Raw genomic sequence first — 252,262 nt, 5'->3', positions numbered from 1 at the left:
GCGCGCGGCGCGCTCCCGTGTGCCGCAGCCTCTGGGATCGGGCCCATTTTGGCCCGTATTGGGGCCGCTGCAGAGCACAGGAGCACTCCTGCGCTCCGCAGTGCTCAAAACGGGCCCGATCCATGGCAAGCGGGCCCGTTTTCAGCAGCTGCGGAGCGCAGGAGCGCTCCTGCACCCAGCAGCTCCGCAAAACGGGCCAAAACGGCCCATTTCAGGCACGTTCTGCAGTGCCCGGGGCCGCACAATGACATCACCCCTGAAGTGATGTCATCGCACCTGTGGGGGTGCACGTGCGCGCACCACGCGTGCACACACACCCTCTCCCCAGAGATCAGTGCCAGGCCCCTGTCCCCCACCAGGAGATTGAGGGGGCCTGGCAACCCTAATTGAGGCCCAAACAGGCCTGATTCGGCACATTTGGGGCCCAAATCAGCCCGCTGCAAAGTGCAGGAGCGCTCTTAGAGCAGTGCAATGACATCAGTGATGTTGCACTGGCTCCAGGAGTACACCCAGGAGGCCTTGCCCACCATTGGCCAGGTAAGTGGTGGCAGGGTGGAGGTAGGAGTGGGATATCCCCCGCCCCCACTGGGAGAATGGGATCCCTACTAGATTCTCACTTCTAAATCTCCAGCAACTCCCCAACTCAGAGTTGGCAACCCTAGTCCCCATTGCTGCTATGGTTGCTAATACAGCGCAGTGCAACAGGATGCCACATGGCACATTTCCCCACTTTTCCCTGCCCCCAGTCTCCCCCAGCAATGTCCATCACCCCACTCCATGCAACCAGAGATTTGAGGGGTGTTAAATTGGCAACTGAATATTGTTGTAATGTTATAAGAATATGTATATCAGTTTCTCTGACTTCTCAGCTTCTGTTTTTTTAAGCAAGTCTCTAGACCATTTTGTTGCAACGATGTAAGATTAAAAGCATAGCACCGCAACAAAAGCGGCCAGAGCCCTTTTTTAGAAAATGAACATTGGGAAAATCACAGAACTTGAGAGACACGTTGTTATAACATTACAATGATATAACAATATTCAATTGCTGATTTAAAAAGCAAAAGCAGTCCCCCCAGCAGTGACTGGGAAAACTAGCTCTGACTGGAAAAAGCTAGACTTTCCTGCCCGCATGATAGACAGCCAGGCTTTGCAGCAAAGCAGGTTTGAGAAAAATTGGTGGGGGGGGGAGGGGGGGAGGGACTGGGGAAACCCAGGAGGTCACAAACGTACCATAATGCTGTGGAGAAGTAATGGGGGAAACCCAACAGCAGGAACTTCGGCCATATAACCTGTGTGGAAACAGTCTCTGTCTCTTCATCAGTATACTCTGAGCACAGGCAGAGCAGAATGATCTGCTCCTAAACTTTCAAGACAAGGAGAAAAACATCAGTACTGCTGCTACCACCATCTTAAATGAAATAATAAGAACAGGTTGTGTAGCAATACAGGGCTGGCATCAGGAGCAGATATAGGTAAGCAGCTGCCAAAGCCCTTTAGCCTTAGGGTAGCCTGTCAGAATGACTGATTGACTGATGGATTAGATTTCTAGCCTGTCCTCCCCACAAGCAGGCTCAGGGAGGGTCACAACAGTTCAGTCACACAAATACAAGAATATAAATATATAAGAACATAAAACAACAAAATAAATACATCATAAAATCCAGTATAAAATACAGAAAATTACAAAATATATTTTAAAAAATCCAAGATACAGCAATCAGCGTACAATCTAATAGTTACCCTCAGTCACTGTGGGTTAGACACAGAGATCTGCCAAGATTCCAACCTGCTGGAGTGATGGAGTCAAACAAACGATAGCAAGAAAGCCAGCAGGAAAGTTTGCCGTGCCTCAACCATCACCATAGGCCTGACAGTACATCCCCTTTTTACAAGACCAACAGAACTGTAACAAGTCCCGCAGGGCCAGAGTCTCTACAGAGAGTGTTCCACCAGGCCGGTGCCAAAGCCGAGAAGACTCTGGCCCTGGTCAAGTTCAGGCAAGCATCCTTGGGGCTGAGAATCACCAGCAGATTTTGGTCTGCTGAACACAGTGCCCTCTAGGGTCCTGCAGATATGTTGGTCCCAGTCCTCTAAGGGCTTTAAAAGTTAGAACCAAGACCTTGAACCTGATCTGGAATTCAACTGGGAGCCAATGCAGCTGGCGTAGCACAGGTTGTTATGTGTGCCTCAGTTGGAGCTCCTGTAAGGACACCTGCAGCTGCATTCTAGACCAGTTGCAGTTTCCAAATCAATCTCAAGGGCAGCTCTGCACAGAGTGAGTTATACTAGTCCAATCTGAAGGTGACCATTGCATGGATCACTGTTGCTAGATTGCAGGCAGAGAAATAGGGAGCAAATAGGGGACAAAAATAGAAAAATGCAGATCTGGCAACCACTGTGATCTGGGCCTCCAGAATCACACCCAGACTACTCACTGTTGGCATGGATGCCAATGACACCCCATCAAAGGCTGGGAGCCAAATTCCCAAACTCATCAGCCTGCAGCCCAGATGCAGGACCTCCGTCTTCATAAGGTTCAGTTTCAGATGACTCTGTTTAAGCCATACAGTCACAGCATCCAAAGCCCTAGCGAAGACCTCTGGGCCAGCATCTGGCCAGCTGTCCATCATCAGATACAACTGGGTGTCATCAGCATACTGATGACAACTCAGTCTATAACTTTGTGCCAACTGGGCAAGGGTCACATATAGATGTCAAATAATATTGAGGATAGAATTGCCCCCTGGGGGGGACACTGCATACTAAAGGGTAGCGAGGTGAAATATGCTCCGCTACCCTCTGTCCCTGACTGTGGAGAAAAGAGACTAGCCACTGTAAGGCAGTCCCATGTAACTCCACGTTGGTGAGGCAGTAGGTCAAAAAATCATAATTAACCGTATTGAATGCTGCCGTAAGATCCAGTAAGACTACCAGCGCCAACCCGCCTCAGTTCAGATGCCAATGAAGGTCATCTGTGAGGACAACCAATGCTGTCCCCATCTCATGGCCAGAGTGGAAACTAGACTGTAATGGATCCAGGACAGAGGAATCCTCCAGGAATACCTGCAGTTGCTCAGCCACCACTTGTCCAATCACCTTAAGTGGCCTCACCACTGCCTCTTTTAGCACTCCAGGAAAAATCCCAGAGTCCAAAGATGATAATATTTGCCAAAGGAACCCAAAGTCCATCACCACCGGCTTTCACCAGCCATGATGGCCAAGAGTCCAAGGAGCAGGAGGTGGGCCTCACAGCACACAGTACCCTGTCAATCTCGTCCTGGGAGAGTTGACTGAAATTATCTAACTCTGGACCAGAAGGTGGCCAAGGGGGCACCAGTTCATATACTGTATCAAATGTGGCTGGCAAGTCATGGTAGAGAGATTTTTCCCCCCTGCAAAATAGTTCCCCAAAGTCTCATAGCTTATAGCCGAATGAACATTTTGACAATCTCCCTGTGAAAGGAAGACTAAAAATCTAATTATTCTAAATAATTGCACCGGGTAAGAGTTTGCGGTTGCAATTGAAGCAGAGAACTCCTTCTTTGCTGCTTTCACTGCCACCTCATAGGCTTTCATAATATGGTTGCCAGTCCTCTGCTGAGGACAGGATCCCCTGCTCCCACCCTCCACCTCCTGCCCCTGCTTACCTGGTCGGTGGGGGGGAATGCACCTCCTAGGGCGTGCTCCTGGGCAGGGCAGTGCGCAAGATCTTGCCACAGTGACTCAATTTGGGCTGGATTCACCCAGAATTGGGCCCAATTTGGCTGGATCTGGCTCGAATTGGGCTGCTAATGGAGCACAGGAGTGCTCCTGTGCTCCACAGTGTCTGGATTCGGGCTGATTCTGGCCAGATTCCAGCCAAATCAGTCCACTGCAGAGTGCAGCAGCGCTCCCATGCTTCACAGTGGCCGGATTCGGGCCAATTCTGGCCCATTTCAGCCTGAATAAGCCCAGATTCAGGCTGGATCGGGTCTAATTTGGCCCGAATCGGGCCACAGCAACACTTCCGCGCTCCGCAGTGGATGGATTCGGGCAGATTTGGGCCTGAATTGGTCTGAATCTTGGCCAATTCCTCCCAAATTGGGCCCAAATTTTCCCCTGTTGAAGAAATAGGAACCCCTATTTGGGTCCCTATTGAAGAAAAAGCTGGGGTATAAATGAAGTAAGTATTTAAGTAAGTACATTTACACATTACATTTTTCTTATGAGCATGGGTTCTGGTCTCCCTCTCTGTAGGAGAAAGCTACTGAGTGTATTTTTCCCTTTCCTTTACTAATGAGATACTGTTTGCAGAGGCCCCAGATTATGTTCTCACGAAGTATAGTGTACCTCTGATCCCTGTACACTTAGCAAAGAGGCAAACTTACTATTAGCTCATCTAGCGGCTATGTCTTAAATATTCTTGCCACTCTTATTTTGGTGAACTTTTCCTTGTTGGGTTATTGCAGAAATGCTAATGGGTATGAAAAGATGCACCATAACTGCAGAAAGCAACTTAATTTACATTGCAATCCTATGCAGCCTTATTCCAATTTATCCATTGATTTCAATGAGCTTAAAGTGTGTTAACTCTGCATAAGATTGCTATGTTAATATATCATAACGGACAATATAATCAAAGTAGTGTTAACACTCTATGTCATTTCCTTACTGACTCACAATGTGTTCCTTATTTTGGAGCTCTAGCAGGGCATGTAGGATAAATACATGGCCTCAGTAGCGCTTTGGGCCTTTTGCTGAGATTTTATCTAACAAAGACAAGCATAGGGGGATGCATGTGAAATGATCAGGTTTGAATGCAGCGTGGAGGTGCTACTGAATAAAGAATCCGTTGATCTACAAACAGCAGCCTTTTCTTCTGTGCTGTCTGGTATCTAAGCCAACAGTTCCTCCCATCCCTTTCAGCTGCCCCTTGCCAAAAGAAGCACTGTATGAAATAACTCGCGATACACTGCAGCTTCCGGAGAATCTTCCCAGCTACACTGTAAGGAGGAAATTTATCATAAATACTCCAATCATCCCATTTGGCTTTATTCCCAAAGAGTTGTGTCCTATCTCCCTTCTCCCAGGCTCCATCACACAGGAGGGAACTTCACAACACTGAAGGAATTCATTTCGCTCTCTGAGTTATCTGCCAGACTTACCCCCTGAAAATAAAGAACACTAAGGGACAAACACCCTTTCAGTGCCCCCTGTAAAGGGGGCCATCCATCATCAAATCAGGGCCAGGAGGGGAGACAGCTTTATCAGGGCAAGATAAAGCTTGTCACAGTTGTATATCCTATCCATTTCCTTTCTTGGGTAAAACCTGAAACATTCCACCCACACTCAAAGCACCTGCTAATGTGAAATTGGCTTGGATGTGTTTCTATACAATGGGAGTTTTTTAAAAAAAATCTGTGGAGGCAGTGGAGTGTGAGGGGAAGAAATTCCAGTCTGTATATATGTGACTAGGAAGATCACTGAACAAAAGGCTTTCAAACTTTGCCACAAAAGCCTTTCCTCACCCATAGTACTGCTCTGTAGGACAGGTTTCTGTGCGCCTGAGAGAGAGAATGGAGTTAGGCACACTCAGGTTTGTCTCATTTCTTGCTCATGGGTTGCAAGCAGGGAGCCAAATGTTCAGCGAGCTGTTAGATGACTCTAACTGAATCTGGATGTGTCCATTAGTATGATCACACTGTTTCCTCACACAATGACATTTTCTTGCTGCTGCCACCACCATCATCTCTCCATTCGAAAAGGGGATATAGTATTATGCAAAATAAGAAAGAAAAAATTCAGTTTGAGATTTTTGGGCTGAGACCTGTTACTTGGTGTCCATTCATGAATCTAACTAATCTTGCACTCACTTCTTCTGACCACTTGTCAAACCAATGCTGCTGACTGTACAAGTACACAGTGCATTCTATCTGATGTCAGTAATTTAAAGGACGCACCTGTCTGTACAGGTGCCAAGAGTATGTATACAGTATAAATATGTAAGTATACAGCATAGTATACAGCATAGTAAAGAGTCTGAAAGGATGAACCAATTAAAAACAAATTTGAAGTATTACTGTGCCAGCAAATAAGTGTTTAGAACGGGAAATAGTAACTTGATTCACTAGTACAGTATCACGGCATTCTTTCTGTGATATTGTACTAGTACAATATCACAGTACAATACTAATACAATACAACATCATTCTTGCAATGACAATAACCAGTGTAAAGGCCAATTCACATGTTAGAAATTCTACATGTTCTTGGTCTTGACAATCAGATATGCATTCCATTCTTAGAACTTAATTCCCAGACATGCATAGGCCCAATTTGTATTGGATCTATGATGCATGGAAAGACGGGGCTTAAGCTTCCCCCCATGCTGTTTTCCTGACCTGTGTGTAGCCTCCAGTGGGGAAACAAGTAGCTCCTCAGGACAGTTTCCAGCAGGGAAAGGAGGGGGGGAGGCTTAAGCTTCCTTCCCTGCACACACCTGGGAATTTTGTTCCAATCACAGAATTCTCAAAGTGTGTCTAATTGACAGGACCCAGATAGACCACATGGGGGACAGGAGGACTTTGTTTTGTGTGAACTGGTCCTCTAAAATGACTTGTAAGACACATCACATGTAAAAAGTGAAAGCAAATGACCCTCTCCGAGAGAAGGTTTGGATATTAAAGCAAGGGCTGATTAGTGAATGCGTGCATACACGAGAAATCTAAAATCAAGAACTAAATGCAACAATTCTGACCCAGTTCTAAAGCTTTGAAGCACCACAATCAGAACGAGGCTGACAGAATGGTACTTTCTAGCCGCCAAACTCCCACTGAAGCCTGGTGGTGGTGGAGAGTGCCCACAAGTCATAGTTGACCCCTAGTGGGGTTTTCATGGCAAGAGACTAACAGAGGTGGTTTGCCATTGCCTGCCTCTGCAACCCTAGTCTTCGTTGGAGGTCCTCCTGAACCTCTCAAATTCTGCTCCAGCGAATCAAGGGATCGTCAAAAATAGCAATGAGGCAAAGATTTTGTCTGCAGTAAAAATTATTTCCTTCCACAAACAGAACACAAAAGTGCCACGCCACCAGCAGAAGAGCACCTATGCTTCCAACCCACAATGAACAAGTTTTAGGCAATGACACAGGACTGTGTGTGACTGCTGTGAAAGATTTCATGCCTTAAGCCTGCTTGGAAGCTTTTTCTTCTTTGCTGATGTCAGAGGGTTTCTTATGGTAACACTTTGGAAAGATAGGAGCAGTTTGCACGTCCTTAACAAGCACTCTTCAGTCTTTGTTATTACTACACATGTTTTAGAAGGCGCCTCAGAGTTCAAACTGGAACTTGGCCCTGACTTAAAGTAAGCCTTGCTCATGGTTTAACTCTCTTTACTACCATATGCTAAAGTTTTAATGACAACCAAAGCAGATCCAAACTTGGGAATTTTAATTCACATGGAAAACAGTCATGGGGGTGGGAGGAGGGAATAAGCACTGCACAGAGAGAGATATTCTTGAGAAGATATAACCTGTTTATGTTAAAATGTTTATTTTCTTTTATAGTTTTAAAGCAAAGGGCCAAAGTCCGATTTTTGTTCAATAAGAGCCAAAGTTAGAACAGCAGGCCTGAAAGGAGCAATTTCGGACAATTTTTTTCACATAAGCTAACATCTCATAGGTATTTGTCTTAAATTGAAGCATAATTTTTATTAGACCCAGAACCCCCTGCCCCAAATTCCCGTACAACAAAAGAATGATTTGTTCAGATCCTGATCCTCTGAAAGTGGCAGGAATTCTGCTAATTTGCAGCAACAGAACAGCTAAAGGTCTTGCTTTTGTCTACTCTTTCCTTTAAACCTGCTGCCAAAGTCAAAAGATTTCAGAAAATATAGTTCACACAGTCAGAAACAACTTTCTGGAAGGAGTTAATTCAGAAGTGCTGTCAGCTTTTCTCCTCTCACACATTCTATCCATATATCCCACATGTAGTTGGAATTGCTAGATCTCATTTCCACATACAAAAAATCTTGCTCTGTTTTCACTTACCTGTTAAAAAGCCCAAGCGGGTTCTGTTTTCTTGAGTTTCTCAGCTACCCACTGAAGAGAATATTGCTGCTCCCATGCTTCTAGTGCTCTTGCTAAATTCCTCACCACCCCCTTGAGGTATTTAATTTAACTTGGGCATTAGCGACATCCAAATGTTAAAAGATCTGAAGACATCTGTCCCTGGGATATACCAATCCTCCACAGAAAAGAAGGGGAGGAAATCTTGCCCACATCCTATAAAAAAACCTAAATGGAATTCTCTTTAATGACAATGTGAAATATGGCGTCAAAATTCCATGCAGTACGATCTTGATTCCATGTTCTTATTTTTTTATTATATACTAATTTTCCGCTCGGAGGGAACAGATTTCCTCTGGTCCCTATTTCCAGCCTAGATTGCTTCAGCCCTCGTGGTAGGAAAGAGTCACCCGCTGAACCAAATAACTTCTTCCAAACTACACAATACCGCCCCTCACCCCCACTGCTTCTCTGTTGTGAGACCCTGGGCGAACGTGTGAAAGAATGGAATCACAGAGAGGGCGTTTTTCCCCTTCAGATCAGTCCATAAGGAAAGTGTGCGCGGCAGCTGGCTATTAATGTCGTATTAGTGATGGATTAGCAGCTCTCTGCCCTCTAAGCCAAATGCACAATAGCAAACTAATGAGCTTGCGAGGTGGAGATCCCTGTGGGACAGGGTAAAAGCCGGAACGAGACGAAACAGGCCGGAACGGGCACTAAAGAAATGCCACTGCCACAAAAAACAGTGGAATGTGTTAGAGACACTCCAGAACAATATTTTAGAAATGAAAACTCTGGACTGGCACCCTTTAATTAACCCATTCCATGCCAAAAAGCTCCCGGAACAGCACAAAACAGCCTGGAACGGGCACTAAAGAAATGCCGGTGCTACAAAAAACAGTGGAATGTGTTAGAGACACTCCAGAACAATATTTTAGAAATGAAAACTCTGGACTGCCCCACTTTTATTAACCCGTTCCATGCCAAAAAGCTCCCGGAACAGCACAAAACAGCCCGGAACGGGCACTAAAAAAATGCCAGTGCCACAAAAAACAGTGGGATGTGTTAGAGACAATCCAGAACAATATTTTAGAAATGAAAACTCTGGACTGGCACCCTTTAATTAACCCATTCCATGCCAAAAAGCTCCCGGAACAGCACAAAGCAGCCCGGAACGGGCACTAAAGAAAGGCCAGTGGCACAAAAAACAATGGGATGTGTTAGAGACACTTCAGAACAATATTTTACAAATGAAAACTCTGGACTGGCACCCTTCAATTAACCCTTTCCATGCCAAAAAGCTCCCGGAACAGCACAAAACAGCCCAGAACGGGCACTAAAGAAACGCCAGTGCTACAAAAAACAGTGGGATGTGTTAGAGACACTCCAGAACAATATTTTAGAAATGAAAACTCTGGACTGCCCCGCTTTTATTAACCCGTTCCATGCCAAAAAGCTCCCAGAACAGCACAAAACAGCCCGGAATGGGCACTAAAGAAAGGCTAGTGCTACAAAAAACAGTGGGATGTGTTAGAGACACTCCAGAACAATATTTTAGAAATGAAAACTCTGGACTGGCACCCTTCAATTAATCCTTTCTATGCCAATATGCTCACGGAACAGCACAAAACAGACTGCAGTTTTCTGCAGACTCGGGACTGAAAGCACACTCAGACCACGTTTTTCGCTTCCCTCCACACCAACAATTATCTGTTGGTAGCCTGGGACTTAGCCTCAGGCGAAGAGGAGTTACCTGGCTGGATGCTCCAAGTAACAATAAAAAAATATGTCCTATTTTTTCAGTTATTTATTTGTTTACTTATTTGAAAAAAAATTAAGAGATGTCCGATTAATATATATAATAAACCAAAAAAAGAAATCCACTTTTAGGATTGCTTCCCATAGACCAATTTAGTTAGAGGGTCAAAATGAAGGTGAGTGCAAAAATGATCCAAAGGGTGTGTGTGTTGTACAGTGAACAGTGGATTAATGTGATCAAAATCAGTGATGCAGGGCCGGAGGCGGGGCGGGGGGCGTCGGGGGTCGCGGCTGCCCCCGGGGGGCCCCGGGGGTCGCGGCCCCGCCGGAGGCGGGGCGGGGGGCCCCGGGGGTCGCGGCTGCCCCCGGGGGGCCCTGGGGGTCGCGGCCCCGCCGGAGGCGGGGCGGGGGGCGTCGGGGGTTGCGGCTGCCCCCGGGGGGCCCCGGGGGTTGCGGCCCCGCCGGAGGCGGGGCGGGGGGCGTCGGGGGGAGCGGCCCCGCCGCGACCCCCGGGGGCCCCCCGGCCCGCCGGAGGCGGGGGCGGGGGGCGTCGGGGGGAGCGTCCCCGCCGCGACCCCCGGGGGCCCCCCGGCCCGCCGGAGGCGGGGCGGGGGGCGTCGGGGGGAGCGGCCCCGCCGCGACCCCCGGGGGCCTGGTCTTTGTCTTTGTCTTTGTCTTTGTCTTTGTCTTTGTCCCCTTCGCCTTCGCCTTCGCCTTCAGGGATGCAGGGATGCAGGGATTATTTTTGGCAACCTCTTTTACATGCAAAACTTAAAACTTTTGTGGTACAAAGTTGTGATGCTATAAAATGGTAAAAATTTCATAAAATTGTAATTTTACTAACAATCCAACTCAAATAAGTGTATAGATAATTCAAACAGTACAGCTTCTATAATCATATTAGGCACAAATATTAAACATAACTTTTAAACATTAATTAAAAAGTATTAAATACTCAGTAGAGATGGGTTGAAGCTTTTATCTTAAATCCTGAGCAGCTTGAAACTTTCAAGTGAGAACTGAAAACACATTTCTCTGTTTTAGAGAAACCATATGTCAGTACAAAATAAATGGGATGGATGTTTTTGTTGCACTCTCTCAACCAGGAGACAGACTCCTCCTAAGAGTTTAATGGCTTCTTTCATTAACAAACGCTAGTCTTTTTTATTAAGTGAGGTATCAAAATATAAATGTTTATTTAAATAAAACATAGAAAAATAGAACAGATGAACACAACCAGAATTAAGTTTCCTAACATTTCTTTTCTTCTTTTTTTTAAAAAAAATGTATTGGTGAGTTTAAGTTTTAAAATTTCCTAACATTTCTTAATGAAATCTAACTCAGTCAGATTAACGATGAAATGCATTCAAGTTACCGTAGCACATATTACAAGGGTAACTTTCCTGCCTAGATCTTCATGAGATTTCTTTTGGCCAAAACCTTGATCTGCTATTTGAATTACCATTTTTATATATTATCTTATGCAGTAATCAAAGATCTTTTCATATCATAACATAGATAAATATCAAACCAATCATAATTTAATTCTTTTTTACTATTTCCAATCATGTGACATTCTACCTAGCCAAAAGTACCACTATGCCCAGCTGCAAGATAAGAGATATGGATAGTAAAAATGACAGGAAAAGTTACATGACCAGATCATCCTTGGTTTCTGCTAACAATTACAGAACATTTATCTGATACTGTTCACTATTTGTAATTGGCTGTCAAAGATAAAGAAGCAACAGTTATACACCATACTAGAAAAAGAACTATACTGAAGTTCATACAGCGTTATTTAGAATGCATATGTTTCACGAAGTATGTGTTCTAAACCATAATCAGCAGTCTACTGGTTTGAATCCCACTACTGACATGAGCTCAGTAGGTGGCCTTGGGTCAGCCACTCCTCTCAGCCCCAGCTCCATTGTGGGGATAAGAATAATACTAACTTGTTCACTGCTCTGGGTGAGGCATTAATACGTGTAGAAGAGTGGTATATAAGCACAGTTATTATTATTGTTTATATTTCCATGACACCATCCCTTGACCTGTAAAATTAAGTATTTTGATAAGTATGAAAGTGATACAAAATATAAATGCATTGCATAATGTGTGAGTGTACATATACAAACTTTAAAAATTGTATTGGATAATAACGCAAAGCATGATTACTGAGAAAGCTGCTTTCACTGCTTTCAGTGTGGAGAGCTGCTTGTAGATCAAAACAACCTGACGAGCTGTCTTCATGCAGAGTCCACTTGATTCTCTTGGCTTTCAATTCTGCTTTCGTTCGGCATGGGTAAATCAATATGTCAGCAGTATACATTTGTATCACTCCTCTCTGAATGACCTTTTAAATTTTACTGCCTATCATGTCAAATCAATTAAAATTAACAATACAGTTACTAAGCTGCTAAGATCAATTAATGGCTCTTAGGCTTTATCTATTGATCTAGTGACATCTTCAAAACTCGCTGGTAACAGACTATACATACTTCTCTTCTATCCACAATATATACACAAGGATTGATTACATATTCTTATCTTCTAAATTATATATTTAAATGACATATTCTTATCTCCTAAATTAATTAGTCAAACTCTTTACATCAAGGATTCATGACAAGTTGTGGACAGACTATGCTTGGACAGAATGTACACTGAAAATAAATGACATCAAACAAATTGGAAACTAAATAAATCACTTTTATTTAACAAATAAATTTCTTCTGAAGTCTCTTTAGAAATTAAACAATAGAAACAAATAAACTGTGTGGCATTCCTCAAATCCACGTGTAGGATGCTATGGAAGTGGTACTTAGAGGGAAATTAATCTCCGTTGCCTCCTGTCATGAAGAGCAAAAAGAAAACATTAGAAATGAAATGATATCTAGAATAAGAAAACTAGAAGATGAACACAAAAAAGGCCACCCAATCTATGAACTTACTTGCTTGAAAATTAAAGGAAAAAACCTCCTCACATTCTATACAAGCTATTAAAGGCACCCAGGAAAAACTCAAACTAATTCTGTAAAATTAGCCGATGTATTTGCTGAATACTACCAAACCATTTGTACATCAGACAATCCTGACACTAATCATATTTTAAATTATTTATCATCACAGGAAATTATTTGGAAAAAAACTCACAAGAACATAAACAATATCTGGACCAACCAATCACAACAGAAGATGTTACAGTCACTATCAAATCCTTGAAAAAAATAATAAAGCTTCAGACAGGGATGGATTCCCTGCCAAATTTTTACAAAAAAATACATTCACCTACTTTCAACTCCACTAACTGCCACATGCAACTCTGTTATGATAGGAGGTAGCATCCCTCTATCTTGATCAGAGGCTAAAATAGTAGTTACTCCAAAAAAGGACAACGATATTACAAATACTAAATCTTCTCAACCAATACCCTTACTGAATCAAGACCAAAAGATCTTTACAAGCATATTTGCCAAAAGATTTTCTAAATTTAAATAACCAACTACATTCACCTTGACCAGACTGGCTTTATGCCAATAAGGAATCTTTTTGACAATACACGTAACACTTTAACTATAATTAAATTCTGTGAAGCATACAAAACCCCTGCATTACTTCTGGCCTTTGATATAGAGAAGGCATTTGGTTATGTGGAAATACCATATCTAAAACTTTTACTTCAAAAAATGGGTTTTGGTGACCAATTCTAAAATGCAATTAATGCTCTTTATCTTTCTCCAAAAACTACAGTTAGGACTAACAATGTACATTCGATAGATATCCATATAGCAAGGGGAACTAGACAAGGCTGTCCCCTTTCCCCATTTCTGTTTGCCATAACTATAGACAGGGCCGGTGCTACCATTAGACCAACTAGGCAGCCGCCTTGGGCACAAACCTCAAGAGGGGCATAGTTTTATACAGATTACTTTCTTGAAAAAAATGCAACTAAGAAAACCTATTGAGCACCCCCTAAATGGTCCTGTCCACAGACATCAAGCAGCTCAAAAGCTCACCGTAACTTCTTTCTTTCTTTCTTTCTTTCTTTCTTTCTTTCTTTCTTTCTTTCTTTCTTTCTTTCTTTCTTTCTTTCTTTCTTTCTTTCTTTCTTTCTTTCTTTCTTTCTTTCTTTCTTTCTTTCTTTATTTGATGTATACCCTGCCCTCCTCACAGATGGGCTAAGGGTGGCTAACAACATTAAAAAATACATTAAAATAACAGAAACATAAAGTCAATAATATTTTTTAAAAAATAATTAAAATAGTCCAGGAGCAGGCTATTTAAACAAATATTGGGAGTCCGTATACAGGCATGGCAGATGGCTGAGGGCAGCTCCGGAAGAAATGGTGGTCTTAGATGGAAGAAGAAGGACACTCGCTGGCACTCAGCCAAAGGCCCAGCAGAACATCTCCGTTTTACAAGCCCTGCAAAACTGTAACAGGTCCCACAGGGCCCAGATCTCCAGCGGGGAGAGCATTCCACCAGGCCAGGGCCAGGGCAGAAAAAGCCCTCGCTCTGGTTGAGGCCAGATGGATGTCCTTTGGGCCAGGGACCACCAGGAGTTGCTTGTCTGCAGAGCACAACACCCTGCAGGGGACGTAATGGAAGAGGCGGTCCCGCAGGTATGGAGGTCCCAGTTCTGGAAGGGCTTTAAATACCAAGGCTAACACCTTGAACCGGATCTGGAACTCCACTGGAAGCCAGTGCAGCTGGCACAGCACATGATGATTGTGCGCTTGGATGGGCGTTCTGGTAAGGATGCGTGCCGCTGCATTCTGGATCAGCTGTAACTGCCGGGTCAGGCCCAAGGGCAGTCCAGGATAGAGTGTGTTGCAGTAGTCTAGCCTGGAGGTGACCGTTGCATGGATTACTGTGGCCAGGTCCTGGGGTGAAAGATAGGGCGCCAGTTGCCTGCCCTGTCGAAGATGAAAAAAGGCAGACCTGGCAACAGTCATGACCTGGGCCTCCATTGAAAGTGTGGCATCCAAGGTCACACCCAGACTCCTCACCATCAGGGAAGGTTTCAATTGTACCCCATCGAGGGCTGGGAGCCGGTTCCCAGCTCGATTGCCCCATGATCCAGACACAGAACTTCTGTCTTCAGGGGATTCAATTTCAGGCGACTCTGATGTAACCATACCGTCACAGCCTCAAGACTCTTGACCAAGGAATCCAAAGCAAGATCAGACTGGCCATCTGTAATGATTCCAAGTAAATGTGTGCATGTATCTTTAAATGCTTGATGAGATAGGTGAAGAGTGGGGGGTGAAGGAGATGGATGAGTGAGTGATATGATTGGTTGAGGACTGAGAGGGTGGGTGGAGTGAATGCAGTTTGAGACTGAGAGTAGGGAGAAAATTTTTAGTCAGAAGAAAGCACGTTAGCTGTGTGCTGCCTGAATATGTTGAAGTATTTATGAGAGAAATATAACCTGTGTGGAACCTGAACTGAGCATGTTTGTGAAAGGACACTCAGTCAGGGAAAGAGGCCAGCTGTGTGAATGAGAATAAATGAAGTAACTTTAAGAACCAAGAACTACGTTTATGAAACCGATATGCTTCTTGACTAAATAAAAGTTTATTTTTGTTTTGTTATATCCCAGAGTGGCTGTCATTGCTATATCCCATTCCTATCTTCAGGGCCACATAGAACCACGAAGGAGCCTGACGCTTAGGAACATTACCAAAGGGAAAATTTAAATAAAATATCTTGGAATAAAATATTCCTGGTGGCAGCAGACTACCCAGAGGTTTAAGGGATAGATTAAAAGAAAAATCTACTCTAGAGAAAGTAAAGGTCATAACACCATCCATCAGCAGATAGAGCTGAGTGTCATCTGCATACCGGTGACAACCTAGCCCAAAGCTGCGGGCTAACCGGGCAAGGGGGCACATATAGATGTTAAATAGCATCGGGGAAAGAATCGCCCCCTGAGGGATGCCACATATCAAAGAATGGTAAGCAGACATCTGTTCCCCGAGTGCCACCCTCTGTCCTAGATTGTGAAAGAAGGAGTTCAGCCATTGCAGGGCTGTTCCACGAATCCCCACATCGGCAAGGCAATGGGTCAGAAGATTATGATTGACCATGTCAAATGCTGCTGTAAGATCTAAAAGTATCAGCAGTGCCGACCTACTCCGGTCCAGGTGTCGCCGCAGATCATCTGTGAGGGCAACCAGAGCTGTCTCTGTACCATGGCCAGGCCTGAAGCTGGACTGGAATGGATCCAGGATAGAGGCATCACCCAGGTATACCTGCAGCTGTTCCACTACCACCCTCTCAATTACCTTACCCAGGAACGGAATATTTGAAACTAGGAGATAACTGGCTGGATCAGCAGGATCCAGTGATGGTTTCTTTAATAAGGACCGCACCACTGCCTCTTTCCGTGAGTCTGGAAAAAAAACAGAACTCAGAGAAAGATTAATGATGTCAGCTAATGGTGCCCAAATCCCATCACCACCACTTTTCACCAGCCATGATGGGCATGGGTCCAGTGGGCACGTGGTAGGTTTCACAGCATGCAGGACCCTGCCCACCTCCTCCTGGGAGAGTGGCCTGAATTGATCTAATATCAACCCTGAGGACAACCATGGGGCCTTCAGTACACATACTGTATCAACTGTGGTGGACAGATCCCGGCGGAGTGACAAGATCTGATCCACAAAATAGTCTCCAAAAGCCTTACAGCTTATTACCGAATTTACATTTTTATTTGTCCCATGTGTGAGGGACTTTAAAGACCAAATCACTCTGGAAAGTTGTGCTGGGCGAGAACTAGTGGACGCAGTGGAAGCTGCATAGTAGTCTCTCTTTGCAGCTTTCAGTGCCATCTCATAGGCCTTCATAAACGTCCTATAAGATGTTCTTGTCACTTCATCATGGAGTCGCCACCACACCCGCTCTAGCCATCTCAGCTCCCATTTGATTTGTCGTAGCTCATCAGTATACCAAGGAGCAACTCTAGTTCGGGGGCGGAGAGAGCGACGGGGAGTGATCTCATCAATAGCTTCAGAGAAACAGGCATTCCAGTCCTCCATCAGCTCATCCAATGAGCCACCAGGGGGCATCGGATGCTGCAGAGCGTTCTGCGATTCAATTGGATCCATTTGACTCCACGGGCGAGCAAAAATCAGCTCATCGCCCAAGCAGGAGGGGGTCATGGTGCCCAGACAAGCCCCCAGGATGAGGTGGTCTGACCATGGCACAGCTATAGCTTCATCCAGATCCACCTGTATCCCGAACCCAAAGATCAAATCCAGTGTGTGTCCTGCTCGATGTGTGGGCATTGATACAAACTGGGAGAGTTCTAATGCTGCCATGGAGGCTATCATGTCCATGGCCTGTGAGGAGGTAGCATCATCGGCATGGACATTGATGTCCCCTAAGACCAGAAGCCTGGGTTACTCCAAGGCCCAGCCAGCCACCGCCTCTAACAGGCCAGGCACAGCTGGTGCGCTGGGCGATCGGTAGACTGATGGCTATACTCTCCTCGGCATCCCACACCAGGCCCACACAAACAATGCCAGCAATCTTTGGCAAGGGGAGCAGCCTGATGGAGAAAGACTCTCGAATGAGCACCACTACCCCAACAAGACATTTACCAATATGTAAAACAAGTATGAGAAACCTGTACCATAAATGTGTTGGAATATATGTGTGTTGCAAGGTCTGAGATTCAGTCATTATGGGGTTAATGTGTTTACCTACCATGCTATTGTTTAGATTGACCTGGAAGGGGAACCTGGCTTAAAGCCAATAATCTGCAAGCCCGGGAAACTTGAGAGTGTTTGTAAACTGTTATTGGTCAACAGGTCAGGTGATTTTCTTTCAGGGTCAAGAAGACAGAGGAAGAAGATTCTCCATTCAGTTATCCCAGCTCTTTGTTTGTAACCAGTAATGAGAATGTAGCTCCAGGCATGTGTTATTTTGTAGGCAATCCTGTTAACCTTTTTTCCTTTAGAAGTAAATGATTTTAAAAGCTAAACTCGTGTGCTGACTCTCTATTGATTCAAGATCCATTGCACCTCTGAAGAAAAGCTATTTTTTAATCTTTTCCCCCAACAAAGTGGACCAGTTGAAGTAATTATTAAGGTGAAAAAGATGTTAGCGATTCGTGTATATTGTTCTTTGAATAACAGCAGTATGGTATGGCTTTGGATAGGCAATATGAGATCATTAACTCTTGAAAAAGGCAAACCTTATGAGTTATATCATCCTGCTTTCAGATAATACTGCCAGTCACTGCTGCATCTCAAAATAGTCTAGGAGACTCAAAGTTATCTCAGAAGTCTCAGTCAACTTGAGAGGAATAATCCTTACTGAAACTACTCCTTTTTAGCTCTCCAGCGAGCCAGCTAAAAAGAAGAAAGCAAACAAACAAAGTAACTGCAGACAAAAGTATCTCCTTTTCAAGTACAACATAATTCTCTCTCTCATTGTCTCACAGCAAACATGAGAAGGGGGTGGGGGTAGAAGACACTCTGTTGTGACAGCCAGGAAAAAGGTGGGGAAATAGCTTCCAATGCTACAAAAAGAAACTTTTCAGCAACTTGAGGAAGCCAAGCAAGAAGTGAGAAGGAAAACAAAAGGGAAAAGGTGGGAAACTGCCTCCAGAGCTAAGAAAAAAACCCACTTCTTAGAGCAAACTGTATCCCAGCAACACCAAGAGAAGAGGCAGAGTGGAAAACACTAAAATCTTCACAGCTATTCTGCTGTGTCTGGAAAGAAATGGGCAGAAAGTCAGCTTCATGGCTGCAATAAAAGGGAGGAAAGTAGGGAAATTCTACTGTAGCAATGCGCAGAGCATACTTGCTGCAGAGGAACAAGTGCAGGGAAAAATACCTCTGCACTAGAACCTACAACTATATAGTCAAGCTTTTAAGGTTTCCTCAAAATCTGAAAATCCTTTAAAGAGTTATGATGACCTCGTCCAATCCTTAACGCCACTTTTGGTAGGTGCTCGAGAGGGAAAACTGGTCAAGACCAATTTGTCATCTAAAGCTTAGAAAGCTGTATTTGTGCTAAAAATGCTTTAATCTATGCCTATAAGCTAGCACTGAGAGCTGATGAAAAGACCAGACAGGATGCATATCGTTCTCTTTCATTTTTAAAAAAGAAAGATAAATCACTGGTTGCCCGCTGTAAGAAAGAACATACCAGAAAACTGTGGGCCAATATAATTGAAGCAGCTACGAGCAAAAACTCAGTGGTGTTCTGGAAACTAGTGTCAAACCACGCCTCCACAGCCGCCTCCCCCTTGGCTTCCTGTATCCCCCCAGATAAATGGACTTCTTTTTTCCAAAAAATGTATGATGATCCTATTCAACCCCCTCCTGCCCTAACAATAGAAAATCTGGCCAAATGCCCCCCAGTTCATGCCGAAGAGGTAAAAGCTTATATTAGCCAGTTAAAGAATGCAAAAGCCCCTAGGCTTGATGGAATATCTCCAGAATTACTAAAAACAAATAAGGACTGGTGGGCAACTTTCCTAGCCTCCCTATTTACTTATATTGATGAAACCGGCTACATCCCCAATGATTGGGGAAAGGCTATAGTAGTCCCCTTCCATAAGAAGGGAAAGAAGGAGGATCCATCCAATTATAGACCAATCAGCTTACTAAGCATTGTAAGCAAGTTGTCTACAAAACATCTGCTGGAGAAATTTTTAGACTGGCTAGAACAGGAAGATATAATTGCTGATGAGCAAGCTGGGTTTAGAGCTGGCAGGTCAACAATATATCACTGCCTAGTAATCCAACACCTTGTAGAGAAATACACTACAGGAGACCAAGCATCACTTTACTGGGGTGTGGCGTCGGAGCCTTCGGGTATGGACGCACATTGAAAGATCTCTGTCTCCTTCCTCCCTGTAAACCCCGGAAAACAGCTGATATCGCTTACCCTGCATTATATATTTGAGAAAGCAGACGCAGAGGGAAAAGAAGATCTATCCAAAATCGGCAAGAAATTTGCAGCAGCTCTTTTACAGCACAACTCAAACTATGCCTCAGGAACGCAGCAAGGCTGAGCTATCCAAAATGGCCGACAGGAAACTTGTTGAAACAAATGCAGCAGCAAAAACTAATAACCACTCCCTCGAGGCACAGTTCGCAAAATTTGAAGAAAACCTGCTCAAGCAAATGACGCTGCTCATCCAACCGCTATCTACACAATTAACAGAAATCAAATTAGAACTTCAAAAGACAAATCAAACAGCTGAAAGTGCTATGGAACTTAGTATCATGTCTCAAAGAGACGTAAGAGAAATATATAATAAACTAGAACAGCAGGAGGAAAGAATTCTTCACCTGGAAGTGTCAGCTCGTTACAGAAATCTCAAGCTCCGTGGGATTGAAGAGTCCCTTATAGAAAATGAAAATATAATCAGAACATTAACACCTTGGCTATCTAAGCTGCTGGGCATTAAGGAAGGCACAAACCAACTCATAACAAAAGCTTATCGCATCGGATCTTTAAGCCAGCAGAAAAAAAGAAATATGCCGAGAGATATCATTATTGAAGTACCAGATACTAACATCAGGAAGAAAATAATCAATGAAGCAAGATCCAAAGGCTTTCTATTATTCAATAACACCCAGATACAAGTATACAGTGACCTGCCTAATGAAGTTCTCTTAAAGAGAAAAGAACTTAAACCCACAACCGAGACTTTGAGGAGAGCGAAAGTACAATACAAATGGTGGAATTACACGAAACTACTGGTCTATCACAAAGGACATCGTCTTATTGCTTCGGACTACGACTCTGCAGCATCAATGTTAAATGAACTGAACCTAGAAGAACCGATGGAAACAAGCAAACCAAGTCAAAAAAGAAAATTTTCTCAGTCAACATCTTCATCCCCTCAGAAGGGAAGTAAAATTTCAATAAGAGACAATTGATTTAGACACTTAGCCACAATGCTAAAATTTAAGGGAAGCGTTATCATAATACTCTTTATTGAAGATTCAAAACGGGGTAAGAAAGGGAGGGGGGAGTTCGGTCCTTTCAATGTAACTCCTTTTTTAGTTAAGCCTGGTAAGTTTTGGTATATACCAAACTAGTGTGTGAATAGAACACACTAGCTAAAAGGGCTTTGGGGAACAAATCTATTATTTTTGTGCAGTTTGTAACAACTGGCCAGGGGATTTGTGGGAGGGAAAGGATTTGAAATAGATCTCCCATTATTGTGATCTTAGAGCTAATCAACCAAGAGTTCCATGGGAGGGAAAGATAAGATAACTAGGGAAAGGGGAAAGGGAAACATCAAGGGAGGGGGAGAAATTTCTAAAGCTCATTTGTATTGCTAATTCAGACTTAAAGGGCAAAGTTGGGTGGGTTAGGGAGGAGGAGGGAATAGAAAGGAAAAGAGAGGTGGGAAAGGAGGGGGGAAAGGGGGAAAATTAAACGAAATAAGTTGATTTATCTAAACAAAGGATATAAGAAAATAGAACAGAGTAAGGAGTTAGAGAAAAGGAGTGGACAGCTAGGGAAAATCAAACAAATCCTTCTATATTACATTCAAACTACTTAGTGTGAAACTACAACACTGCAAAAAAGAGGGAAAGAAAAGGGTAAGAGGTCAGTGGAAAGGAAATCAAACAATTTATTTTCAATAACTATTTGAAGTGTGAATAAAACACTTCACCAATAGAATCATTTCTCTTATTTTATTTTGGCCTATTTTTGTCTTAAAATAAACAAAAGAGAGAAAAGAGAAAGAGGCAAAGCTTAGAAACGTTCAAGGGTAATTGCTAAGTTATATAAAGCTGAATTCATTGTTCAAGTTAATAAAAATCTTCATAAGTTATAAACACAGAAAATCATTTAACTTTTACTTGTTTAAATTTACTTGATACCTGTACCAAAGAACACTCTAAAGATTATTTATAGATCCTATTGATATAGTCACTACTGCAGCAATCTGTGATCTCTTCAGACAAGGTTAGAAGGGAAAGTATATACACCAAGCTTAACAAGTCAAAATAAAACTTTTCAAGTGAACAGGAATTTACTAATCTATTAAAACCTTTAATACTAAGTATCCACAATTCATCTTAGCTACTAAAGATCCTTCATATAAAGCTAGCAAGTTCTTCTATAAATTGAATCCTACCAAACAGTACAAAACTACCACCTATAAATTAATTGCCATAATTGGAAGAAAATTGATTGGGGGGAGAAATACCACATCATCAATTAATTAAACCCTTATTCTCGATTTTATCAATCTACCTTGAGATAGTGCTATTACCAAATAATTAATTAAAATACATTTTAAAAAGAGGGGGGGAATTCATCTGAACAATTCATTAGATTCAATATGTCATCAAATATTAAAATCACCTCTTTTAATGTTCGTGGTCTAGGTAACCCCATTAAAAGAAAACGCATTTTGGCAAACTTAGCTAAAACAAGGTCAGACATCATCTTTCTTCAAGAAACACATCTCCACCCCATAAATAGTCAAAATCTAAAAGCAAGCTGGATACACCTTCAATACCATGCAAAAGGCACTTCTAAGGCGAGGGGAGTAGCTATCCTAATCTCTAGAACCATTTCTTTTCAACATCAAAGCACATTAAGTGATCCCAAAGGGAGATTCATTTTTGTAAAGGGCAAAATAGGATCACAAACTTACACCCTAGCTTCAATTTACGCCCCAAATTCAAATCAAATTGTGTTCTTGGAAGACAGTTTAAACAAATTGACTTCTTTTCAGGAAGGTGAACTGATCTTGGGAGGAGACCTGAACTACATAGTAAACCCAAAATTAGACAGATCCAAACCTAAAAACAAAAAATGTAAAAAAGAAACTTCAAATACTAAGCTAGCAAAGCTTCTAGACAATAACTTTCTAACAGACGTATGGAGACATTTACATGGTATAGAAAAGGATTTCACATACTATTCATCTAAATATAACATCTATACTAGAATAGATTACATTCTAATTTCCAATACAGCAATAAATAGGCTACTTTCCTCTGAAATAGGTAATATCACCATATCAGACCATGCCTGGACTAGTTGTACACTGATGGCCACCCAAGACACATTGAATCAAAAGCATTGGTCATTCAATAAATTACTCATTAACAACCAAATTGCTATCAAAGAAATTAGCAATAACATTGAGCTGGCTATAAAAGAAAACACAACAGATGATGTTAATTCATGCATCGTGTGGGATACAATTAAAGCAGTTACTAGGGGCCATATCATTTCTTTATCATCACAACTAAATAAGAAGAGAAATGTCATGAAACAGGAATTAATAGAAAACATCAAAGCACTAGAACTCAAGCACAAAAAAACTGGTAGCAAACAGACATATAAAAAGTTATTGATTCAGCGTAAATTATTAGAAACCTTAGAAACGAACAAAATTTTGAAAAATCTCCAATATGTTACTACTGGTATAACAATCCGAAATCATTGAGGTTACTATCATATAAAATAAAAGAAAAAAATCATCCAATATCATTAAACAGATATATGATAAAAATGGGAAACTACAATTCAAAACAAAAGAAATTCTTGATACTTTTGTCAATTATTATAAACAACTTTATTCATCTAAAATACCAAATGAAGAGAAAATTACACATTTCTTAAAATCACTCAAGAATTTAAAACAATTGGATGACGAACACCGTTTACTCTTAAACAGCCCCATCACACATCAAGAAATACTTGATGTTATTCAATCACTCAAAAATAACAAAACTCCAGGACCTGATGGCTACCCATCAGAATTTTATAAAAAGTTTGCCACACTAATTGCTACTCCACTAATGCATGCTTGCAACACAGTTTTAAATACCGGACAAATACCCCCATCATGGCTCACTGCAACGATCATAGTAATCCCTAAACCAGGTAAAGACTCAACTAAAACAACTTCTTACAGACCTATTTCATTACTAAATCAAGATTATAAAATTTTTACAGCTATACTAACTAAAAGGTTGAATTCATTTATTACACATTACATACACCAAGATCAATCAGGTTTCATTCCAAACAGAGATTTAACTAATAACATCTATAAGACACTCAACTTAATTTCACACAGTCAAAAAAAACAATTAGAATCAATATTTCTATCTTTGGACATAGAGAAAGCGTTTGATTCTTTAGAAATATCGTACTTAAAACAAGTTTTACACTGCATGGGATTTGGAGAGACATTCCTCAAAATAATAAATGCTATATACTCACAAGCAACTGCCCAAATAACAATTAACAATCATCTATCCCACAAAATATTAATCCAAAGAGGCACGAGACAAGGGTGCCCTCTCTCACCAATCTTATTTGCGTTGGCTATCGAACCGTTGGCTATAGCTATTAGGGAAGACCCCAAAATACAAGGAATTAACATAGAGAACAATCAATATAAATTAAGCCTTTTTGCCGATGACATGGTTGTATATATTACAAATCCCATAGATTCTCTATACCCACTCCAAAATAAACTACTGGAATTCGGCTCAATTTCGGGCCTTACAGTCAATCAATCCAAGTCACAGCTCTTTCCAATATTTCTCCACGCAAACACTGTTACACATATCAAACAATCTAGTCAGTACCACTGGAACCATAAGCAAATGTCATATTTAGGCATAACCATCCCTAATAACCTTAACCAATTGATGGAACTAAACCACATCAAAACAATCAACCAAATTAAAGCAGATCTACATAAATGGGGAAGGATTACACCCTCATGGTTAGAACGATACCACCTAATTAAGTCATTTGTACTTCCAAAATTACTCTTTTTTTTTAGGGCAATACCGTTAATAATTCCACAAAAGAAAATTAAATCATGGCAACAATTATTAAACCATGGTTGTTGGGGGTTTTCCGGGCTGTATTGCCGTGGTCTTGGCACTGTGACACTGAGAGATCTCTGTCTTTTGGTGCTACACCTCTGAAGATGCCAGCCACAGCTGCTGGCGAAACGTCAGGAACTACAATGCCAAGACCACGGCAATACAGCCCGGAAAACCCCCAACAACCATCGTTCTCCGGCCGTGAAAGCCTTCGACAATACATCAATTATTAAACCAATTCTTATGGGGGAAGAAACATCCAAGAATAGCCTTTAAAACTCTTAAGCTAAGAAAACAGCAAGGAGGCTTTAAATACCCTGATCTAGAACTCTATCAGACAGCCACCAGACTATTCAATACATTACAAATTTTAATTACAGCAAATAAGACTGACTGGATCGCAATCTTGGAGTCAGAACTTAAACATTGCAATATACAAAATATGTTTTGGAACACAAAAAAAGATCGACCCCACAAAATAAATAACCCTTTTCTAGAATCAATAATCAATACCTGGGATCGTACAAGATTCAAACTTATACCACAATTCTCAAGATTCTCTTCTTTTATAGAACAGCATTGGTTCCCTCCAGGGCAAACTAAAGCCTTTAAAAATATATGGCTCCAAGCAAATATGATCCGCATAATTGATATAACAACAAAAAAGGGAATCATAAACAAAATAGAATTAGAACAAAAAATAAAACACAAGATTCACTGGTTTACCTATTTTCAACTCTCAAACATGCTACAACAAATAAAAATACAAGAATTACTTAAAAAGAACGCAACCGATTTTGAACTCCTACTTGATACCAAATCACTCAAACAAAAGGGATTAATTTCTGAACTATACAACATCCTTTTATCTCTCAACCAAATTAAAACTCTAAAATGCCAAACAAATTGGCACTTAGATTGCAACATAGAGCTAACACCTGAACAATGGAGAGAAATATGGACTGCAAACATTCTAAAACCTAAGACAGTTACCTCCCAAATCCAAAATTACAAAATCATTCACAGATGGCACATAACACCAAGAAAACTCTCACTAATAACTAAAACAAATCCTCCGCTCTGCTGGAAAGAGTGTGGAAATATAGGAACGTTTAAACATTGCTGGTGGGAATGCCCCCGAATAGAACCTTTTTGGAATGATATATTATGTTATATAAAAGAAATAACGGGCTACAAAATCCCCCTTGATCCAAAGATCATATTCTTGAATGTATGGGATACTTTCGAAATTCCACAAATAAGAAAAGATCTAATTAGCAACCTTTTGGTTGTAGCTAAGAACTTGCTAGCTTTACATTGGAAATCAAAGACGGTTCCCACAGCAGAAAAATGGTTAGAAAAAATATGGGACCACTATATACAAGAAAAAATACATGACGAATTATACCAGAGTGAACACTATTTGAAAGAAACTGATTTTATTGCAAAATGGTTACCATTCATTGAATTCATTTCCAATACAAATCACTCTCCACCTAAGCATTTACTTTTTGTTACTCAGATTTGAAGCAACAACTATCAAATAATTGAAAAAAAATGCTAGTTGTCTTTGTTTTAACTATATTGGCATGACGTTTATTATCTAATTTCCTTATTCCTGTATAAAAACTAAAGCATTTCACAAATTTCACATCTATGCATATAATTGTATATAGTTCACTAAGACTTTGTTGTTGTTCTATTTTACTTCTGTACATTGTTTTTGTTTGTTTGTTTGTTTGGTTGGTTTTTTAAAAAAAATAAAAATAAATGTTAAAAAAAAAGAAAAAAAGCATCACTTTACTGGGCATTTGTTGATTTAAAAGCAGCTTTTGACATAGTCTCTAGAAATAGACTTTGGAGGAAACTGCAGGCCTCCTCTATTGATAGGCGACTGCTGTTCCTTTTTGGGGCTATGCACAACCAAACTGCCCTGAGTAAGGTGCAGCCGAATTGGGCATTTGACTGACCCCATTCAAACTTACAGGCAGGTGTGCCTTCTAGCCTCCTTTCTGTTTATCTTCTACATCAACAATTTGGTAAACCTTTTGAATGACCCTGGATTGCACCCTCCCAAATTAGCAAATAGGCACATTCACGTACTGCTCTATGCAGATGATGCTGTATTACTTTCTAGGACCCCCACAGGGCTGAAACGAGCCCTAAAAAAATTCTCCCAATTCTGTGATACTGAACACCTTCTAATTAATTACCAAAAAACTAAGATCCTGGCTTTTGGTAAAAATCCAAAGATCAGACAATGGGAGCTTCAGGGGCATCAGTTAGAACAAGTTACCAGCTTCAAATATTTGGGTGTAGTTTTGCAAGCCTCAGGTACCAAAACAACACATAGCAGCTTCATTGCTGATGTGGGAGAAAAAACAGCACACGGTATACTGAAATTCTATCGATCACAAGGGGGGCAGTATGTACCGGCTGCACTCAGATTGTTTAAAGCCAAACCATTGGCCCAATTAGTATACGGATCATTCTTGGGGCTGCCATCTTCCTCTTTCTCTCAGCTTGAGAGAGTGCACTCCAAATTCCTTAGAGCCCGATTACAAGTGCCCAAATGCATGCCTAACTCATGGGTTAGACTGGAAACAGGAATGTTAAGGGTAGAGGCCAGAATCGCCATCCTTTCCATTTTCAAATGGCTGTCAGGACATCTAAACCTGCAAGTTCTGCTCCTTCTGTTATTCCAAGACAAATTTCAATCTAATTGGCAAAAGGCGACTCTGAAATCCCTGGGAAAATTGGGTCTTTCCCCTCAAAGTTTGCTAGTCATGGGGTTAGACCAAGCAAAATGACTCATTAAGCAGAGAGTGACAGACATTGAAAGACAAACAGATTTACTTAGAGCACCAGGTTTTGTTTCTTCAGATACTACAAAATATATTGCCACTCCTGCAGCTTATTTTTACTTTCTTGAATCCAGTAACTCCAGAAGGGCATTTACTTTAGCTAGGAGTTCAACTCCACCCTCTGCCATTCTGGAAGGAAAGTTTAAAGCTGTCCCTTACTCTCTTAGGCTTTGCTCCTATCCCCTAAGAGAAACTGACTCAATGGAGCACATCTTCTTTACCTGCCCAAGTTACAGTAAAATTAGAGCAGAAACCATCAGTCCATTAGTAGAAAGATTACCTGGAAGTTCAAATAAAATCAAACTTGATTATCTTTTGTCTGATCGGAATCACCAGACAACACATCAAGCAGCAAGATTCTGTGGCCAGGTCTACAAGCAACGTAAATCGCATAAGGCAGACTGAATGTATTTTAACCTTTTAAACAACTAATTTATGATGATCTTATTTTTTTACTCTTATATTTATTCATCGTTCTTCTCCTGTATCCAATCTCGACTGTTTTTAAACTGATTTGCAAATGGTTTTATATGTACTAGTCGCAGACTATAATAATAAACGTGACTTGACTACCTCTGCACTAAGAATAGCAGAAATACCTGAACCTACTTCATGGGATGAATTATCCTAGCTACCACCAGAAGAAGCTGAGAAATGGAGAAAAGTGGAGGGTGTGGTGTCGGTGTTGAAGAGAATGATAGCACATTGAAAGAGCTCCGTCTCTCCCATGCCTGAAATTTAAAATTTATGTTGGAAGGGTAAAGTAAAAATATTTACCCTTCCAACATAAAGATACACTAAGAGATCCAAAAGGCAGATTCATATTTATTAAAGGCACTATAGAAAACCAAACTTACACATTTGGCTCAATTTATGCCCCAAACCAAGACAGCCTAATGAAATTCTAAAACAAAGTTCATTAGAATACACATGCATCACTTAGTATAATGTGCTCTAAACCATATTTTCATGACAAACCCACAGAAACAGCAGCAACATAATCTAAGAGTATAATGGAGAGCAACAAATAGAAACAGAAGGATTAAAAGTATCCTGCTCACTAGGTTGGAGGCAAGTTCTGATGACAACAGGGCCAACAACAAAGATTCTCAGGTCAAACTCCATGGTCAAGTAACAGATTCCAAAATCAAAGACTGTGACCCACCAAGGCTCAGGCAGCCAGAACCTAAGAGCTCACCAACAGCCAGGTCCAGAATACCACAATTGTGACTAGCTAATCCCATGCTAGCTGCGGCCTTATAAAGGGAGTTTCTCCTACAGGTGAGGCTGGGTTCATTAAGCTTCTTTCTCCAAGCTGGCTCATCTCTGCTACTCAGGAGGAGTAGATCAGATCCTGTACTGGCTCTCCTGACATTTCCTCAGCAGGGGGAAGGCCGTGGGCTGCCAGGCATGTGCTCCTGTGCTTGTTCCATGCCTCTGCCCTTACCCTCAGCCTTTGCTGCTCCTGGGGTTCTTTGGGAGACAGTGGCAGTTCTGGCAGCAGGCAGGTCCATGCTAAGGCCGCCTGGCTTGATGACACTGTGGTTGTCAACCCTCCTGGAGATCCCCACAAATTACAACTGATCTCCAAATGACAGGTTTTAACATTCTCTGACAGGTTTTAACATTCTCCGAAACATGGAGGCTCCATATGTCCTATTTTACCTAAATTGGAGACAATTTAGCTTGGAGAAAGAAGCTTAATGAACCCAGCCTCACCTGTAGGAGAAACTCCCTTTATAAGGCCGCAGCTAGCATGGGATTAGCTAGTCACAATTGTGGTATTCTGTACTTGGCTGTTGGTGAGCTCTTCGGTTCTGGCTGCCTGAGCCTTGGTGGGCCACAGTCTTTGATTTTGGAATCTGTTACTTGACCATGGAGTTTGACCTGAGAATCTTTGTTGTTGGCCCTGTTGTCGTCAGAACTTGCCTCCAACCTAGTGAGCAGAATACTTTTAATCCTCCTGTTTCTATTTGTTGCTCGCCATTATACTCTTAGATTATGTTGCTGCTGTTTCTGTGGGTTTGTCATGAAAATATGGTTTAGAGCAAATTACACTAAGTGATACATGTGTATTCTAATGAACTTTTTTTTAGAATTTCATTAGGCTGTCTTGGTTTGGGGCATAAATTGAGCCAAATGTGTAAGTTTGGTTTTCTATAGTGCCTTTAATAAATATGAATCTGCCTTTCGGATCTCTTAGCGTATCTTTACGTTGGAAGGGTAAATATTTTTACTTTACCTTTTCAACATAAATTTTAAATTTCAGGCATGGGAGAGACGGAGCTCTTTCAAAGTGCTATCATTCTCTTCAACACCGACACCACACCCTCCGCTTTTCTCCATTTCTCAGCTTCTTCTGGTGGTAGCTACGATATCTCACCCCATGAAGTAGGTTCAGGTATTTCTGCTGTTCTTAGTGCAGAGGTAGTCAAGTCAAGTTTATTATTACAGTCTGCGACCAGTACATATAAAACCATTTGCAAATCAGTTTAAAAGCAGTTGAGACTGGATACCGGGGAAGAACGATGAATAAATATAAGAGTAAAAAAATAAGATAATCATAAATTAGTTGTTTAAGCTGCCTTATGTGATTTACGTTGCTTGTAGACCTGGGCACAGAATCTTGCTACTTGACATGGTGTCTGGTGATTCCGATCAGACAAAAGATAATCAAGTTTGATTTTATTTGAACTTCCAGGGAATCTTTCTACTAATGGACTGATGGTTTCCGCTCTAATTTTACTATGACTTGGGCAGTTGAAGAAGATGTGCTCCATTGAGTCAATTTCTCTTAGGGGATAGGAGCAAAGCCTAAGAGAGTAAGGGACAGCTTTAAACTTTCCTTTCAGAACGGCAGAGGGTAGAGTTGAACTTCTAGCTAAAGCAAATGCCCTTCTGGAGTTACTGGATTCAAGAAAGTAAAAATAGGCTGCAGGAGCGGCAATATATTTAGTAGTATCTGAAGAAATAAAACCTGGTGCTCTAAGAAAATGTTTGTCTTTCAATGTCTGTCACTCTCTGCTTAATGAGTGATTTTGCTCGGTCTAACCCCATGACTAGCAAACTTTGAGGGGAAAGACCCAATTTTCCCAGGGATTTCAGAGTCGCCTTTTGCCAATTAGATTGTCTTGGAATAACAGAGGGAGCAGACCTTGCGGGTTTAGACGTCCTGACAGCCATTTGAAAATTGAAAGGATGGTGATTCTGGCCTCTACCCTTAACATTCTTGTTTCCAGTCTAACCCATGAGTTAGGCATGCATTTGGGCACTTGTAATAGAGCTCTAAGGAATTTGGAGTGCACTCTCTCAAGCTGAGAGAAAGAGGAGGATGGCAGCCCCAAGAATGATCCGTATACTAATTGGGCCAATGGTTTGGCTTTAAACAAACTGAGTGCAGCCGGTACATACTTCCCCCCTTGTGATCGATAGAATTTCAGTATACCGTGTGCTGTTTTTTCTCCCACATCAGCAATGAAGCTGCTATGTGTTGTTTTGGTACCTGAGGCTTGCAAAACTACACCCAAATATTTGAAGCTGGTAACTTGTTCTAACTGATGCCCCTGAAGCTCCCATCGTCTGATCTTTGGATTTTTACCGAAAGCCAGGATCTTAGTCTTTTGGTAATTAGTTAGAAGGTGTTCAGTATCACAGAATTGGGAGAATTTTTTTAGGGCTCGTTTCAGCCCTGTGGGGGTCCTAGAAAGTAATACAGCATCATCTGCATAGAGCAGTACGTGAATGTGCCTATTTGCTAATTTGGGAGGGTGCAATCCAGGGTCATTCAAAAGGTTTACCAAATTGTTGATGTAGAAGATAAACAGAAAGGAGGCTAGAAGGCACACCTGCCTGTAAGTTTGAATGGGGTCAGTCAAATGCCCAATTCGGCTGCACCTTACCCAGGGCAGTTTGCTTGGGCATAGCCCCCAAAAGGGACAGCAGTCGCCTATCAGTAGAGGAGGCCTGCAGTTTCCTCCAAAGTCTATTTCTAGAGACTGTGTCAAAAGCTGCTTTTAAATCAACAAATGCCCGGTAAAGTGATGCTTGCTCTCCTGTAGCGTATTTCTCTACAAGGTGTTGGATTACTAGGCAGTGATATATTGTTGACCTGCCAGCTCTAAACCCAGCTTGCTCATCAGCAATTATATCCTCCTGTTCTAGCCAGTGTAAAAATTTCTTCAGCAGATGTTTTGTAGACAACTTGCTTACAATGCTTAGTAAGCTGATTGGTCTATAATTGGATGGATCCTCCTTCTTATGGAAGGGGACTACTATAGCCTTTCCCCAATCATTGGGGATGTAGCCGGTTTCATCAATATAAGTAAATAGGGAGGCTAGGAAAGTTTCCCACCAGTCCTTATTTGTTTTTAGTAATTCTGGAGATATTCCATCAAACCCAGGGGCTTTTGCATTCTTTAACTGGCTAATATAAGCGTTTACCTCTTCGGCATGAACTGGGGGGCATTTGGCCAGATTTTCTATTGTTAGGGCAGGAGGGGGTTGAATAGGAGCATCATACGTTTTTTGGAAAAAAGAAGTCCATTTTTCTGGGGGGATAGAGGAAGCCAAGGGGGAGGCGGCTGTGGAGGCGCGGTTTGACACTAGTTTCCAGAACACCACTGAGTTTTTGCTCGTAGCTGCTTCAGTTATATTGGCCCACAGTTTTCTGGTATGTTCTTTCTTACAGCGGGCAACCAGTGATTTATACTTCTTTTTTAAAAATGAAAGAGAACGATATGCATCTTGTCTGGTCTTTTCATCAGCTCTCAGTGCTAGCTTATAGGCATAGATTAAAGCATTTTTAGCACAAATACAGCTTTGATTAAACCAAGGTTTTGATGACAAATTGGTCTTGACCAGTTTTCCCTCTCGAGCACCTACCAAAAGTGGTGTTAAGGATTGGACGAGGTCATCATAACTCTTTAAAGGATTTTCAGATTTTGAGGAAACCTTAAAAGCTTGGCTATATAGTTGTAGGTTCTAGTGCAGAGGTATTTTTCCCTGCACTTGTTCCTCTGCAGCAGGTATGCTATGCGCATTGCTACAGCAGAATTTCCCTACTTTCCTCCCTTTTATTGCAGCCATGAAGCTGACTTTCTGCCCATTTCTTTCCAGACACAGCAGAATAGCTGTGAAGATTTTAGTGTTTTCCACTCTGCCTCTTCTCTTGGTGTTGCTGGGATACAGTTTGCTCTAAGAAGTGGGGTTTTTTCTTAGCTCTGGAGGCAGTTTCCCCTTTTCCCTTTTGTTTTCCTTCTCACTTCTTGCTTGGTTTCCTCAAGTTGCTGAAAAGTTTCTTTTTCTAGCATTGGAAGCTATTTCCCCACCTTTTTCCTTGCTGGCACAACAGAGTGTCTTCTACTCCCACCCCCTTCTCATGTTTGCTGTGAGACAATGAGAGAGAGAATTGTGTTGTACTTGAAAAGGAGATACTTTTGTCTGCAGTTACTTAATTTGTTTGCTTTCTTCTTTTTAGCTGGCTCTCTGGAGAGCTAAAAAGGAGTATGGCTGTTGTGGGTTTTTGGTGCTACACCTCTGAAGATGCCAGCCACAGCTGCTGGCGAAACGTCAGGAACTACAATGCAAAGACCACGGCAATACAGCCCGGAAAACCCACAACAGCCATCGTTCTCCGGCCGTGAAAGCCTTCGACAATACATAAAAAGGAGTAGTTTCACTAAGGATTGTTCCTCTCAAGTTGACTGAGACTTCTGAGATAACTTTGAGTAATTGAGAGGGCGGTAGCAGAACAGCTGCAGGTATACCTGGGTGATGCCTTTATCCTGGATCCATTCCAGTCCAGCTTCAGGCCTGGCCATGGTACAGAGACGGCTCTGGTTGCCCTCACAGATGATCTGCGGCGACACCTGGACCGGAGTGTGTCGGCACTGCTGATACTTTTAGATCTTACAGCAGCATTTGACATGGTCAATCATAATCTTCTGACCCATTGCCTTGCTGATGTGGGGATTCATGGAACAGCCCTGCAATGGCTGAACTCCTTCCTTCACAATCTAGGACAGAGGGTGGCACTCAGGGAACAGATGTCTGCTTACCATTCTTTGGTATGTGGCATCCCTCAGGGGGCGATTCTTTCCCCGATGCTATTTAACATCTATATGTGCCCCCTTTCCCCGTTACCCCGCAGCTTTGGGCTAGGTTGTCACTGGTATGCGGATGACACTCAGCTCTATCTGCTGATGGATGGTGTTATGACCTTTACTTTCTTTAGGGTAGATTTTTCTTTTAATCTATCCCTTAAACCTCTGGGTAGTCTGCTGCCACCCGGAATATTTTATTCCAAGATATTTTATTTAAATTTTCCCTTTGGTAACGTTCCTAAGCGTCAGGCTCCTTCAACATATTCAGGCAGCACACAGCTAGCCTGCTTTCTTCTGACTAAAAATTTTCTGTCTACTCTCTGTCTCAAACTGCATTCACTCCACCCACCCTCTCAGTCCTCAACCAATCATATTGTCAGAAACTGTTTTAACCTAAGTAACGCCATATTTAATTGTGTAGTGTTTAGACTTCTTTCCCTCCAGGCAACACCTGCAAGGAGCCGATTCCATGGGAAAGGATCCTGTCTTATCTGCTGTTTCAACCTTGGCCAGCTCAGCGCACCTCTGAGAAGTTTTGCTGTATGAACTTGGGGGGGAGGCTGGGCTCCGGGAGTGTGAAATGTAACAACCTTTCCTCTATGATTCATTCCTAGCAACGCTTTGCTCGGCCAGGATCTCTAATCCTGGAATATGCACATCTGGGCTTGAATGCTGTCTTTCACAATAAACCTTTTGAAATCAAAAGACCTCGTCTTCTTGCAGAAAGGAGTGAAACAGACTGTCAAGTCTGGAATGTCATAGCCTGACACATATCACTCACTCATCCATCTCCTTCACCCCCCACTCTTCACCTATCTCATCAAGCATTTAAAGATACATGCACACATTTACTTGGAATCATTACAGATGGCCAATCCGATCTTGCTTTGGATTCCTTGGTCAAGGGTCTTGAGGCTGTGACGGTATGGTTACATCAGAGTCGCCTGAAATTGAATCCCCTGAAGACAGAGGTTCTGTGTCTGGATCATGGGGCAATCGAGCTGGGAACCGGCTCCCAGCTGTTGATGGGGTACAATTGAAACCTTCCCTGATGGTGAGGAGTCTGGGTGTGACCTTGCATGCTACACTTTCAATGGAGGCCCAGGTCATGACTGTTGCCAGGTCTGCCTTTTTTCATCTTCGACAGGGCAGGCAACTGGCGCCCTATCTTTCACCACAGGACCTGGCCACAGTAATCCATGCAACGGTTACCTCCAGGCTAGACTACTGCAACTCACTCTATCCTGGACTGCCCTTGGGCCTGACCCGGAAGTTACAGCTGATCCAGAATGCAGCGGCACGCATCCTTACCGGAACGCCCATCCAAGCGCACATTCATCATGTGCTGTGCCAGCTGCACTGGCTTCCAGTGGAGTTCCAGATCTGGTTCAAGGTGTTAACCTTGGTATTTAAAGCCCTTCATGGACTGGGACCTCCATACCTGCGGGACCGCCTCTTCCATTACGTCCCCTGCAGGGTGTTGTGCTCTGCAGACAAGCAACTCCTGGTGGTCCCTGGCCCAAAGGACATCCATCTGGCCTCAACCAGGGCGAGGGCTTTTTCTGCCCTGGCCCTGGCCTGGTGGAATGCTCTCCCGCTGGAGATCTGGGCCCTGTGGGACTTGTTACAGTTTTGCAGGGCTTGTAAAACGGAGATGTTCTGCTGGGCCTTTGGCTGAGTGCCAGCGAGTGTCCTTCTTCTTCAGTCTAAGACCACCATTTCTTCCGGAGCTGCCCTCAGCCATCTGCCATGCCTGTATACGGACTCCCAATATTTGTTTAAATAGCCTGCTCCTGGACTATTTTAATTATTTTTAAAAAAATATTATTGATTTTATGTTTCTGTGATTTTAATGTATTTTTTAATGTTGTTAGCCACCCTTAGCCCATCTGTGAGGAGGGCGGGGTATACATCAAATAAATAAATAAATAAAAAAGTTACGGTGAGCTTTTGAGCTGCTTGATGTCTGTGGACAGGACCATTTAGGGGGTGCTCAATAGGTTTTCTTAGTTGCATTTTTTTCAAGAAAGTAATCTGTTTAAAACTATGCCCCTCTTGAGGTCTGTGCCCAAGGCGGCTGCCTAGTTGGTCTAATGGTAGCATTGGCCCTGTCTATAGTTATGGCAAACAGAAATGGGGAAAGGGGACAGCCTTGTCTAGTTCCCCTTGCTATATGGATATCTATTGAATGTACATTGTTAGTCCCAACTGTAGCTTTTGGAGAAAGATAAAGAGCATTAATGGCATTTTAGAATTGGTCGCCAAAACCCATTTTTTGAAGTAAAAGTTTTAGATATGGTATTTCCACTTAATCAAATGCCTTCTCTATATCAAAGGCCAGAAGTAATGCAGGGGTTTTGTATGCTTCACAGAATTTAATTATAGTTAAAGTGTTACGTGTGTTGTCTGGTCAAGGTGAATGTAGTTGGTTATTTAAATTTAGACAATGTTTTGGCAAATATGCTTGTAAAGATCTTTTGGTCTTGATTCAGTAAGGGTATTGGTTGAGAAGATTTAGTATTTGTAATATGGTTGTCCTTTTTTGGAGTAACTACTATTTCAGCCTCTGACCAAGATAGAGGGATGCTACCTCCTAACATAACAGAGTTGCATGTGACAGTTAGTGGAGTTGAAAGTAGGTGAATGTATTTTTTTGTAAAAATTTGGCAGGGAATCCATCCCTGTCTGAAGCTTTCTTATTTTTTTCAAGGATTTGATAGTGACTGTAACATCTTCTGTTGTGACTGGTTGGTCCAGATATTGTTTATGTTCTTGTGAGGTTTTTTTCCAAATTTCCTGTGATGATAAATAATTTAAAATATGATTAGTGTCAGGATTGTCTGATGTACAAATGGTTTGGTAGTATTCAGCAAATACATCGGCTAATTTTACAGAATTAGTTTGAGTTTTTCCTGGGTGCCTTTAATAGCTTGTATAGAATGTGAGGAGGTTTTTTCCTCTAATTTTCATGCAAGCAAGTTTATAGATTGGGTGGCCTTTTTGTGTTCATCTTCTAGTTTTCTTATTCTAGATATCATTTCATTTCTAATGTTTTCTTTTTGCTCTTCATGACAGGAGGCAACGGAGATTAATTTCCCTCTAAGTATCACTTCCATAGCATCCTGCACGTGGATTTGAGGAATGCCACATAGTTTGTTTCTATTGTTTAATTTCTAAAGAGACTTCAGAAGAAATTTATTTGTTAAATAAAAGTGATTTATTTAGTTTCCAATTTGTTTGATGTCATTTATTCTCAGTGTACATTCTGTACAAGCATAGTCTGTCCACAACTTGTCACCAATCCTTGATGTAAGAGTTTGACTAATTAATTTAGGAGATAAGAATATGTCATTTAAATATGTAATTTAGAAGATAAGAATATGTAATCAATCCTTGTGTATATATTGTGGATAGAAGAGAAGTATGTATAGTCTGTTACCAGTGGGTTTTGAAGATGTCACTAGATCAATAGATAAAGCCTAAGAGCCATTAATTGATCTTAGCAGCTTAGTAACTGTATTGTTAATTTTAATTGCTTTGACACGATAGGCAGTAAAATTTAAAAGGTCATTCAGAGAGGAGTGATACAAATGTTTACTGCTGACACATTGATTTACCCATGCCGAACGAAAGCAGAATTGAAAGCCAAGAGAATCAAGTGGACTCTGCATGAAGACAGCTCGTCAGGTTGTTTTGATCTACAAGCAGCTCTCCACACTGAAAGCAGTGAAAGCAGCTTTCTCAGTAATCATGCTTTGAGGTATTATCCAATACAATTTTTAAAGTTTGTATATGTACACTCACACATTATGCAATGCATTTATATTTTGTATCACTTTCATATTGATCAAAATACTTAATTTCACACGTCAAGGGATGGCGTCATGGAAATATAAATAATAATAATAACTGTGCTTATATACCGCTCTTCTACACATATTAGTGCCTCACCCAGAGCAGTGAACAAGTTAGTGTTATTCTTATCCCCACAATGGAGCTGGGGCTGAGAGGAGTGGCTGACCCAAGGCCACCTACTGAGCTCATGTCAGTAGTGGGATTCAAACCAGTAGACTGCTGATTATGGTTTAGAACACATACTTAGTGAAACATATGCATTCTAAATAACGCTGTATGAACATCACTGTAGTTCTTTTTCTAGTATGGTGTATAACTGGTGCTTTATCTTTGACAGCCAATTACAAATAGTGAACAGTATCAGATACATGTTCTGTAATTGTTAGCAGAGACCAAGGATGATCTGGTCATGTAACTTTTCTTGTCATTTTTACTATCCATATCTCTTATCTTGCAGCTGGGCATAGTGGTACTTTTGGCTAGGTAGAATGTCACATGATTGGAAATAGTAAAGAATTAAATTATGATTGGTTTGATATTTATCTTTGTTATCATATGAAAAGATCTTAGATTTCTGCATAAGATAATATATAAAAATGGTAATCCAAATAGCAGATCAGGGTTTTGGCCAAAAGAAATTTCATGAAGATCTAGGCAGGAAACTTACCCTTGTAATATGTGCTACGGTAACTTGAATGCATTTCATCGTTAATCTGAATGAGTTAGATTTCATTAAGAAATGTTAGGAAACTTAATTCTTGTTGTGTTCATCTGTTATATTTTTCTATGTTTTATTTAAAAAAAAATTATATTTTGATACCTCACGTAATGAAAACGACTAGCATTTGTTAATGAAAGAAGCCATTAAACTCTTAGGAGGAGTCTGTCTCCTGGTTGGGAGAGTGCAACAAAAACATACATCCCGTTTATTTTGTACTGAAAAGCAGTTTCTCTAAAACAGAGAAACGTGTTTTCAGTTCTCACTTGAAGGTTTCAAGCTGCTCAGGATTTAAGATAAAACCTTCAACCCATCTCTTCCGAGTATTTAATACTTTTTACTTAATGTTTAAAAGTTATGTTTAATATTTCTGCCTAATATGATTATAGAAGCAAGACTGTTTGAATTATCTATAAACTTATTTGAGTTGGATTGTTAGTAAAATTACAATTTTATGAAATTTTTACCATTTTATAACATTACAACTTTGTACCAAAAAAGTTTTGCATGTAGAAGAGGTTGCCAAAAATAAAATTCCCCATCCCCATCCCCATCCCCATCCAAAGACAAAGACAAAGACAGCCGTGCCCCCGGGGGTCGCGGCTGCGCCGCTCCCCCCGACGCCCCCCGCCCCGCCTCAGTCATGTTATCTACCTACCTCTTTGTGGCTGCATGGCAGACAGATGTTTGGGATATAAACTTCCCTGTGTCCCAAATACCTGGTTCCAGGTCACAGCGTTAGCAAATATGAATGCTGTGCTGTCACAGGATGGCATTGTCAACGATATCAAAAGGCACTAAGAAGTACAGGAAAACAAACAAGGATGCAGTTTCCAAATAAGAGGATCAGTGTAGGGCACTCATCAGGGCAACAAATGATCTTAGTCTGCCATGATGAGGGCAACAATCAGACTGAAATGGATCATCTTTATGACATGGCAACGGGGGTGGCCAGGGTTGCCATAGAAGCCATGGAAAATGGTTCTTCACCATTGGTCCCATCCCTCTTCCATCAACACTGCCTCATCTGGAGGAGATCCAACAGATAATGGGCTAATATGCAAGTACAAGCCAGCAGCAGGAGGCAGCACCACAGTGAAGCCAAGGACTATTGCTGCCTGTCTCCCTCGGCTTGTCTTTGCCTCACTTGCCTCATCATTGGTCATCTGTGGCTGGTGTCTCTGATCAAGAGGGATCACTGATGGGGCAACTGAGGCAAAGGCAAGCCAAGTGAGGAGGATAGGCAGCAGCTGCAGCACCAGGCTTTTCTGCACCACTAGACCACTGGCTGATTCTTGCCTAGCCAGCCTTATTGGCCCTCCTGGCTGCCTGGGCACTGACGTGTGTGTGTGTTGTGTGCAGAGAAGTGGTACCCCAGACCACCATCCCATTGGAAATTTTCTCCTAGAGGCCATAATGGCAAACCTGATCTTGCTTAGAAGCCCTTTATCTGTTACATTCTAGAGTATGATATTTGCTGCTTCACCATCCTCAGCCTCCCCAGTCTTACAGTTGCTGACTCCTGCTTGTGCCAGCAGATTTAGGGGTAATATCAGAGGATGGTGTGGTTTAGGAAGGAAAGGAACCTCGGTGGCATATTATATCATAGAGTCCTCCCTCCAAAGCAGCTATTCCAGGGGAGTTGATCTCTCTTATCTGGAGATCAGCTGTAATTCCAGGAGAACTCCAGGCTCTATCTGGAGGTTGCAACCTTACCCAGTCTCCTTCTCTTCAAATCAGCTCTGCTGTTCCCTCCTGTATGCTTGAACCGTCTCTCCAAGCACCTGCTGACACTTTAGTCAAAACCCTCTTCAGATACCAATACTTCATGTAGCTTTCCAACCAAGCTGTCACGAATTTTTGCATCACTGATTTTGTTCACATTAATCCACTGTTCACTGTACAAACACACACACCCTTCGCATCATTTTTGCACTCACCTTCATTTTGACCCTCTAACTGAATTGGTCTATGGGAAGCAATCCTTAAAGTGGATTCCTTTTTTTGGTTTATTATATATATTAATCGGACATCTCTTAATTTTTTTTTCAAATAAATAAACAAATAAATAACTGAAAAAATAGGACATATTTTTTGATTGTTACTTGGAGCATCCAGCCAGGTAACTCCTCTTCGCCTGAGGCTAAGTCCCAGGCTACCAACAGATAATTGTTGGTGTGGAGGAAAGCGAAAAACATGGTCTGAGTGTGCTTTCAGTCCCGAGTCTGCAGAAAACTGCAGTCTGTTTTGTGCTGTTCCGTGAGCATATTGGCATAGAAAGGATTAATTGAAGGGTGCCAGTCCAGAGTTTTCATTTCTAAAATATTGTTCTGGAGTGTCTCTAACACATCCCACTGTTTTTTGTAGCACTGGCGTTTCTTTAGTGCCCGTTCCGGGCTGTTTTGTGCTGTTCCGGGAGCTTTTTGGCATGGAAAGGGTTAATTGAACGGTGCCAGTCCAGAGTTTTCCTTTCTAAAATATTGTTCTGGAGTGTCTCTAACACATCCCACTGTTTTTTGTGGCACTGGCCTTTCTTTAGTGCCCGTTCCGGGCTGTTTTGTGCTGTTCCGGAAGCTTTTTGGCATGGAACGGGTTAATAAAAGCGGGGCAGTCCAGAGTTTTCCTTTCTAAAATATTGTTGTGGAGTGTCTCTAACACATCCCACTGTTTTTTGTGGCACTGGCCTTTCTTTAGTGCCCGTTCCGGGCTGTTTTGTGCTGTTCCGGAAGCTTTTTGACATGGAACGGGTTAATAAAAGCGGGGCAGTCCAGAGTTTTCATTTCTAAAATATTGTTCTGGAGTGTCTCTAACACATTGTCAGGGTTAGAGTGTATGTATGTAACCAAAGAGACTCCATATTAATTCTTTCAGTATTCTAAGTGCTTTGTTCACAGGTGCCAAGATGTTCCCAGCAGCTATCTCACAGAAGAGGATTGTTTTGGCTATCGCTTTTCCAGCCTTGGGAAACTTTCGCTTTCTCAGCTTCAAAGGGATTGTTTTGAGAACTATGGGGGGAGGTTGGGTCTGCTGGGATCTGATACTTTGTACCTCATGCTTTGCCTGTACCAGCCTGGATATCATATCTAGGCCAGTGGACTATAATGAATACTTTCTTCAGTAAACTTTTTGAAAACAACGGACTCTTGTCTGATTGCAGAAGGTAGTCTGGAGTATAGACATTATCTAGCCACAGTTCTGACATTTTGTTACAAATCACACTTTTCCAATGCCTAAGCCGGAGCAGACGGATGCCAAAGCTGTTCCCGACAGGGACCCTTTGTTTGATCCATATGCCTCCCCCGGCTCTCAAGGACTGGAACCTCAAGGACCCGTTCCAAGGGGGACAGGTCCTCCGTTACTACGATTTATACTCTCGCACCCAGCAGAACGGATACCAGGCCCATCGCCGCAGCAGATCCGTTGATATCCTTGCCGACTCCGACGCAGTGGGGTGCGAGGCCAAGGGACGCGAGAGAAAGAAGGGCAAGTACAGTGTTCATGCTTCCCCCGATGGACGGCCGATGGAGTTTAGAAGTAATTGCAGAGCATTCCAGTAGCCAACCATGGTACTACTGGAACAGAGAAGCCGACCAGTCAGAGTGGGAAACGTCCCGCTGCGATGTATTAAGTTGGGACTATGCAGAAGTTACCCCGTGGACGGGGCAACAGGACCTGAGTGAACACACGTGGATACAATTACAAAGCCGAACCGTAGCGATTGACGCTGGAATTTCAGCGGTTACGGGATTAGCGAAAGGGATCTTGGCAGGGGGATCACAAGAAGAGCAAGGTGCAGGGGCCCAAGGCATGGGGGAAATAAGACCTTGGCCTGGGGCAGCCTGTGCGGAATCATATGCTGAATACGTGGAAACCTCGCAAGCCACCGAGGAACCACCTTATAAGTGTGCCGACACCGAAGCCACCGAAGGGAATTCGGGTTGTGTACAAATCTTAGAGGAAAGGCTGATGAGCATGGAAGAGAGTCTGGTCCATGCAGTCCACCTCCTGTCTGTACTTGTGGTTGTGGGTTCAGAAGAAAACCGTGAATTGCCAGCAGGCCTGCACAACATCAATCAGAGCCTGTCTAATTTACAAAAGTATGTCCCAAGGACTGAGGTTGGGGCACCAATTCAACCGCTTCCAGTAGAGGATATACCGCAGCAACCCGATGAACCACCGGATCCCACCCCGGAAATAAGTGAGGATACCTGTGCTGACCCAGATGTGGAAGAAGTAGAAGATGAAGTAGAAGAGGACGGAGACGATGGGGGATTGCCTTTAGAGGAACCTCTGACAACCCCGAGGGGTACACCGCAACGTCCACCAGGAGAAGCTCCTGGCATCACACCGCCAATTATTCCGCCAACAACGTCCCAGACGGGGGGGGGCAACCCTTTCTACCGAGATTGATGGCGCCGCTGCAAAGAGGCACCACTCCGCATCTAACTCCACTGCCGGGACCGATTGGAAGGGGAACCACTCCTCGGCCGCTACAAATGCCTGGGCCAAGAGGAACCCCCATCCCAAGGCAACCAATCCCAAGAGGCCTTCCTCCCCCATTATAGCCCGTGCTGCTACAACCAGTACCACTATTGCCTGCACCAAGAGGGACGCCCCCATCACCGCTACAACCTGCGCCGCTGTTGCCCGCACCACGAGAGACTCCCCCCGTCCAACCAATACCAATACAACCAGCACCGTTACAACCAGCGCCGATGTTGCCCGCACCGAGAGGACCCCCCCCACCGTTTCAACCCATCCCAAGAGGGCCCCCTCCGGTACAACAAGAGGCAGAGGGGCTTCTCGTAGAAATCCTCCCGAGAGAGGGTTAGAGTTAGAAGAAATTATGGACTATGATTCAACAGCTCTAACCGGGGAGGAAAATCCAGAGAGTCCTGCCTAGGGAAACGAAATGGATCTGTCGTAAAAGGACCCAAACAGCAGATCAAATATCAGTCAGTTCCTACTTTGGACAGACCTCATGGGTCCATACTCTTCATACCAGTAACATCGGTGAATCCAAATAGAAAAATGCATGTCCGCATTCAAGCTCTCATAGACTCGAGCTGCTCTAGAGACATTATTGCGCCGGCCCTAGTGAATGGATTAGTACTCCCCATTAAAGAGCTGGAAACTCCAGTCATTTTCGAACAAATGGATGGCACTAACATGAATCCTGTCACTACTGAAACCGTGCCAGTCATCACAGGCATGGGACAACATTGGGATACAAGATCATTCGTCATTAGTGCCACCGCCAAATATCCATTGATTCTGGGAAGCAGATGGTTGTGGGATCACAACCCCTACATAGACTGGGCAGTTGGAAGTATCACTTTTTCCCATGATACTTGTAAAAATCACCGTTGGAATCAAAATTGGGGTAACAACCCTACCCTCAGTGAGCAAGCCCTTCTAACTCAAGAAGAAATCAACCAAATACCCAAACAGTACAGGGCTTACACCCAAGCTTTCACTGAAGAAGAAGCCAACTCTTTACCTCCCCACAGGAGGACAGACTGTGCCGTGGAGATATTACCGGGTGCGTCTTTGCCCAAAGGCAGACTGTATCCCATGAGCCCTAACGAAAGGGAGGAACTCCGTAAATTCATTGACACCAATCTTCAAAGAGGATTTGTCCGGCCCGCTAACAGCCCGCATGCTGCTCCAGTACTTTTCGTTAAGAAGAAGGATGGGGGACTAAGACTTTGCACAGACTTTAGGGGACTAAACACAGTATCCTCCAGTAACGCCTACCCCATCCCACTCATCCGAGATTTACTCAACGTCGTGGCGCAAGGTAAGATCTTTACAAAATTGGATTTAAAAGATGCTTACTTCCACATTCGTATCAGAGCAGGCGATGAATGGAAAACCGCTTTTAATACGCCCCTCGGCCAGTATGAGTATTTGGTTATGCCGTTTGGCCTGGCCGGGGCCCCTTCGGTTTTCATGTCCATGATCAATGAAGTATTGCATGAATTCTTATACAAAGGAGTAGTAGTGTACCTAGATGATGTCTTAATTTATTCAGAATCGAAAGAAGAACATGTAGAGCTCGTAAAGAGAGTTCTGACTACTCTAATGTGTAACAAGTTACCCATTAAACGGTCTAAATGTGAATTTCACAAAACAGAACTCACTTATCTGGGATACTGTATCTCTAAAGACGGTCTGAAAATGGACCCGGGCAAAGTACAAGCCATACAAAACTGGCAAACACCCACTACCCGTAAAGAACTACAATCCTTCTTGGGCTTTGCCAACTTCTACAGAGAATTTATAGCGAACTTTGCCCAAATAACACTCCCCCTAACCGAACTGTTAAAAAACAAAGACAAGGGGGACCAAGCCAAAAAACCAAGTGCCAAATTGTCCTGGACGCCAGAGTTCCAAGCGACGTGCAATCACCTTAAAACTCAGTTCGTTTCTGAACCCGTCCTACAACACCCCGATGAAAATCGCCCCTTCGTAGTACAGGTTGATGCCAGCGACACTGCGATTGGAGGCATCCTCTTGCAGAGGGGGGAGGACGGTAAACTTAAGCCCTGTGCCTTTCTATCTCGGAAATTTTCTGAAGCTGAAAGAAATTGGAATGTTTGGGAGAAGGAGGCTTTCGCTGTAAAAGCAGCACTCGCCGCCTGGCGGCACTGGCTGGAAGGAGCCCATCATCCTTTTGAAGTGTGGACAGACCACAAAAATTTAGAAGCCTTACGTAGGGGTGTGCAAGCCAAACTTTTTCGGCTTTCTTGTTTCGGCTTTACCCGAAACAAGAATCTATTTCGGATAATGCCGAAAGCCGAAACGGCTAGCCGTTTCGGCTTTCGGCTTTGTTTCGGCTTTCGGCTTTTTCAATGGGAAAATGCCTCCGTCTTCCCGGATGCCTGGGGGAGGCATTTTCCCACCGAATCATCCCAAAATTGGTGGGGACCTTCCTCTAACCCCTCTCTAACAACCCCCCAAGATTCAGACCGATTGGACTTTAAAGTGTTTTTGACACAAATTGTGTTTTTGTGATTCTCTGATGTTAAGTGAGTTTTGTTATTTTTCTGTGTGGGGGACTGCTGGTGTAATGTGTCATAATGCTTTGCCTACTTGTACTTTGAAAGGGAGAAAATAATTTTTAAAAAACTTTATTTTGTGTTGTTCGTGTTTTATTCTTTGTTGTGCAGTTGGTTCCCATCATAGGGAACAATGGGGCTGGCTGGCCAGCCATCTCTGTAGATGATGGGGGAATTTGAGGGAGGGTGTCTGTGGTTCAGGTGCTCTTTCACAGGGACCAGCTGGCACTCAGAAGTGTGCCCACCATTGTGGCACCCCTGGGCTGTGCAAAATTGCCCAGGGAAAGAGAGTTTAGAAGTTCCCAGCATAGGGAACAAAGGGAGAGGGCTGGCCTTTGCCAGCCTGTTCCTGGGGTTATGGTGGGTGTGGGGCTGCTGGGGGTGGATTTGGGTCTGTGAGGGGCTAATGTGGGGATTTGGGCCTGTGTGTGGCAGCTGGGGGGGAATTGGGTTTGTGTGGGGCTGTAAGGGGTGGACTTTGGGGGCTGAGAGCACCTACTTGGGGAGGCCATGAAATGGCCCCCCCAAGTGGGAGCAGGCTGAGCCTTGGTGGGGGGTGGGAGGAAGGGTGGGAGAAGGGCCCCAGAGGGTTGGGGGGTATTTTGCATGCAAAATGCCACCACTGGCAAGACAAGCCTCCCCCAGGTGGAATTGGTGGAGAAAAGAGCACCTACTTGGGGAGGCCATGAAATGCCCCCCCAAGTGGGAGCAGAATGAGCCTTGGTGGGGGGTGGGAGTAGAGGTGGGAGAAGGGCCCCAGAGGGTTGGGGGGCATTTTGCATGCAAAATGCCACCCCTGGCAAAGGAAGCCTGCCTCTTCATTTTTTCCCATAGGAAATAATGAAGAAGATTAGCAGCAGCAAGCTAAAAAGACGCTCACTTTTCCCTTACTTAGGCGAGGATAGGGGGACCTGGTTTGGGGGGCCATAACATGGACCCCCAAAGTCCAATCGGTCTGAAACGTGGGGGTTGTTAGAGAGGGGTTAGAGGAAGGTTCCCACCAATTTTGGGATGATTCGGTGGGAAAATGCCTCCCCCAGGCGTCCGGGAAGACGGAGGCATTTTCCCATTGAAAAAAGCCGAAACAACCCGAAAAACCTGAAACGTTTCGGGTTATTTTGTTTCTTTCTTTTTTTTTTTTTTTTTCATAACTACAAAACACTACACCAGACTATCACAAGGAAAGGGGAGAGGGAAAGGACAAAGGGGGGTGGAAAAAGAAAAAGGGGGGGGAATGAACTACAAACACTAAACACTACACTTCAATGTTTCCCTTCATACTGTCATAATACAAAAATAGCTCCATAGAATAATGATGGAGTGGTTAATCATACAGAAAATAAACATTTCAAATTCTGATTAAACTTTCCTCCCCCTTCTAGGTCCCGGACGCAATTCTCTCTGTGCAACTGCTGTTGCGATGCTCTCCTCCTCCCCCCCCCTCCGGCTCCTCCTTTTCTTCGTTCTTGGTGCAGCAGAGTTCTGGGTTTTTATTCTCAAAATCCTTTAGTTGATCTTCTGATAATATCTTATAGGCCTGATCTTTATATCTGAACCATATTCCTTCCGGGAATAACCATTTGTACTTTATTCCATGGTCCCTCAGAAGAGCTGCAAACTTTTTATATTTAAAACGCCGTTTCCGGACTAGAAATGGAACGTCCTTCAAAATCTTGACTTTCAAACCCATAAAGTCCAAATCCGCATTGTATGAGTTATATAGGATGGTGTCCCGAATCTTTTTAGTTGAAAAGTCAATAATGATCTCACGAGGCAACTGTCGCTTTGTTGCATATTTTGAAGAAGCCCGACGGACCTCCAAAATGGCGCTTTTAACCTCTTCTTATTTTGTTTCTGATAACCCGAAACATTTCGGCTTTCCCCGAAACATTTCGGGTAACCCAAAAAAAGCCGAAAGACATTTCTTTCGGCTTTCTTTCGGCATTCGGAAAGCCGAAATGCACATCCCTAGCCTTACGCAGTCCCAGAAGACTAAATGCTAAACAACTGCGTTGGGCGGAATATTTCTCTAAATTCAATTTCACGTTAAATTTTTTGCCTGGCAAAACTAACTTCCTTGCCGATGCTCTATCGCGCATGCCCCAACACAAGAGAAAGAGGGAGGAGACGATAGACACCGTCTTTTCGCCTACGCAATTAGGGGGAGTGGTGACAACGCGCAGTCGCGCAGCCCAACCTCCCCAACCCGACCAAGGGTGGAGACTAAAATTGAAAGCTGAAGTGGAAAAGGAAGGGGGGAACGTACCCAAAAATAAATTACACCAATCTGAACAAGGAGAATGGCTGTGGGGAGATCGCTTCTATGTACCCAGCAACTTAAGGAAGGAAGTATTACAACGCTGTCACGACGTCCCTACGGCTGGACACTATGGGTACTTGAAAACGCTCCATTTAGTACAACAGCAATTTTGGTGGCCGGGCATGCGCAAAGACATTTCTCAATATGTAGCATGGGAAACAGTATCCATGGATTTTATTACCGACCTACCCCCCTCCAAGGGTCACAACTGTATTTTAGTCGTAGTGGATTTATTCTCCAAACAAGCTAATTTTATACCTTGCACCACTATACCTTCGGCTCGAAAACTGGCAGATATTTTTCTAAAACACATTGTAAAACTACATTCTTTTCCATCAAAGGTCATTCATAACAATACACGTGTACCAGCATGGATATCATATCTAGGCCAGTGGACTATAATGAATACTTTCTTCAGTAAACTTTTTGAAAACGACGGACTCTTGTCTGATTGCAGAAGGTAGTCTGGAGTATAGACATTATCTAGCCACAGTTCTGACACACATCCCACTGTTTTTTGTGGCACTGGCGTTTCTTTAGTGCCCGTTCCGGGCTGTTTTGTGCTGTTCTGGGAGCTTTTTGGCATGGAACGGGTTAATAAAAGTGTGCCAGTCAAGAGTTTTCATTTCTAAAATATTGTTCTGGAGTGTCTCTAACACATCCCACTGTTTTTTGTAGCACTGGTATTTCTTTAGTGCCCATTCCGGGCTGTTTTGTGCTGTTCCGGAAGCTTTTTGGCATGGAACGGGTTAATAAAAGCGGGGCAGTCCAGAGTTTTCATTTCTAAAATATTGTTCTGGAGTGTCTCTAACACATTCCACTGTTTTTTGTAGCACCGGCATTTCTTTAGTGCCCGTTCCAGGCTGTTTTGTCCTGTTCCAGGAGCTTTTTGGCATGGAATGGGTTAATTAAAGGGTGCCAGTCCAGAGTTTTCATTTCTAAAATATTGTTCGGGAGTGTCTCTAACACATTCCCCTCTTTTTTGTGGCACTGGCATTTCTTTAGTGCCCGTTCCGGCCTGTTCCGTCTCGTTCCGGCTTTTACCCTGTCCCGATCCCTGTACCTATTTGCTTCTTGGTACCCAAGAAAGAATATAAGAATATAGTAGCTTTAGACCGTGATAATCAAACAAAATTGTAGATTATTACTCTGTGACTTCAAGATTCTTTAATATGTGTTTCTCTGGAAACCTCTTCTGGTGAGGGATGGAGAATGTCAGCAAACTACCTCTAATGATCTCACAGCCCTGATTTAAATGTGATACTGGTGAGCTCAGTAGCCCATGCAAGTATTGTATTGGCATACCATTTTTTTTATGGCAAACTGTTGTCAGCCCTGTTCACATGTTACAGTGAACACAAGTACATCCTGCTAGTACATACATACATCTGTTTGTAAGAAAGAGTCGATACACTTTCACTTTACAAATGAATCCAAGGACTGATACCTGGATAAATGTGCAGTTTCAGTCACACGATTATGTTGAATAACATGAGAATTATTCAACGCACATATAAAGAAAAATCATGGGTGCACTGTTCTTGGATTGAATGCACATTCACTGTAATATAATCAGGCTCTATGTGAAGATATTCTCCATGTGGGGGGGGGGGTGTTCAAAAGTTATCATGGGATGCTGTTTTTCAAATTATTTATCTCACATGGTATTTTGTTTCTATGCAGGGTAGATACTGTATATAAATCTATTTCTGCAAAAACAAGGGTCAAAAGGAGTCTCTTGGCACTATAAAGACTTTACTGATGTGTTGAGGCATAAGCTTTCATGGGCTACAGCCTGCTTCATCAGATCCATGAAGTGAAAGCTGATTCAGTAGAAGCACATATATGGAGTGTGGGGAAGGAGAGAAGAGAGGAAAAATGTGAACAGTTAAAAGGCTATATATTTCAGGAGTTTGGGACATTGCATAACTCAAAAGTAAACAAATTAGCAGTCAACATTCACAACAGCTGTAACTGGTGTTAATCAAGATTATTTACAAATTCATGTAATACTTTTTTTATTAAAACCAACCAAATTGACACAAAACCATGTACAAGCTATAAATACAGATGATAAGATATAGCACACTTTCTTAGATGTTGTGGTCCAGACATAATGTAAAACCCTGTGATTAGTGAACCAACTTCAGATCATGGTTTCAGATTCTACTTTGAAGTACTATATATACTGCACTGACCTGCTGTATTTGTACACAATAACCATCTTGTTCTGATGGTATATATGTCAGGTTGGCTTACACAACAGTACAGAATGAGTCCAGAACTGCATTTATCACATCGACAGCTGCAAATTTGTCTGTGTACGTAATGCTTACTTTTGCCTTTAAAACACACAGAGCCATGTGTAATTTGTATAAACATGGTAACAGACCACTGAAAAACACCCCATAAATGGTGAAAAGTGGGAACCTCACACTGTCACACAACCAATTTTAATTAGCATGGAAGAGTCTTCCAGACTCTTTGCTCTCAAATTCAGGGCTCAGTATCCCCAGTCCCAATATAAAATGAGAAAGAACTATTGGCAGCTTGCTGACCCTGCTACAATTTGCATTCTTGAGCAAATGGGCCCCAGATGTCCACGTGGTACTGGACTTAAGTGAATAAAAAGTCCCTCACCTTGAAGAAGAAACAGTTGTTGCTTCTACAGGGGGTGAATGAAAGATAGCCTACTTCCCCTTTCTCCAGTGAGCCATGCTGTAAATCAGGGTCCCAAAACTTTTTAGCCTGTGGGCAGTTTGTAATTCTGAGTCAAGGTGGTAGTTGCAACCAAAAATGGCTGCCACAGGAGGTGGAGCCCACCACAAAATGTCAGGGAGTAATGTTATGCATAACTCTAACAGAAATTCTTCACATTTTAGGCAGGAGTTCTATTTAACAGAATTCCTTTTTAAATTAAACTATTGTTTAAAAATATTTTCTTGCTTACACACAGCTCACCTTCAGTCACACAATGAAGATCCTTGTGCTGTGCCGGCAGCTCCCACAAAACCAGACACTGGCCCCGCCCCTTCCCCTCTCCCTTCCTCCAGCTGCAGGGCACCACAGCTGACCTGGAGAAATGACTAGCCAGCCCGGGTCCCCAGCCAGCCTCTTGTAGCTGTGCTGTGCTGCCTAGAAGTGGCTGGCCACTCACCTGGCCTCCTCTGTGGTGCTGGTTGGGAGTGGCTGGCTGGCTGGCCACCCAGCCTCCTTCATGGCGCTTCCTGGGAGTGGGGCGGCATGATGACATCACTCTGAAAATGACGTCATCACACTGGGGGTGGGAGCATACACGTTTGGCGCACATGCTGCTTTTTTAAAAAGGTGAGTGCCACTCCTCTTTCCTCAGGGTCTGGTATTTCTCTGGATCCCATCTGGCAACCCTAAGTAGGGCTTTGGGCCATTGGAGATCTGATTGGCTGTGCTGATTAAAAAAACATTGCTCAGACTCTGCCAATGTATTTGTCCCATATGATATTGAAATGTCCTCATTATAAATTTTAAATTTTAATTTTAAATAAATTATACATTTTATCACAAATTATGGATTGCCCCTATTTTAACTAAATTACCTTCCACTGCATTAAAAGATAATATAGTTCCCTATCTGTTGGTGAGTAGAGAGAGATCCAAGGACTACGTTGGTTGTAGTCAAGTATCTCTCCATCATATTTTCCTTAAAGAAATAAAGACTCCTTATCCAGTGCTCAAGATCATTGCATCAAAGGAGCTCAAAAGGAAAGAAAGAAATATCCTCTTCCTCCACTATTTCCTTTTTCCTTCCCTGGAGGCCCCTGTATCCTCTCCCCTTTTCCTGCTTCTTTCCCTCCTCCTCACCTACCAGCCAACCTACTTTTATCTGCCCATCTTCAGCTTTCCCTCCTTCTCTCTCCTGGAAGCTTCTACTCAGGAAAACTGACTAAGTTGCACAATGCCCACTGTAGTATTCTCTCGTTAATTATTTCATTGGATTTCTATTCCACCCTCCTCGCAAGCTGGCTCAGGGCGGATTACATCATTTAAAACACAATACAGTAATAAATATACAAATTAACCATAAAAACAATATAAAAACATTATAAGATCTTAACAATAGTAATAATAATCAGAATAGCAGCAACTATTGCTATACATTTCAGATGCTGTTAAGCTGTTAAAAAGCAGAGTGGGGGAACATTTGATGAAGAGGGTTAAAACATTCATTCATGTCCTGTCCCCATATAATTTTCTTAACTAACAATACTTTATTAATAATTATGAATTTAAGAAGTACATTGTTTTTTCCCGCTTGCTATCCTGAAGGTCTCTATCTGATAACCACTCCCACCCCTCTCTCTTTGGGTGTTTCTTCCCACCCATCTCTTAAAGGAACCTTATCCTCACAACTGCCCTTTTCTTTGAATCAAATAGAACAAACTAGTTTTTATACCTAATAACAACAAAGCATGGGGTGGGGGGAGGACTATGTACAAAGAAACATGATTTTTTTTAAAAAAGAAATTTCAGCAGTATTATATCAGTCTCTGCAGTGCTTCGTGCTATCTTGAGGATCTTCTTAGAACTTGTACACCCTGTGCAGGACTGTGAGGCTGTTGCTCTATAGAAAGATCACATTGTTCCACTTGTGGCGTCCCTGAATCTTTCACAGAATGGAGCGGCCTTGTGTCACAGTTCCCCTCATTTCTTGGGATGAGTTGCAGATGACCAGGCCAGGCTCAGTTGTGTGGTGGGGATAGGGTTGCCAAGTCCACCGACCCCCACCCGCACCCCAGGCAGGATGTCAGAAGCCCAGCACCTACCTTTTTGCTTTCCCCTCATGCACGCGCACTCCTCGCCCGTGTGATGATGTTACTTCTGGGAAGTGATATCATTGCACAGGGCACGTGCCACCCAGGGAGTGCTCCTGCACTCCTCAGGGGGCTGAATTGGGCCGAATTTGGCCTGATTTGGGCCCCAATCAGACCGCTGTGGAGCACAGGAGTTCTCCCATGCTCCGCAGTGACCAGATTTGGCCCGATTCCAATTGAATCTGGCCCAGATTGTGCCGCTGTGGTGCCAAGAAGTATGCCACGCTGCCCAGGAGAACACTGCGCTGCCCGGGAGCACACCCCGGGAGGCGAGTTCCCCCCCACTGGTAAGTGGGGGCGGGGTGTGGAGGGTGGGAGCAGGGGATTCCCCTCCCCCAGTGGGGGACTGGCAACCCTAGGTGGGAAACCTGCAAGGACTTGTAGGGAACAACTCATTTTCATTCTGTATCCCCTTCTCCGCACTATTTCCTCTTTCCCTCCTCCAGGCAGCCCCTATAGTCTCACCTTTCTCTGTTTCCTTCTCTCTTTCCCAGCCACCTACCAGCATACCTTTTATCTGGTGATGGTGGTTGAAAGTGCTGTCAAGATATAGCAAACTTTTGGTGACCCCTGCTAGGTTTTGAGGCAAGTGACTAACAGAAGTAGTTTGCCATTACCTGCCTCTGCATAGCAACTCTGGTCTTACTTAGTGGTTTCCCATCCAATTACTAACCAACGACTTAGCTTCTGAGATCTGACAAGATTGAGCTATCTTGTGCTACGCAGGTCAGGGTAGCTCAAAAGCAGGGCTTTTTTTCAGCTGGAACGCAGTGGAATGGAGTTCCAGAACCTCTTGAAAATGGTCACATGGCTGGTGGCCTCGCCTCCTGATCTCCAGGGCAATCTAAACTGGAGATCAGGGGGTGGGGCCACCAGCCATGTGACCATTTTCTCCGAGGGCAACCCATTGAGTTCCACCACCTCTTTTCCCAGAAAAAAAGCCCTGCTCATAAAGTTGCCGGCTCCCCCTGCCAGTGGGGGTGGGGGATCCTTCGCTCTCAACCTCCTCCCCCTGCGATCACTCACTTGGCCAGCGAGGGAAAAGGCATGGGAACAGGCCTCACAGGGCATGCTCCTGGCATGGTACAACATCACTCCAAGGAGTGACATCATCACGCAGGCCCCAGGATTGCTTCCGGGCTTTGTACCAGTCCAATTTGGTCTGCAGTGTGAAGCACTCTTGGGGCATGCACAATGATATCACTCCCAGAAGTGACATCATCACTGTTGTGGGCCAATCAGGACATAGCAGTGTTGCGGGCAGCTCAGGAGAAGAAGACTCCTCAGGAGAAGAGGAGCCCTAGGTAGCCAGCCATGAACTCAGGATCATCAAGACCCACAGTCTGGAGTTATAATAATATAATAATAACTTTCAATTTATATACCGCTCTTCTGGACAACTAAATGCCCACTCAGAGTGGTTTACAAAGTATGCTATTATTATCCTCATGACAATCACCCTGTGAGGTGGTGGGGCTGAGAGAGCTCTGGGGAGCTGTGACTAACCTAAGGTCACCCAGCAGGCTTCAAGTGGAGGAGTGGGGAATCAAACCCGGTTCTCCAGATTAGAATCCTGCGCTCTTAACCACTACACCAAACTGGCTCTCAGTTGAGGCAGAGCCACTGATGCCCTCCAGACCTGAGGCAACAGGTGAACCCCAGTTGGTCATTCCTAGCCCCCCAGCATCACTCACACCCTTGGAGCACCAGAGATGAAGGCACAGAGCAAGCCTGCAGGAGAGACAGCAATTGCGCACCTCCTGGCCCAATGCCAGCTGCTTGCTGATTGCAATGATAAGTAGCCCCAGGATCATGCCCAAGCAACTGGCTGCAAGCCCAGCCCTCTGGTACCTAGCTATAAAACCTAGCCAAGTGAGACCATCAAGTGTGGAAGTAAAAGGTAGTTGCTCTGTTGACTTGTGCATCAGATCCTGCCTTGTTTCCTGTGATTTCATGGATGGGCCCTGACCCTGCTCTTGCCTAACCCTGGAACTTGCCTACGGGTGACTCTTGACATGCCTGATCTTGCTTTTCAGACTGACCCTTGGACTGGAGTCTGGGCTTTCAGCCTAGGACTGGACTTTAACTATGCTGCTGGAACCAGCCTTCCTGTCTGCCTCCTCCACTCTCTGGGAACATGGCCTGTGCCACCCAAGCCTGGAATATGACAATCATGCTGTACTAGGAGTGTGTGCACACACAGTGTGAGCGCAAAGACATCAAAAATGTAAGTGCTGTTACCCCTCCTGTTGGGAGGGTAAGTAGACCTGACAACCCTAGTAGCTCCCCCTCTCCATATTCAGCTATATTTATTACTTCATTTTTACCCCACTTTTCTCCACAATGGGACCCAAAAGCAACTTACATAATTCTCCTCTCATCCATTTTATCCCAACATTCCCATGTGCTAAGAATGTGTAACTGGCCCAAGGCCGCCCAATAAGCTTCCACAGCAGAGTGGTGATTCAAAATTAGGCCTCACAGATCCTAGTCTGAAACTGTAACCACTAGTATGCACTGGCTTTCACGGGTGGCTGCTGCTGAACAGCAGCAAGCAGCAGCCAGGCCTGGGTGAGTCACACATGTCAGATGGAATAGGGATGCCACCCTCTTGTTCCCTGCTGCCACTCCAAGCCGAAGTGGGGTAGAAACCCAATGGTATTGTGTATGCCTTTATGTCACTTCCAGGGAAAGTGAGTTGCTCTAGGTAAACCAGTGATTCCTAGTGCTACCTGTCATCACTTTTTGTTTTCCCTAGAAGTGATCCCCTATAGTGCTACCCCTCCCCACATCCCTGCCCTCAACCTGGCAATCCTAATGGTGGTTGCAAATTGCCCAGTGGTATCTTCACTAACCTTAGCCTAAACTACCCTGAGAGGTAAGTTAGGCTGAGAGTGTGTGATGGAATCAAAATCACCCAGTGAGCTTCTATAGCAAAATTGTAATTCGAACCTGGTTCTCCCATATCCTACTCTGAAACTCTATTACATTACTCTGGCTTTAGTGGTGGGGGTAGGGCTGCTGTTGAACAGTAGCAAGGAGCTAGGTCTGAGTGATGCATGCAAGTCATGTGGTATCAAGTTGTCTGATGGTTGCTTCTGGGCCTAGCCCAATGAGACCGCCTTCAAAGGCCAAAATAGCCCTGGAAATGGCCCTGCCTCCTACTCCTGCATTTTACTGACAGAAGCCAAATCTGGCATGCAGACTAAACAGCTATAGTCACCTAGCAACAGCCCCTGAGGGCATTTGTTTAAAGCTACAGGAGCTCATTTTATCATTTTTTTAAAATCACCCAATGTATTTTTTTTAGATTTCAGATTTTTCTGCAAACCTATGGCATTTTTCAGGAGTGTAAGAAATTGTCTTGTCCATTCATGACTGGATTTAAGTATCCAGAGATCAGAGCCACTAGGCTATTAGTATATAAGATTTGGTGCACACAACTTGTATATATAATGAGAAAATAAATATACTTGAAGTGTATGTTTTCCTAGAAGAGTTGCTGGCCTGATTAATTCTTCAGTATCACAAGAATGTAGCCATTTGGGATAAGTTTGAAATGTTGGGGCTATTAATCAAACTACAAAATTCTAAAGGAGAACTTAAAGCTTAATCCTTTCTTTTAGCCCCTTCTGCATCAGGGACATAATTCCTCACTTTCCCTGAAGTCAAGCTGAAAGGCATGGAACTGGCTTGTACGCGGCTGTTCGGACCTCTCATCAGAGCAGCGATGAATCACTGGCAAAGCTCTCTTCCTCCTTCTCTGTTGCCCCCAATTATCCATTTCTCCACCACGGGATAAAAAGAGAATCTAAAATTCTATTATTCCTGATATCCAGATATTTAGCCCGCTATACAATATTCCCACCAGTACAAAAGCAAAAAGAATGAAAAGGGAACTTCCCCCTGCCTGCTTTCAAACCATCAATTGATTGATTCTGCTCTTGACTTATTTGTTTTTTAAAAGGGGGGAAAGAGGAGAGGTGGGGGGAATGGAAAGGAGGGGAGAGGGAGTGGCTGACTAGATGAGAGTAGCCAATCACAATGTAGTGGGCTGGCAGGGGGTAGGAGGGTGGGGAAAGGGTGGAACACCAAAAACGGAATAAAGAGTATGCATGGGGAAACAGCCTACCACAAAGCGGATTTTTTAAAAAATCGGGGTATAACTGTTCCCAGGAAAGCCAAGGAAAAGCTGCATAGTGGCTGGAGTGATTACTCATCATAGCAAATCTGGTGCAGACGGTCATGCAAAAAACGCTGCAGTATGAGAAATGAACTGGTGAAATAGACCTATGCAGCCTCGGCTCTTTGTCACATGCTGGTCAGATGTTTTGGGCTACCAAGAGCAATCATGAAATGATCTCATAGCAGAACAGAAGATTTTTTAAAATCTGGCATAACCCTTAATGCCCCTTGTCCCTCTGTCTTCCTTGCCATGAACTATAACATACAGCACCAAGGGAGGTGAAGATCCATAAACTTACTTTCATATTCTCCTTATTCTGAAGCTGTGCAAGACCCCAGGAGACCTCAGATCTGTGGACAGGTCCTGCTTATTTTGAAGAAGTACTAGAGATGAAGTGGTGGCATGGATCTAGGAGAAACAAGAATTTGTGGAACAGACCTAGGTATAAAACCACTGCCAGCATAGGACTATAGGCAACCAAGCATGCATGTGCCAAAGTTCAGATCCAGACAGGAATGGGATGATGGATTGATGGGGCAGACCCACAGAAGAGACAACATAGACCCAGAGACAGCTGCAGACTCCAAATCTGAACTCAGGAATCCATTCAGAGATAAGCTGCAATAAAGGAATAGACAGGCTGAAGGGCAGTCAAGCAGACAGGGAAGTTAACAGACTGTTAAGGGAGCCAGTGGACAGGGAGACTGCAAAAGGAACAGGGCTCTCTGGCAGGCAGAAATACCAGGGGCAAAGCAGGGGAGTCACACAAAACAGGCGGGAATATAGCTTTTTGTCAGGCCTGACTTAGAAATATTATAACATGGCCAGGCCAGGAGGAACCAGTGCATTGAGTGGGAGGGTTGGAGCAGTGCTGGTGCCTAGAAGTGCAGTCCTTAGCCTTCTTTCTCTGCTCAAGTGGCTCCTGTGAACAGACCAGGAGCGTCACAGCTCACCCTGACACCAGTGGGCCAACGCTGATCTTCCAGATGCTGATATATAAGGGGAAAGGCATATCTCCTCAATGGAAAGGGCTAGAGACGTATTTTTTGTAAAATGAAAGCTGGGAATTCAGAGGATCTGCTGCATCTATCTTATCTATCGATATGAAAATAATTACTTTAAAAAGAGATAGAAAACAAAACCAGGAGAGGGGAAATGAAGGTGGAGTGGGGTGGAGTGGTTCAATGATGATCTCCAATAACTGAAAAGTGAGTTGGAGGTGGGGGTGAGCGGGCAGGACGAACAAAACTGAAAGAAACGTTACACACAGAGAAAAAATCAGCTAAAAACCCAGAAAAGGTTAGGGGTAAAAGTGGCCTCAAAAGAACTAGAAAAAATCCAGGTGGAAACAAAAAAAACTGAAGTGAAAACTAAAGGCAAAGAAATGTGTGCGGAAATCAGGGGATAAATCAAAGCAATATGGGGCTAGAACCAAAGGAAAACCCCCATGGGTAAAACCCATATCACTATTAATCATCTAAAGCATAAAGATGGGAGAAAACATGAAACAACAAACTTCCATAATAGAAAACGTTTACTGGATAGGTTTTTCCATCTGGAAGCCTGCTAAAGTCTCCCCCCCCCGCCCCGCCCTGGTTCTGTCAGAAAGTGGCAAGCTCCAAACACTGAGAACTTTCCACCACATGCTGAATTCTTCCTCCTGCTCAGCTCTGCACCCTTGAAAAGGAGCTGCACCCTGGGGCTTCCTTTTGCCAAGCGAGATCTTGCCATCAAGGGGAGAGCTTTTTCTCTGGCTCAGTCCTACCCCATGTTTTGTTGGTAACTGGTTGGGTCTTTGTTTCTCCTGTATTGCATTGTTCTGTATTTGTTAACTGCCTTGAGTGTTCTTTTTGAACAGAAAGGTGGTATATAAGTAAAGAAATTTTAAAAATTCTGCATCACTCAGATTCCAGTAAATCAAGGACAGAAGACCACTCATAGCAAGCAGGCAGGATTTAATGTCAAGCACTTGCTGTCCTCCCTAGCACAGGTGGTGAGGTGGCAGGTTAAGGCTGGGTTGCCCTGTCTGTGTACCCCCTGGGAAAATGCTTTCTTAGGTGCCCACAAATGCATGAGATGAATCAGAGATGGAGTCTGGGCTCCTGCTAAGTTGACCACATCCTCTTCTAGAGAGTGGCAGAATAGGTAGTACAAAAGTTATCTCATGCCATCTTGCACTGGTTAAGTCACACTTTGCAAATTACTTATCTGGAGACCAGTCTGCCATGTAATATTTTCTAACTCTCCTACATTCCTTCTAGAGTGATGGAGATGGAGGAATGAAGAAACTGGTATCCTGAATGAAAGGTGAGTTTTAAGGGTTTTCTTTTTATCACTTCTGGCAAAAAATGTAGTTTCCTCTGCTTATGCATTAAGATTTGAATAATAATATCATAAAACCTATTCTTATGATGAATGGTGAATGGCAGGAAAGTGCTGTGCCCATTGGGTGCAACAGAAATCATACGCTGAGTTATTTTTATTATTTAAAGAACACATTTAGGGAGCTGGCTTGGGGACTTTGGGATACTGGATTGATGTTGCTTAAGTACTTGTACTATATATCTGGGAGACTGCTTCTGTCCCCGTAATTACAGATAATTTGGAAATAAACATATTCTCTAAAGGAACTTCATACTGGAAAAGCTACTCCAAAGATCTTCTCTCTCACAAAAGCCAGAAAATCTTCCATCATATTGCCGCCTCTCCAACTGGTGTACCATGTGCTGTGGGAAGCTGCTGTTACGGGGCAACCATATATATCTGGTGGCTCTGAATGGATTCCTGATAGTTGAGTGTTTCCTGTTCAGTTTCAAAGCACAATTATATCACAATTCCTTAGGTGACTTTCAGTTATTATATCCTGAGGCTGTGGCCATAATGCACTCTGTGAACTCGACATGAGCACTGGCTTCATGATTTAAGTGGAAGAGATGAGACTGTACTGGGGGACTGACACAGTTGCAGAACAATATGCAAGCTTCAGTGTTTTCCACATGGGTACAGGCTTGGGTAGTTTCCCCATTGCTGCTGTGGCTGCTGATACAGTTCAGTGGAAACAGGGTTTCCCCATAGTTCCCCTCCCTAGACCTAGGCTTGCCAACTTCCAGGTGAGGTCTAGAGTTCTCTCAGAATTGTAACTGATTTCCAGACAACAGAGATCAGTGCCCCTGGAGAAAATGGCAGCTTCAGAAGGCAGACTCTATGGTATACCATAGCCTTTAGGTAAAACCCTTCCTTAAATTCTCCCTCCACTGTCATTGCCCCTGAATTTCCAGGAATTTTCCAAGGCAAGAGTTGACTATCATACCTAGTCCCCCTGCAGAGTTCCCCCACACACCACTAGACTGTTTTCATGTTTTTAAATTGACAATTGAATATTGTTATATAATTGGCAATTGAATATTATATAAGAGCCCCGTGGCGCAGAGTGGTAAGCTGCAGTACTGCAGCCCAAGCTCTGCTCACGACCTGAGTTCAATCCTGGCAGAAGCCGAGTTCAAGTAGCTGGCTCAAGTTGACTCAGCCTTCCATCCTTCCAAGGTCGGTAAAATGAGTACCCAGTTTCCTGGGGGTAAAGTGTAGATGACTGGGGAAGGCAATGGCAAACCACCCCATCATGATGTGACACCCCCCCCATGGGTCAGTAATGACTCAGTGCTTGCACAGAGGACTACCTTTACCTTTACCTATATCACCACCAGGGGAGCTTTTTTGTAAACAGCAACTGAATATTGTTATAACACTCTGTATATCAGGTTCCAGTAGCGCCCTAAAGGCCAACTATAATTCCAGGGTATGAGGTCTCCAGAGTCAAAGCTCCCTTCATTAGATACAAGGAGAAAACTACTTCTTGTATCTAACAAAGGGAGCTTTGACTCTTGAAAGCTCATACTCTGGAAATCTATAGGTGCTACTGGACCTGAATCCTGCTCTCAAGGCAAGGGATGTTCCCTAAACATTATTAAAAAGCAGGAATCTATACGAGTTATTTCTCATGGCGCCAGGAGGTGGCACCCTATACTAATATTTCTGTCTCCTAACAGTGCATTTTTGGTGCTGCTTTAATATTACATTACACTTCTTTCTAAAAGTTCATGAAGGGAAGTGGCCGCAGAAACGTCTGAAAAATCTGTGGTTTGATCAATGCAAATCTAAAGATTTTAACACACCCACATTGTGGACCCACTAAAGCTATAATTTCTAATGCTCACAGACATGCCAAGTTTTATTTCTTATACGCTGAAACAACTATTTATGCTCAAGTCCTGCCATTCTAATTCCCAGTATTCTCAGCCTGCAAATATGCTTCAGCAAATCAGTTATTTCTTGCTCTTCAGGATGCAATCTGACAGCCCTATACAGTAGAGGGGACAATTGTGCAACTCTGCATCTTAACTGAAACCACCGCAAGTCCCACCTCCACCCTAAAGGACCCCACATATAGAACCCATAAAGGAGGGTTATACATGCAGGAAAACAGGGTCATGCGTACAGGGCCATAGTAAAGGAGGCCAGTGAGTGCATTGCCTCATCTGGAGTCCAGATTTTGCCCACCTACTTTTTTTTAAAGCCCTTTAATGTGTATATTTCCAAGCAAAGATTCAGAAGGAGGTGGTGTTAGGGTGCCACTGAAATGAACTAAAGATCTGCCTTCTTAAAGTTTAGAAAAACACTTGCCTTTTGAATTGATCTTAGCATAGAAAAGCTGCCATAAGAGTCTGCAATTTAGGGGAAGGCACAGCATCTACTTATCATGCAGAAAGTCTCGGGTTCAATGTTAAAAGGATCAGGTACTAGGTGATGTAAAATACTTCTACATAAGAACCTGGAGAGCCACTACCAGCATGAGCAGACAATATGGACCTTGATGAACCAAAGATCTGATTCAGCATAAGGAAGCTTCCCATGTGTGAATTCTAGGAGAAAAGCTGTGGTTCATTTTCAAAACAGCAGTATGTCTGACTTTTTCTGCTGGCCCTGGGACTTAGCCTGTTTGTCACACACACACTTTCTGGCAGGAGGTTTGGGCAGGTGAAGAGATGAAAGGGTTCAGAATCAGGCTTCAGAAGAGAGAAAAATCTCAGGAGATTCAAACACATGGACACATCTGCAACAATGTTTTCTCACTGTAAAGACCATCCACATACTACAGAGATAGCACTCCTATTCCATGCAAACAAGGGAAAATGCAACAAAAGACAGCAATTATGCCACAGTTGAAGCACCCTCTGTTTAAGAAGAGTCTAGTGTTCTGTATCTGGCTCTGAATCTACCTGCCAGTTTATCTATCTGGCTATCATAATTTGGGACTTCCATGATGATAATTCCAGATGTGCAGCCATCTTCTGCAGCAGCAAAATAAAACACGCACCCAGTGACTCCTGAAAGACTATAAACACTTCTTTCTGCATAAGCTTTCATGAATCGGAGCTGACTTTATTCCTTCGTCCAATTAAGGGAGCTCTGATCCCCGAAAGCTTATGCTGGAATACATTTTGTTAGACCTGAAGATGCTACTAGTTTTACGACTGAGGTGTACGATCATACAAATCTGTTTGTGCATCTTAGCACTCTGTAGATTGTAGAAAAGGGTGAGTATTGTTGAAGTTACTGTTTGATTGAGATACTCCTCCTTGACCTTGAGCTACACCTGGATCCCGTGGAACCGACCCACCCCACTCCACAAATGCTGTTTCGTTGCCACCGACAGAAAGATGTACAGCCCAGAGCCCCTAATACAGCGCCTTTTCTTGGCCGTAAGTCCCCCTGGAATCCTTGGGCCCCGCTTCCGAGAAAAACGCGCTCCGAACTGGGCTCGACGGGGACGCGATCCCTCCCTGCCGTCGCCGGGGCTAGTCCCCAGCGGAGACGCGACGGAGCCCCTTCCTTCCCCGCCCTCCGTCGGCCCGCAGCGCACGGGGGAACGGCGCCGTCCTCCTCCTCCTCTGTGCCGCCGGCACGGCCCAGGCCCGCCGGTCTCCAGCGCCGCGCCCCGCCGCGCCCGTTAACTGCGGTCCTTCCTGAAAACCAAACGTTGTACTCCAGTTTGTTCACTCTTAAGCATCTCTGCTTTTCTGTGGGAATATTTAACATCCGAGCAGATCGGGAGATCCCCTGGGAAAGCTCCCTGTTGCTTCTCGGCCCTTGAGCTGCGGGGCGGGAGAAAGAAGGGGCAGCGTTTCCCGCACGGAAATGGCTTGCGGGCCCGAAATGTGCCCGAAGCATAAAATGCTGTGAAATGTTTGGGATTTTCCCTTCACGTATTGGTTCATATAATGTTTTTCGCTACACCTGCAGAGCACTAAATATGGGGGCAATAAGTGTATGGGGTTTTTCTTTTAATATAGCTTTATGGTATAAGAATGGGTGATGATTTCTTTGTGAAATATGCATTTTGTCGGATGTTGTCTAAAGTGCATCAGTTTATTTGAGTCTATTCTCTAAAACTTTCCTTTGCATTTGCTGTCCTTGGTTGCGTTGGGTAACTGAGATCTAGTGTTGGAGTAAGGAGGTCCTCCTTATTGCGCTTCTGTGGGAATCCCCTCACAATAAGAATGTGATTATTAGAAATTTTCACTTCTCAGAATTATGTCTTTCTGCCTATGTCTCACTTCTATTTTAAACTGGGTTTTATTTTCTGTTAAAGAATCAGTTTCCCTGCTTGCTCTGTTTATTTTAGGCTGTAATTCCATACTGAACTTAAATGGAACCTACTTCCAGGAAAATGTTTATAGATTGACTGGGTTCAGTATTATTTGATTAAAAAATTGTCTTTATTTCCTCTAAGATTTGTATTTTGTATTTCTGATTCTTGAAGATAATGTTAATTTAAAAGAAAGCCCCCCCCCAAGTTACTGTTTACCAAGACCTTTTTTTTAAATGCTATCTGTGCACTCACATAGACAGGAGGGAGTGCTTGTCTATAGGATTCTTCTAAAGTTACAAAGTACCTATTTAAAATTAAACAGAAGTCTTGCAGCACCTTAAAGATTAACACAATTTATTTTAGCATTTGCTTTTCTGAGTCAAAATTCACATTTAGTTGCATTAGGAAATGATTACAATATGCTTAGACTGGAGTAACTCTGTTTAGGATTGCACTGAAAAATTTGTCAGAATAAACTTTGCTACTTTTAAGGTACCACTGGACTTCAGTTTAATTTTGCTGCAACAGATTAACAGGGCTGCCCTTGTGAAAGTGCTTGTTTACCTGCTATAAAAGAGATGATGATTGTTTCAGGTGGGTAGCCAATGTTGGTCTGCAGTAGATCAGCAGGATTTAAGTCCAGGGCATCTTAAAGACCAACAAGATCTTCAGGGTATAATCTTCTGCAAATTAAAGCTCCATTCATTAGATACAGGTCATTATGATTATCACTTGTACCGGAGGGGCATCTGTAGCTGATTTTCCAATTTACTTTTTTTTGTACTTGGGAACTATAACCTTAACATCATCTGGTTTTCCTAATTTCCAGTTTCCCTTAACTTAATCTTGAGAAGTGATTCTAGATGTAAACATTCATTCGAAACCCAAAAAACCTTCCATTAATTTCTAGTAAATGATATAATTTTTTAAAATTGACATTTTTTCTTATTATTGTCAGTTTTCAACTGAACCCATACATTTCTGACATTTCTTATGTTTCTGTTTATTTTTTGTCTCCTTTCCCCCTGTCCAATTTTTGTAGTCATTTGCTATAATGCTGTTTATTTTTTGGCTACACTTCAAGAGATTCATAATGATTTCATTACACTGTTTTGTATTTTATTTATTATTTTATTTTCAATTGGTTTTGCTTGATTTCATCCTGTTGCATATTCAGCAAACAGCTAGCAGTGCTGGGATTTCAGGCTAAATACTCCATGGTGGTGTTACATTAGAGTTCTCTCATAAGTACATTTTGTTGGGATTTTGAAAATACCACCTGTTCTTATGTAGTAGATCATGTAGTATTGCCACATCTAAGGGTTTGATCTGAAGCTTCAGGGTTTTAGTCACTTTCAGGCTCTCTGGGGAAAAGAGTTAAACCTCTGGGCAAGGAGCCAAAGCAAGAGCACAGGCTGTTTTTCTATAGGGCTGATTTGCACCCTTTCTCTCCATGGTGAAATGGCTGAAAAATAACAAATTGAACTTGAACCCAGACAAGACTGAAGTGATGCTTGTTGGGAAGGCAGGGATCTTGAAAGACATTGTACTCCCCACTTTCAATAGAGTTTATCTGATCCTTGCAGACTCGGTTAAGAGCCTAGGGGTTGTACTGGATCCAGCGCTACTACTAGAGAAACAAGTTAAGGCAACTGCAAAAGATGCTTACTGCAATCTCACTCTAGCCTGGAAAATGGCTTCTTACCTCGACATGGCCGACCTGGCCACCTGGATCCATGTTATGGTAACATCAAAACTTGACTATTGTAATGCACTATACATTGGTCTCCCATCTAAGTTAACTAGTAGGTTCCAATTGGTCCAAAATGCTGCAGCTTGACTGTTGGTAGGAGCGAGCAGGAGCATGACCATCACTCCCATCCTATAGTCACTTCACTACCTATCTGTTACTGTGCTCAATTCAAGGTATTGGTTATTACATACAAAGCTCTTCACGACCGTGGTCTGGCATACCTACGAGAATGCCTCCCTCCCTATGTCCCTCCACAGCAGCTTTGCTCATCTGAACAGGGTCTCTTGCAGGTGTCAGCCTGCACATGGGTAAAATCAACAGCAGCCTGTACACGGGCTTTCTCTGTGGTGGCCCCTACCTTGTGGAACAGTCTGCCTGAGAAGGTTAGGAGAGCCTCCACTCTCCTGGCTTTCTGCAAACAAAGCAAAACCAAATTATTCAAAAAGGCTTTTTACTCAAATAGGAAGGCAGTATTGTAGGGAGGGGGTCTCAGATGCTTCGCTAATGAGTTAGGGATCAGAGACTTCACCGCTATGTTGCCTTACATATTATCTGTTGCTTTTAAATTTGTACTCCTATATACTACCTGTGCTTCATGTTGTCTAATGTCAGTCCTAGAATTGATTATGTTCTGTTTCAGCAATTCTCCGACTCTGTATTGGATCCTTGCTAATGCTATATCTTTGTAAACTATTTATTTATCCTATGGCATTGTCTATGGAAATGTCCTTGACACTGTATGGAAATGTCTTTGATACTGATTGTACTAATCACACACAATGTAATCCGCCTTGAGTCTCAGTGAGAAAAGAAGACTATAAATGACATAAATAAATAAATAAATAAATTCAGAATTTGTACCCCTCTCTTTCCCCAGCATCCCCGGCATTAGTGACAAACTACACATGTAATTTGACACACAAGCCCTTTTTTGGCCTTAAAGTAGCCATGAGATTGGGGCCACAGCACTTGGGAAGGAAAATTTAACTTTTCCTCTCCTGTTGTTTCCCCGTTGAAAATCCTCTGCCCAACAAACACTGCTTTAGGTCTAGTATGGATGAAAGGCAGGCATAAAAGCTGTGTGACTTTTTTCCTACTAGGGCTAAAATGGAAGGAGCATTTTTGATCTGGAAAATGATGTGGGGAGAAAAAGAAAGCCTCCTTCTCTAGCAAAGATCCCAATCTAGCAAACTGTGACAATAGATTGTTATAACACTATGGCACAATAGATATTACACGTTTAAAAAAAAAAAATGAAAAAGCCACCCAGTGGTGTGGAGGAATAATAATAACTGCGCTTATATACAGCTCTTCTTGATAAGACTACTGCCCCACTCAGAGTGATGAACAAAGTCAAAGGTGTTATCCTCACTATACAGCTGGGGAGCTGGGGCTGAGAGGCTTACCCAAGGGCACCTGCTGAACTCATGGCAGTAGTGGGATTTGAACCAGCAGAGTGCTGTCTTACAAACCAACCACTTAATCATATACTTCAGCCGCAAGTGATGAATCTTGTCTTGAATGGAAAAAAAGATACCTATAATGGGATGGTATTTTTAATTAGCACAAAAAGTTACCTGCATTACTGTGACTGAAATACAGTAAAATGGCAACAAAATTATGTTGATATTAATATGATAGATGATAGTTTGGATTGTTGATATTTTATTGTATTATGTCTCACGTTTTTGTTTTGGAGGTGTGCCGCATGATGACTATATATTTTTAAAATTCTATGTTACTTGATTTTCTGTTTTTATAATTAAGTTTCTTACACCTTGAGGCCAAGACAAATAACCTTGACCTGAACTAATTAGCTGTAACTTTGAGCTTTTGCAAGCTCCTAAAATCACGATGCATAAAATGAAACTAATGATGAAAACTTCACAGTTGCTGCAGAAAAATTTGCCAAGATGTTTTGTGTCACAACTTTGTAGAATATATAGGCATACACTAAATGCAATTCTCATGGTCTTCAAATCCTACTCGGTCACAGTGCAGGCCTGCCCATAAGAACTGAATACAGATGGTAGCGTGTTTTGCTAGATAATGTTATGACACAGGCATGGTTTCCTGTGATGGACATATTCATCTTATTATTTTGTTATTTGCATATTGTTGTTAACGTAGCCCACCCCCTCCGCAAAACCTGCTTGACCAGAAACAAACATGAGGTAAAAGAAATGAGCATGTACACCACAGAAAAAAACACACCTTCAAATCCTTTTTTTAAAAAACTGCCTATCTCCAACTCTGGTAAGGTTTCAAAAACTACAGGAAATGTTAATGCCACAGTTCTAATTACCACAATAATACTTTACATCAAAGTTTCCACTTAAGTGTACATTTAAATGTTTAATAGTTCGATTTATGTAATTTCTATTTTGCTTATGAAAGCCCTTGAATTTGCAGAATATCTTTTTCATTCTCAGTTTTGCAAACTGTGACCCTTTTTCATTCATTCTTCAGAATTTATATGACATTCCTTCAAACTGATTTAATTTCAATGATTTTTTTTCTCTGTTTCTTTTTTGTTTGTTTGTATCACTGTCTTACGATGATATATTTAGCTTCTGATACAACTGCAGCATTATCCTTTATGATATGAACTGGTATAAGTCTACCACTACCCTTAGCACAGAAGACCAATATTTTTCTGGGCTCCACCCTTGCTTTTTGGAGGTGGAGAGGTGGAAAGGGAGATCTTTAAAGGGAGACATTGTTTATGACGTCCTAAGAATACTTTCTGAGAATTAGATCCAGAGGAGTCAGCTGTATTAGTCTGTAGTAGCAAAATTGTAAAGAGTCCAGTAGCACCTTTAAGACTAACCAACTTTACTATAGCTTATGCTACAATAAAGTTGATGCTACAGTAAAGTTGATTTCTCAGGGAATTATCCCCATTGAATAGATCTGAGTAGGATTCTGAGTAGACTTGCTTAGGATTGCTGTTTTGGCTTCTCTTCACGATCAGCTTCCTGGTTTTTCTGGGCTGAGCTGTCCTACTTTCTTTTGGATTGCTCTCTCGTGCCTTCTTGTCTGCTCCCTCATACACTCTAGCTCTTTAAATTAATCCCTTTATTCTTACCATGAGTTAATAAGAGAATACATAATTGACATAGAACAGGACTTGCACTACTATAATATGAACAAACACATTCATTTTTAAGCTGTTGGTATAGTTTGTTTCCCAATGAGTAGTGAGCCCAATATTTTCCATCTGTTGAAATCTTTCTCCTCAAATGTGTCATATCCTTATAGGGAAAAGAGTTTAGGCCACGGCTCAGTGATATTTTCATTGCCCTTTGATGAATATGATGTAGAACTTGGACCTTAGAAGACCAAATCCCACCTCAGTCACTGACTCACTAGGTGGCTTTGGGCAAACTCTTCCTTGGAGTATAATTGGGAATAATATCAACCTACCTTACAGGATTGTGGTGAGGATAAATGGAAATCAAGGTTGTAAAGCACTCTGTGCACTAAAAATGTCATAAAATTTTAATAAATATATATTTCATTAGGCTTTATTGCATTTTCTAAAATGTTTCCTTGGATACTGGATTTTACAACTGCAGGTTCCACGATCAGTCACCAGCTACTTTCCTCTTTAAAGCTATAATTCATCTCACCCTGTTTACACTATTTGTAAACTGAATACACACTGCTGTTGGTTCCTCCTCTGTCCCTTGTCAATAAAATTATACAGATCAAGAGTCAGGGTAGTCTACAGATGGAAAGTTAGTCTTGATCTTAGATTCATGTCCCACCTTTGCCATAGCTGAACTGATAGTAACTTGCCTTCAGATGTGAAATTTTGACCAGGGACTTTTGTTCATACCTCATGGTTGTTGTCACTACACTACACCAAATTAACCGCATGAAACATGTGAAGGCAGAAAGAAGAGAAATAACCTCTTGAAACACAGGCATGTCCATAAGATCTGTACACATATAGGCAGCTCTAACTACAACCCCAAATTCGACATGAAGGTTCTTCTTTTAAGTGTGTAGAAAAGTTTCCTGTTTTGAGTAAGGATTAAAAATCAGACCATACACAAATGCTCAGAGTTTTATATGTAAAATTTTAATCAAAATTAAGACAGCTTACTGTAAGAAATACACTAAGTAACCAAAATAGTTAGAAACGCTAATTTTGGTACAGCTTCATAACAGCAATGAATCAGGTTTAAATTATACATGTATCTTTAATTAAACGTATACTTGTCTTTTTGCTTGCTTTGCATTTTTCTTCAAAGAATATTTGTTATACATTTGTTGATATCTTAGAAAGATTATATCCTGCCTTTTCAAAAGTTCAAACATCTACTAACATTATATAACATCCACAATTAAAAGACAGATTAAAAACTACATAATAACTTGTTAATAGTTTTCTTTCTATTACTAGTTTCCATTAAGCGATCAAGAAGTATTAATAAAACTTGCAAAAGCTACTTGAGGTCTAAATAGGGGAGGGAGCAGATGGGAAGGAATATGTAACTGGACATATAAAGGAAAAGCATTCACTTTTCAGTACTGCATATGACCAAGGATAAGTCACTCACATACAAATCTGGATTTACTTCTACCTAAGCTAGCTGCAATATCTTTATCACTCCTTAAATATGTTCAGTTAGTCATAGTAATTATGCAGCAAAAGTCAATTGGCAATATGTGTAACAAAGTTAAGTTTATGTGTGTATATGTGCATAATTAAATCTGTTATATTGATATTATTGTAACTGATATTAGATAGTCAGAGATTTTAAACTCATTGCTCAAACTAATTCCATACAAGTGTCCCTCCCCTGCTTTCTATAACTAGTACAGCTCAGAAAACCTACTAGATAATGTCTGCACTCTAGACCAATATCAGACATCTGGCAGAGGTTTGTACATCTGTTCCTGTGCCTTTCACATCTTCCAACCGATTGGAGGTGACTGAAGTAAACTTCTTCTTGTTGGCAAACAGGAGACTTGACTCTGTAGAAGAAAAAGCCAGGGCTGAGTTTTGCATTGTACCACCTTTGTTGCAAAAACTAGTGCAGTACTTCAGGGCCTGCTGTCGAAAATGCTGATCCATAAAGACATAGATGATAGGGTTAATGCAGCTATTTGTGAAGGCCAGGCAAGCACTGGTGGTGAGTCCCCACCTGAGAGCAGTCTGTTCAGGGCAAGAAAGATACATGTTCTGGGACACAGCAAAAATGAGGAATGCACTGAAGGTGTTGAAGGGTAGCCAAAAACAGATGAATGCTCCAATGATAGCAAAGATGATTTTAAGGGCATTGTTTCTCCTCTTGCCTTGGCTGACATGACCACGAAGCTTGGAGAAGATAGAGCAGTAGCAGAACAAGATAACTCCCAAGGGAAGGAGAAAGGTCAATATGAGCAAGACCAGACTAAAAGTGGTGGAAGGCGTTTCATCCTGGCACAAAGACTTGCTGGTGTATTTCATAGGGATCAACTTTCTGTAAACCAGAGATGGAATTCCCACCAGAAGGGAGATCATCCAGATGCAACCACAGCTCATGCTTATGGTCTTCTTGGTTCCCATGGATCTGGAATCCCAGTGCTTCATTATCACAAGGAAGCGTTCCACACTCATACCCATCAGGAACAGAATGCTAGAGCAGCGGTTCACAGAGATGGTATAACTACTGAGCTTGCATATCACTTCACCAAAGCACCAGTAACCAAGAGCAACTGACACAGCCCAAAAAGGCAAAGTACATACAAAGACTAGGTCAGCCACAGCCAAGTTGAGGACAAACGTGTCCACGAGCCTCTTGCTGCCCTGTTTTCGTGCCATCAGCAGGATCACGTACAAGTTTCCAAAGAAGCCAGTGAAGAAAGTAATGAAGTTCATGGTGGGTATAAAGATATGAGCATATGGCAGGTCTTCCAACAGGCATATATCATCAGAGCCAACAGTAGAATAGTCTGCTGTGAATGAGTCAATGCTTGTGCTCCAGTTTGCAATCATTGCTGATCCAAACTCCAAATGAGCAGGTCCCATTTCTATTGAAGATCCACCAAGAGGGTACGCAGATTAGCAGAAGAACATGCGTTTATAACAAACAGGTGATACTTAAATTGAGGAGTGGTTTTCTTGTTGTTCTGAAACTCTTTTTTAAACCCTGCGGTACTTCCTCTTGTTTTCATGAAGGGTTAAAGGGTGGTGCCAAGCAATAACTGCAGATACAAGATTAATCTAATTTTGGAAATGATTCAGAAACTGCATATTGACATTCTTGGTGATCATGGTGGACCCTGCAGCAACTGCTTTTCTTGGCACAGAATTGTTTGTTTGTTTAGGAACACATATCCCTAGTCAGAGATAAAAACACTAAGTTCAGTCCAGAAAAGACCAAAGTTCTGTTCATTGAGGATACAGTGGGATTCACTTTGTTCTGCATGGATCAAACTCCTCCTAAAGGATGAGATCTGTAACTTAAAGCTACTGTTAGGTCCAGCTGTGCAGATAAATGTGCAAGTGTCATTTTTGGACAGTGCAAGTGTCATTTTTGGACAGTGCACCAGCTATAGGCTTTCATGAAAAACATGATCAAGCTTCAGTTATTTCTTTTTGTAGCAACATCCAGGAATTGTTACTCAGGTGCATTATATAAAGTGCATCTATAAACTATCCAGAAATTTCAGCTCATCTAGAGGACAACAGTGAGGCTGCTAACTGGGTTTGAATAAGTGGGAATATTAAAAAAAAATCACTGTTTACTAGTTTGCTTCCAGGTATAATTGCTGACTTTGACCTATAATAGCCTAACAGTGCATTCCTAAGCAGAGCTACTCCAGTCTAAGCTAATTGAAATCAATGGATTTAAATCGGAGTAACTCTACTTAGGATTCTGCTGTGTATGGACTGAGACTGGAGAAGGATCATTGTCTGTCCTCCTGTAAAAATCTGCCCAAGGGCCTATTCAAGGTGCCTTCACCTTCTGCTGGTGACCCCAGAGGTAAGACCTTTCTAATAGTAGCTGTTCATCTGCAAAACTCCTTTAAGAGGTTGGGAAGGTTAGGCACTGTAATGATTTTAAGTGTGTGTGTGTGTGTGTGTGTTTAAATGTTTAGTGTGGTACAGATGAAGAATGGGGGTGAAAGAGAGGGATGAGTGAGTGATTGGTTGTTGACAGAGTGTGGGCAGAGTGAACTGCTGTTTTTAGTTACTGAGCAGAGAGAAAAGAGGTTTTTGGTTTAGACAGGCAAACTATGTGCAGCCTGAGGGTGTCTATGCATTTCTGAGAGAAATATTGATTCTGGTTTCGACAGGCAAACTGGGGCCATTTCCACAGGTCTTACCTGCCTGTGGAACATCGTGCAAAAGACCCAGAAGACAGCGTCTTCTCACACGAAATCGTGCCGGGAAGATGCAATTTTGTGCAAAACTCCCGGAAAACAGCGTCTTCCTGGTGCGATTTCGCGCGAGAAGACGCTGTCTTCCACGTCTTTTGTGTGATGTTCCACAGGCAGGTAAGTCATGTGGAAATGGCCTGTGTATGCACCTGAGAGAGAAAGTTTATGTATATCTGTGTGACTGAGCCTATGTAAAGAAACTTTAAGAACTGAGAACTATCTTTAAAACCATCAAGCTTAAGTAATAATGTGAAACTGATACACTTCTTGTAAAAAATAAGTTTATTTTGTTTTTTTCGCCCTCCCAGAGTACATGTTATTCCTATAACAACAACAACAACAACATTTGATTTATATACCGCCCTTCAGGACAACATCCACTCAGAGTGGTTTACAAAATATGTTATTATTATCCCCACAACAATCACCCTGTGAGGTGGGTAGGGCTGAGAGAGTTCCAGAGAGCTGTGACTAGCCCAAGGTCACCCAGCTGCTTCAAGTGGAGGAATGGGGAATCAAACCCAGTTCTCTAGATTAGAATCTCGCTGCTCTTACCACTACACAAAACTGTCCTTCACACCAAACTGGCTCCTATATCCCATTCCTTTCCTCAGGGCCACATAGTCCCATGAAGAAATCTGATGCTTGGACTCGTTATTAAAGGGGAAATTTAAATGAAATATTTTGGAATATAATTCCTGGTGGCAGCAATCTACCCAGAGGGTGCAAGAAGAGGGTTAAAGGCAAAATCTAACTGAAAAATAAAGAGGGTTGCAACAGGCACTGAGTAAAAACTGTTTTATTTGTGATAGAGGGACAGTTTACTAGTGCTGTCCCTATTGTTTGTTTATGATGTGTTTTATTCTTTTCATGTAATTTTGTAAGTATTGATATTTTAGCATTACTGTAAACCACCTGAGGACTCACAAGATGACGTATACATATTTTAAATTACTGCATGAAATTTTGTTTTCACAAAACAATAATGTGACACATATATAAGTGTCAGAGTTCATATCTATGCAAGATCGTGTTTGTCTCCATCTAAATTAGTCAAATAAGCTCTCAAAGACAAAGATGTTAAACTTATACTACTCTAATTTACAGTCTTCCAGAAAAATACCATTCTTCAACAATACCATCTCCCTTTATTCTTTACATTTAATGTTTCACTTACATATATGTTTTTGAGAAAGTTATGACTGCGTGGACAATCCTTGCAGCAGTTCTCCTCTGGCCAATGAGATTCTCAAGAAGGAGAGTGTATTTTTTAAACTGTGGCAAAGAATTCAATTAGGAGGCTTGCCTCAGTCAGCCTCCATTTTGCTCTAGCCTGGAGACTGAGAGACACTGCCTGCTCGCAGCTGCTGTCTGTGGGCTCTCTCTCCTGGCCTGCCTTGGACTGTGACTGATCATGCTGCCCAGTTAGTGGAGTGGATTCCTGGCTGCTGCCTGGTTTGAGAGTCATAGATTCACTGAGTGAAAGAAGGAATTTTGGCAGAAGCAGCTTTTTCTGCAGGGCTGGGGAAATCTGTGCCTACTGGAATGCCTTCTATTCACCCAGCTGTTAAGAACACAGCATCCTATCCTTCTTTGCATGTGGTCTATCATGCAAGAAAGCTGATAAAGAAGATGTCCTATAACACTGATTCTCAAGTAGGAGCAGAGTATGTTGAGGGCTCAACTATGAGTCTCTTTACATATGACATCTTACACAGGGAAAGTGAAAGATCTTACACTTGTTCTCCTATTGTGGATACACATGCACTGCTAAGGATGCAGAGTACGCTTGAATATAAGACCACACAGAAAGTAAGACTCTTGAGCGTCTCCATGTAAGATGTCTTGTATAGAGAAACTCTGTGTGTTCTGTGATTTATTTTCTCTCCTTCCTCCCTTTTTAGCAAGATGTGGCTATGGTAGCTGTGATTTAAAGAGAAAGATTTTCATGGGGTGGTGGTGGTTACACTTATGCAGTTTTCCCACCCCAAATTCCCACCCTCCAAGGTGTCTTTCTCCCTGCTGAGGGAAAGTAAGGAATTTCATATATTTTCCTCAGTGTTTTCTATCCATGAAGGTCTTCTCCTTTAAACTGCAACCTTAAATTGCAACCTCAAACAATTGCATTGTTTGTTTGCTTTTTTAAAAAAAAACCTTGGGGTAAATAATCACAAAACTTTTCCGCCTTCCCATTCCTCCAGCAGCCACCTCTCAGAACTGGAAATTGCTGTGCGTAGGAGTTGAGAAGAGACATGAGGACCAAGAGCCATGCAACAGCAATGAGGTGAAATAGTTTCAAAATAGGTTGGCGGAGACCTGTGCTCAAATCCATGGTAACCCCCATTAATCCAGGTGACTAATCTACCTCACAGGTTATTGTGGAGGGAAAACTATATATGCCGCCTCAGCTCATGGGAGGAAAGGTAGGATAAAAATGTGCCAAAACATGGGTGGCTGTAGTGAGAAGGGGAAAGCGGGTGAAATCGTCCCTCCCTACACTCATGTCAGTCGAGCCCCTGCTGGTGGCTCCTCTGCAATTCACAGTTCTGCACTTTGTCTTCTAAGGTTAGGGTATGGTAAAACTGTTTTCCCTGGATTACCTCTAAAATAATCTAAGAACGTTCTTGATTCAGATCTTCACTGAAATGTTATTTTTCAAGCCCTGGAGAGATAATGAAAACTTTTCATTTTTTTAGAAGGGTTGTTGTGGCATTTGAGATAGTTTCAGGTGGGTAGCCATGTTGGTCTGTGGTAGAAAATGAAGACTTGGGTCCAGTAGCACCTTAAAGACCAACTAGATTTCTAGGGCATGAGATTTTGAGAGTCAAGGCTCCCTTTGTCTCTGACTCTCAAAAGCTCATATCCTGGAAATCTAGTTAGTCTTTAAGCTGCTATTGGACCTGAATCTGTAGCATTTGGATTAATTGTGAACAAAATGAAAATGAAGAAAGGGCCATGACTGCTGGTATGCTATGACACACCAATTACCATTTAATTCTTTAGTGTATTAAAATGATACAAGTTTTGAGTCAGTGTTTTTGTTTTTGTTTTTTTAATATTTTTATTTCAATTATTAACAAAACTGTTTACAATATGAAATACAACATGGGTAAATTGTTAAAAACTATATAACAGAGAAAGGTAAAACATGGAAAGACAAATTCAAGTTGAATGATCTGATATATTTTGGATTATAGATTCAGGATTGTTTGGTATATTTTATTGGGAGGATATAGATTTTCTTTAGAAATGTATTCAAAAAAGGGGAACCATTTTTCCATAAAATTTGTTGTTTTGGGGAAATTTTCAGCTTGATAGATTCCATCATTGATTTGTTAAAATAAAAAATGATCCCATATTTTAGAATACCAACTGGTAATTGTCGGTACAGTATGTGATTTCCATTTTAAAGCAATTACATTTTTTGCTGCCATTAAGAAGATATTGATGAGGTCTCGTCTTGAGTCAGTGTAGAGAGAGAGTTTATGTATACTAGTCTGTGGTCAGTAACAGATCATAAAACTGATCTATGTAAGAGAAGCTTTTCAGTGTACACCCCCACCACCCGCACTCATACTTACCACATAGCTGCGGAATTCCACATCTCATAATGGCCCACTGATTGTGGGACTCTCATGCTGAGACTGTAAGGAACATGTGCCCTACTTCAGGACAGATCCTTTCTTCACTATTTCTGAACGGAAGGATTGGTTCACAACTGTTACCCAGTTAGGGGATCCAATATGCATAAACTATGAGCTAACGTGTAATCTAGTGCCAGTTCTTCTCCTTGTTTTCTTTTTTCCTCCTATGCATGGGGACACAAATCTACTCCTCTATTACAACTTTGTGGTCTTTGGAAAAGTGAATTTATCAACTGTCCCAAAACCATGTGAAATAAATGATAAATTATAATGAGAGACATAATCTTGACGTTTATCCTAATATATGCTGAAAACTGATTTAAGCAGTAACTGTATGAATGGGGTGAGCAAATAGGATCAGTTCATGAAGTGTAACTCAGGTCATGTCAACTGCTTCTTTGTGGTTACAACCAATAGTTCCAAATAAGGTAAACATCTTAGCCAGTCCCACCTTATCACTATCTTTGCCAGTTTGCCCAGCTTGATAAAGAATCAAAGGTTTTCTCAAATCTCTTGTTGCTTAGTTAAAGTATTGTGGTGGGTTTTTTTAACCTATCATCCTAAAAAGTGGCCTGGCAAGTTTCCAAAATTAAACAACAAAGAAGTTAGCTCTAATAGGTATAGGGGAGTGCTACACAAAAGAATGATTGGTTGGTGGTATTTAACAAAACAGAAAGAGAATTTTGTTGTTAAGTGCTATACTTTTAAACCTTTGCTTATACCCTTACAAAATCCTCCTAACCAAGCTGAGGCTGGCCATATTTCCCAAACAGTGGACTTAATGTATATTGACTTCTCTTTTGCAAGCCCTGTTTACATGAATGGGAACTGGACAAAATTTAGCCACACTTCGGTTCATGGCAGTTGACTACCATAGTTTACATGATCATTTTTTAAAAAGGGATATTTAGCAACAGTGGCTCCTGAAATGATGTGTAGTTTAACAGGCAAGGAAGCATCCTAAGATGAGGATTTCGTTCAGCACCAAGTAGCCTACATAAAGGTATAACTTCCTGATCTGAAAAAGCACACATTGATTGATGCAAGGCATATTTCATTTAACAATTAGAGCATGGATAGTAGTGACAATGGACTTTCATGGTAGGTGCATTCTCTAAGAGCCAGTATGGTCAGTGTGGTATTGTGGTTATAATGAGGGATATTTGTGTCCAAATTCCACACGCAGCTCACTAGTACTACCTGACCTTGGGATGCGGTTATTCTCAGCCAAATCTACTTAGCTGGGTTGGTATAAAGATAAAATGGAGGAGGGGAGCACAATGTATACTACCTGGGAGAAAAAATGTGAATGTGTATGAGAGACAAACTCAAAACTAAAACAGTATGACAAAGGATCAGTTACTTCAAAGCATGATATGTAATTCAGAACCCATCCATCACCACTACTGCTTGTTCTTCATTTCCTCTTAGGGTTACCACCAGATCACACTAGTGACAACAGAAGCCACAATTGACAGGATTCCCATCTCAGAGTACAGGGTAGTAGCTTATGGTCCCCAGTCCTTCCTGAGCTGATGATTCCTTTCTAGCCAATAATGCAGTTCTCACTCCTACTGTCTTCTTGGTTCCTTCTTCCGTGTCTCCACCACCAGTTGCTTCCTCAGATCCCTGCCTACTATGTCCTCTTTTTTTAGCATCTTTAAAACATCTCTGGGCTCCCAGTCTCTAATCTTCTTTTCCTTGACAAATTGATTGAGAAAGCAGTAGCAGACCAGCTCCAGGTCTTGCATAATTCCAGTGCTCATGGCCCCTTTTCAGTCTCCGTTCAGGCCAGGTGAAGGAGTGGAGTGTTTAGGAGAGGATGGGGGGGGAGGGGGGGCTGGAAGAGGGGACAAGGGTTGGAGGCAAGAAGCAGGGTGCAAGGATGCTCAACAGGTTGAGCAGGCCTGCGAGTGGTAGAGAGGGAGCAAGGGTGATGTATACCTCCCCTCCTTCCACAGAGCTGGATCCTGTGCTATCCCTGTCTATGCCAGGGAGCTGCAGGTCAGGCCCACTGGCACTCTGCGCAGCTGCTCCCATGCCAAAGCCTGACACACAATATGTCAAATCTAGATGCAATCCAATATCAAACAGCATTAAATGAACAATCAAGCAGCAGTATTTCTTCAAGTTAAATACAAACTTTAAACCTTTCCATGTCAATTACAAAAGAGAAAGGAGTAAAGCGGTGTCAGCATTTCAATGTCTCAGCATTTCAGCATACTCAGCATTCCAGAGACAGAGGTAAGTATCCACAAAGTGGGAGTGAAGCTAATGCAATCTTTTAAATATGTTCTTCTCCTGTTTTCTTTTTTAAGGTGCTGTTATTGGGGTGCAAAGACCCACGACTCGACAAGGAGGCAGCTAGTAACTTGTTTAGTTAATACTACCTCAGGAGTCATGCAACAATCACACCTAAGCTGCAAATAGATATTTAAGAATGAACAATTGTCTCTTATTATTAATAGGTATGTTAACACTAAATCACAACCACAAACCCTCAAAATAACCACCGTGAGACTCTCTGGTGGTACATCTCTCGTAACAGAAAATTGGCCACTGACACTAAATGCCCCTCAACAGATCAAATTTAACAACAATCTTAAAGGCACATTTCACCCTAACATTTAGAAAAACCTTAATCATACATTAAGAACTCCATAGGCAGAAATCTTAAAGAAACATCAACAATTAGTCATACATAGAAAACTCCATAGTAGAAATCTTTAAAAACATCAATAACAATTATGAACTACAAGATTGTGGGTCTTAAACAATATGATGAGAATTATAGAAAATAGGGAAGTGACAATTCTGCATTAAGCCCCGTGGGTTTAAGAGTCTTCAAATGATGGATCCAAAGACTCTTTACATGCAAGTTTTTTACGCATCTTCACCAGGTCCTTCTGTTGTGCCACATGTAAAACTGAGAAAGTAAACTCAGTTTCTTTCGAATGATGTTGGCAGAAATGTTCTGTTAACAGAGCCTCCACGACTTTATTGCGAATTCTTGACATGTGCTCCCATTCTAAAACCTTGCTCTCCTTGCATTCTCTGTAGTGACCCCCCCCCCGACCCTAGATAATGGCCTGCCTGAAGAGGTCAGGAAAGTTCCCACTCTCCTTGCTTTCTGCCAACTATGCAAAACTAGATTATTCAGGAGGGCTATTTTACTCAGGCAATAGGCCTGTACTGTGAGGAAATGGTTCCCAGAGATGCTTTGGTAAAGGGACAGGGACTGTAGACTATACTACTTCGTACTGTCTGTGAATATAAGCTTATTGGGCAGTTTCCATGTCATGTAACAGGTTACATCAAATTATGTTTTCCTTCAGCAATGTTTTATTGCTGTATTCCTGTGTTTGAATTGTAAGCTTATTTTTAAATTTCTGCCATGCATATCCTATTATATTACTTATTGAGTGTTCCAGATGTAGAATACATGGTCTTACATTATGCAATCCACCTTGAGTCTCACTGAGAAAGGCAGGGTATAAATCATAAATCATAAATCAAATCAAATCAAACTACAGGCAGGAAGGGGTATTGTGAGGTAAGAGTGTCTCTGTGAGGAGATATCTGTTTTCTGTCTTCTATTCTGTACCCAGTCTTTCTCATCCTAGTGTCTACTCATATGCATTTCCAAACCAAAGTTTGTCAGGGCAAACTTGTCTGGAACCCTATGGGTGGAAAAGTAAACTGGTGTGGGAAAGCAGCAGGGTTGAAGACTGCCACTTTTCTGCTTCAAACATTGACTCCCCAAACTGTTTTTTACTAGGCTTTTGTTACATACATATGCATGTAAAGTATGGATTAGCTGTCCATATCTTGACCAACCTTCCATCCCCTCCCCCCATAACATACAAGCCCCTTCTGGCCTTACAGTAGCCTCTTCTTGTCTCAGTTCTGTCTCCTCTGCCTGTTTCCCTAAGGCACATTCCCCACCTATTTTCCCTTCAGATCCCTGTTTTTCAGTCCACTGCTTACTCTGCACCCTGCCTTAATCTCCAGGTATCCTGTCTCAGGCTTTTCTTTCTCTCTTCAGTCAGCCTGCTCCTGTATACAGTTTTAATCCCAGCCCAACTGATAACTTTCCTTTCCCTCACAAAAATTGGACTATGAACTCCTTGGTCCCTTGAGTAAATGAAATCCCAACAGATGCAATCCAATATAGATTGGTTCACAAGCTGTGAGCAAACGAAGCTGCCAGCAGGATCAAATTTAGATCTGAATGGAGAGGTTTGTATGAAATCACCCAGTTCCCCTAATTTTGAAAATTATTCCACCAGTAAGAAAATATAGTCAGCTACTATACTCGTTTATGAATCTTTTAAATTTGTTTTATGTGTAAATTCTGCCACCTCTGAAAGATTTTGGATTGTGATCTTATCATCCCTTGACACAGTGATTTATGATGAAGGGGGGAAATAAATAAATAATTCACCCCTCCACCAGTGTTTTGGTAATTATACAACTGGTTACAGAATTACTTATCTTCTCAAAATGTATAGCTTTTTTCATTTTAGTACTACCATATGTCAGAGATAGTTTCTTACTTACATCTCCCTTCTCCAACATATATATCAATAGCAAGCTAATCGCTGAGATGTGCCGTACAAATTCCTAAAGTTTAGTTTATTTGATAAAATGAATAAATAACAAATATTCCTAAAGGGATGCCAGCACAAAAGTAGAGAACAGTTCTTATCTATTGGGGTAGATTCAGAATAAACTACCTTCTCATTTTGTTTTGGGTGATGTGGAGGCATTGGGAAGGATTGTATCTTTATTTTTTTTAAAATGTATCTCCTTTCTTTCCAAAACTGACAGTCAAGGTGATTTACAATTTTTAAAAGAGACGCTGCTCATTTATGATACATAACCAATAACAATTCATTGATAAAAAGCCATGGTAAGAAAAATCTCTGTAGATCTGGTCAAATTCCTTTTAAAACATTACTCCTTTCTTACCCTCCTTTTAGTTACGGAGTTGATACCATGGCATCTCTGACTTGTAGAGCAATCATATTTTCTTTTAAAATTCTTTGGCTTAAGTGGGAAGATCTGGCAAGCAAAACAAATTACAGACCATATGATCAAATGTAGGGTACCAAAAACCTCACACAGTTACTAAACATCATTACAAAGTCAGTTTGGCTTAACTCTATGGGCAGATGAATATAAATGCTCTCAAGCTTTGCTGAACCACCTAATAGCAGCATACATTGTAGAGAACTAATCCTATTGAGAGAGAAAAGTAAATTTGCAGGCAGAAGGGAACTGAACTGCTGCTAGTACCATAATTATACAATCAAGTATGCTACATACTGGGATGTTTTGTTTTCTGAGATCCCTTTTGTTTGTGTACTCTGAAGTAGTAGCTAGTTCAGCAGATCTTAAAAATGATTGTGGATATTCTTTGACCACTATTTGAACTCTGGTTAGCATTGCTATATGAATGGTTTTCTCGTGACTGGAGACCTGAAAGGCAGAGGAAGATCCATCGCTTTCATTTTACTAGCAAGAAATTGAGGCCAACAGAAAACATTGCTTCATATAATTTTATCTGTGTTTATTTTCATTTTATTTACTCCATTTATTTTTACCTTTCTCCCCAGTGGGACCCAAAGCAACTTACATTGTTCTCCTCTCCATTTGAATTGCACAACAACCCTGTGAGGTAGGTTAGATTGAGAAGTGTGACTGACCCAAGGAATATAAAAAGAACACATATATAACAAAAATGCTTCCTGGCTACCACACCATCCCTGCCAAAGCTAGCTTTAATAATAGGTTTATACTGCATGTACTCCTTCTCTAAGCCATTAGGAAAATGATCCTGAAGCTAGCATGAATTAACAACCGCAACTTTCATTTAAATCAAAATGGTGATGATAAGCTGGAACTGGATATGGGTTGAGATGCTCTCAAAAACAGCAGCATTTTCCTCATAAAAGTGCACTGTTGATTAGACAACATTTAAAGAGCCTCTAGGGCAGGTTCCAATCTGCCTTTCCATCCGTTATCCTTAATTCTTAATTGCCATGGCTGAATGACAGCCTGCATGCAGCATCTGTTTATTGAATTAATGTCCTTTTGCATCTGCATGCTGCCATTTCCCTGTGGTTAGCCTGAGCAGCAGCTCTGCTAGTTCAGCAGAGGGGGCAGTGGCCATCTCCATTGCGCTTGTCTTATTCATGTTTCCTCTGTATGTTCCTCTGCCAGGCAGCTATTCTGACAGAAGCTGCACTTGATGCTCAGCTCTCACATCTACATGATGCCTGTTTCTGGAGACAGTTTAATCTTTTTAAGGCTTTCTTTGACGAGGATGAATTCAGGCCTGTCTTCTTGCTCCCCATTCAGGACCTCTTGTTCATACTGCAAACAAAAGTGAAAGAGAAAATCAACTCCTGATCATCCATTTGCTCAGGAACAGAGATTCTACTGAAACATCAGCCACCCCAAATCTCCTACCCAAATTTCACACCATTCGCTTAAAACTGAAATTGTTAAAACTCCAGTACATCACAGACACTGGATCTGACAATAATTTTTAAGGCAGCTGAAGGTCCGTTACATTTCACTAATTCTTCCCCTTATTGATGGAGAAGCTGCCAGTTTCAGGGAACATATGATTATACGGATGCAACTTTTTAAAATTCAGATCTATAAGGAACTCAATAGGACAATTAACCAGAATGTCATCCCAGATCCATGCCTATCATTGTTAATGATTTTTTTTCAAGAATAAAATAAAAATGTGCAGCATAAAAATCTTATATTCTTCTTTGTGTCTGTTACTTGATTAGAAATGGCAAAGAAATTGAAAACAACAAGCCTTGTATTCAGTCCTGATACAAGATAGCATTGAATGGATGAAGCTCTGTGGGGAAGGTAGCTTTTCATTTATGATATATGAAAGATTACTCACAGTCCAATAAATTCACTGAAAAATGTTTCTTATTCTATGTTAAGGAAAATCTTGATATTGATCTGCTTCAACGGTGAGGTTTTTGGAGGCAGATTACTAGTTAACTGTAATTGTCAAGTGCCTAAAGGTTGTTTTCATTGGCTGTTGTGGGTTTTCCGGGCTGTATTGCTGTGGTCTTGGCATTGTAGTTCCTGACGTTTCGCCAGCAGCTGTGGCTGGCATCTTCAGAGGTGTAGCACCAAAAGACTGTAGCACTCTGTCTTTTGGTGCTACACCTCTGAAGATGCCAGCCACAGCTGCTGGCGAAACGTCAGGAACTACAATGCCAAGACCACGGCAATACAGCCCGGAAAACCCACAACAGCCATTGTTCTCCGGCCGTGAAAGCCTTCGACAATACATCGTTGTTTTCATTATTTAAAATTAAGACAATGGTTATAAACATAGTGTTTTATTTTGTCTGATTACTTTGCGATGCTTTAATATCTTTAGTATGTATGTATGTGTGTGCTGTCAAGTCACAACTGGCTTGGTGACTCCAATAAGGGGCTGTCAAGGCAAGTGAGAAGCAGAGGTGGTTTGCCATTGCCTTCCTCTGCACAGACTTCCCAGTGGTCCCCCATCCAAGTACCAGCCCTACCAGTTTCTGATATCTGATGAGTTCAAGCTACACCATGCCCCTTGCCTTTTCATTTAATGGTCTCTGTATAACCGTCTATCAAAAAGTCTTGACTTAAGTATTCCATTCTGTGTTTATATTTGTTAGAATCACACCCAGCAAGTCTCTTGTTAAATAGATAATGCTCTCCATGACAGCAACACCCCACCGTCCATACATCTTTAAGTTTTGTAGTAGTAAACTGCCCTGTGTTCTATAGTGGCCTAGAGTGAGTAACTTAAGCATCTAGATTGCCAGTAGGCATCACCTGTGTTTGTTGTTGTGTCTGCCTGTGCTCAAACTTTTAGCAAGCTACCCTTTTACTTAACAGCTGAGAGCCAAGCTACAAGTGACGCCTGACACAGGTTGGACACTAGTCAGCTTCCCTCAAGTTTTGATGGGAAATGTAGGCATCCTGGTCTTGCAGCTTGGCTGTCCGACTGCTGTCCAATGGACTTTTCAGCTGTCACTTGTCCAACATTCCACCAAGCTGCCTACATTTCCCATCAAAACTTGAGGGAAGCTGACAAGTGTCCAACCTGTGCTAGGTGTCACTTGTAGCTTGGCTCTGAGTCTGCTTTGCCTGCTATAGAGCTGCTGCAACAGTACAAGAGAAGAAAATTAAGAAGACAGTATCCTATAGCCCCTGAATACATTTGAGCCCTTTTATGGTCAAAGATTGTTGCTTCATCAATAAACCCTGTCAGCATACCCTGGCTAGGTTGATAAGAAACCATAGCACTGGCATACAGAACCTTAAGGATTTATTGTGTTAGCAATGAGTAGAACAGTGATGATACTGAGATCCAATAAAGAGTTGTATGGAGAGGAACTATGATTAAACATGTTTGGAAGAATTACTGACATGGAGACAGCCTTGACATGTAAAAAAAGAACATGCTGTCAAGTTGCAACCAACTCATGGTGACCCTATCCACAGGGCATTTCAAGCAACATACCAGTGAGGTGGTTTGCCATTGCCTTCCTCTGCATGGCAACCCCAGTCTTCCTTGGTAGTCTGCCATCCAAGTACTAACCGTGGCTGACCCTAATCAGCTCTTTTGAGCTTGGGCTAAGCTGGACTATTCAGGCTGTTAGCCTTGAAGTGCTGGGGCCTATTAGAAAGGAATATGGACCTACTATAGTCAGATGATAGCTATGCTACGAGATGGCTGAGATATTGTTGCGGCAGATCAGGAACAGACCTGGTCAAGTTTCTTCTGTCTTTTTCTTAGCTCTTCTTCCAGGTCTTTTAAGGGTGTATGTTTCTCTTCCTGTTGCTTCAGCTGCTTGAGTCTCCTGGTTTCTAATACTCTCTGAAGCTCAGGCTTGTGTTCTGGAAACAACCCCCTAAGACAGCACAAAATAAAATGAACACCTGTGTGACTATTCCTTTCTTGTTCCTTTCCCCCTCCTTTCCCCCCCCCTCCCAGTTTCTGCATCTACTGTTGGGAATTAGTGTGGTTCAATGGTTCAAATCTCCACTCTGTCATGAACAATCATCACAGGATTGTTGTGAGAATTTATAATTTTATTTACATTAATTCTGGTCTTGCCTTTCTCACCGAGATTCAAGGCAGACAACACAACGTAAATCAATGCAATCCATAGACTAGATACGTAATGAGTAATGCAATAGGACTAGGAATTGCAGAAATTTGAAAGGGAACTGCGATCCTAACAAAGCATAAGCATTAAATAGGACATGTTATGGTATTACAGCTGTAGAAAAACAGTGCGTTTTCCTGGGCCAATCTGTTATAATGTAGCCCCATTGCCTTCATAAAAATGCCCTCCTGAACAATTCTATTTTACATAGTTTGTGAAATGTCCAAACCGCAAGATTCTCTGCCCAGGTGGCAGGGGCTGGGCTGGGCTGTAAAACAGGGATGCTTCCATGGATAACCTTGTGTCTAATAAGAGTCATCCCTTCACAGCAGTCATCCCTTCATAGCAATCCCTGGATTACAGATCCACTCACTTCCTATGAGTGAAAAGCAATTCTCGGTGCATCTCCCGGTGGTGCTTGGATTCCTTCACTGGGTTTGGCAGTTTCTTGGGCTCAATGAGGCCTCTGTGGCTTCCAGATGCCTGGTAAGTGCCATGCTCAAAACTCCTGCCATTTCCATCTGGAACACAGTAACACAATAAAGGACATCTACCATAACGTTCAGTGTTTTACTGTAGCCAGAACATTTTTTACAATTCCTTGAGTTTTACAATTCCTTGACCCAGGACTCTTCCAATGATGAACGCAGGGGAGCTTTCTAAATTACTGTAGATGGGCTTTTCCACACACTCACCTTATTCCTAATTTTCTTAGCAGTCAATTCCCGAGCACTGGAATCAGTTTGGGGATGGTTCTTCTGCACGTCTACCCACCTTTGCATTTTTACAGTTGTGGAGTTGGTTTATTTTGTTCTGCACATGCCTTAAATAATCAGGATTTTCATGTAAGGGTGCTGGCATCATCAGTGGCATCACTGGTAATGTCACAGTACATACCCCCTTTTTATTTTTTGTGCATGCTTATATTGCCGTATTGATATACGGGCTGAATTTTTTTAAAAGCCTGAAAATGAACACATGGGGAAGTCTTTGCACGGGGAAGCCTAAAAAGGGAGCAGCTCCCCCACCCATACCTAGCCCCCTCCCCATGGTCCAAACTGGTGAGTCCCATCTGGGCTGACTCAGAGCTACGAGGTGGAGGCCAGCACCAGCAGGGCAAATTGACCTCTGCTGGGATGGAGTCTGGAGCAGCAGCAGCAATGTGCTTTTCAGACCGCACTGTTTTTTCTAGCATCAGAAGTGGCCACTCCCTCCTCCCTTGGGCCTTCAGGACTTTCGCATGTTTTTTTTAAAAAATCATTTTCATAGCACTATATCAACCTACCATAACAATTCAAGCAGCAAATTCTCTGAATTCCTAGATTTCAGTTTTTTAAAGTAAGTCTCTAGCCCCTTCCCTTCCAGAGATATAAGGGGAAAAAGCCATGCCTCTGTAATGGAATGCTCTAGAGACTTCTTTTTGTTTAAATATGTATTGCATGTATTGTTACATTGGTAAGCTGCTATAACACTATGAAAATTATGATTTAAAAGATAGAAAACAAAACAAGGAGAGAAAAAGAAGGGGGGGTTGATGATGATGGACACAAATAATTGAAGGGTGGGTTGGAGCTGGGTGAGAGGGGGCGAGACAAGCAAAACCAGAACATTACATAAGAGGAAAAAATCAACTCAGAATTGGCTTCTGGAAAAAGACTGGGGTAAAGATAGTCTAAAAAGAACTGGGGTGGGGGGCAGGGAATAAAACCAAAAAACCTGAAGCAAAAACAGAAGGCAAAAAAGTGTGCATAAATCAGGCAATAAATTGAAGCAGTATGGGGCCAAACCCCAATGTGATGTATGTATGCATGTGTGTGAGACCTCAAGAGTAGGGTTGCCAGATCTGGGTTGGGAAATTCCTGGAGATTTTGGGGGTGAAGCCTGGAGAGGGCAGGATTTGGAGAGGGGAGGGACTTCAGTGGGGTATAATGCCATCGATTCCACCCTCCAAAGCAGCCATTTTATCCAGGGGAACTGATCTCTGTCGCCTGGAGATTAGTTCTAATTCCAGGAGATCTCCAGCCACCACCTGGAGGCTGGCAATCCCACTCGAGCCCTCAAGTTCCCCCCCCCCCCAGGCCTGTATGAGACACTTAGCTCCTGCTGTGTGTGTTGGTTGCAGTCTTCCAGTGGTACTCTTAATCTCTGTAAGTGTTCCGTCCCAGTTGGAAGCAAAAAATCGATCTGTTACTGAAGCTACCAGAGTCTCTTGTGTGGTAAGCTTACCTATTAGATCATCTTTCAGTCCTAACAAGCAGGACTGAAGAAGGATCTAATAGGTAAGCTTACCATTATCCATCACAGAGGATACAATGGAGAAGGAATAGCTTTGATGTGCATATCTCTTTGTAAGGCTACCTAAGTACCACTAAACCCAAGGCAATCACTGTGCAGAGAGCCTTTGAATGATCTTCAATTTCTGAGATTTAGGACAGAGGATTTTTCACTGTAACTGCAAGAACTCTTCCTAATAACTCCACTACAGTTCATTATATTGTATAATTGTGCCCCCATGTGGTGAAATTCATGTCCGTACCCTTTTCTTCACCATATATTTATACAAGCATCAACTGTAGAAAAATTGCAGAGCATTCTAATCTTTTTTGGAAACCCGTACTAAATAATTATATAAAGCCATTTTCAATAGATGGTGAACAAACACTACATAAAGCATAGAGAGAGAGAAACTGGCATTACAGTGGATAGAGTTTGAGATCTGGACAATGGGTAGGAGTTCAAATACTCTCTCAGAGCCAAGCTACAAGTGACTTTTTTCACCTGGAGAACACTTGATTGTTCTCGCAAGTTTTCCTGGGAAGTGAAGTTCGAGTGTCCTTCCTCTCTCTGTTAGAATCGCTGCCTGAAGAGCTGGAGAAAGCTGGCGGCGGCAGCAGCTTTTGCAAATCATTTCTCCAGTCACAATCTTTCTCCCTGGGCATCTTGCTCCCTGGGCATCTTGCTCCCGGGGAGCTGTGCTGGAGAAAGCTGCCATGTCAGTGAAGCTCCAGCCACAGCAACAGCGGAAAAATCTGCTGCTGCTCCAACATGCCCTTCCCCTGCTCCTGAGCTGGAGAAAAACTGGAATGAGGGCAGCGATTCTAACAGAGAGGGGAAGGACACTCGGACTTCACTTCCCAGGAAAACTTGCAAGAACAATCAAGTGTTCTCTACATGAAAAAAGTCACTTGTAGCTTGGCTCTCTGTCAGGAATTTGTCGGATTACTGGGAAAACCTGAATACTGCATGCTCTCCCCACCTGAAGCATTCCTCTAACCACATTTTTAAGGAGGTGAATAACAGAGTGGTTATACTACTCTCACCAAAACTCTGCAACAAGACTATTCCCTCCACTGTCAATCATGCCATAACAGGTTTTCAGTGCTAGCACATTGTTTTCAGGGGACAATCTGGATGGTGTTGTAGAAAACCTCCCTGAATCCAGCAGATCCTTGCCAGCAGGGAGCACTGCGTACCCTCCCACAGGCCTCAGACTGAGAGAAGAGAATTTCCTTCTCCCTTGTTCTTCACCTCTCTCCCCACCCTGACCTTTCAACCTGAGGAGTAAGAGCCAATGTGTCTTCATCTGCCAATTTCCCTTTGCCTTGTGAAGGGCCTGGCTTATCCTACAGTTAGACTTTGAAGGCTCCAACCTCTGGAACTCCCAGGGGATCTGGGAAATTCCTATGGAATACTGCTGCTCCCCCCCCCCCCCTGCATCCCAGCTATGACTCACCTCCTTGTTTCTACACTTCTGTATCAAGGCTGCCTCCCAGTGGGATGTGGGATGTTAAAGGGCCAGTCTCAGTCAAGCAACAGAACAGCAGGTTTTGCCTTAAAAGGACCACATGCACTTTGGTGCATGGACACTGAGGGTGGGTCTCTGGGTCCCCTTACAGTCATGCTCAGGTCCTCAACAGGTGTTAAAAGGATATTCAAAATAGAACATGTACCTGGATGTCTTTCCTAGCATTTTTTTAGAGTAGCCTTGCCAGGTGTTTGCTTATAGTAGGCAAACTCCCAGCAATTTATACCTCTGCCCACTGATTGCCAGCTGATCAGCAGGAGGAGGCAGGATGGGTGAATGAGTGCACACGCGATCATGGCCCCAGCCGGGTGCTGATTCTTTAACACTCCACCCATTTGGGCCAAATGTTAAAGAATCGGCCCTAGCCCAATGCTGTCACCTCCAGTCATGCTTGAACTGCCATCATTGGCTGGGGATGCAATTGAGTGTGCACTGTTAATTTCTCCCTACCTCCCACCCATTGCCAAGGGGGACTTGGCAATGGTACTTTATAGAGAGATTTATTAATAAATAATCAAGGCCATAATCCTTCCCTGAAGTATACAACAGACATCTACTGCTTTGGACAATGAGAAAATCCTGTTACAGAGGAGAAGACAATTTCCAATTTCATCCCTCAGAAGATGAGCTTCCTTGATCTGTATTCCTGCAGTTTCTCTCCTCTTTTATAACCACTGACCCTGCTTTTTCTTAAAGTGTAGAATGTTCCTACCTGTATTCCATCTGCTCTTGTGGGTCCTATATTCACCCTAGAACAGATAAGTCTGAAATTAGGAAACACACAAGCATTTTAAGAAAACAATGGATAAACATAAAAGCCTAAATAAATTTATTTTATTTAATGTTACCAGGACACGCACTTCCACGGCAAGATCTTTTTTACCCAGAAAAGGCCAAAGCTGGTGAAAGGCACTAAGTCCAGCAGCACCCCCAAGCTATAAACCTGCTCCTTTAGGGGAAGTGCACCCCATCCAGAACAGAAGACACTTCAATTCCTGGGTTCATCCTTCTGCACTTCGATGTATTGTCGAAGGCTTTCACGGCCGGAGAATGATGGTTGTTTGTGGGTTTTCCGGGCTGCATTGCCATGGTCTTGGCATTGTAGTTCCTGGCGTTTCGCCAGCAGCTGTGGCTGGCATCTTCAGAGGTGTAGCACCAAAAGACAGAGATCTCTCAGTGTCACAGTGTGGAAAAGATGTTGGCAGGTCATTTGTATCTACTCAGGAGGGGTGGGGTTGAGCTGAGTCATCCTGTAAGAGTTTCCCAGGGTGTGGAATGCTAATGGCGGGAGGCTTCACTGTATCCTGAGGAGGTTCTTTTGCATATGGATTGGTGCTTGATGTGCTAATCTTCTCTGCAGGGCTATTGTCGAGTATAGAGTGTTTTGTTAGCCTGGTGTTTTTCAGAACTGGAAACCATGCTCTGTTCATTCTTAAGGTTTCTTCTTTCCTGTTGAAGTTTTGCTTATGCTTGTGAATTTCAATGGCTTCCCTGTGCAGTCTGACAAAGTAGTTGGAAGTGTTGTCCAGTATTTTGGTGTCCTGGAATAAGATACTGTGCCCTGTTTGAGTTAGGCTATGTTCAGCCACTGCTGATTTTTCAGGTTGTCCAAGTCTGTAGTGTCTTTCATGTTCTTTTATTCTTGTCTGGATGCTACGCTTTGTGGTCCCGATGTACAAGACAAGAATAAAAGAACATCCAGACAAGAATAAAATAAGAATAAAATAAGAGCATCCAGACAAGAATAAAAGAACATGAAAGACACTGCAAACTTGGACAACCTGAAAAACCAGCAGTGGCTGAACATAGCCTAACTCAAACAGGGCACAGTATCTTATTCCAGGACACCAAAATACTGGCACAGGTTTCCAGCAAGGGTGACCAAGGCCATTTCAGTCTTATAGCTGGGCCTGAAACCAGACTGGAAACGAGTCAAACAATCCACTTTGTCCAGGAATTGTATAAATGCCTTATGTTTAAACTGGTTGCCATAATTTAGAAAGGATGGAAGAAATGTAAGCAAAAGCAGCATTGGAATTAAACCTTCACTCCATCCAGCCTTACGCAGCAGTGGCTTCCCCAGTACCTGAAGTGAGACCAGCCTTAAAGAACTGTTGTCAGCTTCATCAGTTGCAGATTTGGTCTTATTTATTTACTTCATATATACCCTGCCTTTGTCCCCAATGGGGACCCAAAGCGGCTTACATCAGTCTAAAAAACAATGGTTTGTTAAAGCCATCCCACCAATATTGATTGGGAAAAAATGGTTAATAATTTAATGGTGTTTCTCGGTCTACACTCTCCCATTCAGCGAACCCCACCCCCATCCAGCAAAAGTGATATAGGTACATAAGCAGGTTTCTGTGTTCACAGCCCAAATGGAAACATGTGTTGAGATGCAGATGCACATTGCAATGCTAACCCAGGCCCTGCTGAAGTGGCTGTTTTGATGGAGATCTACATCTCTATTCATGTTAAAAGTGCTGTTTTTAACCTTTAAAGCCCTAAACAGCTTAGGTCCAAAGTACCTGAAGAACCACCTACTTTCATACCAAGTTCAAGGTTTATGAATCATGCCTTTCCTAAGATATGTTGTCAGAGGCAACATTTGTAGGGGTTAATGGGAAGGTTCTTAATTAATGCTCTCCCCCACCCCCAATGTTGTGCAACTCTGCCCCTAGAAGGTGACAGTGAAGCCATCTTTCCAGCCCTTCCTAGGGAAGTCAAACATGTTTTCTTTTTTATTCTTAAAAGTCTTTGAATGACAGCCAGTGTTTGTTCTTTGCATTCAACTTTTATTTTTGAATTAAGATTTGGTTATATTATATGAACTGTTATGATGGTTTTATGGTTCTTGAATTGCAAACCATCCTGGATTCCTTATGATGGTATAAAAGCAACTTGTAAAAATTAAATGAAATGTATTCTTTGGACCCTTTTTGTAGAGTGTGATCATGGTCATCAAATAAGGCAATATAAAATCTGACTCATCCTATTATCAGTATGTAGTCACCACATTTTCATTTTGCTATGTGATATGCAACAGGTGATGCCTCTTCAGGCACTTCAAAAGTTACAGGCCAACCTAGTTTTACTTCTGAAAGAACCCTGAGATTTCTAAGTATCTCACCAAATTATAATTGCCAAGATTTGGTGGGGATGCTATGGCTATTAGTGCACTACAGAAATATATTCATGTTGTCTCTGTCCTGACTACTGTTCAGGGATCAATGGATTAGTTAGGTAATTACTACAAGAAACATAAACTCTGATGCTTTTTACAGAACTGTGAATTTCTTTTTTCCTATGACAAGGCTGAGTTCAGGTGGTATGATATTTTTACAGAAATAATCTCATATGTGATACTGAAATGTGCGTTCCCATACGCCCTTAATCCATATACTGACTCATGGATAATCCCTGTGACCATATTTAGTATGCTGATTATCTGGGAAACATACTAGAGTAATTGACTCTGTAGTGCTCTCAGTTTTTCATATTGCCCTTATTTCTGTCACAAAATACGTCTGCCAACTGAACCTAGGTGCAGCACCAAGAAATAATGGTGTGCTTCCATACTATGGCAAGATGATAATGTAATGTTCAGCTTCTTGAGTCCCTATTTCCAACAAACTGATCCTGTTTCATTCTGCAAGATAAACATTTCTACTAACCCGACAACTGATAGGGGAACTCCACCACAAGCTACACAATTCCCCAATATCACATTCTTTCCCCACTTCCGTATTCTGTCCTGGCTGTTCACAAGATCATCTCAAAGAGATGAGGCTCTTCTGGATGCCTGTTTCTCTGTGCGGCTTCTAAAGATTAGGTTTTCCATCTCAGAGAAGATTTATTTTTTAATCCACTGCTGATTAGCCTAGCAGATAATTAGCCCATCATCTGCCAGGCTAAGGCTCTGTCTCTCATTGAAAGAAAACAATACAAGCATATTGTAATGATGTAGATATTAGCAGGTTCGAATTGTGCTGGTATGTGCGTGTGTGTGTATGTATGTGCATGCACTAAAAAAACATTGGAGGAGCTTTCATACATGAGTGCATTGAACTTCTACCCGGACACTAGGAGCCATGAAAAATGAATTCTGCTAGAAGCCTGCTTTTGAATCCAGTTTTAATAGCATGGACAAAGCTACCATTCATTTTTTCCAGCCCTTCTCTCCTGTAAAGTTGGAAACCAAGTACATTATCACTAACACATGTGCTTATAGGCCTAAATCTTAGGAAACACAAGAGAGACACTTATAAATTTAAGCCAACATTTAGGATGTAAGACAAAACTGGGAAGGGCTTTATACCCTCAGTCAGTAGTTTCAGCATTCATTCCTGTGAGAGGCATGAACTGCTCCCCTTCTTCATTTAGGAAGGTTGTTTACCAATAACCTGCTTATGTTATTTCAAAGTCAAAGCTGTTAAAGCCATCATCTCTAAGCCATGAAATTTAGAAACACAAATGCCACTTTAGTATGCATTTTCCTTTCCACCCAATCTCCCTCCTTTTATTGGATTTGAGATGTTAATTATTTTTTTCTGTGTACCAGAGGAAGGAAGGTAGGAACTGAGAAGACCACAGATCACCCTGCTTTAAGCTGTTGCGTGAAGGCTAAAAACAGAATTTCTGCAAGTCTTGGCTTAGGCTGTGGTTGGACAACTATGGAAAGGAAGGTAAAGGGGATAGGTTCAGTAGATCAATGTAAGAGTGAAAATGATGACTAGACGTAGCAGGATTAAGTATAATCTCCAAGTTTATCCCTGCAGGAGGTTGTTTTCACCTGTAGGTGTGGCATCTGAGACACCTACTTTTTGCTACCACAACCACCCTGTGCAGAAGAGATGTCACTGTGACCTGTGAGTTAATACTGAACTCCTAGATGACATCACATGAATCTGTTCCATGTGTATCATTACCCTTGTTGCACTCTGAGAAATACCCCACTAACACTCACCACTTTCTATTGTGGAGACGCCACAATCACAGTGACAGGGAACCCAAAATGGAAGGAAACTGCTGCCAAGGGAAAGAATAGCCTTGCTGACAGTGAGTCTTAAAAAATATTTATGTGCCCATGCTTTAGTATTCCAGTGAAAAACACACCGCCTCTAATGAAGTTTGTACAAACTATATATATCTCTTGCAGATTTCAAAATTTGGTACAGGCCAAAATTAATCTGGTATTACTTGTCATAACTGATTTCATGGGCACTATCTAATAATTCCTCACAAAACTTTTACAGTTAAATTCCACTAGCACTTCCTAATGATATCCCCAAATCAAAAGTGCTAACTTGAAAGAAGACATCTGGTTCCCCTATAAGAACTACACATTCAATGCTCATAATAATGATCAACTAAAAAGATCCCAACTGATTTGTAACACTGATAGTACTTAACTTGGAATATTTAGCATTTGGTTAAATCCTGGATTTTCCATTTGCAATAGCATTTCATACTAAAATATGGCTAAATCATTCGTCATTCATGTTACAACATCCCATTCATCATCTTAGCCCAACTAATATAAAATAATACTGAGTCCAATAAATCCAGATAAAAAGGTCTTATAGTACTCCACAGAAAACCTAAGGGTCAAGTAACCAGAGTTTCCAGAGACAGAAAATGCGTAATTGCGGCACAGCCATCAGAAGCATTTCTTAATCAAGAGATTGCCATAGATCTTACAGACTTGGGAGCTGTGCCTGACTGATCAAAGAGACCACATTGCAATGTCAGAATAGCAGCTTCTCAGGCATGATGCATCCAAGCTTTGATCCCTTTCTAGCAGATCATCAACAAGAAAGCTACTCACCCGTTTTGACTGGGAGATCCCCATGACCCTGAATCCAGAGGAAGCTGCTTACTCTTTTTTCCTCTATAGCAGTAAAATTTTCTCTCTGAAATACTTACAGGACAGCAGGTGAGCTAGAGAAGATTAGCACCAATAACTGGTTTCTTTTAGAAAGCACAGGCTTCTATGTACCAAACCCCACTATGTTTTTTTTTCTTTGCAGAGACAGTAATGTGATTGGGGATGGACACTGCTTCTTTTAGCAGGCTCTTTACAAAACCTGTTAAAGCCCTTAGAATAATCCAGGAAGTGTCATGTGACATGTTCCTTTAAAACCCCTGGACTGATTAATCAGAGAATGTCACTTTCCAAGTCTGGAGCTCTGACACAATGCTTAGGGTGACAGTTTCAGCAAAGCTTGAAGGGTTTGTGTGTGTGTGTTATGTGCCATCAAGTCTCTTCTGACTTATGGCAACCCTATAAATGAAAGACCTCCAAAATATCCTATCATCTTATTTCATTTTGGATTGTCTCATCATAGGGTTTTCGAGGTAAGAGATTATCACAAGTGGTTTGCTATTGCCTTCTTTTCCACAGTTAGCTGAAGTGTCACTGCCATTGTCTGTGAGAGGTCTTCTGCGAGTGACACCTTCCACTACTACTAATAGGCTTCAAGAACTCCTCCACTCCCATCACCATTGGAATGGTAAATTCTCTTCTGCAGAAGTGACCCCTGATTCTTAAGTCTGGTGAAGGATTTAATTATACATTTTGTGATTACAAAACAAAACTCTTGGCTGCCATCCTTAATGTGCATACAATTTGCAAAACCTTAAACTGCATATTTATATCATAAAATTTTCAGCATGTGGAAAAAGCAAGCAATTTACTGTTCAATTTACAAAAAAAATAGTTGAAACCCTCTCAAAATAGCACTGCTAGTTTTGTTTTTCAGAGAGAGAGAGAGAGAGAGAGAGAGAGAGAGAGAGAGAGAGAGAGAGAGAGAGAGAGAGAATCCTTGCAAAACATAGTGGATCAAAAATTTGAATACTGTCCTAAAGAGTCTAGTCCAATGATATTCACTCGATAGCTCAGGAGCCACCTGTGGCTCTCTGAATGCCACCTGTGGTTCTTCTGAAGATTGTTCCTCAATGTGGCATCCGTGGCAAGGCCATTGTCCAGTGGAACTTGTCGTTTGCACCTTGAAACAGCTACCACTGGAGGGACTGGAGGATGCATCATCTGTGAGCCCCCCACCTCAAAGGTGCGAGCCTAGTGAAGGGATGGAAGGGTCTATCATTTCCCACAACCCCCACTCTCTTTGTACTCTTCACTCTCATCCCAGCATCTGGGCAGCTGACAGGAGAACAAACTGGCCACAATAGGGTGGTGGTAGTTTTACTCCCCTTTCTCCACAGCCAGCTTGTTCTCCCTGGGCTTCTTGCTGGTCTCACCCTCTTACCTGAGCTGCTGTACCACATGCTGCGGATAGAGTGAGAAGGAGGCTGACAGTACAGATTTGACAGTGGTGGGGATAATCCTATATACTCAAAAGCACATCAATATAGCTTACATTTTTGTCTGTGTGTTTCGGGTGTTGCACAGGGTACACAATAGTCATATGGCTCTTTTGGTTGATGGTAAGTGCAAATGTGGCTCTCTGTGAACTTTCAAGTGAGTACCACTGGTCTAATCCAAAGTACATGTATGGCTGTTCCTGTAGGGACTTTCAAACCTTTTTTTGGAAACATTTGAACTCTGTCCTGGGTGCCATCATATATCATTATAACTTCGCATGATATTTTTACCTTTAAGAGCAAATCAGGATAGGTGGGTTTTGGTATGTGTATGACAAAAAATTGCCCTTTAAATCTAAGTGAGGAGGAAGACTGCACATCCTCAGAGGGAAGGCTACAGTGAGCTGACTTAAGATAAACTTTCTAACAAGCATACATAACTAATAGAAAACTGGACTCCAAACAATCTGGAAAATAAAAGGAAAGTTACAACAGGAAGTAGGGGTAAGCTGATATACTCAACTACAGTCATTTGAAAGTTGCTGTTTGTAATGCAGTGGACAGATCATAGGACTGTAATGCAAGACTGCAACATTAGGCATACATAAAATTTACAACCTGATCATATGTATGTTTAACTGGAAGTTCTATTGAGTCTGGTAGGCCTTGCACCCAGATCTCTGTGCAAAGGATTGCAGCCTTACTTGCAAGAGTTCCACTGAAATTATATGGAACTACTTCTGAGGAAGCATGTTAAGAATCAAGTTATAATAGGCCTTTGAATATCTTCCAGTGTTTTGCCATTCCTCCACTAGGTGAACTCTCCAATCTGCTCAGCAGTCCATCAGCAACCAGCATTTTGCTATTTTTCATTATCTAGTCAAGATATTTTGCATGGAATACTAAATGGAAATGGCAAACAACTGGAAGCAGGTGGCTTTCATCAAGTGATAATAATGGAAAGCATTGCTTTCTGCTTTTCCAGCTGTTGCTCACACCTTTGTGCACCCTCTATTGTCTTTGTCCTTGCCCTTTAGTTCCTATAATAAGGGTGCGGTGTCGCGTGCTCTTTTCTTGACAGGAGAAAGCCCAGCTAAACCTATCTTGCCTCTGATAGGATATCTTGAGTCAAACAAGTACAACACAAGACATTTGTTTACGAGTCTGTCCTGTGCCCACCCCAGACAAAAACAGAGTTGAGAGTTCCATGTTGAAACGTAATTTCTCTGCGCACGGGGCTAACCTGAAGCAGGAAGGGCTTAAGAATGTAGTACGTTTTGCAAAACCAAAACAAACAAAACATAGAGCCACGATTAATTAAATTACCTAAAATTAACAGACGTATTCAAATAAACAAAAAAGACATTCAAACACAAACGCTTCACTAATTGCATATTATTAACGTACTCTGTATGGAAGCTGATAAAACATTTTCAATACGAATACACATTAGGGAATAATCTGTGTTCGACTAGTGCTGCCTGAACCAATTGTACCGCTTCCCTAGGAAACAAGGCATCATAGAGAGTATTTGTCGTCAGAACTTGATTGGTGCTGTCTAGTAGTTCCGGTGCCGCGCTGGCCTTTGCTTCGTTCTGGGAGATGCGGTGAGGGCGGCTGGACTGTGCCTTGTGGGCCGCCGTCATGGCCAACGGTGAGTTGGGAGCTGCCTGGAGTTGTTAGTACCTTCGTGCTGGCAGTTTTCGGGCTCTCTGCGCATTGTTCTTCGGAGAGCCTATTAAATACCCCCTTCTTTGCTCTGGAGCGGATTGGCTCCCCCAGAGGGTCTGTGTGGAGCCTTCCCAGAGCCCCTTCCTTCACCCCCGAGACAGGTGGCGAAGCTGGTAGTGGCCTTGCTTCCGCGGTGACTCTCTTTTTTCGCTTCTTGCAGTGTATTCTTTGGACGGGCTGCTGGTGTTTGGCCTGCTCTTCGTGTGCACCTGCGCCTACTTCCGGAAAGTCCCTCGGCTGAAAACCTGGCTGCTGTCGGAGAAGAGGGGGGTCTGGGGGGTATTTTATAAAGGTACGAGCCTTGCATTAAAGCAGGTGCAAATTGAGCGTTGGCCAAAGGTCTTCCGAGAATGGCAGGAGAGAACGAAGTTCAGAGATTTCCGAGGTCATGGGAATACTTATAAGAACGGGAGGTAAAGCTGGGAACTGTGTTATGGTATTCCTACCTGGAAGTGTTTTCCAGTTTGAAATGTTGTGGCATGTGAAATTGCCCTGAGTCTTGGGAGGACTGGATTGGGTTAATTAATCTGCTATGTCTCCCCAATGTGATTTTGGGGTATATCACTTCAGCCTCTTAAAGGGCATCAGAGACCCTTGCAATTTATGGTTTGGGGTGTGACCAACCTTGCATATGATGCTATTCTGTCTGAACCCACTGTGTCTTTATAGTTCTTTCTGAACTTCTCTACAAGCCTAAGATAATGATGATAGCGCTAGAGTTATTTTCACTTACTGGATTGTGTAAACTAAATTGAGACATCCCATCTTACAAACTACTAAAAAAATTCTAATTTCTCTGTAGCTCCCCATTCCTTGAATTTGAACTCAAATTAGAAGTAGGAGTTAAAAAGCTGTTATCACAGACTGATTTACAGTGTGTGTAAATAAGCCCTTGAGCTTTCCTCTTAATTCTTAATTCTTGAATTGTTACTTTGGATATGAGTATGTCAAGAGATTTAGTTCTGCTCTGTTTGCAGAACTTTGGAAATAAAAGCACTCTTGCACATTGTTTGGGGTCTGGTCACTACTTACCAGTGGTAGAGGAACAAAAAACAAATGCTGGGATTCTTGTATTTGGTTACTTGTTTTTGTTTCTGATTGTTAGTCTGTAAATTCCTAATATTTTACTGTAGAAGTCAGATATAAGATTCAGAGACTGTGTCAAGCACTTTAGGTGTTTCCAGTATTGTTCATGGCATCTCAGACACATTACATTAATGTGTTTAGATAATTGACTTTTGAGTCAATTATCTTTAGTCCTGGACTTTAAAATACAGCAAAAAGAGTGCCTAATAACTTTTGGTTCTCATGTTGCTTTTCTAAATGTTAAGAACAGATGTCATATATTGCAATAAAAGTTTCTAAATTTTGTTAGTATTTATTGAGGTGTTTATTTTGTCAAACAGATGGAATTTATATTTTTCAGTGAACAATTATAAGTATGGCATGAGCTTGATGGACAATTAGAACTGCCAACTTACTTGCATTTTGTGTCATGGTTTCATGTCTGTAACAATAAAGCAGTAAGTCAGGTGTTTTACTTTTTAGTTACAAAAATTGTGAATCTGCATGAATGTGTTCTGTATCATCTGTTACAAGTAATCTCTTTTTCCCTTACAGCGGCAGTGATTGGTACCAGACTCCATGCAGCAGTGGCAATATCCTGCATTGTCATGGCTTTTTATGTTCTCTTCATAAAATGAATCCCAGGATCTTGGATGGACACTGTTTGAACGAAAATGCTAAAAAAGGCATATATATTTTGCTTCAGAGGACAAAATCTCTTAGAGAAACTAACACAGCATCTTGCACAGATGTCAAGAGGAAAATTCCCTGTGACCAAGCTTTGTTTGAGACCAAGGGAGTGGCTTTTCTAATGGCAACTATCCTCTGTGCTTCTAGTAGTGCTCAAACATTATCAACAAAGATTGTTTCAGTGCAGATTATTAAAATCAATATTATAGTCTGCACAAAGAAAATGTCACAAGTTTGTGTGTCACTAATCTAAATCAGTAAGGAAATTGTGTCAAATAGAAACAGATAAAGTTTTCCAGGGAATGGCCCAGTGTGGAAGGGGGAAGGGTTAATGTTCCTGGTCCGTTAAAGGGAATTGTTTTGAATTCCAAAAATGTAATATGAGCGTCAAAGGAAGACAGAATTACTTTTGTTAACAGTTCTTTGATTAATGCACTTTTGAGACTTGGAGCTAAAACTATCCTAAGATTAGTGACTAGGTGTAGTATATGAGCTAGTGGCATTATGAAAGCTCTCTGCACAGTTCAGAGAAGGGCAAATGTGCTATTTATTCATGAAAAAAGAGATCTGAAATATAAGAAAACAAATTCTATTAGGTGATATATTCCTGTGCCCCTTCAAATATTTATCGTAACTTCTTAAAATGGTTAAGAAGAGAAGCTGCACATTCTGTGTAGCTAAGCTAATCAGTAAGAATTGTTGTTTTGAACATAGCCACAGTTGTTGGATGCTTACATGTTGGAAAAAGCAGTAGGGACGTGTGTTACACAAGTTAAAATTTTAAAGATCATAACTTGTATATTTTGGGCAGTGTAAAAACTTTAAAGATAACAATTCATGTTTGTTTTCTGTATTACTTTTAATGATCCACTTCTTCCCCACCCCTCAGCTTCTCCTTTTCCTCTGAATTTTAATCGTAGGAACTAATCTCCTACAGTAGGAGAAGTATGTTTAAGTTGTACATTTACAATGTTGAAAATGCTTGAAAGGTCTAAGATTACAGACGATTGCAGCATTGAGATCTAATTTATTTTCTTCTGTTGTATGTATGATACCAGTTAGATTGAAAAGACTGTCAATTCCCACCCCCTAGTTTTTAATCTTTTATTACAGGCAAGTACTGTCATCAATCACATGTCTATAAATCAGAAACAAATATACTGGAGCCCTGACCTGGCCTGTAGGTATTCCAGTAATATATGTCTGAATAAATTTGCTTTATTTTTCTTTCCAATGCCCCATATTTAGTAAGTTACAGGACTCTCCTGCTGACAGCTTAAGATTTACAATGAATTTTGTGTGTGAGATATTGCAAAGTGTGGTGTCCAGAGACTATTCAGCTCCTATTCTGGAAGATACCTGAATTAATTAGTTTTCCTATTTATTTCAGAGTAGGTTTCAAAATATATAGCAATTATTTCACAGCAACACAAATAAATGAATCTTTAACAACCTTCCACATTACAACCCCAAAACATTTTTACTTCAACAAGTATTATATATAACATTTTCTAATAATGCTGGTAAATTTTCTGATTTCTCAACCGAAACAAAATTAGCTTAAGTCTTTGGGATAAAAATTTGGAATTTCTGTCCTCATACAGATGACTAGTCAAAGGCTCTGACTGGATACTTGTAAGATTTTCAGTAGGTACAGTTCAATTAGTACAGGGCATGGGGAAACCATTTCTAATATAACTTCTATCTTCTCTTGCTCTTTTAGTGCTATAATTCTTGTTTGAGTGCGTGTGTGTGCCGTCAAGTGACTTCTTATGGCAACCCTATGAATAAATGCCCTCCAAAATGTCCTACCATTGACAGCCTGGTTCAGGTCTTTCCATAGCTTCCTTTATTGAGTAAATCCATCTCAGGTTGTTTGATTCTTATTTTATTTATAGTCTGCTTTTCTCACTGAGAAGGAAGGTTGATTGCATAGTTAGGTCTTCCTTTTCCCCCATTGCCTTTCACTACCATTATTGTTTTTTCAAGTGAATCTTGTCTTCTCGTGATGTGACCAAAGTACAACAGCCTCAGTTTTGTCATTTTAGCTTCTGGGGAGAATTCAGGCTTGATTTGATCTAGAGCTCCCTTATTTGTCTTTTTGGCTGTCCATGGTATCCATAAAATTCTCCTCCAGCACCACTGATTTCAAATGAATCAGTTTTCTTGTCAGCTTTCTTCATTGTCCAACTTCCATACACAGTAATGTGGAATACCATAGTATGTATTCTCTTGATCTTGGTCCCCAGGGATACATCCTTACCCTTAAGGATCTTTTCTAGTTATTTCATGACTGCCCTTCCAAGTCGCATTCTCTTTCTCATTGCTTGGTTGCAGTCTCCTTTTTGGTTGATTATTGTGTCAAGAAATAGGAATTTCTTCATTGCTATCTTTAAAATTGTGTAATTCTTCAGTAGTCATTACTTTTGTCTTCTTGATGTTCAGCTGTAATCCTGCTTTGGCACTTTCTCCTTTAACTTTCAGCAGTAGGTCGTTATTTTCTGCCAGTGATGTGATGTCATCTGTATATTTCAAATTGTTCATGTTCCTTCCACCAATTTTCATTCCAGCTTCTTCTAAATATAACCCAGCTTTTCTTATGGTATGCTCTACATATAGGTTGAACAGATCAGGAGATAATATACATTCTTGTCTGACACCTTTGACAATTGTATGACACCTTTGTCTGACACCTGTTTCCCCACATTGTATCCTAACATTAGCCTCTTGTCCAGAGTACAGGTTGTGCATCAACATAATCAGATGTTGTGGTACACTCATTTCTTTTAAAAGCACCTATATTAATTCTTTTGAGAGGCTTGGAATTCAAAGGAAAGTCTGAGAGCTTAGTTAAGTATCCAGGGGAAAGAGTAAAGATTTATTATTATCATAAAGGAATTAGAAGGTACAGAACAATTAGAATGAAGAAAACAGGTAATTGCTTAAGAGGAGTGTTACTGTCCATGACAAAATAAGTGAAAAAATTCCTAGCAGCTTGGTTATTGTCTTTGGTATAAAGAAATTATTGGAATTTAGAAAATGGCTATCAACCATTAACCCATTTGCTTTTTACATTCCTCAGATAACATCACATGCAGCAATTTGCTATGGTCAATAGCTCTGTTTAATTTATATTTTTCAGTTATAACATCTTTGTCCCCAGTGGGCCCAGAGGAGCTTACATGTTTCCAGCTTATCCTCACAACAACTTTGTGAGGTAGGGAAGGCTGAGAGTGTGACTGGTCCAAGGTCACATAGTAAGTTTTCATGGCAGAGTGGGGATGTGAACCTTGGTCTCTCAGATTCTAGTGTGACATTCTGCTACACCACACTGACTCTTTTCAGTTGAAAAGCTCGGAACCTATTCTGTTCAGTACCAAAAGTGTCAGTTTAGTTTAATATTACAGATATTCTAAATTTATCTTAGAACAAAAATATGTAAAAAGAAATAATGGAAAATGCTGTTAAGATAACTGATTTAGGTGGCTGTTTTAGATGATGATGTACTACTGATTTTAATGCCTGTGTAGACAGGTCACTATTTTAGAGAACAAAATTCTGTGAGAACGGTGGTGAAAAGCCATGTGGGTTAATGACATCTAGTTCTACTGAGCTTGTATCCGTGTTTTGGAGAAGAGAACTAGGCAGGCAGAAGGTGGGAGAGTATTGTAAATATTGTATCTGACAAAGGGAGGAGTTCTGACTCTGGAAAGCTCATACCCTGGAAATCTAGTTGGTCTTTAAAGTGCTTCTGGACCCGAATTTTGCTTTTCTACTACAGACCAACACGTCTACCCACCTGCAACTATTGCCACTGTTAAGTAGTGCTTAAAATGCTGTAGTGGAAAGTACACCTCTAGTCACTTCCTGCTGTTTGGTTTACCAGCAGGTAAGACGCACACACATACAAAGTCCCTGGTTGTAGCGAAAATAAATGGAATTAAATTGCCTCCGGCGCTTGCACTGCACTGCGGGAAGTCCTGTTTTACACACAACAGTCCCAGGTTCAGAATTCGGAGACTGGTGCCGGGAAAGAAAGATAAGAACAGAGCTCACCCTGATTCCCTTCCATATGACGTTGGCACTCCTCCCCCGCTTCTTTTTTAAGCGCCTCCACTAAGCCAGAAGCGGCAGAGGGCCTTTCTGTCTCCTGGAGGAGGGAGAGGCTGGGGTGGTTCCCACAATGCAACGCGGAAGTAGAAAATGGGGGCGTGTCTGCCTCCACTAAGCCGGAAGTGGCAGAGGACCTTTCTGTCTCCTGGAGGAACGAGAGGCTAGGGTGGTTCCCACAATGCAAGGCGTGGAAGTAGAAAAAGGGGGCGTATCTGACTCATATTCGAGTGTGTGTGGCGGGGGGAGAGTGATGGTGGCTCGGGAGGAGGGTGTGGGGCCGGGTGTGTGGATCCTGCGTGTGCTGAAGTGCGTGTGCGTGGGTGACTGAGAGAGAGAGAGAGAACGGTGTGGCCCCCCCCCCCCCCTCGCGTGCGGCGCTTTTTCTTACACATTGATCTTATTTGATCGGGCCGGGAGGTCGCCGCTCCCTCGGCCTGAAATGAGAAGAGGCCTTTGCTGTGAAGCCTTCGGGCGCTGTACAGCGAAACGGGTTGCAGGCGGCGCTGAGCCGGAGATGATGAATTGATCAGATAGATGAGGCCGAATGGAGGCGGGGCTGCTCCTACCTCTCGGCCGGTGCGTACTGAGGCGATTCTGATCCGGTCTAGGCAATGCAGCGCCCGTCCCAGTCCGCTTATCGGCTGTAAATGAACGGGTCCTCACCCACCGCTCTCAGCGCCTTCCCTGGCAGGCGGCAGTTTCGCCCTTTTATTTTAATGGGCGAAAGCCTCGTTTGCTGCTGCCCTACGGCCCTGCCTGTTCCAGAGCCGACCCCGCGGTGGAGGCGCTTAGGAGTCTGGCGGCCCCTGGCTTTGCCTTGCTGATCTGGGCGGGGCGTGGCGTAGCTGGCAGGGGGCACGAGTGGACATGGCATTCTGCCTGCCCGCCCAGTGAATCCTGGGGATCATCAAGGAACAGTAGAATAAGACCCAAGTTTTGCCCTGCCGGTGCAGACAGCTTGAGGGATCGCCAGGAGGAGCGCAGCGGTGCTTCCCTGTCGCTGATGCTCTAGGCACAGTGCTGCTGGCACAGGGGAGCAGGGTCCTTGATCTTGTCCCCATCGAGTGAGAAGAAGTGTCTGTTTCAGGGGCCATTTGGCCTTCCAGCAGTGTCATAGTGTGGTCTACCGCCTCCTGGGGCAGCAGGTGGCAAAGCACGCGTGTGCTCTAGTCCTGCTTCATGACTCACTTCAGTGACGTTATGGCACAGGGGCGCCCCCAACCTTACTCCGGCCTGCCTTCCCATTCGCCTCCCCACTGCCAACCAAGGGACAGTACGGGCAGGCGAGCAGCGAGGCAGCCCGTTTCCCCACTTGCCTCCCTGCTTCCCCGCCTGCCGCACCACCAGGAAGCTGGGCAGTGCCTGTAAAGGGGTGAGAAGGTAAGCCCACTTTAAGGAGGCAGCCCATTTCCCGCCTGCCACGCCACTGGTGTGCCCGGCAGTGCCGGCTAGGGGGTAGAAAGGCAAGCAAGGAGGCGTGCTGCCTCCCTGCTTCCCCACTGCTGGGGCGCCCGGCAGTGCCAGCAAAGGGGTGAGGAGGCAGCCTGCTTCCCTGCTTGGCTTCCCGCTGCCTGCCCCACTAGTGGGACGCCTGGCGGCTCTGACAAAGAGACAGGAAGGCGAGCAGCAAGGCAGCCTGCTTCCCCACTTGCCTCCCCGCTTCCCCACCTGTCACACCACCGGGGCGCCTGGCAGTGCCGGTGAAGGGGTGGCCCACCTCCCCGCGTTCCTGCCTGCCACACCACTGGGGCACCTGGCAGCATGTGGGAAGGGGCAGCCCACTTCCCTGCCTGTCACGCCACCGGGGCGCCCAGTAGTACCGGTGAGGGGGAGAGAAGGAAAGCAAGGAGGCAGTCCGCCTCCCCCCCCACACCACCAGGGTGTCCGGCAGTGCCAGTGAAGGGGCAAAAAGGCAAGCGAGGAGGCAGCCTGCTTCCCTGCCCGCCTCCCCACCTGTGGCACCGCCCAGAGCGCCCGGCCCACTGGGCGCTGAGGCAAGTGGCAGCAGCAAAGGGGTGCTCTTGGGGGGGCATAGACCAGGTGCCCCCTCAAAATTTTGCGCCTGGGACAGCTGCCCCCCTCACCCCCTGCACGCTACGCCTCTGCTGCCTTCCAGTCCAGCCTTGCCTGCAGAAATTGGCTTATTTCTATTGGTATGTAGCCAGAGCTATAGTTCCATCTTAAATGCTGGAATTTACTATTTATAGCCCATTCTAAAACTTCATTCTCTTGCGTGTAGGAACGAGTTTCATGATGTTTCATGATGAAAGCAGCAAAACTAGACCAGCCACAAAATATAAGAGTAAAGTGGGTAGCTTGTTCCAATCTTAAAAGCTACACCAACAGAAAGTCTGCTCATAGTCAATGTGAGTTTTTTGCATACATGGGAGATTTTCCAGGTATGCAAAAAAAAAACCCTTCCAATTGGCCTGAGTGTGTCCTAGGAAGCAGATTGGTAAGAGGGAGGGGTGGATTGGAGAATTGGCCTGCTCAGCTTCCTGAGAGATTACAGAATCCTGGAAAGGAAGGTGTTTTGAGTGGAATATCCCAACAGTTGATCTCCATCCTCTATAATTCCCCACTCCAGCTATTTCAGTGTCATGATACCTTTTTACGATATTACTGCAACACAGACTGCTGTTGTAACAATTCAAAATGTCTCCCAGCCTCTTTCCCAAATCTGAAAGTTCCTTCTCCCTGCCATGGTTTGCGGTGATCCTGTGCGTCAAAGGAAGGATGATAAGCCTCACACTCCATTAGGATGTTTTGATGCTTAAGTAGATAAATACTGTTTTTAATATAGGGTCTGCGATTTGGGGGCAGTTCTTTGACCTGAAAGCTCGTGCTAAAGTTCAGTGCTTGCATTTTCTTTATCAGGGGCTCACTTTAAACATTTATACACACTGATAATAAAATGAGTGCATCTGACTGTGTGCATTTTCCTAACAAGAACAAAACTAGCTAGTTTTGGATGTCTAGGTTTACTGAGAATCACTTCCACACCTGATAGCTTTAACAGCTTTTGAACTTCGCTGCCACTAAACATGAGGGAGCGCACACACACACATTAACAGTTTGTTGTCAAAGGAAAATAGCTTGGAGAAGCTCACTGAAATAGCTGAGAACCTCTTTTGGGCTCTGGCTCATGAAAATCTTTGAAACACTATAAGAGGTTTTGTTCTGGCTGCAATATACATGATTTCCATTCTGGAATCTACTTTAAAAGGTAGTGGAATCAGACTGTTCAGCAAGCATAGTTGTTGAATCACAGTGTTCAAATTATCTTGGTTCTGTACTGAGGTTTAAAAGCTTACTGTTTTTTATCTTTAAAAGAAAATACAATTTTAAATAGCACACCTAATCTTTGATTCACAGTTAATGTCTGCTTCTTCAAATGCTTTCTGTAATAGAATTTTTCATTACCATAAGAAGAAAGAAAAGCAGGCACATGAAGAAACAATAGGAGGTGGAGACATGGAACACGAAAGGAATAGAGTAGGATGTGCATTGTGCAAATCCTCATGTGCTTAAGGATAGGCAGGTTTGTATACTGTTGGCAGGAAGGAATCCTGTGGGCGAGAGAGGAACTGAAGGAGGTTTAGAATTGCTATATACACCCTGATGCAAATTCTGCTAGTTACAGCATTTGCTCTCACTGCAGCATTGTGATGGAAGAGTTAAAGTAGCGAGTGCTCTGAAGCTGAATTTCATATTGATTTGAACTGACCAGACTTTTTGGCACTAGGCTTCTTAAAATTTGTTCTAATCTGTGACACAGTCATTGTGTCTGCTAAAGCCTTTTTAATTGCTCTGGCCCTTGATCCATTATTTTTCACTTGCATATCTTGCACTCAGTTCCCTGGTTGGCTGGGAGGGGGGAGAAGACAATGAACTCAGTGTACTTAAGTGATTCTGGGCATTTTGTTCTTTGTCCTTGAAGAATTCTAGTTAAATATTGGGCAAATGTTATGAAAGGTTATTCAGAGAATCTGCCAGTCTGTTATCTTCAAGTTTTAGCGCAAAAAGAAATATCCTGGATTCTTTGTAATAGACTAATGATTTCCAGTGTGTGTGTGTTTCTTTAAATGCTTGGTGTGGTACAGATGAAGAGTGGGTGTGAAAGGGGTGAGTGAGATGATTGGTTGATGACGGAGTGTGGGTGGAGTTGAGAAGTGTTACTAGAGTGAAATCTAATTGGACAGTAGCAGTGCTCTAGGGGCGGAGTTAATTGCTGTTTTTAGTTAGTGAGGGGAGAAAAAGGCATTCTGGTTTGGACAGGCAAGCTGTGTGCAACCTGAGAGTGTCTATATATTTCTGAGAGAGAACATTGATTCTGGTTTAGACATGCAACCTGTGTGGAAGCCTGAACTGTGTAAGAGAACATTCGTTCTGTCCAAAACAGGCAAACTGTGTGCGCCTGAGAGTGAAAGTCTGTATACCTGAGTGAGACATTGATCTATCTGAAGCAGGCAAAGTGTGCGCTTGAAAGTTGTATCTGTGTCTGAGCCTATGTAAGGAAACTAAGAACTGATAACTATCTTTGAAACCATGAAGCTTAAAGAATACTGTGAAACCGACACGCTTCTTGTAAAAATAAATGTTTATTTTGTTTTTGTTTTTCATCCTAGAGTATATGTTACTCCTATATCCCATTTCTATCCTCAGGGCCACATAGTCCCACAAAGGCCCTGATGCTTGGGCATGTTATTAAAGGGGAAATTTAAATTAAATACTTTGGAATATAATTCCTGGTGGCAGCAATCTACCCAGAGGATGTAAGAAGAAGAAGAGAGTTAAAGGAAAAATCTAAGGACAGAAAGGAGGTTGTGACATAGACATTTGTTGTTTACTATGAGTTAGGAGGTGTGTTAAGGTAAGCCATACAAATCTGTTAAAACCCAGTGCTTGTCAGGCTAGAACAGGGATAATACCTTATTTTGATGGAGATGTATGTTTTAAAGGAATCAGAAACATATATAGCAATTCTTTTGTCTGTGTGACTTGTTTGAAGTGATGTGAGCAGTGTCTGCAGTGAGCTACTCTCCAAAGAGAGGAGACTGGCTGGCTACGTAACAGGAGTTCTGTCGCCTACTTCACATAGATCTTCTTGATGCTTGGACCAAACAGGTTTCAACTTGTCCAGTGTTCATTTTGAACTAATTGGTTATCCTATGATTAGATGGCCTGAAAAACCTTGAGGTACTTTGTGTTGCTTTTTATATGATACTGGTTTATACTGGTTTGTTTTTTCTTGAAACGTGACTGCAGCACCATACACTCAGATCCCCATTTGCTATGCCATTACAAAAATTTAGAAAGCACAGAACAATTATACGGTCATTGAGTTGGATTCCAAGGAAAATTCCCTTATGCTACAATAAACATGTTAGTCTTTAAGACGCCACAATATATTGTGCTGTCATAAGTAAGTGTCTTGAATGGGAGAGCCACTACACAACACCTTGGGCTAACATCTTATATTTCTGTATCACCTTCCTCCAAGCTAAGTTATAAACATTTGCTTATTATGCCACCTAGGGAACGTATTAAGTGAAACAATATTTTGCTTTTTTATTCATTGTAACTTTTATGTTCTTTGTATATGTTAAATAATAAACTTACAGTCTAGTTTGAATGAACCTGTATGTTTTCACGTGGAGAAATTATTCTAGGCTTATCTTAGCTCACAAGAATGCCTGTATCGTTTTTGCCAACATAAGAAAAAGCAATAACCTTTTGGGAGCGCTAGTTACATCTTTCCACCAAACTAGTTTGCATTCTTAAATAAGCTTTCCTGGGATTAAGCCTTACTGAATAACATGGGATTTACAGACCAGTTTAGGATTACTTCTATAGCAACTGACTACACCATCCTACATAGATTTATACTCGTCTAAGCCCATTTACCTCAAGGAATTTACAAGAGTATAACTATGCATAGGATGGTATTGTAACTCTGTACTGGTCCATAGTTCTGTAAGTGGTTGCAGAACTCCAATTTATAATAGGTTTCATAGCGGATTTAGTCCCAGTAATAAAACCTGAATCATCCCCGCATCCTTCTGGCAACTATTGCACATTACCAAGTGACCCTTGGGCTGCCAAGATAAAGAAAGAGGTAGACATTCTCCAGTGGACCCAGGAATATGACACTGCCTAACTAGTAGTTATGAATGGCTACTGTTGCTGCTTGCTCCTACGTATTTGCTGTGAAGTTCTTGATGACTAAAGCAAAGTTGAGATTTGTACAGTGAATTTCCATTTTTAAAGCACAAGTTCCAGCATGGCCAACAAAAGCAAGATAAAAGTTGTTCATTCAAGTAGCCTTACCAGGGATGTCTAAATAAATTGCATTTCTGTAACTGAGCTTTAAGAGAGACAACTCAGAGTGGGTTTAAACTTCTCCTGCTGTTTAGCTAGAGGGACTTGTATCAAAGGCTCGGAAGCCAGGTTAATGATGTAATAATGACAATAAAACAATTGTTAGTTCTAAAAAAGAGCTTAACAGCCCATGCTCTGCAGTGATCTTGCTCTAAGGCAAACTGTTTCAGAAGGGGTGTGTGTGTATCTATACGCACACACACAAGATCTATATACAGAGGAGGGATCTTGGCTCAACACTGAAGCCGCCCCCCCAAGTGGCCTATGGCCTCCCTGCTGACAACATTTGTTGTGTTTTGAATATTATCTTGGTCTCAAAATGGTTTCCAGCCCACAGCTCTCCCCCTACTTCCCAGTTGAGTTGAAGGAATGAAATACACTTCCCTGTTTTGATGGCAAACCACAAGAACAGGTTTTTCAGGATATTACTGAAAATAATCATAGAAAGTATACAAAGGTGTTCTGAAAAGACAGGGTGGACATGTTGTTCTGAAGAAAATAAAAATGTGGGGTTTATTAGGTAATTTACTGTGGATAGAATTATTCCAGATTAGAGTGGTTTGGGTAAGATTAGAGTTTCATTTAAATAGAAATAAATGATTCAATCCAAAATGTGTATTTCAGAATTCTACCACTCAATTCCATAACTAATTCTATGAATGTATTAGGCTTGGTAAATTTAAGGTTTGGCTCAAAGACAAGACACAGGGTGTACCTTTCAACACTAAGGTAAAGTATCCCATTGTAAAGATAACAGGAAAGAATGTTTGCAATCTAACTAGAGCTCAGTGTAGCTGGAGGGTTTAATTAAGAATCTAAAAGCAAAGCAGACAGTAAAGAATTAACTCAGCTGCAAATTAATACAAGCTAAAGGACGGAAGCAGGATGGCCTTGCAAAACTTTTAGTGATAGAAGATCCCACCATTCTCTTTACGGGAGTATCCACTGTTGGTGGCTGCAGTGTGAGGACTCTCTAGGAAAAAAGTAAAGAGTGTCAACTTTTACTAAGTATTGAGAAGTGTCCTAGTAAGAGTCCAAGCAGCATCAAACAGACGAATCTCTTGCAATATACAAAATTGAGAAATGCCCACTGAAATGTTAAGGAAAATAACACAGATAATGCAACTGTAAGTGAATACATAAAACCTACATTAAAGCTCCATAACGGCTAGGAAAATGTTCCATTTAGGCAATAAGAATAGAATGGGTATGTACTAGGCAGAAAACTATGGAATCTAGGTTGATCTGCTGCTAAACTTTTAAAAGATTTTTTAAAAAGCTGGCTCATTTTAACTACATATAACTGGCCTTCAGCACTGATTTTTAAGAACCACCAAATATCTTCCAAACTTGCAGTTTGTTATGTGTGAGCTGCCACATTCATTTCAGTAGGATGCTTCAGTTGTAAAAGCTAAGTAAATATACTAGCTGTAAAGAAACAAAACATCACCCTGTTATTAACCTATTTACTTATAGTAGATAAGCTTAGGCTAGAAGAGGTGTGATTACATTCTCTTGAAAGAAGGCCTGCTATTAAAAATAGTTAGAAAGCACTAATCTGGAGGAGTCAGGTGTTTAAGAAATTGAATTGCCCAAAGGTGTATGTGTGTATGGGGGGTTATACTAATATCCTAATCAGGGATACATGGCTACCAGTTGCACTTACCAATAGCTCCCTCAGTGCTGTGGATTGACTCTTTTATTGGGTTGACCCAGTGTCTCACAGAGATGCCCTTGGAAGCGTGAGGCTGAATTGGAGGCATAATGCGTTCTTTCACAGACTCTAAACCCTTCAAAGCTCTGTAGGCCTCAAAGACAAGCGGAAGGATATGCATTAACATGTAAGAAAATATGAATTCTTGGGCAAGACAATCTTCTATACTAATAGTCATGTGGCAGCTAGGTTTCTGTCAGTAAAAGATGTGGTGGTGGTGGTGGTGGTGGTGGTGTGTTTCCAGGGCAGTTCTGGCCTTTGAGGGAGGATTCACTGAGGCCAGGCCCAGAAGCAACCACCAGATGACTTGATACCACATGACTTGCCCACTCCTGGCAGCCTGCAACTGTTCAACAGCAGGCCTCCCCCGAAGCCAGTATAGTGTACTGGTTAGAATTTCAGAGTAGGATGTAAGACTCAGGTTCGAATCACCACTCCTTTGTAGAAGCTCACCAGGTAACTCTGATCCAGTCGCACACAGCCTAACCTACCTCTCAGAGTGGTTGTGAGGATAATATGGAGGCAAGGATAATGATGTAAGCTATTTTTGGTCCCCACTGGGGAGAAAGGCAGTATATAAATGAATTAAGAAATATAGGTGAAGATGGGGGGAAGATGAAAGGAAAGTTGTTTAGTGGGTTGAAAGGAGAGTTGGATGTAGGGAAAGGTGAGCACATGGAGGCTGCCAGGAGGATGGAAAGAGGAAATAGTGTGGGGAAGATGCTACAGGGAAAAGTGAAATGCCGCCCAAGTCCTTGTAGGTTCCCCAACATGCAACTGGGCCAAAGGGGAGAGGCTGCTGGGGGGGAAGGGGGAAAGGTGAAGGTGGGGACAGACAAAGGAGGGTGGGAAAGAGAAATAGAGGCAGGAAGAGGAGGAGAGGCTATAGGATGCAGGGAAGGGAAAGAGGACTTGGTGGGGGAGGGGAAAATGAGATGCCCCCCCCATAAGTTCTTGCAAGTCCCCACTTGTCATTCCCTGTTTTTCTGTGCATGAGGGCTGAAACACTTTAGTCTCTCTTATTTTCCCCAGTGGGGCTAATGGCAACTTTAGGTGAGACAGTGATGTAGATCAGGAAGAAGTTGTGGGGGGGAGGCCTAAACACCCTTATCTCCTAGTGGCTATTCCACTCTAATTTGCACCCCTGAATCTGCTTTTAAGTAAAAAGAAAAACCTGTTCACGGTTCTCCCTTATCACATCTGTTTTGGCTCTGTGTGGGTTTTCTTAGTGCCTGTAAGTGTTTAAGTGACCTCAAATGCACAGCTTGGCTGATTGTGAAAAGTTGAGAGATGGTACGGTATGGGTATATGTACCCAGTAAAACGATAGTCTAATGTTCAAAAAGTAAACACTACAATGAAAATTAGGAGGGTAATTTAATCAGGATTACATTTGTACTTTGAATTTCCACTTGTGCTGAAATGGATGCAAGTTGATGTGTAGTTGCATGACATATAGGCTGATCTGCTTCCACCCTTCATCTTTTTAGTACCATCTGTCCCAGCACAAGATTCATGGTGGTCAGATGCAATGTTTATCCACAGGTTTACTGAGCATATTTAAACAACTATAAACTTGCCTCATTTTAACTTTGACAAGAACAGCAAGGAAAGTACTACTGCGGAGATGGCTTTAATGGTTTTGTGAGTGTTGTTTAGTATAGGCACAATGTCCTGTTTACTAGTTTGGTCTAATGGTACAGGGATCCCAACATGGTGCCCATGGGTTCTATGATGCCTGCCAATGTACTCCTAGAATCTGGTTACTTCTTCCCTAAAGCAAAAGGCCAATTCTGGCTTCCCTCCACCTCACTGAAGCAAGAGGTGCATTAGCAGACCCCAGGAGGCAAAACCTTTGAGTTTGCAGAGAACATCCATTTGGAAATAGATGCCCTCATCATAGAAGTATGGCTGGCTTACAAACACCCAACATTCTTGGATTCTATGATGCCTACTACCCTTTCTCAAAATTCCAAAAGTACACACAGGATCAAGAAGTTGGAAGACCCCATTCAGTGCCATCCTAAGCACAGCTAGCCTTTCTAAGCCCATTTCAGGGGCATTTTGGGCTGCAGGAAGAGAAGAGAGGCAAGTAAGTCATACTCGGTAAGTGGAAATCCTGTTCATGGAAACGCTCTAGTGGATTCAAGCCAGTGTTTGGTGTTGTGGAACCTGTATGTGCAAAAAGCAATGAAATTTGGGGGGGGGGGATCTTCAGTGAGGGGAGGGAAACTGAATTAAATTGCCCCCTTTTTCTTCCTCTGCTCTTGGAGTGCTGCTTATGGAGGAGGGAGGCAGTTTCCAGATTCCTCCCAGCAGCACCTCTATCCCTTAGGGTTGTTTGTCCATTCAGGTTCTTCCAACCCTAGGCATCCTCTTTCCAGCAGTCAAGAAGAGCTGCTGAGTGAAAGGGAACATGCAGAAAATCTGGGTTTGCAAGCACTTGCCACTGATGATTAATTGTACTCATCTCAATATCATTTGCTGAGAAAACATGTTAGGGTAATGGCTGCTCCCAAGGTTATGGCCATGTGAGAAACTGAATTACATGCCACTAGTGGCCTCATGATGTAGCTTCAGGAGTTGTACTCTTTTGGTACACTGGTGGAGAACACAAATCCTGGAGAAAGCTACATTGCTTGCTGAAATACGGCAACTGAAAGGATTAAGCTTACCCATGGTCATCAAAAATGGTCTCTTTGTGGAGGACTACCTTGCTCTTGTCTTTAAGCAAGTCTTTATGGTGATTATACAAGGAACTGAGGTTAAAATCCAGGCTGTCTCTGGAAACCTAGACAAATGGTTTAAAGAGGAAACAAAAACATCTCTTTTGGCATTTAAACTAACAATCATCTGCCATCAGTAAACAACAGAACTTACAAGTGATTAGAAAACAGTCCACGTGAAAGCAAAACTGACAACACAAAAACAAAGGCCCACCAATTTCCACTGAGGGTGATCAGTGGCATGTTTTCAACATGCAGGTGTTTGGGATGTGTTTTAAAGGAAAGAGGATGGTAGATGGCATCTCATTTATATTTTTACCTCAGGCTCTGTGTACCAGACTTCCCTTCTGGTGCTTGCTAGGGTAGGTGTGGCATGCAGTCGATTCCAGGGGTCTCGCTGTTGGGCCAGATGGGTGGGCAGAGTATAGGAAGCTTTCTGGACCAAGAAAAAAAAAGCATAAACGGCTTAAAGTAGTGACTGTCAGCCCTTGAAATCTTTTGACTCTGCCCACGTGTGAGTGAGGAATTAAACAGGGTTAACATACCTGTAACTTATGTTCATCGAGTTCTTCTGTGCTGACACACATGGGACTGCGCAGGCGCAGGCCAGCCGCCGGAGAATTTTCTAGAGCTTCCATGGCTCCGAAGGGGCCGTTTGTCGCGCGCCTCAGCGACCGTTTTCCCGCCCAAACGGTCACGTGATCCTCCAGCGACCAACGGCCCCTTCCCTCAGTTCTCCCTTGCCGCCGCTTGACCAACACACTTCAGCCATAACACCTTAAAAACACCAATTTCCGTTACAGCCATCACATTATCGTGCATTGGAGTTCACAGCGGGGTAGGAGGGAGGGTTGTGTGTCAGCACAGAAGAACTCGATGAACATAAGTTACAGGTATGTTAACCCTGTTTTCATCTTCGTTCTTCTGTGCCTCCACACATGGGAGTGTACCAAGCTTCACACAATAAGGAAGGCGGGGGTGAAGTCCAACACAATTTTATTAAGCAAACAAGAACAACAATAAATAGATATGCATATATACATCTATGTAAAAATACTGTGTAAGGACACATAAATACTCAATATTTACATATATACACACCCCCAGGTACATATATACACTTTCACTCAAGGGTACCCAGCAGGTACGCCAAGAAAGTCATTCCAAAACTCCCTCAGGAAAAAAGGGAGTGTAAGACAGCCTTGGCCACAGATACATCCTGCTCCGCATTGACATCAACGGCGTAATGCCTGACAAAGGTGTCTGCAGAGGACCATGTGGCTGCTTTACAAATGTTAACCAGGGGCACCCCCCTGAGGAGTGCCGAAGAGGATGCTTGGGACCGCGTGGAATGGGCTCTGACATGAAGCGGGCAAGCCACCCCTGCCAGGGAATAGGCCTTGCTAATGGCCGTCACAATCCACCTAGACAGGGTCTGTGAGGAAGCCCTGTTACCCTTGTCCTTGGCCCCAAAACATACAAACAGGTGAGGACTGGAGCGGAATCCCTTCGTCCTATCCAGGTAATAGGCTAGGGCCCTCTTCAAGTCTAGGGAATGGAGGGCTTTTTCCCCCTTAGAGGAGGGTTGAGGAAAGAATGCAGGCAGTGAGATATCCTGCGAGAGGTGGAAGGCGGACACCACCTTGGGCAGGAACCCGAGGCAGGGACGCAGGACCACCTTGTTGGGATGAAACACAAGAAAGGGAGGGTCAGACCGCAGTGCAGACAGCTCACTGACCCTCATGGCCGACGTGACGGCCACCAAGAATGCTACCTTGTAGGATAGCATATCCAAGGGGCATGTAGCCATAGGTTCAAATGGAGGCAACATGAGACGTGAGAGTACCAAGGACAGTGACCACTGAGGCACTGGCGCCGACACAGGTGGGTAAAGATTGTACATGCCCTTAAGGAACTGGCGGGATTGTGGGTGAGAAAACACCGTAGCACCCTCAATTCGGGTGTGAGCAGCTGATATCGCTGCCAGGTGGACCTTGAGGGAGGAAACCTTCAAGCCCATACCACGCAAGTGGCACAAATACTCGAATACAACCCCCAAGGGACTGCTGTCAGGCACCACTCCTTTAGCAAGTGCCCAAAGCTCAAACCTACGCCACTTGGCCGCATAAGCGCGCCTAGTGGATGGCCGACGAGCATTCAGGAGGACCCTCTGTACCTCGTCAGTAAAGCCTACAGGGGAGGAACGATCCGCCAAGCCGTTAGGTGCAGCTTCCTGGGATCGTGGTGGACTAGGCTCCCGTTTAAGAGAAGGTCTTGCCGAGGGGGCAGGCACACATATGTCCGTTGGGACATCCGCAGGAGCTTCGGGAACCAAACCTGCCGTGGCCAGAAGGGGGCCACCAGGATGCAGTCCGTCCCGTCCTCCTCTATCTTGCACAGGACCCTGGGAATCAAGGGGAACGGAGGAAACATGTAGTGCAAGCCCTGCGTCCACGTAAACTGGAAGGCATCCCCAATAGAGAGGGGGTCGCTCCCTGCCCTGGAACAGAACGTGTGGGCCTTGGTGGTCGCCGCAGTGGCGAACACGTCTATCACTGGATGACCCCACATCTGGAAGATCGGCCCAATGCACTCTACGTTCAGTTCCCACTCGTGGTCCAGCAAAGGGACCCTGCTGAGGGCATCTGCCCGGGCATTGTCTGACCCAGCCACGTGTATAGCACGGAGCGACACGCCGTTCTTGATAGCCCACTGCCAAGTGAGTGTGGCTTCCCGGCACAGGGCCATGGACACTGTGCCCCCCTGCTGATTCACGTAGTACATGGCAGTCGTGTTGTCCGTCTGCACCAAGACCTGACGATTTCTCAGCAGTGCTGTAAGAGACACAAGTGCGAAACGAATGGCCCTTAGTTCAAGCACATTGATATGGAGGGTCTTTTCCCTGTCAGACCAGACATCCTGCACAGACACATCACCACAGTAAGCCCCCCATCCCAACAGAGAGGCATCAGTGGTAACCGTGATGTCATGGTGTTGATACCCAAAAGGGGTCCCTTTAAACAAGTTGTCATCAGACAGCCACCAGTCCAAGGAGGAGAGGATGACCCTCGGGATAGAGAATTTGAGGGACGGAGGGTGCAGCAGAGCATCGTACCTCCGCACAAACCAGTTCTGGAGAGGGCGCATACGCAGCCTAGCGAAAGGCACCACAGAGGTGGCCGCTGCCATATGCCCTAGTAAGCACTGGATAGTGCGCACAGACTGGAATCGGTTCCTTTTAAACATGGACACTAGACCCCTTAGGGACCGAGCCCTCTCCAAGGGGAGCAGGGCCTTACCCTCCACAGAGTCTAACAGTGCACCAATGTAGGACACCTTGCAATTGGGCACCAGCTTGGATTTCTCCAAGTTCACCAGGAGCCCCAGGCGTTGGCAAGTGCTAAGTACCAAGCCAATGTCCTGCACCAGCCTAGACTCTGATTCAGCCACGATGAGCCAGTCATCAAGGTACGGAAAGATGGTACAGCCTTCTTCCCGTAGGAAGGAAACCACAGGGGCCACACATTTAGTGAACACTCGTGGGGCAGTGGACAGGCCAAAGGGGAGCACCTTATACCGGAAAACCCTTTGCCGGTAAACAAAGCTCAGGTATTTTCTGTGCTCCTTCCTTATGCCCACGTGAAAGTATGCGTCCTTTAAGTCAAGAACCGCAAACCAGTCTCCCTGTTTCAGCAAGGCGATCACAGCCGCCAACGTAACCATTTCGAATTTGGTCACCTTGAGGAAGGCATTAAGGCCCCTCAGATCTAAAATGGGACGTAAGCCCCCATCCTTCTTAGGGACCAGGAAGAACCTAGAGAAGAACCCCCTTACAGAGTCCTCATAGGGCAATTCTTCCACAGCACCCTTGGCCAAGAGCGACACGATCTCCGCATCCAGCTCGGCCATAGTGTTATTGACAGCTGTCAGGGGTGAACTGCATCTAGGCAGCTCAACAAACTCCAGCCCGTATCCCAGTTCAACAATCGTTAAGACCCATGAGTCAGATGTTATTGACTCCCACTCAGAGAGGAGTGGACTCAGTCTGTCCGAAAAGTTCGGGGATACGGCTGGCGTGACCCATCAGTACTGCCTCCCGGTGCCCTGCTGATCTTTCTGCTGGGCCGGTTGTTGTGCCGGACGAGGCTTGAAGGGCCGACGCCTCCTCTGCTGTTGTGCGGGAGGGTAAGGCCGCTGCTGGTATGCAGGATACTGCTGGTAGCCCGGCCGCTGATGTTGGTATCTGCCCTGGTAGTGGTAAGGGCCGGACCGGGGAGCGTACCGTGGCCTGGAGGAGGGCTTGTCCGCTGGAGCCAGACCCAAGGACCGCGCCGTCTGCCTGTCCTCTTTTTTCTTCTTCAGGGTCTCGTCGGTGGACTTGGAGAACAGCGAGTCCCCTTCAAAGGGCATGCTCTCCACCCTGGAACGCACCTCTTGGGACAGGGCCGTCGACCGCAACCAAGAGTGGCGCCTGAGGACCACCGCCGACGCCATCCCCCGAGCAGCAGTATCGGCAGCGTGGCTCCCGGCATTCATTTGCTGTTTAGACAGCCGGACAGCCTCTGTCTGCAACAGGGAGACGACAGCCTTCTGCTCAGGTGGAAGGTCTCGAGTGTAGGATGCCAACTTCTCCCAGAGGTACAATTGGTACCCTGCCATGATGGTCTGGTAGTTGGCGATCCTCAGACCCAGCGAAGCGACGATGTACTGGCGCCTGCCCATGGCATCCAGCTTCTTGCCCTCTTTATCGGCAGGCACCGAGGAGTGACCCGACCGTCGGGGGTTGAATTCCTCCGTGACCAAGGAGGAGGGTGGAGGGTGTTTCACCAGTGCCGGCCAGGTACCCTGCTTGATCTTGTAGAGCTGCTCAATCCTCTTGGATGTTGGAGGCTGATCACAGGGCACCTGCCATACCTTCTCCACGATTTCCTCAATACCCTCGAGCATTGGAAACCCAACGTACGCCGGATTATCCCCGTAAATACGTTTGAGGAGCTTGTCCTTGGTCTTCGGGGCTGCTGAAGAGATGTCCATCTCGAGAGCCTTGGCCATCCTTGCCATCTGGTCGGCGTAGATGCGGAGGTCCTCGAATGGGGAGTCCGCAGATGGCACTAGCTCCTCAGCTGGCGATGGTTCGGACCAGGACTCCGACTGGTAGCCGCCAAAGCTCTCCACATCCTCCTCATCGGAACCGAGCTGGGATTCCGGAACCTGGAGCGGAGGGGGAGCCCACGCCGACCTCGATGTCGAAGGCCTCGGTTCCGACACGGAGAAGCCCGCAGGTGCCCCCTCCCATTGGCAACGGTATGGCGAGGGGAGGTAGGAAGCCTGTCGATGCCAGGACGCAGTGGACCGGACTGATCGGACACTGTCCCCGGAACCACGCCGGTCACGACCGACCGGAGGTGGAGACGGACGGACAGGCGACGGACGGCTCCGACGAGGAGACGGGCTCGGTTCCAGCCTCGGCGACCGAAGGGGAAGCGATGGTCGGCTCCGACGGCGCGGGCTCGGCTCCGGCCCCGACGAGAATTCCGCGGGCACCGCCTCGAAGGCCATCGGATCCGGCACTGGCACGGAGATGTCTTCTGGCTCCGGGGAGCCCAGATGAGGGGAAGGCGTGTGAGGAAGCACGATGACCTCCTCCTGAGGAGCGGGACGCGGCGACCGGTGGTGCTTGGTCTTCTTCTTCTTCTTCGCTGGTTCCGAAGAAGACCTCGGAACCGACGCGCTCCCCGCCTTCGAAGGGGACCTCGGCTTCGACCTCTTAGGCTTCATCGGAACCGATCCGGCCGTCGGTTCCGACCGGGGACTCGGTACCAGGATCCTCGGTTCCGACGTAGGTCTCGGATCCGACCTGGTAGATGACGCGCTACGGGGCGGCCGCACCGGTCCCTGCGCTGGAGAGGCCGCTCTCGACGCCGAGGTACTCGGGGGACGCGGTTTCGACCCCGACCTCGCGGAGGCCACTGAGCCAGCTCTTGAATGCCGTTCGGCAGAGGGGCTAGGGCCGGCCTTGGGGGAGGGCAACGGAGCGCCTCCGGACATGACCTTCCGCCACAGGGAGGAGTTCAGTCGGGCCTTGCGCTCCTGCCGGGCCTTGCTGGTGAAGCCCTGGCAAATCTTACAGGCCGACACATTATGGGTCTCCCCCAAACAAAACAGGCACAGTTCATGGCCATCGGTCTTGGCCATTTTAGTGTGGCATTGGAGGCAATGCTTGAAGAGAGCCTTTGAGGCCATCTTCAGGGGCACGCGAAAGGAAGGTCAAAAACAGTCCGAGTCAAATTACCGAGTCCACAACAAAGTCCAAAACGAGATCCGAAGAATAGTCGAGGTCACGAAGTCCGAAGTCAAAAGCCAAGCAATCAGTCAGAATAAAGCACGAAGCACAAAAAAGCACAGAGCAACGAAGCTCACGTTCTCTCCAAGCGGCGGCAAGAAGAGAACTGAGGGAAGGGGCCGTTGGTCGCTGGAGGATCACGTGACCGTTTGGGCGGGAAAACGGTCGCTGAGGCGCGCGACAAACGGCCCCTTCGGAGCCATGGAAGCTCTAGAAAATTCTCCGGCGGCTGGCCTGCGCCTGCGCAGTCCCATGTGTGGAGGCACAGAAGAACGAAGATGAACTTGGCCTTCCCTGGTCACCTGTCTAGCCTGGCTTATCTCCCTGCACTCCTAGTATCTCTGGATCTCTCTCAGTAGGGCTGTCACCAGCAAGTCTATGGTCCTCAGCCTACAGACTTGCAAATTGACTTCCTCTGCTGCATTGTTGTTTAAACGCTCTGCTCAGCAGTTAGATCTCCCGCACCTCCTTTAGGTTGCTGGGAGGGAATGAACACAGTTAACTGCTACCCCTCCTCTCTCTCATCCCTTTTAATTTTCATGGATTGAACAGGGGCTTTAACAGAGATCAGAAAAACAGCATTCAAAATGTTAAGAAATTTAATGAGAAAATGAAAAGAGCACACATCATAGGTAAACACGAAAGAAGAAACAAAGAAAAAAGTCAATAAAACAATAGTCCTCTGATCCTAACTCTCACATGCTCTCAATTCAAGGTTTTGGCTATCAGATACAATGCTCTTCATGGTCTTGGTCCAGCGTATCGATGGGACTGACACTCCCTATGTTCTGCCACAGCAGCTTCGCTCATCTGAACAGGACCTTCTGCAGGTGCCACCTTGCAGATGGGCAAAATCAACAGCTGCTTGTAAATGTGCTTTCTCTGTGGTAGCCCCCACACTATGGAAGGGTCTACCTGAAGAGGTCAGGAAAGCTCCTATTCACCCGGCTTTCCACAACAATTCAAAACTGAATTATTCAAGAGGGCTTTTTATTCAGATAGAAGGGCTGAATTGTAAGAAAGTGGTCTCGAAGAAGGATAAGTAAAGGGATAGGGACTATAGACGTTACTACTATATACTGTCAATTGCTCTAAGTATGATCCTACTGGATAGTTTCTATGTTGTTTAATATGTCAGTCTTAGAATTGCTTGTGTTCTGTTTTGCATTTTTTCAACTCTGTATAAGATTTATTTATTTATTTTATATTTCAATTTATATACCGCCCATCCTCAGGGGCTCTGGGCGGTGAACAAGTTAAAATCAATAAAAACAAGAAAACAACAATACTAAAATCAACATACAAAACAATAATGAAATAAATTAACCAAGTGCAATGGTGGGGAGAATCCCCACCCCACCCCAAAGGTGGGAGGCCGACATGGCACCGCCCCCTTCAACCACCGAACGCCTGGCGGAACAGCTCTGTTTTACAGGCCCGGCGGAACGATAATATGTCCCGCTGGGCCCAGGTCTCCATTGACAGAGTGTTCCACCAGGCTGGGGCCAGGACTGAAAAGGCCCTGGCCCTGGTTGAAGCGAGGCGGGCTTCCTTAGGGCCGGGGACCACCAGTAAATATTTATCCGCTGATCGAAGCAGTCTCCGGGGAACATACAGGGAGAGGTGGTCCCGAAGTTTCCTGGTAGTTTGAAAATTTGAATTTACATACACAATTACATTGTTTATTGAAATGTCTTTGAAATTGACTGTACCGACTCACCCTGTGTAATCCGTCTTGAGTCTCAGTGAGACAGGCGGATTATAAATATTATAAATAAATAAATAAATGTTGGGAAATTGGGTTAGGCTATTGATTCTTGGAGTTATAAACATTTAGAGATCATACATTATCTTATTTCAGTGGTTTGGCGATTCCTCCTTTGTGGTCTGAGCAACATGTGCTCAAGATGGAGTCCAGGAAAAATGGTGAGTTTAATTAATCCCTCATAATGAATGGCTAAAATATGGCTGTTCCTTCCTTGTGTCGTTTTTTAAAATATAATTTTCTCCTTCTGCCCCTCCCTTTGCAGATCCTCTTTCTTTCCCTGTTCCAAAAGGAAGGTTTGTCCTTTCCTTTTGGTGCCTGGAGCTCTGTAGCTAAGGTGTGCCCTGGCTACTGCACTTCTGGCTAGAGCCATTTGCGTCTCTGGATAGCTTTGTGCTTGGCATTTGAATCGTGTCTATTACTCTTTGTAATAGGGTATGAGCTGTAGCTGAAAAAGTGAGCTGTGACTCACAAAAGCTCATACCCTACCACATTTTTTTTTAGTCTTATAGGTGCTTTTGGACTCTTCCTCTTTTCTACTTCTAAAATGTTGTGCATCTGAAGAGACAAATCCAAAGGATTAAAAATGTTCTACAAATCTTTGAGAGTACCTCTGCATCAACCCAAATTCTAATCCCAAAAGATCCCAAGTAAATTATTTCCCACTCTCCTTGAGACAGAGACTTGTCTACTTTTCTGATATTATGCTGCACACTGTACATTGATGGAGCTCTACAAATACAAAATTAAATAGAGGGTAGGGAAGTATCCTCATTGTTGCATGAAAGATGATTCCCCCCCCCCCCAGGTTACAGTAGAGGAGAAGGGCAGGCCTGTTCATGCAGCTAGGCTATTGCTTCTGCCCAATCCCCTTCTTTTACACCTTCTAAAATAATACTCTCTTCCATCCTCTTCTACAGACATTTTCTTTCTGGACCCTGAGAACAAGGACGAGCCTCTCCTCCTGCCCTTTGAGGATCCTTCTACAGCCAACTCCCTAGAAGAGAGACTGGACATCATAATAGTAGAGTGGAATTTATGGGAACAACTGTCCATTAGAGCAGCAGGAGACGAGGAGAGCTGTGGCACTGAAGAGCCCTCCTAGTGAAACAGTGTCCCTTGGTCCACCTTACCTGGCAATTCCTGGGCTGGCCAGTGCAGGTGTCTTCACTTTCATAATGGGGAAATGGGAAGGGGTCCCTGGTAGGCGGCATATTCCAGCCCTGGGAGACCCGAGCGGGAAAGCAGAAGTGGCGGCGGCGGCAAAAGCAGACCCGCCGGTTCTGACGCCGCGTGTCGCCTTTGTTTAGGATTTCGCAGAGGTTGCTAGGCGACGGTCCCGTTCGGTTTCAGGAGGTTGCCGCTGATCTTCTGCGCGCCCACTAATGGTCGGAAATGATACTAAGGAAAGCGGCGGAAGAAGAAGAACCCGGGGGCTGGAGGAATAAGGCCCGCGGCAAACAGGGCGGAGAGACCGGCCTCGTGTCTGGTCGGGGAGATACGTAAGGGCGGCGAAACTCCAAGGCCTTTCTGTTCCCCTCCGTTTGAAATAAGAAACTTTCCAAGTTTTTTTTAAGGACTGAATTTTTTTCATGGGTATCTTTGTGACAGTTTCGGTATTCTGAATAGTTTGATGCATTCTGTTCAAAACAACATTTTTTTTCCTATTTATAAATAGAGATTTTAAGATAAGCTTCCAATCGAGAGTCCTTGATTAAATTTAGGACAAGTGAGCGAGTTAAAAGTATTGCAAAGAAATTCTAGTGGAAATTGGACCTGGTGCCTGTATTTCCTATATAAGCTATTACGCTGTGGGACGTGGCCATTTGTCCAGTTAATTCAAAAAGAACACCCGGGCCAATCTGAGAGCAAGATCCGGGTCCGATAGCACCAACTAGATTAAAGACCAATCTGTTTGCCGAACTCGAGTCGCCAAAGCCTGGACTGACGGAAGAAAGCGGCCTCCAGGCGTTGCCGGCGCAAGCAGCCGCGCCCGTCATGAAACGCTCCCAGGCCAAGCTCGCAAAAGACGAGCCGCAGGAGTCACTGGCGGGTTGATGTGCGGATTAAATCTCGGGGCAAATGTGCGCTCAACACGACGGTCCCTTTCAAGGGCCACCAGTTCCTCCGCTGCCAGCGCCGGGGGCAGCCGCAGCCGCGTGGGGTTCAGCGGGCTCCGGCTCCTCCGCCGGCGCGCGAGCAGCGGGCTTCACAGGCTGCGACGTTCACCCCGAGCCACTGCCGGCGCGGCTTGAGCAAGCGCCAGGCCCTTCGGCGAGGCGTCCGGCCCTGCCGTGGAACGAGCGCGCGCCGAGCAAACGGCCTCCCGGCCGCATCTTTTGAGGCTCAGGTGCGCCTCAGCCGGAGGGCGGCTCGGCTCGGCAGCGGCGGTCGCTAGGCAGCGAGGGGCGGGCGGGGCAGCCCTGGCGGGGGCGGGGCCAGACGGGGCGGGCGAGGCTCCGCATCCCGCTGCCGGAGAGCCCCGCGGTCGCACCTGAGCCGGCGGCTGCCCCAGACGGCCGGCGCGGCGCCTTGTCCTAGTGCCTTGCAGCTGCTCCACGCGATGGCCGGCACGGGCGGGCTCCATCCCTCCCCGGGTGCAGCTGGGCTCGGGCGGAGGCGCCCGCCGCTCCTGCTGCTCGCTCTGTGGTTACTGGTTTGGCCAGGCGCTGCTAGCCCGGGAGAGGACCTCCACGCCTGCAAAGAGGTAACGGGGTCGGGCGGCATCCTCCCGTCGAGGGAAGGGCAGAGGGCGCCGGGGAATCGGGTGAGGGGGACCCGCTTTAACAACGTCATCCCAATGCCGTTGCCTGCGGAGGTTCATTTGCTCATCAAACTCCACCCCAAAGTGACAGCTGGGATGCTTGTAGAGCAGAAGACACTTTGGAGCCCCCTGGTTTGGTTTTTGAGGTACATGAAATGCAGAATATCTGGGGAGTTTTTTTTTTAATTAAGGCGCACGCAAAAATACACATGCCTGACTTCTACTCTGGTGCCTTGGTGCCACTCATTATGTTAAACTGCAGGAACAGGAAGCCATGTCTTATGAACAAAAGCAATCCTGCTCATTTGGTGGGCATTGTGAAACCGGTTCGATGGGGTAAAAGCAGACTTGGCGCCATCACTCCCCAACTTGCAAGGGGGTGGAAGAGCAATCATGGCTTAGGCATGGAGCAGAATTCTCTAAATTTCTTGGGCCAGAAGGGGGGGTATGGACATGGTCATTTTCACTAGTCTGTTGCCCTGATTTATGTATACACTGGTATATATGCTATCCAAAGATGGAAAACAATGGCTGTTGTTGGTGTTTTATAGTAAGAAATTCTAGAGGGATACCCTGGTAGCAAAAATAACTGTCTTGTAGCACCATAAGGTATGAACAAATTTGTTGTGACCTAAGTTTTATGCCATTGAAGTAGTTATGCCACAGGAGTCTTTGTTTTCGTATTGGCTTGTAGCCTCAGCTGTGTGTGTAGCTTCTAAAGTCCCCCAAGTCCCTACATCATCAGCGCTACCACCTGTCTTGGTTTTTCACCAAGGATGATGGTAGGGACACGTCTTCCAGTGCAGAAGAGAGGGCCTGTTTGTCTTTTAATTGGAGGAGCAGGCCAATATTTTGCCACTGTAATAATTTGCATTCTTACATTCTGCTCCCGTTAATTGTTGCCTGCAGTCTGCCTTAAGAAAGTGCCTCCCTGAGTGTGTGTATTTTTTCTGTTTAACATGGCATATTATCTCTGAGTCAGATGCCAGTATCTTTTGGATAGATCAACAAGGAATGACTTAAAGTTCTCCTAAGTGTATGTGGTTTTTCTCCCTCCCTTCTTTATTTAAACAAATGGAATTGGGTACAAACAAAAAACAAGCATAGCAGAAGAAAACAGAGAAGATATTCGGTACAAGGGGGTTAATGTACTTTTGATGTCTGCTTTTTTTTCTGAATTTAATACTGTGCAACATTTCTGAATTTAACACATAATCCATAAGTACTTCTCTTTTGCAGTTATCAGATTCCCTACAGTCTTATAACTTTCAAATAGGCTTTATTGTGGGTATGTTCTCTTTTTTCCTTTCACTGTGCTGTTCCTGCTTAAACATCAACCGGAGGACACACGATACCATTTGGATGTTTTTTACTGTGGTTTGTGGTTGTGTATACATCTATCGGAGCACAAACATGATAATGAAGATGTGCTACTGAGGCTGAGAGTTATATTCACATGGTTGATAGCAATGCAGAGCCCAGATACATCCCCATGTCAAAGGGAACAACCTCCTGTACTGTTTTAATTTGTGAATGGATGTAGAGAGGATGTGATCACACACTTTGAGGGCTTGCAGTGTGTTGCTGGATTACGTGGTTTTGGCCATGCAGTGTGTTGCTGGATTGAATGGCTCAGTTTTGGGGGCTCATCCTCAGGGTCTCAGGGCAACAGCCATCCCACACACTTGATAGCTTCTTCTGTGCATGCTTGCTTGTGACAACTACTGCACATGTAAGATGGAAATTGGGTGATAATAGTCAAAGTAACAGCTCATCTACAACTGATGCTTAGTGCATAGCAAATTTTCATTTACTTAATTTTTATGGTGAGTAGTCCATCTTTTCAAAGCCACATGATTGTGACTATATATATTTACATATGCCATCTGGTACAATTTGTAGTTGTGTGTTGTTAAATTAATACTGTTATTGAATGTGACACCCCTAGATCGCACCCCTTGACATCTCCAGCCCTCCTCAAATGAGTCTCAGGATTTGACATGCTGGGGGCCTGGCAACCCCCCTGCCGCAGCACTGTGCTCTTTAGAGCGTACTTTTTCTCTGTTTGTGCAAATATGCCTTTAGGCTGGATTGTAGCACACTGACATCTGAATCAGGCACACTTCTAGGTATGCTTACCTAGAAACAAGTCCTTTTAGTTTCATTAGAATTTATTTTCAAGTAAGTGTGTACACTTAGAATGGCAGTATTCCTCGAAAGTGTGTTTATTGATTGATTTGAGGAGTCATCATAACCTACTTTTCAAGGGAAAAAAATCTTTCCCAAGCAAGAACAGAAAACATAAACAATAAAACAGTGGTCATAGCGTTAAATGCTAATAATCTTACATGGCGTTAACAAAGACAACCAATTCTAATGGGTTAATAAGCCTGCATCACATTCTTCCAGACCTTAAAACCACTCACCATTTGAATCTTATTTAGATAGTTATCCCCTGCTTTTTTCCCCAAATGGGTACCCCAAATGGGTTACAACATTATTCTCCCTGTTGTCATCACCACAGCCCAGTGTGGCGGATTAAGTTGAGGAAGAGTTACTTGCCCAAGGTCACCCTACAAGCTTCCTTGGCAAAAAGTGAATTTACACCTTGGTCTCCTAAGGCCTTTTTTGCACAGGCAAATTTTGCTGTAGTTGTCCCCATACCTCTTGGAGTTTTCTTCTGAATTCTGGAAGATTAACTCCCCCTTCAGATTTCAATGTGGCATTTCAAGGGTTCTCTTCTGAGTTTTCTCCCCACACAGAAAAAGCGCAGGCAGAAAATTACCGCATTGAAATCTGAAGGGGAAGTTAATAGTCCAAAATTCAGAAGAAAACCAGGAGAAATATGGAGCCAAACATGGCAAAAATCTCCTGTTCAAAAAAGGGCCTGATCTGTAGTCGAACTGCTACACCATGCTGGCTCTCACATGTATTTCACCTGACTGTGGATTTAAAACTCACAGTTAAAAGTTGGTTTCAATGGGTCTCTGTTGAATATGCTTGTTCACTAAGGGTCACTAGCCTGATACGAGACAGCACCAGCTGCAAGTTGTCTGAAGCTGATCTCAGTGAGCAGGGAGGAATACAGTATATGAAAAAACACTACACTGAAATCTGTTGCCAGTATATTTGTTTAGGATCAGGGTATGCGAGGACAGACTATACATTCATAAATAGTATGTGGCTCATTCCCATTGGAAGTAAGTCCCAAGCAGGTCAGCTGAACTTGCTTCATTGTTGAATGTGCTTAGGCTTACAGCCAAACTGGGACGAATTTGGCAATAACACTGTGTACTAGGGCTGTCAACCACTGAAAGATATTTTTGTTGATTGTCTGCTTCTTAATTATTAAATAAAAAAAGAGTCATCTGGACGAACCTTTAGGTCAGGCCTTCATAAGACAGCCAGGTATTGTGGGTCTGCTGGATGTGTGACAATCTCTTCTTTTTTGCAGTCTTTTTTTTTTTGCAGTCCTAAGAAGGCAACAAACAAAGTGTGTCAAGATCCTGATATGTTGCTGTATCTACAGCTAGTGGGCTGTGCTCAGCCTTGTAGGTCACCAGTTGCAGTGCAGTCATGAATTAGGAGGATGAGTTATTACCAGTTTCAACCTTTTCCACTTAATTATTTTAGGCATGTTTTGACTGTGTTGCCTGCCCCATGCCTGAAGTAGAATCTGCATGCTTCACTGTTTCTGGTTTTAATGTATCAGTGCTGTGGAGGAGACAAGGAAGGGGATAATGAATGCATTCAAGGGCAGTGTGTCATGTCAGGTTTTGGGTTATCAGCAAAGTTAGTTCTGTGTGTTGATGTCATGAAACAGCAGGATGTGTTCTCCCATTACATTACATTTGCATTACACGCAAACTTTGCCATTGAATTTCAGCAGATAAGCTTCTCAACCAGCCAATCCTGAATGTTTGCACCTCTGCAGATAGACTAAGAGTGAGGGGCAAGGTATTGATCAGAAATTTCTATTGGGTAGAGTGGGCTGAAAGAGACACTTCTGGAACATAAGGAATAGAAGAACTTCTTAATCATCATGACTGAAAGGCCTTCTACATTTCTGAGAAATACATGCAGGTCATGGTAGTAAATCAGTTCTTCCCCAATGCTATAGAATATAGCCAAATAGATATCAGTTACAAAATGATGACCTATAGATAGATTTCTGTTCTGGCATCCTGGCTCAAATGAAATTGCATTCTGTGGGGTGAATTCCTTGACTGCTTCCATTTTGGGTTGAATATCAATATTGACAGTATAGTTCTTGTAGAGGCTATTCATTTTAACGTGTGTCTGGCTTCTTTGGTTACCCCAAACAAGTAGAAGCAGCTTCCCTCTCCCCTCCCTGCTCCCACATAGCAAATGCCAACCCTGCTCGCTTGACATTTTTAATAACATTACAAATAAGTGCCCAAGTGCCCAACAACCATCTATGGAAACTGGGAATATGTTGATTTCTGTGTGAGGTAGAATATTGCTTACATGCTTTTCCTTATCTGTCAATACAGTAAAAGGGCTAGAGGCTTTAAAAAACGTAATAGGGGATCATTTATAGAAAGAGCTTGGAATATCCCTGATAGTTGCCCCCCCCACCACTACAATGCCTTGGGTAATTTGGGAATTATCATTAAGAAACACCGATTTCACACTTCATTTCAATCATCACATATAATTCCATGTTCCGCCACCAAGATGCTTAAGTAGTGCCTTTTCATGTGCTGCAGAGGTGGCTCTTTCAAATCTTATCCACCAGATGAATGGTCATTTCTGGCAAATAAATCATCCCCAATTCTCCCAATAAGATGTTGGAGAGCTAAATTAGGATGATGCTCAGTCTTCTCCATCTCTCTTGTTCAATTGGAACAGTAAGAACATAGCTGTATTCTGATTAATTTATGCCGATGCAGTGTTATTCCTGTTTTTATCTTAAAATAATTGGTTGATGCTAATTCTTAGGACTTTTTTACAGCTAATTTTGGGCTTGGTGCTCTTGATATGTGAGATCAGACAAACAAGCAAGCAATCATAGACCCTTTTTTCACTGCTTCTTAAAGTCAAAGTTTCCTACAGAGAGAGATGCTTTATTTATTTATTTATTTCACTTATAATCCTCCTTTCTCATTGAGACTCAAGACAGATTACATAGCGTGAGATTAGTACAGTCAATATCAAGAACATTTCAATAAACAATGCCGTAGAATATATAAATTAAAATTTGCAAAAAAAAAAAAAATCAGCAAAAATCCAAGATGGAGTTGGAGAAATGCTGAAACAGCATAAGCAATTTTAAGACTGACATTAAACAATATTTAACTGGCGCTCTATGCAGGAGGGAGGTGTGTCTACTTATGAGGAGTCTGTTTTTGATGGCTAGATGGATGCTTGCTCTCAAGGAGCTCTTGGTGCTTGCTTCCCTTTGATCTGCAGCTGGGGGCCATTTGGTGATGCAGGCCTTATTGCCCACCTCACCACCTGTTTCACAGGTACTGCTGGCTATTTAACTGGGGCTTCATGTAGGAGGCGCAACCCTTTGGCATGAGCTGAAGGGCGAGAGCACAAGGGCTCTTGGCCCATGGCTCTTAGTCTGGGGTGCAACCATCAACTACACAAGTTGGTGTACACAAGAGAATAGGAAGAACATCGCTATATTATGAACTGTTCCTGAGATGGTTGCAACTTGATTTTGACACTGTTTGCTTAAATATACCATGATTGTAGCCCTGGTCTGTTGCCTGAATTGAGACCACCAGTATGTTTGATACACTAGTATGTGGTTGTAGAGTCCTGTGCTAAGCTTCTTACTACTTACTTGCTTGGTGAAAATATCTGACAAATTTGCTTTTCAAGTGCAGTTGAGAGCTAGTAAAAATGGGAGTAAGACTTACCAAAGGCTCCCAACATCAAGCAGTAACGCTCACTACTTATCCAACCTCTCTAGTATTTCCCCTTCTGATAATGAGGCCACTTCCCCCACAACTCCCGCTACACTAATACTATGCAATAGCAGATCTGTTAGGAACAAGGTTGCATGCATTGCTGGGATGTTGCAGGACGAGAAAATTGATGTGGCTTGCCTAACAGAGACTTGGCTGCAGGAAAATGACAGTGTGTGTCTTTCCCAACTAACTCCCCCTGGCTATGCAGCCCTACACCAACCTTGCTTTGGCAGCCCAGGCGGAGGAGTTGCTATTATTCTTTGCGAGTCCTTCAGCTTCCGCAGATCTCCAGTACAAGCTATGGCTGGTATTGACTGCATGTTCCTGTCTCTGGGAATTACAGATAGACTGGGTGTCCTGCTTGTTTACAGACCACCCAGCTCCCCCATAAGGACCCTTTCTAAGTTGGCAGAACTGCTATCAGGCATGATGTTGGAGACACCTAGACTTATTGTTCTGGGAGACTTCAACATTTATGCTGAGTGTTTCAAGTCAGGTCCAGCTCAGGAATTTATAGCTTCCCTGGCAACCCTGGGCCTCTCTCAAATAGTGTCAGGCCCTATACAAGAAAGAGGAAACACACTAGACTTAATATTTTGCGCTGAGCCTTTAAGAGAAAACCTTGTTCCAGCATTGGAGGTTCGGCCTGAACCATGGTCAGATCATCATCTGCTGAAGACAAAAGTGAATATGGCCCCAACACCCCACAAAATGGGGGGTCCAGTTAAAATGATTTGCTCACAAAGGCTCATAGACCCTTCCAGATTCCAAAATGCCTTGGGAGATTTTAGAATTCCAGACACATGCTCCACAGAAGCTGCTGTAGGAGCATGGAACGCAAAGCTCCTTGAAGCTATTGACACCATTGAGCCTTGTCGATTTCTCCAGCCCTTGAGACAGACCCGGCACCATGGTTTACCATGGAGCTGGCAGACCTGAAGAGGGCTGGAAGACATCTAGAAAGATGCTAGCGTAAAACATGCACAGAAACTGATAGAATTTGCTACAGAACACACTGGAGGATCTATGAAGTAGAAATGAAAGCAGCAAAGAAACATTACTTCTTGGCAACCATGGCATCGGCTAGTTCACGACCGTCCCAATTGTTCAGGGTATCCAGACACCTTCTAACCCCTAAATCTGAACCTTGACAGACCCAAAAACAGCCAATTAGCTGTGAGGCCTTTGCTAAGGTTTTCACTGATAAAATAGCATGAATATGCTCTGATCTAGCTGCTAGCTGCTATGCAAATGAGATGGAACAAATGCTTAATACATCATCTGGCCTATATTTGGACTGCTTTGAACCAATGACAATGACAGACCTTAACAGGATTCTGGCATCTATGAAAGCCACTACTTGTGCGCTTGATCCTTGCCCATCTTGGCTGTTAAAATCAAGTAAAGATCACATAAGTGAACCACTGAAATTTATTGTAAATCAATCGCTAACTCAGGGCTCCTTCCACCGGCCACTCAAACAGGCAGTTATCTGTCTGCTAATTAAAAAAAACCTTTCTAGACAAAACTGATGTGGCCAATTATTGTCCAGTCTCTAATCTGCCCTTTCTGGGCATAGTGATTGAGAGAGCAGTTGCTGACCAACTCCAGATCTTCTTAGAAAACTCTAGTGCTCTAGACCCTTTCCAGTCTGGATTCAGACCAGGACATGGGACAGAGACAGCACTAGTAGTGTTAGAGGATGATCTCCGTCTGAATATAGACAAAGGCTATGACTCCTTATTGCTCCTCCTGGATCTATCTGCTGCCTCTGACACAGTAGACCATGCCATCCTGTTGAGGCATTCAGAAACAGAAGTGGGCATTAGATGTGCCTTGGACTGGTTTAAATAATTTTTCGTGGAACTGACTCAAAGGGTTGCTGTCGGAGATCAGCTATCTCCAGAATGGGAACTATCCTGTGGGGTTCCGCAAGGCGCAATCTTATCTCCCATGTTATTCAACCTCTACATAAAACCTTTAGGAGAACTCATTCACAGCTATGGAGTTGGATGTCATCAATATGCAGATGACCCTGAACTCTATATCTCGCTATCCATGTCCCCCACAGGATGCAGTAGAAATCTTAGATCGCTGCCTGTCAGCCATAGTGAAATGGCTGAAAAATAACAAATTAAAATTGAACCCAGATAAGACTGAAGTGATGTCTGTTGGGAAGTCAGAGGTCTTGAAAGACATTGTACTCCCCACTTTCGGTGGAGTTCATTTGACCCTTGTAGACTCGGTTAAGAGCCTTGGGGTTATACTGGATCAAGTGCTACTTCTAGAAAAACAAGTTAAGGCCACTGCAAAAAATGCTTACTACAATCTCACTCGAGCCTGGAAAATGGCTTCTTATCTTGACACAGCCAGCCTGGCCACCTGGATCCATGCTATGGTAACATCAAAACTTGACTATTGTAATCTAGCCTGGAAGATGGCTTCCTCCTCCACATGACCTATCTGGCCGCTTTGATCCATGCTGTGGTAACATTAATACTGGACTATTGTAATGCACTATATATAGGTCTCTCGTCTAAGTCAACTAGGAGACTCCAATTGGTGCAGAATGGTGCAGCTCAGTTATTATCAGGAGCAAGTAGGAACATGAATACCATTCTGCAGTCACTCCACTGGGTACCTATCAGTTACTACGCTCAGTTCAAGGTATTGGCTATCACATACAAAACTCTTCGTGGTCTAGGGCATACCTAAAGGATTTCCTCTCTCCCTACGTTCCTCCATGCAGCTTTGCTCATCTGAACAGGGTCTCCTGCAGGTGCCACCCTGTACATGGGCAAAATAAACAACTGCCCTAAACGTACATTCTCTGTGGTGGCCCCTGCCCTATGGAACAGCCTACCTGAAGAGGTCAGGAAAGCCCCCACTCTCCTGGCTTAGGAGGCTTCAGTTGGTGCAAAATGCTGAAGTTGTAGAAAGCATTTTTTGCAGCTGCCTTAATGTGCTTTTCTAGCAGTAACGCTGGATTCGGTAGAATCCCATAGCTCCTAACTGAGTCTGCAAGGGTCAGACAACTCCATTGAAAGTGGGGAGTCCAATGTCCTTCAGGATCTCTGCCTTCCTAATGAGCATAATTTCTGTCTTGTCTAGTTCAATTTCAATTTGTTTGTTTTCTGACATTTGACCGTAGTTGTCAGCAGCAACCCAAGATTTCTGCTGTATTCCGTTTTGATTTGGATAGTGAGATATAGAGTTGGGTGTCATCTGCATATTGATTGCATTCTACTCTATAGCTGCGAATGAGTTCTCCTAAAGTCTTTATATAAAGGTTAGATAACGTGGGGCATATGATGGTGCCCTGTGGAACCCTGAAAGATAATTCCCGTTCTGGAGATAGCTGATCTTCAACGGCAACCCTTTGAGTCCGTTTCATGAAAAATTATTTAAACCGGTCAAAGACACATCCTTTGATGTCCCCTTCTGTCTCCCAATTCTTCAATAGAATGACATGGTCTATTGTGTCAAAGGCTACAGATAGATTCAGGAGGAGCAATAATGACACATAGGCTTTGTCTGTATTCAGATAGAGATCATCCACTAAAGCTACTAAAGCCATCTCTGTCACAGGTCAGACCTAATCTGAATCCATACTGAAAAGGGTCCAGAACACTAGAGTGATCCAAGAAGACCTGGAGTTGGTCAGCTACTGCTCTCTTGATCACTTTGCCTAGAAAGGGCAGATTAGAGACTGGGAGGTAATTGGCCATGAAATTTTTGTCTAGGGATGGTTAGAGATGGATAACGTCCTCTGTAGCCTGCATGACGGGGGGAGCACAGGAGCATATGCATGCGCTTCTTCCCTCCATCCCTTCCCCTCCCCGCTGGCCAGGTGAGTGGGGCCGGGGAGCAGCAGTTAGGGGTGGAGGTTCCCCTGGCCAGTGTGTGTGGGGCGAGCCTAGTAAACATGATCTAATAGGGTTGCTAGGTGACCATTTTTTCCCTGTAGTGTCTGGAGTTTTAGTGGAACACAGCTAAAATACTGGACATATGAATGTCTGGTATTTTTTTGCGAGGGGGTGGCGGCTGGGTACTGGTGTGCAGGTGCTGGTGGCAGTGCCAGCAGGTCTCCCTTCACTGCCTGCACCTCTTCCCCCTGCTTCTAGGCAACCCAGGGGAGTGGGCCACTGACTCGTCCAGCTTCTTGCGTCACTGGGTCCCCCCTCTCCCCCCTGCTTCCAGCCTTTTGCAATCTGTGGAAGTGGCTGGCTACCCTGCCTGCCCAGCCTTCTGTGAGCTGGGGAAGTGGCCCTCCTGCTTGTAGAGCAGAGCCCCCCGTGTGCCAGCAAGAAGATATAGGTAAGTGCCGAGGTCAGGTTCTTTTATGGAGGCCTTCTGGCAACTCTATAGCCTATTGATATCATTGTGATGATCAAAGATTATTACTTTATAAATTCCCAATACCCCAATGACTCTTTGATCAATTAAAAATAATTGCATTTGATTTTTTCTCTTCAAGTAGCCTAGGGAGATATTGTTCCCCCTTCCCTTTTTATCCATACAAAAACCCTGTGAGATAGACTACATTAAAGTTTACCCAACAAGATTGCTGAAGTTTACCCATCAAATGTGGAGGTGAGTCTGGGTCACTACACTTCCAGCTGAAAACTCTAGCCACTGTACCACACGTTTAAACTGTTTTTTCCCCCTCACAAGAATCTTAACTTGTTTGAGAATGCAAAAATGTCTGTCTTTATTTGAAACATCTACTCAGACGCACATACGTTCAACTTTTCAGTTAGTTTCACAATATTGTTCAGCTGTACACTGTGCAAATAAACTGTAATTTCAAGCACTGCTACATACTTGAGATCATGAGATCAGTTTCTGTGGAACTGTAGGCCTTGTAGCCTCACAAAAGTATGATTTGTGTTTAAAGCAGCATTCAGTTGTTGCTGCCCCACCTTTATGCTTCAGCTCCCTTAACTTTGTTATCCTGAAATTTTATGTGAGGGCTTCTCTACTTGTCTTGGTCACACATAACCTTGATCCCCAGCCTGCTCTTCTTCAGTTCCCTTGCTCCTCCAATGGTCCTGATGTCTTTTCGCTTTACCTTTCTTCTAGGTAAACTGACATTTTATTTCTGTCAAGTAATTTGCTATTGAATTAAATCTATTGCAAGATAAATTATGATCATCTTGCAAGATATTTGCCAGTGTTCAAGCTTAGTCCAATGCACTGGAGGATTTGGAAGTTTTCTGTTCTCTGTGTTACTTATATTATCCTTTTCCAAATGTTGAGATCAACCACATTAATATAACTCCATATTCTTTGGGAATTGTTCCCCTTGCTTATAAATATGAAGGCTGCTTCCAAACAGAGGTTTTGCTCTGGACTCACATCCAAACTATAGTGAGTTTTTTTGAAGCACCTACATGACATCATCCCCTAATTGTTCACTTTCTTTGTTTCCTGATTTGGTACAATCTTTTTGGAAAGGTTGCGATCAAACCATATTTGTATGTTATATGAATGGGAATTTTTTTGCAGGTCCCACCCACATTGGCACCATTTGCCTTGTCTCAGTCCCACCCATACACTGGCACCATTTTCCTTACCTCCCTATTATTTTCCCACCACTGGAGAGATTTTTTTTTAAAAAGGCGCTGGCAAGTCACATATTGGGATACTGTTATAACAGTACTAGATCCTCTGAGTTCACAGCTTTCATTTAACACAAAAGTTAGTCTCTAGTAATTTTTGTTAGGAAAATGTGTTTTTCCCCTGGTAGCTCCACAATGAAAGGAGCTAAAGAGTTACTTAAAAAAAATTAGCACTTCCTATTCAGAAGACATACTAGGTTTCTCATTATAACACTATAGCAGCATATCAGATACGGATTTTAAAAAATACTCTAAAAAAGCCTTCCGGTGGCGGGAGGGGAAAATGGTAGCCGTGAGGGTGTGAGGCAAGGAAAGTGTGGGGAAATCTTCTGTATGGATGCTTCATTGCCACTGAGAATGCCTTTGCATTCACAGTGACAATGGAAGCTACACAGAGAAATGTTGCTAACTGGAAGCAACAACAACAACATTCGATTTATATACCGCCCTTCAGAACAACTTAACACCCACTCAGAGTGTTTTACAAAGTATGTGGTTATTATCCCCACAACAATTACCCTGTGAGGTGGGTGGGGCTGAGAGCGCTCCCGAGCGCTGTAATTGACCCAAGGTCACTCAGCTGGCTACATGTAGAGGACTGGGGACTCAAACCCAGTTCTCCTGCTGCTCTTAACCACAACACCAAACTGGATGGGGGCTTCTTGTTTTACAACATCAGGTAAGCTTGTATTTGTCACAGTGTTGCTGAGATTTCTTGGGGACCACATTTCATTTTGCAATTTGTCCTGCTTCTGGTTGCCTAGGTATCTGGCATAGCTGAGACTGATGCCTCCCCTAGGTCTCAGGAATCCCTACAATAAAAAAAAAAGCAAACAGTGCAAATTTTGTTGAATTGCAATCTGAAAATGTTAGATACAGCTCTTAGAGCAGGGTGATTCAGAATCCCTTAGCATTGTATTTTAATTAATACATACATTTTATTTAATTTTTAAATTTACATCTTTATCAGTGCTGGTGAATATCACATTTTGTGAGGCTATATTGACATAACTGCTAGCTCACCCCTCCAAAGCATTTCAGTACTGGTGCTGTGTGCCTTAAGACCCAGCAGCTGGGCATAAAGAACTGCAAACATAGCTATAGATATATTTTATACTTCATAAGCCTGATTTTGGAGCAACAAGAAGCTACATGATGATGGCTTTAGATTCAGTCATGTGGATCGGCTTGTTTCGTGCAGTAGTTCTTCATGCAGAACCTCTCATCCATACCAAACCACTGCAAACCATGTCAATTTGTGGCAGTATGCATGAGAAGTCGTAATAATCTGGTGACTCATTGCTGCATAGAACAGTCTGTGTGGTCAGTTGTAGTTGTTGGTCATTTTAGTTTGCTCTCTGAGTTTGGGAATGAAGTAGTACATCTTTTCTGGAAACCATCATGTTGAATTCACTCTGCTCAGGTCTGGCTTTGTCAATAAATGGAGTAGTACTCTTGTTGCTTGTTTTCCTTGTGTGAAATTTAATGCTTCATTAATGAGCCACTATGCTTCCCCTGTGTAATAATTTAAAAGTTTGGGTTGAATGTTGACAGCCAGCATGGTGTAATGGCTAAAATGTCTGACCTAGGAGATCCATGGTTCAAATTCCCCCTCTGCCATGGAAGCTTGCTGGGTGACCTTGGGCCAGTCACACACACTCAGCCTAACTTTCCTTCCAGGGTTGTTGTGAGGATTAATTGGAGGAGAGGAGAACTATATCCCCCCCCCCCCGAGAGAAAGGCAGGATATAAATGAAGTAAAATAAAATTTTAAAAAATACATAAATTTGTATGCCAGCAGCCTACTAGCAGCCATTCAGCAGGTGAGGGAGAAAGAAAAAGGTGCCTTCCATTGGCCTGCCTTGCCAGACGTCACCTGGCCCATCTCCCCTTTGATTACAGCAAAGGCCTCTTCTGTTAGCCTGCTTTTGTCAGTTTGTATTTGTTAGCTTTCATTTCTTTTTTAAAAGAAAGATACAGCAGATACATAAATAAATAAAGGGCCATAGCAATGCAAGACTTATTTATACTGGTGCAGATACATCCTTCCTATGAAGCTCAGTGTTTTGAAGTTTTTTAACCTTTTAAGGGTGATGGGCTGGCTGAAAAAACTGAGTGGCAGTTTATGCGCATATAATGCAAAACTGGAAAAACAAGTTGCTTGGATTTGTAGTTGATAAAGGGCCTAATCTCTACAACACTGGTAGCCTTAGCTGAATCAGAAGAAACACAGTTTGAATCCATAAAATTTTCCCAAGAGGCTTAATGTTAATTAAGGGCTCCAATGGCGTGTTTGCATACAGTTAGTTCTATGCAGAAGCAATTATACTGGAAGCTCCTGTTGGACTTTAGTAACAGAACACATGTTTTGTATGTAAGGAGGAAAGTTGTCTGCACAGTGCAGCAAAAAAACAAAGTTTGCAACTCCACAAGCGCCACACCATTTTTTACATTTTTAGAATAGATACTAACTGTCAGTGTACAGGTAAATGCTCTTTTCTGAGTAAAGCATTGAGTGATTCTCATGTTACATTAAGTGCATGTGCAGCTGAATATATGATGAAAACCACACATTTATCCAGGTAGTTGTCCCTGGTTTCATTTATAAAATGAACAGACTCTTTCTTACAAACAGAAGTATGTACATACATGCAGCATGTACATGTGTTCACTGTAACATGAACATATGCATACATATGCATCTCAAAGATACGTACAGCTTTATGTTCTTGAGGGTGTTTATAAGAAGAGCATAACGTAGAGCACTAGTGCTGTTAAATTCATGTGTCAAAATCACATAAATCCAAACATTATAAATAAAAAACCCTTAGTGACAAAACTTACGTTAATATCAGGCTCAAAAGCTGCAAAACCGGTGAAGACTCTTTATGAATAAGGAAGAAGGAAAATGGGTCTTGGGTTGGGAAGCTTTCTCTGGATACCAGATTCTAGCCCTTTGCATGCTAGCCGATTTAAAATGCTTGAGGAATATGTTGTGATTTGCAGATAACAGCTCCTTGTTCTTGCTCTGCTGCTTTCTACACCCCGTTCCTCATAGGTAAAGGTCATTAGATTAGCCAATCTCTTAACTATGCTGTTGGTTCTAATGTACATCTCAAGATCCTGTGTCCAGCTTTTGTGGGAAGAGAATGACTTTGAGTGCATTGTTTCTTTTATGAAAATGTCCATTTGCAAGTTTATCACAAACCACCTGACATTTATTAAAGAACCCACTACCTGCTTACAAGAATGTACTAATAAATAAACAAGGGAGGAAAAATCTTAAGCATGGTAGGCAAGATATGGGTGTCTTTAAAATGTATGTAGCATCGTTTTCTAGAGAAGGGAAACGTCTCCCTTCCTTATCTGACCTTCCATGTCTCCCACAATAGGTCTCTTGTTTTAGTATTTCTAAGGCCCTTTGATTTAATATTTACTATGTGTTCTTGTTTGGAAAGGCAGCAAGTTAACAGAAATCTTGTTCTTTCCTTGTTTTCTTGATGTCCATGAATCTCAGGTAGGTTATTCTGACAACCTATGCCAAACTGCTCAGACAAGTGCCAGCAACAAACCTCAGTTTCTTGTCAGGAAATAAAAAAGCGAATGGATCCGAATAGCAAGCTTGTGTCCAGAATATTTCAGTTTTGCTTGCTAAAAAGGAGAATGTTCTTAATTCCCTGCAAAAGTGTCAAATTGTATTCTTTATTTTACAATATCAAAGAATATTTCCAACTTGGGAGGAGCCCTTTTGTCTTTCTTCTTTATTTTACAAGCTTTCCCTCTTGTACAGTGTACACACACATACAGAAGGATGGTGAGCAGACACAATCATCCCTGCCTTGCAAGGAGGAAAAAGGTTATACCTGAATAAAATGGTTTGATTTACATATGCTGGTCAAACCAGTGGTTTGCCATCTACAAAATAAGCTCCCATTTTGATGACATGATGACTCCTCAGGACCTTGTTTTTACCACAGAGAATGAGGGATTTACTCATTTGGGCCAGATTTCAAGCTGTTAGACCGCAGTGAAAAGTTCACCTCTGCCAGCTTCATTCTGTTCCACCAATAGGGTTTACTCTCCACTTCCATCAGCATTGGTTATCGATATTCCCAACTTTCCCTTCTTCTTTTTCATACTTCAGTAAGCATGAGCCAAAGCATGAGGCTTTTCTTCATGCTCCAATAACTCCAATTTTAGAAAAAGAATCTTTATCTTTAAGTATATAAGCAATTTATGAATACAGTATGTAAAACCAAACAGTTGAACAGCAAGACTACAAGTATCTGAGTATGGGGAAATCAAATAGAGATAAATGCATCCTTTCCCCCAGGTCTACAGTTTATCTCTGTGATTTTAAAAGGTAGGTAAAAATAGCTTAATAGTTCCAGGTTCGTTGTTCAGCCTTTGTTCATTTCAGATTGCCTACTCCATCTCCTTAGGCCATGGTGACATTTCTTTAGGCCCTATGCCAGTGTGTGTCTCCTTCAGAATCCCCATGAAGTCTCTGCGTGTCTCAAGCATGACAGTTCTCTAAAGCATGTCTGTCCCTTTCCAAAAATGACTATGTATCCTCTTTAATGGCTTGTTTTCCCCACAAACCCTCAAAACCACTTCCCCCACCCCCGTAAATTCACCATGAAGGGAAAAGAAAATATTAGAACTATTGGTCACGCTGCAACTGAGAAGCTCCTATTGCATATGTACATCCTGTCTCTCTGTTGCCTTTATTGTCATACTAATGGCTTTATTGCCCCAACTTGGCAGACTGGAAAATAGAAAAATGGGGTGGAGGTGGGGAGCTGGATCTTTCTTTTGACCAGACTACTTGTCAGGACTGTTTGAGCTTAACGTCTGAAAATTGACAGACTCAGTTTAAACTCAGCATACTAAATAAAGTGGTAAATTTTTGCACCAATAATATCACAACCATCCCATAGGTCTAGACTTCTTACTGGGGGAGGGGGGGAGAGAGCAAGTGGTATGGACTAACTGTTCTCATTGGGCTTGGGGACTGATAGTGTCCCATAAAGAATGTTTATTTCTATTTATTTATTTAAAATACTTATACCCCATATTCATGTAACAGTGGTCAATGAAGCATCTTACAACTAACAATAAAACCCAGTTCAGCAACTAAGAATAATAGAAAGCAAAACAGCCAAAATAGATGCATTGCTTTGTGAAAGGCCCAGGTGAATAAAATGTTTAAAATCTGCCACCTGAATGACAAAATTGATGGTGCTTGATGAATCTCCTTAGGGGAGGGTAATAGGAGAAGTGCCACCATAGAGGAGGTCTTGTCCCTAGTTGCCATTCATGGGCCTTCTGAAGGCAAGAATATCTGGAGTAGGGCCACTAAATAAAATCTGAATGAATGGGCAGGTTCATATGAGAGCAGACAGGCCTTTAGGTGTTTTGATCCCAGGCCATTTAGGGCTTAGAGTTCAAAATCCATGCTTTGAATTACACTTGGAAATAAACTGGAAGCTAATGAAGATCTTTTAGTATTGGCAAGATCATGTGTTTCGTCTGACTGGTTCTAGTTATTTACTTTGTTTTCTTATCTTTGCATTTATACTGTCTTTCACTCAAATGGCTCACAAGGCAACCTGGTAAGATTTTGAAAGTTTTCAAAGGCATCCCCACAGATAACATACTGCAGTAATACAATTGGGATGTTATTCGGTTATGAACGGGCATGGCAAGAGCAGTTCTTCCCCAGGAGGGATTCCAGCTGGTTCAACAGCTTCAGTTGATGGAAGATGCTTTGAGCTAATGATGCCACATAAACATCTAAGGACAAATATGGATCTCATAGGACCTCAAATTTGCAAAAATGAGGAGTGCTGTCCTGTCTAGAAGAGGCCAAAATAGGGTTGCCAGGTCCCCTTACCCTCCTGGCCGGGGGCGGGGGGACCCAGTGCTTACCTTCCTGGTGCTACAGGATGCTCCTCATGCCAGTGCAACGACATCACTTCTGGGAAGTGATGTCATTGCGCAAGGCTGGGGAGTGCACACGCGCTTGGCAGCATACCGATTTGGACCTCAATTGGGCCTGCCTATTTGGGTCCCAAATCGGCCTGCTGTGAAGCGTGGAAGCATTCTAGGGGCAACACAACATCAGTAACATCATTGCACTGGCCCTGGGAGTACACTCAGGGGGCACATTCCTGGCCTTTCCCCCTGCTGGCCAGGAAAGTAATGGCAGGGGGTGAAAGATAGGAGCAGGGGATTCCCCACCCCCACTAGGGGAATGGGATACTTAAGCCAAAACCTTCTGTAAGGTCTGCAAAACCAGCAGTACCTCCCTCTTGCCTAGGTTTGGATTATTAGCCTTCATTCAATTTTGGATGTTCGTTGCCTTAACCTGGATTAGATGAAAATGGGAAATAAAGCTGGGTATCATCAGAATCATGTGGACACTTTCTTCTACATTTCTGAGCAATGGTTTAATGCAGGGCCCCAACCTTTTTGAGCCTGTGGGCACCTTTAAAAATCTGACACAAGGTGTTGGTACAACCACAAAATTGCTGCCTATGGAACTAGAGCCAAAGAAAATGGGAGGGAAGTGAGGTTGTGCATAAATCTAATAGGAACTCTTCAACATTTCAGGCAGGAGTTCTGTTTAATAGGAAGCCTTTTTAAATTAACATATTGCTGAAAAACATATTCTTGCATACACCGTTATGCAGTGACAGGCTTACTAGATCCCCCACCATATCAGGGGATCCCCCCCCCCCAGCCTCTGCTATCCTCTGCCCTCCTGCCGCTGCTCACTTGGCCAGCAGTGGGAAAAGGCAGAGACAGGCTGAGGCTTGGGAAAGGCCAGAGGCATGCCTGAGGCATGGGCGTGAAGCATGTAGGCCCACCTGTTATGCTGGAAAATGACAAATTTCCAGTGTGATATGGAAGTGATGGGTCATGCTAGGGGCCAATTGTCTAAAAATTGGGCCCAAATACTGAGGCCAATTTTTAGATAATTGCCTGCCAACTTGACCTGTCACTTCTGCAACATGCAGGAAATGAAGTCATTGTCCAGCGCAGTGGGTGGGCATGAGGTAAGTACCTGCCATCCCTCCACTGCCCCCACCTTACCCTCGTTGGCCCTCAGGGGACCTGTGCAGTGAAAATCCTTGTGCTGTGGTGGTGCCTGTTGTTGAAGCAACTTTTAAAATGTCTGCACAGCCAATCAGATTTCCAGTGGCCAATTAGAAGCCCTGTTGGGCAAAAATTCCATCTGGCCCCAACCCAGCTGGTCCCAACCACTTTGTAAAAATACTTGGTGAGCACCAGGAAAGGTATCAGCAGACACTATGGTGCTCATGGCCATCACGTTGAAGACCGTTGACGTAGTAAGAAAAACAGAGCACTCTGGAAGTCCATTGCACAAATGGAATGGGGCAGAGGAAAAAAACCTCTGTCTTCTCAATAAGAGTAAACTACTGGAGTGCAGTGCTTCCAGGTTTCTTTATTAGCCAGATGACCAGGCGTCTCTTTACACATAGACATCTTACACAGGGGAATTCAAGTGAAAGATCTGACACTTGTTCTCCCATTGTGGATACACAGGCACCGCTAGGGAGACAAAGTACATTTTAATATAAGACCACACAGAAAGTAAGTCACTTTAGCGTCCCTGTGTAAGATGGCTTGTGTAGACAGACTCAGAAGGATACTACAGTAAGATATGCTGACAGAGGTCCAGGAGACTCAGCAGGGTCATCCCTCAGGTTTTCCCCTACACATCATATATAACAAATCCAAATGCACATTTTCCAACACCAACACCCTAAAATCACAGGTTGCAAATACCAACTAAATCCATGGGATTAATTATGTGCTGGATTCCTTCACATATCAACCACAGCTGGCATGTTTTAAGGCATGTCATAATTAAATTGGTACCCAAAATTTTGTCCCATATTGTCATTGTTGTTCTATATGGGGCTGATGTACTATATCTTTTAAAAATCCGTCAGTCTACCACCAGGCAAATGGGGAACAAAAGCCAACAACAGTGACAAAGTGGACACATACCAATAATCAGTAAACAGAGTGAAGGGAGAAAAGGTAATGTACCCATGAAAGAAATACAATTAGAGGTTATGCAGTGGTACACTTTATTCAGCGTTATTAACCTGACTGGGACTTGCTCTGGGGCAGAGGCTTTCCTTGCCTTTGCTACCTGAGATCTTGGAGCCATGTGCTTGTAAAAATGTGTTCTACAACTGAAGTATAGCTTGGCCAGTGACTTTTCCCTCTAATAGACTGTGACACAAGTCAGAGACAGAGGATTATTTAAAAAGGTTTGAAAAGGTATTGTTGATCTTGTATGAGACCTTCAAGGCTTGAATTTCAAGCACATGACTTGAAATTACACACAGTTCTTTGACCTTCAATTGGAATAGTATTTTTAAAAATTTGATCTTGCTATATAGTGTAATATTGAAATTTTTGATCACATAGAATCATTTTCCTTCCTTCCCTGTTACTCATTTTGATTAGGATTGAGAATTCTCTGTGAGGTGCAACCAGGTAAGGACATGAATCTGGGCCAAATGCCTCGGGCTATGGTGGGAACATAACTCTTTGTTCCATTTTGTTTCTTTTTGATTTGTCCGTTATTCTTGTACTTCTCTGTACACCTCTGCAATGCACATATACAAACATCAGTACAAAAACTAAAAGGGACAACAGTTACAGAAGGACATATGGCAGATGGCAGACAACAAAGATTATTTACAAGTAGATCTACTTGCAAGTAAGTGCACTAGCCTGCAATTTCATGTATGAAATGACCAGGATCTACAGAAATGCGTAACTAGTTCAGCTCACCCAAAGGAAATTTGGATTCCGCCCCCCCCCCCCCCAATATTAGCTCCCTGTGCTTTATGACAGACCTATTTTTAAACAATTTGTAACAAGGCAAAGATATCTCATTGCTCAAAGGGGAAAAGCAGAAAGCCCCATTACTCATGCTAAAGCCCTTGGCTGTGTCTAACACATCTTTTTAGATTGTGGGCATAGTTCTTCACAGTGTGCCTAGCCGCACATGTGAGCTGTGCTGCAGTAAAGTTAGTACTATTTTCATTAGGTACCGCTGTTAGTAATGCAAAACCCTATATAGGATGCTTTCCAGCTGATGGGTTGTACCAGTATGTTCACAAATACATGTAATAAAAAAGACATTTTAGGATTGTTTAACAATTAACGCTGAAGTTACATTATGGAATATTAAAGATACTCCATGAACACTGGGCTTCTCATCTTAGCGTTGTGGGAGCCAATGTGGTGTAGTGGTAAGAGTATCAGTGTAGGATCTGAGAGACTCAGGTTTGAATCCCTAATCTGTGACAGAAACTTGCTGGGTGACCTTGGCCACTCATACACCTTCAAACAAACCTACCTCATAGGTTGTTGTGAGGATAAAATTGAGTAGATGAGAATAATGTAAGTTACTTTGAGTCCCCATTGAGGAGAAAGGCAGAGTATAAATGAAGTAAATAAACTGGAAATCATGATTTCAAGTTCCACTGTAAAAAGAGTCTCTACACTTCATCTTGAAGAATTAAACAGAAATATGTGGGTCTGATTCTGTTTAGCCCATCGGAGGTTGCTTGCGCGGAGGTTTTGCTTTGATTTGGCATCTAAACTACAGCTGGTTTTGCTAGTGTATCTGCAACAAATTTCTATTCTGAATTCCCAGCTTTTATACGTGTGTGTGTATGTAAAAAACGACAGTAGGAATTCACTGCAATGTGGTGAATTCGGAGGGGGCGAGGTTAAGTGAAAAAGTGGAGATTCAAAGAACCTAGCAGACTGTAGCATTATAATAATATTGTACTATAACTGTCTACCAATTAGTAATTTTCAAAAAGCCACAAACGCCTCCAATAGTGGTGGAGAGAGAATAGTGACTGGAGAGCTGATGCAAAGAAAGTGGAAGGAAAGCGGCTGTACAGGTGGTCTGGACTACATAGAGAATTGGGTGGAAGCAGCCTGGGAGTGCTGTAATCTGAAACACTGGGTTGAGTAAAGCAGATGTGTGTTTTGCAAGTTGTGAAAATCATCTTTTTGTGCATGTTTCTATAGTTATACCTCTGATTGCATACAATAGCTTGCATGGCTTTAATCATGAAGAACCCATTTTGTTTGAGCAGTTTGTTTCCCTTCTCCATTTGTCAATGTGCAGATTCAGTTTAGTTTATTCCTATCTGAGGATAAGATGCATTCAGTTGTGGTAGATCTCCAGTTTATTTGGGGTGGGGTGGGGGGTTGGGTGGCAGTTTAGAGAAGGAAAATAATCACAGGAAAGCTTCCCATCTGCAAAAACATTTGTATTCAGTACAGGAAAATCCAGGACTGCTGCTGCTTTAGAAGCACAAAGTCCAAGAGCATTTCCCCACCTGTTAAAATGTATCATGTTCAAAAGTCTGATAGTTTATCTATGATCCATTGGCATATACTGCATGGCCGCACCTTCTTTTAGCAACAGAAGTTCTAGGTGTGCTGAGAAAGATCAAGAGGTTTCAAAAGTCTTCCTGATCAGATCCATCTGACATACATTTAAGCTTTGCTGTTTCTGTTCCTTGATATTCAGGTGCAATCAGGGCTTTTTTTCAGTGGAAACGTGGTGGAATGGAGTTCCGGCACCTCTTGAAAATGGTCACATGGCTGGTGGCCCCGCCCCCTGATCTCCAGACAGAGGGGAGTTTAGATTGCCCTTCGTGCCACTCCAGCGGCCGCTGGAGCCGGCCATGTGACCATTTTTGCTGAGGGCGATTTAAACTTTAAAAAACTCCCCCTTGTTCCAGCTTACCCAAAGTGATGTCATTGTGCGGTCCTGAGTTCCACCACCTCTTTTCCCAGAAAAAAAGCCCTGGGTGCAATGAAACTTCAAAGGGTCCCCCCTTGCAATTTCTACTTTGAACCAGCTAAATGCCACTTATTTTGCATTAGTCTAGGAACAAAACCACTTCTGAAGACTAGGCATCTCGGAAAAGCTCTACATCATGATGGGTCTCTGCTTTTTAGTAGTTTAAGAAACTACTAACACAGTGCCAGAATTTCAACTGTTATAATTTGAGTCAGGAAACCCAAGTTACTTCTGTAACAATATTTAACCAGTCTTTAAAATTTATGTTGAAGGAGGCTTCTTCTGTTGAGAGAAAAATGACCTGTTTCTATTATAAACCAGGGTGCTGGAAAACTGAAAATTAAATTTTTTCCTTGAATAAGTTTGAAATATAAATTACAGTAACACAGTATTTTGTTTTAATTATTTTGCTCTTTATAAATGAGAGAGGGACTCTTGTGCACTATCTCGATATTGTCTTGGACCCATTTGTCCCCTAATATATCACAAGTGCATCCAGCTTCCTTTCCAAGGTATCCTGCCCAGTAGTCAAAGATATGATGCCTCTGCTAGGTGATAAACAAGCTTGGCTGATAAGCAAGGATACATATGTAGCCTTATAAGTGTGTTGGCAGACATACAGGTGGAGTCCTTCCCTTACCAGAGTACCCATAAAATTAGCAAATTTGCTGGCTACAAAAGCAACCTCTTTTTATGTGACTATGGCTACTTCCATACAGAGGTGCTATTAAGCAGCAGCAAGCAGGGTGGCACTCAGTGGGGGGTGCCATCTGCATGCTCCCCACTTTGCAGCTGTCTCTGTGACATAACACCAATCATGCCATGTGCCCACAGCCTCTCCACACTTTCTCTTTTGAATCAGATTGAAGGAAATTTTTATTTGATTTAAAGGAGAAAGCCCCAGAAGGACCAAGCTATTGGTTCTATCTATCACATACATACATATATACAATAAATATACCACATACTTTGGTGTGGTCAGTACAACCCAAATACTACAAAAATGTGGAGTCAGAGGTTGGTAGGACTTGACTCACTGTTGGGGATTCACCTTTACTGCTAACCCATCACATAGTCCTTAAATTTAGCAGGCAACCTGATCCCACCCCCCTTGCTCTTTGTGAATAATAGTCAACAACTATAAGGTAGGACTGGCCATTGAGATAAAAAATGTTAGTGGCCAGCTTGAACCAACTTGACCACCTTTCTGTGGTCTTGTAGCTGCTTTAGCAAGGAATCACCAAGTGTTTCAGTATCCACCGAACTGTAAATTACCTAGTGCTCATAAATGGGATTAAGTGTAGAGGGTGGAGGGAGCGTAGTAGATCTGGAAAGGGTGCCTGTCACCAACATGTCTTTGCTCTTGGTGTAAGCAATCCAAATATCATATTTTTGGAGTTGTAACAGCATCCTTTGTATTAATGCTGGAACCTTTCCAATAGGAAAAGGGGTCAGGGCAGGTTGGGGGTGGAGTTGTGGCTGTTTCCACCACTCCAGGGGACTCTGCTTTTGTGACATTGACACACAGGGATGGAAGCATGGCCACTCCAATTACATCGCCCAGGTGCTTCCACAGCACACTTGTCAAGGGAAACCCCCATAGAAAGCTCAAGGCTTCTCCTGGGCAGTGGATCAGCTCAGAGTGGATGGGTGGGTATAGGAATGCCCCGAGGAATAGCTTTATGAAAGACAAGAGGAGTACAGAGGTAGGACAGCAACAAGAGAATACACAAAAGGCAACTCACTTCAAAAGGTGTCACATGAGAAATGGGAATGAGTAGGTTCACATCCCCCTCCTGACCGAGGGGGTGGGTGGGCAGAATTGGCAATAAGGCAAAGTTCACATTTTGGCCCACAATAAGCCCACCATCAGCAAAACTGGAGGAGGAAGTACTAGTACCAATACTTCTAGAATCCGTACCTGCCCTCTGGGCATCCATTGAACTGGGCATATAAAGAAGACCTTCATTGTCCTTGGTACCAAAACCAATCATATATACCAGGGCAGGAAGGGCTGTCAAGAAAGGTATCACTCTAGTGGGGATATAAGCATAAAGAACAGGAGCCTTAGAGTTGCTGAATTATCTTGAAAGAGTTCCATAACTTACTTTCATGATATGTAATGAAGTGCTCCATTGGCTTTAGCCCGTTCTTCACATACATTTCTCTTAATTCTAATGTTGTATAAACTATTACTCATTTTCATTGTTTTTTATTAACTTTTTTCTTTTGATGATAGTTCCTCAATTACTTTTTTTATCAGTTGAATTCCACCTGCTGTTTTATGATCCCTCTGATAGCTTTGTTGGATCCTTCAAAGTGCTTTAGATTTGACTGAGAAATGTTGTGTCTCCCCATGTTTTTTTACCTCTTTCTCCTGATTAATGAATGCTTGTCTCAGTATTTACTTCTGCCTATTAGGAAATTTGATATTAATCCCAGTTTGGTTTCTTTTTATTAGTTGCTGGGCAATTAAAAGGATTGCTGTCTCAATAGCAGTTTGTATTTTATTAGGATCTTCATAACTTTAGAGCTCTCAAGGACCACAAAACACTGGCTTTGTGATGGAGACTGAACCAACACACACTGGGAGCTCTGAGTGGCTGGTCCCTATGTCCCTTTTAAGGCAAATGCAGAATGACAGGTGAGGGTGGGCGCAACATGAAGAGTGCTTCCTCAAAATGTGTACAGTTTGAATGTTTCCAAGGGCTATAGTTGCACACAGAAGTTGTCTGTAGAGATAAGCCAATTGTTTCATTGTTTGCATTTTAAATGTGTGGCTGTCTGTGTTTTTGCCCAAATGCTCTGCTTGTTCTTAGATGTGTGTGCCCTTTTGCTTGAAGGAAATGTATTAAAAAATGAGATGCCAGGATTTTCTGCCTCAGGATCAAAACCAATTCTCTTACTATTAAGACAAGAGAGGAAAAATATAAAGCGCTCAACTGTTGTCAGAAATCACCCGTGTGTTTCGTCAGACATTTAAGCTAAAGGTTCCAGCTGGCGGTGTTTGCCTTCAGTGTCAGCTTAACTTCTGCATAAACATCCCTCCCCAGCCGCTGCTCTGAAGGTGTCGGCTTTCAAGGTGATTTGCAGCAGAGAACACCTTGCCCATGTAACAGCTGTTCTTCCATGTGGATGCTCATAAGACATTCACAGATAAAGTTAGAGCTGGTCGGAAGGTTTTTTGTGGGAAGCAGAGATGCTGGAGTTGATGAACCTTGGAAGAATTGACATCTGGGGAAATGATTGCTTTTGAAAGACTGCCGCTTAAAGCTGTTTCATGTGTTTCAGAGTATAGATTAAGCTTCATGTAAGCAAAGTGTGTTACCCCAAAGTAGTGTGTTTTGGTTTTGACAGATAAATGTAACTGGAAGCTGCTGGTGTACGAGGTGGCTTTTTGGTACGTATACCATGGGCAAAAAGGCCCCCAAGGGCTCGGGGACCTTTTCTGTTAGCACAGGAACTTTCAAATCTCACCATCTGTTTTTCTAAACCAAGTAATGTAATACCCTTAGGGTTGCCAGGGAGAGCAGGGGTTGGGGAGGGGAGGAATCTTAGCAGGGTGTGATGCCATAGAGTCCACCCTCCAAAGCAGACATTTTCTCCAGGGGAACTGATCCTTGTTATCTGGAGATCAGTTGTAATTCTGGGAGATCTCCAGCCACAGCCTTGATGTACGCCAAATAAATGCATTTAAATTTTGTTTCAAATTGATTTGGCCTTCGGTGGACTGATTTATTGCCTTCGATGGACTGATTTTTGACCCCTGATGAAGTGTCACATACATGAAACAAGCAAAATCTGTTAGCCGGCCTCTTGTTGGGCAGGGGGATCCTTTTGGGCCCTTACCCCATCTTCACAGTTCCACTTGGAAAAGAATAAGCATCATTTGCTCATTTGGATTATTGGAATGCTTACCTGTTGAATTTTCAGACTTCCTTGAGCAGCTTTCTTTGGCTACACCATCTGCAATACAAAGAACAGGATTTATATATGAGGGTTTGCTTTTTGTACTCGACTGACACCTATGTAAATTTGTCATTTTGTAATATTTATTAATTTTCTATAGAGATATTTTGTTACATATTTATTAAGCACTAGTCACTTTTGACCTAAAATATTTTTCAAACAATTATACATTTATAAAATTTAATAATGTTTATTTATTGTGTTTCCCTCCAGTGTGGTATTTACCACCAAGTTGCACTACGTTGAGGTTGGCAAACCCTAGTTGTAATAAAACTAGCTGGTTAGCAAGTTATTTTAGAGTAAAGCTGGGCCTGAATGAGTAATCATAAACATTAAATTAGGGGGAAATAAAATAAAGTAAGACACATAATCAGAGGACTGTTGTGAGGACAAGATGGGGTGAGTTCCTTGGAGGAAGGGCAGGATTCACTTCTACTAGAACATGCAATCCTAAGCAGGTCTGCTCAGAAGTAGACTGTATTCAACGGGGCTTTTATCCCTAGGGTGGAAGAGAAGAAAATAAACACAAAAATAGTTCTGCATAGGTCTTCATCAGGCATGATGTTTTTAAAAAAAGAAATAGGGACGCAGTGGAGAAAAAATGCTTAAAACTCTGGTAGTAGGGGCTCCATGTCTGCATCTTGTGCAGCATGTAGGCAGTCTTGAATGGTTCAAATGGTGTTGGCTGGACCTGGTATCAGATTGTGCTTTCAGCCTTCTGAAAAGAAGGAAAAATGGAAGCTTGCAACTGAAAATATAAAAAGCAGGAGGTGATCTCTCCTGACTTTTTAAATTTAAACATGCAGCTTGATGAAGAGTTCTTGTGAACTCGAATGCTTGTACACCATTTTGTGTTACAGTACCATGAAAGAAAATTCAATTCATTTCAAAAAGCCTTCCTCTCTGGCCCTGGATAATTAACCATATGAACTTGCTATTTTGGAGTTGGTGGGCTGTCGTGTATATGTCTTTCTCGCTGCCAGCTCCAGGTTTGGAAATTTCTGTAGATTTTGGGGGGTGGAGCCTTAGAGATGATGGGGTTTGAGGAGTAGGTTATAAAGCCATAGACTCCACCCTCCAAAGCAGCCATTTTCTCCAGGGGAACTGCTCTCTGTGGTTTGGAGATCAGTTGTAATTCTGGGAGAGCTCCAGCCATCAACTGGAAGCAGGCAACCGTACAAGTTGTGTTTTATGTTCTTTTATTAAACAGAGACTAGCAAACAGTAATGAAGTATGCTCTGACTTAGGAAAGCTTTTGCTGCAATAAATGTTAGTCTTTGAGGTGCCATTTGACTCCTGTTAAGCAAACACTCTGTCTCTACATCCATTGAGATCACTAAGGAAATATTGTTGTTTTACCTCCTTAGGCAAACCTCTGCATCCAGGTTTCCCCAAGATCCTGTTTAATGAACAACTGGCATTGTCATACTAATGACTGCAGTGCTAGAATAAACACAGTTCAGCTAGCTCAGGGCTTAAAGAGACCTATCATATAAAAGCAGTTGGGACCTATCATATAAAAGCAGTTGGGAAGAAAGATTCTTTATAAATCCTTCAGGAATATTTTGTGTTTTGTCGAGGCCTCTTTTACTTACAGACTTCTATTATTTCCCCCCTTATTCAGGGGGAGCTCTCACAGAAGGTATCCATATAATGAGAAGTGTTGTACAGAGTCCACTATTTACTTTATTGGTGCACATGTTTTGAATAGTTTAGTAATAATGCACTGTTTCCTGAGTCCTCGGCATAATTATCAATGCTACTGCCATGTAAATCTAGTATATATGTGCACACACATATATATGCAGTAAAAAAGTAAAGGTAGCCCTCTGTGCAAGCACCGAGTCATTGCTGACCCACGTTTTCTTGGAAGACTTTTTACGGGGTGGTTTGCCATTGCCTTCCCCAATCATCTACACTTTACCCCCAGGAAACTGGGTACTCATTTTCAGGGCCGGTGGGCCCATTGAGGTAGGTTCGGTCCCCACCTCGAGCGCTGAGGCGCCAAAGGGGGTGCCGGAGGGGGCACCGGGGGCAGGGGCACACGCCGCAGAGCTGGTTGCGGCAGCGCTGGTGGCTGAGCAGGAGGGATGGGAAACTGTTTGCGTGCTGCCCCGGCTGCCTGCTGTGCCTGGCCTGCAGCAGCTGCAGCCTGCCAGCCCTCCAGCCCTGCGCTGCCATCTCCACCAACTAGGGCTGCCAGACCCCCGGGTGGGGCGGGGGATCCCCCGCCCCAGCCCTCCCACCCCCGCCGCCACTTACCTGGCCAGCGGGGGGGGCGCGCACCTTCCATGTGCACCCCCCTGCGGTGCTGCACGCCCCCGCCCACAGCAGCCCCAGGATCAGGCCTGTTTTGGCCTGGATCAGGGCCCCTGTGGAGCGCAGGAGCGTACCTGCGCTCCACAGGGGCCCACAATGGGCCCAATCCGTGCCTGTTTTGGCATGGATCGGGTCCGTTTTGGCGCTGATTGGGCCCGTTGTGGGCCCCTGCGGAGCGCAGGAATGCTCCCACGCTCCACAGGGGTCCAAAATGGGCCCAATCCACGTCAAAATGGACCTGATCCGTGCCAAAATGGGCGCAGATTGGGCCCATTGTGGGCCCCTGTGGAGCGCAGGTACGCTCCTGCACTCCACAGGGGTCATGATCCAGGCCAAAACAGGCCCATTTTTGCACGGATTGGGCCCGTTGTGGGCCCCTGTGGGGCGTGGGAGCGTTCCTGTGCTCCGCAGGGGCCCACAACGGGCCCGATCAGCGCCCAAACGGGGGCTGCGTGATGACGTCACTCCCAGAAGTGACGTCATCACGCTTGCAGGAGCGTGCGTGCGCGCTTTGCGCGTGCGCACACCCACTCCTCCAAGGTAAGAGCCAGGCCCCAGTCTCCTGCTGGGAGATCGAGGGGGCCTGGCAACCCTACCACCAACACACGCTCCCCACCAGGCGCAGCAGCTGTGGGCCAGGCTCGGCAGGTGTTCAGGGCGGCATGTGGAACAACAGAGCGGGAGGGCTGGGAGGACACACGTGCATCTCCCCAGCCACCCACCACGCCCGACTGGGAGCACGGGCAGCCTCCATGCAACATCCCAGCTGCCCGTCGGCCAATGGGGCCAGCTTGCTGCATGATGACATCACACGCAGTGACATCATCATGCAGTCTGGGGCGCACGCACACGTGCATGCGCGTGTGCACTCTGTGCACACACATAGGGGCAGCCTCGGGCAGCAGAAACCCTGGTGCCGCCCCTGCTCATTTTACTGACCTCGTAAGGATGGAAGGCTGAGTCATCCTTTAGCCGGCTACCTGAACCTGGCTTCCACCAGGATCGAACTCCAGTTGTGAGCAGAGCTCGGACTGCAGCTTACCACTCTGCACCATGGGGCTACATATATGTACAGTACATCCATGTATAAAGAGAGAGAGAGAGAGAGAGGCACAAGTGCAGTGTTGTGACTGAACAGCTAAACGCAGCTCTGTAATTGTGCGTATTTTGTTTTTGCTTCTTAACGATTTATGCTAGCAGGGTAGACGGGTAGGGCACATCCCAATGGAGCAAAGAGCTGTAGCCCTGAAGCCTATTTATATTATGGGTTCAACAGTCTTTCCAAGTTGCAGGCTGGATCTTACTTTTACCCTGCCAGTGAAATGTGGGAATACACTCAGGAGACTGTTAAGTAAAATATGGAGGAAATACCAGCATGCACAAGCACATTTCAGTATTTAAAATGCCTTTATTACTGTTACGATGTGAGCAGAAGCGAAAGACTGCATAGATAAATCACACATGAAACTATTAACACATGAAAACTATTAAACCAAAAGGAGAGTTAACTTTCGAAAGCTCATACCCTGTAAATCTGGTTGGTCTTTAGGTTGCTACTGAACCTGAATCTTGCTTTTCTGACCTTAAAAAACAACACATTCTCTAAGGAGCCCCTCCACTCTGTCAAGGGTTGCCAGCCTCCAGGTGGTGGCTGGAGATCTCCTGGAATTACAAGTGATCTCCAGGCCACAGAGATCAGTTCCCCTGGAGAAAATGACTGCTATGGAGGGTGGAGTCTATGGCATTATATCCTATTGAGGCCCCTCCCCAAATTCCACTCTTTCCAAGCTCCACCCCCCAAATCTCCACGAGTTTCGCAACCTGGATCTGGCAACCCTACCTCTGTCTAGAAGGCAGGCCACTGCTGGGGACTGGATTCTTGTGGTCATTAACAAATGAACAGAGTAACTGACTAGTAGAACTTTGCTGAAGTCCTTCAACTATGGCATTTCTTCTTCAGATACAAGAAAGTGCACCTGCCCTTAGCCTCTCGCCAAGGGGAAAAAAAACACTCTCTTGTGCTATTTTGACATGAGAAACGGCTTGAGGGAGGAGGGGGCAGCCTCCTCCTGGAGGCATTCTGAGGATGTTTGGGCTCTCCTTTATTTTTTAACAGCCATTCCCCAAAGTTGCTGCGTGGCTGCAGGGAACTAAAAAGTTGCACATCTAGTTTGACCCTGAGGTTCCAGGCTCAGGGTTTGCCAGCAGAAAGGAGGTATACCATTCCTCCAAACTTCCTAGGATTTTTCGAGGATAAAACGTGATAAATATATATCTAAGATCATCATAGAATGGCAATGCAATAACGTGTGTCCTGCTTTCACATCAAGGATTTCACACAGCTCAGCCACCCAATTGGTGTGGTGTTTTGTTTTACGTTTCCACAGACTGTTAACAGCCCATTCCTCCTCCCCCCACCCCAAAATCTGCATTATTTTAAAGCTGTTTAAAAACACCTATGTGTCTTGAGCAAGAGGCTATGGGCAACAGCAATTTCATGTGTCTGAGGAAGACACTTAGTGTCCTGGAGTTCCAGGTTACCACTCCTCTCTAGCTGCCTGCTGACTCAGGGAATCTCATTCCCACTGACCCAAGACAACTCACGGTTGAGCCAAGAGAAGGATGCTTCCTGTGTATTATAGCAGAAGTTTATTTAGAGGTGCGGTAACCTGGAACTCCAGGACAGAAAAAGCAGTCATCTTTTCCACACTTAGCATAAATTAGCAGCTGTTGAAGATAATGGAATCATTTGTACATAGCTAGGAAGTGGATGGAGGTCAGCCTGTCACATGACTGGTGTGTTGTCTTCATGCTGAGGCTGCTGTATCCTGTTTTAAAATCTTCAATGCACTGTTTGTCTGTTGTTCAAAATTCTTCGCATCTGAAAAAAGTAAATTTCTGTTAGGTTCTACAGAGATAAAATATCCTGCAACAAGGTAGAAAAGCATCTGCTAACGGTGCCAGAATGCACACCATGCTGTTTCATCCTTATATTTTCTCTTCCAGTCTGAATACCATTATGAATACACAGCCTGTGATAGCCTCGGCTCCAGGTGGAGAGTAGCAGTGCCACACAACCCAGGACTCTGCACAGGATTGCCAGATCCCATCAGAGGCACTGAATGCTGTAAGTTATGATTGCTGCCCCCACATCTTTCCTATTTGCAGCCAATTACAGCACTTCAGAAAATCCTGACCCAAGCTGAACTATAGGGCATGAGAGTGGTTGTTGAGTGGTTGGGTGGCAGAGCATTGCGATTATTGTACTGAAATGTGAAATGTGATATTTCTAGAGAAAGTAACCTGATTCCTGTCCCCTACTAATAATTGAAAATGCAGAAGAGAGAGATCTAAGCCCTGTCTTTTGCACTGAAATAACTTTCTGTCACATTGCTTCTTTTGTAACCCATGATCAAAGTATTTTGGTACCTGTATCAAAAGTAAAACTGTAAAGACATTTTCCGTTGTCCTATTTTAAGGCTGAATGGTAGATTTTGAATGGGTTTTTGTTCTTTGCTGCTTGCAAGATCTAATCTTAATTGACTTGCAAGTGACCATTTTACTGAACTTATTTTATGCATTTGGGAGAGTTGACAACCAGGGCTGCCATGTTTAATCAGCTTTATTAATTGATTTTAAAACTTTGGATTGACTTGATTAATTGGATAGCCGAACTTTAAAAAATATTTTGAAAGTTCTTTTTACAACTGCAAATAGAAAGCACCATCGTAAAGGTGGCATTCCTGTACAGGAAGGAATGCTTATTCTCAGATAATACCAGCTACAATATACATACGCATGATCTAAAAATAAAGAAAGTATATTTTTGGCTTTAGAACTATTGTTTTTATTCATATAAAAGTGTAATTGATTAATCAACATAAGTTAATTGATTGTGATTTTTTGAAACACAATCATGTGTAATTACATCCAGAATGATAATTAATTTATAAGTCGTGGCCTGAAGTCACATGACACAGCAGCCTTGCTGAAACTAAGCAGGTCTTGATCTGGTCAAGTATTGGATGGGAGGCCTCCTGGGAGCCCCTTGTACATCACCTTCAGTTCCATGATGTATGAAAGGAAAGGCATACATGTAATAAGTATGTTAGATTGGTTCTTCTTTCAAAGAGCTTGGAACAACTTCTACATACCTGACACTGAGAGATCTCTGTCTTTTGGTGCTACACCTCTGAAGATGCCAGCCACAGCTGCTGGTGAAACGTCAGGAACTACAATGCCAAGACCACGGCAATACAGCCCAGAAAACCCACAACAACCAACTTCTACATAGTTGCTAGGTGGTCTCCCACTCTTTCATATTTGTTTGGGTCAGGGTGGCTTAGTCTTAACAGTTGGACTTTATCATGTGCTTCCAGACCATACTTGATTGAAATAATAATGGATCAGATTCCGTGCACTGCCACTGTGGCAGAGCCAGATGTTTCCCACTGTCACATTCCCCCATCAGCTCTTTGACTGAACCAAAAAGGCAACACTGGGCATTTCGAGACCAGCATGGACAAAAATCCATGCAACACAGGTGACTGCAGTAAGGAGCGGGAAGCAAGTGCAGTCATAAGCACCTCCTGGAATCACTTCTGCTTGCACAAGAGGCTCTGCTGGCATGAGACACAGAGAGGGGCAATTTCAACTATGGGAATTCTCCATTGTCATTGCAGCCCCCCATGTTGTATGGCTTTTTATCTACATGGGAACCTCAGCCTCACCTTTTCGATATTTGCAGAGGGGATGGAGGGAGGGTAAAATCTGCAGTCACAAATACCTTCTACAGTTGATGCCCAGGATCAAGCCCTATGAACAGGTAGGGATAAATATATATAAGGAAATGGTATAATGATATATAGGGAAACATGTACAAACTCTCCTGCCAAGTCAGTGAAACCCACTCCAAGCAGAAAGGATGCCAGTAGGCATGCCTTTTACCAGTACCTGCAATTGCATACACAAGGTTGTGAAGGGTACTTTTAATCTTCTGAATGTACTGTTGTGAGAGGATTCTTGATTGCAAAAGAGACATTTTCTTGTCAAAATGTCCTGCCTGTAGAGGAATTGAACTGTGGCAAGAAGCATTATTTTGATTTAGCGTCTCTACTCTTGCAAAGCTTATTTTTGCATACAATGATTGAGGAGTCATCAATAAGAAATTACTGCTGTTCTTATTTAGATTTTTTTCTTATCTCCTTGAGACCTCAGGACAGGCATATCATAAAAAAGCAAAAAAAAAATTAAAGACCTTGTAGTTCTTGTGATAAGGTTAAAACATCATCACAGAACCATGACAGGAGAGAGCTGGAATGGTTACAGCCCGTGGGCTTAGAACAATTAATATATTTTAGTCTTGGCTCTTCCCACTCTCATTGTGATATAAATCTGGAATGACTTTCACTGCAGTTCCTTCCTTGCCTACTATTATGTTGGCTCTGATCTCTCTAATTTTTTCCTGAAGAAACGCCATAAAAAACTCCATTGTAGAGAAGTGGTATTGAGATCAGCATCTCATATAAGCAAGAAATCAATTGGGATCAATGGGGTGTTATAGCAGCAGGCAAAAAAGCAACAACTCCAGATCTCTGTGATCTAGTGGCAAACATTTACAGGAGAGGCACAAAGAAGGCAGGTTCACAGCTGGTGAAGACCTTTAAAATTACAGTGAAAATTCACTTGGGCATAAAACCAGTTGGGCTAGTTAGTAAAGTAGGAATTCACAATTATTATGACGTGACCAGGACTCAACTGCTTAGTTTGTTGTACTTTAACATTTTCCATACTTGCTGGTGGAGATAGCCCCCAAGTCAGAGTTGACTTATGGCGACCCCTGGTGGGGTTTTCATGGCAAGAGACTAACAGAGGTGGTTTGCCATTTCCTGCCTCTGCAATCCTGGCCTTCGTTGGAGGTCTCCCATCCAATTACTAACCAAGGCCGACCCTGCTTAGCTTCTGAGATCAGATGTAATCAGGCCACCTGGGCTATCCAGGTCAGGGCTTTTCCATACTTAGACAGCATTTTAAAACATTTTAAAAGAGGCTTAAACAGATGCATGGAGGATAGGTCCATCAGTGGCCACTAGTCCTGGTGACTCAAGGGAACATCTACATTCAATAAACCTCTGAATACCAGTGCCAGTAGGCAACATCAGAGGAAGGCCCTGGGTTCCACACTCTGTTGGCCTTCCAGGGTAACTGGTTGGCTGCTATGTAAAACAGAATGTTGGGCTAGATGGATCACTGGTCTGATCCAACAGGGCTGTTTAAAAGAACTCAGAGCACTTTTGTTACTTATTTGAGTAAAGACTTAGATCTGAATAACTAGAGAAAAATTAACATTTAATGCTAGCTGAGGGCCAGTAAGAGAAGAAGAATCAAGAAGGACTTACTTTGGATCCCAAATGTTGGAGAAAAGGCAGGCTTATAAATATTGTAAATAAATACATATTTTAAATACACAAAAGGTCTGTTTTAACTTAGTTTCTAATCTTTAAGCTTTTTTGAGTTTGGGACAAAAAATACTGGGAGAAGAGGAAAGCAACCTTATATTATAATCACTCTTTACTAGATAGTGCTGCCAGAAGGCACCATTCTGGCTGCAAAGGTTAGTGAGAACAGTGGTATTTTAACAATATGTTCAAGAAACTCCAGGAATCTGTGTAGAACATCTCTGGTTTCTTCCATCCTTTCCTCTGATCCCCCGTTTGCCGCTCTTCTTCATTTCAGCTTTTTCCTGCAAAGCAGGCGAGTTCCTGGACATGAAAAATCAGTCATGCAAACCATGTACAGAAGGCACGTATTCTCTGGGCACTGGCATCAGGTTTGATGAATGGGATACATTGCCCCATGGCTTTGCCAACATAGCAACCAATCTTGAAATTGATTACAGCTTCACAGAGTCCTTGGAAAACTGCACCATGTGAGTGAGCTTTTTATTATCATTTTATGCTGAAATACATTTTCTTTAAAAGCCACTCCGCATAATTTTAATCACTGCTTTTAAGTCTGCAGATTCTAAAAGCTAGGCCCTTTATTATGGATGCTTATGAAATGCATCCAATATGAATTTCTCCCTCTGAATTTGGTGCTTGGAATTACCCAGCCTGTGCTTCCATACAGACTCCAGTACATGAGCTATGAACTATTCACCCATTTTTTTATTTTCGGTGTTTGTACAGACTACTCAGCATGTTCAGTTTGCTGCACTTCTCATCATTTTCCCCCTTGCAAGTTACTGATGTGCATCAGTGCATATGCCCATTGAGTAAATCATGATTCCTTTTTGTGCTGTGATTTAATCAATGCTGTTGTGCATAGCCATGACCAAAAAGAACACATGCAAGCCTCAACGCCAACATTAATTTTAGAAACTCTCTAAGGTAAACCTGAATGCAGTGTGAAGCAGAACATGGTCAGAACCAATGGAACAGAATGAAAAGATCAACTCCGACTTTGCTTAGTGGGGGCACTGCAGTTGTGGATGAAATTATGGCTGCATTTAAATGATGTTAACAAGCCACAGTTTGCCCATGAGGTGGGTGAGGTCAGGTTCACATGTTCCCTGCTTTCTTCTCCTCCACTAAACACATGGAATCATGATTGCCTTTAGAAAGTCTTTAACTCCAGTTTGTTGTGATTCTCAAATGTATTTGCCTTAATTTGGGGTATGTTTCTTTCCCAATAACTGGAATTCTAAACCTGGATTAAAATATGGTTTAGAAGCTTGATTGGTGGGAAAGAAACAACCCCCAATTTGCTAAGGCATCCACATTTGGACATCATAACAAATTGGGGTTAGGTCCAAGACTTCCTAAAACAGGAAGTTATCGATTGTCGCTCTGCATGTGAAAGAAGGAGGGAGGGAATGCACAGGAGTAAATGAGGTCTTTCATTTTGGTTTGTTGGTGATATCTGATTAGGTTCCATATGTGCTTATATCACAATTGTTTAGCAGTTCTTTGCAATTTATACTCAGGGCTGAAAACTTCTGCATCAGGAGAAGCTTATGGAGGGTCTTGGGTGGTGACTAAGCCCTATACTAGAGTATTTCAAAGATACACTGTTAAGTGGGAGGTACACCAGCATATCTGGAGATATGCCTGCGCCAAGCCATGTCAGTGCCATGCCATTGTATCTCCAGCACTGGTGCAGAATTTGATAGAGTCAAGTTGAAACAAAAACACTACCAACTAACTACCAATATCGAGCAGCCGTAGGTAAGCTTATGTGCATTAGTACACTAACTAGACCTGACATCAGTGCTGCAGTAGGATTACTATGCAGAAAGAATTATTCACGAACATGCAGAGACTGGGACACAGTTGAAAGACCCTGAACTAAATGCATACACTGATACTGACTGGAAAGGAGACCAAAAGGATAGGGCAAGAATGCCTTTGGTTGAACGTGTTGATCACCTTGGCTCCCCCTCTCCTTCTGCACCTTGTCCCTCTGGCTTAGGCATCTCAGGTGAAGTACTGGAGGCACTGTAGTCAATCAGGACTGTCTCTGGCTCTTATGACTCTTCTTCTTCTGCTTCCTCTTCTGGGTGGTTTGGATCAGGATACTGGAGCTGGCTATTCAGGTCAGTGTAGGCCCCCTTTGCAGATGTATCCTTCTTACTTTCATCAAAGTAAAAGTACACAGCACTGCTCACTGTTTGGTAGTTAGATTTAGAATTCTTTAGCCTGTCATGGCTACCTGGCCCTGCCGTTTCTGCCCAACTAAGGGGACGAGCCACAAATTGGAAGTCGAGTTACAGAACTTACACAATTGGCAGTGAGAGAAAAGCCTCACAATTGCCCTGGTATGCTGCCACCATTTATTTCCTTTGTCTATCCCTAGGCACAGGAGTAAAAAGACAAATCGCCAAGCCTATCAGGGAACTAAACAGACGTCTACCTTGCAAGGGTGTCTTGCAAGCAGAGTTTACAAAATAGTTTTAATTCAGTAGGTGCTCCAAGAGGTACACAAAATAGGCTCAACAGAGTGATTTATAGCTTTGAGGCTGCAAAGTCAAGAACTACTCAAAAGTAAAAATATATTTATTTAAGGTGCAAAGTTATTCAAAATGCACAAGACAGACTGTGGGGATAAAACAATAAACCCTATAGCATGTTAGCTCTAGCTAATACATACCACGGTATTCCTGAAGGCAAAACAAAATGTTGTCAAAGGTGCAGAAATCAAAGTCTCTTTTCAAGAGGCATACAGCTAGGCATCACAGCAAAACAGAGGGATGGTTGCATGAGTGTCCATCTACAGAATCTGAGCCAGAGTTGAAACCATAGATAGGTTACAGCTAAGCTGCTGAAACCCAACTAAAGCCTAAAGCTCCATGTTGATTAGCTATTTTTATGCCTTAATGGCTCAGGCCTGTTAGCCAATCAGGTGTCCAAATGCTGATGTCACCAAAGGTAGATGCGTACATGAGAGAAGGAGGAACGAGACCAGATCTGCAGTTTTTGGTACCACCAGGGCTTTTTTTCAGCAGGAACGTGGGGGAACGGAGTTCTGGAACCTCTTGAAAATGGTCACATGGCTGGTGGCCCCACCCCCTGAACTCCAGACAGAGGGGAGTTTAGATTGCCCTCCACACCGCAATCTAAACTCCCCTCTGTCTGGAGATCAGGGGGCGGGGCCACCAGCCATGTGACTATTTTCTCCTAGGGCAACCCACTGAGTTCCACCACCTCTTTTCCCAGAAAAAAAGCCCTGGGTACCACCCACCAGTCCTCACAAGTGTCAAATTGTTTAATGAGTCACGAATGTTAATTGGCTCAGAGGAAACCGTACCATGGAGGCTCCCTAACAAGCAGAACAACTTACCTAATTTCCAAGATGGCAGTGAACTGAGAACTTCTTAAGCTTAGTACTTTCTCAAGCAGGTCTCTCTGCAAAAGGGGGTTTTACAGCAAAGACAAATTTTCCTAGCAAGAGGTTTTTTTAAGCAAAGGGCCTCTTGACCAAAGTTTCAGAAAACACGGCTCCCATCTTGAGTCAGAAAAGGAGCATTTTCTTCACATAGCCTATTCTGTAGAGCAGAGAACAGGGCTAAGTGTCTGTGCAGGGGTGCTGATGAATTGCTCTGCTTTACCAGTTTATCCTGCGTTGCTTACCAAGTGAGAAGCAAGGCTTAGTGAGCATCCTAAACCTCTCCAGCCCCAGTCAGGCCCCCCACGCGTTATACCAACAAGAATATTTACATAACTAAAATCTTCCACAGAACACATGGAGAATGAAAATATAAGTTCCCTTCCAGCTCCTCACCACATTCCCAAGCAATTTAATATATTAATCAGGTATACAGCCAATTCCAGTCCTCCTAAGTGCTATATAAACCCCAGTCAGGACACTCAGTGCAGCATGGGGGTGGGGAGGCAGCATGGGGCCTCTTCCTGCCTCATATTGCACATCCTTGCAACGTGGGGGATCCATGGAAATTTTAGGTGGAAACTAAGTCAATGTACAGATTTTTCTGGGGGTTTTGCAAAACAGAGTGATCACTTGCATTTCTAAACAAAGGAAAAAAGCATCTTGATTCCGATATTTGCTGTTTGAGATAACTATGAGAATAATATATAACATTACAATTTTTAAAAGTAAAAACTAAACAGACTATAATACTGCAGAAAATTACCAGGATGCTAAATAGTTGTTCAGGAGCTTCCTACATGACATTGTAATGTGCATTTTTCTTCTTTAAACCAGTATTTAAAAGCTCCCCTTCCTAACTTATATGATATTTCCTTTGCAAATGCCTAACCTTGCAAAATGGCACTAATATTTTCCAGAACAGTTGCCGAGCTCTAAAAGAAAAGAAATGCTTTTAGCATTAGACTTATTAATGCAAATATGTGCAGAGACAAAAATCTACCTTTTATTTGTATTCATGCAAACACCCACTTCCCAGCTTCAGAAAAGGAGGCTGGAAAAGATTGTTCTTAATGTAGATTTTTAATGGAAGCCTTCATCCAATTTTAATTGCCAGAGCACTATTTTTTTTTATAAATTTAGTCAGTCTTTGCAAGTTTGTACCATTTAATTATAGGCAAATGGACTTATTGAAATAATACATAACATAAGTGTGCTTATGTTGGTTATTTTAATTTCACCCAGCATGCCTTTTCCCATTATGTTTCTCAGATTTCTGCCGCTGCACCACACTGCCTTTCAGCATAATACATTGACTCTTTTAATGGGGAGTTTTTACAAGGTGCGGGGGGGGGGGAGTTGTGGCTCAGTCATATAGGGCATGCTTTGCGTGCAGATGATCCCAGATTAAATTGGAAGCATTTCCATCTAAAGGTTCTCAAGCAGTAAATTTTACACTGCCTTGAAAAAATAAGTCCATCCGCAATTGGCATCTATATGCAGCACATTTAAATGTTGAAAAGTTTATAAGGTCCTCAATCCAATGAATTACAGGAAGTGGGCTTTTGTCTTTTCAGTGCTATAGTATAAGTCTTTTGGCGACTGTAAAGGCACAGAGGGTCTATTTCCATTGACTATCGATTAGGTTCCAAGTAGGGTTGCCAGGTGTCTGATATTCAACTGGGCAATCTGCTATTTCAGGGGAATGTCTGAGGGAAACATTCCCCAACTACTGGACACCTGGCCCCTCCCCCATCACCCTGTCCGGCCGCTCAGCCTCTTGCATCTGCGTGGCCTCACTGCTAGCCCAGGGAAGTGCTCCAGCCTCCGGGAGGCTGGTCCAGCCAGCCTCCTGCAACTATGCAGTGGTGTCCAGAAGTGGTCAGCCAGCCTGGGGGGCTGGAAGTGGGTTGGCACAGTGATGTCACTTTCTGTAATGATGTTATCGTGTTGGCCAGGAACCCACACATGAATATTAGAAAAAGGTTATTGCCATACACCCCCTCCAAACAAGAAGCCTCCAAGAGAGCCCAAGATTGGTAATCCAACTGAGAGGAGCGAGATCAGTAATTTGTACAAAATAAATATGCCTGATAAAAACTAAGATTAGGGAAACCAAATCCTCCTTCATTAATTGAAAGCTGCATCCTCTTTAAAGAAATCCTAGGTTGTGATGAAGCCCACAAATTTCTGAAACAAAGTATTAATTTTATGAAGATATATGGAAAGGAATTGTTATGCAAAACATATAATTTGAGGTACAATATTCATTTTGAGTGTATTTACTTTACCCCATGACAGTTTTAAAGTTGCCCATCTATCCAAATCCAAGGATATATCAGTACTAGTCAACTTATTACAATTAAATGTAATCATGTACTTAATATTTCTTGGAATCTATATTCCAAGATAAGTAATGACATCTGGGATTTGGGATTTTAATTGTATGTTGGGGGGTCAGGTTTAGTCAAAGATTCTGGAGCTCCACCCCACTTGACAGTCTCTTGTACTCGCTTACTGGAGTGCCACCTTATTTTCTTTCCAGGTGCTTTGAACATTTTGATGCTGAAGGAGTAGGGGATCTTAAAAGATTTTTTTAAAGAAAGCAACAACCTAGTTCTATGATGTGTTTGTGCAACTAGCAAATGTAACCTATTTCTAGTATTGCATCAATTATTCATTCAACTTCTAAGCATGTTCACAGAAGCAGAGGAGGAGATTGCCAGAGCCTTTCCTCATTAAGGTTGTCTGGATTTTCCAATTCCTCTTAGATCAGAAGTAACATTCACGGAGCAGTGGGGAGATGTGGGTGAAGGTTCTGTGTCACTCATCAATTAAAGGAAAGAATCTGCGCCTTGGAGCAAATAGCTCTTTGTTCCATAAATGTTCATGAAATCCTGCAGCAGGCAGTTGATAATGTGTATTTTGGCTTTTATCTACACTTCTTATGGTATATGAAGCAGACAGAAAGTGACAGAGATGGCATTTTCAGCCTGCTGAAAATAATGAGTGGTAGAGAAAACGAAGTTTCAAAGGCGGAACAGAATATATGGTATGATTTTTTTGTGAGGGGTAGGTAGCATAGGAGAAAGCAGACAAGTATAGGATAAAGAGAAGGGATTGAAGAAGTAGAAGGAAGGAAAGAGAGAGAGAGAGAGAGAAGTGAACTGCGATGAGGTCTGACAGACAGAACCAGGCGTGTGTCTGTCCCCATTGTTTCCTTCTCATCACTAGAGAAGCTAGAGCTTCCATACTTTCAGGTCCTCCTTATTCATTCACCAGATTCCCAGTATCTCCTGCACATTAGCACACACAGATATTCAGTGTCACTACACTGTACTGTGTTAACCTGTACCAGGGTGAAGATTCTTAATCATATTTCTAAAATATGGGGCCCCATATGCCACTGGAAACAAGAATAATGTTTGTTTGTTTGTTTGTATTCCACCTTTCTCATTGAGATCCAGGGCAGATTATACAGTGCAAACCAATATTATCAACAGCAGTAACATTCAGTGAACAAATGCAATAGGGTATGGATTGCAGAAATTTGAATACAAGCATAAATCTGAACACAGAGATGAAACATTGCTAAAACAAAACATAAATAATCAAACACTACACCTTTAACAATGGGCAAATGATGTGAAAACTATCCAATACACTACATCACCAGACAGTGTCCAGTAGAATAGTCTACAGTCCCTGTTCCTTTACCAAAGCATCTCACTGAGCCATTTCTTACAGCACAGCCCCATAATCTGAGTAAAAAAACCATTCTAGATAATTCAGTTTTGCATAGTTTGCAGAAAGCCAGGTGAATGGGAGCTTGCCTGACCTCAGGCAGGCCATTCTATAAGGTGAGAACTACCACAGAGAAAGCACATGACTGGAAGTTGTAGATTTTGCCCAACTGCAGGGCGGTATCTGCAGAAGGCCCTGTTAAGATGAGCAAATCTGCTGTGCCATAGCATAGCTGGAGAGGTGGTCCTGTAGATATGAGGGGCCAAGGCCATGAAAGGCTTTGTATGCAATAGTCAGAACCTTGAATTGAGCCCAGTAACTGATGTGTAGCTAGTAGAGTGACCACAGAATGGGAGTAATATACAATTGTAAGCAGTCGGTCCCAGCCTCTGCCATATTTAATAGCTGTTTGATGGCCTTTATATCCCCTTTTTGTTATAAGTACAATAAATGTACTGGATTGTTACATGAAAATGTTAATATTGGAATGCTTGAGAAGGAACTATGAAGGAATGTTGTGTATTTCAGTTGGTCTCATAGGAGGTAATCAAGGCTTTTTTTCAGCCATAATACGGTGGAATGGAGTTCCGGCACCTCTTGAAAATGGTCTTGCAGCTGGTGGCCCCGCCCCCTGATCTCCAGACAGAGGGGAGTTTAGATCGCCCTCAGTGCCACTCGCAAGCGGCACAGAGGGCGATTTAAACGTTAAACCCTCCCTTCGCTCCAGCTGACTGGCGCCGGTCATCTGGAGCAAGGGAGGAGTTTAGATTGCCAGTGGCACGGAGGGTGATTTAAACTCTCCCCCTTGTGGGAGCACTCCCAGGAGTGGCTGTGCCCTGCGCAATGACGTCACTTCCCAGAATTGATGTCATCATGTGATCCTGGGAGTGTGCATGCACTTTGCATGTGCGCATGTGATACTAAGGGCACCACCTCCTGCTGGGAGTTGCCCCATGTGCTGGCAACCCGCTGAGTTCCACCACCTCTTTTCCCAGGAAAAAAACCCTGGAGGTAATATGTAAAAGTAGGATCATGTGCTTAACTCCACTGAAGGAACTAGCCATGGGAAAGTATGCTTAAGAAAGTTTTAGTATGTGCAAAGATGGTTAGAGGTATGTGTGAAGATATTTTGTGACGGTATAGAGAGTTAGAAAACACCTGGCATCCATTGTCCTTTTACTCCTGAGCAATTTGCCTTGATGCTGACTTGCCTAGCAGTAGGAATGTTTTCCCATCCTCCTTCCCTTTTTGCAATTACTCCCTTACTATGGTTTGCTATTTTCAAATGCTGTTAGTGTTCTTTTGATTCCTCTCACCCAGCGAGTGAGATGCCAACCAGCCTGGTTAAAAACCTTGAGCAATATGGTGCCCGGGGAAAAGCATAGACTATGGCTGCTGCTGCTTCCCCTTTCTTTTCCCTTTCCTTCCTATCTTTAAAGCTGGCCATGGTGGCTAGCGCCCACTTTGCTATAACCCAGCCATCGATTGGATGTTGGAAGGATCCAGCCAGCATCACTCTGCGTCACGCCCTAGGCAGCTGACCTCCCTCTTGGTTTGTGCCCTAAAACAGGCAAAACAGAACCTGCATCTAGCGCCTGATAGTAAACCAGCTGTGGCATCTGCACCAGCTGGAGTCTCAAACTTAACTTTGAGGGAGTCCCATGTAGAGTGCATTACAGTAGTCTAGTCTCTGTGTTACCATGGCATGAATCCAGGTGGCCAGATCAGCCATGTCAAGGTGGAGGGCCAACTTCCAGGCTAGTCTGAGTTGGGAGAAGACCTTTTTTGCAGCTGGATTTACTTGTTTCTCAAGTAGCAGTGCTGAATCCCCACTTTTGATGGAGTTCGTTTGAGCCTTGCAGACTTAGTTTAGAGCTGTGGGGTTATACTGGATCCAGTGCTACTACTAGAAAAGTTAAGGGAGCTACAAAAAATGCTTTCTATAACTTCACTGTAGCCAGGAAGGTGGTTCCTACCTCAAAATGGCCAATCTGGCCACCTGGATCCATGCTATGGTAACATCACGACTTGACTATTTTAATGTACTATACACAGGTATCCCATCTAAGTTAACTAGGAGACTCCAATTGGTGCAAAATGCTGCGGCTCAGCTGTTATTAGGATCAAGCAGGAGCATGAGTATCACTCCCATCCTGCAGTCGCTGCATTGGCTGCCTATCAGTTACCATTCCCAGTTCAAGGTATTGGTTATCACATGCAGAGCTCTTCACGGCCTTGGTTCAGCATACCTATGGGACCGCCTCCCTCCCTGTGTTCCCCCACAGCAGCTTCACTCATCTGAACAGGGTCTCCTGCAGGTGCCACCCTGCACATGGGCAAAATCAACAGCTGCCCATACACATGCATTATTTATGAAAATGCCCTTAATATTGATTGTACTAATCTCACACTATGTAATCCACCTTGAGTCTCAGTGAGAAAGGCGGGTGATTGATAAATAAATAAATAAGCGAGATATAGAGCTGGATATCATCTGCATATTTATGGCATCTGATTTCTCTTAAAGGCTTTACATAGAGTTTGAATAACATGGAGGATAAGATTGCCCCTTGTGAGACCCCGCACTGAAGACAGCTGGTCTCCAACGGGAACCCTTTCAATCTATTCCATGAGGAACACTTTCAACCAATCAGAGGCAAATCCCCTGATACCTACTTTTGCTTCCAAATGCCTCAACAATACTCTCTTCTCTCCTTGTTTTTTCCCTTTCTCTTATACATTATGAGAAATGACTGTGCGTTTAAGGTTGCTGGATTGCAGTCCATAGATCTTGTCTGCCTCCTTAAAGATTGAGGTTGCAGGAGAAGATGCATCCTCTGCCTGAGCCTCCATTGGTTCTTGTGGCCTTCCTTCTTTCTTCTCTGATGGACCATAGCAAGAAGGATCCTGTTTCATCCTGCTGAAGGGGGAAGGCAGGAGAATTGGGTGGACAACAGGACAGATGGAGGACCAGGAGGGAGAAGAGTGGCATTTTCTTCCTGCTGCTTTGAAACTTTTAAAAGTGTCAGTGAGAACTCTGTATTATAATCTAGCAATGTTGACTCACATGTAGATAAAGGCTGCCCTTACTTGTGTTTAGCTATCACAGAGTATTTTCCAGCAGTTAGAGAGATTAACCTGAAACCAGAAGACCTGGGTTAGAGTTCCTCTACCAGCCCTCACTTGCTGTGTGCTTGTGTTACTTGTTGTATGAAAAAATATATTAAACACTGTAAAGTGCTTTGCATATTCAAAAACTCCAGAAATTGGGGTAGTAGTTGTAGTAGTTCTCTTGCCTGAAGAAACTTGGTAGAGAGTGGTGCTGAGATTTAAAAAAAAAAGGTAAAGGTAGTCCCTTGTGCAAGCACTGAGTCATTACTGACCCATGGGGGGACGTCGCATCATGATGTTTTCTTAGAAGACTTTTTGTTAAAGGATGGTTTGCCATTGCTTTCCCCAGTCATCTACACTTTACCCCCAGGAAACTGGGTACTCATTTTACCGACCTCGGAAGGATGGAAGGCTGAGTCAACCTTGAGCTGGCTACCTGAACCCAGCTTCTGCCGGGATCGAACTCAGGTCGTGAGCAGAGCTTGGGCTGCAGCAGGGCTGGATCTAGGGTTGTTGGCACCCAGGGCAACCCAAGTCCGGCTCCTCGCTCCTGGTGCTGCGTGATGATGTTACTTCCATGACATCATCACGCAGGGAGGAGCGTGCCGCCTGCGCGGCTTGCCGGCTGCCCCGGTGTGCCACGGAGTTGGCGGAGGCAGCGCGGGTGGCTGGGAAGCCACCCACGCCATTTGCTTGCTCTGCAGGACAGGGGGCAGCCGGCCGCCCCCTGTCCTGCGGGGCAGGTGAATGGCATGGGCGGCCTTCCAGCCACCCGCGCTGCCATTCACCTGCCCCGCAGGACAGAGGGCGCGCAGCAAGCCAGCCGCCCCCTGTACTGCGGGATAGGTGAATGGCGCGGGTTGCCTCCCAGCCACCTGCACTGCCATTCACCTGCCCCACAGGACGGGGCGTGCAGCAAGCCGGCTGCGCCCTGTCCTGCTGGGTAGATGAATGGCGTGGGCGGCCTCCCAGCCCCCTGCGCTGCTGCCTGCACACTCCCAGCGACTCCCCCCCCTGCCCCCCCATCGATCCGGCCCTGGGCTGCAATACTTCCACTTACCACTCTGCACCAGAGTGCAGAGGGAAAATGTTCAAAATATATAAACATGTGGAAGCTTGAATGCAAGGTGCACATATGACCATGTGCCCCTTGAATCTTCCCAGCTTTGTGCCATGCCAAGTCAGCCCATACCAATGGACCCACATTAAGCCTGATGCAGGTCACTTCTGTCTGAGCACAGGGCACTTCCTAATTAAAATAAAAACAAGAACACATTACACAACTTGCTTGTTTGTTTTTGGTGTCTCTGCCATGTCAGTAACAATTATATTAACTGTGATGGAAGATTAATCAGGAGAATAAAGTTTGTCTATTCTTCCTATGCCCACACTCTCTCCCTCTCCCCATGCATAACACAACACAACACAACACAACACAACACAACACAACACAACACAACACAACACAACATAACATAACATAACATAACATAACATAACATATAACAGGACTTGTCCCTAGAGTAACCTGTAGAGGATCTGCTGTGTATGGTAAAAAGTGCTGGAAAGTGGTGGTTTACAATGTTAGCCTGGACAAGCTAACTGCAGCCTGGTTCCTTGAGTGCCTGGCATGGATGTTCCTAGAAAACATCCTGCCTCTGACCAGGAATGCCTATTTCCTAAATACTGCTCCATATTTTTCAATTGAGTCACATAACATTTGGGGTCTATGCTTTTAACTTTCTTGTCCCAACAATTACTGTAACTCCCTTGTAATATTTTGAGAATGCCTGATTTCTAGAGCACTCCCATCTCTCCTGAGTTTTTCTCTTTCTTTCCATTCTGTTCCAGGTCAAAGTGGATTCCTATGGGAGATTTCATTGCCTCCAACACAGATGAGTGCACAGCCACTCTCATGTATGCTGTTAATCTCAAGCAATCTGGTTCTGTCTCCTTTGAGTACATCTATCCAGACAGCAGCATCGTCTTCGAGTTCTTTGTATGTTTCCCAAGGATCTCTCTCTCTATTGTATGCTGTGCCAGGGAGGGTTTCTCTTATGCACAGCCTTTAAAAATTGACCATCCCTGCATTCAGCTTCTGAGGCTGTGTGAGAATCTCTCTACACGTTACTAAGTACCTAGGGACGCTCAAGTGCAGGATTGTACTGTATGTGTCATCCTCAATTCATGTGCAGGCTGTTCTTGTTCTGCACACGTGAATGCCAGTTTCACAGGAGCTCCCTTTATGTAATTGCATCTGCAAGTGATTCTGGAGGGCAAAGCGCCAATTCAGCTCTGTTTTTGCTGTGAGAACAAGCACTGTAAGCTCCTTTGAATTGCCAATTTGCATTTCTTCAAGGTGTGAGAAAGTGTCAAGATGTGCATTTCAATGAATGGATGTGGGGGAAACTGGAATACTTTTAGCAGTAGAGGAGGAACAGATACGTGGAGCAAATTGAAGTGTGGCTGTGCGAGTGAGCACATGGAAAGTTGGAGGGGGGCACATGAAATGAGGTTCACTTGAGCATCCCTAGGTACTTAGTAATGTGTAGAGAGACTCTTAAGAGGGATGCATTCTTAAAGTTGTTCCACACAATCTGTGGTTCGAATGTCCCTCAGACAATCATAAGAAGAGACACACAGAGTCCTGTGAATGAAGCAAGTCTACTACATTTATTAAACGTGGAGGAATGAAGGTTACACAGCAAGTAAAGGGTTCCCTTGTGTCCAGTGCTCATCAAAGCTACAATAGCTGTGCAAAGCATTTTATACCTTTTGATTAATTACGATATTTGTTATTCTATTGGCTCAGATATTACTGTGGTCCCCATTGGCTCAAGTGGGCTACCACCTCTAATGATACAATAGTCCAGGGGTATTCTCATTGGAAGAAATAACTTTGGTCAACAGCATATTTACAATATTTCCCGATTGCCATTGCTTATCTTATCAGCACTTGTTTTATCTTTAGAAGGAACATCTCCCTTCCTTTCCCACACATCTCTTCCATAGGCTTTTCACTTTGCCTACTTCTCTGGCCTATGTAACATTTTACCAAGGGTGCCCCAATGTCGCTTTTGGCAATCTTGTATGCTGGGTTCCGTGGGAGGGGATCGCTCTCCCTTCCTGAGGAATGTGCCTGCAGTTGCATTTAGCACCCATTCCCTTTGCTCTGGGGTTTCTTCTCAGCCTTGAAAGGTACTGCTAATCTCATTAACTCATAGCTAGCTTCCTTCTTTCCCATTCTCCTATTGCTACATTTGGCATGAACAGCTTTACTAAGGAGTTTCTGTAGTAAGTGCAGGTGCAGGTGTAACTACCTTATAGCAAGCTTCACAGTGGCTGGTCTCAATCTTCACAGTGATTAACATACATAACATACATTCTGCTTTGGTCATTTTGTTTCACGTCTCATTCTCTTGCAAGTTGCATTGCAAATACTACATTAGCTCCTGAGAGTAATAATGCAGGCAGTAATAAAGGCACATAAAGGTACATGAAATATTCTTCTTCATTAAATCTACTTCCCACAAAGTCAAGGAAAAGAGGTTTGCATTTAAACCAGAAACTAAAGAAGAAGAGTGAAGTTGATATCATGCATTCTAGAAAATCATCTACCTACCTGTTGAACCCTTTTCTTAAACTATATTTGGAGGCAGTAATCATTTTTTGTAGCTCTGTAAGGCACAATTATCTCCTCTCCTTGATGCTTGAGATAATGCATGCTCACTTTTGTTTTTTAATAAAAGAGGAAGTATTATTTTGGTGCCTTCTTTTTCCTTATACATTTGTAGTGTATAGGGATCAAAAAGATCTTTCACATTTCCCAAAGCTATTAACATATATTGCCATGGTGTGTTGCAGTTAGCTGAACAACTCTCAGGTGTCTTGAGGCACATCTTGTGATTATTTTTTAACCATTACTATGTCCTCTACATTGTTTTAAGAGTGTGTCAGTTACACAAATGGCAGCCCTGCAGCATTAAAAGGGATGCCAAATAATTAATCTTAAACCTGTTATCCATATATTCTGGTTTAGATGGGTACCCTGTATTGTTGGAGAACAGATTAAAGTACTTTCTCCAGACAGTGTGTATAGGAGCTTAGAATAATGTATCATAGTTTATCACATCTGAGTTATTTAAAAGCAGGTTAAAACTACCTTAAATAAAAATAAATTAAAATGCCATAAATAAATTTCTGGCCAAGCTATTTCTAGCCAGGCATTCTCTTACAGTATTAAACCTGGCCACTACTAAGAGCTTTGTATTTCTTCCATCAGCAAAAGTGGACTATACCAAAACACTTTGTTTTAAAGGTTTATCTTACACCAGTGCTTACAACCAGGGCTCATTTTGAGGGGGAATGCGCAGGAATGCAGTTCCGGTAGTTCTCCAAAGAGGTCACATGTCTGGTGGCCCCGCCCACCTGATTTTTGGCTATTTTGGGCCCGTTTTGGCCTGGATTGGGCCCAAAATGGCCAGGATCGGGCCTCTGACGGGTGGTGGATCACTCTCCTGTTCAGCAGCGTCCCAATTCTGACCATTTTGGGCCCCTTTTCTGCCATTTTCAGCCCCTTTTTGCCATTTTGGGCCCAATTTCATCCCTGAATGGCCAAGATTGGGTCCAAAACAGCCAGGATAGGTGAGGTCAGGGGGTGTGGCATATGCAAATCAGTTGTGCTAATGACATATTTCTGGTGCTAATCCTAACAGAAAGAGCGGGTGTTCCATTAGTCCAAAAATCCCAAAAGAAATACCCTTGGAACCCAGAAATCACACTACAAGTTTGAATAGTTTTGAAAAATGACCTTGCAATTAGCAGAAGATACAGTCCTGGGTATATAGAACGAAATGGATTTGATACTTATACATATTGGCTGAGTGTAATCATAGGCTGTGAAGAAGAACTGCCGAAACGAGCTGTGTAGGACGCTGGCGGGCTCGTTGCCAACCTCCTGGTGATCCCCAGCCATTTGTGCCATTGTGCTTTGGAATATTTTGGGTCAGTTGGAAACAGTGAAATATCTGTCTGCTGACTTTTTGCCACATCGGCTATTGAGCTTTTACTGTACCAGCCATTGATGTCTTGGAATCTTATCAGGATACCACCATGGACTGATAAACTATTGGATGGTTCACTGGAAGGACTTTGCTTTGATTGATAATTGGACATACAACTGGATTGTGTATATATTTATATATTTATTCATTGTATTATATTAATTGCATTATATTGATTGCATGTACTTTGATTGCACTGATTATAGTAATATTTTGTACACCTTGTAGTGTGATTTCTGGGTTCCAAGGGTATTTCTTTTGGGATATTTCTGGTGCTGTCAGGGGGCGTGGCATATGCTAATGAATTATGCTAATGAGTTCCTCCAGCTCTCTTTCTACGAAATGACCCCTGCTTACAACAGAGAATTCGCTTAATTCATTTCCCCATGTACACAATTCTATCTTCACCCTGCATTCTTATTTCTTATTTATTGCAGGTTCAGAATGATCAGTGCCAACCAACAGTGGAGGAGTCACGATGGATGAAGTCCACAGAAAAAGGGTGGGAGATACACACTGTAAGTGCAGGAGTTCATTCAGATGGCCACAGCGCTTGTGGATTTACAGCCAATGGTGGCTTGAGGAAACAAAACTATCTTCCATTCTGGGAGCCAGCACGAAACTCTTAAGCAACCCAGGATAGGGTTGTTAGGGATGGGGAATTTCCAAAATCCACTTTTTTAGATATAGATATTTCAAACAGAAAATCATGGTTCCATTTTGTAACTTCAGCCCTTGAAATTGTTTTACATAGAGCACCTTGGGATGGTGCTCTAAAAGGAGGATAGGAGGGCTTGGGAAGACGTTGCCTGCCTCCAAGCATCTACAGAGTGAAATTCTGAATTTTTGCAGAACCTGCTTTCCTGCCCTCTGCTCTTCAAATTTCTCTTTGATCAAAAAGGAATTGATTAGAAACTTACTCCAAATCCCCGAAAAGGAGGAAAAGAAAACGATTGCTAGATTTCAGGAAAAACCTGAAGAGGAATTAAGAGAATTTCTTTTAGCAATCCTAAACCAGAATTTGTAATACGTTCAATATTTGTAGGTGGAGCTGGGTCGTGGCAACAACGTCTTGTACTGGAGAACAACAGCCTTTTCTGTGTGGTCCAAAGCTCCCAAGCCTGTGTTGGTGAAGAACATCGGGATTACAGGTTTGTGTTTGGCTGGTGCATGCCTTGAGTCTGGCACCCTAAAGAGTATCAGCTGCTCTTGTGCTGATGGTAGCCAGAGGACTCGTTTGTTCAGTGCAACCCAGCCTCTCCCTTTCTCTTGTCCTCTCTAGGAGTGGCCTACACGTCAGAATGCTTTCCTTGCAAAGCAGGCACCTACACTTCCAAGTCAGGCTCTTCCTTCTGCCAACAGTGCCCAGCAAACTCCTACTCCGGCAAAGGAGCAACGTTCTGCCATCAGTGTGAGCCCACCATGTACTCAGGTAATCCCTCAGGGGTCTAAATTATCAGTTGTAATAGGCAGTGTTTTCCATATTCCAACCTGCTTATACAGTTGTCATCTCAATCTGCAGACCAAGTTTACCACTCTTTAACTTAAAATCACATTGCATCTGCTTTCACAAGCAAAATAGTATGTGTTGCTGCTTTTTAAAAAAACCCTTCAAAAATGTTATCTCTCACATTACCATTGCCATGCTCAGAGACTCTGCTTATTTAAAAACTTGCTTTGATGATGAGATGCACTGTGTACTCCTCCCACTACCAAATACAGAGTGTCAAGGAGACAGGAGGAGCTTAGTGCACTCCTACAGGTGTTGCACCTGCAAAAAGGCCTCCAACAGTTGTTCCCAGGCATGGATATCAGGAGCATTAAGATGTACATTTGTGCCTGTGCACCTTGCTAGACTCTAGAGCCTCTAGGCAGGCATAGCACATGAACATTCTCCAGAATGAAAGTAATCCCAAATCCATTTCTTCTCTTTCATCCCATTTTTCCCTCTAGGCTGTTTTTTAGCCTTATCATGCTTTGCTGCCTTCACTATGATTCATGATCGAAGGAGGGGCAGTGATAAGATAGGCATAAACACCACTCCTCTATACTCCTTGGATCGTGACTAAGTCCCATTTTTCATTTCCAGCAGCTTGCTTCTCGTGGGTGCCACCACCTCATGTGAATATACAAATCTCATGTGGACTGAGTTACTCCTAGCACATTCCCATCTCCTCTGACAGATGGTGGCTCTCCAGGCTCCCAGACAAAGATCTTTCACAGCCTTGGTGCCTGACATCCTTGCCCTACAAAAGACACGCACACACAAAAAAGTCTCTTCTAAGAGCCTACATGGTGTCGTGGTTAGGGCATTGGATTATAACAGAGTAGACCAAGATTAAAAATCCTGCTCATTTATGAAACTTGCTGGGTGACACAAACTTTCAGCCTAACCTACTTTGCAGGGTTGTTATGAGGATAAAATGGAAAATTGGAGAACTATGTATACTACCATCAGGTCCTTAATGGCAGTGCAGAACAAAATGTTATAGAGGTAAGCAAGTCCTATAGCACTGAGTTGGGGACAACAGTCATGTATTTGATAGGTGTGTTAAAATGTCTAAGTAGCTTCAATAGCAGAAAGAGCAGTGAAATCTGCTGTCTAGTGGATGAAAATCAGCTGAAGCTTTTAGACTGCATGTGTTGCTATCGCTATGAAATGGTGCCAGAGGGTTTTTTCCTCGAGACTCTAGAAAGATGACTGAAACCAAATTATACCTGTACAGGATCCTGTTGTCTAAGGATGAATTCATTTAGGCACACTATGTGCTCTAGTACAGGTAGACAGCAAATTGAGGCCAAGGAGCACTGGAAGCTGTGGGCTGAAGTACACATGACTTGGGGATCCAGGCCCAGTGGAGTGACAGAACATCTGCTTTGCATGCAGAAGGTCCTGGGTTCAATCCAGTGACCCTGGAGAGCTGCTGCCAGTCAGAGCAGACAATACTGACAGGGGTCTTACTCAGTATAAGGCAGCTTCATATGTTCCCCTGACATGCAAGAAAGCTGCAAAAATCATCCACAGCTGCCCCCCCCCCTATAAATTAGGGCCTATATTGTGCCTGTCTTTTTACAGACCCTTTCCCTGATCCTGATCTGAAAATCTGTGTACTTTTGCGTGACATTATTTGGAGAATCACATATAGTGTGTTTTTATCTGGTAATAATAATCATATGGGCAGAGGTTTTATCAACATTTTTGAAGTAGAATAGTTATTATTGTCAAAGCTGAAGCATTTTACCAGGCTGTTAGAAAGTATGAGGGGAGAGAATCAACAGACTACCTCAAATAACCCCTTTTCCTAACTTGAGGAAGAGGGAGTCCTATTTTAACTGGAAATACCGGATAGGGGGAATGTCCTGTCCTCAATGCAAGATTTTTGGAATGTCTTACAGCTTTTATTTTTCTTGCCCCACTAGCAAAGGTCCTGAGATTTTTCTGCCATGGATCTTTTGTATTTGTATGTTTATAACCACAAACTTACTTCTTTTTGCAATCAAGAACCAGGTTCTGCAGAGTGCAAACCTCGCCCAGCCTGCACAGATAAGGATTATTTTTATACTCATACAGCCTGTGATACAAATGGAGAGGTATGTAACTTCAGGGATTCTTTACTGTTAATGGTACTGATATGTGAACCATGGGACCTTTATTTAGCTTTCATTTATTTACCATTTATTATTGAGAACCTTCAAGAATTAATGAATGGCTTTTGTATGTGAAGAGCACCCCGGAGTGGATACAATTTCTGAATGAAAGCACTTTCTTAATCAGGAGAAGGAACCCTTATGCTGTATTTATACCACCTGATTTCCTTCCAGAAGAAGGTGGGGAAAGCTATTCTGCCTTCTCTCTCCTTCTCTTGGAATATTTAAATGATGTTTTTTGTACATGCACAGATATCTATACATGAATTGCTAATTTATTTATGTGTTTAAAAATTACACCCTGCCCTTACTACATTCTCAATGGCTTACGTTTGGTCGTAAAATATATGAAAACTAATTACAAGAGTCAAACTATCAAATAAAGGAGAAAAGGGCAATAGCAGTTCATCAATAAAACCACTGCAAAACTAGAGTCTCACATGCCCTATGAAAGACAATAAAGAGGATTTTTCACATTCCAGAAAGTGGGGGCCTCAGCCAAGAAGATGTCTAATTGTTGCAATCAGACTGGCTGAATAGAGGGCATTATCTGTAGGGCCTACTGAGCTGCTTTCATCTGTGAGTTCACATGGATATATTGCTTGCCTGCTGGAAAAGTTTTTATTGGTAATAACCAGCACCTTGAATTGAACATGGAAGCTATTGGTAACCAGTATAGATTTTTTAAAAAATCATGTGTGTACATCATCACCTGTCTCCAAAAGATGATCAGGTGGCTGCATTTTGGAAAAACTTAAGTTTCTGAATTACCTTCAGGGGTGGCCCCACATATAAGCACATTGCAGTACTCTAGCCTGGAAGTTACAGTGGCATGGTCATATCAGCTGAGGCTAGGAGTAAGCTTACTTAAAGAGAAAAATGCTATGTCAAGTGAAGTTCAATGCAGTCTACTCAAACATGAACAGATTATCTGGCAACAAAGCATCTAGCCTGCCACTTGAAGAACAGCTTGGAGATGTATTCCCAAGATCTGCTGTCAAACTGTATTTCTTGCAGACAATAACCAAACATTCTGCAAATGTTGAAATGCACATTCTCTACTTCACAAAGATACAGCTTTCTGCGGCCGCCACACACCTGGTGAAACCCAGCATTACTCCTCAGCAGCTGCTCAGAAATCTATGGAAGTACCAAATAAACACCGTGCTATGGACTAATGAAACACAATACAAAGTTTACTTGTAACAGTGCTTAATTGTCTAATACATAACTGTAAATGTGCAGGCAGACATATAACTACAAACCAAAATAATATACAAATACAAAATATACAAAAAATATTCTCTCCACAATATCAGTCTTATGCACATCCGGTTTTGCCATGCATTTCAATGCCTTCCTCAGGCATTCCTCATCAACACAAGGACTGAAGATTGAAGACTGATATTGTGGAGACAATGTTTTTTTTATATTTGGTTTGTGGTTATATATCTGCCTGCACATCTACATTTATGTATTAGACAATCAAGCACTGTTACAAGTAAACTTTGTATTATGTTTCATTAGTCCATAGCACGGTGTTTATTTGGTACTTCTAATGTTCACACCATGGTCCAGTTGTACCTAACTGAAATCTATGGAAGCAGAGAAGCACTAATGCTAGGCTGAACTGTGTGAGCAGAGGCTGTGAAAAATGCTGCCTTCTCTAAAATGTTAATTGTCTTTTTAAAAAAAACCTTTCTTTGCAATGAACATATTAAATTACTAAAAAAAGAAACAAAAATCAAAAAAGAAAACAAAACAAAAAGAAAAAATGCTGCCTTCTTTTGCAGGAAAGGCAGCATGTAGTTAATGCAGGGTCATCCAAATCTTCCTTTGACTTTCCTTTTTACTAGTAAATAGAACGTTGGATTTGGACCTGGGAAATCTGAGTTCAGATCATTGCTTCTGTCAGGAACCCACTCATTGGCTTTGGGCAAGTCACCGTCTCTCACGTCTAGTTTTGCCGTAAAAAGCAGCTAACATATGTTTATGTCTTGGTGGGATAAGCATGGCTTCTTCATCTTCACTTGGTTAAAGACAGACGTGTCAGCAACTGATTGGGATTGCCGTGCTGATGGTACTTAATAATGGCTCTCCTTCCAAGCTTCAGATGGGCTTCAGTCTGCCTTAAAAAAAATTAAATGTCATATGAACTTGTATTTAATTTATTGTGATCCAGCATCTTTTTGTTTATTTTAAAAAGGGACAATCAGTTTTTGAAACACTATGAACTTGTCCTGGGGAGAGAAGGGAATTGTGGTATCACAGCCATTAGCCAATCCCTTACTTTGTGCCACTATTTCTGTGGCAAAGCCTGTAAAACTCGTTTTCGTTGAGCTACATCCTGAATCTGTCAACACAATAGTGAGCATGCTTCCTGAGTGCAGCCATTGCTGTTTTATACATATGTGTCTGTACATACCACTGGTGATGCTCTTGGGTGCTTTTGTCAAGGAATGTGGTATGAATTGCAAAGCTCTATTCATGTTTAAAGTGCCACAGAAGTGTTTGGTATTAATAACAATAATAATTTGCATCTTCCCAGACCCAGCTAATGTATAAATGGGCTGAGCCAAATATCTGCAGAGAAGATCTCCCCAGTGCTGTGTCATTGCCTCCTTCAGGTGTGAAAATGATGTGCCCTCCATGCAACCCTGGGTTTTTCAAGACAAACACCAGCACCTGCGAGCCCTGCGTGTATGGATCATACTCTAATGGGTCTGGTAAATCCCATTTTTTCCTTTTGGATTAAGTGAAACTGTCACATGAGGGATGTTCTTTAAGATGTTAAAATTTGGCAAGCAGCTGTGTGACAATTGCCAGAGATTGCATACAAGGCTTTCTCTTGCTGGTCTAGGAAGCTGTCGATTGCAGCTTGACACCCCCATAGTCATGATACTTCCTGGATTCTGAGATGATATAAAGGGAAATCACTTCTTTTCTCTCATAATCCCTTTTTTCTATCAACAACAGTCTTGTAAAGGAAGTGGACACAGCACCAGTGAGGTGGTAACTAGAACCGTTTGAGCCTCCCTGCTTACCTTCTAAACAAACATTAATGGTAGATGGAGCACTCCTCCTCCTAGGAAACTGACTGCAGAAGGGCTCCCTGCTTGTTCTGGTGGGTGACTTACTTGGCCATGTAGGAAGAGTCACTCTGCATGGTGATGCGATTCTCTGATAACTCTACATGATACCCTGTCCTGAGAAATGCTTGCTTTTTAGCATATTTCAAGACATGGTCAATTTAGTGGCTTGTACCTCATGGGAACCAGTTCTCACGATCTTTTTCAGAATGATCTTAAGCACGTTTTCTCTGAATCCTGTTCAGAATCTGTTCAATGGGGCTTATAGACAGAAAATGTTCTTAGGATTGCACTGGTTATCAAATAAGTATTGTGCAGGGAAACCCCACACAAGAATGGTTTTTCCCACCTGAGAAGGCTCCCAGAAAGATGTCCCCATGAGTGCTACTTTGAAACATGCTGCCATGTTCTCATTTCAGAAGGTGTTACTAGCAACCAGTGAGGAATGGCACCTTCTGCTAAGAATATGTGCTACTCTGATGGTGGACGATGCCATCAAACAGCAGCCAACATAGCAACCCCATAGGGTTTTCAAGGCAAGAATTGGACAAAGGTGGTTTTCCACTCCCTGCCTCTGCATAGCAATGCTGGACCATCTTGGTGCTCTTTCATCCAAGTACTAACCAGGGACAACCCTGCTTAGCTTTTGAGATGTGATGAGATTGGGCTAGCCTGAACTGTCCAATTTAGGGCATGTGCTGCCTTAGGGAATATACTTCTCTTGCTCAGTATCATATTGCACTTTACCATTGCACAGGAAATCTGTGATTAAACTCTGGAATTAAAAATAAAATAAAGGTATAAGGGGTTGCTAATCTAATATACAAATCAATGAAGGATCTCAGGGTATTTAACAGCTTTCCTGTCACTCTGTTTTCCTGATCCAAATCACACAATTTTTTTTAAGATCTGGAAAAGTCAGGATGTCAGTTACAGATTTTCCAGCATGGATGTAGCTTAGCCCTGAAACAGCATTCTTGCATTCCATTCCAGGCTGCATCAACTGCCCTGTTGGGACTGAACCAGTGCTGGGCTTTGAATACAAGTGGTGGAACATGTTGCCAGCGAACATGGAGACAACAGTCCTCAGTGGAATCAGTTTTGAATATAAAGGAATGGCAGGTATTTTCATAAGCATCTTTCTTCCCAAGGCATTTAGGTGGTTTGAACTGCTCCCTCTACTTTCAGTGTTCCGTGCACTTTTCGTTCAGTTCTGTCTAGGCTGTGTGGCCATCCTGATCACATACATCATGCACAATTAGCCTGTGGGACTCATTGCTACCTTTTATCAGGAACAAGAGTCTACAGCTAGTGTGGTTTAGCAGGTAGATTGCTGGATTTGAGCTGGGGAGACTTGGATTAAAATCTCTACTCAGCCGTCAGATGACCATGGGCAGGAGAGAGTAAGAAATAATGAATTTGAAGCAGGGTTTGAAGAGATTTATGGATTATGGAGCTATTGAAGAATCCACTTAGATCAGGCTTTGAGCTACTAAAGAAGCATAACTAAGAAATATGATATATTCTGAATCTAGACCCTGCTTCAGACTATAAACAACTTCCAATCTTTCCTCTTCATTTCTATCAAGGATAGATTATCCTGTAGCTTAGCTCTTGGTTGCAGATTGTCACGTGGCTTTCTTGGAAACCCATGCCAGTGGTAGTGGTTGCTGAAAGAATTTGTATTCCCATAGATATGACTTGCTATTACAGTTCCTAATACTGCACCTTTGGGAAAACAGAGTGGGTGGAGAAGGGGTAGATCTGAATGAGCTGTGGGGCAACCATTGAACCCAGCAGTCCCCAGTTTCCCCTTTTTCTTTCTCCTGCCAATAACTTCTAATACTACATAACATGTGACTTCTTATCATCGTGTTGTGAATTTCCCTGCCTTCACAAGCAATAGCCAACAAAGGGTATGATAGGAATGTAAAACCTCTGCATGATGGTATCAAGGAGGTTTGGGCTGCAGTTTTCAACAGCAGCCACACATCTCCTATAACATCTAGGTCTGGCCTCAGGCCTTTGGGCTTCCCAGTGTTTCCTGGAAGTGTGTGCATTAGGGCTGCCAACAAATGCCCTTATCTTTTAATAAAGGCTCAATGGGATGGTATTTACCCCTGTGCCTTGAAAAGCTGTCACACTGCCTGTTTTCACACATTAAGCTTCTGTAAAACATTTTTCTTCAGGTTGTTGAATTAAATCATATAGCAAGGAGAGACTTGTTTTCAGTGGAAATTGTATTTTGTTAACTTTTGCTTGCTGTTTCAGGGTGGGAAGTAGCTGGTGACTACATTTATACAGCAGCAGGAGCCTCTGATGATGACTTCATGATTTTGACATTGGTAGTTCCTGGATTCAGGTGGGTCTGTACTTGGGTTGGTGCTAATTTGGAGTTCCAAATGTAATGCTGTTTTCAAGGGTTTTTTGTGTGTGATGGTAATCAATCTGAATTTTAAAAACCAAAATGAGATCTTGGTAATTGACTAGTAGGACTGGTCAGACTTGCTGGTGTTGTTCATTCCCATTCTGAAAATATATCCTCAAGGTCAAATTATTAAATTTGCACATGATACCAGATTGGGAGGGGTAGCAAATACGGTAGAAAACAGAGTCAGGATACTGGATGATTTTGACAGGTTGGAAAACTGGGCTAAAACAAATAAAATTAATTTTAACAGAGATAAATGCAAAGTTCTGCATTTAGGTAAGAAAAATCAAAGGTATAATTATAGGATGGGGGAGACGTCTTGGCAGTAAAATGCGTGAAAAGGATCTAGGGGGTCTTAGCAGACCATACACTGAACATGAGTCAGCAGTGCGATGTGGTAGCTAAAAAGGCAAATACAATTTGGGGCTGTATCAACAGAAGCATAATGTCCAGATCACTTGAAGTGATGGTAACACTTTGCTCTGCTCTGGTTAGACTTCAGCTAGAGTATTGTGTTCAGTTTTGGGCGCCACAATTTCAGAAGGATATAGACAAGCTAGAACATGTCTAGAGGAGGGCAACAAAGATGGTGAGGTGTTTTGCCATCTTCTGGGATTGGAGCATGGGTCACTGGGGGTGTGGGGATGGGAGGTAGTTGTGAACTCCCTGCATTGTGTGTTGGGGGAGGTGTTGGACTAGATGACCCTAGAGGTACCTTCCAACTCTATGATTCTGTGAATTATTTGAACTCATCACAGGTTTTTTCCCCTTATATTTTCAATGTGGGCCTACATAAGATTTTTGTAGACTATGATGGGCTGCTCAAAGCCAGTAAAAGAAACTGACCCTTTCTCCAGAGAAAGCACCCAACTCACTTCCATATTCCATCCTCACAGCTGGTCACTGTGGTGACCAGTATGCTGGGGGAGCAGTGGAGCAGGTCAATTAGGGGAGTTATAGGGACCAGAAATTTTGCACGTTGAGCATCACACAAACACACACACACACACAGAGGGAGAGGGAGAGAGAGAGAGAGAAGTACAGAACCTGGATGCAGTGTAGTATTGGGTCCAGAATACTGCTTTCAGTACTTCCACAGTCCTGAATCTGACTTTCCCAGTGATTTCTGAGCATTACAGTAGCAGAGACAATGGATTAAGGGTTGCACTGTGTCTAGAGTTCAACAAGCTCTTCAGACATCTATGGGTATTTGATCTCGTCACATGCAGGCACCAACCATGCTTTCAAAGCATGCATGTAGATGGGGTGCCTTCATGGAAAACATGTTAAATACAAGTACATACCATATTTGACATTCACAATCACCTGTGAGCAAAACCTTTGATATGTTTGCCTATTTGCCACTGGCTTGAACAGCCATCAGACAGCATTGTGACTGTACCATAGCTGTGCTGATAGAGTTTCATTTCCTTGGTGAGGTGGAGTGTCACTTCCTTGCCTCGTTTTGTATGTCTGCACAAATGGTGGGGTCAGGTAATTAAATGATGTGAAGGGGAGATTACATCTCCCATAAGCCTGTGCAAAAATGTACATGTGCATGTTTATGATACAAATCAACATCAAAATATAAGACTTCTTGAAAAATACAATGTTTGTTTGACAGATTTGCTCACTATTTATTTATATTATTGGCTATTGAATGGGGTGCAACAACAACAGATCTGTAGAGGAGAGAGGGAAGTAAGACTTCCATCAGGCTGTATGAGAATATGCATGTACAAAACATTGTTGACTGTACTGTACTGTATTATATGGTCTTATTGTGTGAAAAATAATCCAGTAAACACATTTGAACTGTTTACAGACAGCTGAACTAATTGACAAAAAATTACTTCCCTGGTAAACAGACCAGGAGGTGAACTGGCTGGTGTTCAAGCATCCCTCTTGCTGCCTCCCCAACTTCTTAGAATGCATTACAGATGGGAACATCTGAGAACTGTAGAGAAATTTTCTGATACTGATGCTAACCTCATCAAGCTAGCCGATTGATATAGAGCATACTAATGGTTCCTATTCTCCCATACTGTCCTCCCCTAATTTTTCACCAGCATCTTGAACAATAAATATGACCTGAGTTTGGCTTATTCTCTTGCAGCCCCCCACAATCAGTGACAAAGGACTCAGAAAATAAGGAGACAGCAAGAATCACATTTGTCTTTGAAACTATCTGCAGTGTGAGCTGTAAGCTTTATTTCATGGTGGTAAGTTTATCCAGCTACTTCTTTCTCTTTCCAAAGTGGAGGGTTTTTTTTCTGTTCCATTTTCTTTGGTATTCAGTGTTTCGACCCATGGGATGAAGCAGGCTGTGAAAGGGACACAATCCTTCCTCCTTTGCAAATTATATAATTAAAAAACAGACATGTTTTTCGCTCTTCTTCAACTTTGGAACCCTCTGCTAAAAAGCTGTCTCTTCTTTCCTCAGCAGATGCCATTTTGAGTTTTGTCTGTTGTGGTTCATTGTTTGTTTTCTTGTGCAGTCCCACATGGGACTGCACATGCACAGGCCTGCCAACCAGAGGATTTTACAGCTGTTTCTCCTCTAAGAGGAGGCACTCTCTTCCCAGAGTGCCTGCACAGCGGTTTCCCACCAAAAACGGCAGTTTCTTCTTTGCCACCAACTGGTTAAAAGCATCGGTAGGAGTGTCTCCTCTATGCGCGAGCTTCATGATCACTGATTTTCTCCTGTGGAGGGAGCAAAGGAAAAAGAGAGCAAAGTCTCTAACTTGCTCATGGCTGAAAAAGTCCTGTTTAAAAAATGCACCTAGTGTGCAACAAAAATGACAAGGACAGACGGGCACTTGCTTTGCCTTGTTTGCCTGCGGGAAAGCCACAATGTGAACTCCTGCAGGCACTGCCAGGTCTTCACCCCCCCAAGGCCAGAACCAAATGAGCTACTAGGTTCAAAGCTGTATTTTGGGAGTGGGCATTGTCGGCAGTGACCAGCCCAATAGCAAAGACCTCTTCACTCACAGAGCTCACTGAATGTGAGGATCCAACCTCGAAACCGAGCTTGACGCCAACCACCATGGTGGCTTCAGATCCAACAGTCTCCCCTCGAATCCCATAGAGGTCCTCCTCGAAGGACCCATTGGAACTGTCCAGGAGAGCTCATTCTTCAACTTTACCACCGTTGGATGTGATGGCTAATCAGCTGAGATTCTTGAAATCAAGAGAGGCTGTGTGTGGCAACCTTGGAGCCTCCTAGGAAGAAAGCTAGATCAAAATTGAGACACACTTTGAAAAGGACAGAGAACCCTAAACAAGAGGCCAGTGGTTGACCTCGAAATAAGAGTGGTGGTGGAGGTTGAAACCCCTCTAACACCACCACCTCACTCAAAGTTGGTTTACTCATCTGAAGAGGAAAGTGAAATTATACAATCCCATGTGGATCCAGGGCATTTAGTGGTTCGGAGAACCATTTATCAGGAGTGCTGCCCATATAGATGTGCTCCCTAGTACCAACAAAAGAGACTTCTGGCATCAGGCGCTGATTGGAGGAGATGTGTATCACATGGAACCAGTCCAATCTGTGTCTGAGTATTGGGTCTGGGACCTTGACAACCTCACTTGATACCCAAATCGGCAATGGCATTCTATCTGCCAGAGTCCGAGCTGGAGCAGTTTAGGGAAAGGAGCCCTAGCATCCCTTCTGACCCTTCGCCCGACAAAGCTGTTGGGGACAGGGAATACGTTTCTTCCACAGATGACTTTCGCCTCTATGCAGAGCAAATGCCAAGGATGGCAAAATCCCAAGATATCGATATATCTTCGACAGAACCTAAACCCAAAGATAAGATCTTGCAGCGCTTATACTTTGACAACCCAGCCAACATTGCCTTCCCCATGATTGAAGGTTTTCTAGATATGATGACCACCGTATTTGAGAAGCCAGCTTCGATTTCATCTACCTCTAAGAAGGATAAGGTATTGTATAAGACAAAGGAGGACAATGGCTCTTTCCTTTTCACCCACCCATCGCCTTTCTCGCTAGTTACTGAGGAAATGCAAACAAGGCAAAGGCAAAGACCTCACTCTACGCCAGCTGATAAATAGGGCAAAAAGATTGATGTGCTGGTTAGGAAGGTGTCTGTTTTGTCAGCCTTAAAACATCAAAATAGCAAATTACGTTGCTATTATGGGAGCCTATCATATATTCCTATGGAATAAAATGGCTGCTTACAATGACCACTTGCCCAAGGATCAGAGGGTACTTGCTAAAGTTATCCAAGAGGAGGCGATCAGACTTTCAAAGCAGCAAACTAATGTTGGTCAGAACATTGCTGATTCCTCAACAAGAGCTATAGTTCTCAGGAGGCATGCATTGCTGCAATCTACTGCCTGACCTACAGAAACCAGAAGCAGGATGGAGGACCTACCCTTCAAGGGGCAGATTTTGATTTCTGCTAAAACTGATGATTACTTTGCATAGACGGAAGGATTGTCAAACAGCCAGATCATATAGTGTTCTCTCTCAGCAATTCAGCTCAAGGTAGTTTGGCAGGCAGCAGCAGCATTATAGAAAAAAGCAGTATTGATACAAGACTTACCACCAATATCCTCAAAGTCAACCGAACATGACTAATCAGGGGCAATATCAGAGACGTAAAACCCTTTATAAGCAGTGGCAAGGGAACCCTGTTTCTGGCTCCAAAGATCTGCTTCATGAGAATTAAGGAAATTCTTGATATTTCAGTTGGGAGATAAGATCTACCAATATCAAGTCTTGCCCTTTGGTTTGGCAATAGCTCCCAGAATATTCACTAAATGTGTGGCAGTTAGAGTGGCATTTCTACACAGTGGTGTTCTATTTATCTTTATCTAGACAATTGGCTAATCACTGCACATTCTAGAGAGGCCCTTCAAACTTATATTAGTTTGATGGTCAGGACATGTCAATGCTTCGGCCTCATTATTAACTTTAATAAGTTGTACCTTAACTCAGCAAGAAAGGTACAATTCATAGGGCCTGTTTTAGAGGCTGAGCAAATAAAGCATTCTTACCCTTGGAGAGGGCTAGAAAAATACAGTTTATAATACATTCCTTTCTGAAATGCAGATTTCAGTCAGCATTAAAAATTCAGCCTCTGTTAGGCCTGATAGCAGCCAGTACAATGGTCATACCGTTGGCGAGTATGCATATGAGATGCCTACAGCTTTGGTTTCTATCAGTCCATAACTAAGGACTGCATCCTCAGGAAAGAAAGTACTCCATACCTAGATTAATCTTAAAGTCACTGAAATGGTGGCTCTCTGACTCACCTTTTTGAAGGAATTGAGTGTGGCCCCGGATTGGTAGATACCATGGTCATTTCCGATGCTTCTTTAGAAGGTTGTGGCGGGCACATTGCCAGAACTTTGAAGTCCATGGCATATGGCTATAGGAAGAGAGAAAGTTACACGTCAGTATTTTAGAACTAAGGGTGATTCGTTCCACACTTATCTCCTTTGCAGATATGTTAGAGAACAAAATTGTGCAGATACTCACAGACAATTGTACATCCATGTTTATATCAATAAGCAAGAGGGTACAGCATCCAGGATGCTTTGCATGGAGGCTCTCTCCATGTGGGAGTGGGCAGTATGACACAAGGTTACCCTCCAGGCTGTACACATCCCAGGAGTTTCCAACAGTGTTTTAGACAAACTAAGCAGATTGGGTTCTGCTACTCACAAATGGTTGATCCTAGATCAATATTTACAGCCAAACTTCCTACAGTGGGGATTCCCAGACATAGACCTGTTCACAATGAGGGAAAACAGTGCGGCCCATCCTCCCGGCCTGTGGGGCAGTCGAGGCGGCACATGACCTGTGGCGGCCTCTGGAGCAGGCCCCGTGGCCAGCTGCCACTGCGGTGACCTGCACGGCCTGTCCTCCTGGCCTGCAGGGTGGTCGAAGTGGCCCGCGGCCCGTGGCAGCCTCCGGAGCAGGCCCTGTGGCCAGCCGTGGCATATGTTAATGAGTTATGTTAATGAGTTATGCTAAGGAGTTCCTGCCACTCTTTTTCTATGAAATGACCCCTGGGACCAACCATTCCTTAAAATACATCCAGAGAAAGTAGGTCTCAGATCTAGTCTTGAGTTTCTTCCTACAGTGGTTTCTAAATTCCACATGACTCAAGATAGTACTGCCAGTGTTCTTCCATCGCCTACTTTGGAGGCAGAAACAGCACCTCATACTCTTGGATGTGAGAAGGGCTTTTTTGTTCTATTTAGATTGTACAGCCCAATTTAGAACAGGTACCCAACTGTTCATTTGCTACATAGGACCTAAGAAAGGGAAAAAGGCATCTTCACAAACTATTGCACGATGGGTAGTACAGGCCATCAAATTATGTTATGAAAACACTGACGTGCCTTGTCCATTGGAGATCCATGCACATGCTGCCAGGTCTCAAGTGACATCAGCAGCACTTCTTAAAGGAGTTCCACTACATGAGATCTGCAAAGCTGCAACTTGGGCATCCACTAATGCTTTTATGAAGCACTATGCTCTGGATGGGTTCAACAGGAAAGAAGCAGCAGTGGGTCAAACAGTTCTGCAGTCATAGTTCTAGTGAAGAGTCAACCCTCCTGGAAAGTGGCTTGCTAAACTCTCATGTGGAACTGCAGGAGAAGACCAACAATGAAAATAGAGTTGCACTTCCCTGTAACTGTTGTTCATTGAGGTCTTCTATGCAGGCACACATCCCTCCCTCTGGCCCCACTATATACTTTTCACTTCTCACCTTGGAGAGTTTGGTGACAAAGGAGAAACAGAAAGTCAGGAGGCACGCTCCCCCAGAGCGTGGGCATTTTCAACGGGAAACTGCTGCACAGGCACTCTGGGAAGAGAGTGCCCCCTCTTAGAGGAAAAAAAAGCTGTAAAATCTTCTGGTTGGCAAGCCTGCCCACACGCAGTCCCATGTATACCCGCACAGAAGACCTCAATGAACAGGTAAGTGCAGCTCTCTTTTTTCACTGTTTGGGGTAGGGCCATTGCTGCATTTGTCTGTTTAGCTATTGCTTACTTTCATCTTGACATCAGAAAGAATGAAGTGATAGTAGATCTCCCATGTCTGCATCATGAGGAAGTTGCCATTGCAGTGGTCTGTCCCTCTTTCCCTCCTGGGGATATTGTGCCCACTGTTAAAAATCCTCTGCACTAAATAAAACCTCAGGAAAAATGTATAGATTTGCCCTTGACATACTGCCTTTCATCTGTAGGGACTTCTTGATGTGGAGAAAATGTCAAAGAGATTCTCTCTCTCTCTCTCTCTCTCTCTCACACACACACACACACACAGAGCATTCTGATGCAATAGAGTCTATATATTAATGCAAGTTGAACCTAGTTGAAATTTTGAAAACCACTTGTATGTAAAGTTACTCATCTTTCAATCACAATATTTACATGCAACTGAAGAAAGCATATTTGCTTCTTATATTCCGTGAAGTACACTGCAACAAATTTGCCAACAAATTTTACAAAACACAAGAAGCAACACAGAATCAGGTAACATGTGTGCGTAAACTCTTTCCCATGCTTTCTGTGCCACTACCCCTATCAGTTTCACTTGAGCTCCAGTGAGTTCACATGGAACTTTCTCCTAGATACTGCTGCCCTTCCCCAAAATTCCGCATCTTCTTCTCTGTAGCTATCACTTCCTTTCCAACTAATGTCTTACCTCCCCTAATATTTAGCTGTTGGGGGCGGGGGGTGACTCACAAACATCAATCTGCCATTATTCCCCTAGTTCATCTTCAAGTTATGGAAAGTATTACAGGTCTGCCTTTGTGATAAATTATTTCAGTAGAAATCCTCATCTGCTCTTTACCCACTTTTTCTGGCAGGGCGTGAATTCCAGGACAGATACGCCTGTGGAGACCTGGGTTGGCCCGAAGGGAAAGCAGTCCTACACTTACATAATTGAGAAGAATACCACGATGAGCTTCACATGGGCCTTCCAGAGAACAGCATACCATGATGCAGTAAGGGACTCTTACTTCCTGGGCGCTTTTCTGTTTTCAGCCTATTCCTTTGTTACCATTTTTATGGAGGGATCCTGCCTCAAGAATCTTGGCTGTTTCTGTGTCTTCCAAATGTGGGTGGTTACAGCAAGTAATGCATAGCACTTCCTGCAGCATTTCTTCCTCTCCCCTACACCATTTTTACTCCTCCTTATGAAGCTCTTTTGTCTCTCCAAGGCACATAGGATAACAATTTCCATTTTGTTCCAGGGCAGAAAATACACAAACAATGTTGCCAGACTGTATTCTATCAATGTGACCAACGTCATAGATGGTGTCGCTTCCTACTGCCGGCGGTGTGCTTTGGAATCTTCAGGCTCATCCTGTACCTCCTGTCCAGCTGGGCACTTCATTGACAAAGACTCTGGCAGCTGCTATCCATGCCCACCAAGTACTTACCTGAAAGCTCACCAGCCCTATGGCAATCAGGCCTGCATCCCTTGTGGCCCTGGCACAAAAAACAACAAGGTGCTGTTATCCTCTTTATGATTGATTATTCTTCAGCTGTGACAGCTGATTGCTTCACTAATATAGACTGTGATTTAAACCAAAGTACACTGCAAGAAATATGTAAATATGTGAATGGACAGAGAGCTATGCATTAGAATATACACAAGTCCTGTTGTCCAAAGCCATATATTAATGAGCTAAGGACATATAAGTATCTTTACTTATGAAGGGCTGCATCTGGACAAGGCACAATCTCAAATGACAAACCGGAGAATTCCTAGCCAGCAGCTCTGCTCATGAGTAAGGAGCTCAACATGTCTCTTTGTATGGCAGACAAGACTGTTTCTTCATGAGTGGTTGTGTTGCTTCTCTTTGTTGATGCCAACTGCCCACCTATGAAGAGAAGCAACAGAACACTCTGGGAGGATGTAGAATGCTTTCCACTTCCACCAAAAAAAAGTCATGCTGGTGTAAATAGTTTTTTGGTCTTGATGATAAACTACAAAACTAAGGGAGCACACAGGCTCAAGGAAGTCACAAACACTCACAATTTATACAGTGTAATTCATCAGTATATTTATCATAAAGTCCCAAACCTACATAACCATAAAGCCCAAATTATTGGCTGGTGAAAATTCCAAATCCAGAACCAACATTCAATATTCCAATTGTCAAGAACTAGTTGTTATTCACTCAGGATTGGTCCCCTCTATGCTACAATGAGAATACATTCAATAAATACAATATGGAAGCTGCAGGAGGTTTCTTTAAGCAGTGATTGGGTGATTTAAATGGACATCATATAAGCTAGCATTGGGGATTATTCATTACTTGTCCCATTGTATCACTGCTCTTTGCGGATAGGAGGTCTAAATTGTGGAAATAAGAGGTTAACGTAAGTATAGATTTTGGCTAAATGTCTCTCAAGATATTTCTGGATGGCAGCTTATTTCGTTATGGTTTGTCATAGAATAAACGGCCTGAAGAAGAAAGCATATTTGAAACTAGTGAAAGGATAAAGAGACCGGTATAGCTCGTTGCCATGGCTATTGACTTAAGGTGAACATGGTTGCTGCAACTTCGGCGAGCTGTGTCACTGCTGCTACCATCAACAATTGTGGACGCCAGTAATTGTGAACTTATCCCGCATTAGCGGAAAATAATATTGAATGTTGGTTCCGGATTTGGAATTTTCACCAGCCAATAATTTGGGCTTTATAGTTATGTAGGTTTGGGACTTTATGATAAATATACTGATGAATTACACTGTATAAATTGTGAGTGTTTGTGACTTCCTTGAGCCTGTGTGCTCCCTTAGTTTTGTATTTCTTAGGAAGTCTATCCCTGTTGTTGTTAGTTGCTTGATTATAAACTCCCAAACCGAGTCATCTCCAAGGAGGATGAACTCTGTTGCAAAATTCTGTTGCTATTTCTAACTGTGTGGAACCATACTGAGGTCTTAAATATCTATTAGAATATATGTGAGGTGATGTTAAAGGATGGCAACGTTTTTTAAAGTCACTTGCATACATTTTAAGGCCATTTTTTCCATACTCACAGTTCCATGGGCTCTAGTCCATGACCACCTCTGCCAATAGCAATACAAAAGCTGCAGTAGATAAGTTGGCCATAACAGTGTAAGTTTTCTTCTTTATCAGTTGCACTTTAAAAATAAGTGTTCCTATTCTAGGAGATATTAGAGAAATATTAGGGGAAATGCGCATAGCTCTTATCTGCAATAGCTGCTTAATAAATATTTTGTGTACCTATAAATAAGATTTAATTCAAAAATTCATTAGTGTGTTAATTTTGTTTAACAGTTTCATGTTTCTCAGACTGAAAAGCCAGAAAATTTACATCAAAAGGGTTCTTCCCATATTAAAACTACCCAGTGTTGTTAAAAATGTATCTCCTCAGAAACACGAAAAACGTCACTTACTGCCAAAATGGAAATGGCACAGAATGGTTCCTGGCCACACATTCTGTTTTGTGTAATTATCTAAATGGTTCCATGACTGCACTGTGCAATTGGCAAGCAAGACTCAGAGCAGTTCTGGTCCTGACTGCCATTAGACTCACTCATCACTTTAGAGTTCCTTACTCTCAAAGTAAACTGAGTTTCAAAACTGGTGGAGAAATCAGCAATTTCTCAGCTCATCGGGAAGGAAGCAAATTGACTGTGTAATATTCCTCTTCCCAGATCCATTCTCTGTGTTACAATGACTGTCGCTTCTCAGTCACCGTGGAAGGCAGGACCCTGGAATATGACTTCTCAGCCCTGTCTAATAGCACATCCTTTTCAGGGGATCCAAGTTTTACCTCAAAAGGGCTAAAGTATTTCCATCACTTCAACATCAGCCTCTGTGGCAATCATGTAAGTATGTGTGGCATTCATATGAGGCAAGGGGCTCTCTGTATGTCATGAGAACCACCCTGAGACATCCAAGATGGAAGCAGCTCCACACAAGTCTGTAACATGTTTACATGGTTCATTGCATAGATTGCTTCTATTGTGAGATCTCTCCATTCCAATGCCGTTCTGCAGCTGCTGAGAATTTGTGACCTGCTTATCTTTGAGTAACATATTTTTATGGACTCCTGTAATTGCTTTCCTTTATTATCTATGTAGTAGTAATGGATGGTATAATTTTCTTTTGAGTTAGTCAGTGTTAAATACGCAAAACAGTTTTGCTGTAAAAAAGAATGAAATGAAAGAAAAGATTCATCATCATCTCTTCCTGCACAGTCCCACATGGGACTGCACAGACCAGCTGTAGTGAAAAGTTTCAAGCTTTAGAGCCCTACAAGTGGGCATTTCCTCCCCTTCATGCACGCGTGGCAATTTCCTACCCAATTGCGCAGGCCTAGAGGAGAGAGACCCCACGCTTTTCTTCAGTTCTCTTTTTGCCGCTGTCAGAAGAGGTTCTTCTGCCAGCAGCCTATTTCTTTCTTCTTCCTTCCTTTGTTTGATCCTAGAATAGAAGGTATGTCTCAGACGTCTGTTCAAAAAAATGCTTGCAGTATAAGACCAAGATGCCCCATGTTGACAAGCATGAATTGTGCCTTCTTTGTCTGGGTGAATCCCATAACATGGCTGTCGACACTGCCAGAGATTTACAGAAGCACTAGAACCTCAAGGCTCAAAGCCACTTTTGTGGAGAAGGGTCTTGTCAGGCTTGGATACCCTGCAGCAAAGTCACCCACTATGCTCCAGTCTGTCCCGGTTCTGAAAACCCCTTGGTTCTGACCACAAAGCCGGGCAGTATAAAATCTCATTCCCCAGCACAGGCAGTTCCAACTCCGAATAGATCTTGGAACTGGTCCCCAGTTCTTATGCCCTCCAACCACCCATCATTGGAGACTCCACCTGGAAAGCACAAGGACAAGTCCAAGCATCCCGAATGATCAGCATCTTCCTCATCCTTAGTATCACGCCACAAGAAGAGGTGCCATTCCGTCTTAGCACTGCCCTCAGGTACATCTCTACTGGACCCAGAGGAGGAGGTGACCACACTGCCACACACACCTTCGCCACCACCCATACCCTCTCTCCACAAGGAGGAGGACCCCACCCTTTTTACCTGAAGAAGGTACAGTTCCGATATCAGTTCCTCCTTCCACTCCATTCATTTCCAGCATGCCAAGTGCTCACCCTCAGATGGTGCCCACTGCTTGGCCCTCACAGCTGAGCCCTTCTGTTCTGGCACCATGGCCAACTAGTACAACATGACTTTATGGCAAGACTTGCTTATCTTGCTCCAGTCCATGGCATGCACAGGCCATTTGTCACTCCCTTGCTTCCTTTGCAGGTATTGTTCAGAATAGAAAGGTGCAGGTGCTCACAGACAATACCACTGCCCTCCGTTACCTAAACAAGCAAGGGGACATGGCTTCCCTCAAACTCTGTGGAAAAGCCATGAAACTTTGGAACTGGTCGATCCATAGCAACGTGTCTTTACAGGCTATCCATACGTTGGGCGCAGAGTACTGCAGGACATATATGTTCTAGGGCAATAGAAATGCACCATGAAATCTAATTACCCACAATAAATATACAATAAGTAATTTCATTTCACATAATCCATGAATATCAAAAATCTCTTAATAAAATGTCTATCCAGGAAATGTAAGCTACATCGTTCATTAAATGAGCAACAGTGCTGTGTGTAATTTGTAATACATGAAAGGGCAAGTGCTTCATTCAATGTATAAACATAGAGGGTAAGCTACTATACACAAAAGAACATCAACTGCAAGACCTGGCAATAACATCTTAACAAAAATTCAAATTGAGTATTTGGCCACAGCCATAAACATTTCTTTTTAGTCCAAATATATCTCAAGCACCAATTATAATGTCAACTCAGAGAAAACTCCTAGCTGGGAAGTAAAGTGGAGTGAAGTCCCAATAGGAATGTGGTTTTAAAGATTCAGCAGCCTTGTATCTCACAACAAGGAACCAGCTTGAATGCCCTGTTTCAAAAAGTTCTTTTTTCAAGGTTTGGCCGTTTATATCACAGTCTCCTTGTTGCTGTAAATATAAATATTATAAATACCTTTGCCATACTCAAACCAAAAACAACGAACCCTATAAATATCCATACTTACAAGCATTTCCAATCAGTTAGTAAGTAGCTCAGATACAAAATGAAAGAACTTCATTCCTTTTATAACACTTCCTTCAATACCAAAGAAGATCCACCACTTAAAGGGACATTATTATTCTAATAATATACCAAAATCTGTACTGAACTTTATAAAAACAGAAGGTATCCTAGCATGGTAATTGAGCATGCTAAAAAGTGCATGAACGGTGTAGAAAGAGTTAACTTGCTGGTGTTTTTTCCTGTCCCCTCATCAGAATCAGAGAGGGTCCTACATAAGTCGGATGTCCATAGAGCTTTATTATTTTATTTAGAGAATAAAAAGCTTCTGCAAAACAAAGTCTTGCTTGTTTGTTACGCAAGACCTCATAAGGGGCACCTGATGTCTGTCTAGTCACTTTCTAGATAGATAGTAGCTGCTATAAGATTTTCATATAAACAAGCCAGTATTGCGTGCCTCATGGCAGTCAAGGCACATTTGACCAGAGTGCCAGTCTTGTCAAAAGCCTTCCTCTGAGGTGTCCCACCGCGTGAGATTTGCCAAACAGCAAAGTAATCCTCAGTTGACACCTTTGGCATGGATACCAATTCCAGATAAGAATCAGCTGTGGGAACAGCAGTCCTACACTCATTATTGAATTGACAGACTGACCCACCTCCACAGTAAGTAACTTGCTATTCTCCCATGTGGGACTGCACAAGAAAAGACAACAATGAAAACAAGGTTGCGCTTATGTGTAACTTATTCATCAAGTCCTGCCCTGCTGAGAGTTCTATCAATTGGCATAAAATAGGACTCCAACAGCTCAGGATAACTGAAGGAAAGGGTGGTGTAGCTCTCCTCTAGGTGTGCATGATCGGGTGGGAAATTGCTGTGCATGCACAGAGAGGAGGAGATGCCTCCTTGTAGGGCTCTAAAGCTTGAAAGCTTTCACCATGGCTGGCCTGTGCCTGCGCAGTCCTGTGTGTGCCTGCACAGAAGAGACTTGATGAACAGTTACAGGTAAGTGCTACTTTGTTTTCTCTAATAGTATCACTTGTGTACAATACTCAAAATGAACCTAAAATGTAGCTGAGGTGTACCTCTTGTCAGGAATTAAATTATCTGAAAGCTAATCAGACACTTGGGGTTTCTTAAGTACATGCCTATATTTGAATTAGGCCTCACCACAATCTTCTAGAACAAACATATGAAGTGATTTCTTGAAGCTTCTGTTGAAATTGTTAGCATCCTAGAAGGGTTCACACCTAAAGGGCATTTCAGCTGTTGAGATGCAGGTGCCTCCCTCTCGTTTGTTGAGGAGATTGAGGCTGATGCTGTGAGTCTTTAAAATAAGGACAGTAATGTGAAAAGAGGGGCTTCTATCAGATCTGACTCTCCCTTTTGTCTTCTGAAGGGAAGAAAGATGGCTACCTGCGCAGACAACGTCACAGACATCCGGATTCTGGGCAAGGAGGCAGGGTTCTCCAAATCAATTACCTCCTATGTATGCCAATCTGTCATTGTTCCCTCCGACATGATGGGTTACAAAACGATAGTGTCTTCACAGCCAGTGAGCCTAGCAGACCGATTTGTAGGTGAGAGAAGCAGGGAGTTTTCATGTTGTTTGAAAAGAAGCCTGAAGCTGCTTCTAGACAGAGGCTTTTCTGGAGTGTGGGGTGTGCTGATTGAAGTCACTGAGCCAACCTAGAGTCAAACCTTCTAGACATGTGTGTACTTAATCCAAAAGAATGATCATTTGGTACCCTACTTTGGCTGGATTTTTCTGGTTTGGGCCTGGCTGCCGGAAGAGCAAGTGTGATACTAGCTTTTTTGCCTTCAGCTGTTGTTTATTTAGGGGTACATCAAGAAGAATAAACAACTATTGTTCTTGACTCTGCTCCTGGACTTGCTTGAAATGGCTGGCTCCAACCTATTAGGATTGCCACAGCTTGGAAGATAAGTGTCCTGTCCTTTTAATAGAGGCTCATTGTGTAGAAATGGACAGCTATAACTTCATGGCATGGAAGTAAATAACATCTTTTGAAGCTTCAGTTAAAGGAAAGGGACTTTTTTTTCTTTAGGCACTTCGTGGCCCTAACCCCCAGGCCTTGAATACTTTTTTTATTTTAAAAGTTAGTAACTGTAAAGCTGCTGGCAGATCATGTATTATCTTGTAACTATGCCTGCATCAGATTTTATCTGCTGCTCTGATCCTGTTTTGAATTTGTAAAGAAATCAATGAGTATTATGAATGGTTTTTAATGATATGTTTGTATAATGCTTTGTTGTAACTGTTAGCCAGCATGGTTGTCCTCAGTGGGTAGAAAAGTGGCATACAAATTTTGTAAATAAATAAAATAAATTAATAAAAGCAGAGTGTATCCTAAAAGTTATCATAAGACGTTAGAGGTGGAATTCTTTTCTATGGAGGGAGCCTCTTTTGCCAAGTATTTATTTATATGGTTTGCTAAAATTTATAGGCCATTTTCAAGAAGTTCCAAAGCAGCATACAAAGTAAAAAAGAACATAAATAACAAAACTACAATGACATAACATTAAATAGTAAACTATTATAAAATATGATCACAGCTGCGGTTATTTAGAAAAGGCAATCAGTTTCCAAGCAATACCAATTAAGAGGCTATCCATAAATTTTAAGCTTTCAGATTCCCCCCCCCCCCAAAAAAAGATTTAACAAATGGGCTAAGGTATTTCTCAAACTGAAAAAAGGTCCATATCTTTGCAGTCACCACTGAGAAAGCCTTGCTGTGTGGTAAGGGTATTGTGGCCTCTTGGTGAAATAAGGCTGCAGCCTCCAGGTGGGACTTGGAGTTCTGGAATGACAACTGATTTCCAGACAACAGAGCAGTTTCTTTGAAGAAACTGGCAGCTTTGGAGGAGGGACTCTGTGGTATACTACGTATTCTAAGTGAAATCTCTCCCCAAATTTCCCCCTCCAAAATCTCCAGGAATTTCCCAGGCTGGAGTTAGCAGCCCTGCTGTGAAATTGAACTTGAAGAAACTCATTAGCTGGCCTTAAGAAGTGGAGGGGCTCATGTAGAAGCATTGTCAGCAGATAGGTCGCACTCAGTGGGAAATGGGGCGATGGGGACATGAAGGGGTGTGCCACTGGCTCGTGTAGCATGACACTGCTTCTGGGGAAAACCTAGAAGTGATGTTGCATCACTCTAGAAATTGCTGGAAACTGTACAGTTTCTGGTGATTCCTAGATAGATGAGATTTCACTTCCGGGTTTTCCCCTGACGTGACATCATACCTTGTGCGAGATTGGTGATTCTCCTTCATTTTCTCCCACTATCCAAAGAAGTGGTGGTGGGAAGTGTGTGTTGCTGGTAGGAGGTCCTGGCAGCACTGTGCAGGAGTAGTTGCTCAGTAAGATGCCACAGTCCTAAACTACTTCAGCATAGCTAAAACCAGCCCCTTGAACTTGGCCCAGAGTCAGTAAATAAGAAGAGTTAGCCGTGTTAGTCTGTAGTAGCAAAATCAAAAAGAGTCCAGTAGCACCTTTAAGACTTAGTCTTAAAGGTGCTACTGGACTCTTTTTGATTTTAGTAAATAAGAAGCCAGTGCCATTGTTTCAATATTGGGGAATTGTTTCATTTTGTTGGTCCAGGGTTGGGGAAGGGGGTATAAGTAGGCTGGGGAACAGGCCATAACTTATTTCTATGCATCCTCCTCCTCACTGGCTTGTTTCTCACTTCCAGGAGTAACTACAGAGTCCACCCTGGACAATATCACTTCCCCTGCTGAGTACTTCCCTGCGGAGAATGTGGGCTTATCAGATGTGATATTCTTTTTTAGGTAAGCTGCAAGGCTGCTAAGCGTAGGTAAAGGCAGGCTTTACCCATTTTACTGTGGAACACGCAGGTCTGTCAACAGTCATCCACAATATGGGGAACTTTTCAAATCTATTCTTTTGAATATAATCATGGGATGAGCCTTGGCTGCTTCCCTGCCTTTTGCCCTCAATTGCACTTTTATGGCCTTGTAATAATTGCAACTTAGGCAAAGATAACAAGAGAACGGTGTTTTGGAAGTGCCATGATTTACAACAGGACATGGCCTCGAAAGTCACTGGACATTATGACTTTGATACTCCACTCCTTATTTTCTTTCTTATTTTGCCCAGAAGATCATGATACACACTTACAGTGCAACCCTATGGTGAACTACTTGGTCTAAGCCCATTGAAGTCAATGTGCTTAGACTGGAGTAACTCTCCATAGGATTGCACTGTTAGTCTTTTTTCCACAATTTTCCATCCCCTTGCCAATTCCAGTTGGGAAATTCCTGGAGATTTGAGGGCAGAGCCTGAGTAGGGAAGACTTTGGGGAAGGGAGGGATCTCAGCAGCGCATAATGCCATTCAGCCAACCCTCAAAAGCTGCCATTTTCTCTAGGGGAACTGATCTCTATAGTGTGGAGATCAGTAGTAATTCTTGGATATCTCCAGGCCTCACCTGGATGTTGGCAAGCATACATCTACTAAAGGTTGCCAGCTGGGCAGGGGGAAAAATGTCCTGCCTCTTTAATGAGTGAAAACTAGAAGTTGAAGCTTATTGTGGGCAGAGTGCCCAAGCAGCATTCAGGATACTGAACAGATTAAAGAGTCGCAAAATGCTTTATTTGTGAAACTAACAAACTGGACAAAGACAAGAAAATAAATTAGTTGCCTTGCTAACCCAGAGAGTATGCAGTGTGCTACAAGAAAAGCCTAAGAATAGCATTCTGCAGACAGACAAGGAAAACCCCTTTAGAAAGAAGTTACTTCTCCTACAGTCTTATCTAGCTAGAACTTGCTGCTCTCTGCATGATCGTTTTCTCTTCTTCCTTGTACACAAGACATTGCTTTCTTCAACAATTATTGCATGAAATTAAACAGTATCACCTGGTAATTGCTTGCATATCAATTGATGTTAAAAGAACAGCTAGAGAGACCAGTTTAAAAGTTGGCTACTCTCAACGCACACAACTTCAACAAGAAGGAAGCACACAAATGTCCAGAGAATGGCAGCTTCCATTCATTTTCTTCTAGTTTATCTTCAAAGATACATATTCTTTTTTCACAGTTTTCCTCCCTACAAACACATACACTTATTTATGTGTTCCCCCCCATCAACTTTCAGCCGACTTACGGCAACATTGTAGGGTGTTCAAAGCAGGAGCAACCCTGACCTTCCTTGAGCTGTTTTGTTGTTGCTGCTGTTAAGTTAGAGCCAAACTACAAGTGACGCCTTACACAGGTTGGACACTTGTCAGCTTCCCTCAAGTTTTGATGGGAAATGTAGGCATCTTGGTCTTGCAGCTGTAATGGAGAGCCAAGCTGTAAAACCAGGACGCCTACATTTCCCATCAAAACTTGAGGGAAGCTGACAAGTGTCCAACCTGTGTAAGGCGTCACTTGTAGCTTGGCTCTTACAGAACAGCTAGGAAAGAGGTAGCAAGTGAAATACGGTGTGGCTCAGTTCCAGATCGGGATGAAGGCAAGCAGAGAAGGACTGCTTGGTGGAATTAGCTTTGCATGTACAGTGCTCAGAAGAGAGAAAATGAACACAGGACATAGCTTGCCAACAGAGAGATTGCAAACGGCCCTGCCATGCCCCTACTTAGCCAACAGATCAATTTTGTAGAATCCTTTCAGAAGGAAGGGAATGTGAAAGAGAGTCATAAAACAAGGGATTGACTGATTAGATCACAAGCAATGTTCTGCCCACTCTTTCTCTAAGTTATAGGGTGAATTCTGCAATTGCATCTCTATAGGAGACATAGCACTGCAAGCTAGTATGCTTTGTCAAACTGTAGCCGAGATTTTGTCATTACATATCATGTTTGCTTAACCTGCAGATCCAATGATGTGACCCAGACTTGTAATGTTGGGCGATCCACTGCCATCAGAGTAAGATGCAATCCCCTGAAGTCTCCTGGAACTCTGTCTGTGCCAAAGTGAGTTCAAAATTTCTTCAAATGTTTGTCTCCATATGACCTGCACCCTTTAAAAATTGCAAGCTGCCCCAAGCTGAAGCAGTCTAGAAACTGAAACAAAAGCCAAGTCTGCACAGGTCTGTTTAGCTGGTTCAGTTCCCATACTGCAGTGGTTTTTTTTCTGACCATCTGCACCAGATTTGCCGCCATGAGTAGTCACTCTGCCCACTATGTGGCTTTCCCCCAGCTTTCCTGGGAGCGCTTATGCCATGATTTTTTTAAAAAAAATCTGCGTTGTGGCCTGGTCTGCTGTTTCCCCTGCACACTATTTATTCTGTTTTTGGGTGTTCCACTGTCTCCTCCCTCTCCCATTCCCTGCTGGCCCACTTCATTGTGATTGGCTACTCTTATCTATCCTGCCACTCCTTCTGTCCTCCTTTCCATCTCCGTTCTCATCCTCTCTTTCCTCTTTTTTTTTAATGTTAAGTGCAGCACAGGATTGATGAATCACTGATTTGAAATCATGGAAGGGGAAGTTCCTTTTTCATGCTTTTTGCAGAGAGATGATACAACTGAAATTAACCGACCCTCATCAATTTCACTTCCTAGCTAAGTAGAGGAGGCTAGTCAATTTCACCCTCGGAGTGGGAAACTGGGAACAGGAGATGTTTGTTCTGTTGTAGTCTCTTGGGGGAGCCTGCTTGACCTTGAGCAGTCCATGAATCACACAGCCTGTTTTCCTGTCTACAGTGTTAGAGGACTGTTAGGAGAAGGGGGGGGGGAATTAGGAGTAGCCTTGGGGAACTTGATACTTGTCTGTAGCCGCCAGTCCTAGCAAGGATGGCATAAGTATATGATACTGGCATCTTATCAATAAAGAACTTTTACTCATGAACTGAAGTCTCTTGAGAGTTGCCTGGCATACTTACAAGGAGTTGAATTTTTTTTTCTGCTGTGAGCTGTCCATCTTTCCCTCTTCCTCTCCTCTTATTGCAAACGACAGATATTGTTGTTTCAAATTCCATCACTGGTTTAGACTTCAATTTTATTCCTCTTCTCTGCTTCAGGGAAGCTGTGGGACTTTTTATTGTTTAAAGAATTGCTTGTACATTTATAGTGCAATCCTGTGATGTGCTACTCCAGCACAGAGATCAAAATTTCGAGAAATTTTGAAGCCATGGGGGAAAACCTTTTTTTCTGAGAAGGAAACATAAATTTGTGTGGAAATTGAAATATATACAATATTTATGTTCCTGTCAAATCTAAACCTATTTTGCTGCTTAATGACATAAAATGTGTCATTTATAACAGCATAAAAATTATGTTAATTGGTGTATTTAGGGAATTTAAAAGTATAAATGCCTTAGTTTTCTATAAGAAAAACTGCAAATATGCCCAACCCAGTACTAAAATCAGAGATACCAGCAAACTGCTATACCATATGCTATCAGCACATTTCACTCATTTCAAATGGAAAAAATGAATGCTACGCAATGAGTGAGGATAAACTTGTCTTAAAAATCATTTCACTTATTTCAAAAGGGGAAAAAAATCCTAGGATGTTTTTTCAGTGTTCCCCAAAATTTCCATTGGAAAAATGGGGAAAAGTTCTCAGAGTTCATATTATACATTTTGAATGAGTAAAACTTTATCTTTAAGAGCATTTCATTCATTTTGGTTAGGATTTTTTTCTTCAGCACTTACTCAAATTCCTAATTTTTCCATCAGACAAACTGATAAAAACTCCAGGGGAGGAACCTTTTCACCCAAATTTTTCTGGGTTTTTTTGGGGGGCCACTGTACTATCTGTTGCTTTAAATATAATCCTCCTGGGTAGTTCTATATTGTTTAATGTCAGAATTACTTTTTCTCTGTTTCAGCGTTTCTTCAACTCTGTATTAGATTTTTTGCTAATGTTATGTCTTCGTAAATTTGCATTTATATACCCTATGGCATTGTTTATTGAAATGCCCTTGATATTGATTGTACTAATCTCATAGTATGTAATTTGCCTTGAGTATTAGTGAGAAAGGCAGACTGCAAATAAACAAACAAACAAACAAACAAATGTCATCCAGTCTAAGCCCATTGAAACTGATGGATTTAGACTGTCATAATATTGCATAGGATTACAGTGTTAGTCACTTAAAAGTTCACTTTACATTTTATGGAAATCCCTAAAGTTTTGTAAAGTTGAAAAACTGCTCTAAGGAAGAGGCGGTGGTTCCAGGTGACATCCTGGTTGCTAGCCAGCCTGGCTGTGTACAGTCAACTGTTGCTGTAAATGGGCAGAACTAATTTCTGTTGAGCAGGATCCTAAATTGGATTGTATGTCTGATCAAAATACTACAAGTGCATTTTCACAGCAGCTCCACTCCTGTTTTTTAGTATTTCTGTATGCACCTTTTGGTAGTGCTTGTGATTGTTCTCAGAGATTCTGTGTTCACCAGTAAAGAAATTTCCCCTTCTTTTGAAATCTCATTTAGACTATCATGAGTCCTATTCTTCTCCTACTAAGACTCCCAGTTAAAACTCTTAATTTTTTAAAAAAACTAGCATATTTATTTTCAAGGCTAGCTATAGCATATCAGTTTCTCCACATTCAAATATCATGTCCTTTCACAACTTCCTTACCCCTTTAAGAGACAAAGATATACTGGAAACAGAAAGTGGTTAAATGCTCTGAAGATGGAGCCTCTTGGAACATTTGGATTTAAGGTTACTTCTAAGTGGTCATGTCTCAACAGCATTGGTCAGGAACTATATGAGATTTGGCATGATATCATCAGTAGCTAGGTTTTGAGACATGTTGATAATAGGCCCATGGGTCTCATTTCATTTAAAGTGACTTCTTATAACTTCCTTACAGCAAGTGTGCTGAAGGAACCTGTGATGGGTGCACTTTCCACTTCCTGTGGGAGACACTTGAAGGCTGTCCTCTCTGTTCTACAGATGATTACCATGCCATCATCAGTGCCTGTGTTGGAGGAATTCAGGTAGGGACTCAGAGTCATTCTTGTGAGTTTCTTTTTTCTCTCCAAAACCTACATATTTTAAATACATTGCTGTTAAAATGAGCCAGTGACTGCTACTTCGCCCCTGTTGTCAACACATGAATGTGCTTGTAGAGAGAGACCAAACTGAAAGGAACAATTATTTGTAGAGGACTTGTTACCTCAAGGCAGTCTATTAAGAGATTTTTTCATTCATCCTGTTTCCCCTTCTTTGCTGGAGTACATCTATTTCAGGTGTTATTTTTTAAATTAAATGGTACTAATCCTACTCCTAAACTGTGCTGTCTGATTGGAAGGAAGACCCCTCTATTTTTCCTCCTACAGAGAACCACGTATGTGTGGCGGGAGCCAAAGCTGTGTGCAGGTGGCATTCCCCTCCCAGAGCAAAAGGTCAGCATCTGCAAGACCATGGACTTCTGGCTCAAAGTGGGCATCTCAGCTGGGACCTGTGCTGCTGTCCTCCTGACTGTCTTGACTTGCTATTTCTGGAAGAAAAATCAGAAGTGAGTAGCAGCTCCTCCTTCTCCTGCCTGTTCCTTGTACTTATTCATAGCTGCATCATATTCGTATCCTACTGAGGAAAGGGATATGATGTCATATTTCCCTTTTTAAACTGAGCGATAACCTTGAATATCATAGCAGATGAAAGCCTTACTTAAATGTCCAAACCAAGGAGTAACTCTTTCCTAGGGGTTTTCCACATATGTGACTTATTCGTGCTTAGCAGTTGATCCACTAGCCATCAGAATTACAATGAGCATAGGGGTTGTGCATATCTTCCCTCCATCCACATTTTTCCAGTTGCCACATTGATTAATTTTCTTACAGATGTGCCTTTAAAAAACCAGGATTTTTGAGCAAGGGTGTTGTCATCATCAACGGTGTCACAGTGTCAATCCCCCTTTTTTTTGTTTTTCAATACTCCTGCACTATATTTATATACCTCTGGAAGAGGGACAAGGCATGTGAGAATCGCCATATTGTCCCTATGGAAAAATGTGGGGAAATGCCCTTCACTCAAACATTCACCCCAATATTTGGACATTTGGGACTGCAAATTAGTTTTAAAAAGTTTTCCTGTCAACAAACATCAAGCAAATGGAAAGGATTCAATTGCTCACACATCTAGTCAATTGCTTTTGGCTAGTACTTAATGTTTACTCATATAAAAGTCTCCAGCAGGCTGAGAACAATTAAAGGGCCCAATGGGCTCTGCAACAGTCGTCACCAGAATAGAAATTGAAAACAAACCCCCCTCAGACCATTAAAAATCAAATTTCCATGAAAAATAAAAATAGTAAAAGCGGGCTCTGAGTATCAAGAAGATAGCCAAATACAAAGGCAAAGAATGATGGATGAGTGACTGGAAAGAGCAACGAGTGCTCCTGTGCCTTCTGAAAGTGCAAAGAAGCAAATGGCCATGGCAAAGAAAATGGAGAAGGGGACAGAAAAAGAAGGTGCCAGCTATTGCAAGTACATGGGACGAGAAGTTATTGCTCCTGTGCCTCAGAAAGCCAGTGTCGTGTAGTGGTTAGTGTGCTGGACTAAGACCGAGAGACCCAGGTTCAAATCTCTGCTCTGCCATGAAGCTTGCTGGGTGACCTTGGGCCAGTCCCACTCTCAGCCAGACCTACTTCACAGGGCTGTAGTGAGAATAGAATGAAGGAGAGGAAAATGATGTATGCTGCTTTTGATCCCTGTTGGGGAGAAAGGAGGCATAAAAATAAAGTAAAATAAAATAAATATAAATTATAATGATATATAGATATATCTCTATTTGGTGAGCAAATACTTGAAAATCCCCCATTACCAAGGTGGCGGAAAGAGAACACAGAGTTGGGTTGTTCCACAGTCATGGTTAAGTCAGCAGGAAGTAGGTAGGAAGTAGGAGGAACCAGCAAAAGTGCAGGAAACGTTACAAGCGAACAAACATGCCTTAGATTTGATTGCTAGAAAAAAATTGGGGTGGAAGTGCGCCCAAAAGAGCCAGAAAAGAAATGGAAAAAATGCTAGATGAGAACTGCTGGCTCAAGAGAATGTGTAAAAGACAGAGGATAAACCAAAGCAGTACGGAGCCAGAACTGACACAAAAACGCTGTGCGGAAAGCCCTTGCATCAGAAAAATGTCACTCCTTGTTTGTTGTAATTTCTACAATTAAGCTGAAAATTTTACTGTTAAGTCCCTTAGACTCCTATGATTTCCTACCTTATTTTTACATATTTTCCCTAAGTGGTACTTTTCTGTATTGAGTAAGCTCTTCAGAGACACTTAACAGGAGCTGGTGGTATCCTTGCTAGGAAACAGCCACCTGTGTAATAGAACAAAGTTCTGTGTCCGGGAAGGAGCAAAAACACGCCACCTTCTCCAAAAATAGTCACTAGGGGTGTGCACAGGAAAAAAAATCTGTTGGTTTGGTTTTGTAATACTAAACTGGAAAAAAAATTGGAATTCAGTGAATACCAAATTCATTCTCCAGTTTGGTTCAGTAATATAGAGCAAATTCAGTAAAATTCAGCCATTATTTCCTATAGGAAACTCAATTCAGAAATTAATGATGGCTGGGGGAGGGGGGTCATTTTTGGATCAAATTTCGCCAAATTTGCAGGGGCCATTTTATGGCCTTTCAAAGAAGGTGCCCCCAGCCACCTCCAATCTCCATTATTCCCTATGGAGAAAACCTAAAACTAACCTATCTTTAAAACTTTTAAACACTTCACAGCTGTCTCAGGATACTCAGAAAGTATGCTCAGATACCACAAGGTTAAGTTAACAAACTGAACCAAGCATCCCAACAACCCCCGCCCCCCACCAAAGAAGACCAACAACACTTGAACACCTGATCAAACCAAACTTCTATACCAACAAAAACAGAACCCAGCAAAAAACACCAACCAGACTTCTGTCAATAAATCCCAGCAACAGGATAAAACAGTCCCCCAGAAGAATAAGCAGCAAAATGAACAGTAAATATAACTACCTTTAAAAGCCAGAAATCAAAGCCCGCCTACACAAAAACCCAAGCAAAGGCTCCTCCCCACACACAGCAAAAAAGCAGTTTTTAAAATGCAAACTAAAAAAGAAACTTTTCCCCCTTCCCCCCCAATCCCTATCCCTCCAAGATACCAGGCCAACCCCCTTCCCCGCAAAAGATTTGAAAAAACCAGTAAGTGTACGATTCTCAAACCAGGCAGCAGCCAGGAATCCACTCCACTCACTGGGCAGCAGGATCTAGTCGCAGTCCAAAGCAGGCCAGGAGAGAGAGTCAACAGCCAGCAGCAAGCAGGCAGTGTCTCTCAGAGCCAAGCTACAAGTGGAGCGCAAGTGAATGGCAAGTGAACAGGGAGGAATACACGTGAGTCTGTTCACTTGCCAGGCAAGTGTCATTCATCACTTGTAGCTTGGATCTCAATCTCCTGGCTAAAACAAAATGGAGTCTGACTGAGGCAAGCCTCCTAATTTTACCCCTCACTGGGCAGTTTAAGAAAGGCAGTGTCCTTCTTGAAAATCCCATTGGCTAGAGAAGAAGAGCTGCTGCAAGGATTGGACACGCACACTCCCCCTCACCTTTCCTCCTTCTGCCTCAGTCCCCCTCCCCTCTTCTCCCATCTGGTAAAAAACACAGGAAGCAGTGTTTCTTTTAAGTTCCTTAGCAAAGGAACAGCAAGGAAAAGCGCTGCCGCGCTTCCCTATTTTCACTGAACTTTACCAAATATTACTAAATTCATTTGGTAATACAGATTTAAGTTTGGCAATAGCAAATTTTACCAAATCGGGTAAAATTTGGTAATTTTACCAAATACCTAACCTGAATTGCACCTCCCTACTAATCACCATTGATTGACTATTCCTCCCACAAGAGGGAAATGCCAGGTACCCAGCAAGGTGACTCTTTCTCCCCATTCCTACTGGAGGTTTGGGCACTACCAACTCCTTTAAAATCCTAGAACAAAAGAAGTTCCTGCCCATTTTCTGTGGAGCATGCAAAGAGTGCTGAACATCAGTTTAGTAGGGATATGTCCATGCTGGGATGGCATGTGCTTGGATCTAAGGACTAACATAAGTGGAATGTGAGCGGAAAGTTTTAGCTAGGTGTGTTAGGGTTTTGTTTCTTTGTCATTCCTCTATGGAATGACAAAACCTTTTGTTTTTCACTCAGTATACCTTTGTAAGTTGAGTTCTTCGGGTCTAGTAATTCAGGGCTTTGGGAGTGGATGAAAGACTGGCTTTGTCCATTCTCTACCTGTTAACCCAAGATAGAGTGGTCATAGGGCTATCATGTGTTTCAGCTGCTTCTGTCTCAGAAGCCGGAATAGGGGAGAATGGGGGTAGAGGTGTTCCAGAGAGGCAGGGACAAGCTAACACTGGCTGGAAGCCTCTGGGAGAAAATGTTCTCTGTCACTTCTCATTGTGAAAATAAGGTAATGTGAATCAATAGCAAATATTAAATAAGAGGTTAAGAATAACCTCTGCTTCATCAAGGACTAGAGTAGACATCACGTTTCTAGATTTTCCTAGTAATATTTGGCACTACTGGATCTACCCTCTGTTTGTCTGTCTATCATCCTCAAAGGCTAGAGTATAAATATTCCAAGCTGGTGATGAATTCCAGTGCCAAAGACAGTGAGCTGCCAGCTGCTGACAGTTGTGCCATTATGGAGGGAGAGGATGCAGAGGATGACCTGATATTCACAAGCAAGAATTCTCTCTTTGGCAAAATAAAGGCTTTCACTACAAAGGTAAGATGCCTGCAAGAGCCACCTTTTATAAGGGCCAAAAGGAAGTGACTGAGATCTTGTTGGGCTTGACCTCAACACTGATGTAACTTGACAGATGTCTAAGATATCTTGTTTAACTTTCAAAGCAGTATCTGAGTGGACACATTATTAAATCACCTAACAGGCAACTTACATCCAAGGCTGACATGCATCTTTCTCTAGTAGTGAATTTTTAAAATAAATTAACTCAGGGCTGTTTATAAAAAATTATCTCAACTGGTACAGGCTGTGGTGTGTGTGAACCTCAACATTATAGCTAAGGGAGAAAGTGAACAGGAGCCTCATTCTTCTCACGCGCACACACCACCAACAACAACAGTTGTTGCAAAATAATAGAGTCCAGTAGCACCTTTAAGACTAACCAACTTTATTGTAGCATGAGCTAGAGAACCACAGCTCTGTGGTTCTGATGAAGAGAGCTGTGGTTCTCAAAAGCTTATGCTACAATAAAGTTGGTTAGTCTTAAAGGTGCTACTGGACTCTACTATTTAACAGAGATGAGAAGCCAAAATGAAAAGGACCCCCCGCTCCAAGAACACATCAAATAAAATGAACCCAGGTGTAGAAGAGCATACAGAAGGACACTCGCTACAGGCTGGTCTTGATTTTAAAAGCATTCCTACAATGACAGCCTCAGCCTCACCTACACCTGTGAGCGTTCCCCAGCCCCAATGTTCACCTGCACATGCTGCTGTGTTCCCAGTTGCTGTGACTGTTATTCTAGTTAATAGTTGGTTTTTTTCTTCTCCTTTTCTAATGTGGCTATTTGTTTTCCTGTAGGCTGCTCTTAGCTACAGTCAGGCTTGGCAGGACTCTGTGAGTAGGGCTGTGCTCAATAAACTAAAAGGAGGAGTCTTCCAGGTAGATAGACACCAACTGTAAATGGTATTGTCTTATCTGAAAACAAATAAGCTGGGTGACAGAACCAAGTCTCATGTTACAAAGCCCAGAGGGCAGACGCATGGGAAGTGAATTTAAATCAGGATTGTCTCATGAAGGGAGAGGGGGCGGGGCTTAAGCTTCCTGCCCACACAATTTTCCTGACCTGAAGTAGCCAGAGGAGCTGCTGTTTGCCCCATCAGGGTAACTTACATATACTGAGGGCTGCATGTGGGGTTTCCCATCAGGGCAAATAGCAGCTTCCCAAGGCCTTCAGGTCAGGAAAGTGGCATGTGTGTACAAGGCTTAAGCCCCCTTTCCCTGTATGCCATGGTCCTGATCTGATTGGGTCGACATGCACCTGGCAAGTAAGTTCCCAACATGCATTTCCCAGACCATGCCTAGTCAACAGTTTGTGTGTCCACCGTGTAGACTTTATAATGTACAAATCAGCCATGACAGCATTTCACAGACTGATACTCAATGGGATGACAGTGTGGGCTCATGATGCCTTCAGGAGGCCTAATTCTGGTGCATAACCAAACTGTGTGATTTGCTTGTTGCTTTTATTGCCGCACTCTTTGCAACAATATTGACTTCCTTTTTGAAGGAGAAGGCAAGGAAACTGAATGTACGTTGGACACATGCTAATGGATATTAATTACATCTGCAAATTCAGGATCATAATCTAACACAGAAAACTCCTTGAGCTTGGCTCATCTCTGGAACAAGGGACTGTTTTATTGTATACTTTAGAATAATGAACTACCTGCTAGCCTTTTTCTCACCTTCATTACCAAGCATCAAAGCTCACTGATTCTCTGAAAGGGTGTAGCAGGGGAAAACCAAGGCAGAGCCATGGAAATTTGGCCCTGTGGATTCAAATTTCATGCACAGAATAAATTATAAGAGTTTACTCTGTGTGAGTAGGTTTTCTCCTCTTCCTTGCACATCACAGATAAATTTGACATTCCTATTGTTGACCTGAATGTCATTTTGCCCACAGAGCATGAGAGGAGTGGGGCAGGGAAGGCGTCCCTTTAAAAGCCTGACCACCGGATCTGAGAGGAAGCTGTGCACCCCAGGTCTGGTGCCCAGCCCCACCCTCCCTGGCTGGCCCCGACTGGTCAGCCGGGAAGTTCAATTTAATTGGGCAATGGGCCTGCCCTGGGGATCCTAGGAGGCCCGAACATGGTAGGGTATGAGTAGGTTTTCTCCTCTTCCTTGCACATCAAAGATAAATTTGACATTCCTATTGTTGACTTGAAGAATCAGATCTGAAGAAGTGAGCTGTGACTTATGAAAGTTCATAGCCTACCACAAATGTTGTTAGTCTTATAGCTGCTACTGGATTCTTGTCCTTTCCCTTGCCCAATCTCTCCCCAGTCACGCCCCCACCCCCACCCCATATATTACTGGAGGGCCTTGGGGGCTCTTTTCATACCACTGTAGCATTAAGCTGTAGCAATATGTCAATTACCAACTTTTTAAAAAGCCTTCCAGTGGCATCGGGGGGAGGGCGGGGAATGGTGGCTGCGGGGGACTGAGGCCAGAAAAATGGCAGGACCTTCAAAATGTATATCTTCCCATCCACACAGCATGGAAATATACTTTGACTGTGATCTTTATTAAAAGATTGTACCAAAACTGGTTTGGATAGATCACAGCAAAGAGAAGGAGAAAATTGGAAAGTGCATGATTAGGGGACAACATCGTGTGGATGCTCCGGATAAACTTGCTTCACAGAACCAGAATAGCAGCCCAGCACTGGGCCCTCACTCTAGGAGTTATGGAAATTCCACTGGATGTATTATTTTATATATCTTTTAGAACTGGCTGCTCGGTGCCACTAGTGAGATGGCTCCAATATCCTACCCACCAGTTATCATCATCACTGCAGTGCAGATGTAATCCTTGTGGAGTGCAGAATGAAGGATGACTTCCTATGGACTTCGTGACAATCCTTTCCTAGCCCCAGCAGTAGCCTTTTTTTGAATGCACTAAGATCCAGCAGGACCATCCAAAAGGAGCTGAAGGCCCATGAGTTTTTACCAACATTTTACTCTGTTGCTGGCTATTTTTGAGCAGCTCCCCCACCTTTGCAAACAACTGTCAAAAGTATTCTGTTGGTATGAGTTGATGTTGCAGATGTTCAGCTGCTGTTGAATACCCTCCCAGGATTGCAGCACATTCAAAAAAGTGGGTCTGTGGGCAGCTAGTGGATGGAGGCATGATGGTAGTTGTTGCAAAGCAATCTGGGAACTACTGTGCACAGTGGCTTGGATCCTATACCTTTGCCCTGGGTACTGCGGAGCTCACTTCCTCTCACTACTAGAGAGCTCACTTTCTCTCACACTAAGTACTTTGGGTTCATTGAAAAGCATTGGAAATGTGCAAATTGAAATGCCTAATGCAAGAAGCGGCAAGCTTCTGCAATGCCCATGTATGGAGGAAAGAGAATCCAAGTTTCTGCGTCTTTGCTTTGTTATTAAATACATAGATACAGCATAACCTGATTAGATGCCAATTAAGGCTAATTTTAAACATGACATTGGTGAGGAAAAGAACGTCCCTGCTGTCCCTGCAGGGTCTTCAGAAGCTGTCCTGCAAACTGTGCAAAGCAGTTACCTGTACTTAACTTGCATGCCAGAGATCTATAGCCCCTTTGGGTATTGTGCTGACCTGCTAATTAAGCAGGCATAGCTACATAGCTTAGGTTGCAGCACTATATAAATGAGACAAGGAGCCTATGCAAAGTCACACAGGGAAGCTCTTTGCCTTGCTAGTGCCATGTTTAAATTAGACCTGAGGTCAGATAGAAGACCCTGAATCTTTCCTCCCATTCACACTGCCTTTTATGTTCTTTTCAGAGAACATCTGATGGTTTTGACTCTGTTCCATTGAAGACCTCGTCTGGCACCACTGACATGGACCTTTAAGAGTGGACTGCCCACTCCCATGCCTTTCCCACAGGACGCTTTGGGTGTTCTCCTTGATTAAGACCTGCACTTTGATGAACTTGCCATGTGGCCTTATTGGATACACTTTTAACTTCAATTCTTATTGTACTTTTTTAAGCCTAAAATGTTAACATTCCATCCCCAAAAAAGAACCATGCCAAATACAAATGTGCTTAAAAAATTATATGTAGGTATATATTTGTATGTCTCTTGCACCCTCTTCTTCTGGCACAATGATCTGCAGTGAATTTAGCAATCTGAGTTTCTGCACCCATCCACAATAGATATTTAATCCAAAGTAAAGCCTGTAACAATGTTTGAATCTTCGCTATTCCCTTGCATCAGATAATTAACGTTCCCTAGGACATTACTGCCATAAAATCAGTCTATGTGGCAGGCTCCTAAATCTCCCCCTTCTAGTTCTTTGGTACAGAGACCTGACTTTCAACAGACCTTCCCAATCTGCTAGAGTGGCTCACTTTTGAGGCCTGTCTGCCTCATAATGACCTGCAGCAGGGACGCAGACAGTGGGGTAGAAATTGCAGGATTCTTCTTATCCTACACCTCACCAACCTCTAAGTTGATCATAGCAGAGAAAAAAGCATGTTACAGTAGCCATGGAAAGGCTTCTCCTTTAAAGCTTAAAGCCTTTCCCCCGCTCTCTGTTAGCAAATGAGAGGCTCTTCATATCCTGTCACCAACAAGGACCAGCCCTTCAGTTTCAGAGACGATGACGGAATATGCTGTAAACATTGCAAAGCTTTGTGGCCTAGACAGAGCAGCCAGTTCTCCCACAGCCTTTTGTACAGTGACAGTGGCACAGGGGACAAATTCAGTGTGGCTAATGGGGTCTGTTTCTACTCCTTCACTTTAAAACATTTTCACAATGAAATAACTTACTCATGAGCTAACTTTCTTCAATGTCTGAAAACTCATCTTAGGAGACTGATTTTAAAAAGTGAATGTCATCCACAGCTGTCACCCTTTCTAGCTTCCCTCCCGGAAAATTTGTGCCATCCTTGATAATATATTCTTCCTACCTTATTGGAAAGTGCTCCTTTGAAAGAAGAGAAATTTAATTTTCACACAGTATCATGGATCAGGTAGAGCTTCCATCACAACTATTCTGTATAACACGCCACCGTTTTCTAGGAGAATGAAAGCCTACTTCCTTTAAGCTACATGAATTAGAAGTATTAGAGATAATTAATTAGTGATTCTCAAAACTGACCTCCTGTAAAGAAAACAGAGGCAGAGAATAGTACTCGATCATCTCTGAGTAAATTCCAAGATGTGTGGCACAACTCTCAGAAAATACTCTTTTTAAAAAATTAATTTGCATCGGAGATCATAGAATACATAACTAGTAAATAGGACATCAGTTAGTAAATAGATCAGTACAAGTGGCTTGATATGTTGAACAAATAAAAAACTAAACACTTTAATAAATTAATAAGATTAATTTAATTAATTTAACACTTTAATAAGATTAAACAGAGCCAGTTTGGTGTAGTGGTTAAGAGCACGGGACTCTAATCTGGAGAGCCGGGTTTGATTCCCCACTCCTCCACAAAGCCAGCTGGGTGACCTTGGGCGAGCCACAGTTCTCTTGAGCTCTCTTAGCCCCACCCACCTCACAGGGTGATTGTTGTGGGGTAATAATAACACTTTGTAAACCGCTCTGAGTGGGCATTAAGTTGTCCTGAAGGGCGTTATATAAATCGAATGTTATTATTATTATTATTACTTCATTCCCAAGATGAATCCCAAATACAACTTGGAAGGAACAAAAAAGGAAGCAAAAGAAATAAATCAATATAGGAAAAACAAAACAAAAAAAAACGGCTTAGTATAATTTTTACATCGTGGAGTTCAGCTGTTCCATTGTAATGTTATTATGACTCCTGGTTTACGATATTATTTTCACTCATATTGCAAAAGAACCATTGCTATCCAGAGCCTAGGTCCTGGGTACATGGGTGGGGGGGGGGTCACAGAATTGTGCTCCTAAAATCAGTCAGTATCCACTGACAATTGCCATGTCAATGTTAAAATTCTATTTCCGTGTTTGTTTGGTAGGTTGGAGAAATGTACAGTAAGCCCTTTTTCCCATTCATACAAGTTTAATTCTAATGACACTATTCTATTCTGATTCTCCTTTAAATAATCTGGATTTCCTTGTACTTCAGTATGCTATCTGTACTATATCACTGGAGATCTATGTGACACTTTCACTGTGTGGATTACATCCTATGTGGAGGGCGGGGGGGGGGAGATCCCTGATAGGATGCAATATGTACAGCAATAACTCAGTTCTCTCCACCCAGCAATCCCTCAAGCTGCAAAAAGGAAAGTCCTTTTAAAAGTAATTGTGACTGGAGGGCACTTATCCTCCCCATGTAGGGTTCAGGCTGAAGCGATATGATAACCTTGTTGGCATACTGTTCTCTGCTGCCAACTTCTATGAGGGCAGCATTTATGCCATTTTGGGAGGTTCAGAAGGAGGCAGGGTGTTGCTTTGACCCCCACTTGATGTTTTCCTACTTACCAAAGAGCTGTCTACCATTCATTACCCCAGTTTTTGCCTCCATTTTGCTACCTAGCACATCTGCATAAGGCTGGCTCAGTTTGCTACGATAATTAGTTATTGCATTTATGGTGGTGAAGCTGAGCTGAGCTGAGGCAATGGTGTGGAACGCCCATGAACAATCTGGCTGCTTAGGGTACAAAGTGTCAGAATATTTTTAGTCCAACTTCAGTGAGAGAAGGGAAGTTGTAATTAAAACCATGCAGGGGCCCTGTGAAGAAGAGTAGCTTTGCAGGGGCTGGCAAATGGTTGGGAAGCAGTTTCAGGATGCAGGGAAATTATTTGTCAAGGGGTAGGAGCCCCAGAAGTAAGATGGTTGAAAGAAGAGAGCAGAACAAGCAAATGACTGTGAAATAGGTGCCAACAGGCCTGGAGTAAAATGTCCTCCTATCCATTTAATGTGTGGAAATAGGACCTGGAGATTTCCTAGTATTACAGCTGATCTCCCCCCCAGGCTTCCCCTCCCAAAATCTCCAGGTATTTCCCAACCTAGAGTTAGCAACCCTATTTTCATGGTATGGAGGTAAATAACATCACCTTTTAACTAACATCCCATTAAGCCTCTATTTAAGGGACAAGATGATTTTTTTTTCTCTCCAGATAGTTGGCAATACTACTGTGAAATGGAAAGTGAGGGAAAGGTCGCCAAAAGAGGTATAAAGAAAAGGTGTAGGAGATGTGGAATATCATGTATTGACTTAAACTACCCAGCCAATTCTTTTGCAATGCAGACCAGATTAGCTCTGAGGTGTGGAAGGGACTAAAGATAAATTATTCAATTAAACCTCTTCCACAGCTGAAGAAACTGCCATGGCATTTCCTTTCAATCATCCTTTTTTAGTGAGAAGCATACAATTCTTCTTAACTTTTCTCTTCTTAAGAGATTGAGGAGTCATAGGTGAGCAATTGGGGCTTAGTAGTAAACCTACTGGACAGTTAAACATGCTGACAAATGTGTGATGTTCCTCACAGGGAAGGATCCTTGAGAGATGTGCTTAGGTTGTCAGTCCTTGGACTTTGGGTCTGAAAATCAGGTTTGAGGGATTATTTTCAGGGCAACATTGAAATCTCAGAGCTGTCCTCAGTCACACATGATGGCTTCTAAGATGTATATATTTCTTGGATGTTTTAAATATTGCATATTTAAAGTGGACACGAGAGGCAATCTGACATTAACTACATTTTATGTTTAGCACGTAGTTAATTTTTTTGGTGTTTTAATTTTTTTGTGGTAAAAGCCCATCTCTTCAAAAGCAGGGGCAGTCTTAGAAATTCTGGGACCTTGGACAGAAGTTCAAGATGAGACCCCAGAATCTCTGCCGTCCTCACCAGAGCCCCCTGATGGCAATCAAGATGTGGCCATGTGAGGTGGGTGGGAGCCATCTCTAAAAGCTGGCTGCCTGAGCCTCTGATGGAACAGGCACAAGCAGCCACTGCTGAGGTGGTCACGAGTAGCTGTCGCTATGGGCGGGTCTGTTGATGGTGGTTTGGTTCCCTGCAGGGCATCAAGAGCTGGATAACTGGACATCTGCCAAGGTCAGTCAAAGACTTTTGGCCCATCCATTCCCAGTAGGAATGAGAGATTGGCCCAAAGACCAAATTGTTTGCAAATTGTTCCTCCAGTCACAAGCCTGTTCTCAATGATCTTTGGGGGTGGGCAACTGCAACTTTCTCCCTGGTCGTCTTGCCCCCGGGAAGCTGCTCTGGATTTGCAAAAGCTGCTGCGGTAGCCGGCTTTCTCTGGCTCTTCAGGCAGCGATTCTAACAGAGAGGGGAAGGACACTGGGACTTCAGTTCCCAGGAAAACTTGCGAAAACGATCGAGTGTTCTATGCGTGAAAAAAGTCACTTGTAGCTTGGCTCTGACTTGCAGTGAAATCCTAAATAGAGTTACTCCAGTCTAAGTCCATAGAAATCAATGGGCTTAGACTGAAAATCAACTGAAATCAACGGGCTTAGACTGGAGTAACTCTGTTTAGGATTTCACTGTTAGTAAGTCACAGGTTGCACAGTTTTGTTTATGTCATATTGAGAAAGCACAACTCAAATGTAGAATTGCTGTACTAACCATAAAGCCCCATATGTGACAATGTTATAATCTTTCTAAAATATAATTTCAGACTTTCTAGGAGGATGGAGTGGAGGTTTCTTACCACCCCAGGCAATTCCACCAGTCAGCTTCCTCTTTCTTTGATGCTTCAGAGGTCAAATGATGATCTTGCTTGTTTCCAGCCCAAAGAAAAGGAGTTGGTTTACTGCACTGAAAAAGCTCAGGAGGGCTGGGACATAAGAAAGCTGAGGTACCCTCTGAAGCATTCATATATATGAAAGAGGAGCTCAAACTTTAAGGGGGCACAGGACTTCCTGTTTGGGATCCATGGAGGTCTAACGCAGCTCCACTTGCGGAGCTGACCGGACTGCCGTTTTAACCGGCCGGCGGGGTGAAAATAGCCCGCGGCCGACTGCTCTCAGGCGGGGAGCAGGCAAAGAACGCTCAAGACCCTAGGGTGAGCTAGATCTCGGACGAGGGGGGGCTCTACACAACGAGTCTCCCCCCGATCCTTGAGGTCCCACCTTGCGACGGGTCGGCTATAATCTCTGCGGCAGTTTTGGGGCCAATTCGGCTGGCATAAGACCTACATACCCAAGCATCGATTGGGGGAAGAAGCTGAGAGGAGAACTTAAAATCGAAACAGCGATTACAACCCGAGAAAAGTGAAGAGAAGGTAAAGATCATTATCTTCTGAGACGGGACAGATTGATAAAAACAGAGAGGAAAAAAAGTAGATTTTTAAACTGCAACAGACTAGTGAAAAGGAGGGGAAGACTCGGCAGGAATTGAATTTAAAAAGAGACTAAGTTTAAAGAAGTTATTAAAGAAATGGGACTATTGTTTTGAATACCTGTGGCCTTGGAGCTGTGAGAAAAAGACACCATCGCGAGATCTGCTGTGGGAAGACGGGAGACAGGAAGTGCGTAATAACAATAGAGTGGCTGGAGAGAAGCGGCCCTTGCTGGAGGGCAGGAAGTAGGGAATCGCCATTTTTGAAAGGGGAAGGGTCGCGGCTTCAGCGGAAGAGGAAGTAGGCCATCTTGGATTACAAAATCATAGAGAAACCATAGAGAAAAGACGCCCGACATTTTGGACTCTTTAAAATTTAATTTCTATAAGAAGACCGGGACATTTAAAATAGAAAAACGTTAAATTTTACGCCACGGAGTTAAGGAAGAGAGCGGATTCGTGGGAGCGAGCTAAAGCAAGCCCCACGATGTCAAAAAAAGAGTGGCAATCGGCAATAGAAAACCTGGATAAAAACCTGGACAAAAAACTTTTAGATATGATTAAAGAACTTAAGGACACGAAATTGGAGCTGATAAAAGAGGTTAAAGAGGTTACACAGACAGTAAAATCGGAGCTGTCAGAAGTGAAAAAAGGTATGGAAACAATACGAAGTGAATTACAAGGAACGCAGCAGAGAGTTAAAACAGTAGAAGACGCGATGGAGAATTTAGCAGACACGCAACAAACAGAGATGAGATTGGTGAAGGGGAGAATGTCAGTTGCAGAAACTAAACATATGGAGAAGCAGCTACGTTTTCGTGGCTTGCCAGAAGTGGAAGGAAAGTCAGCGCAAGAACAGATGACTGAGGTGTTGGCTGAGTACCTGGGGAAGGAGGAGGAGGAAGTTGTGGCTATCCTAGATGTGGCATACCGTGTGAATTCGAGAATAGCAACCCAGAGGAAACTACCAAGAGATGTGATTGTGCAGTTTACAACACGAAATATGAAAGAGAGGATTGTGACAAAACAGTTTCAAGATCCATTGGAGATTGATGGCAAGACGATTATTATAATGAAGGAACTGCCCAGATCAGTGTTACTGGACCGGAAAAAATATAAAGTGCTAATTCAGATTTTGAAGGACATGAAAATCAGGTACAGATGGGAGTTACCGGAAGGAGTGTCCTTTGAGTTTGGAGGGGCCAAAAAACGCATCAGATCTGAGCGAGAGATGGAGCGATTTATTAAGGACAATGAAAAAGACTTACCAACAAGATCATGAGTATGGAGTGTAAAGTATTATCTTGGAATGTAAATGGACTAAACTCACCGAATAAGAGGAAAAATACTTTTCACTGGCTACTAAAACAAAAATGTGACATTGTTTGTTTGCAAGAGACCCATATCAGAAAGCAGGATGTAAAATATTTAAAATCTGGAAAACTGGGCAAAGAATATGTAGCGGCCTCCAACAAGAAAAAAAGAGGAGTGGTGTTGTACATAAAAGAGGAGCTACAGCCAAAATTTGTTATGAGAGATGTGGAAGCTAGATTTGTAGCAGTGGAATGTATTTGGAATTTAAAGAGAGTGTTGGTAGTCGGACTTTATGCACCTAACGGTGCAAAAGAAAGCTTCTTTGAGGATTTAAGGAAGCATTTAGACGATCTTGCATATGACCAGATAATTCTTGCTGGAGACTTCAATGGAGTGACAGACTTGGAACTAGACAAAAAGACTACAACGGCACAAAAGAAAAGAGGACTATTACCAAAGCTTTTTTTTGAGTTGATTCAACAAGAGACTCTTGAAGATGTATGGAGGAGAGAACATCCTAAAAGCAGACAGTTTACTTTTTATTCTGCAAGGCATTCTACATTATCAAGAATTGATATGATCTGGGCCTCAAAAGACTTAGCATTATGGACTAAGGAGGTAGAAATAATGCCTATGGTAGGCTCAGATCACAACCCAATTATGTGGAAATTTGGAAAAAAGAGAAAAAGGAAAGCATGGAGAATAAATGAGGACTTGTTACAGGAAAGAGAGAATATGGAAATACTGAGAAGAGAGACAAAGTTTTTTATACAATACAACGTGAATAAAGAAGTACCAACCAATAAAGTTTGGGATGCTTACAAGGCGGTTGTAAGGGGCATACTAATGGACTTAAATGGTAGAGCAAGAAAGAAGAAAGAGGAGAAAAGACAAGAGATTGAGGAGAAAATAAAAGCCAAAGAAATACAGCTAAAAAAGAGACCAGGGAAAAAGAAGGTATACCAGGAAATTAAAATACTTCAAGAACAGCTAACAGCAATGAGCAATAAAGAATTGGAGTGGAATCTCAAAAGACTGAATCAAAAAGCGTTTGAGGGTGCTAATAAACCTGGGAAGTACCTGGCATGGCAATTGAAGAAGAAAAGGGAAAAGAAGATAATAAATAAAATTTGCGAAGATAACAAAACGTATTTGGAGCAGGCTACCATTAGTAGAGCCTTTTATAAATTTTACGCTAAGCTGTATAATAAAAAAGAAGTAAACAAAGAATCAATAGCGTCATATTTGGAGAAAACCAAACTTCCAGAAATCTCGGAAGCTTGGAGAAATAAGTTGAATAGTGAAGTAACTGACGAGGAAATAAGTAAGGCAATACAATCTGCAAATCTAGGAAAGGCGCCAGGGCCAGATGGACTTACGGCTAAATTCTATAAGACAATGGCTAATGAACTGGCACCATTCCTAAAAGAGGTGATGAATGGGGTTTTAAGGGATCAAAGGATTCCAGAAACTTGGAGTGAAGCGAATATATCATTGATCCCAAAAGAGGGCCAAGACCTGACTAATGTGAAAAATTATAGACCTATATCGCTACTCAACAATGACTATAAAATTTTTGCGAAGATATTGGCGGAGAGATTGAAGGGGTGGCTCTCGGAAGTCATAGAGGAGGAACAAGCAGGCTTTTTGCCAGACAGACAAATAAGAGACAACTTAAGGACAGTGATCAATGCTATTGAATATTATGACAAGCGTTGTGACAAAGAGGTTGGTTTCTTCTTTGTAGACGCTGAAAAAGCGTTTGACAATTTAAACTGGGACTTTATGTTTGCCACTATGGAAAAGCTACAATTGGGAGAAAGATTCATCAGAGCAATTAAGGAAATTTATAGAGACCAGACTGCAGCAATCGTGGTGAATGATGAATTGACCAAGAAATTGACGATAAGTAAAGGAACAAGACAAGGTTGCCCGTTATCTCCATTGTTGTTCATTTTAGTATTGGAGATTCTGATGATACAAATACGTCAAGATGATGAAATTCGTGGAATAAAAATAAAGGACTATTCATACAAGGTCAGAGCATTTGCGGATGACATAATGTTAATTGTAGAGGACCCATTGGAGAACATGCCAAGAGTGATAGATAAGATCAAGGAGTTTGGAGACTTGGCAGGTTTCTTCATTAACAAAAAGAAGTCAAAGATATTATGCAAAAATATGACTAAGCAGAAACAACAATTGTTAATGGAAACAACGGATTGTGAAGTAACAAGTAAAGTGAAATATTTGGGAGTCGAATTAACTGCAAAGAACATAGATCTATTCAAAAACAATTATGAAAAACTATGGACTCAGATAGAGAGAGACTTGATTAAATGGAATAGATTGAATTTGTCATGGTTGGGCAGGATTGCAGCAGTTAAGATGAATGTGTTACCAAGAGTAATGTTTTTGCTACAGACAATACCAATCATCAGAGACTCCAAACAATTTGAAAAATGGCAGAGGAAAATATCAGATTTTGTTTGGGCAGGCAAGAAGCCTCGAGTGAAAGTGAAAGTTTTACAAGATGCAAAGGAAAGAGGCGGAATGCAACTGCCCAATCTGAGACTTTATCATGATGCAATCTGCCTAGTTTGGTTGAAAGAATGGATGACATTAAAGAACAAGAAACTATTAGCCCTAGAGGGATATAAAAAAATATTTGGATGGCACGCATATTTATGGCATGACAAAGTAAAGGTCAACTCGATGTTCCTGCATCACTTTGTTCGGAGAAGTCTATACATAATCTGGAAGAAGTACAGAATTTATCTACAAGAAGGAACCCCTTTGTGGGTGGTTCCATATGAGGTGATAGACCCGAGAGCTGTTGATAATGAACAACAATGTTTAACGTATAAAGAAATAACTAAAACTGAAGCATCCAAACTTAGAATAAAGACACAAGAGGAACTATCACCTAACTACGATTGGTTCCAGTATAGACAGATCAGAGACTTATATAATTCGGACTCTGTAAAGGGAGGTATACGAATAGAGAATTCGGAACTAGAGCAGACCCTTCTTAAAGAAGATAAGAAAAGAATATCCAAGGTATACCAAGTACTGTTGAAGTGGTATACCGAGGATGAGACAGTTAAAACACAAATGGTGAAATGGGCTATAAACTTTAATAAAGAAATAACAATGGAGGCATGGGAATACTTGTGGAAAACTACAATGAAGACAATGACATGTATTAATATCAAAGAGAACATTTACAAAATGATCTATCGTTGGTACATGACACCAAAGAAGATTGCGCTAGGGAATTTGAATACTTCTAATAAATGCTGGAAATGTAAGAAGCATGAGGGCTCCCTCTATCATATGTGGTGGTCGTGTGAGGTAGCCAGGCAGTACTGGGGGGAAATAATAAGAGAAATGAGTGAAATTTTACAATTTCAAATTAATAAGAACCCAGAACTCCTGCTACTGAACTTGGGAATGGAGGGAATTCCAGCCCAACACAGGACGTTGATATTTTATATGACAGCAGCAGCTAGACTTTTGTATGCGCAAAAATGGAAAGTACAAGAAGTGCCAACTATTGAAGATTGGACTTACAAATTGCTGTATATGGCTGAAATGGACAAGATGACAAGAAAACTGAGAGATCTGGACTCAGGGCAGTTCAACACAGACTGGGAGAAGCTGAAACAATACCTGGAGAAGAAATGGGAGGTGGGAGGAAAACTGTGGCAGTTTGAGAACTACTGAAGTATTGAAGTAGAGGGGGGAGACTTTACCGGGGGGAGAAGAGATAAATGTGAATTAATAAGCAGTCAGATTAATAGATTGACATATATATAGATATATATAGGTTAACAAACAGAACATAGAGAAAATAATTAATTATAAGGACTAAATATAAGGAGCGATTAACTAACAATATTTTCTTTTTTTTTCTGACAAGTTTTGTACCAAACTGAATGTCTGAAGATATAGATGGGTCAAATTGATTGATTACGTGAGGAGAGATATATAGAACTATTATAAAAAGATAGAATGAGTAATATATATAGAGAATAAGTCAAATTGTTTGATATAAACGAATGTATGATCTATATGGTTTATGATATATAGAAATACCTGAAATTGAAAAATTGGGATAAATTGTTTATCTAAGATGGAAACAAAGGCTTACAGTTTGGGCATATAATGTTAAAAATAGTTAAGGATGTACTGCTTAGAATAATGGAGAATATATATTTGTTTTAGATAGAGGAAGCTAATAAAAGTAAGGGAAAGGGGACAAAGGGTTGGAAAGCTGTTGGAAGTCAACAAAAAGGGGGGGGAAAGGGAGGGGGTTAGAGATGAAAAAATTGGGGAAAATTGAATGTAAATGTGGAAATAATGGATTCTAACCCAATAAAAATTTTTTCAAAAAAAAAACAAACTTTAAGGGGGCACCAAAGAGGAAGAGAAAAGGTCCTTTTTCAATATTGCATCTGGAAACCTCTAGATTGTACCATTCTTAAATAACTTTTAATTTTTAATTTTTTCATTTTTAACATACAGAAACGATTCCAACATTTAACAATTAACCTTGAAAAATAAATAAACAGTAAAACAAATTAGTAACGATTGTATCATTCTTTATGATAAAACAGGAGTAAGCTCCAGTTGCAGACCCTGATTAAGCTACTGCCGACAGTAGCAATAGTGGCTAGGATGCCTCGTTCCAGGAATCTCAGGACTAGGCTGGGAAGAGAGACTGCTGGCACGGCTACTCCAGAACCAGCTGGAAATGGAAAGGAGAGCGGTGTGTGTGTATAAATGTCCATTTTATGTCACCTCTTCTTTAAGGAGCTCAAGTGGCGTACATGGTTGCTCTCCAATCAGTGCAGTATTAGCACTGGGGTAGATAGAATACCAGATAACCCAGGATTAAAAGTAAATGCAGTCAGTCTATTTCAGAACTTGATTTAAGCCCAAGTTTTGCAAAGCTCCTTAAATTAAAAGAAAACCTAGATTTAAGCAGCAATAGATGTTTTGGGATGATTCCACAGTTTTGTCAAAATACATGTTTGTATGCATGTAATTTGTTCAGGATGGGCACGAAGGGCTTTTGCATCAGCCACAATCCAGACAGTGGGGCAACATGGATCTCAAATAGGAGCAGCCTAGGAAGTAAGCCAAGCTGAGCAGCCCCTGCTGTGCTACAAGCCAGCACTGCAGGGTCATTCAGCTCAGTGGGGATGAAAATGGGCATTGCATCTTTCCCCTCAACTGGAAGCAGCACAGGAGGAACCAGTTGATGAACTGACACCAGTTGTCATTGCTGAAGGGTCTGAGCCAAGTAGCCCCTGAAGCATGGACGGTGTTTGCTGGCACACTGCTCTGCTTGTTTTGGCTACAAGTGTTCCACCGGAAAATTCCCCTGGAAGTTAAATGGCCAGTCTGCTACTGATCTCCAAAATCATGTAATTGAGTTAATAAAATTATTTTTTTGTGGTGTAATGATTTCACTTTGGAGCCAGTACTATGATCAGTCTGGGAGGCCCAGGTTCAAATCCCTACTTTACCATGGAAGCTCACTGGATGACTTGGGCCAGTCACACATTCTCAGCCTATCCTACCTCACAGGGTTGTTGTGAGGATATGGAGGAGACGATAACAATGTGAGCCACCTTGGGACCCCATTAGGGGGAGGGAGGGAGAAAGAAAGAAGAAGAGTTAAATGTGTTTTTAACAGAGTAGGTGCAAAACTAGATAGCAACTTTCTTTGGAGGCACTGGCTGCAATTCTAAAAATACTTTCCTGGGAGTAAGCCCCACTGAATAAAATGGGACTTACTTTTGAATAGACCTGCTTGGGATTGCTCCCTTAATGAGGGCAACAAGCCAGGCACACCTCCCCCAGTGCAACTTCCTTTTGGTCTTGTGCCTTCAGCATTATGCATCAGTCACTGCGTGTTGTTGGTGGACGAAAGAAAGGAATACAGACGGCCGCAGCCAACAGGTGTTTTGCAGCCTGGTTTTGGAAATAAATGATGATAGAACTGTAAGCAGCAACAGGAGTCTGAGCAGTAAGATCTTGAAATTTCAGCAGTGGAATTCAAGATTCACAACCAGCCTCACCCCAGATTTTACTAATCGTTCTCCATAGGGTGTGATGACTGCTTTATACTTTTAATTTCTTTACCCACATCTGTACCTTCTGAAACTCTATAGTGCAAAGGCTTGGGAGCAAGACAGGAACTGGCCACCTGCCTCAGGTATAGAAATTACTAGTTATGGCACTGCATTTAGTAGGAGGAATTTATTGGTCATTAATTCCTTTAAGTATCCTATGTAATGTAAAGCTGCAGTCCCAAGGATACTTTCCTGGGAGCAACACGAAGGGAATAAAATGGGACTTATTTCTGAGTAGTCCTACTTAAGATTGCTCCCTAGGTTTCTAGACTTGGTGGATGTGTGCAAATTCACTGTAGTGGCCCTATTGTAATTCACTGCACTTGAGCCTATGTTCCATTCAGAGTTATACCTGAGGTCAGAAGCGTACCTTTGCCTATAATAGCATCAATTCTTCTGTTTTTGTATGAAGCGGTGACTTTCGTCTTTGGAAATATTTTATACATGGCTAAAACAGTTTTGGGATGAAATTGTAATATATGATTGACATACAAGATATTTTAGTGTCTGAGCAGAAATCTTCAAGAACATTTTTTTTAGACAGTCACATAAAAATGCTAATCAGGGACTTCAATGTGATACTTTTCTTACACAGATGAAAATGAATTTTTGAAACTGTATGTTACAGAATTGACTGGATTATATTTATAAAACTGTGACGATGTTTCAGTGTTGTAATGACATGCTACCATCTACCTTGCTATGTATGCAAAATGAGATGGGTTTCCTTCATTTATGATTTTAATATAATTTTAAAATTGCTGGGGACAAGACTATGTAATTTTTTGGTTCGTAACAATGTGTGCTTTGGGCTGTTTTATAGTGGATGATCTCTTTGCTGAAAGGGGGTGGGAGTAAAGCATATGCATATCTCCGGACCACTCATTACTGCACTTCATCTTTACAGTATCCTGTCTAAACCAACACCCAAAACTCAGATGAAATAAAATGGAGGCTGGCTGACAGCAAATTGGACATATGGCAGGTCCATTTAGCCCTGCACTATTATGCTGATTAGCTGTAGCTTGCTGAGGTCAGGTCTTTCCTTACCCTGCTTCTTGAGAGTCTTATTAAAAATGTCATGGACTGAAGTTGGGTTCTTATACATACGAAACATATACTCTGCTACTAAACTATGGCCCTAAGGTTACCAGACTAACTCTGCTCATCTCATCTAAACCAAGCTCAAGTTTTCATTAAGGGACAGAAGAAGCCAGAACTCAGCTGTCATTCTGGAGAAGGCCTAACTATTTGTAGCCCAAATTAACTAAGGTCGTGCTGTACTAAACTTTGTTTTAAAGTACTACTTGTGCGTCCTCTCACCTGCTGTTACCAGAGGAATGATAAAGCAAAGGCAAACCAATGAAGAGGAGTCACCCACTGCATATTTATTTTATTTCTATCCTGCTTTCCTAACATCATGGGAATTTAAAGGATACCTAAGCATTCCCCAAGTATCTCCCAACGAGGCTCTGACCAGACCCTGGCATACTGAATTTCAAAGAATTTGTTACTCTACTTTCCAAATATATCCTGGGAAATGTGTCATAGTGCCTGCATTTCAATGGTACATAGGTTTTACATGTGTGCTGTGCTGGAGGTCCAATGTTAGCTCAAGGGCCCCAGCATATGTTGCAACAGTACTCTTATTAATCTAGTCACAGTAGGCAATCTGGGAGTGTTCAGAAAACACTGAGAAACACTCTCCAGGCCTGTTCCGTATAATGCTGTTCCTGCCTTGCAGTCTGGTTTTTGTAGTGCATTTATTATTGGTAGAATTTATAAATTAGGAACCAGGAGAGAGTTCACATCTCTGAATGCCTTCCATGAAGATAGAAAAGAGCAAGATTTGAGTCTAGAGACACCTTAGAGACCAAAACGATTTTTTAAATTATATATACATTTTTGAGAAACAAAGGTGTCACTGGACTTGAATCTCGATGATCTTTAAATCCAGGTCAAAACTTTTTTTATTTTTACTTACATGTATAGATAGTCAGTGATTTCAGCAATGGGAAAGCCCCTCACTTCTGTCCAATAGGTCTTCTGAGTACAAAAGAGTGGGAAAGAACTTGTTTAAAAAAATTAACCTTTAATAAAAGTATTTTATTGTTAGTAGTAAAGTTATTCGGCTTTTATAAATTAATTGTTGTTTCCTAATTACAGTATGAGAAACGTGTGTGTGTTATATGCCGTCAAGTTGTCTCCAACCTATGGTGACGCTATGAATGAAAGACCTCCAAAACATCCTATCGTTAACAGACTTGCTCAGATCTTGCCAACTGGGGGACGTCGCTTCTTTTTTTGAGTCAAGCCATCTTGTTTCAGGTCTTCCTCTTTTCCTATTGCCTTCTACTTTTCCTAGGATTATTGAATTTTCCAGAGAATCTTGTCTTCTCATAATCTGACCAAAGTATGATAGCCTCAGTTGTGTCATTTTTGCTTCTAGGGAGAATTCGGGCTTGATTTGATCTAGTACCCACTAATTTGTCTTTTTGGCTGTCCATGGTATCTGTAAAACTCTCCTCCCGCACCACATTTCAAATGAATCAATTTTCTTCCTGTCAGCTTTTTTCACCATCCAACTTTCACATCCATACATAGTAATGGGGAATGCCATAGTTTGGATTATCTTGATCTTGGTTTCACAGAGAGACATCTTTATCTTTAAGGATCTTCTCTAGCTCCCTCGCAGCTGTTCTTCCAAGTCTCAATTTTCTTCTAATCTCTTCATTGCAGTCTCCCTTTTGGTTGATGATTGAGCCAAGGAATAGAAAATATTGGACAATTTCAATTTGCTCACTGTCAACTTTAAAGCTGTGTAACTCAGTAGTCATTACTTTTGTCTTCTCAATGTTCAGATGTAATCCTGCTTTGGTGCTTTCTCCTTTAAAATTCATCAGTAGTTGTTTCAAGTCTTCACTATTTTCTGTCAGTAATGTGGTATCATCTGCATATCTCAAATGATTAATTTTCCTTCCACCGATTTTTACTCCAGCTTCTCCTAGATCTAATCCAGCTTTCCTTATGATATGCTCTGCATAGAGGTTGAACATGAAGGGAGTTAATATGTGTCCTTGTCTGACACCTTTACCAACTGGAAACCATTCTGTTTCCCATATTCTGTGCAGACAGTAACCTCTCATCCAGAGTAAGGTTGCACATCAAAACAAAGATGTTGTGGCACTCCCATTTCTTTTAACACTATCCCTAGCTTTTCATGATCCTCATAATCAAAAGCTTTGCTGTATCTATAAAACACATGCTGATTTTCTTCTGAAATTCCCTGGTGCATTCCATTAGCCACCATAAATTTGCAATGTGATCTTTAGTGCCTCTTCCTTTCCTAAATCCAGTTTGAACATCTGGCATTTCTTGTTCCATAAATGGTAAGAGTCTATGCTGTAAAACCCTGAGCATCACTTTGCTTGCATGGGAAATTAATGCAATAGTCCAATAGTTGCTGCATTCTTTGGCACCCCCCCTTTTTTGGAATTGGAATGTAGACTGAGTGTTTCCAGGCTGTGGGCCATTGTTTTGTTTTCCATATTTGTTGACAGATTCTTGTTAAGATTCTGATGGACTCCATTTCTGTAGCTTGAAATATCTCTATTGGTATTCCATCTACTCTAGATGCTTTGTTTCTCCCAATTGTTTTAAGTGCAGCTTTTACTTCACTTTCTAAGATTTCTAGTTCTTCATCAAAGGACCCTTCTTCAAAATATCTGTCATCCTTCCATCTCTTCCGTATAGTTCTTTAATGTATGGTTTCCATCTTTCCTTTATTTTGTCCTGATCAGATACTGTATTTCCATGTTGATCTTTCAGCATCCCAAGCCATGGCTTGAATTTCCTTTTGATTTCCCGGATCTGTTGTTCTTCCTTTTTTTTTGTTCTCTTCTATTTCTTTGCACTGGTTATTATAATAGATTTCTTTGTTTCTGTGTGTAGATCACTGAAAAGCTTCATTTAGAATTCTTACTCTGTTTCTCTCATCTTTTGCTTTTACTTCCCATCTGTCTTTCCTCAGTCATCCATTTAGGCTTCTCCTTTCTTTTGGCTACAGGAATAGATGAGAACTAGAATTTCATATTTATCACAAGCCAACAGAATCTACAACCTATATCATAAAGTTCTTTTCTTAAGCTTTAGCATTTAGAGCTGGTTTGTGAATGAGGTTATAACAGCAGGATACTTTCCAGTCCAGTACATTCCAAAAAAGCACCGTCTGACACTGGTTTCAAAAATGGTGCATGTATTACCCACTTATAGGAGCAGAACTGCCACTCTTGATTTTCTCTAGATGAGAGAACTCTAGAGATTTATGATGTCTGGATAATATTTTCCTCTGCAAGCAGAAGATATGTTAGCATCCAGTCCTTCAGAAACCAGCAGACTGTGAGAGAGCAAGGTTGCCGAACGCCTGCTTCCCCACCCCTGTGCACTCACAGGGGCTGCATCTCCAACTGCGGCTGGAAACTGTCTCCTAACAAGCTGCGATTTGTTCACACAGTTGAAGAGCACCCTGCCCTTGCAATTGTGTTATCCACCATGGGAACCATTCCCAGTCACTAAACATTAACAGTCTGTTGCCAAAGCCCTGGCCGTTGTCGGGCATGGTGATCACGGTGAGCCAGCCAAATTCAACACACGTTTAATGGCTTTCAGTGCCAGGATGGTCAGCATTCCAACGGGGTTCTTCGCTGGGAAGGATCCTCAGTATAGGCCCACACTGCTTAGCCTTGTCCTTGGTGCTTAAGGAGCCAGCCCCGGGAGCTCTCCGCCCTCCACTAACTGCAGAGAATATCACAGGACACAAGCGGCTCCTCACGCCCAGATTTCCGCGTTGCGGTCTGCAGACAGTATGCGGCAGCAGGGGCAGCAGGCGCCGGGAGCGATCTCCTAGATCGCCATTAGGAGGCACTGCTGACTTACTGTAGCTACTACGTGCGGAGAGCCTTCGATCACCGGGCCCGTCCAAGCGCACGCGCAGTACCTTTCCTCCCAGCGGCTGCTGTGCGCATGCGCGCTTCCTCCCGGCTGGCTCGTCTCCGTTGGCGCAGGCGAGGGTGTGCCTCTTACCGGTAGCAGTCGGGCCGCGTTTGTTCCAGTCAGTGGTGACCATGGTGCTTGACCTGGACCTTTTCCGCGCCGACAAGGGCGGCGACCCGGCCCTCATTCGCGAGATGCAGCTGAAGCGCTTCAAGGACCCGGCCCTGGTGGACGCGCTGGTGGCCGCCGACGGGGCCTGGCGAAGATGTAGGTGTGGGGCTGAGGACCAAAAGCGCATGTGCGGGGAGGGGGGCGCGACCCCAGCCTGCAGGGGGGGGGGCTGAGGGGAGGGGGCTCCGCTGTGCGGTTCGAGGGCAGGGCAGGGCAGGGCGGGCGGTTGAGGCGGCCTCTTGAGAGAGCGCGGCCGTCCCTGGAGGGAGCTCCCTTTGCCTTCTCCCTGTTGGGGCTGCCCCTGTCCTAGGAGCTGGGCATCCCGCGGACGAGTGTGAGTCCTAGGGGCGCCGCCCCGGTGCCCTTCAGCGCTTGTGGGATCGCCGTTTGGCAGGACACGGTTCAGGCCCTGACGCTGCCTCTCGTCTGATGCAATCCCGCTGTAATGATCGTGGGTGCTGCAGACGCAAAGCAGCGGGGTTTCGTTTTCTGCGTGGCTGTTCAGCCTTAAGAAAGTTACACTTTGCGGGGGTTAATTTTTTGTTTTGGCAAATTGAATCCAGCAGCAATTGTCTTACCGTTGGTTTTAAGCATGTACAGTTCTGTCTTGAACCGCAGATAATTCTATTAAATAAAATTATGAGAGCACGATCCTTTAAGTCTGAGGAAGCTGTTAACCTTAGCTGTTAGTTACTTACAGAATATGAGAAATGTGCTTGATACAAACCAAAGGAAGGGGTCTGTCAGCTCGGGTACCTGAGGCAACCATTCATTTCTTCTGTAAGAGAGCTTAGATTTACGCAGTGATACTATACTCCCAACCCATTGGTTGTGGTCTTAGTTTTCCAACATTGCCAAAAATGAGGATCAGTTAAAAAGCAATATTCCAGGGCCGTGATTCAGAATAAGCCAGTTGTTCTAAAGCCCATTGATATCAGTGGATACCGAAGTTAGTTACAGCTAACCTATACAGTTGATTTCAGCAAACTATGGAACACCTAATTCCCATTGGGGCCTAAAACTATGGGCTTATAGGACTGAGTGTGGGGAAAAGAATGTAGAAATCTATCCAAATGAGAAGATGGAAAATAAAGTAATAAGTAAAGATAAAAGAATGTACTTCTAAATTACGTTTACGTTTACACAAGTGAGGGACTCATGGGGAATCATAGGAGGGGATCTCAGTCCCCCACCCAGTCCCTCTTGCTTTTCCTCTTTCCCTTCTCCAGCAGTGTCTGCATCTTCCCTCCCTCCCTCAGCTCTTCCCCCACATCTTCAGCTTTTCCTTCCATGACAACCCCCTACCTTCTCTCCCATCCACCTACCTAACTTTTTCTGTTTTTCATCCTGACAGTTAATCTCTCCCCACCCCCTTTTTCTGTTCCCCTACCACATCTTTAGCTGTTCCTTCCCCCCTGTTTGCTGCTCTCCTCTTCAATTTTTTTTATCCCTTCCCTCCTTGGTACCTTTTTTAGTGTTTGTGTCTCCCCTCCCCTCCCTCTAATAGGCAGCTTCTCCCCCAAGTATTGGTTGGAGGATTGGAAATGGCCAATGAGATCATATGGCATTCTTAAAGAAACAGACATTATTTCTGTTACTCTGGCTATTTTAAAATATTTTTATATCTTTTTTTATATTTTATATAATTTTTATATATAATTTTATGTTTTCTGCAAACCTGGGGGTTCTCCCAGGTTTGTAGGGGGAAAAAACATTTTCTGTACACAGGCCCATTGTGTGGCTTTTTGATCTGCATTTTGGGGTCATTTTCAGAAACAGAAATATAGATAATTCCTATATATTGTGGTCTTATTATTTTAATGTCAGAATTTAAGAGTCCCAGACCCTCTAAAGTGCTGCCTTCATAACTAGAGAAAACAAGCACCCTTTTATCGTCTAAGGCCTTCTTTCCCTTTATAATAAAGTTGTGGAAGTGAAATGGATATCTGCAAGTATATACACATAATAAAAGACTAGCATCAGAAAAGGCGAGACATTTCTATCATAAATCTTTATGAAGAAATTCACTTGATGGCCCCCCACCCTGTTCTTACCCTCACTGTGAGACTCACCTTAGTCTGTGCTTTATGATCAGGCTATTAAGCCGTTCACAGAACCAATAAAGAACTGTGTTCATTTTTTCATGTTTTAAACCATGCCAACGTTTATGTTCTCAGTTTTTTCTGTACCAATGACTTAGTGCACATGTAGAACAATAAACAGATCGAAGCTCTTTGATTTCAGGAAGTGCTAAACAAACGTCACAGGCATAAACTTTTAATATGAAGATATAATCCACTAATTTTGTGCAAGTTGCTTTCAAATAAGCGGTGTAATGATATGAGGATATAATACCCAGTTTTGATGGGAAAAAACATGGAGAAGGGGCATGCCCAGGGTTATGAAAAAAAACGGCAGAATTTTTTCAGTTGATTGTACTGATCAATGTGATTTTGATCTCTTTATTTTTGATGTACTAACTATTTAATACAGTGTCCTAGTTTTCTGTTTTATCAAATAACTACTTTAAAGAACACAAATTATTTTAACCTGTTTTATATCTACAGTAGAGATAACCTGATAGTTCAATAAATCTGTGATAGTTTCAAAAAAATCTTACTTTTTCTAAATTTTCTTTCTAGGCAGATTCCGTGCAGACAATCTGAACAAACTGAAGAACCTGTGCAGTAAAACTATAGGAGAGAAAATGAAGGTGTAAATTGTTGATATTGTAGCTTCTGATTATAAACTTATCAAAACATGTTCATACGTGCCATTTCATATTGAAATTAGCTTTGTGGAAAAGAGATAAAGTTTAAATTGTGGTATGAAAAATCATTGGCTATGCAGAATGGAAGATGCCATAATGAATGCCCAAGATGGAGAAAAAACTGATACGCTTATAAAAGGGGTCAATGATAGAGAATGGACAAACCATACTACTCATTTTAATATGGTAGTACACTACAAGTTGAAGTGGAATTGAGTCCACGTGCATCTGATGAAGAGAACTGTGGTTCTCGAAAGCTTTTGCTACAATAAAGTTGGTTAGTCTTAAAGGTGCTACTGGACTCTTTACTGTCATATTAAGACAGCTGTTGATTTTTTTTACAATTAATGATAGAAACACCATTTTATCCAGTTTATTATGTTAGGATTAAGTATCAATTTAATGAGCTGGGCAGGCCTTCCATAAGAAGAGAAAGTAGGAATTGAACCCTGCATCTTGCTGCTAGCTTCAGTATTTGGCACACAACCTTTTTTTTCAGTATTTCTGTTCCTCCTGTTTTGAAAAACATGGAGAAGATACCAGATTTGTTTACCTTCTCAGACAAGGGCAAGTATCCTTACTTTACTGATAGAGAACTACAGTACAAATGTTATATCTGCTGCAATTATTTCATTACAGTTATCAATATAACTACATTCTTCTGGAATGTTCATGTTTATATAGTTTATAGTTATAAGGACATGGCAGATGAAATAATTTGATCTTTAAAAAGAAAATAGGGCTGTGTAACCTAACTAACATCTCATTAGCATGTCAGAGTAACTTCATTTTTATTAAACTCTAGAGAGAGACTGTAGTGTTACTAAGGCATTTTAAAATATTTTAAATATTAGAATTTTATATTTTTATCTTCATATATGTACAGACTGGGATCAACATGTGCTAAGTTTGAGGCACATGTGCCCTGGAAGTTCTAATATTTGTTCTTGCATTTGCTGATTTACAGAAAAAAGATCCAGTAGGAAATGATGACCATTTACCAGAAAATGCACAAAATCTTGATGAGCTTACAGTAGACATTTTACAAGTAAGTTATTTTTCACAAGTGTATTGTGAAATTGATACATGTACTCTGATGTTTATTTTTCCCCACTCATTTTACTTGTATGCTTGTGGTATGGATTGGAAAATGTGTTATTTGAATTCTTTAACTCTCTGCTAGGTTGTCTTCAGGATTTGAGCTGTAGTCATCACGTTGGGTCTTGTGCACTCACCGGACAGAACGTTAGTTACTTCTCGCTTCCCACTGTAGCCTGCTGTGCTCCCTGAAATACTGCTCCTGAGGATTGTGGCCCCTTGTAAACAGTGTAGGGGGCAGGGAGTTTGTAGTGAGAGCAGCAGAATCAATGGAATTCATGCTTGAGCTGGAAGTGCTGCTGCATGAGTAGTGTATAATCCAACTTGTTTTCAGTGTAAGTAATGTAATTGTTTAAGGTATACATTCACCTTCCTTATGCCTTGAACTGAAGTACATTACGAGAGAGTAAGTTTCAGTGAAATCTTGAGGAGATACTCTCATGTTGCATGTTTAGGGGTTGAGGTGCTTCTAGATGGCATGTGTTTTATACTATGCGTTGTCAGCAAGTCAGAAAGCAGGCTAACTTCTTAGGCTTTGTGAATGTTGGTTCTTCTAGGAATATCACTTTAGGTATCTTGATAGGGAGGCCACTGTGAATAGTCTGAAGGCTTCATTCACTGGAAGTGGTTGCAGAAAAGGTGAGGCACTTAACTACTCTTCCTGCTTTTTTAACTGTTTTCTCTGTTTAGATTATTTTTCCATAGCCAAGGAGACATGTTTCAAGCACCCACCTAATGCTTCATGCTTGGAGATGATGGTGGGCTGAAACACGACTTGAGAGTCTTGAATTTTGCTGGCTTCTGTGGCATGTGTGTGCTTTCCTTTTAGAAACTTTTAATTATATTATTTTGTATTATTTTTTTTCATTAAAATTGGAGGGAATTGGTGTATTTCTAGATTTTTAAGGATAGCTAAGCATGCTGCCTGTGACTTTTGCACTTAGGCAAGTTGATGCTGCATTTGCTTTGGCCCCATTTGTGGTGGGCATAGCAGGTATACTCACTCCCATGATTGTGAGTGCCGTTTCAATTGCTTTTTCTGCGGTTCTGTATTTTATAAAAAAAATTATTTTCTGTTTTGTCCGGTTTGAATGGTTTCTCTGGAATTTTGGAGCTTTGCTATTTGAACTTTGGGCAAGGGGAGGACAAAGAGATTGTAAGCTGAGACCTTGGATCCTGTTCTCATCATGAACAAATCATGGCTTGTTAGTGTCAGTGGGCTTTAAGGGACAAATTAAAGAGCTGAATAAAATAGAAACTGGAATTGAGTTATGCTTTCTTTAGCTACATCTCTTATTCAGAATAATGCAAGATAATTATATAGGATAAACTATGAAAATTAGTGCTGACTTTTCTGATGATAGAACTTTGGGTTTACTGTTTGGAGAGTTTGAAAGGGAGGGGTGTGTTCATTTTATTGGTTGTCCAATAAGTTTTATGACATATTGCAGTCCCACGTGGCTCACTGTTGTCTCAGCAGCTGCTGCTACTCTGGGAGGAAGAAGAAATTAACTCAGGACTTTTGCAGTTTATATTGCCCATGAGCTGCAGTTTTAAAAATATATAGAAGTTATGACTCCTGCCCTGCACAAGCTTCTTTCCTGGCACCAGCTGATAAACCAGTGAGTGTCAAAGCCACTGCCAGACAGTTGCTGGGAATATGGTATCTATTGTCTTGGTAATGTCACAGGTCACAGAATTCCTGTCTTGCACTACTGCTGTGTAGCTGGTATTTCTACCACTCTAAGAGCCGTAGGCCTGAGTTCTATTTACAGCAATGCTATAGCATAGTGGTTAAGTGGTTGCACAGCTAATCAGTGCTTTGCTGGTTTGAATCCCACTACTGCCGTATGCTCAGTAGGTGGCCTTGGGTATGCCACTTCTTCCAGCTCCAGCTCCCAGTATTGTGGGGAAAATAATAACACTGACTTTAACCATTCTGAGTGGGGCACTAATCTGTCTAGAAGAGCGGTGTATAAGCACAGTTATTAAGGCCCAGCTAATTTGAGGCATGCTGTATTTTCAGCTCTATCATATGTCATATTTCCCATACTGTTACTTTTTCATCTTAAAAGATTGATAAGGGTCTTTTCATGTCTATTCGTACTTTTAAGAAGGTGCATTCTGAAGGGAAAGGATTGTTTTAAAAAGCTGTACTGCTTAATGAAGTTTCTTCTATTCAGAGCGATAGAACTAGAGAGTAGCACAGAAAATCTTGCAAGCACTCTTCTATTTTAAGTACTTCTTTTGTTCGTCTTCATTCAGCCCCTCACATAATGCCATAGTTAGTTAAAGATAGTGTCCTTGATGAGCTGCTTTGTGTCTGAGCCAGCGATTTTGCATGAGCTTGTGTTACTGACAGAGAAACTACTGCCTTTTCCTCTGAACACCAAATGGATTAACACTAATGATAAACTTTCATAAGAAAGGTGAAGCTAAAGTGAGGAGTAGTGATATGTTGTTAAAGGGTGTGTCTTTTTTGCAGGTGGTTATTTTCCCTTTTATCTTCCGTATGTGTTGTGATGTGCCAGCAGTTCCATTGTGTTTCAGGGTCTTCAAGTAAACCAAATAAAGAAAATCCGTCTTCTTATTGATGAAGCAATACTGAAGTGTGATGAAGAGCGCTTAAAGCTAGAAGCAGAACGGTTTGAGAACCTCAGAGAAATTGGAAATCTTCTTCATCCCTCTGTGCCAATCAGTAATGATGAGGTAGGAGCAAATTCCATAGCCTGTGATTAGATACATAATGGCAGCGGTATATGTTCTCCTTGCAACAGTCTTTGTGTCTCTACATGGATGTGTAATGCTGGCAGGGCTGCAGGTTGAAACTTGATGTTGAGAGTCTCTGGGGAGGGGGATTGTGAAGTGTATGAAATTTGCATTATAAAACATTACCCACAGAGGATGAATAATGTCAAGGATTCTGAAGAAATACAAAATCCTATTAGGAAAATACCTAGAAAATAGACATGGTATTTCACTTCCAAACAAGACAAAATGTAACTAATAATGCTGGGCAAGCCTTATTGGATAAATTTTGCATTCAAATCCTTCGCACATTCCCTGTCTACGGAGATAATATGTCCGTCTAATTGGCAAGGAGTAATATTGTCAAGCACTCAGGGAAGCTATTGGGTGCTTCTGTGAGGAAAGGACTAGTTCTTCACAGAAACATAAAACAATGCAAGGGATCAAAAGGCCATCTGATCTGGTCCTTGCTGCTTCTATACTCTGGCCCTTTTTCAGAACACCAACCTCTTGCAGTTCAGTCATTAGGATTCAGATGTGTTACGGCAGGGAACAAGTGCACTACAATAAGACTTCTCTTAATTTATTTCAGTTATGTGCAACTAAATGTGCATACTGAATCAGGGAGATACTTGCTTGGAACTGAAGTTATTTATTGACTTGTTCAGAAAAATATTTACACCTTCCCCCCCCCCCTCCTTTTTCACAACATGTTTAGGACACAGATAACAAAGTGGAGAAGGTATGGGGAGACTGTACAGGGAAGAAGAAGTACTCCCACGTGGACCTGGTTGTTATGGTGGATGGCTATGAGGGAGAAAAGGGGGCCATTGTCGCTGGCAGTAGAGGATACTTTCTTAAGGTAAGAATATAAAGGTTACAGTTATGGTACATGGAGTGAATGATAAGCTGTTAAAAACACTAAAGTAACCTTATGTGAACTGAGGACCAGAGTTGTGACATACTGTCAGAACAATCCTTGCTAATTCAAGATATGGGTTCTTAGGTAGACCTTGGGTTTTTGTGAAATAAAATGTTGACTTGTCCTTCCACCTCCCCCTTGTTCTTTGTTCTTTAGGGTGCCCTGGTTTTTCTAGAGCAGGCTCTTATTCAGTATGCCTTGCAGACGTTGCTCAGCAAAGGATACACTCCTGTTTATACCCCCTTCTTCATGAGAAAAGAAGTGATGCAAGAAGTGGCTCAACTAAGTCAGTTTGATGAAGAGCTTTACAAGGTAAAGTACAAGGAAAAGATGGCTCTTTCAGTAGCGCATTAAGGCAGCTTCCAGGAATGTGTTGTTAACATACCTTAAATGGGCAATAATATTCTCAGTTTCATGGAATCTTTCAGATGCCTAGCTTCAGATATTGCTGATACTTTCAACATGGTCAGAGGCTTTTGAACATGAACAGAATTGGCCGATGCTGGGGAAGTCCTCATACTGAAGGGAGCAGAGGTAGTAATTATGACAGAAAGGACACAGTCCTATACAAGTAATGCAGGCAATCTGACTTGGGCTGAATGAGTCCGTTGCTTAGATCATTTATTTTCTCATACACACAAATCCTGACAGTAGGCCTAGGTCAGATACCTCCAAGAATGACTACAAAGTTCATAGGGATGTCAAGCTGGCCTACTTATTTTAAATAAACTAGTCTGTGGGTTGGATCCTAAAGGTGCTTTTGTGCATTGGATGTCTGTATGTTCTGATACTTTGTACTCATTTTCTGCTTGAGTTGTAGGCCTCTATACTGTGTCCTACCATGTTACTGATAGGAAAATATCTCTTCTGCAAGCAGAGTTTATGGATTTTGGCTTGAACTTGAGCTGGTTTTCTGTTTCATAAAAGCTATTGTTTTTTTAAATGGACCAGTAAGGTAATATACATAACCATATCTGGCTTGTTCTAGTCTGCACTCATTTCTTCCATTTTTCAGGTACTTGGAAAAGGCAGTGAGAAGAGTGATGATAACACAATCGATGAGAAGTACCTGATTGCCACTTCTGAGCAGCCAATTGCAGCTTTGCACAGGGATGAATGGCTGAAGCCAGAGGATCTGCCTATCAAATATGCTGGACTGTCTACCTGCTTTCGCCAGGAAGTTGGCTCACATGGCCGTGATACTAGAGGCATCTTCCGAGTGCACCAATTTGAAAAGGTAATTCAGTGTAAAATCTCGTAAGCGACTAACTTTTCTGGGAAGATTATTCTGGGTACAGTATGAGAGGGAGACAAGGGTCTGCAAGCACTTTTTCACCTGCCTTTGTCTTCATTAAAAAAAAATTAAGCAGTTGCCTGAAACAGGGTTCTTGTGTTGTCTGGAAGGCTTTTAATGTCAGAATAAATTATGAAGCTGTGGAACAGCATAACTGGTATATTCTGAATTCTCTGAAGGATTGCTACGTATCATTGTTGACGCTTAGCACTACACGGAGGGGAAGTAAAGTGATTTGTTATATTGAGTTTGTCATTTCAGTATTTTACACTTTTTTATGTTCTGGACTAATGAAATAAAATACTGTGTTCCTCTTTGTGTTTCCTGCCCTTGTAAGCTTGTCTCCACTCTTCTTGGTGCTTTCTAGATAGAACAGTTTGTCTACGCATCACCTCATGATAACAAATCTTGGGAGATGTTTGATGAGATGATTGCAGTTGCTGAAGACTTCTATCAGTCTCTGGGCATCCCTTACCACATAGTGAATATTGTCTCAGGTACATAGACTTCTCCAAATAATTAAAGATCTGATTGTATGCATATTTACCAAGAAAAGGCTCACTGAATTTAATGATGCAATCCTTACTAGTTACTAGAAAGTAAGATCCATTTGTCTCCCTAGTAATTTATAATTTTATTTGCATGACTCTTAATATCCAAGCTTGCAAATTACATACCCATGTTTAGTTCTCAGGCTGTTTCGCTTCAGTGTAGCATAATGAACATGTTGCATTAAAATGTCAGAACACACTTTTGTTTGTCTGAGATGGGAATAAACGTAGTTGTTTCCCTGTTTGTGTGCTCTCTTGCACTTTCCTTCTTTTTCCTTCCTTTGCATGCAGTGTGCAACTTAAAACTTCCTGATTTGATTATGCACCAATTTGCCATGATGTCCTCATGTAGACACCTGGGCAAATTAGATTTTTTTTTTTTGCTTCTCAGAAACAAGGATTCTAAACTGGGATTATTTATTTATACCCCATCTTCCTCCCCAGTGGGGACCCAAAGTGGCTTACATAACTTCCCTCTCCTCCATTTTATCCTCACAACAATCTTGTGAGGTAAGTTAGGCTGAGTGTGTATGACTTGCTAAACATGATGCAGTGAACTTCATGGCAGTGGGGATTCAAACCTGATTATCACAGAGCCCAATCCAACACACTAACCACTACACCACACTGGCTATCAAATTGAAGTGTAGATTTTTTTACCAGCTGCATTTGGTTTGAAAGCTGTCTCCTTTCCTGAGCACTGCAAATGTGGCTGAGCAAGTCCAAGCTGCTGTAACTTCAGACCTAGACTATTGTGATGTGCTGTATGAGCAGCTGCCCATGAAGACTATCAGGAAGCTTCAGTTATCATAAAAAGGAGCCCCTAGCCTACTCAGGGCATGCAGATGGGAACATATTATTCCATCTTAAAATAGTGGCCTGGTTACCAGTATGTTTGTGTTTCCAATTCAGGGTTCTAATCATGAACTTTAAACCTAGGACCACCTTACTTGAAGGATTGTCTCTCATGGTATGAGCACATTCCATACCTAAGATCCTCACAAAGCTTTCGCCAATCGGAACCCTCCTTCCAAGTCATCTGATCAGCCATGTGTGTATGTTATATGCCATCAAGTCGCCTCTGACTTGTGGCGACCCTATGAATGAAAGACCTCCAAAATGTCCTATCATTAACAGACTTGCTCAGATCCTACAAACTGGAGGATGTGGCTTCTTTTATTGAGTCAAGCCATCTCATTTTAGGACTTCCTCTTTTCCTGTTGCCTTCCACTTTTCCTAGCATTATTGACTTTTCCAGAGAATCTTGTCTTCTCATGATGTGACCAAAGTATGATCGCCTCAGTTTTGTCATTTTATCTTCTAGGGGAGAATTCCGGCTTGATTTGATCCAGTACCCACTTATTTGTCTTTTTGACCATCCATGGTATCCACAGAACTCTCCTCCAGCACCACATTTCAAATGAATCAATTTTCTTCCTGTCAGCTTTTTTCACCATCCAACTTTCACATCCATACATAGTAATGGGGAATGCCATAGTTTGGATTATCTTGATCTTGGTTTCACAGAGAGACATCTTTTTCTTTAAGGATCTTCTCTAGCTCCCTCGCAGCTGCTCTTCCAAGTCTCAATCTTCTTCTGATTTCTTCATTGCAGTCTCCCTTTTGGTTGATGATTGAGCCAAGGAATAGAAAATCTTGGACATTTTCAGCCATAGTGCAGGCCTTTTCTTGTTGGTGGCTCCTGCATTCTAGAATTTATTTATTTATTTATTATTTCCCATCCCAAGGAAGTGTTTAAGGTTCCCACACTGACTTATTTATTTTTAAAGAAGTGAGGCTATGTAAGATGAGTAGGTATGTTTTGGGGGAAAGGGATACTTTTCCCTATATAATGCTATTTAATGCAGGTCAAGTTTTTGGTAAGTTGCCTTGAGCTGAGGTGGGAGGGAGTGTATAAATGTATTAATAAAATAAAATCTCAGTTGATGCAGGGAAGCTAAAACAATTTGCTGAAGTGCCTGCAATGTATCTTCATCAAACCAGGAAATTTTTCTCTGAATGTGAAAAGAGGGAACATGCAAGCTCAGCAAAGAAACTACCTTCATGACAGTTTGAGGCTAATTTCTGAATGCAGCCCTTGTTTCTGTTGCTTTTGTTCTGTAGTTCCTAATAGAGTGGGGTAAGTCTTACCTGTCAGTTACCCTTAGTATTGTATTAAAGCAGTGTCTAAATGCTGCTTCCTGATTTTACAGGCTCCTTGAATCATGCTGCCAGTAAGAAGCTAGATCTGGAAGCATGGTTCCCAGGTTCAGGAGCTTTCCGTGAGCTAGTTTCATGCTCCAATTGCACAGACTACCAGGCACGTCGGTTGCGGATCCGTTACGGACAAACCAAGAAGATGATGGACAAAGTAGGTTGTATCAGATCTTTATATTTATTTATAGTACTTATACCATGGCATGGAGGCATGACACGAGGTGGTTATTATTTATATATAGTCCACCTTTCTCACTGTGATCTAAGGTAGATTACACATTGCAAGTGAAATACAATGTAATCAGCAGCTAGGGCATTTCATTGAGCAAAGTACAATAATGAAAACAGTTAATAAATTCAGTGATTAGATAATTCTGGGATATCGCCAACCACCACCTGGAGGTTAGCAACCCTGGATGAAAGAGAAACCATAGGTGTGGTTGCAGAAAATTTGAAAACAACCATAAAGCCAAGCACAGAGATGAATTTTTTCTGAAGCAAAGCATAACTAATATACATGGCATCAGGGCCGGATCTAGAGGGGGGTAGTCTGCCCCCGGCGCCACCAGGGAGGGGGCGCCGGAAGCAGCTCCCAGAGCGTGCAGGCGGCTGCATGGGCAGCCGCGCTGCCTTTTGCTTGCCCCGCGGGACAGGGGGCGGCAGGCTTGCTGCGCACCCCCTGTCCGGCAGGGCAGGAAAAGGGCAGCACTGCCACCCACGCCATTCACTTGCCCTGCAGGAGAGGGGGCAGCCGGCCGCCCCCTGTCCCGCAGGGCAGGCGCATGGCGCGGGCAGCCTCGCAGCACCCCGCACTGCCTTTTGCTTGCTCCGCAGGACAGAGGGCGCGCAGCAAGCCGGTCGCCCCCTGTCCCACAGGGCAGGCAAAAGACAGCGTGGGGGGCTGCAAAGCAGCTTCCCAGCCCCCTGCGCTGCCTCCAGCGCGCAGCGTGATGACGTCATCAAAATGACGTCATCACGCCGTGTCAGGAGCGTGTGCACGCTGTGCGCGCGAGGGCCGGCAAGCGTTGCCCCGGCGCCGGGAGTGCTAGATCCGGCCCTGCATGGCATATTTAGCAATATGAAAACTCCCTAGCTTATCTACATCAGTGGACAGTATTGAATAGCATAGTGTATAGTCCCTGTCCCAATAGTATTTTCACTATTGTCATGAGTTCTGTGGGAACCTCTCCAGTTATGTGTGGGTTATTACTGGTGCAGCATAAATGCTGGTTCCTTGGGTGGGCCCCAGGGGAGATTTAAGGTATTGACTAAACCATGCTATTCCTTTGACATGCCCCTGATACCATTTAATTCTGTGCCAGCACCAGGGTTATACAAGTTGAGAACAGTACTGTTGATTGCATTGGTGCACCTTGCTGATGTATCTTGAAGTTATGATGGCATATCTTAGCATGCTGGTATAGGACTTAGTTGGTATACTAAATCACGCAGAGGTAGGTTTAGGATTGTTTTAAAGATTTTAATGGAGATTGGATTCCCCTCATCTGGGTCTACATTACTGTGCTTTCTCCTTATGATTTTAGATACAGCTGCAGGGTCTAGAAAGTTCACTTTTAAGAGCAAAACTTTAGTTTATATCAATACAAACACCTAAAAGTAAGCTTGCTGGACTGCTGCCTAAATTAGCCAGAGAATGTCAAAATTATACTATTCTGTTGGAGCAAGTTGATGTTAAATTAAAAATCTTAAGAATTATTACTCCAGTCCCAGTGACTGGGAAAGAAAATGGCAGAAGAGACTTAATGTTAATAAGATCAGAGTAATATAGATAAGATATAAATATAACCTGTGGATATCAATTGAATATAAGTAGATTCTGAATTGGCTGCTGATCTTCTATGAAAGATATATTTAGAAAACTCACTGAAAATGTTTTGATATGCTCTGGCAGTAAAGAGAAAAGGCAAAAATAGATGAAATGAAATTATTTCATTTAATGATCAAGTAATGCAGTCCATTATATATGTTGATGGTTTGTCCATATCTAGAACACTGCATATAATTATTATTGATGTACTTCTGGAGAGTAATGGAATGGCTGTCTCCTTATCTTGGTTGTGAAACATCTTATGGCATCAAATTGGTTACTGAAGGAAGGCAGACTGCTGAGCTTGATGGAAAGTTGTCTGACCCAACAGATTTCAACACAAACATCATCCTGTGTGTCTCACACTTCAGACTTCTTTCCGTGTTCCAGTGGGCCGTGAGTGCAGCTTCCTTGGACTTCTAACATATAAACATATGTTGCTTCACAGCAAGAAGGAAACTAAAATGTAGGTTTACCTATATTTTTATTTCTCACTTGCTGTGAAGTAACATATGTTTACACATTAGAAACCCAAGTAGGCAGTACAGAGAAAAAGGGGAGAAAAAATAAGAGAAGCAATATGAAAGCATCTAACTTCCAGCTTTGACAAGTATAAGTATAAATAATGTGCAACGAATAAGATGGTGGGATGCTATTTTGGTGTGTTGTATAACTTCCTAAAATGGATGCACTTGTTTGTAACTGCCTGTGTTGTGAAATACTCAGAATGTAATGTACTTTTCCTTCCTAGGTGGAATTTGTACATATGCTGAATGCCACAATGTGTGCTACAACACGCACTATCTGTGCCATCTTGGAAAATTATCAGACGGAGGAAGGAATTATTGTGCCTGAGAGACTAAGGAGCTTCATGCCACCAGGTAAAAAGAATCCCTTTCTGTACAACTGGCCATAATTCTGCTTTTTCTTCCATCGAAACCACCTTTGCTGTCTGAATCTGCTACCATCTAGGATAGATCCATAGAGTTGATTTTCACTGCATTTTCTCTCTACAACGCAAAGACTATCTTTTAACTGCAACTTTACTGACTGCAGGTTAACCCACAAACAGAACCATAATGTTCCAAATGTTGCCATGCTGTTTTTTTCTTGCCCACCAGCAGCAAGTTAGGAACAGTATATAAAACATTAGTCCAGCTTTGGCCTGTCCTTTACCTGACAGGAGAGGGTAAACTTTGATACTGTCCCTCAAGCTGCCTACCTTACTGAATCTGAAATCCAAGGACATGGGGCAAGCTTTGGTTTTATACGCTTTGCATATAAGGATTGTGTGGCTTTTCTGAATGGATCCTTGTGGTACTCATTTTGTAGATGTTATGCCCAGGTGTATAGTTATCTTTAGTGTCATCTTTATTCTGCTTTTAGGTCTGAAAGAAATGATAAAATTTGTGAGACCTGCTCCTATTGATCAAGAACTTTCCAAGAAGCAGAAGAAACAGCACGAAGGAGGCAAAAAGAAAACAGCTGCAGGGGACTGTGCTCTGGAAGGGAGGATGCAGAGCATGGATGTGAACAGTTCTTAAAACAGCTCCACGTGTTACTTTGCTTGAGGCTGTATTGTTTAATGGGGTGGAACTGAGGGGGAACCGGGATATGAATTGCTGCTTTGTCTCATCCCTTCTGTGGCAATGGGCAAGTCATCTTTTCCATCTCAGCTTTCCCCCTGTATAGCAAAGGAAGGTACTTCCTGTGGTGATTTTGAGGATCAATTAACATTCATCATGCACTTTGAATGTGGAAGATAGTGCAAATGCTGACTACTATTTCGCTAGCAGTTGTATGTCTTAAATTATGTTAATTATGTACGGAAACAGTTTCTATCCAGATTCCTAGCTGTTTGTCCAAGCAGAGGGAACAAAGTGCTCTATCGCATTCACTTTTGGGAGCTCTCTGCATAACTGGAACGAGTATGTTAAGGCAGCGATTAAAAGGGAAAGTAGATTCAGACATTTGTATAATTTTACTGTTAAGATGGTCTGTTCATGTTGTCATAGGATTTTACCTGATTTGATGGGACTCAGTGAATAAAGCGAACAGTTAAGAAATGAGTCTTTTCCTCAGTTGCGTTTTAACGCCATGCTATATTTCTTTGATGTCTTAGCCTAGGAGCATTATTTACATTTGCTCATTTAGTTGAACGGTTTAGCAGTTATGCAAGAGAAGTTGATGTACCTTACTGTCTAAATAGCCTTAATGTACCTATTAACATATTTAATGCTGAACTTTGTTCCAGGGTATGGATCAAAAACTGCAGTGGTGCAGATTTGAAAAGTTTTAAAAATAAGAACTAGTTGCTGCCCCTCTCGTTGCCCCAAATAGACATCGCACAACAAAGGAGCAGTTTCTTGTTTTCACAAGATCTCATTTTACAAGATCTCATGTTTCATTTTGGCTTTCCTAGACAGTCCCAAAGAACCCTGAGGAGCTGATGGTAAAGGGAGAGGGAGCCACTGTGGGAGAAGGGGTGGCCATGGGGGGAGCAGAGAATAGGAGTTGGAGGCAGAGTGGTGATGGGAAGGGGAACATATGGGGCAGTGGGGTGAGAGGAGCTACTGAGGGTGGCCGAGAAAGGAGAGGGGGCAAATGGAGCTATTGGGGTGAATGGGGTCACACTCCCTGCCCGCTGAGTGGCTTAGAGCCAGTTTGGTGTAGTAGTTAAGATTGGAGGGACTCTGGAGAGCCGGGTTTGATTCCCCACTCCTCCACTTGAAGCCAGCTGGGTGACCTTGGATCAGTCACAGCTTCTAGGAGCTCTCAGCCCCACCCACCTCACAGGGTGTTTTTTTGTGGGGATAATAATGACATACTTCGTAAACTGCTCTGAGTGGGCATTAAGTTGTCCTGAAGGGCGGTATATAAATTGAATGTTGTTGTTGTTGTTAGGACTGAAAATGGCACTTTCAGCTTCAAGCCTCATTCTATACTGCAAAACGCATATGGCTGATGTGCTGCAAAATTTAGAATTAGACTCCTAGGTTGCATAATGCCTCTGTTTAGTTGCAAAGTAAGCATGTTTTATATGGTTCCATCAGGAAATATATGAACTGCACAATAGGAAACTTTATGTAAATTTGGGTCTCCTTTTTTCCTTTTCTCTTGATTATATCCTATATAAAAAAAAATAGAAAGTTCTTGTTCTTGGATGGTCAGATGTTACCCTTTGGCCAGGAGTTCCTGATCTAAAGCTGATATATCAAACATGCCCTTTCCTGGCATGGAAGGACTTAAATATATATGCCCTGGTGACCTCTAGACTAAATTGCTGTAACGGTTCTCTGTGGTGCTGCCTTTAAAAACTATTCAAACTAGAATGTGGCTGCCAATATATTGACAAGGGTAGTCTGCTATGATTGTGTGATCAGTTCTAAAATGACTGCTTTGTCTCACAATTGGTTTCTTGGCCCAAATGCTGATTTTGATGTTTCAAGTGCTAAATGGTCAGAGTACCTCAAGCGCTATGCTTTCTCCTATGAACCTATCCCTACTGCGTGTTCTCCAAGTGCAGCAGATCATTACATGGGATAGGGCTTTCTTGTAGCACCAAGGCTATGGAACTAGACCAGTTCTGCCTGCCCCATCCTTCCAGGCAGTGTCAGTTTTTCAAAACCATTTTGTTTCAGAGGAAAGTTGGGGTTATTTGATTTTTAGTTTTAAATTGTATTTTTAAATGCTGCTTATTTTTATTTCCTTCTGTTTTAGTTGGTTGGAATTGCTTATCTGCCTTAGTTTCCTTGATTGCTGTTTGTTTAGGTTTATTATGCTGAGTTTACATTAATGTTTTATCAATTTTATTGTTAGCTGCTTTATGGGCCAAAAAGTAGGATATAAAAATTTAAGAATAATCAAATATAAATAATGAATTTCAATGCAAAATACATTTACACTTAAAAGCGAGCAGGACAGGGGGGCGTGGCGTCGACGGAGAGGAGGAAGGACACTTAGTGCAAGAGCTCCGTCCCCCCCCCTCCAATTCCCCTTTTAAAATTGTCACAACGAAAAGAAACGCATTAATTATGGGAAAGCAGATGTCCGAGAAAAAGTGGCACCAGGTAAAGGCAATAAAAAACTTAGAGAACTTTTTTCCAAACTGGAAAACAGCACTAGAGCCAGGGAGAAAGCATGGAGAGGAAGACAAAATGGCAGGCGCAACTAAAACTGCCGAAATAAGCTCACCCTCCCAACAGGATAGCTTTTCCCAATTGATAAAACAAATGGAACAAAATCTGCTTGACAACATAAAAATGTCACAGCAATTTACAGCGCAATTTGCTGAAATGAAAATCGAAATAAATAAAGCAACCCACAGTGCTAATAAAGCGGTAGAAATAAACAATGCAACTCAGAAGTCAAAGAGCTTCAGCGTAAAAATGCTTATCAACAGGAAAGATGATTAAGGTTGGAAATGATCATAAGACAGGAACGTTAAATTTAGAGGATTTAAAGAAAATATTAATACAAATGAAGAGCTGCCTAACTTTTTGGCGTCATGGCTAATAAAGCAACTGCAGTGGAACGAAGACGAAGATGAGACTATAAAAATAGAAAATGCTTATAGAGTGGGGTCAAGAAACAGCAGAAAGCACAAGTATCCCGGAGACGACATCGCTACCTTTCAAGATGGGAACATTAAGAAAAAAATTCCTTCAACTGCTAGAGCGAGGGGAGCACTTGACTACAACGGAACCCCAATATTAGCCTTCACTGATTTACCACCAGAAGTACTGAGCAAAAGAAGAGAACTGAAAAGAACATCTGAGGCTCTAAAGAAAGCTCAAATCAACTATAAATGGACTAATCTTGTTCATCTAGAAGTCACACATCAACAACAAATTTACAGAGCTATTGATCAAGA

At 42.7% G+C, this 252,262-nt stretch overlaps 6 protein-coding genes and 1 non-coding gene across 7 annotated transcripts; 4 read left to right on the top strand and 3 right to left on the bottom strand.

Annotated features, from left to right (window-relative positions):
* Positions 1–69,866: 69,866 nt before the first annotated feature.
* On the bottom strand, positions 69,867–71,024 carry GPR25 (G protein-coupled receptor 25). Its single transcript, XM_054980407.1, has one exon. The coding sequence runs from the start codon at positions 71,022–71,024 to the stop codon at positions 69,867–69,869; it is 1,158 nt and encodes a 385-aa protein (XP_054836382.1).
* Positions 71,025–82,293: 11,269 nt separating this feature from the next.
* LOC129330377 (protein FAM107B-like) lies at positions 82,294–94,876 on the bottom strand. Its single transcript, XM_054980406.1, has 5 exons — positions 94,853–94,876; positions 89,738–89,774; positions 85,594–85,741; positions 84,818–84,962; positions 82,294–82,401 (listed from the first exon to the last, which is right to left on the bottom strand). Exons 1-5 carry the CDS (start codon positions 94,874–94,876, stop codon positions 82,294–82,296), a joined length of 462 nt encoding a protein of 153 aa, XP_054836381.1.
* Positions 94,877–97,908: 3,032 nt separating this feature from the next.
* Positions 97,909–101,064, top strand: TMEM167B (transmembrane protein 167B). Its single transcript, XM_054979190.1, has 3 exons — positions 97,909–98,002; positions 98,240–98,371; positions 99,700–101,064. Exons 1-3 carry the CDS (start codon positions 97,993–97,995, stop codon positions 99,780–99,782), a joined length of 225 nt encoding a protein of 74 aa, XP_054835165.1. The 5' UTR covers positions 97,909–97,992; the 3' UTR covers positions 99,783–101,064.
* Positions 101,065–104,204: 3,140 nt separating this feature from the next.
* LOC129331569 (small Cajal body-specific RNA 2) lies at positions 104,205–104,550 on the top strand. Its single transcript, XR_008597216.1, has one exon. It is a non-coding gene; the product is annotated as a small Cajal body-specific RNA 2 (non-coding RNA).
* Positions 104,551–111,113: 6,563 nt separating this feature from the next.
* On the bottom strand, positions 111,114–124,186 carry CFAP276 (cilia and flagella associated protein 276). Its single transcript, XM_054979219.1, has 5 exons — positions 124,009–124,186; positions 115,087–115,203; positions 114,717–114,832; positions 111,995–112,128; positions 111,114–111,301 (listed from the first exon to the last, which is right to left on the bottom strand). Exons 1-5 carry the CDS (start codon positions 124,087–124,089, stop codon positions 111,231–111,233), a joined length of 519 nt encoding a protein of 172 aa, XP_054835194.1. The 5' UTR covers positions 124,090–124,186; the 3' UTR covers positions 111,114–111,230.
* A 1,199-nt stretch (positions 124,187–125,385) lies between these two features.
* ELAPOR1 (endosome-lysosome associated apoptosis and autophagy regulator 1) lies at positions 125,386–216,809 on the top strand. The gene is made up of 22 exons (XM_054981898.1): positions 125,386–125,582; positions 157,376–157,496; positions 161,105–161,297; positions 172,958–173,105; positions 176,607–176,687; positions 177,215–177,320; positions 177,452–177,601; positions 179,672–179,760; positions 182,366–182,543; positions 183,900–184,028; positions 185,178–185,268; positions 187,454–187,559; positions 193,189–193,326; positions 193,576–193,833; positions 196,016–196,189; positions 199,817–199,997; positions 202,128–202,224; positions 204,267–204,365; positions 207,214–207,340; positions 207,683–207,861; positions 211,930–212,095; positions 215,884–216,809. The coding sequence occupies exons 1-22, from the start codon at positions 125,439–125,441 to the stop codon at positions 215,950–215,952; spliced, it is 3,024 nt and encodes a 1,007-aa protein (XP_054837873.1). The 5' UTR covers positions 125,386–125,438; the 3' UTR covers positions 215,953–216,809.
* A 17,019-nt stretch (positions 216,810–233,828) lies between these two features.
* Positions 233,829–249,458, top strand: SARS1 (seryl-tRNA synthetase 1). The gene is made up of 11 exons (XM_054980820.1): positions 233,829–234,057; positions 236,604–236,674; positions 237,699–237,779; positions 240,380–240,538; positions 241,296–241,439; positions 241,656–241,811; positions 242,515–242,736; positions 243,161–243,290; positions 245,558–245,715; positions 248,141–248,270; positions 248,776–249,458. The coding sequence occupies exons 1-11, from the start codon at positions 233,922–233,924 to the stop codon at positions 248,931–248,933; spliced, it is 1,545 nt and encodes a 514-aa protein (XP_054836795.1). The 5' UTR covers positions 233,829–233,921; the 3' UTR covers positions 248,934–249,458.
* Positions 249,459–252,262: the final 2,804 nt, after the last annotated feature.

Source organism: Eublepharis macularius, chromosome 5 (assembly GCF_028583425.1).
Source record: "Eublepharis macularius isolate TG4126 chromosome 5, MPM_Emac_v1.0, whole genome shotgun sequence".
Taxonomy (NCBI): Eukaryota; Metazoa; Chordata; class Lepidosauria; order Squamata; family Eublepharidae; genus Eublepharis; species Eublepharis macularius.
This window is presented reverse-complemented; position numbering and strand designations above follow the sequence as displayed.

What these genes read in the sequence shown, in the direction of transcription:
- GPR25 (XM_054980407.1), bottom strand. Translation starts at nt 71,024, where the DNA reads ATGGGACCTGCTCATTTGGAGTTTGGATCAGCAATGATTGCAAACTGG.
- LOC129330377 (XM_054980406.1), bottom strand. Translation starts at nt 94,876, where the DNA reads ATGGGGATCTCCCAGTCAAAACGG. An exon ending in CAAGAGCAGATGGAATACAG is followed by an intron (nt 85,742 to 89,737) that starts GTAGGAACATTC and finishes ACTGTGTTCCAG; the next exon opens with ATGGAAATGGCAGGAGTTTT. An exon ending in GACAGAAGAAACTTGACCAG is followed by an intron (nt 82,402 to 84,817) that starts GTCTGTTCCTGA and finishes TTTTGTTTGCAG; the next exon opens with TATGAACAAGAGGTCCTGAA.
- TMEM167B (XM_054979190.1), top strand. An exon ending in CTGGGGGGTATTTTATAAAG is followed by an intron (nt 98,372 to 99,699) that starts GTACGAGCCTTG and finishes TTTCCCTTACAG; the next exon opens with CGGCAGTGATTGGTACCAGA.
- CFAP276 (XM_054979219.1), bottom strand. Translation starts at nt 124,089, where the DNA reads ATGCCGCCTACCAGGGACCCCTTCCCATTTCCCCATTATGAAAGTGAA. An exon ending in GCCAGCCCAGGAATTGCCAG is followed by an intron (nt 115,204 to 124,008) that starts GTAAGGTGGACC and finishes TTCTTGGTCCAG; the next exon opens with AAAGCTTCCTATACTCTGCC. An exon ending in CAGCACTGAGGGAGCTATTG is followed by an intron (nt 111,302 to 111,994) that starts GTAAGTGCAACT and finishes CTTTTTTCCTAG; the next exon opens with AGAGTCCTCACACTGCAGCC.
- ELAPOR1 (XM_054981898.1), top strand. Translation starts at nt 125,439, where the DNA reads ATGGCCGGCACGGGCGGGCTCCATCCCTCCCCGGGTGCAGCTGGGCTC. An exon ending in GAAGAACATCGGGATTACAG is followed by an intron (nt 177,321 to 177,451) that starts GTTTGTGTTTGG and finishes TGTCCTCTCTAG; the next exon opens with GAGTGGCCTACACGTCAGAA. An exon ending in CCTGTGTTGGAGGAATTCAG is followed by an intron (nt 207,341 to 207,682) that starts GTAGGGACTCAG and finishes TTCCTCCTACAG; the next exon opens with AGAACCACGTATGTGTGGCG.
- SARS1 (XM_054980820.1), top strand. Translation starts at nt 233,922, where the DNA reads ATGGTGCTTGACCTGGACCTTTTCCGCGCCGACAAGGGCGGCGACCCG. An exon ending in GTAGAGGATACTTTCTTAAG is followed by an intron (nt 241,440 to 241,655) that starts GTAAGAATATAA and finishes TTTGTTCTTTAG; the next exon opens with GGTGCCCTGGTTTTTCTAGA. An exon ending in CCAAGAAGATGATGGACAAA is followed by an intron (nt 245,716 to 248,140) that starts GTAGGTTGTATC and finishes TTTCCTTCCTAG; the next exon opens with GTGGAATTTGTACATATGCT.